The 288358-nt window shown below is 37.0% G+C and overlaps 2 protein-coding genes and 1 pseudogene across 2 annotated transcripts; 2 read left to right on the forward strand and 1 right to left on the reverse strand.

Moving 5' to 3' along the window:
- Positions 1 to 64458: 64458 nt before the first annotated feature.
- Nox4 (NADPH oxidase 4) lies at positions 64459 to 175938 on the forward strand. Its single transcript, XM_048435224.3, has 18 exons — positions 64459 to 64643; positions 65199 to 65294; positions 91255 to 91365; positions 92924 to 93008; positions 97507 to 97604; positions 99538 to 99565; positions 105906 to 105978; positions 107246 to 107326; positions 111224 to 111440; positions 113184 to 113348; positions 113482 to 113544; positions 128074 to 128134; positions 147609 to 147690; positions 156717 to 156836; positions 158942 to 159050; positions 161291 to 161359; positions 162582 to 162682; positions 173684 to 175938. The coding sequence occupies exons 1-18, from the start codon at positions 64587 to 64589 to the stop codon at positions 173802 to 173804; spliced, it is 1737 nt and encodes a 578-aa protein (XP_048291181.3). The 5' UTR covers positions 64459 to 64586; the 3' UTR covers positions 173805 to 175938.
- Positions 175939 to 191186: 15248 nt separating this feature from the next.
- Positions 191187 to 239249, reverse strand: Tyr (tyrosinase). Its single transcript, XM_048435347.3, has 5 exons — positions 238370 to 239249; positions 230309 to 230525; positions 220831 to 220978; positions 195991 to 196172; positions 191187 to 191788 (listed from the first exon to the last, which is right to left on the reverse strand). The coding sequence occupies exons 1-5, from the start codon at positions 239186 to 239188 to the stop codon at positions 191556 to 191558; spliced, it is 1599 nt and encodes a 532-aa protein (XP_048291304.3). The 5' UTR covers positions 239189 to 239249; the 3' UTR covers positions 191187 to 191555.
- Positions 239250 to 252773: 13524 nt separating this feature from the next.
- On the forward strand, positions 252774 to 253025 carry LOC148117955 (Nuclear RNase P; annotated as a pseudogene).
- The last annotated feature ends 35333 nt before the right edge of the window (positions 253026 to 288358 follow it).

Consider the following 288358-nt stretch of genomic DNA (forward strand, 5'->3'; position numbering starts at 1 on the left):
AGGAATTATAAATAAGCTAGTTTAGATGTTATGAAAAATTAAATAGGCTATCAACATGACTCAGCTCTCATACCTCCTACATGATAGAGTCAGGTCTCCATCTCTATCCAGAGTCCTTTGTCCTTCTCATGACACAAGTTTAAGAGTGAAAGACAAAGCCAGGCATGGTTGTGCACACCTCTAATCCCAGCACTGGGGTGGCAAAGGCAGGCAGATTTCTGGAGTTCAAGACTAGCCTGTCTACAAACCTGATTCCAGGACAGCTAAAGAGAGAAATCCTATCTTGAAAGACAAAACAAACAATAAAAAACGGAATCAAAGACAACTTTAAGAATATAAAGAAAAACTGGACTATGAGCAAAAAGGAGATCAAGCATAGCAAGATTGCAAGTCTGCAAAAGCCTAATAGTCCTTCCCTGATTGCTGTAATTTCATAAACTTAGGGGTATTATTTACAAACTGGGAAGGTGTCATTGCTACATTTAACAACACTTCGAAAGTAGTAGACTTGGGCTTTTATCAAACGAGCTTTGAGGGGTGATGCCCAGGTTTGGTGAAAATCATCTTTTAAGTGTTTGATGAATCTTCTCATAAAGACAGCTGGTCAGGTGGGAGATACACAGAGTAGGGACTCTAATGTGAATCTATGCATCTAAACTCAGAAAACTGGTTTTAAAAGACTCATCTTTAAAAATGTAAAAAAAAAAAGTAGAAATGTAATGTCAAAATCTGACCCTCAATTTTCATCATGACAAAGCAGTAATGAGAAGAGATGAATGAATGGTGACAAAAGACTTTTGAAAACATTTTACTATCCAAGTCTGTGCCTTGACTAAATCATTTCAATTAAAGAGATATAGTGATGATATATCAGTGGATTTACTGTGAAATAAATTTCTCTATTAGTTATCTATTTTTTCTAATACTTGGGCTCAGACACAGTTCTAACAAGGGCACACATCTGAGTTAGATCTCTAGCCTCCAATTTCTCTATTATTAATATAAGAAATTATTCAAAGTTGATTATAGGAATATTATTAATTAAACGTCATTGTAAATTTATTCATTTTATATTTTTTACGTAATGTGTTGAACAAATTATTAATTGTTAATTTTTGCATAATTACAAAATTGTTAATCTGCAGAGACCTGGAAACAGTTCTTCTTTTTGTTTGTTTCTTTATTTGAGAGAATTCAGACTAACCTTAAATCCTCAAGTTCAAGAAATCAGTTTTTTAAATAGTTTGAATTATAGACATTCATTGTTTCACTTTGCCAAACATATTGCTTAAAGATTATGAAGAATTATTATTTGAGTCACAAAATAGAAGAATTTTATAAATTAAAACCCAAAATATAATTTTTAGTGTTTTCATATGTATATCGATTAGTTTAGATGCTGAGTAGAATTATCCAAAGATTTCTACTGAACAGAAACCACCTCATTTCTATAAGTGTGTTCTAAGCAGGATGATATATACAGAAACAAATGTCTTACTCCTGATGAGATGACCTTTTGCTGAAAAATCATTAAAAACATCACTTGTTTTGTGGTGACTGCCAAGCTTTATGCAGAGAGAAATAGAATAAATATAAAGCTTGTTTTAGCTGCATTCTATCCCATTTACAGATCAAGACAGCAAGGGAAAAACTTACTATCTAATTTCACTGCAAAATTTCAGTGATCTTTGCCAAATAAATCTTCCTCAAAAGATACTGAATGTTTAAGGTATGTAAGGCTTGGGTTTCCTGATACATACAGCAACTGAGTAGTGTTCTCGACTTTTTTTTTAATGACATAAGTTAGAGTCAGTAAAAACCTTTTTGAACTCATAATGACCAGAAATTAGTTCAAAACCAAAATAATTACATGTTATTTCTGGCAGTGCTCAGCTTTGGTGCATTGTGCAGTTCCCTCTCACTGTCGTTCTAAACACACACACACACGTGCACATACATACTTTTCACCTTCTATGCCCTGATGATTCATGATACCACCCAATAATGCCTGACACATCTCAGTTCAGAATCTCCACTCTTGTAGGTCATGACTTGCAATGATTTTACTGCATCAGTATTTCTGTGCTCTCATAAAAACTAAATGATTTAATTATAGAAAATAAAGACATTTAATGTTCTTATAATTTCCAAGCATCATCTCTTAACATCCATCCAGTTATTATATACTTAAATTATACTTTTGTTTTCATTTTAAAGATTGTGTGTGTGTGTGTGTGTGTGTGTGTGTGTATGTGAATGTATGCCACTTAGGTGCAAGTGCCAGTAGAGGCCAGAATAGGACACTTGATTCCTTGAAACTGGAGTTACAGGTACCTGTGAGACGAAGTCAAATGAATATTTAATTTTTAAAATTTTCTATTGAGTGCTTACCTACAGCTTTTCCAAAGATTGCAGGTTCAAATCCCTACACCTACAGAGCAGACCAAAACAACCTATAATTCCTGTTCCAGAAGACCCAGTGTCTTCTTGAGTGCTCTTTTGTGCTTCTCTTTGCATATGGTACAAACAAACTCACACAACCATGCAAATATACATATGAGTAAGTGAATACATTAATCTGGAAAACTTGATTTTGGGTTACTGACTTGAGGTTCATTAAGGGAAAGAGGAGGAAAGTGTATGTGAGAAAGTTTGGAGAAAGGATTAGGAAGGGAGAGATTTAATTTTATCATAATCTCTAATTTTTTAAAAAATAAAAAATAAATAAATTTTGACTCGGAAATGTTAATTTCCAACAACTTCTGTAATGACTCCGCCATTTTGTACTACATACATACTTATGCATAGTGTGAATCACTTTAAAATATCAGTAGAAACTGAATCTTTCTTTCAGCTATGGAGTTTATTTCCTATGGCCAAATGACAGCATCCTCTCTCCAGGCAGAAAGGAAGGATGGAAGGGAGTGAATGAAGAATAACCAGAGATGCACTATGACACTTCATCTTAGACAGAAAAGTCTTTCACACATAGCCATGCTCCAAGGAAAGTATGGAATAGACCGTCTATTCTAGCCGGTTTCTGCCTGCTAAAATATTTTATTTATTTGTAAAAAAAAGAATTCATCTTGATGAATTTCGATTAATAAAATCTCAGAGACAGAAATTGGGGTCAATCTGAAGGTCAGAAAAGCAAAACAGCCAGTCACTGACCCGTACTTCTACCTCAGTACAAAATGGCGATCAAGCATCCAGAAATCTCTGAATGAGATTTGAGAGCTGTCTCTTTCTGTATGATGTTTCTTTCTAGTTCTAAAATTAAGAGCATGCACCACTACCACCTGGTTTCTATGGCAAGCTAGTGTGGTTACTGGGATTAAAGGTGTGTGTCCTTGTTGCCTGGTCTGTAAGTTTGGCCAGTATGACCGTTTCACATTTCTGATTCTTGTGCAAGTTTATTTATTAAAATACAAATGAAATACTTCTTGGTTCACAAAAATAATCACTGTTGTAGTGTTAATTAATAATCCAGCAATAAACCATGAGTCTATCTTCTGACTTTAAATATAGTAAGTTATAAATATTTTTTTCAAAATATATTAGCTTAGAGGAATGCTTCTGGGAATTTAAATGATTAAATAATTTTATAGTACTACAAACTACAAGACATATGATTATTAAGTGACATCTTTTGAAAACAATTATTTCTATTTTAGTGCTATTTTCTTTGAATCATTCTTGAACAATAATTAGGAAGCAGAATCAATTTCCTGTTGTGCATAAACTCAATGTGCTGCAAAGGCATTATATCTGCAATACAAAGATAACTATTCACACTTTTCTTTCTAGATGAGAAACATACTGACCCGAGTTCATAAAGGAAAACTTAAATATGCTTATATGGCGATTTTTGTCATTTATTAAATAAACATTATCATTGTTCTTTACTTTGGTATAGGAACTTCCAGTTGCAACAACCATCTTTGGCATTTAGGAAATTAAAATATATTTTATGTAGGCATAATACAATATATTAATTTTCATTTTCAAATAAAGTTAATGATGAATTCATAACTAAGGCAAAAAATGAGCACCTATCCTACATTTTGGAAACAGTTGTGATATTGAAAGCTGGGCGTCAACCTATAGTTTATGTTAGTGGTTAATTTTAAAAGACTCTAGGAACTGTTAGTAGGGGGTTGTTATTATAAGTCCTCAAGTGTGTGTTGGAAGGAAGTAATATAACATTGAAGAGAGGGTGGATAAGCATGAAGGAAAATCTGAGGTGATGTCTCAGGAAAATGCTTACTACACTAGCCAGACCACCTGTGTTCATTCACAGTACTGTCATAAAAAGCAGGACATGGTGATACTGGACACACAGATAGGGAGCTGCCTGGGCCTACTGATGAGTCAATTGAGACAAGTTGGTGAGCCTCAGATCTCAGAGACAGACATTTTTTTTTCACACACACTCACACAAACCTCAAAAGAAAGGGAGATAAAGTCATTGTCTCAGGATAGAAGCACTCAGAACATGTAGCACTAGACTTCTACATTGTTGTATGTAGTACCTGTGTAGGAAGTATGATTCCTGTTATGAATATTTCAAGGCAGTCTCCGAAAGTTCCAACAGCATTTTCTTATAGGTCACCCATGTTGGATAGCCTTGAACCCACAGAGACGATCCACCTGTCTTTACCTTTAAAGTGTTGAGATTAAAGGTGTGAGCCATGATGCCCCCCATTTAAATATTTTTTATTCATACAATGAGTTTCATTGTGGCATTTTATGAAAATAAATCTTTTGGGTTTTATCCTTATTCCCACTCCCAGCATGCTCTGCTTTATCCCTTCCTCCTTTCTTGCTGGACCTCTTCCTCTCTATGAATAGTCCCTCCTTCTGTTTTAAGCCCTGCATATGTTCCATTAACCTCTGCTATTACTTCCTCATCCTCCAGTAGACTACTTGCTAGTCTGTTATTGACTCATTTCTGCTTTCATGTCCTATATGTATATGTGTGTGTAGGGACACATATAGACAAGTGTATGTGTTTAATTCTACAGTTATTTATGTGTAAGTATGATATTTATTAGCTCAACACAATGATCTCCAATTCCACCCAATTTCCCACACAGGTCAAAATTCCACTGTTATCTTGAACCAAAATAAATTCCATTATGAATTCATACCATATTTTGTTTAGCCCTTCATTTTGTTTTGTTGATAAACTGTTCGCCAAGCCATCAAAAATAGGGCTATTTTCCCCATTTACGTCGCCTGAACAGAGTCTCCACTTGTACTTTTCAGTTCATCAGTTTGTCCCTGGCACCCAGGCTCCACAGCTCTCTGTTAGGACTGTTGCTCACATTATACAGTGCTAGGAGAAATTCAGGCCCCTTGACTGATGTTTTCCTTCTGTTCTCAGTGTCCCCAGTTAGCTCAATTTTAAAAAATAATTCCTTCACCACAACTCCCATCCACAGTCCTCATACAGAGTGATCAAATGGAATTCTTCCCCATTGATGATTTATTCCCTAGAAGAATATCTGTCACATCTCATGAAAATATGAATGCGGATTTGAGAATTATGAGTACTGTAAGCTTGTCCTGGGGCTGGAACTGACAGAATTTTGTCACTTGAGCAGCCCAACTTAACTTTTGGAGGAGGTATTTGCTTCCAATCTAGTGTGGCAGTTACAAGGGCGAAGCTGTGTTTGTCTTGTTTCTTTCATTTCCTGTGCCTCCCATCACTTTTCAGCTGCTCATGGCTTCCTTTGTAACTCTCTGAAGCTTTTCCTCTTTTTCTCTTTTTGGGAATGAATCTATTTTTTTTCTTACTTAGACTCTTTCTCTGCCAAAGGGAGCTTCTTGTTAGCCATTGCTGTAGGAGGTGGCCTGTTTATTTCCCAGCCTACTACATTCCCGAAATAACCATACAGAAATTGTGTTAATTAAATCACTGCTTGGCCTATTAGCTCCATCGTCTTATTGTCTATCCCTTACATCTTAATTTAATCCATTTCTATTAATCTGTGTGTTATCACATAGCTGTGCCTTACTGACAAGACTCTGTCTGGCATCTGTCTCTGGTGGGGCTACATGTCTTCTCCTTACTCTACCTTCTTTCTCCCAGGATTCAGTTAAGTTTTCCCTCCTATCTCTATCCTGCCATGGGCATGCCCAAGACAGATTATTTATTCACTAACCAATAAATTCAAAATATATACAGAAGGACTTATTTCCCTTTTTCTGTTTAAATAAAAAGTAAGATTTTAACCTTAACATAGTAAAATTACATATAACAAAACAGTTGTTGTGCAAAAATTATAGTTACAATATTTATAGATATTTTATCTTTTATCAAAACTAAGGAAAACTTTAATTATAACTATTTATTCTTCAACTCTATCAAAGACTCCAGAAGATTATAGTATTATCCAAGTTAACAGGAATTGCATTGTAATAAACCTCCAAACCTCTAGAATTGACAGAGGCATTTCACTACCCGGACAGTCACCCAAAGTTCTTCTGTGTCATTGAGGCATCCATCTTCATTCCACAGCCCCATAGCATCTGGCAGATTTTTCCATGAAGCAGGAATTTCAAAAACAGTTCCACCAATATTGGCAGTTTGTCAATAACTTTCTTCTGCGTCCTGCAGAATGTCTGGCAGACTCTTTTATGAAGCAGGGAACCCTAAGGACCATCTCATTTTCTTTAGGCAGCTTCCTCAGTCATTTTTCTATGGATCCTGCCTGTCCAGTTCATCAAGCAGTCCAGACAAAGCAGTTTCTTGCCCAAATGGCTAACAAACTCCAGAAGGAGCCTCTTTGATGCCCATCATCCTCTTGAAGTAGATTGTTGCTGCAAGGAGCAAATGTGTCTTACTGTCATGAAAAGTCCTAAGTTCTTAAAACATCTGACTTGACATATTCAGTAGTCTTTGAAGGATCTGAAGAATATCGATCCATTTGAAATATATCTCTGTACATCCAAAAACCTAACTAATATGGCTACAAGTTTGACCATTATAAATGACTATCTATTAACCTGAGTTTCTTAAGTATATGTTACATTTTTTAAATGAGATGCACAAACACAATACCTTAATTAAGAGCAGAAATATACACATATAACAAAATTGATCTTAAACTTGTATCAATAAACCAAGATCTATACCAATACAAAGTATTTATCTCTATATCATATCTCCCTTTAAATGTAAACAAACATTTATAAACAACCGTTTAGGGAATTTAGGTATTGTTCTCTCCAAACTGCTTTTGCTTTTTGTTAGGCAAAGTATTTTTTTGGGGGGGGGGGGGATTGTGCAAAGAGACCTTTGGGTGGTCTTTATCCATAAAACCACATTAGTCTGAATTCCATAGGTTCTTATCTTCTGTGGAAATAAAAGATAACCACTTTTACAACATATCTTTAGATCCAAATTTTGAAATCAAGATATCTTTTTATGTTTAGTTTAGAAGCCTGCATAATGAAATATATCTCTGAATTTAGTTCCTTCACAGTCAAAGAGTTCAAAGAAAACACAATAATATACATAATCCAGACATTTTGTATATATTCCATCTTTGTATGGCTTATTTTTCTTTTCTATTGTATTTTATTATCTTCACTCCTTTAATCTATGACTGTCTGTACTCTTTTATATTTCATTTACTGTCTCTTTACTCTTTTCCTTCTTTCTTCAAGCCTTCGTACATTTTTAAAACACACTGTGCCTCATTTAGAGGCCTTTTTAAAAAATCTGAATCTGTCTTTATTACGTGTCTGTAATTATTTTCTGACCAGGAGCACCCCCTTTTTTTTTAAAGCTAAGTGAGTGTGGCTAGGGCCAACACAGCCCTGCCTGCTTTCTCTGCCCAGTCCCAAATGGTGGAGGTATGTTCACTGCCTCTGAAAGCCATGTACATTGCCCCAGTTCCACGTATGCAGCGGATCTATGTTGAGCCATTAAGCAGTTTGTAACATGCTGCTCACAGATCCCATTCAAATTCTCCATAGCCAGACCTCCCGAAAGAGTTAGGGCCATTTGTGCTGACGAACCATGAAACCACCATTTTGAAACCGCTTGGTTTTGTGGTTTTTGTTTGTTTGTTTTGTTGTTGTTGTTTTTTTGCTCCCACTGAATCACGAAGACCTTTTATAAAGGAGCTGTGGCACACCACCGGTAAGCAGAGCCCATCCGAAAAAAAATTGTGACTAAACTTTATTTTTTAATGTCTAGACTTTCTTTCCAAGCCTCCTCAGGTTTTAAGTAGATTAGCTTGTCCCATGGTATAATCTTACCTTGCACTGCTGTGTGTCCAAATCTCTGAATCTTCCTCATGGTCAGGTTCTCCATGGGGATTATTCGGTGAGCCAATGCTTAACACTGCTGGCCATGGTGGTTCAATGGGTGAAGAAGGGCCTGTCCTCTCTGTGTGTCCTCAGACTTCCACAGTTTCCACAGGTCCCTGCTCGGGTGCCATTTGTCCTGACCAGCGGGACGTAAATCGAGAGCACAGCACGAACCTTGAAGGAGAGGAATGAAGAGACAAGAGACACGAGAAATGCACAGCAAGTCTGTGTTCTGATCAAGCTGCCAACTTTATTTTTTCTCAAGACCATTATATAACAAAAAGGTGGGGAGAAGGTAGGTTTCTGGAATGTCCTGGATCTAACTGGAATGTCAAGTCTGGAGACATCCCTAGCTGATAGGAAGAAATAGGGAAATGCTGAGGGTCTGTAATATGACTAAACTTTGCTTTTTAAAGTCGAGAATTCCTTCCCAAGCCCTCTCAGGTTTTACGTAGATTTAGCAACCATGCATTAGCATTCCAATTGGTAGTAGGAGGCCACTTCTTTGTTTCTTGGTCACCCTGACTTCTGAAATAACCACACAGAAAGTGTATTAATTAAATCACTGCTTGGCCTATTAGCTCTAGCTTCTCATTGGCTATCTCTTACATCTTAATTTAACTCATTTCTATTAATCTGTGCATCACCATGGCAAGGTTCTGTCCTGTGTCTGTCTCTGGCAGAGCTACATGTCTTCTCCTCACTCTGCCTTCTTTCTCCCAGCATTCAGGTTCAAGACAGGTTCTTTACTCATAACCAATAAAAGCAAAACCTATACAGAAGGGCTTCCCACACCAAGCCATCTTGCTTGAACTACTTATTTTTTGTTTGTTTGATTGTTTGTTTTGAAAGCAAATACTTCTCCACTGAATTACATTTTTGGTCCTCAAATCTTTCTTACTGTTAATAATAACAAAATAAAGATAAATTGACTTTAAAGTTTGTTAATTTACAAGCAGAGTTTAAAATAATTTATAGGACTTCAATGTATCCTCCTAATGTGGAGGGTATGAGGAAGGATTTCCATTTAGCCAAAGTTGCCCTAAATAAAAAAAAGGCCTCAGAATTAAGGTAAAGTTCAGGATTCTATAATACCTTGTGAAGTCCTCAGACAAACACTTATGATTGTATCAACTCTTCAAATAAAAGTTTCTTTTATTATCTTAGGAGTTTGCTTTTTGTAACTATATTTTTAAGCAACATAACTCTTCCTGGGCCTGAAGTAAAGACCTACCTTGGGCAAAACCTGGTGGTACACAGCTCTAATCAAAGCACTTTGGATACTGAGCTGGAAGAATTAGGAGTTCTTTGCCAATTTGGCTATATAGTCAGTTCTAGTCTAGCCTGTCTCAATCAAAACACCAAGAAGGAAGGAAGGGAGATGAAAGGGAGGGAGAAGAAGAAAAGGAAGGAGAGGAAAGGAGGGAAGAATAGAGGAAGAGAAGTGGTCTAAGAGTTTCTTACGGGAATAGAGCAAAGACCCAGGGAATAAGAGCAATTAGTCATATGGCAAAACTGAGAGCCTTGAAGAATTATTCCCAGGGCACAAAACAACCTTGAGGAAAGAATGCAGCTCTTCTCTAATTAAGCATTTCTACCCAGCTTGGTTTACACTTTTTGATGAAAATAACTATTATGACCATAATTAGGTTGGCTTCATTTCATTTGCATGTACGAGAGCAGATATGCCTTGTTCTTTTGGTTGAAATTTTTCATGAAAATCCCAAAATCTGAGAATCAGATTAAGATAACGAAATCACAAACTTTAAGTCTGAGATTGGTACCATGATAGGTTAGAATATAGGGAGGGATAGAGAAGAAGAGATTGGATATTGAGAGAGAAAATGTAAATAATTTGGAAATACTTTGATTTTTTTCCCGTTGGAAGATGATACATGATCACTCAGTTTATAATGATCATGATTTATGGTGGTTTGGGATAACAGATTACAGTGCAAATGATGCTATGCTACTAAGGTCTCAAGACTTAGGAATCTGCTGGCTTCTTCTTCCTGTCTTATGAAACACTTGGTTTCTTGAAACTCTGAGTCACCTTATTAAAATTCAGAGCTCCTTGTTCTCCTCAGGGAACAAAATGAGGAAGGAAAAGGCAGGGAGTGGACAAAGAGAAAGGAAAAGAAAGAAATGAAGGAGGAAAGGAAAGAGGAAGAAAAATAACAGTAATGGCAGAGACAGAAAAGCAGAGATACACTGATGTCTTAGTCTATTTACTCCACCATTACAGCATGCCACAGGGTGAGTGTCTGAAACAACAGAAATATATTTGTTGCACTATTGAAGGTTAGTAAATGGAGCATCTTGGTGTCAGTCACTTAGATTACTGGCAAACGTTCCCTTCCTAGCTGGCAGATGGTAGATTCCATCCCCATGTGAGGATGTGATCAGATTAGTGAGGTAGGGTGTGTAGGGGAATACTTGGAAACTCTGTGGTTGTTTCTTATAAGGGCACTAATTCCATCAAGAGAATCCATTATCATCCTGACTTCATCTAAATTTAATTGTGATACAGAGACCTCATCTAACAGCAGCATCATATGGGAATTAAAATTTTAGTGACCGTATAAAAAGAAGGGCACATTCAGTCCACAGTACCAGGCTCCCAGAGAGCAAGTTCACAGAGTAGTTACCCCTGTTGTGTTTTCCACTTAACTCTAATCCAAGAGACTGTGAAATAAAAGCAAAACAAAATTTTAAAAAATCAGGTAATTGTTACAAGTGTCTAAGCGTTGAGATTTGGAGCATTGTTTCCCAATAACACGCAAATAAATTCAACAGACAGAGTATAGGGGGATTTTCTTATCACTTTGTGAATCAACCCTTTTCATTTAAAGCAGATGAGTACTCCAAATTAATTTAATTAAGTATCAATTCTGAAATATCATGGGTTTGTGAGAGAAGTGGACCGTGAACTGTAAACATGTTGACCCAATTTTCAGAAGCAAAATTTCATAAACAGCTTTATGTCCATGCCATTAGATACTTTACATGGGTAATCATTAAGGGAATCCAAGCAGCAGTTTGAAGCTTTGATGAAGACTTTCAGTAATTTGATGGAGGCGGGGAAGAATTAAAACTATAATGCATAGATTTCTTTTCTTGGCATTAAAGGCTAAGTTAACCATCATAGAACTGGAAGTTATTCTTCCTGCAATTAGAAGAGAAAAACAATCACCAGTATTTCCCAATTACAAATCCTTTGACATGCAACAGTGACATGCCTGGAAGTTATACTGGTTTAATAGTGGCACAAATGTTACGGGAGTAACCAACCAGTTTTTGACTCTATGAGTTGGAACTTATACCTGATATTGTTAAAGTGACGAAGAACCAGAGACTAGATAAGTCATGGACATTTAGACTACTATTCTGGTAAAGGAACACAGCAATAAGATGATACCTAATGACATATTGCTATGCCCTTAGATCAATGCCTCTTTCAGTCCTCATCATAGCAGTTTCTTTGGCAGTAGATTTGAAATAACATAGAGACCCACATGAACAGTATTTACAGAGTGACAGTCTGTGGAGCACTCAGTCCTGAATGGACTTTTCTTTTTTTTTTTTTTTTTAGTAAATTTTATTAAATTATAAAAGTTTCCATTTCCGCCCCCCCTCCCAACACCCTCCCACTCCCCCCACTCCCCCCCTCCTTCCCCTCCATCCCCCAGGGCAGTCAGGGTTTCCTGCCCTGTGGGAAGCTGCAGCTCCCTCCCCCTCCCTCCAGGTCCAGGAAGGCGAGCGTCCAAACAGACTGGATCCCCAAAATCCAGCATATGCAGAGGAAACAGGTCCCAGTGTCATAGTCAATGGCAATTCAGAAAGACCCCGGGCCAGCCACAGTCAGAGAATCCGGCCAAATTCCGAGAATCTGGCTAGATCACGTCCTCGTTCAGTCCCAGTCCGACTGGCCCTGGTAAATTCTCATCAGATCCGTTCCCTTGTATCAGTGGGTGATAGCATCCCTCGCAGTACTGATTTCGTCTTTCATGTTCCTCCTCCTTCCGCTCCCCCTCCGGACCTCGGGGGGCTCAATCCGTTGCTCCAATGTGGGCCTCCGACTGCATAGCCGTCCTTCGCCAGCCGAAGGATCTATGGTGATAAGCAAAATATACATCAGTATGGTCATGGGCCACGGCCGATTCAGGCACCCTCTCCTCTGTCCAGAGAACAATCTGGGGGATTTCTCTTTGGACCTGGGATCCCATATATAATCAAGTCTCCTGTAAACCCTAAAATGGCTCCCTTAGTTGAAATATATTGTTCCCTGATCCCATATTCATCCTACCTCCCTCCCCCCCATCCCCGGCCACCAAGCTTTCCCCGTTCCTCCCCTACTCCCTTCTCTCTAGCCCTCTCCCCCTCCATCGACCCTCCCACCCCCCCATGCACCCGAGGTTACCTGGGACTCTTGTCTATTTCCTACCTCCTGGAGGATAGCTAAATAATCTTCATCAGGTTCATCTTCTTATTTAGCTTCTCTAGGATCACGAATAATAGGCTCAAAGACCTTTAATTATGGTTAGAATCCACTTATGAGTGAATACATACCGTGTTCCTCTTTTTGGGTCTGGCTTACCTCACTAAGTAAAGCGTTTTCTATTTCCATCCATTTGCATGCAAAATTCAAGATGTCATTGTTTTTAACTGCCGAGTAAAACTCTAATGTATATATGTTCCACACCTTTTTTAACCATTCTTCTATTGAGGGGCACCTAGGTTGTTTCCATGTTCTGGCTATTACAAATAGTGCAGCTATGAACATAGTTGAACAAATGCTTTTGTAGTATGTTAGGGAATCTTTAGGGTATATTCCCAAGAGTGGTATTGCTGGGTCCTGAGGGAGGTTGACTCCCAGTTTCCTGAGAAACCGCCACACTGATTTCCACAGTGGCTGCACGAGTTTGCATTCCCACCAACAATGGATGAGTGTTCCCCTCACCCCACATCCTCTCCAGCATAGGCTATCCTTGGTGTTTTTGACTTTAGCTATTCTGACAGGTGAAAGATGGTATCTCAAAGTGGTTTTAATTTGCATTTCCCTGATCGCTAAGGAGGTTGAGCATGTCCTTCCCCCAGGTCTCAGGGATCTAGGTGAAAAAAGAGGCAGGAAGACTGTAGAAGTGAGAGATGACAGATGACTCAAAGGGAGCAGTATCTTCTGGACACAAGATGATTCATGCTCGTATGAGCTCACTCAGTCCTAAATGGAATGTTTCCAACAAAATCCCTCAAGGATTTATTCCTCGAGGCTCAGGGATAAAGGTGGAAAAGGAAGTAGAAAGATGATAAGAACCGAAGGTGATGGACATCTCCAAGGAAACAGTGTCTTTCAAACACAACAGGACTGTTGCTCACATAAACTCCCAAAGACTGTAACAGACCTCACAAGGCCTTCATAGACTCAGGCCAGGCATTCCACGCCTGAGAAGCTTGGTGAACACAAGCTTCCCTCCCTGATCATGAAGCTACATGCAATTTATACTCATATCAAAAAAAATCAATTTTCTTCGATGGAGTTTTCCTGAATATATAACATAATTCAGGGCAGAACTCATACCCAGGCATAGTTGAACAACACAAAATGAACCCAATGGCTTTTTGTAAATACTCTGTCTCATTTTGCTTTGTTTGGAGAATTTTTGTCTTATTGGTGTTTTGATTGTTTATTTTGATTTCTCTTTGGGGGAACTATTTTAAGTATATGTATGTTTCTTGTTCTTTGTGGTAGTTTTTGTTGTTGGTTTCCTTTTGATAGTCTGTTTTAAAGAGAGGGAAAAATAAATGTTGGTTGGATAGAGAAGTGAGGTGATCTATGAGGATTTGGAGGGGAGGAGAAACATAAATACAGTGTATTTATGTAAAAAAATGTATTTATGTAAAAACATAAATATAGTGTATTGATGCAAAAAAATGTTTTCAATGAAAAGATGAAAAAGCATCTGTATTGGCTAATTTTATGTCAAATTAACATAGGCTACAGTCATCAGAGGAGCCTCAATTGAGAATATGCCTCCATTAGATTCAGCAGTAGGAAATCTTTTGGAATTAGTGATTGATGGGGAAGGGACCAGCCCATTTTAGGTGGGGCCATCCCTGGGTTGCTGTTCCAGGGTTCTCTAAGAAAGCAGGCTGAGCAAGTCATGGGAAGCAAGTCAGCAAGCAGCGCCCCTCCATGGCCCCTGCATCAGTTCCTGCTCCAGTTTTCTGCCATCTTGAGTTCCTGCCTGTTTCCTTTGATGAACCATGATGTGGAAGTTAAGAGTGTGAACTGAGCCAGACAGTGGTGGTGCACCCCTTTAAGCTGAGCACTCAGGAGGCAAAAGCAGGTGAATCTCTGTGAGTTCGAGAGTAGTCTGGTCTGCAACAGCTAGTTTCAGGACAGGCTCCGAAACTACTGAATATCCCTGTCTTGAAAAACAAAATAAACAAACAAACAACAACAACAACAACAAAACAAACACAAAAAAAGTTTAAGCAGAATAAATTCTCTCCTTCCTAAGTTGTGTTTTTGGTCATGGTGTTTCATCACATCAATAGAACCCTAAGACAGTATCTCAAAAAAATAAAAGATTAACCAACATGGAGAGGAAAGTATGAACCCTGAATAAAATCAATAAATGTGTTTAAAAAACTTCCATGAAGACCACAGGGAGCAGACAAATGAAGCATATTTGGGAAGATGCTCTGCATTTTCCGGAAACTAACCATGAATTGTTTTCCCATTCATGACTTTGAGCTGGATGACAGGTGAGATCATGCCAAGTTACATGGTAAACTTATAAATAAAACCAGAAGAGGGGCTGAAACAATAAAATCAAAGCATGCCAAGCAACACTCCAGCTAGGCTCTGGTTTTAAATAGGACAAGAAAAGAAAAACAGATGTTCTCAAAGTACATAGCTTGCTTAGGGAATCAAGCATAGGAAGATGATATATTTGGAGAGATATGGATCAGATATAGTAATAAAAACCATATATTCAACAGGTTCTTTGATGCCATGTGTTTTCAGGTATCTGAAATCAGGGTTAGGAGCATGAACCAAGTATGAGTCCAGCAGAGAATAGAACAGAATTGTACAGACTCAGCTCCAGGATGTATAGGTGTGCATGATGGGCTTGTAAAACTTTCTATAGTGCTGATAAATGTCAGGTGGGTAAGAGGACTATAGCTAATAAACACTTTAGCCTTTGAAGGGTTTATTAGTAGTTTAGCCTTAAGAGGGTATTAGTTATTTCTTGTTCCTGTGATGAATTAGCTAATAAAAGAAAATAAGAAAAGGCAGAACTTAGAGCCTTTCTTGCCTTGCAGGAAGATGTATAGTTTATCCAGACCAGAAAGGCATGGGGTAGGAGCTGCTCTAACTGTGCCATTGGGAGCGTGATGCACGTGTTCACATTCCAGCCAGTCTGGAAGGAGAGGGAAATGGATTTTACTAATCTCACTTTCTCGTTTTCTCCTCTTCCAGGACCCCATATCAAGAGATGGTGCCACCCACACTCAGAGCTCCTCTCTACACAGTTAAAACAGCCCCCTCAGATATGCCAGAACTCTGGTTCCTCATTTATTCAAATTCCAGTCGAGCTGGCAAGTATTCCAAGCTCATCCCTTGCCAACTTGGCATAAAAATATCACGTTTGAGCCTTGTAAGCTATAACAGAGGAGTAGCTATGCTTATGGTTTTTGTTTTCTTTAAACACTTAAAATTCAAAGCCGGGCGGTGGTGGCGCATGCCTTTAATCCCAGCACTCGAGAGGCAGAGGCAGGTGGATCTCCGTGAGTTCAAGGCCAGCCTGGTCTACAAGAGCTAGTTCCAGGACAGGCTCCAAAGCCACAGAGAAACCCTGTCTCGAAAAACCAAAAAAAAAAAAAAAAAAAAAAAAACCTTAAAATTCAAAATGGAAGCATCTTGTGATAACCTGGAAAATGGAGTATGTCCGCTTTGCTCTAATCTGCTATATATCATGTACCTTAGGAGGTTTACAAACACAATACATAATTGTGTGCACAGTAGACAAAAGGATTTTTATACATATGATTTGCTATTATAACTCAAACTCCCTCTTCCATTTTCTTTTGTTTTTAGAAAGGATCCCACTATGCAGTTGAAGCTATCCCAGAGTTCACTCTATAGACCAGGCCGGCCTCAAACTCACCAAGATGCTCTTCCCTCTGCCTCTCAAATGACGAGACTAAAGACATGTGCCCTCAGGCTCTTGCACATTGAGGATATTGATCTTCCGTACTTTAATGGGTAGAATGAAAATGAGTTAACATAATCAGCTTGTCAAACCATTTGCCTATCACTTTTGCTGAACATTTTTGTAGGAGACTTTTTGTTCCCGGCTGCTCAGCCCCGAAATAACCACACAGAAACTGTATTAATTAAATCACTGCTTGACCTAATAGCTCTAGCTTTTTATTGGCTAGCTCTTACATCTAATTTAACCCATTTCTATTAACCTGCATGTCACCATGTGGCTGTGGCTTACTGGCAAGGTTCTGACTTCTCTGTTCCTGGCCTTGGCTACATGATATCTCTTTCTCTGCCTACTGTCTCCCAGCCTTCAGTTTAGTTTTCCATGCCTAGCTCTGTTCTGTCCTACTTTAGGTCCAAGGCAGTTTCTTTATTTATTAACCAATAAAAGCAACACATCTACTGAAGGACTTCTCATACCAGAACATCACAAAAATAAAGCAATTTCCAGTTTGACTAAGGACATTGAGTGTAAATTTGCCTCCAACATGTTACATTCTGCCTTTATAATTTTAAACAGTGTCAAAAAATGTAAAATATGAAGAGTCACATCACTCTTGTCTGTGCTGGATCTGCCTTCTTTTGGGGGTTTTCATAAAGTATATCATGCAAGTTTAGCTTACCTAGGTCATTGTTGTGTTTATAGGTGTGCACTTCTAATTACATAGTTGTAATATACAGCTCTACATCCCCAAAGAACAAGGTAATATTTCATAAATGAAGATTCACACAAGTGTTTTTCATCGAAAACAACTGGGCCTAGGGATGTACTCATTGGTAGATGAATTGCCTGGTATGTAATTAACACTGAGTTCTATCTTTAGTGTAACACACATATATTCACACACTCACATGCACACAACACACACACACACATACACACATACACACAGAGAGACAGAGATAGAGAAAGAGAATAAAGAATAAAACTTTTGTATCAGATTGTCAGCATTTGAATTTTAACCTTATAATTTTTCAGTCCAACAATTGATACAACCTATCTAAGTCTTAATTTCTTGAGTAAAAAAATAGGAATGGCTATACACACTCTTTGCTAGCCACACTACATAATTTTATTGATTACTATAATCATACTAATCAATAGGAGTAGGGAAAGAGAGGCCACAGTGAAAGGACTTGTAGGTGTAACAGTGACAGTAACACTGGAAGTTGTATTAGTAGTACAGACAGGAACATGTATTATGTTCCCCTGATGCATGAGGCATTTTTAAGAGACAGGTTATCTAATTTAATTTTGTCTCTTCAGCAATCCTACAAGGTCTTTAGCAAAATGAAATAATATTTGGAAAAAGGGACATGAGGACAGCTTATTGTCATGGAGCTGCAGAAAGACCACATTCAGACAGACTATTGAGGACATGGACTTCAGTGAATGTGTGAGAGCAGTTTTTTAAAAGGGATTAAGTGGAAGAGTGATGGATCAGAAAGATAAGTCAAAAGCAGCTGAAAGGCAGTATAGGCAGGTTTCCTAGGTAAGAGGAGCCTGAATGCCTGAATTTGAGCTAAGATAGATGGTGGTGTTTTTATTCTAATTAAATGTTTTCATGTTTAGGAATTTATCTTTTTCCACAACTGAAGTAAATATGTCCCTTTGTTTTATTTTGCCTTTTTAGTACTGTTTAAGGGAAAATTATAATATGCTGCATCATAGTGTGATTATATTTAATACTTTTACATTGCTACTGTCTTTGTCAATAACTTTTAACTTGTTGTCTAAGCATTATACTATTTGGTTAAATTCTTATTCATACTGTATCTCAGGATGCTCTAAAATATAGTACAGTGATTACTCTTAGTGGGTAAGAGACAAAGAGACAAAGGATGGGAATAGCAAAGAGGAAGAAAAAGAAAGGAGAGGACATATGTCATCCCTTTGGCTATCATTTCCTAATTCTTTGTCCAGTTTTTTTGTTAGACAGGTGGAAAAGATGACATCTCCATCCATTAGTGGCTTAACTGATGATGTTTGGGGCAATGCTATGGCCTGTAATATTAAAGAAAAACTAATGTGAGTACCCTGGAGAGCTCACTGATGCGTGTCTGAACCAAAGGGACAGGCAGCTGAAGAACAAATTGTAAAAATTGTTTGGAAACAGTAGACAGAAACAGGCTTTTATCTTAGAGCATGGTTCTCAACCTTCCTAATACTATGACCCTTTAATAAATTTACTCATATATTAGTGATCCCCAACCATAACATTATTTGTGTTTCTATTTAATAATTGTAATTGTACTACTCTTTTTTATTTTATTTATTTATTTATTAAAAATTTCCACCTCCTCCCCACCTCCCCCTCCCTCTCTAGTCCTAAGAGCAGTCAGGGTTCCCTGTCCCGTGGGAAGTCCAAGGTCCTCCCCAATCCATCCAGGTCTATAAAGGTGAGCATCCAAACAAACCAGGCTCCCACAAAGTCAGTCCATGCAGTAGAATCAAAACCCAGTGCCTTTGTCTTTGGCTTCTCACTCAGCCTTCATTGCCAGCCACATTCAGAGTGTCCTGTTTGATCACATGCTCCATCACTCCCAGTCCAGCTGGCCTTGGTGAGCTCCCATTAGATGAGTCCCACCATCTCAGTGGGTATGAATTATAATGTAAATATATAATATGCAGGATATCACAGGAGTCTCACATAACTCCTGTGAGAGGTCCAGTTGACACTCAGAAGATTCACAATCCACAGGTTGAGAATTGCTGTCTTAGAGGGATAAAATTGAATGACATTTTTCTGTCCCCTCACTTAGAATGTATTCATACAAGTCTAATGAGATCCCTCAGTGGGTAAAGGTGCCTGCCAACCTAAGTTTGCCAAAGCCTATACTGTAGAAGTAGACATCTGACTCACAAAAGTTGTCCTTTGACCTCCACATGCTTACACACTAAATAAGTAAATATAGTGCAATTTGAAGAAAATAATCTATTTACATGACTTTGATAGAGAAAAATAAAAGAACAAAATTTTAAAATTTATTCCAAGTCTGCTAAGAAAAGAACTTCTCATAAAAATTCTACTTTAAGTCACTATTTAATTTACAAGATTAAATTCTAAATTGAGGTGGGATTTCCCTCTGTGCGTTATAAGTATCGTTGGTTAATGAAAAAGTTGCTTTGGGCCTCTTCCTCTTACAGTGCAAAACAGGGCAAAGCAGAAATTTCAAACAAATGAAGGAGGAGAAAGTAGGCAGAGTCAGTGAGACGCCGTGTAACTGCTACCAAGGGAGACAGAAGCCCGGGAACTTTACCGGAAAACCACGAGCCTCGTGATTATGCACAAATTAATAGGCACTGATTAATTTAAGATGTAGGAGTTAAGTAGAAATATACACATGCTAATAGGCCAAACAGCAATAAATTAATACAATCAAAATAATAAAATTATTTCCAGTTTGATTGGCCAGGGAAAAATGAGCAGCCTCCATCAATTTTAAATTCAATGTATTCAAACTGAAAGGAAATATTGCCCAGTATCTTTCTCTCAGAATTGATAGTCATCCTATGTATGCACACTTATCATGTGATCAGGTTTATGTATAAATTATAGGATCTGAAGAATAAAACAAAAGCACTAGAAAGAGTCTATGAGGAAAAAATAACAGTACATCCCAGCTTTCCTACCTCCAGGGTCAACCTAGCTCAAGCTCCACAAGAATTCCAGAGAGAGTATTCAACAGAGTGAAATCCGGAAGATCGCAGACACTCCAAGATGGTTTCTGTTTCTGACAAAATTCTGAAGAACTCAGGAAGTTGCACTGAGTCACAGAGATAAGGACCTGGTAAAAGATCTTCAGAGAATCCAGAACCCAGGCTACCAAGATAGAATGCAATACAAATCAGGATCCTATGCGGGGCCGGGGGAGGACTATCATAAAGATGAATCACTCTACCTATTATGTGTGAGATTGGAAAAGAGTGGGTATAAACTGAAAGGCAGAGAAGGTGGAGATGGAAATGAAGATGAGAGAGAAAGATCAAGGCTGTGAATTGTGAGACTCTAAAGAGGAGAAATTCAGAAAAGTCTGTAGTCATTAGAGACCATCATTAATGTAGAAGGTACTATATCTCAGATTTCAGCATTAACTTACAAGATGTTATGTCTGTAGTCAACGGGAGTTCAATATTATTCATGATATTATGACTGTAGTCAAAAGACTTTTATTTTATTCAGTTCAATTTTCTGTTCACTGCTCAGCTCTCCACATTCATGGGTAAAGATATCTGGACACTGAGAACACAGAACAAACTTCTGCTGTCCTGTCATCTCCCAGTGTCCGTAGATGAGGGGCACCAGGACCCAAGATTCCAGCCCAAACTTCTGCAGTCATAGTCTAGCTCCTGATGCTGACCAGTCAGTGGAGTGAGGATTCTGGGCCTCCAGCCCACATTTTCACAGCTCTCCTGGCTCCTGACACTGGCAGATAAGCAGCCCATCGACCATCAACTTGACAAAAACAAAAAGGGAAAGGAAACATAGAAAGAGGGGAACCTGACTTTTGTATAGAACTAAGGAATTTAAATATGTAACACTAGGACTTACTAGCAATAAAACAGCAAAGTATAAACAGTGGTGAGAAATCCAAAGTGTAATGTACTGTGCATGTGTCAAATAACATTCCAGATAAACAACTGTAGGTGAGAAACCTCCATCTAGAAGAAAATAAGGAGGAGGAGAAAGATAAAGTGGAGAATGAGACGCTGTGGAGGAGGAGGACAGTAATAATAAGTAAGTAAGGTCAACCAGGGAGCTAGCTTCCAGGATTTGAATTCATGTCTGTTTGACCCAAATCTTCTGTGGTGTTTGATATGTACTTACCTGAACAGCAGTTCTTGGCACCTTAAAAATTACTGTTGCCTAGAAACAAAGTCTTCAGAGTGTGGGTGAACTTGAAGGCATAATGAACAGTATATTTATTTAAAAGTCTCATAGAGAATAATTCTGAGTTAGAAGTCTACACTTACAACAAAAGACATAATTCCCTTGGAATCAACTAATCTTTGAGGTCAGTGAAATTTTGTCTGTTTATCCTTTTGATGAAAATCAACCCTGGCATCCTTGCCGTTAGGATTCTTGCGCTGCACATAGAGAAAGTCAGCTGGAGCTAACTGAAGCAAAACAGGACATCACGTTACAAAAGGAACAAAAGAGTTCCATGAGTTCAATAGAGAGAATGTGGCTGAGCTCTTGGAAGACTGAAAGTAGTTTCTGAGACTGGAAGTTGTAGCAAACTTAAACAGAAACTTCTTCCCAGCATGTGTTTAGTTCCCCTATTCCTTAATCTGCAACACCACACAAAAGTCTCTTGATTTTATTTAGTAGTTGTTTCAAATAGTCAGAGAAGCAACTACAGTGGACTGAGGTCTGTGATTTACTTGCTTTTATACAAATCAAGGGCAGGAAAGAAAAGAAATGGCGCAAGGTAGGTAATAAAATAAATCTTGTGCTGGAAACAGAACAAATCCTGTTTTAAATCCTGTTTCTGTTATGGTCCTATTAGAGTCACATGTTCTTTATGTTTATTATGTAATGAAGTCCTTAATGTCATGTTGCACATGAATATTCCACCCAATAATTTTTAATATGAAGGAAACATAATTTCGAATATTTATTAACCTGTGAAAAACACATCAACCAAACAAACCTGAAAACAACAGACTTTCAGAAGAACCAGAGCTGATAAACTAAAGATACAGATATTGTAGAGGGATGGAATTGTTAAAGCTGATTCATAGGTCTGTAAGAGGTTCCATAGGGCACCCACTCTACTGACACTACCTGAAGTTGGTGACTGAAAGTAGCAGCAGATTTCGAGTCAACCAGATCTTTCTTCAACTATGCTCTCAGCAATTCTAGGGGCTTTGCTGAGATTATTTCGTTTAGATGTTAAGTACTCAGATCCATGATTGTTGTTTGTAGTGTTGTGAAGCTTCACAACAGCCTGCACAGCCAGTGGATCATGTGTGACAAACACTGGTATCTGCAGCTATTGCATCTCTGTTCTTTGTTTCTTGCGTGCTTCTCTCAGGGCATAGAAAGATCCGCTAAAAATGTGGCATTAAAAAGAAGTTCAAAAGTCTGTGAACTGAGAGCTTTTAACCACAGACATTTTTACACCAAGACCAATCTTTGTACATTGTTTTCAGTTTTTTAATCATCTTTGATTTGTTTGCTAAGAAAAGAGAGTTTCCCAGTGTGTCATTGACCAAACAAGAGCGTTAGTATGTCTGGAGACAGAATTCTTGAGTTTATGTGTTTCTTCTGGCCATGTGTTATCTTATTTTTAATGACTAATGTTTGATATTTCCCCTCCAGTTCTTTTGATAATTTTTTCATAAATTTTGAGTTTATGGACATTTCAAGATACAAAGTGGAATTAAAGTCAAATGAAGGATTCAAACATATGATTTGTAGCTTCCAAAACAGAATCATTGTTATCCTAGCATTTAGAAGCTGCTTTCATATTGTTACCTCTTTATGTCATCTGTGTAGTTGGTATAAATGGACATAATTGGGCAAGTGGTTCTTTCTCCATGTTCTTGTCTGCATGTTCTCTTGTACCCAGACTTTAGTAAATTTATTATTATGGCAACTGGAATGCTTTTTAAATCTCTTGCTTCTGTCTCAAGCATGTCATATTATGGCCACCTTAGAAATAAACACAATATAAAAATAGAAAAGAAAAAGCCCTGGCAGGTAGTAGTACCAAAGAGTGCCACAATATCCCTGAACAGAGTATAACAAAGGTTTCTTTGTTTGGGAATAAACTCACACTAAGGGTAGCGATTTGTAGTCCTCTGTGTGAGCTGGGGGCTAGAACCAAATCCAGCAGAAAAGAGGGCCAGGCATGCTTTTTATCTGCACTTATCATACATGAGTCTGTGCCCAAAGTGCACTGGTATCTGAAAGGCTATTGACTAAAGAAGTTCCCACAACACTGACATGACATTTTGAGACACGGAACCTCCAAAGATGGCACTCAGTTCTTTTTCGGCTGGTCATCTACTGCTGGGCATGCAGACTACCCTAAAGAGTAGTAGTTTGTTTCCCCAGTGAGGCTCCCTCAGAGATAACTACAGTTTCATATTCAAATATTTATCAATTATAGATGGGTCTGGGTTATGGATGAGGCATGTGTCCACATCTTTCGGCTCTAAGAAATAAATCAACTACTGCAGTTCTGTGCAGGTACTGTTCTTGCTGCCTCAATCTCTGTTAGTTTATAAGTGCATCTGACCTGTTGTGTTTAGAGGGCCTTGTCTCCTTGATGTGCTCCATCCCTCTTGGGTCTTACACTCTTTCTGCCTCCTCTTTCTCAGGATTCTCTGAGACCTTGCCGGGGGGGGGGGGAGATTTGATGGAAACTTCCAGTTTAGGGCTATGCTCCAAGGTCTTGCTCTCTCTGCCTATTGTCTGACTGAAGTCTCTATATTTGTTCCCATTTGCTGCAAAAGAAAGTTTCTCCGATGATGGTAGAGGAAGGTATTGATCTATTATATAGTACAATGTAATTGAAACTCAACTTATTGATATGTTCCTTTAGTAGAACAGTAGTATTTGGTTTTACTCTAGGTCTTTGGGATTCCAAATCTCAGGTTCTTGTTCATTCAGGCAGCACCAGGTGTAGGCCCCATCTCACAGAGTGGGCCTTAAGTCAAATCAGATGTTAATGGCTACTCTCACAAGTTTGGGGCTACCATAGTACCAGGGTATCTTGCACTTAGAATATCTTTGTAGATCAAAGGGTTTGTAGCTGTGTTAGTGTGTATTTTTCTTCTTTGATAGCATGAAATAGATTACTTCATAGCATGTATTTAGGCAGACTTAATATTTTGTTCAGATTTTAGGAAATGGACAGACTTTATACAACCTATCTGTAGTTCATTTTTTAAAGAAGTCCTGTCATAAAATAATTTGAGCTACATTTTCCCTTATTTGGGCAGAAATTCTACTCTGCATTCTTAAATATACGATCACATCAGTATGCAATCACACAGAACATAAACAGCACTTTCTAATTTAAGTTCTTTTTAGGGCTATCTTTTTAAAACTGACCATTTTGATTATATTTGGAAAAAATGAATCATAAACAAATTCCTTAATTTCTGAAATACGTCATTCTAAATTTTTACTGGGTTGTTTAATGAAAAAAAATTTCCTGGGAGAACAACATATACATCTACTCACGCCAGATATGGAACCCACAATAGACCAAACTACAGATGCCACCAAAGTTCAATTTGGTGAACCAATGAGTTTTATCAGAGTTACTTACAAGAATATGGTTGAGATGTTACGTATAAGAGGTGAAATGACTCAAAGACAGTTACATCACCAAAGTCCACCCCAGCATGTAGGGAAGCTTACAAAGTTAGGAACCTAAAGCACAGTGCGCATTCTGCAGGCAGCTCAACAGACTGGAGAGTTCTCTTTTCCACATGCATCAAGAGGTCTAAATCTCTTCAGGGAGCCTTGGATTTATCTATTTCTTGAATACAGATTGTCTAGGGTAGTGACATTTCATGTGTAGTTCAATAAATAAAGCTTTCCTGAAGATCAGAAAAGTAAAACAGCCATACTGGCCTGTCTTACAAACCAGGCAGCAAAGACATACACCTTTAATCACAGTAGACACATTAGCTTGCCATAGAAACCAGGCAGTAGTGGTACACACCCTTAATCCCAGAACTATAGAGGTTTATAAAGCAGGAGGAGACAGGTCTCAGTTTCATTCTGAGATTCCCTGGAGACAGGATCACCATTTTTTGACTGCAGTTCAGGTAAGAGTCTGTGGCTGGCTGTTTTGCTTTTCTGGTCTTCAGGTTGAACCCCAATATCTATCTCTGATTTTTTTTATTAATTGTGCTACAATCTGGTTTCAGAATCTTCTTTACGATTCAGTTTCCTTCCATCTGAAAAGAACTCTCAGATTTTATTATTTAATTAGGCAGGGAGGGACTGAGTAAATCTTGTCATTTTCAGGGACATCCTGAAGTTATTTTGAGTTCTTTACCTTCCCAAAGTTTCCAATTAGACAAGTGCCTTCTCCAGCACAATGTCAGTTCTGATTAAATCCTTAACATTTTGGTACATGTTTTTCCCAAGGTGCATGGTATGAATCATAGGATAAAGCCCTTCTCTGTTAGTAATTGTTTGTCTCCACTGCTATACGCAGGAACAATAACTGCTTTTATAATAAATGGAAAGACATGTCAGAGTGATTTAGATATGAAAGTTAAATTGCTACCAAAGTGATTTTAAGTGGAGATTTAGATTCATTTTAACATTATTCACTATGACCAGATTGATGAGTGTGTTGGTGTGTGCATGTGTCTGTGCATGCGAGCATGTGTGTGTGTGTGTGTGTGTGTGTGTGTGTGTGTGTATGTGTGTGTGTGGTGTATGTGTAAATTATACCTAATGGAATCTTACTCAGTATTTTGAAACCTGGATGAGCATGGAGATCACTGTGATGAATAAATAAGCACCAAAAATATTCTGTGACTATACTCATACGAGGTATCTAAAATAGCTGTCTTCCCTCTCTTCCCTCCTTCCCCTGGGGTCACAAGATCTCCCCAGAGCTTCTCCCTTGCACGCTGAGCCTGGGCTGTGGGCTCAGCCCAGCAGGGGCAGTTCATGTGCTTTGAGAGTCTGCCTGAGGACAGGCAGGCCCTGAGTCAGCTCAGCCACATTCCTGGCCAGCAAGAGATAGTGAACTTCTAACAGACATCCATTGGAGGAGGGGTGAGTTTGCTCCTGGTCCGAGGGCTTCGGCTAGGAGGAATTTAGACTTTCCCCGCCCCCCTCGACTTTCAGGTCACCCTGCAGTGGTGGCTCCACCCTGCTGAGCTCCCCCAAATCCCAGCCCAGCCTTCATCCAAACACATCTTCTTCTCTTCCCCCCTTCCCCCTGGGGTCACAAGATCTCCCCAGAGCAGCTACATTGCATGCTGGGCCTGGGATGTGAGTGCAACCCAGCAGGAGGGAATGCCTGTGTTTCAATAGACTGCCTGAGGAAAGGTAGACCTTCTGTCAGTGAAATCCCTGCCCAACAAGGAAACCTGACCTGGTACCAGAAGTTCCAATATAGAGCATTGGAAGGAAGAGATGGGCAGACGCCAAGGTAAGAACTCCTCCAACAATCTAAAAAACAACGTGAAATCACCAGATCCCAATGACCCTACAATAGAAGGACCTGAACCTCTTAATTCAGAAGTAGTGGAAAAAAGTGCCATTATGGAAGCAATAGAGTCCCTTAAACAGGATATGAAAAACTCCCTTAAAGAACTGGATGAGAAATACAACAAAAAGATTGAAGAAATGAGTAAAGAAATGGATGAGAAGTATAACAAAAAGTTCAAAGAAATGAGTAAATCCGTGAATGATACACTGGGAAACCAAGAAAAATCAATCAAACAGGTAATGGAAACAGTTCAAGAATTGAAAACTGAAATGAAGGCAATGAAGAAAACACAAAACAAGGGCTGGCTGGATATGGAAAATCTAGGTAAATGAACAGAGACTATAGAATCAAGCATAACCAATAGGATACAAGGGATGGAAGAACGAATCTCAGAGTCTGAAGATACCATAGAGAAAATAAATGCTCTGATCAAAGAAAACAGCAAATCCAACAAATTCTCATCACAAAACATTCAAGAAATCTGGGACACCATAAAAAACCATATCTAAGAATAATAGGGATTGAAGAAGGAGAAGAACTGCAGATCAAACGCCCAGAAAATATATTCAACAAAGCTATAGAAGAAAACTTTCCCAACCTAAAGAATGATATTCCTATGAAGGTTCAAGAAGCATACAGAACACCGAATAGACTTGATCAAAAAAAAATTCCTCGCCATATAATAATCAAAACACAAAACATACAGATTAAAGAAAGTATATTAAGAGCTGCAAAGGGAAAAGGTCAAGTAACTTATAAAGGTAAACCTATCAGACTTACACTGGACTTCTTTATGGAAACCATGAAAGCCAGAAGGTCCTGGATAGAGGTACTGCAGAAACTAAGAGACCATGGATGCAAACCCAGACTACTATACCCAGCCAAGCTATCATTCACTATCAATGGAGAAAACAAAATGTTCCAGGATAAGAACAAATTTAAACAATTTGTAGCCACAAATCCAGCCTTACAGAAAGTAATAGAAGGAAAATCTCAACCCAAGGAATCCAACATTGCCAACACTGCCTACAATAACTCAGACATCTAGCTACCCTTCACGAGCTTAACTCGAAGAAGGGACACATACAAACTCTATTAAACAAAGAAACAAAAAATAATAATAACCAGAGTTAACAACCACTGGTCATTAATATCACTTAATATTAATGGACTCAATTCACCTATAAAAAGGCACAGACTAAGAGATTGGATACGAAAACAGGATCCAACATTCTGCTGTTTACAAGAAACACACCTCAACCACAAACACAGACATCTACTTAGAGTAATGGGTTGGGAAAAGGTTTTTCAAGCAAACGGACCTAAGAAACAAGCAGGTGTGGCCATTCTAATTTCCAACAATATTGACTTCAAACTAAAATCAATCAGAAGAGATGGAGATGGACATTTTATACTCATAACAGGAACAATTCATCATGAGGAAGTCTCAATCCTGAATATCTATACCCCTAATATAAAGCCTCCTACTTAAGTAAAAGAAACACTTCTAGAACTCAAGGCAGTCATCAAACCACAGACACTAATAGTAGGAGACTTCAGTACTCTTCTCTCACCAATGGACAGGTCAATCAGACAGAAACCTAACAGAGAAATAAGAGAATTATTGGAGGTATTGAATCAAATGGACATAACAGACATCTATAGAATATTCCACCCAAATAGGAAAGAATATACCTTCTTCTCTGCAGCTCATGGAACCTTCTTGAAAATTGACCACATACTGGGTAACAAAGCAAACTTCCACAGATACAAAAAAATATTAGTAACCACCTGTGTCTTGTTAGATCACCATGGATTAAAGTTAGAATTCAACAATAATGCTACCCCCAGGAAACCAACAAATTCATGGAAGCTGAACAGTCAACTACTGAATCACCCCTGGGTCAAGGAAGAAATAAAGAAAGAAATTAAAGTCTTCCTTGAATTTAATGAAAATAAAGACACAACATACTCAAACCTATGGGACACTATGAAAGCACTGCTAAGAGGAAAGTTCATAGCACTAAGTGCCCAATTAAAGAAAACGGAGAAAGCACACATTGGAGACTTAACAGCACACTTGAAAGCCCTAGAAAAAAAAGAAGCTGATTCACCCAGGAGGTCTAGAAGACTGGAAATAATCAAACTGAGGGCTGAAATCAACAAAATAGAAACACAGAAAACAATCCAAAGAATCAATGAATCAAAAAGTTGGTTCTTGGAGAAAATCAAGAAGATTGACAAACCCCTATCCAAATTAATCAAACGGCAGAGAGAGAACAGGCAAATTAATAAGATCAGAAATAAAAAGGGGGACATAACCACAGACACAGAGGAAATTCAGAGAATCATTAGATCTTACTACGAAAGTTTATATGCCACAAAGCTGGAAAATGTTAAAGAAATGGACATTTTTTTAAGGTAAGTACCATATACCAAAATTGAACCAAGACCAGGTGAAAAATCTAAACAGACCTGTCATTCGTGAAGAACTAGAAGCTGTTATCAAAAATCTCCCTACCAAAAAAAGCCCAGGACCAGATGGTTTCAATGCAGAATTCTACCAGAACTTCCAGGAAGAGCTAATACCTATACTCCTTAAGGTATTTCACAATATAGAAACAGAAGAATCATTGCCAAACTCTTTTTATGAAGCTACAGTTACCCTGATAACAAAACCACACAAAGACACAACCAAGAAAGAGAATTACAGACCAATTTCACTCATGAACATTGATGCTAAAATACTCAATAAAATACTGGCAAACCGAATCCAAGAATACATTAGAAAAATTATCCATTATGATCAAGTGGGCTTCATCCCAGAGTTGCAGGGCTGGTTCAACATATGCAAATCTATCAATGCAATCCATCATATAAATAAACTGAAAGAAAAAAAACCATATGATCATTTCATTGGATGCTGAAAAAGCATTTGACAAAATTCAACACCCCTTTATGATAAAGGTGTTGGAGAGATTGGGTATACGAGGATCATACCTAAATATAATAAAAGCAATATATAGCAAGCCAACAGCTAACATCAAATTGAACGGAGAGAAACTCAAAGCCATTCCACTAAAATCAGGAACATGACAAGGCTGTCCACTCTCTCCATACCTCTTCAATATTGTGCTTGAAGTTCTAACAATAGCAATAAGACAACATAAGGGGATCAAGGGGATTCGAATTGGAAAGGATGAAGCTAAACTTTCGTTATTTGGAGACGATATGATAGTGTACATAAGTGACCCCAAAAACTCTACCAAAGAACTCCTACAGCTGATAAACACCTTTAGTAATGTGGCAGGATACAAGATCAACTCCAAAAAATCATTTGCCCACCTATACACAAAGGATAAAGAAGCAGAGAGGGAAATCAGAGAAACATCACCTTTCATGATAGTCACAAATAGCATAAAATATCTTGGGGTAACTCTAACCAAGGAAGTGAAAGACCTATTTGACAAGAACTTTAAGTCCTTGAAGAAAGACATTGAGGAGGATACCAGAAAATGGAAGGACCTCCCCTGCTCTTGGATTGGGAGAATCAACATAGTAAAAATGGCAATTCTACCAAAAGCAATCTATAGATTCAATGCAATTCCCATCAAAATCCCATCAAACTTCTTCACAGACCTTGAGAGAACAATAATCAAGTTTATATGGCAAAACAAAAAACCCAGGATAGCCAAAACAATCTTATAAAATAAAGGAACTTCGGGAGGCATTACCATCCCGGACTTCAAACTCTATTACAGAGCAACAGTATTGAAAACAGCTTGGTATTGGCACAACAACAGAGAAGTCGACCTATGGAATCGAATAGAAGACCCGGGTATTAACCCACAAACTTATGAACACCTGATTTTTGACAAGGGAGCTAAAGGTATTCAATGGAAGAAGGATAGCATCTTTAACAAATGGTGCTGGCATAACTGGATGTCAACCTGTAGAAGAATGAAAGTAGATCCATATCTATCACCATGCACAAAAATCAAGTCCAAATGGCTTAAAGACATCAACATTAATCTGTCCACTTTGAACCTGATAGAAGAGAAAGTGGGAAGTAGTCTACAAGATATAGGCACAGGAAACCACTTCCTACGCGGAACCCCAGGAGTGCAGACAATAAGAGAAACAATGAATAAATGGGACCTCCTGAAACTGAGAAGCTTCTGTAAAGCAAAGGATATTGTCAGTAAGACAAAAAGGCTGCCTTCTGACTGGGAGAAGATCTTCACCAACCCCTCATCAGACAAAGGTCTGATCTCCAAAATATACAAAGAACTCAAGAAACTAGACACTAAAACTCTAATTAACACAATTAAAAAATGGGGTACTGAACTGAACAGAGAATTCACAACAGATGAACTTCGAATGGCCAAAAGACACTTAAGGTCATGCTCAACCTCCTTAGCGATCAGGGAAATGCAAATCAAGACAACTTTGAGATAACATCTTACACCTGTCAGAATAGCTAAAGTCAAAAACACCAATGATAGCCTATGCTGGAGAGGATGTGGAATGAGGGGAACACTCATCCATTGTTGGTTGGAATGCAAATTTGTGCAGCCACTGTGGAAATCAGTGTGGTGGTTTCTCAGGAAACTCGGAGTCAACCTCCCTCAGGACCCGGCAATTCCACTCTTGGGAATATACCCAAGAGATGCCCTAACATACTACAAAAGCATTTGTTCAGCTATGTTCATAGCAGCACTATTTGTAATAGCCAGAACCTGGAAACAACCTAGGTGCCCCTCAATAGAAGAATGGTTAAAAAAGGTGTGGAACATATACACATTAGAGTTTTACTCAGCGGTAAAAAACATTGACATCTTGAATTTTGCGTGCAAATGGATGGAAATAGAAAACACTTTACTGAGTGAGGTAACCCAGACCCAAAAAGAGGAATATGGTATGTATTCACTCATATGTGGATTCTAACCATAATTAAAGGTCTTTGAGCCTATTATTCGTGATCCTAGAGAAACTAAATAAGAAGGTGAACCTGATGAAAATCATGTAGCTATCCTCCTGGAGATTGGAAATAGACAAGAGTCCCAGGTAACCTCGGGTGCATGGGGGGGTGGGAGGGTTGTTGGAAAGGGAGAGGGTTAGAGAGAAGGGAGTAGGCGAGGAATGGGGAAAGCTCGGTGGACTGGGATGGGGAGGAGGGAGGAAGGATGGATATGGGATCAGGGAAGAATATATTTCAACTAAGGGAGTCATTTTAGGGTTTACAGGAGACTTGACAATAAATGGGATCCCAGGTCCAAGGAGAGATCCCCAAATTTTTCTCTGGACAGAAGAGAGGGTGCCTGAAACGGCCTTGGCCCATAACCATACTGATAAATGTTTTGCTTATCACCATAGAACCTTCATCTGGCGATGGATGGAGATAGAGACAGAGACCCACATTGGAACACTGGACTTAACTCCTTAGGTCCAAACGAGAAGCAGAAGGAAAGAGAACGTGAGCAAAGAAGGCAAGACCAGAGGGAACCTTCATCCAATAATGGATGGCGATACAGACGGAGACCCACATTGGAGCAAGGGACTGAGCCCCCCATGGTCCAAATGAGGAGCAGAAGGAGGAAGAAAATGAAAAAGGAAATAAGGACTGCGAGGGATGCGATCACCTACTGATACAAGGGGACGGATCTAATGAGAGTTTACCAATGCCAGGTGGACTGGGACTGAATGATCCAACCAGAATCTCTGAATGTGGCCGGATTCTCTGAATGTGGCTGGCCCGGAGTCTTTCTGAAAAGCCATTGACAATGACACTTGGACTTGTTTTCTCTGCACATACTGGATTTTGCGAATCCAGTGTGTCTGGACACTCACCTTCTTGACCTGGAGGGAGGGGAGAGGAACTTGAACTTCCCACAGGGCAGGAAACCCTGACTGCTCTTAGGGATGGAGAGGGAGGAGGAGAGGGAGTGGGGGGAGTGGGAGGGTGTTGGGAGGAGGGGCGGAAATGGAAACTTTTATAATTTAATAAAATTACTTTCTAAAAAAATAAATAAATTAGCTGTCTTAGTAAGGGTTTTTGTGCTGCACTGAAATATTATAACTGTAACATGATGGGCCTGCTTGTTGGGGTTTCTGTCCTGCCCAGTTCCCAAAGAAACCACACAGAGAGTCTACATTAATGGTAAACTGATTGGCCCATTAGCTCAGGTTTCTTATTAGCTCTTGTAACTTATATTAGCTCATTATTCTTATCTATGTTAGCCACTTGGCTTGGTACCTTTTTTGGCAGGGCAGGTCTCATCTTCTTTCTTCCGTTGTCTGGCAGGACTGGGGAAAGAGCTCCCTTCTTCCCAGAATCCTCCAGTTCTCATTGCTCTGCTTCAACTTACTGTCTGATTGTCCTGCCTATACTTTCTGCCTGGCTACTGGCCAATCAGCATTTATTTAAAACATAATTGACAGATACAGAATTTGTTCCACACCATATAACCAAAAAATTAGTTATTTTGCTTATATTTCCATATTGCTGTTGGTCATCAATGGAAGTCAGGAAAGTAACTCAAACAAGGTAGGAGCCTGAAGACGGGAAGTGATAAAGAGACCATGAAGGGGTGCTGCTTAATGAATTGCTCAGTCTGCTTTTTTATATAATCCAGGACCACCAGCCCAAGGTTGACAATCAGACAATTGGCAGTGCCCTCTCCCATCAATCACTAATAAAAAATGCCCTATGATTTTATGGAGGCATTTTCTCACCAGAGGTTCCATCCTTTCAGATAATAGTAGCTTATATAAAGCTGACATAAAAATAACCAGAACAACAGTGAAGCTTGTAATTATAATCTATTTGATTAATTGAAATTGTAATTGAAATTGTAATCTAGTGAAAATTGGTATAAATTTCCTGTTACACAAAATAAATAAGTTGCAGAGATCTACTACACAATATAAAATTAAAAATACATAAGTATGAGCTTGGCATGTGTTATGGGCATTTATGTACAAATAAAACAAAACAAGGGACAGAAAGAAACTTGGACATGATGGATATCAGTTACTTAATTGTGGAATTTTCTGAGTTTCACACATGTCCAAATTTATCAAGATGTCTATTTTAAACATGTGTAGTTTTATGTACCAGCAATACATCAATAAATTTGTTAAAGGATTAAAGTGTTGATTTACTTAAAGGGAAATGATAGACTGGAAATATTTACACGATATGAAGAAAAATTAATTTTAAATTGCTCTGTTGAGCTCAGGAGTTGTTTTAGCATTGTAAACATGGTGCAAATACTAATTATATTTGTGATATTCAGACAGAGGAGACTGATGAGCTTGATGAGAAGTGTATTGCTGTAATATGTTTATGATTTAGGAAATTGTTTTGCTCTTAAGAGCAGTTGGACTTGTTTGAAGACAACATGAGCTGTGTGTGTGGACCATATGGAAAATCTGAAGTGTTTCCTGCCTTTATCTTTATTTGACTTAGATGAATGATGGTCTTTGAAAATGGAAATCTTAGAAAATAATTCAAGCAGTTCTGAGCTCTTAACTAGAATTAATGAAGCATTTATTTAATTTTTATGCTTAGGTTTTATGTATTATCTTCACTCATTGTTGAGAGAGGACCTGGGTTGTCTTCTGATGCATAGATACTTGTCATCAAAACTTATCTTTGCCTCTGGAATATCAGTTAGCAATTAGGCAACCAGGAAAGGGCCAGTCTTGAATAAAGATAACCCTGGTTTATGAACTTTCTACCAGGGACAATATCTTTCCAATATTATCCATAAATGTGGGTAGCATATCAAAATTGATCTTGACACTCTTGGGGGTGCATATGATTCAGGTTAGCAGTCTCAGCATCCTGGAGGCTGAGGTGAGAGGAGGAAGAGTTTGAAGTTAGCCTCCCTTATATAGTAAGATCCTGTGCCATTTCTCTCTCATAGACCATAGAAGTCTGTCTCAGAGAAACAGAAAGTAGAAAAGTGGCTAGTAGAGAGGGGGGGAAGATGGGAGAGATGACAAAAGCTCACTGAAAAGATAGCAAGCTTTACTTCTACTAGACCGGTAGGTTTACTCTGCACGATGACGCTACTTACTAATAGCACATTGAATGATCCAAATTGCTGCTGCTGCTGCTGCTGCTGCTGGTGTGTGTGTGTGTGTGTGTGTGTGTGTGTGTGTGTGTGTGTGATATGAGGGAACTGTCTGTATTCTGTCAATCATATTTTAATAAAACGCTGATTGGCCAGGCAGGCAGTATAGGCAGGAAAACCAGACAGGAAGTAGAGGTGATACAATGAGAACAGGAGAATTCTGGGAAGCAGGGAGGTTCCTCTGCCACTCCTGCGCAGACCACTGGAGAGGAAACATGTAAGTTGCCCAGCTGGAAAAGGTACTGAGCCATTATGGCTAACATAGATAATGATAATGGAGTAATATAAGTTATAAGAACTAATAAGTAGCCTGACCTAATGGGCCAATCAGCTTTATAACTTATAGAGATCTCTGTGTGATTGATTTTCTTTGGGACTTGCCAGCTGTGGGGTACCGGGTGGGACAGATACCCCAACAAACCGACCCCTCATACTATATATGGCGCCCAGACGTGGGTAACTGAATCCACAGAAAACTTGACAAAGCTTGGGAAAGAATAGAGTAAAGCATGTTTTCTGGGTAGCAGCAATTTCTCGGGTCTGCTCTGCTTGCTAGAGACAAGCAAATGCTCTCATCTAAGAGAGGCTTCCTGACTCAGCTTTAGCTTCAAAACTTCGTAGCTCATTAAGAGGTCCTGCCACGAAACACTTAAACGGTGTTGGTGAAAAACTGAATGCATGCTTTTCGGTTTTCAGCTGTAGCAGGAAAAAAGCTGCGCTGTTTTAAAATGCCGACTTTCTGGGCTGTCCTGCCAGGGCAATCTCTGACTCTTTCAGACAGGCAGTCTGACTGAGTGTGGTCTGTGAGCAGAATGCTCCAGCTTACTTGCTAGCAAGGACCTTGAAACGCCATAGAGTTGTGGCAACGAAAATGGCTACAGCCAGTACCTCCACAGAGGCTGGAAAGCTAAGGATCTAGCCGTCAAAGCCATGGCTTTCCGTATTGCTTTGTAAATTAAAGGCTCATGTGGTCAGAAAAAGAGAGATATACAGTAAAGAGAGATTCAAAGACGAAGAAAACCTCTAAATGGTTTACAGTGTGTTAAAAATATGCAGGCTAAAGTTTAAAGTTCTTAGAAGTAAAAAAGAAAAAAAGGGAGTAGTTGGGTGTCGTGGTACACACCTTTAATCCCAATGCCTGGGAGGCAGAGGCATATTGACCTCTGTGACTTCAAGGGCTAGAGGCAGATTGACCTCTGCGACCTCAAGGTGTGGTAGTACACGCCTTTAATCCCTATGCCTGGGAGGCAGAGACAGATCTCTGTGAGTTCGAGGTGTGGTAGCACATGCCTTTAATCCCAGCACTGGGGAGGTAAAGACAGGCATATCACTGTGAGTTCAAGGACAGCCTGGTCTACAGAGTTATTCCAGGACAAAGATATATAGAGAACCTGTCTCAAAAAGTAAAAGTAAAAATAAAAGAAATAGAGGTTAAAATAAAGCCATCATAAAGATGGAAAATACACAGAGAATCTTGATACTGTGTGTTATTATGCTCTCTTTGAATTGTTTGAATGCTGAGCAAGCAGTAATAGTTGCTAAAAGACTTTTGTTTATAAATGCTGCTCAACTAACCCAAGATAGGTATTTTGAAAATACCTTGGCTTCAAAACTGAAGTCAAAAGGTATGTTACTTTGGAGAAGAGATTTTGTTTTTGTTTCCACAGAAAATGAGGTTGTGGATTCATTCTGAGTTAAGAAAAATCCAGTATGATCAACGAAGGCCACCTGAGAAATCTCCGACAGGAACAGATGGCCCAGATGACAGAGTTCTACATCCAGAACAGATTCAAGACTTCTGCCTGAGATGACCGAGACTCACAGGATACTCCAGTCAGGACTTGATTATAACTCTAAATTTTCTTTAGGTCCCCATAAGATTATCAGCGCCCCCAACCAGCAGGAAGTAGCCTGAAATACTATGCCCACATTCCCAACAAATGGACTATGAGTATTTTCCTTTGTTTTTTTTTTTTAAAAAGAGGGAAATGATGTGGGAGAATTGTCTGTATTCTGTCAATCATATTTTAATAAAACACTAATTGGCCAGGCAGGCAGTATAGGCAGGAAAACCAGGAAGTAGAGGTGATACAATGAGAACAGGACAATTCTGGGAAGCAGGGAGATTCCTCTGCCACTCCTGTGCAGACCACTGGAGAGAAAACATGTAAGCTGCCCAGCTGGAAAAGGTACTGAGCCATTATGGCAAACATAGATAATGATAATGGAGTAATATAAGTTATAAGAACTAATAAGTAGCCTGACCTAATGGGCCAATCAGTTTATAATCTTATGGAGTCTTATACGTGATTTTCTTTGGGGTTTGCCGGTTGTGGGGTACCGGGCGGGACAGAAACCCCAATAAGCCGGCCCCCTCATGTTATGTGTGTGTGTGTGTGTTTGAGAATGGGGTTTGAATGTTAGGGCTTCACCCATGTTGGTAAATAATATATCTTTATAATCCCATCCCCATGATAGATTTCGAATTATCTACCCTCAAAACTATGAATGCTTGATAAGGTGATGAGTATGTTACTGAGCTTGATTCAGTCTTCTAGAAAAATATTGCAGGCATAGAATAAATATTTGTGGTTACAATTGAAAACTACATGAAATAAAAAAATTATGTTTAAAAAGAACCACATGATATTAAAGGAATGCTAACAGCATAACATGACACACACAGCATGATATGACATAAATGTTTGCAATCTTAAGTTGTGCAGTGTGAAAAATGTCAGAAAATGCTTGGAGCTGCAGCCGAAGAGCTTTGTTAAAATAAGGAAGATGTAATCTTTAGTTTTCATAGACAGAGAGAAGGCCCTCTGTTTGCTTTGGAAAGGATCAAAGTTTAGTCTTGGAATAGAGTTTTACAAATTGGCAATTTCTGGATCCAAGCCAACGTTTCTCAAGTAATATGCATATGCTGGGGAACATATTGTTGTCAAAAATTGAAAAATAATCTTTCATCAGAAAAAAATCTCCAGTATTTTAAGCTGGGAGACAGAAAAACAAAAACCTGTCGCTTTTTCATTTTCTTAGAATTTTCTTTATAATTTGGTGTTTTTTTTGAAAGTATTATCACTACACACAAATTTGCCATCTGATTCATTAGCAAGTTATGTGCATTTGCTAGTAATCAAAATATTGCCTTTCAACTGGATGACATATCATATTGCTGATTCAGAACTCAGGAGGCTGAAGTAGGAAGATTATGAGTTTAAGAGTAGTTCAAGCTATTGAGTAAAATCATTTTCTCTCTCTCTCTCTCTCTCTCTCTCTCTCTCTCTGTGTGTGTGTGTGTGTGTGTATGTGTTATTTGTGTATGTGTTTCCTGTTTTTGCCATATGTACTATAACTTTTGGACACTCTGTCATCATCTTTGAAATTTGTGAGGCATTTTCTTAGACTTCATGCCAATTACTCACTCAAAATTTTTATATTCTGTAACTTTTGGATGAGGTGTGTGTCTTCTAGACAATACCCAGGAGAGAGAGAACTTTGGAAGGCCAAGCTAATCTTTCTGCCCTAGACACCTAAGTGCATAATCACATGGAATTCTTTCTATGATTTCTCATTACAATAAGATCCAATTTCTTCAAAACAGGCAAAGAATCCAAGAGGACAAGTCCAAAGTTGTGTCTTGGTTAACACCTCTCCACAATCATATGATCTCTATTATTAAGGTTATGTATATTAGTCTTGTCAGCTACTTCAAGGTCATCTCCAACAAGCGAGGTCTGGTAGGGTCTGTACAGAGACATCTCATAGACATTGTTCATCTTCATGTAGAATGATATCAGAGCAATTCATTTGGTTTAAACTGGGGACACTGACATATTACGTGTTGGCTTTCCTTATAAATTATCATGGCTGTGTGCCTTTAGGCAAAGCATTGAATCTCATTAAGTGTAAAATATCTTACCCACTCTCTCAGTAACTTCCTTCTGTTTCTATGCTTTGGAGGCTGACTAATTTTTCCCACTGATATATTGTCCCTTCATATGCACGGCAAGAGGTAGCTTAGGGTCCTGAGAAAATACTTCTAGAGGTCATTTTTGAATGCTGAAAAGGTCTTGTATACCTTCCTTCTACCACCACTTCAAGTTTGTTTCACAACTGTTACTCATTTCTCCCATGTGTAGTTAGTTATTGGAGGATTCTGAAGTTGGTCTACATCTAAAGCAATCAAGCCGGAATGAGACAAAAGGGATTCATCCTCTTTGTCATACCAGACAATTGTTGTCCCTCAAGGACTATTACAAAAGGTTCTTGGAGATGGACAAGGTGGGTGTCCCAGACTGACCTCTGGCTCTTTTGTTCCTATGAAGCCAACTTTTAGTCCAGATGGAGGCTATTTTTAATTAATTGTCTTAGAGACTGTCCCGCGCTTCCTCTCGCCTGCAAGAACCACGCGGGACACATAGGACACTTCTGCAGAAAAGCTTTAATGCCCCTTGGGAGAGCGAGCATCAGCCAACATGGCGGAGACCCAGATATGATGGAACCCATCCCTTATATAGGAAATAGACCCTGCTTCAGACGTGTCACTCTTGGATTGGTCAACTGCTCCCAGTCCCAGGTGATACCTTGGGAGTAGTGGAAAGTTACCAAAACGTGTGAGCTTTCTAGCTCACCTGGCGGTGCAGCGCCATCTATGGTGGAGAGTGTGGTTGCGGCCTTCTACAAGAGACACTATCTGTTCTATTGATAATCAAGATATATTGTTTCCTTTGTACTTGTATTATCTTCCATCCATGCAGTTTTGTTGAAAGAAAAATTAGATTTGTTAAGAATGATTTGTTCTTTGCAAATAGTCTGCTTATTTTGTCAGATTCCATCTTTTTGTTGTTGAGGAACAAAAAAATGTCATCATCATTTAAAATGTAATGAAAGAGAACAAGGGCATTCCCATAGAGTCCTCAGTAACACTATGATCTCAAGCAGAGCTGACATTCCTGAATAATACCAAATTTTCATTTTAATTATTTTCATTTTAATTTATTTTCTTTTAGGTTATAATATAGTTAGTTATACAATTTCTCTCTTTTTCCTCCTTCTAAATCCTCCCATAAATCCCTCTTTGCACTTTTTCAAATTCATACCTCATATACTGTCTCCATCCTCTCCAATGGTCCCTTTCTCTGTCCTTTCCCTATCCCTCCCCATCTTAAATTGATGACCTGCTTTTGATTATTGTTGTTACTTATATGACAGCTTTTTGATTCTTTCTTGGTATTTCTCTGAGAAATGGAAATTCTCTGCCATGCTACAGAGTGGTTCTTAGTGACAGTCCATTATTTAGTTGTATTAGAAGCTTAGAAAGCAGATCAACATTTGAATCACAGCCTTTTCACTATTTAAAATGTGGTTAATAATTGTTGCTTTAAAAGCCCTGTGAACTTTCTATATTCAGCTTCCTTAACAGATCATGGTAAACAGGAGAAGAAATTCCCACCCTTTCTCCAAGACATCCTTCTCAAAGACATACCCCTAGGGAAAACAATAATCCAGGGCATGTCATCAGTCCCATGATTATGTCTTATCTCAGTGACTGAAATTTGGCCCAGTTCTGAGAATGTTACAAACCCCACAGTTGTCTGGAATATTTTGTTGAATATTTATTTATCTTTCTCAGAATGAGTAATCTTAGAGAAGTTAAGGAAATTTTTTTTAGAGATAATGATGGTTGAAATTCCTATCAAATACAAATCTACTTTGAACAGAGAGTTCCCTTTTGACCTTTGCTGTCTGTCCATGAATTAGCTAGAGAGCAACACTTAACAGAGTTAGCACTCATTTACAGGGCCAGGCACAACTCTTGTACAGACATTCCCCTTGTAGGACCTTTTACAAGTCACTTCTGAGCATATTTGTTCAGCACAATGGTAGAATAGGTTAGATAGCCTATAAAACAGCATGATACTAAGGTTCTTTTATATAAGGTATTACAAGAGTCAAGAAAATGTCAATGTGCATAACAATAGTTTTTGCATTGTGCTATTGAAAGAATGTCAGTTTGAGCTTCCAGAAGGAACATAGTCTGAAAAGTTGAGTGTTTAGTAACAGAATAAATCTCTCTACATAAACTGTGAAGACAGAAACAAAGTTTGCATTTGTTTAGTTGATAATGATTAACAATTTGGACTTTACTTCCTATTTGTTTCTGATGCTATGACCTTTGAGTTAAACTGTGATTTTTGTCTAAAAATTCATTTTTTTCTTAAAATCACATTGTAGCTTTCCTTGAGAGTAAATTAATGCCCCAAGAAGTACCTTTACCAAAGTTATGTCTTTAAGTTACTATCATCTGTACAAGTGACAATGCTGGCGTTTTGCACACTAAGAAAAAAAGTAAAAAAAATAATGAATAACAATGGCAATAGTCAAGCAGAATATTCTACAAAAAAAACATTTGAAATGGCATAGTCCCATTTGTTTTTGCAAACTCAGTTGCAAACATGGATAGTCTTAAAGAATTCTTTTAGCAAAATCAATCATATGTCTACATAGACATGTAGTTTCATATGTACAAATTATATTACTAAACATATATATTATATACATCAATGTTTACACATGTGCATTTCATTATTATATATCACACATATATTTATGATTCATAACATATATAAATAAGGTATTATATATATATATATAAACAAAGACATACAAATATGTATTGAGTTATAGTTGATGCACAATCATAATTTTTTTGTTTTGTTTTAAGGTTTAACTCATTTATTATGTATACAGTGTTCTGCCTGCACGTGTCCATGCAGACCAGAAGAGGGCACCAGATCTCATTATATATGGTTGTGAGTCACCATGTGGTTGCTAGGAACTGAACTCAGAACCTCTGGAAAAAGAGTCAATGTTCTTAATCTCTGAGCCATCTCTCTAATGCCACAAAATCATAAATTATATTTTTAAAATCAATTTTAGTAAGTTTTGATGTATTAACACTCCTGAAATTGTAAACGCATTTAAGGTCATGAATATATCTGTCCCTGTTTATGGATTCTTTGATCCCTTTCAAATTCTTCCATGGCCCTTTGCTATCCAACCTCATTCCATCCAGAAGATATTATTGAAATGTTTTTTGTAAATAGAGAAAACAGTTTTTATTTTGTGATAATCATAGCAATGTAACACACACACACACACATACAAACACACACACTTCTTTAGTGTCTGGAGTTTTTTCATTGAGAATATTTTAAGTTTCATATATGATAAATATTGGTGTCAAGAGTCCATTTCTTTATATGACTAAATAGTACCTCATTGTATAAATGTACTCCAGTTTCTTCAACATCAATTATTTTTTTCTTCAGGACTATGTGGAGTCTTTTTACTCTTATCTATTTTTATAGTAGAAAGTAGTTGCTCATTATAGTTTTAATTTGTCTTAATATTATGATTATTTTCCTATTATTGCTTACTGTTCATCAACTTCACAACATTTATGTATTTTAAAATTACACTATTTTTTTGCCATTAAGTATTTCTTTTTGAGTGAGGGTCTTACACTATATATTTTCTACAAGTCTATAACTTCTGTTTTTATTCTCATAATATATAGTTTGGAGAACTGAAATTTTATATTTAAAATTTTCCATATAATAATAATAATGGTATACTTATGATTTTGTGCAGGACTGTATTGTGTATTTTACAAACATATGTGTGCTATATATGTGTGAACATGGATGCACACATGATATGGCATGCACAAGGATGTCAGAACATAACTTTTGAAAATCGAGTCTCTTCTTCTACTGTGTTCTGGGAACTAAACTCATGTCATCAGGCTTGCATAGAAAGCTATTTTGCTTGCTGAGATATCTTACCAGTCCATGTTTTATGCTTTAATGAATTTTTATGTATCACTTCTTCTTCTAGATTATGGTTTAGTTTTCATAGTTAAGAAATTTTCTTGCTTTAAAAGGCTATGATATACCTCTATATTTAATTATAGAAACTGTGTAATTGAATATTTATATATTTATGTCTGTGATCCAACTTTGAGTACCTATTCACATATTGTATAAGATATGAATGAAGTTGTCCTATATTTACTTAAAATTGTCTAAGTGTTGTAAAAACTCATTATATTTATTTTCCAATTTTCATGGGATCTTTGTCCTGTATCTTCTTCTGTTGAATATCTTGGACAACATTTTAAAAGTTAGTTCAGGAGGAATGTTAATTATGTCCAAGTTTTTATCATTGTATCTGGTATCCATTTAAATTTCTGCATGGATTACCAATAGTGTGCGTGTTGCATGTTGCTCCTGCAGGCCATGCTTCTTTTGCACTTAAGGATCACCCAGCTTCAGGACCTGCTTGACATTCTCCCATAATTATACCTCTACCCAGTGACACACTGTCATCTGTCATTGCTGAGCCTATCTCCTGCTGAGGGCTCAGGGTGTGCACTCCAACCACATCAACAGGCTGCTCTTCAAACCCTCTCCCACACTGCCCTTTCTTCCAGAATATTCTTCATTTGACAAGATCAATCCCTCTGAGTCGCAGCTTCAACATCAGGTTCTTAGGACATCTGTTTCTAGTCCTAATGTTCTCAAAGAAAGCTTTGTTCCTCTGCTATTCGTCTACCAGGAATTTTCATTTTCTTAATGTAATTTATTTTGTTTCAAAGTTTGCGTTTTCTTGCTTACTTGTCTTGAGAAGCATAAGTTCTGTGGTTTTGTTCATCTTTAGAGAGAAGTTCAATGCAAAGTAGGCATAGAAGAAAGGTGCATGGTTGAATTGTTGACCCCAAAAGCAATAATTGTTTTTATTTTATTGAAGTTCAGAGGTAAAATAAGAGAACTGAGACAGTTATTAAAGCCACGGCTAGTCATGTAATTATCAGAATGTCTGTGTTTCAAACATAAGGAATTACCTGAAAGGCAATGACCTCCATCCTTAACATCTAGGGAAACATACTTAAACATTACTTTAAAATGTCAGATTCAATTTTTAGATATCCTAAAATGCATCTCATGAGGGCCTTAGACTACTGTCTCTTTAGAAAGACATTCTCAGAAAGTTATTTCTTTAAAACCAATATCCATGCTATTTATAGTTTTGATAGATTATAGTTTCTAAAACCCTAGAATTATTAGCTTTATTTATCATGTTAATTGCAAATTCTCTGTTAAAATAATCACCATATCTCACTGACTTACTGGAGTAACATCTGATGTGACCTGCTGGCGATTGCTGTCTTTAATATTTTAGTCAATTGCATGTTTATGCTGAAAGTCAAAGCCAATGCTACCACTTCTCTACTTTAAATGTGTCCACCTCTTCTATATTTTATCTTTGTACAGAGTCAAAATCCATTTTGTGTTTGGTGGAAATATTAAAATGTCCTGACTCTACTTGCCTGTCCAGTTGGATTGGATATCATTCCCTTTAGTATGTGTGTCCTTTGTGCACTAGTTTGCTTTTAGAAACTTTCATATTTATCCTTATAGTCAAGTTTAAGTAAACCTAGAAATCAAATAGAACCATTCTTTTCTGTCTGACTACTGTTCCTAGGGTTTCAATGTAATCATGATTCTTTCTTAACATCCCAGCTAGTGCTAGATTTGGGTACTTTATATCTTATATCAGTGTCTATCCTCCATGACAACCCTGCCTATGAAAGTAATTTTTTTATTTAGGATTAATTATTAGAATGGTCACTTTGCTTTCTAGTATTGGGAATCATACCCATGGTGTCCATTTATTCACCTTTTATCTACGATGGCAGTTAACATAATCAAATTTCTTAATATATGTTTACATATATATTAATGTTATTTGATTCATACTACTTTAGAACCAGCAAATATCTTACTTATTATGTAATTCACGTCACTAATTTCTTTGTTATTGTTTTGTTTTTTAGACAGGATTCATATAACCCAAGCTGGCCTCAGGTTTACCAAGAATCCAAGATTAGCTATAAATTTCTGATTCTCCTCTCTCTGCCTCCTGAATCTGACTTTTGGGCTATACATGCTGAAAAAATACATGAGCACAACAACACCAGAATTTTGGTGATATTTATTTTTGTTTTGATGTAGGGATCACACTGGTCTCAAACTTGTGGTAATGCTTCTGCTTCTGCAGTACTGGGGTTATAGATGTGGTCAATAAGGCCTGGTTTTATTCCACTAAACTAATATACAGAAAAGTTTAGCTATGTAAAAATTAATTCATATGTCCAAAGTTAATAAAAATCTATAGTTGCATATCAAAGATTCCACAGAACCCAGGTCTCCCAACTCTTAGAGTACAGTTCAATCCTATGTACCAAGACTGTCAACTACATGTTGGTATTTATATAAAATTTCCAACTTCAAACCTGATCAGTTTGTTATTACAGAAAGCAAAATAAAAAAATCAGTGCCAGTGAGATGGGAAGAAATATAATTTTATGATCATTAAAAAATTAATGACAGATTTTACTTTTCATTGTGAATATTGTGGCTGTCATATTACTTCTATATGTTCCCTGCATGTTTTGAGCTTATGTTCCATTAGTGAGGTGACTAATAAATATCTGCACTCAGAAAATTATCATAAAGAGAACTGTAATTTTTTATTATTAAAATTGTTTGCGTGGGTAGGACTGTTAGAAGATTTATTGGAATGACTCCATAATATCTGGAAGAATTTTATTCTCTCTCACTCTCTACACACACACACACACACACACACACACACACACACACAAGTTTTCTGCTTCCTGACTGGGCTAACAACTATAATCCAGGGATAACATTGCATTTTATATTTTACCTCCCAAATCCTGGGAGGCGCTATCATTTTTGAAAACATTTGCTAAGAAACAAATCTCTACCTTGACAAAAACGTAATCTACTAATGCTATTGTTTTAATTTCAATGTTAAAATTAATGATGATGGCTCCACCCTGCTAAGCTCTCCCATCAGCCATCCCAGCTTCCATCCAGAGGGCCAATCGGAGGGGTGAGTTTGCTTCGGGCACGCTGCAGGGGCCCGGCGAGGAGGAGCTCGGACTTTCCCCGACCCCATAGACTCCCAGGTCACCCTGCAGTGCTGGCTCCACCCTGCTAAGCTCTCCCGCCTGTCATCCCAGCTTCCATCCAGGTAAAAATTCCTATATTTCTCCCTTCCCACAGGGGACATAAAATTTTCCCAGCTCAGCTGCCTTGCACGCTGGGCCTGCGCTGTAGGCGCATCCCGGAAAGAGGGAGTGTCTGTGCTTCAATAGCCTGCCTGAGGAAAGATAGGCATTCTATCAGTGAATTCCCTGCCCAACAAGGGAACCTGACCTGCTACCAGAAGTTCCAATAGAGAGCATTTGAAGGAAGAGATGGGCAGACGCCAAGGCAAGACCTCCTCCAACAATCTGAAAAACAACATGAAAACACCAGATCTCAACGACCCTACAATAGAAGGACTTGAACACTCTGACCCAGAAGAAGTGGAAAAAAGTGCCATTATGAAAGCAATAGAGTCCCTTAAACAGGATATGAATAACTCCCTTAAAGAATTGGATGAGAAGTATAACAAAAAGTTCGAAGAAATGAGTATAGAAATGGATGAGAAATATAACAAAAAGTTTGAAGAAATAAGTAAATCCGTAAATGATACCCTGAGAAACCAAGAAAAAACAATCAAACAGGTAATGGAAACAGTCCAAGAATTGAAAACTGAAATGGAGGCAATGAAGAAAACACAAACCGAGAACCGACTGAATATGGAAAACCTAGGTAAACAAACGGAGACTACAGAATCAAGCATAACCAATAGAATACAAGAGATAGAAGAACGAATCTCAGATTCTGAAGATACCATAGAGAAAATAAATGCTCTGGTCAAAGAAAACGGCAAATCCAACAAATTCTCTTCACAAAACATTCAGGAAATCTGGGACACAATAAAAAAACAAAATCTAAGAATAATAGGGATTGAAGAAGGAGAAGAACTGCAGATCAAAGGCCCAGAAAATATATTCAACAAAATCAAAGAAGAAAACTTTCCCAATCTAAAGAACCATATTCCTATGAAGGTTCAAGAAGGATACAGAACACCGAATAGACTGGATCAAAAAAAAAAACATCCCCTCGCCATATAATAATCAAAACACAAAACATTCAGATTAAAGAAAGAATATTAAGAGCTGCAAAGGAAAAAGGTCAAGTGACTTATAAAGGTAAACCTATCAGGCTTACACCAGACTTCTCTATGGAAACCATGAAAGCCAGAAGAACCTGGATAGAGGTACTGCAGAAACTAAGAGACCATGGATGCAAACCCAGACTACTATACCCAGTCAAGTTATCATTCACTATCAACGGAGAAAACAAAATATTCACGTATAAAAATAAATTTAAACAGATCGTAGCCACAAATCCAGCCTTACAGAAAGTAATAGAAGGAAAATCGCAACCAAAGGAATCCAACATTGCCACCACTGTCTACAATAACCCAGACATCTAGCGACCCTTAACAACGACAACTCAAAGAAGAGAAACACACAAACTCTACAACACACACACACACACACACACACACACACACACACACACAAATAATAACCGGAATCAACAACCACTGGTCATTAATATCACTTAATATTAATGGACTCAACTCACCTATAAAAAGGCACAGACTAAGAGACTGGATAAGAAAACAGGATCCAACATTCTGCTGTTTACAAGAAACACACCTCAACCACAAAGATAGACATCTACTCAAAGTAAAGGGTTGGGAAAAGATTTTCCAAGCAAACGGACCTAAGAAACAAGCTGGTGTGGCCATTCTAATATCTAACAAAATTGACTTCAAACTACAATCAATCAGAAGAGATGGAGATGGACATTTCATACTTATAACAGGAACAATTAATCAGGAGAAGTCTCAATCCTGAATATCTATGCCCCTAATATAAAAGCACCCACTTATGTAAAAGAAAAACTTTTAGAACTCAAGGCAGTCATCAAACCACACACACTAATAGTTGCAGACTTCAACACACCTATCTCACCAATGGACAGATCAATCAGACAGAAACTCAAGAGAATAAGTTTCTCTTATTTCTCTCAAATAAGAGAATTACTAGAGGTACTGAATCAACTGGACTTAACAGATATCTATAGAACATTCCACCCAAAAAGGAAAGAATATACCTTCTTCTCTGCAGCTCATGAAACCTTCTCGAAAATTGACCACATACTCAGTAACAAAGCAAACTTACACAGATACAAAAAAATATTAGTAATCACCTGTGTCTTGTTAGATCACCACGGAATAAAGTTAGAATTCAATAACAATTCGAACCCCAGAAAGCCTACAAACGCGTGGAAGTTCAACAGTCAACTACTGAATCATCCCTGGGTCAAGGAAGAAATAAAGAAAGAAATTAAAGTCTTCCTTGAATTGAATGAAAATAAAGACACAACATACTCCAACCTATGGGACACAATGAAAGCAGGGCTAAGAGGAAAGTTCATAGCACTAAGTGCCCAATTAAAGAAAACGGAGAAAGCACATATTGGAGACTTAACAGCACACCTAATAGCTCTGGAAAAAAAAGAAGCAGACTCTCCCAGGAGGAGTAGAAGATTGGGAATAATCAAACTGAGGGCTGAAATCAACAAAATAGAAATACAGAAAACAATCTAAAAAATCAATGAAACAAAAAGTTGGTTCTTGGAGAAAATCAACAAGATTGACAAACCCCTAGCCAAACTAATCAAACGGCAGAGAGAGAACATGCAAATTAATAAGATCAGAAATGAAAAGGGGGACATAACAACAGACACAGTGGAAATTTAGAGAATCATTAGATCTTACTACGAAGTTTATATGCCACAAAGTTGGAAAATGTACAAGAAATGGATTGGTTTTTAGATAAATACCATTTACCAAAGTTAAATCAAGACCAGGTGAACAATCTAAATAGGCCTGTTAGTCGCGGAGAATTAGAAGCTGTTATCAAAAACCTCCCTACCAAAAAAAGCCCAGGGCCAGCACGTTTCAATGCAGAATTCTACCAGAACTTCCAAGAAGAGCTGATACCTATAATCCTTAAGGTATTTCACAATATAGAAACAGAAGAGTCATTGCCAAACTCTTTTTATGAAGCTACAGTTACACTGATACCAAAACCACACAAAGACACAACCAATAAAGAGAATTACAGGCCAATCACACTCACGAACATCGACCCAAAAATTCTCAACAAAATCTTGGCAAACCTATTCCAAGAACACATTAGAAAAATTATCCATTATGATCAAGTAGGTTTCATTCCGGAGATGCAGGGCTGGTTCAACATACGCAAATCTATCAATGTAATCCATCATATAAATAAACTGAAAGAAAAAAACCATATGATCATATCATTAGATGCTGAAAAAACATTTGACAAAATCCAATATCCCTTTATGATAAAGGTGTTGAAGAGATTGGGGATACAAGGATCATACCTAAATATAATAAAAGCTATTTACAGCAAGCCGACAGCTAACATCAAACTGAATGGAGAGAAACTCAAAGCCATTCCTTTGAAATCAGGAACAAGACAAGGCTGTCCACTCTCCCCATACCTCTTCAATATAGTGCTAGAAGTTCTAGCAATAGCAATACGACAACATAAGGGGATCAAGGGGATTCGAATTGGAAAGGATGAAGTGAAACTCTCGTTATTTGCAGACGATATGATAGTATATATGAGCGACCTCAAAAACTCTACCAAAGAACTCCTACAGCTGATAAACACCTTTAGTAATGTGGCAGGATACAAGATCAACTCCAAAAAATCAGTTGCCCTCCTATACACAAGGATAAAGAAGCAGGGAGGGAAATCAGAGAAACTTCACCTTTCACGATAGCCACAAATAGCATAAATTCCTTGGGATAACTCTGACCAAGGAAGTGAAAGACCTATTTGACAAGAACTTTAAGTCTTTGTAGAAAGAAATTGAGGAAGATACCAGAAAATGGAAAGATCTCCCTTGTTCTTGGATTGGGAGGATCCACATAGAAAAAATGGCAATTCTACCAAGAGCAATCTATAGATTCAATGCAATCCCCATCAAAATCCCATCAAACTTCTTCACAGACCTTGAGAGAATAATAATCAAGTTTATATGGAAAAACAAAAAACCCAGGATAGCCAAAACAATCTTATATAATAAAAGAACTTCTGGAGATATAACCATCCCTGACTTCAAACTCTATTACACAGCTACAGTATTGAAAACAGCTTGGTACTGGCATAAGAACAGAGAAGTCGACCTATGGAATCGAATAGAAGACCCAGATATTAACCCACAAACCTATGAAACTTGATTTTCAATAAGGGGGCTAAAGATATGCAATGGAAGAAGGAAAGCATCTTTAACAAATGGTGCTGTTATAACTGGATGTCAACCTGTAGAAGAACGAAAGTAGATTCATATCTATCACCATGCACAAAAATCAAGTCCAAATGGATTAAAGACCTCAACATTAATCTGACCACTTTGAACTAGATAGAAGAGAAAGTGGGAAGTAGTCGACAAGACATAGGCACAGGAGACCACTTCCTAGATAGAACCCCAGTTGCACAGACAATAAGAGAATCAATGAATAAATGGGACCTCCTGAAACTGAGAAGCTTCTGTAAAGCAAAGGACACCGTCAGTAAGACAAAAAAAAGTCTTCTTCTGACTGGGAGAAGATGTTCACCAACCCCTCATCAGATAAAGGCCTGATCTCCACAATATACAAAGAACTCAAGAAACTAGACACTAAAACTCTAATTAACCTAATTAAAAAATGGGATGCTGATCTGAACAGAGAATTCTCAACAGAAGAACTTCGGATGACCAAAAGACACTTAAGGTCATGCTCAACATTCTTAGCGATCAGGGAAGTGCAAATCAAAACAACTATGAGATACCATTTTACACCGGTCAGATTTGCTAAAGTCAAAAACACCAATGATAGCCTATGCTGGAGAGGATGTGGAGAGAGGAGAACTCTCATCCATTGTTGGTGGGAATGCAAACTTGTGCAGCCACTGTGGAAATCAGTGTGGTGGTTTCTCAGGAAACTGGGAGTCAACCTCCTACAAGACCCAGCAATTCCACTCTTGGGAATATACCCAAGAGATGCCCTATCATACTACAAAAGCATTTGTTCAACTATGTTCATAGTAGCACTATTTGTAATAGCCAGAACCTGGAAACAACCTAGGTGCCCCTCAATAGAAGAATGGTTAAAGAAGGTGTGGAACATATATACATTAGAGTTTTACTCAGCGGTAAAAAACAATGACATCTTGAATTTTGCATGCAAATGGATGGACATAGAAAACGCTTTACTAAGTAAGGTAAGCCAGACCCAAAAAGAGGAATATGGTATGTATTCACTCATAAGTGGATTCTAGACATAATTAAAGGTCTTTGAGCCTATTATTCGTGATCCTAGAGAAGCTAAATAAGAAGGTGAACCTGATGAAAATCATGTAGTTAAACTCGGGTGCATGGGGGGGTGGGATGGTTGTTGGAATGGGAGAGGGTTAGAGAGAAGGGAGTAGGGGATGAATGGGGAAAGCTCAGGGGACTGGGATGGGGGGAGGGAGGAAGGATGGATATGGGATCAGGGAAGAATATATCTCAACTAAGGGAGTCATTTTAGGGTTTACAAGAGACTTGATTATAAATGGGATCCCAGGTCCAAGGTGAGATCCCCGGATTGTTCTCTGGACAGAGGAGAGGGTGCCTGAACCACCTTGGCCCATAACCGTACTGATGAATATTTTGCCTATCACCATAGACCCTTCGTCTGCCGATGGATGGAGATAGAGACAGAGACCCACATTGGAACACTGGACTTAACTCCGTAGGTTCAAACGAGAAGCAGAAGGAAAGAGAACGTGAGCAAAGAAGGCAAGACCAGAGGGAACCTTCATCCGATGATGGATGGCGATACAGACGGAGACCCACTTTGGAGCACCGGAATGAGTCCCCCAAGGTCCAAATGAGGAGCAGAAGGAGGAAGAACATGAAAAAGGAAATCAGGACCGCGAGGGGTGCGATCACCCAATGATACAAGGGGACTGATCTAATGAGAGTTTACCAAGGCCAATTGGACTGGGACTAAACGAGCACGTGATCCAACCAGATTCTCTCAATGTAGCTGGATTCTCTGAATGTGGCTGGCACGGGGTCTTTCTGAAAAGCCATTTACAATGACACTGGGACTTGTTTCCTCTGCATATACTGGATTTTTGGGGATCCAGTTTGTTTGTATACTCACCTTCCTGGACCTGGAGGGAGGGGGGAGGAACTTGAACTACCCACAGGGCAGGAAACCCTGACTGCTCTTAGGGATGGAGAGGGAGGAGGAGAGGAAGTGGGGGGAGTGGGAGGGTGTTGGGAGGGGGGCGGAAATGGAAACTTTTATAATTTAATAAACTTTGAAAAAAAATAAAATTAAATTAATGATGAGAATTCCTTGGGAAAATAAATGCAAATTAGCTGAATTTTTAATATGGATAGGATAGAAATGAATGATATAAGTTGCAGTGTATGTCTTTCCCTCCCATCTATGTTACCACATGACAGATGACTTATTCAATTCAAACCTCAATCAGAAGGTTCCACACCAATAGATATACAACAATAGAAGAGTCAGAATTCAAATTCATTGAAAAATATTTGAATCTGACAACCATCCTTACTTTCTTATTGTTATCATGAAATTAATGAAATTATAGAAGCCATATTATACAGGCTCATATTTCTACATTGTAAGATGGCCAAAATTTCAGGGCACAATCTGCACCTGCCACACAGGAGTGGCCCCCTAACATTTTGAGACAAACTGATGCCATCCTAAGCAAAGGGTCAGGATGTGCTAATGTTGTTCTGCTTCTTCTTTGTAAATTGGGAATTTGTCTGGGAAAGAGGTGTTAATTCAGTCTATGTGACAGAGCAGGCATACAGAGCAGGCACAGATAAAAAGACACGACAAAATGGACATAGAGAGGTGGTGACATGACCATAATTAGTCTCCTGGCTACCTAAAAAACAGAATGCAAATAAATTTCCCCCTCAGTTTACATTTTGATATAAAAGCTTGTTTGAAAAATAAACACAGGTGATTTTCAGGATGTGAACTCAGGACTTCATAAGGGATCCCTAAAAACTCCCTCCCAATAGAGTCATGTGAGTTGTGTCTTTATTCCCATACCTCCACTCTGGTTTGAAAAATAATTTATGTTGGGGCTAGTCCAAGAAATTTAGATAGATTATAATACCAGATAGTAAGACACATGCTAGATATATAAATATTTAGATACAGTCTTTGACATATTGGTGAACTAAAGTATAAGGTAAACATTTAGAAAATTATTATGGTTGTTGGTCTGTTTTGCCCTCAATCCATACTTTTCTAATGCAGTTGTAACCGCTGGTTATAGCCTAAGTTACTATGGCAGTAAAAATTTTTCCATATATACAGTTTTACTGTATCAAGGCAATAGATTTTTCTTCCTCTCATATTGTGTCCACCAACCCATGTTTGAGTCCACAAGCCCTGCCTAAAAAAACTTTGCTGTATGCAGTCAGTCATTTAGGAATCTTTTTCCTGTTTGTTCAGGAATATGGATCCTCTTCTATTTTCAGTTTATCAACATAGTTTTGTTTTCATTGACTCAGTCCACGGGAGGATCTATGAAGAGGAAAGGAAGTTCAAGCAATTTCTCCTTGAATGGCTGTGATTACAAAGCTTACCACATCATCTCTACTAGTGTACACAGTCAAATTGCTCCCCCCTTCAAGGCAGGTTGGGAAAAGTAGAGTTTGGTTGGGTAGCGATAAGCTCAGATAAACCTCTGTTATTCTTCTAGAATGTTAACTGGAAAGCATGGATAACCATGGACAGTTTAACATTTCTGTCAATTTGTCCTTCTAACTGTGCAGGTATCTGTGATCTGTGCACATCTTCTCCTATCATAAATACTCTCATGTCTTCTTCAAAGATGCTTGCACAAAAACTTATTTAATTACCACCTCAGCTGAAAACCACAAATGGAGTTAAATACAGTCTTTGCCATCAGGCCTGGAAGTCGTTCTTTATGATCTGAAGTCAGCTAAACATGAGTCACAAGCCTACCCTGGCCCTGATAAATAATATAGGAGAGTATTGAATTAACTGCAATGAAAGAACCCATGCTAGAAATGTAAAATTGTAAATGACACAGCATTTCCTGGACCACCGTAGATGTTCAGTTCTTGGTGAATATGTGTAATCTTGCTAGTGACAGGAGTTGTCTGGTTAACTAAACTCTACTTCCTCTCCTTATAAGTGTTTCTATCATCTATTTCCCCCACAACTTTGACTTCAAGTAGTTGCAAATGGGCCAGTATTCCTCTCCCTTGGTGCTGTGTTTCTTGTAACAACATTTTATATAAACTTCTAAATAGCACCCAGCACAGCCAAATGCTTGACATTTGAAATATTTTGTTCTCAGTAGTATTGTTCAGTATCAAGAAGTATCCCTCTTGAGTTTGCTTCTATCTCTCCAACACCTAGTATACCGAATTACAAACATAGGACATTGGTCATCCTATTGAGGTATCTGAGTACTACACTTTCAGGTATGCACAATCATGGTCTGCTTAATACCATGCCTTTCTGCTGGTTATTATGTAAGCACCCAATTTGCAGGAACCAATTTCTGTGTTTTTTTTTAAATTTTTATCTTAAAATATTTTTTTTGTTTTGTTTTTTGAGACTTAGTTTTTCTATAGTTTTGGAGCCTGTCCTGAAACTCACTCTGTAGACCATGCTGGCCTGAAACTCATAGAGATCTGATGGCTTTTTGTCTTTCAAGTGTTGGGATTAAGAAGCATGTGCCACCACACCCAGGTAAAATATTTTGCTTTAATGGATTTGGAAAACCTACAAGTTTCTTTATATCACTTTCATGCTTTATATGACATTTATTTATTTATTTATATTCATATATATACATATATATGTATATATATGTATATATATGATATAAATGAATTATATCATAATTCATTGTGGTTGATTCTCTCCCTCATGGTTACTCAGTTCACAACTCTTTAATACCTTTTCTTTCCTTGGGTAACTTTTCACTTCATTTTTTCGCTCTTCTACTTCAATATGTCATGTATTCTATTCTTTTTTTATCCAGTCTCATAAGCCTCTTTTTTTCTTGTACCATGGCATCTTTTCAACTTCCCTTATCTTTACTAATATCTACTACCATCTAGATATACGTATTTAACATTTAAAAGCTGAGATCCTCATAGGAGGGACAGCACACAGAGTACACAGTCTTTGTCTTTCAAAGAACAGATAACCTCACTTCATATAGTATTGTCTAGTTCCATATGTTGCGCTTATTTTCCTGTACATTTCATGACGTTGTCTTACTTTTTTTCTTTTTACTTTTTTCTTTTCTTTTTTTTTAACTTTATTTTGGTTTTTCCTGAAAGTTTTTTTGTTTTTTTGTGGTTTTTTTTTTTTGTTTTTTTTTTTTTTTTTTTTTTTTTTTTTGTATCTCTGGCTGGCCTCAAACTCACAGAGATCCACCCATCTCTGCCTCTTGAATGCCGGGATCAAAGGCATGTACCACCACTGCCTGGCATATTGTCTTTCTTTGTTGCTGAACAAAACTGCTTTGAGTATGTGTGCTGAATTTTTATTATCTATTGATGGACATCTAGACTGATTTGGGGTCTGGTCTTTATAGAAATAATATGTATGAACAAAGACACAAGCTTTGATACAGTACCCTGAATAAAACAGAATTGTAGTAAGGAGGGCCCTTTTGTTCATCCCAGCCACCTGGCTAGCTTAGCCCTGAAATAACCACACAGAAATTGTATTAATTAAATCACCGCTTGGCCCATTAGCTTTAGCCTCTGATTGGCTAACTCTCACATCTTGATTTAACCCGTATTTTGCCACGTGGCAGTGGCCTACCGGGAAAGATTCAGCATGTCTTATTCTGGCGGCTCCATGGTGTCTCCCTGACTCTGCATTCTTCCTCCCAGAATTCAGTTCTGTCTTCTCCACCTACCTGAGTTCTGCCTTGTCAGGCCAAAGCAGTTTCTTTATTGATTAACCAATGGAAGCAACACAAATACACAAGGACCTCCTACATTACTACCCTATCACTTTATTTTCAACTTTTTGTCTAGCAAGTTCTAAATTAAATCCTCTGACACACTTGAAAAAGCTAGAGTACAATTTAAGGAGTGCTGAGTATGCATTTAGGAAAAAATCTAACTTTGTTTTATGTTTGAGGTAGTTGCCCATTTGTTCATGTCTAATTTTGATCACTTATATGCCGCAGACTTTCAGGACAGAAGAAAAAAATTCTTGCTCTCAAAATATTTACAGCACAAGTAGGGACATGACCTAGAAGATACATCAAGAAATACATGAAAATTAACTGCTCAGAGATACAGCATCACACCAGACATAGGTTCATGAGAAGGTTTCTGATTCTGCTCTTAGGGCTTCTATGAAGAAAAGATGCTTATTCTGAGTTTAAAAATTCAACAAACATTGCCAGATTGATGTATCATGAAGCAAGAATAGCATGCAGGCATGGATGGAGATGTGAGAAAACAGGATATGCATGGAAATTAAATGGAATGAAAGAAGCAAGACAGACAGAAACATCTAATTGTGAAAGAATATTGGAAGATAATTTTAGTAAGTCAGACATTTTCCTGGCTTACACTTTTCTCACTCAAAGCAATTGCTGAGTATATACTCATGTTCCCAGCTGTGTGCTAGGCTCTGGGGGAAATAGAAAAGAATATAAATAGACATAGTGTCTATCCTTGGGGAACTGATAACTTCAGAGAGAAATGGACATCAATCAAGGACACTCATCAACAAGTATATTAATATACAACATCAGGCTATGGAAAGGCCCAGTGACATGAAGAAGTTTTGTGGCTGTAGTTTTCCTCATGAATACAATGGAAGCAATGAAGCCGTACAAGACCTTTTAGAATTCTATATTGCTGTTTCTTTGTTTGAGACAGCATCTCTGTACACATAGAGAACATACTGTATTCAAATGTATGATCTTCCTGTGTCAGCCTCAGAATTACTGAGGTGACAAGTATCTGTCATATCACATACCTGGGCAAATTTTGATGTTTTCGTGTCTCTAAAAATCTTATCATTTAGTATGAGTTGTAGTAATTTTGGCTTCCTATTTTTATGATATTTTTAGAAAGTATCACTTGTCATGTTGTGATTGACACTGGCTCATCTTACCTTCCTAACATTTCAAGGTTGTCTAAGTGTGCAATCAGAAATGTGGAATTAGATGGTAGGAATATTTTTTGACGTTTTGGAAAATTTCAGTTTAGAACATTAAAAATAATAGAATTCCACAAGCATTCAGGAATTATTCATCCAATGGCTGTGCTTAGGAAAACAATATGCCAAAAGAGAAAAATATACCACACAATAGACCCAGCTCTCTTCTGAGAACATGCACTGCATTGGTAACATGAAGGCTAGCTGGTACACCCCTACACATCTGGAATGACTGTGGAGACTGCCAACCACAGTCATACTTGTGGTATAAAGCAATAGAATTCACATGGAGCTCCTGGCTCAGTAACCATGAAATGATGTAGAGGGACAAGAAGGACTATTTGCCTTTGGAAATCTACTACTTAGATCTGTGGCACCATGGACCAGTCCATTACTGTTAATGTACCTCTGTTTACTCATTTGTAAACTGAAGATGAAGACTGTTCCCTCAATTGGATGGGAGACACTTAGGGATGAAATGATAAAGGATCCGAAGTCTATTGTGGAATAACTGAAAAAAAAAAAGAGAATTTAGTTTCTTTTAATGTTGAAGATGGTCAATATTTGTAGATGGTATGTTTGCTGTTAGATTTAAAACGTTGCTCTAATTACAGAATACTTTGGTTAGTCTGTGCTGATGGTTATTCATTTACTTATTTTGTAATTCAATGGGTGCATTACTGTGACACAAATGTGTGTGTATTTTATATGCATAAACTGATGTCTAGATCTTAATATATATTTAGCAGCAACAATCTTTTTCTTAATTATATTGGTCTATGAATTTCAGAAGTTTTCACAATTGTTTGGTAAAAGTTCATCCTAAACAAAAATGGACTTTATTCGTTTTTTAGTCAAGAAGTTTTGATTGAATTTTTTTTCCCTGGAACTCTTTACTTGCCGTCACATTGTAAGACTTGTTTTTCAGCATAGCAACTGGTCCTCTAGGGCATGAGAACCTTTCCAACATCTCTGTTCCTTGAGGAGCTGCCCTAGCCCTGTGAGCGCACAGGAGACATTCCTGAGGGATGACTCACATGGTGGTCTGCACTTGTTTTGTCAAGAAATGACAATGAGTCACTGTCTGGAACTTGTTCCCACTCTTCAGAATCCTCCAGGCCACGTTTCACTAGCCTTCTGATGGGCTTTCTTCCTTGCTAAGGGCCTTAGGGATAAGGAGGATAAGGCACAGTTTTTCCTACTTCTTTACCTGTCAGTTGCTCAAAGGTCGTGAATTTTCTATCAGTTACACAGTACGTGGGATGGGTTTTTCCTTGTTTCCTTCTTTTGTCTCTTGGGAAAACACACAAACCATTTTCCTCTTGAGTTTTAATACTACTGTGTCTCGGCAATAAGACATTTGCTAATAAAAGCAGTAAACTCAAGAATTCTTGTCTTCTCTGTCAATTATACTTCTGATATGTATTTTGTGGGTTCCTAAAAGAAATACTCTTTGGAAGTGTTACATTTTTATCACTTAAAATGGATTTCTTCAAAAGTCAAAATCTAAGGCTGACATTTTCAGTCCCCCAAAAATCATAAAAAGGAAAAAGAAAATTAATATCAATTAATTTAAATGCAATAATAGTAGACTGAGTAATGACTGTCTCTAAAAGACCTGGTATCAATTTTTGGAACCTATAACTGTTATTGTTTAAAGAAAAAAAATGTTTCTCAAGGTCTGATTAAATTAAGGATCTTGACATAAGGACATTATATAGCTGAGTTGTAGATACCATCACATGTGTCTTTAGAGGACAGAGAATAATGGGAGTTGAAGGAAAGGAGAATACAATGACAATAGAGGCACAGATAAGGGCCAGACACAAGTCAAAGATTACTGTTCACTACTAAAGCTGGAGTGACACGGAACAGTTCTTCTCCTGACACCTCCGTCTATGGTTCTGTCAACACCTTGGTCTTGACTAGGTCATGCTGACTTCAGATCTCTGGACTTCAGCAGTGTGAGGGAACGTATTTTGGTGGTTGGAAATTGAGAACTCTGCAGTCATTTGTAACAGCAGCAGGAAATAAATGCAAGTGTCCACTTGTCATGAATACCGCCTTTAACTGTGGGAAAGGGGACAGCCACCTGGAGGCACATCTTTCTATCCACCCTTCCTTGTCTGGTTGCTGATTACCAAGATGAGGAAAAACTTTCTTACTTTCGTAGGAAGCTACACTTGATAAAATGGAGTTTAAGAATGACATAGGGAGAAAGAGGATATCAATATTGTGTTTCATTCACCCATCGAATAAACATTTTATAAGTCCATTTAATATGTCAAGACTTGTGCTAAGACCTGTATTAAAACTGAACAAGACAGGGTGTTTATTTAAACAAAGTCAAATTTATAAAAGAGATAAACACATGGATGCATAAAACGAATCATGTAGAGAACACCCAGGGTACTATAAATACAGCAAAGTCATACATCTAGAGGAATTTGTGTGTTTATAGAGAAGAGGCAGTTTAATGAAAGCTTCTTACTTTTTTCCTTAGACAGAAAGGAGTACAGTATGGCCCGATGAATAAACTTCAACAATCCTACCCTTGTATCCCCCGCTGAGGACATTAAACAATGACTTCTGTGTTTATCAAGTAGACTATAATAAATCAAGAACATTTATAAAGCCAGGTTTGCTAGCTTTATAGATGTAAGCTATGTTTATATCTGTAATCTCAACACTCCGGAAGCCGAGGCAGGAAGATTGCAACAAATTAATGGCCTCTTAGTCCACACAGTAAGACCATATTTCGAAAGCCAAAGGGGGAAAAATAAAATGAGGGAGGGACGGAGAGAAAGAACAAGGAAAAAAGACTCAAGGGAGCCATTATGGAGCTAACAAGAAACCTGACACTAGCAAAATTCCCAGGAATTCACAAGGATGACCCCAGCTAAGACCCTAAGCAATGGTGGAGAAGGTATCTGAACTAGCCTTTCCTTGTAATCAGATTAATAGCTACCTTAATTGTCATCATAGAACCTTCATCCAGCAACTGATGGAAATAGACGAAGAGATCCATAACAAAGCACCAGGCTGAGCTCCCAGAATCCAGTCAAAGAGATGGAGGAGCAATAATATGAACAAAGGGGTCAAGACCATGATGGGGATACCCACTGAAACAGCTTACCTGAGCTAATGGGAGCCCTCTGACTCTGGACTGACAGCAAGGGAACCAGACCAAACTAAGCCCTCTGAATTTGGGTGACAGTTGTATGGCTGGGACAGTCTGAGAGGCCATTGGCAATGGGATCAGGATTTATCCTTAGTGTTGTACTGGCTTTTTGGAGCCCATTCTCTTTGGAGGGATACCTTGCTCAGCCTAGATATAGTGGTAAGGGCTTTGGTTCTGTCTCAAAGTGATGTACTACACTTTGTTGACTTCCAGTAGGAAGCCTTATCCTCTCTGAGGAGTGGATAGGGGTGGTACAAGGGGGAGGTAGGAGCAGGAGGAAAGGAGGGAGTGGGAACTGGGATTGATATGTAAAATTTCAATATAATAATAATAATAATAATAAATTTATCCTTTGTCTAAAAAAATCAAACAAGTAGAGCAGTTTTTAGTCATGAAATGCTTTATAGGCAGATACCAACATGACTGTCACACTTGGAAGCTGAATACTATTTCAGTCGAAAGCAAAGGTATTTGTCACCCGAGTTTTTTTTAGTAAAATTTTTAACTGGAAAAAATATTATTTTCATTATATTTAAAACACACTAATGGAGCTACAGAACTCTCTTCTCATTGCTATGCATGCACATGTGTGTGCTCTGTGTGTGTGTGTGTGTGTGTGTGTGTGTGTGTGTATGCTTCTGTGTGTCTGGGAATGCCTGAGGTTGCTGCCTTTCTTGATTGTTCTCTATCACTTTTATTTTATAAGTCAAACTGTATTCAACTTTATTAAACACACCTTTCACAAATGTTTATGGCTTTTCAGGCCAGACATGGGCAGATAAGTATTAACACAATTTAGGTACTTTCAAATTCCCTTTTTAGGTGGACTACAAAATCCAGTGGAATCTGTAATTGATGCTCTGAACAGGAGACATTCAGAATGAAGGCAGACATTTCAGGCAAGCCTTGTCCAACAACTTTTCAGAAGCTACCATTGGCTTCCAAAAAAGGAAATGCAGTGAGAAGAATTGTCAATCTGAAAAACCATAGTCTTTAGAGAAAGGGCTGCTGCCTTTTGAGGACTATCATCTCCGTTTTATCCCTGCAAAACTCAGTCACTTAGCACATTAGTTTAAACGATTTCAGGAGGTAAGTTTCAAACAAATATCTTATTTTAAAGGCATTAAATCTCTTATAATAGAGGGTGAGGAAGACATGAAAAGTAAGTTTTGAGTTTTCCTACACCACAAAGCATTTTGTGCTAAGGTGGCCAAATATACCAGCATGAGAGAATGCCACCTGGGAAACAAGGAGAACCTTCCGGAACATGGAGAATAAGGTGTTTTCCCCACATCAATACAATTGGGTAGACATTTTGTTAGCAACAGGTTCTCCACCCTGCAAGCAATAAAGTGTGTTCTGTGTGTTCACAACATGGCTTAAAGCAAAGCACCAAATCAAAGGTCTGCATTTGCATAACACTTGATAACAATAGCATTTCAAATGCTACAGTCACCAGAAGCACACAGCTACCAAAAATTCAGACAGTCTCCTGGACACCCCAAGTCCCTCAGCTTTCTATGCTGTTCAGTTTTTGCATGTCCATTTTTACAGGGTTTGTTCTCATCCTTGTCAATATCAGCCTTCCCCCTTTCCCTCGGGATACCGTCTCTCTCTCTTCTCTGCAGTGGCCTTTGCAAGCTTACGCTCTGGATTTGGAGGAGCAAGTTTCACAGACAACCTTGAAAATAGATAAATCTCAACCTTCACTTAGGGGCTTTGTCTCCTCTAGCGTTCTGGGCATGGTTATGGAAACAGAGGTAAGTATTGACTTAGCAGATAGAGAGGCCTTTGGCTTCTTTGGACATTCTCATTTATTTCTTCATGACACTGCTCCTGTACCGTACTTTTTAAAGAGAGGGTTACCCCTTGAACTGGAGTTCACTGCTGACTGGGCTAAACTGGGTGGCCAGTAAACCTCAGGGGTATTTCTGCCTCTGTCTCCCCAGCGTTGATATTAAACATGTAGGCTCCATAGTTTTGTTTTTGTTTTTCCCTAGGTGCAAAAAATGGAAGTCAAGTTTTAATGCTTTAGCAAGCATATTGCTGAATGAGATGTTTCATCCGGCCCTCAAAATTTGTGAGGGCAGTCCTTTTTTAGCTCCAGATAGCAGGAGCTACTTATGTTGAACCTTCTGGTCTAGAGACAATTTAATTGCAAAGAACCTGGTCAATGGTTGTTCTCACAAAACACATTAGTAACTCTGTCCAATGGGGATGGTTTGCTGTTGTATTTTTTGTTTCATTGCATGTCAGCGAAAGCACTTAGATTCTATAACCTCAAAATAATAGAAGTGATTTGAATAATCAACTTTTTGGTGCTGCATTCTCTGGGTTACAGGTTGAGTATTGGCTCCACTTTTTACACAATAAATGTAAATAAAAAAAATCTTCTTTAGCTTTTGTTTCTTCATCTTTAGAGGAGGCAAAGTCCAAAAAGAGTTCCAATGAGAACTTTTGTATACAGATGCAAAGGTCAGTGTCAGAAATTTAGCAGGAACATGTTTAGATTAGGATGGTCATCTAGAAATGATGTCTTTTATGTTTTTTCCCTTGTTATTATTATTATTATTTTCTGAAAGTAGCTGAGTCTTTAAAACTTTTCTTTTATGAAACTAGTCTTTCAAACCATTGTGGTCTTCTCAACATATTGCAGAGACATGACTACTTTGACTTCCTCTAGACCTGGCCTCGTTTATTGAATGAGAGCACCAGAGGCACGCCTTGTCTTTTTCAGAGGCGGCACTGCTGGGGGTTTCCACCTGTGACTTTCCTGCGTCTTTAGGTATAACACTGCCAATAAGACTTTAGTAATTACTTACACATAACATGGTCCCAAACTCCAGCTGGGGAAGTTTCCTGATTCACTCATGCTTGAGACAGATTATATATTAAATGGTGGAAAGACACGTGTGTAGAAGTCAACCAAGACTTGATATGGACATTTTCCAGCTGCTTTCCAACTGAAGATTGAAATCATTACACGGTTTCTTAAGTTAACTCAAATAAGGACACTGCATGAAGTGAGGACAGCATGGTTTTATTAAAATTTTGACGACAGCATGGTTTTATTAAAATTTAGATTCAACTATACGCCACGGCCAGTGTGATAAAACAAATTTTATTTTAAAAGAGAAATTTTGCAAATCACACGATTAAATTAGGCATGTCAAGTGACTTTCTGGCACCTGTTAAGTATGTTAATAGTCACTGAACATCGATTATGCTACACACATTACTACATGCGGTTAGCTGTTTAACTATGCCCATTGCACCCTCCTTAGCTTTCGTTGAACTTCTGGTAGAAGTTTGAGAGGTTTTCGTTATACCAAGTTGACTTTGCAGTTAGGCAACATAAAGAGCACATTCCTAGAGGGAATCGGGCCTCCCCAAGACTCCTGAAAATGACGTCAGTGTTAACGCTTTGCCGGTCTGATTTGTGGTTAGCAAAGTCTAGAAAACTTTATCTTAAGATGGGATGGGGGAGCTGATAGAGAAGAGGGAAGCAAAGGGAGACCGGCCTACAGCTGTGAAGTGGTATTGTTTGTAGGTAGGGCCACTCACCTAGGACTGGTAGGACAGAGGACACTAATACACAAAAGGCTACTTCCGGCTCAAATTTCCTTACCAAGTTTCTTTCTTTTTGCTGAACATTTTTTGGGGGGAGGGGGACAGGACCATTCCTATTGAAGGAGGTGTGTGCGCGCTCCTGGAAGCAGAGATCCTTCCCACATTTCCGATTCTCGTTCCCACATCTGGGGGTGGGGGTGTCGTCTGCAGCTGGACAGGCGGGGCTGGAAGCTGCAGGGGACGCCTCCACCTTCCCACCCGGGACGTCCTGAGCCGCCACAACAACAGGCTCGCGCGAGACAAAGGAGCCGGCACGGGGCGGCGCACCGGGCCAGGGGGGACGCGGGGAGGCGAGGGCGCGGTGCGGATGGGAGCCGGGGCGGAGACCTCCTGCCCGGCCTCCGGACTCGGTCCAGCTTTTGACCCACTGTTCCCCCGCGGCCCCCCTGCAGGCCTCGCCCCGGCAACCGCTGTCCCGGCCTCAACTCGCCCCTTTCAGCCCCACGTACCGAGCGGAGCGCAGCACCCGGGCGCCGGCGGCATGGCGGTGTCCTGGAGCAGCTGGCTGGCCAACGAAGGGGTTAAACACCTCTGCCTGGTAGGATGGCGGGCCAGGCTGGCTTGGCGCTCTGTCTGTCTCGCAGCGAGTTTAATTCATTCTTGGAGTGTGCACGGGTGGGATGAAAGAAGTGGAAGTTTGGGCCGGGGGGAGGGGAGAGTTGTTTCAGACTTTTTCATCTAATCTCAACTTTATGCATTACTAAAGATATGTCCTTCCTGCTCAACGCAGAGGAACTTCACTACGGAGTGATGGAGAGTCTACGTGGAGGAAGGGGAAGTCAAAGCGGCTTTTCCTTAGCCTTTCAAAGGCTTGCCTCCTTTACTCTTCCAATTGCTTTAGTTCCCTTCTGCCATGGTGATGTCTGATATCTTAGTCTCAGTTTGCTCAGGGATGGATTTGCCACCAACCTTTATTTCAGGAGCAGAGTATGGGTAAGGTCAAATGAGGGTCCTCAGAGTGACTTTTCCACTTTCTGATTGAGCATGCTTTTGGTAAATGCTGAGATTGCATGTACAGAGCTGAGAGTGAGTGGCTTCTATGGAGTTGTGATTTTTTTTTTTGTAATTTTTGCTCTCTCCTTGTCTGTTCTAGCTCATTTGGTTGTCCCTAAATGTCCTGCTTTTCTGGAAAACCTTCCTGCTGTACAACCAAGGGCCCGAATACTACTACATCCACCAGATGTTGGGCGTAAGTGAAACTGGGTGACCTGGAGGAGTGGGTTTAAGGAAACAGACGGCTACAGATCTTTGTCAGTCTGTCCATTTCTCAGAGTAGTACTTGCTGTAAACACGTTTCTCTCAGAAGCGGTTCTCTAAGGACCAGGGGTAGTATCTGCTAAAGTGAGGCAAATGAACTTGTCAGACCAGGCTATTAGTGCCTGAAGGAAATTGCTGCTTTTTTTTTTTTTTTGGTAAACTGCACCAGGGAGCCTTGAAGGGTTTGTTTCTTCAAGGGAACCAATCTACAACAGGCTGTTAGTCTACACTTAGCAAGGCTTTCTACCTGCGCCCAAGTCTGTCCAGAGGATTTCAGCTCTTTTACTAACAGTCCTCACAAAGTGAGTTGTTACTGACTTCTGGGTAGGTCTCAGCTGACAGCCCTAGGTGACTGGCTGGACAGTATCATAGAAGTCTCCGCTCTGGTTTTATTTTATATTGATATTTCTCTTGGCTGTGCTTCTCACATCACTCTCCCGTTCTATATCCACCTTACCTGACCCTGTAAGTGTCAGGATTCCTCAAGGACATTGTACTCTCTGTAAGGAGACAGAATTTTTGTATGCAACAACAAAAATTAGAAATGTGTTATACAATCCCAGGGCACCTGAAGCAGCCGATTTATCATCATCACTCGACAGAGGAGACTTACTGTTTTGTTTTTCATAAATATGTAACTATCTAAAAAACTATGCTCACTTCAGATGAGCTCAGGGTAACTAGCTCCCCTCCTGTGCCTGACACACACACACACACATACACACACACACACACACACACACACTTACTTTAGCCTTAGTACACAGAGCCATTCATTAGCACATGCCAAGCCTGCAGTAAGTTCAACTAATAGACATTTTACAAAACAGACTACTGTATTTGTTATTGGTGATGACATCTTTTAACATTTAATTGCTCTAGTTTTAAGTAGTGGGTTCAGAAAAATAGTTTAAAAAAACAATTAACGACATCTTATTGAAGAATTTTGAAGTTAGCATGCTTGCCTTTCTTTCATCCGTCCAACTTTGATCTAGTTATTCAGGACTGTCCTTCAAATTGCTTTTTAAAGGTACTCAGGGATTAAAATCTTCACTGATTTTCAAATGCCTTACACTCGAATGTAAACTAGCAACAAAACCAAGCAAATAACTGTAGTCTAATTTAAAAATTAAGAAACTTTTCTCCCATGAATTCCCAAGAATGTTCAGCCTTTCCTACCCATTTCTTGAAAACTCACTGCTCAAAGTGAATGAATAAGTTATAAATTTTTAAATGTGAGGCTTATTTCACTTAATACATAACTTGGTGGACTACTTGGAAAAAAATACTGGGAATCACACTAGCAGAATGTCTTCTGATTAGGGTACTTTTGTTACTATATAAATCTAAGATCTGGAAAAGCCAGAACTCCTCTTTGGATTTTTACTCTAACACAGCGACAACATTGTTTAAAGCAAACTAATTTTTTTAAAAATTCAACAAAGTAGTCTTTATGTACTTGCATACTGTTCAATTTAACTTCAAATATGATTAAGATGGCATGTTCAAGCACATACACAAAGGAATAGAGAAAATCCAACATATTTGAAAGACATTTTAAAGTATGATCCACTTTTCTACCTTCATTCTTCATTAGTGCTTTTGAGCAAATGATGTTACAAATCAGAGAAGTCCCTGCATGGCAGGGACTGGATCCAGGAATGAAAGACTCAACTGCTACCTTAGCTTTCTTGGAAACTCCAGACTAATCATAGTGGGTGGACCGCCAAGCTACCTATGCATACTTCAACATTTCAACAAAACTCCTTGTAGAAAGGAATGGCCTTTCTTGGCACCTCTCACTTTCTGAACTACCTATTGTGAATTCTGTAGTATTAATTATCTAAGCTATTTGGTATAGATATTTTGATTTACATATTAGTTTCTAATGAACAAGGTCTTCCATTCGTAGTAATACTGTGTACTTTGTATAGGCATATGTAATGTGACTTTTGTCAATAGTATTTCTGGGCTTACCTTTCTCATCTTACAAAGATGGGGTATGGTATTATAGCAGAAGAACTTACAGCTTCTTCTCTATTACAGATACGGTGCACTAATGAGATACAATTAATTTTAAAATGTACACTTTGGTCTCCATGTTTTACATCTTTTGCATATTGCTTGTTTAATAAACTAAAATTATATATGTGAAACAGTTCCACGATGACAGAAATCTAGAAATGCTGAGGGCTGTACAGGTGTTGTGATGTTTTAAGTCACCTTCAGGTAAACAGTAGGCTTAAACAAAACAAACAAAAGAACATGGTGATAGTTCTAGAAATCATTTACATTTCTTTAAAACGCAAATGGAGACTGTAAGAGGGCACTTGTCCCCCAAGCACGAATTTCTGAGTTCAAATGCCCAGCAGACACAGAAAAAGTAAGGAGTAACCATAAGCTTCTATAACCCCAGTGCTGTGGGAAGCGGGCACAGCAGGACCACTGAGCATTGCTGGATGTTAGCCCAGCTCCAGGTCAGTGAGAATCCCTGTCTCAAGGGAATAAGAGTGATAGAGTAAGACAGTAGATATCATCTGGTATCTACATACATGGGCTCATGTACTCAAACACAGAAGCTTACAGATCCCATACTCACTTAGATATATAAACAAACACATACCAAAAAGGGGAAACAAAGCACTAAGGGAAATAAACCCATTCTCCAAACATTTTGATAATAACATTAAGTGCACAATTGCTCTCATTTATCTGTAAAATGTAGCAACAAAGGTATCCTGGTATCATAAGCTATAAGGAAACATTGATCTTTAGTACCTATCCCATTGGTTAATATTTTTTATCAGAGTTGTTCAATAGAAATATATTGCAAGACAAAGTAAAAAGCTGTAGGAATTAACTGAAAAATACCTTTAACTCAACAAACCTGAAGAATCATTCTTTTGACATATATTCGGTACTTAAAAAAAATCAAAGTAATATTTGACAGTTTATCTTGCCAAATATTTGTAATAGAGTATGCATTTTATTCTCCTTTACATTATAATCCTATATTGATTCACAAAATTCCTAGACTATTATTTAGATTTTACAGCGTATAGATAACAAGTAGATTCACATACATAAATACACACACATTAATTTTTCTGATAACACACATGAGCAGTATCAAGTTTAAAATTAAAATGTAGGAGTCAGGTGCCTGTAGCATGTACCTGTAGTGCCTACAGTCCCAGCTACTTAGGAAACTGTAGCAGGTGAGTTGCTGGAACTCTAGGTAGCCTGGTAGTAAGAAGACCCTGTCTTGAGAATAAATTGTTCTTAGGCCATGATAAGAACTTTTTTTTCTCCCTTTTCCCCCACAAATATTTTTTAGATCTACTGCAGTGATCTTTTCCTTTGGAAAACCTTAACTGAGATTTCCATGTTGAAAGAAAGTTGTGAGTGTTGCGACTCTTTTTAAATCTCTAGTGACAGCCAAGGGCATTTATCATCTCTTGGAGTCTAGGGGCTATTCCATAACATTTTAGGAGGCAGCTCTCTGCCTGTTCCCAATGGAGTCTGTGGTCTCCAGGTGAAAAGACCTGGGATTTCAAGTCAGTGTTAGTTTCACAGCATTGATTCTGCTGAGGAAGGAAATATATGTTCTTTGAATTTCCAACCCAAGAGGGCTTAATCATTAACTTTTCCCCTTATTCTATAAATTATAAAAGTCCCTGTCTAGACTTAGCCACGCATGGATTGAGCTTTCAGCTCAGAGATATCTGTAGGCAAGAGTTTTTTTGTTGTTGTTGAAATGAGAGATCCTGGTCACTGACCAGTGAGATGGTCTATATTACATTACTTTGACATCAGTCACATGTTCTTTATCTGTTCTTACTAGATAGTACATTTTGGTATTTATTTTTTCCGAGACTGCATGGCTTCAGAGTCACTGCGTAGCCATGCCCTAGTGATCCTCTATTTGAGTACTGTGATTGCAACCATGTACCAGTGGTCCGGTGTGTTTGCATGCCTTATCGTAGATTTCCTCTTCTATTTTCCAAAATACAAGATTGAAGTTTGAAGTGGTTCATCCACGGTCGTCCACTGAATCAGTGGCCTGAACACTATTTAACCTATTGATTCTCAGGCCAGATTTAGCCCCGCCGGAATAAATAGAATTAATTGGACTGTCAAGATGTCTATATACACTAGGCAACTTAAGTCAGAGCCTTGGTTGCACATGCGGAATCTCTGACCTCCACTCCCATGCTGTGGCACATTCCACCTTCCCTCATCACACACATATATCATGTATGCTCACACACACGTCCACATGCATAAACAATAATAATAGCCAAAATTTAAGAAAAAGAACACATTAAACTCCACACTGTATGACTACTAGCTTTTTATTTTATACGAAATGATACTTGAACACATATGATAGTTGAGGAAGCTTAGTGACTTGCCTTCGAGGTAAAATATATTTTTGGGCTCGTGTTTTTGAGTCCTCTGAAATTGTTAAAGAAGTATGAGGTATTTTATGTAGATTACTCCTAATTCCACATATCAGAAGTTTAGGGCTAAATCTTTAACCTCTGCTCTATATCTACCACATCATTCATTCTTATAAATATACAAAACAGCATTGATGTGGAAGCTGAGATGATATTAAACGTTTTCAAATCTGTTTTTGTTTTCATTTTGTGATGGAAATGGTAATATCAATAACAATGAATCATTGAAGACTAGTGGAATATAGACCATAAATGTATCATTTCAGTGATTAATTATTTAATCTTTTAAATTAAACCATGAATTAAAGGTTTTTCAGTTTTTTGTTTTGTAGCTGAGAAACTGAATTATAGACTCTGACTTGCTAGTCATGCTGTTGGCCTATAGCCCAGTGTTTCTAGCAGTGAATTTTCCTTCTTGCTTTTTTTAAAAACTAGTTAACCGATAACAACTAAATATATTTATTTTTCCAACGTAATGTTTTGAAATATCTTTATGTATAGAATGGATCAATGAGATATTTGACATATACATTATTGTATCATTTTTGAGGCCAGAACAGAATTCTTTCTTCACAGTGTTTAAGAATATGGTAGTTAGCTGCTGTAGTCATCATAATGTCTAATATACCTCTTGACCTCCCAAAAATCTTCAGTTACTTCCTAAATAACTGAGAATTTGCCTTTTTGAACCCTAGCTTTACCTACTGCCTCTGTCCTGGGAATCACCATTCCATTCTTTGCTTCTGTGAATTGAGTTTTCTTAGATTCCCAGCAGAAGCCACAGCATCTGGTGGTGTTTGTCCTTCTGTGCCTTACTTGTCTCACTTTGCATAGTAATCTCCAAGTTTACCCATCACGTTGTGCAAGTGACAGGATTTGCCGTGCATTTTGTTTAAACACAGAATACTGTTTCATTGTACATGTTTTTCTCATCTATTCATCTGGTGACAGAACTTGTCCTATGGGTTTTTGTGTTCATCTGTATCTGTGCACAGCAGTATCAGGGTGGACCATGCGGAACTGCCATTTTTGTGAGTCAGTACCAATCAGATATCAGCTGCTTTGTTCAGTTCAACCTGTAACAACGGCTACCATTTATTGGTCACACACAATGTCCCAGGTACAGTTCTTGGCACATTTGCTTTTAAATGTATCCAATCTTTGTATTTAATTGAATTGTTATAACAATCATAAAAGATAGGAATTCCAATACAATAAAATTTGAAAAACTTAGGTTCACAGTTGTTAGATGATATTCTGCAGATCACTGTAGCTAAGAAATGTCAAAGTCCAATCGGAGCCCTCATTGGAGTGACAGTGAAAAGCACATTCTGCTCATTCCTTCTATTATTATTCAGAGCTCCCACGTAGACTGTGTTATCACATGGGATTCACCTGTACTTTTGTATGTAGACTGTATGTGTGTGTTGGGGTGGGGGAGACACATGCTGTGGCACATGTGTGGAAGACAGTTTGTAAGAGCGGTTTTTTTCCTGCTATGGTATGCATGCATTGGAGAGAGAAAACTGATGCCATCAGGTTTGGCAGGGAGTGTCTGTATTTGTTGAGCTCTCTCGGAACCCTACATTCTCTGTCCTTAACTGAGGTTCGTATACATCCTCTCACAATGGTCCTGAATAAGATTTTTTTTGGATGTTTGTTTATATATTTTGTATCATACCTTTATATTTGTCAATAAGTACTTGATCAAACGTAAAGACTACTATATTATTCTGAAAATATTTTTAAAATTAATTTTATTTTGTTTATGAATGATTTTTCTGCCTATATGTCTGTGTGCCACTTACATCCTTAGTGGCCACAGAGGTCAGAAGGCAGCATCAGGTTTCCTGGGACTAGAGTGTTAGAAAGTTGTGAACCACCATTTGGATGCTAGGAATCAAACCTGGGTCCTCTGGATGAGGAGCAAGTGCTTGTAACCACTGAGCCATCTCTCCAGCCCTACTACTTTTATTTCTTCTATGATCCTTATACTTTTCTTCATGTTCTTGAAAAATAAAAGAACTCTCCAGGAGCAATAGTATCAGCATTTCATTTTGATAGCTTAAATGGCATTAGATGTGACTTCAGGGAACGAGCTTTGTGAATTCTGAAGGGCTGCTTGGTTTCACGTGCAGCCGAGGCCCTAGATCCATCTATTGAGAATTAGTCAGCCTGGGGACATGTGAGGGAAGACAGCAGTACTGTGATGTGCCGTAGAGACTAAAGGGATTGTTACAGTCTTCCTGTACTCAGAGTAAGACTGAATGTGGAAAGACAATCTTCTAACTTCTAGTTAGTGTTTCTTCATGTCCGTGCTGCTAACTACTGTGTTTGCCATAGTAACAATTTTTAAAATTCCAGAGCTAATTCTGGAGAGGAAGAATAAAGATTACTTTGTAGATTCTTATTGCAAAGAGTTTGGGTTTTAGAATTCTATGGAGATGAGTTTAAATCATGGTTCAGGCTTTTTTTTTTGAGACAAGGTTTCTTTGTGTAGCCTTGGCTGTCCTGGAACTCACTCTGTAGACCAGGTTGGCCTCGAATTCAAAGAACAAGTTCAGGCATTTCTATGCATTTAGGATTTGGGTAAACTAATGTTCTGAGACAATCTAATCTTTGAAATGAAATTTAGTTATTGAAGATTGCATAAAAAAGGCAGGTGCAATGTTTAGTATCTGGTACATAAATGCTTAGAATATAAGTATTGCTATAAATACTATATAATAGTATTTAGTATTGTTAGTAGTGACACTGTAGATACCATTGAAGAGTAATTGTATATTATTTATGTTTATAAATATACATGCTAAGTGGAGCTCAATGACATAGAGATGGGAGGGATTTACCGAGCATACAGTATATGGCTTGCAAGGCATGTTGGTTTGTCCCTTTATCCATTATTGTAGTGCTTATAGGATGCTTAGTAAATAGATCCTCAGCGATGAGGCTGTGTATTCATTGTTAGCTGGAACCTTTGATTGACCTCTGCTTTCGTCCCTGCTTCTTTCTGAGAGGTGAAAGATATGTGTTGCTTTCTGTTATGGCTGCAAAGTTTGTAGGAACTTGAATGATTGTTGGGTAGAATTTCTGTTTGAGGTAGAAGATTTTTTTTATTAGGAAGTCATTAAGAAGACCTATTACTATTATTAACTGAAGTTTTTTAGCAAATAAGAAAAATATAATTATTTCATGATATTGTTGTGATTCTTTAAACAAACTTAAAGTAACAGAGCAGTGTTCATGGAAGTCTACTCATGGGCTTGAAATTGGTCTATATTCTTACTATATATTTTTTTAAAGTCCTGAATCTTCTTCAGCACAGGTCCTATTCATAAGAAGAAGCTAAAGAAAATAATTTAAACATGAAGGTCACTGTGTTATTTTTAAAATCTTGAAAGATGTCAGTTTCCTTCTTTCCTGTATTCTCTTCCTTTACAACCTTATATAGTAATTCATGTTGCTACTGGGTACCCGGGAAAACACAAATATGTTCTAGTCATATCCGTGTTAAGCAGCGCATTAGGACACGATCGTCAAGTGTTTGGGGGAACTGAACGCAGCACAGACGTGGAAAGATGTTATGTAGTGTTTGTGTCTCTTCGCATGCAACAGGTTCTAATTACCATAGTGCCATGCCATGACACTCCTGAAGGTCATTAAAGAAACGTTTGCAGAAGGCAATAAGAGAAGAGTTTATTAGTTTTGAAATTAACGGGAGTTAACTTCAGTGTCAAATACACCGCTTGCATTTACAGAAGTCACTATTGAAGTGTGACTTCGAATGCCGGTGCCATGATTTAAGTAAGAACAGAACTTGTTTAACAGCAAGTTACTCACTTAGGAAATCCTCAGCACCTTGAGCCTACTTCTCTTTACACTTTCATATACAATAAAATTTTCTCTGTGATAAACTTAAATACTGTGACATAACATTTCTTATGAAAATAAGTTCTTTCCTGTACTGGCAATGGGACCAAGAGAATGGTGCAAGGAGTAAGTAGAATGTGGATTTTGAGTGAGTGTAGTTTTAGAAATTAGAAAGCTGAATTTGACAATAATTTTTATGATATGTTATTTCAATATATTGTCTTATATGGTCATATATATATATTATATATATATGTATGACTATTAAAAGTCACATGTAGTAAAGGCAAAATGAAATGAATTATGTACTCAGAGTAAAGCATTTTATATCTCTGGGATTAAAAATAGACAGATTTTTAAATTAAGAATTGTTTAAGAAATGATTTTAGATGATACCGTTTTTTCACCTGATTCCCTTTTACCATGACAGAATTTTCAATTTCATGACTTCAGATTACAAGTAACCACATTTAATGAAACTTGGAAAGCTCACTTCAGTTGGGGGGAAACAGACTGATAGTTGCTCTGGCAGAGTTCTAGTTTCTCTTTGTTTGTCCAGCTCCTTCCTCAGTGTGCTTTGCCTGTGTGCCTTCCTCTCACCCTGCCATCCCTGACTTCAAGGTGCATGATGGTTCCCTAAGCAAAGAGGGTTTGATATGAAACCTGAAAGCAAAAAGTAGTACCTGTGGGTATAGATGAGCTGCTGAGTTAGGGTCATGAGGCTGCTTTTATCTACCCCACTGATATTCCTTGCTCATGTTACCTTCTAAGTTACATGGGCGTTTTGAGCTTTGTCAGCTATTCTGGTTTGGAAAAACACGATCTTCGAATTCCATTTTCAAAGTACATTGGAGTAGACAAAGTGAAAAATATCTTCCCCATAGTTCATAATGCCCAAGGGGAGCACCTGACAAACATCATCAGTGGTTTGTACTAATGACTTTCAACTGGTGTGAAATGACTCTCCTTAAACCACAAGAATGTAGGATTTCAATAGAAGGGTTCATTCTCTATTTGAGAGATAAGATGGTGTTTGCTGCTGGGAGTTGTCTGTATCCCATTTGTTACATCTCATTCTTTTTTTCTTTAGAGTTGAATATGGGCTTGAACTCTAGAAACTTTCACTGAAACAACTATTTAGATATTTTAATTTTGTACATCTTTTCAAATGTAAGATAGTATGTTGTGTCTTTGTTTTCATTAAATTCAAGGAAGACTTTAATTTCTTTCTTTATTTCTTCCTTGACCCAGGGGTGATTTAGTAGTTGACTGTTCAGTTTCCATGAGTTTGTTGGCTTCCTGGGGGGAGCATTGTTGTTGAATTCTAATTTTAGTCCATGGTGATCTGACAAGACACAGGTAGTTACTAATATTTTTTTGTATCTGTGGAAGTTTGCTTTGTTACCGAGTATGTGGTCAATTTTCGAGAAGGTTCCATGAGCTGCAGAGAAAAAGGTATATTCTTTCCTATTTGGGTGGAGTGTTCTATAGATGTCTGTTAAGTCCATTTGATTCAATACCTCCAATAGGTCTCTCAATTCTCTGTTTGGTTTCTGTCTGATTGACCTGTCCATTGGTGAGAGAGGAGTGTTGAAGTCTCCTACTATTAGTGTGTGTGGTTTGATGACCGCCTTGAGTTCTAGAAGAGTTTCTTTTACATATGTGGGTGCCTTTATATTAGGAGCATAGATATTCAGGATTGAGACTTCCTCCTGATGAATTGTTCCAGTTATGAGTATGAAATGTCCATCTCCATTTCTTCTGATTGATTTTAGTTTGAAGTCGATTTTGTTAGATATTAGAATGGCCACGCCCGCTTGTTTCTTAGGTCCATTTGCTTGGAAAACCTTTTCCCAACCCTTTACTCTGAGTAAGTGTCTGTCTTTGTGGTTCAGGTGTGTTTCTTGTAAACAGCAGAATGTTGGATCCTGTTTTCGTATCCAATCTCTAAGTCTGTGCCTCTTTATAGGTGAATTGAGTCCATTGATATTAAGTGATATTAATGACCAGTGGTTGTTGACTCCGGTCATTTTTTTATTCTTTGAAAAGTTTAGTTGCCGCTTCAAACTGGATTCATTTTTTAAAAAAGTTTGTTTGAATAAAACTGATCTATTCTTGTATTTGAATATGTCAAATATAAGGAGAAAAAATGCATTTTAAAGGAACACTTTTAGATACATAATTTAATTTGTTGAAGTTTTTTTGACATCCATTCTAACTTCTGTTGAAGTGTCTGCCATTAATGTTTTCTGAGTATGATGTGACTCTTAGTTCAAAGGTCAAATATGGTAATAACTGCAGGCATCAAGAGTATCAATGGTAATCATATGATATTGCACAAATAACATAATTTTTTTAACGTTGACCAAGTTGTGGGTTTTAAATTATACTTTATATAAAATTTATTAAAACAACAGGGTCTGGTTTCTCAATTTCCAGTTGAAAATATAGGTGCCCGCTTTGGCTTTTAATTTTAGAAAGAATATGGGAGAATTTGAAAATGGATTAAAGATGAGGGATGAGGCAAGGGTTTGGGATGGTTGTTTCGGATGAAGAGTGCCTGGGAAGTCACTATGCAGGTGATGATCGCTGTCCAGTGTGGTATCTCTATTCCATGAGAGAATCTGGGCCCTGCTGAGTTCTCAAGTCGATCATGCTCAGCAGTCAGTTGTACTCCTGACCATTCCCAGGTCCCAGATTACTTATGTTGAAGGGAGAAAAATTTAGCAGCGTCATATAACCAAATTCTCTAATTCTTAAAGCTTTTTTTATATCTTAAAAGGTAATAAAGACTTAGGTGTGGGCACAAACATCATCATCAAAGATATCATGAAAAGAGATGATTCATCTCACTAATATCTTTCAGCCAAAGGAATGAAACCACTTCATGGGTTTACTCTATGCATTTTTGTTCCTTAAAGTCAAGTGAAGTTGGTTTTTAATGCTCTTTAACTTCTTCAGTTCTAAGTCTCAGAAGCCAGTGACCTCAATTGAGGTCACAGGTGTTGCCCGAGATCCACATTTTCTTGCTCAGCAGCTGCTGATCTCTTCCTTCAACAGCACTGTCTGTAGAAGCTCATGGACATGCTTATATGCAACCCTGAATTCCATTCCTGTTGAACTTTAACTTTCCCAGACAGACACAGTCTAGAAGTGAATCACTGTCGTAGCGGTTGGATACGTCAAAGACAAGCTAGATACAACCTGACAGAAATATCAAGCTCGGATACAGTTTTCTTCTGTACTTTAAAGAAAGAAGCTTAAATTCGTATGTAATAGCTCCATGCTCCATTGACTTGTAATAAACGTTTATGAGGAAAAACCATACTTGCATTGAACATAAAAGGATCTTCACTTTTAGAAAGAATGGAAAGAAATAAACTAGCATTCAACACGGGAAGGATTTAAGTTGACAATAAGGAAATCTGGATACAGAGTAGGAAAGGTTCTTGCTGTTTGGTTCTGTATTTATTTTTACGAGGAAACAATTCTTAAGCATGTTCTACTTATTCATTTAGCGTGCATCTAAATAGTTTGTCTGTGAGTGTAAATGTGCGTGAACACTTTTGCACATGGGCAGACCCCGAGACTGGAATCAAGGCATCTTCCTCTGTTGCTCTCCACCATATTTTTAGAGACAAGGTCTCACACCCGGAGCTCAGTGATTGACAAGAATATCTGACCAGGAAACTCCAGGGATTTACGTGGAGTCTTCACTCTGGCGCTAGGGTTACACACAGCAATGACGACACTCAGCTGTTAGCAAGACCCTGGGCAGGAGCCTAGGTCCATGTGCTATGGTGGCAGACATGTTGCTGACTGCTCTCCCATCAGCTATTTCTCTGGAAATGATCACTCGTTTTGGAGACTTTCTTTTCCCTTCGCACAGTGTAAACTGAGAAATGGTGTCAGCTGGAGTCAAAAATTATGGGAAAGTTTGAAGTTTCTAGGGCAGCTGGAGAACAGAAGCCTGTTAGCGTTATTTGGCCTCAGTTATAGTTTATTACAGCCTTAAGGATGTCCACTTTCATTTGTTTTATACGAAGTGATGAATGGAGAATGTATGTTTTTTTAGCAATTAATTAATACGGATTATTTTCTAGTTGCCCAACACATGCCATTTATAACTGGCTTGGTGAAGCCTTATCAAAATCATTATTGTTTAGTATGATTTTTAACTAAATCATAACTGAAATGCCATTTTTATTTTCCCTATCTATCACCTGTTTCTCCTTTCCCTCCTCCCACTTTTTCCCTTCTCGTTCTTTCTACTTTCCCTTCTCCTGACTTATTCCTCTTCAGTCTACCCTCTCCTGTTCTTGTTGTCTTCTCTTTTTCTTCCTTTTCTTTGTGGTTCTGGAATCAAGTTTATGGGATCTCACATACTAAACAATTGCTCCAGTATTCAGCTAACTATTGCTTTGTTTTCAGTGTTTTAGTGTGTTTAGTGTGTGTGTGTGTGTGTGTGTGTGTGCGTGTGTGTGTGTGTGTATTGCATACACGATGTAGGTATACCTGCCCATATGTGTGTGTATGGGAACCAGAAGGTATCACCCTCTACTTATCACCCTCTACTTTCTCTCTCTCTCTCTCTCTCTCTCTCTCTCTCTCTCTCTCTCTCTCTCTTTTTCTCTCTCATTTTGAGATAGGAATTCTCGTTGAACCTGTAGGACACCTATTGGCTTGACTGACTGACCATTGAACCTCCAGAATTTACCCATCTCTTCCTCACAGTGTTGGAATCATAGGCATACACCATCATGCTATTTTTTTTATGGATTTTGAGGATATAAACTCAGTTCCTAGTTCTCATGAAGCAAACATTTTACTGGCTGAGCAATCTCCCCAACTCTCTAGCACATGTTTTCTTCTTGAGTGAAGTCTTGCTGCCATGGAACATCCATTGTTCTAAATTCATATCCTTATAATGATTTATTCATTATACAAACTTAATAATGACACCATTCATATAAGAAAAAAGAATTGATTTATAGGCATAAGAACCAAGTATCACAGACATTTTTTGTTATGAAAAATAAAATACAAAAACCTTCAAGATTTTAGAACATTATATAATAAACTTCTTCATGGGTTTGTCTTTTATCTCTATTTGTTGACCACATTTTATTTTTGCCTTTCATTGCTCAAACCATGTTTTACCCAGTGAGTACTTATTATACATAAAGTCTTTATGAAGGACCATGCATTTTGAGATCACCAGGAATAAGAGGCAATTTAAGCTTTGACATTTAACCTGTACGAACACTTGATAACTTAGGGAGATGTGAATAATCAAATATAAAACAAACTGGCATGTAATTAAATGCTCTTTGACATAAAATGAGTCATTGAAAAAGGCTCCAGGCTTGTCAGAGTATCTGAAATGGGAGAATAGATATAGAGGGCAGAGTGAGGTGTTTGCTCTAATAGATGCTCACAGAAAAAGTAAGCCTTGAGCTGGAGATCCAAGGCTGTTAGAGTTTGTCTATTTGTCACGGAGGCTGCATAAGGCCAACTTGCATCCCAGATGGGATAGAAATAGTGTGAGCTGTGGATAGGGAACGGGACTTGTAGTGATAATGTGGACTAATTTAAGCAGTGCATCTGGGAGCTAATCTGAGCCACATATGAAAATATAGCCTCTTGGCCTTATGATATCATCAACTTGGCTTGTCAAAACCGACTTGTAATATAAATTAAGACAAAAATGGCTTGGACTGACTGACCCCTGTAGACTCATGAAAGAGGTCTATCTGCTTTCAGATGTTTCTACAGACTGGGCATTGCTCATTTCCAGAATTAGTCTGAGCTGCTGGAAATTGGAGAATACAAAAGGACTGGTTACTTTTGGATGATAAGATAGAGCAGGTTCGAATTCTAAGCCTAGATTTGAACTGGATCTCTTGGGTAATCACTTTTTGTACCCTCTTTTTTTTCTGGTGGAAAAATGTTAAAAGGCCATTCATTTTTCATTCATTCATTCAACATCTAATAGTTGCTTAGAACTTCCTTTGAATTCATTAGATGCAGATAAGTGAAATCAAGCTCACCTTCATAATTGTAATGGGGACTCCACTCTACAGAGATGAAGATGAGAAATCTGAGGGAATGGTTTAGAGACACTTCATCATTTATTTTGTGGAAGGCTAACAATGCTTGTTGCTAAGGACCACTACACTTAATTCTATATAACTCACTTATTAATATATATTCCTTTGTGTGTGACATGTGTACTACTGTCCCTCCATTTCTCAAATTCCAGGTGAGAAAAAATTAGGTTAAGATAGAATAAGTATTACATAAGTTCACACAGCTAGTAAAGAGACTTCTAACTTAAATTAATGGCTTCAGAGTGTCTGTTAAACAGGGACAGCATAAAACTAGTTGTGTGTCTTGAGGGGCCCACAACAGAGATTTTTTTGTTTGTTTGCTTGTTTTGTGTGTGATATAATATATACACTTATGTATGGTATATGCACATTTATGTGAAGTATGTGTTCTAGACATACATGTGTGTGATATAGCTATGTATGGTTTATGAAAGTGTGTGTACTCACATGTGTGCACATGTGGACCTGTGTTTATATACTCAAATGTGAATGTGAAAGACAGAGGACAATGTGAGTTGTCCCTCTCAGGCATATTTTCTTGAGACAGATTTCTCATTGGTTGTACCTGGACCAAGGCTGACATAAATTAAGACCCCATTCTTCTGATCTGACCTCCACTGTGTTGGGGTTGCAGACACGTGATCTCTTCTGGCTTTTTTTGAGGGTTCCGGTAGTCTGATTTCAGCAAGCGCTTTTAACCACTGAGCCATCTCTCTAGACTGCTATGCATCATGAGATACAAAACTCAGAATTCTACAAAGGGCATTGAAGGTATGCAGATTTTAAAGTAGACCATTAGTTCATCGGTGTTTCCTATTCGTAGTCAGATTTGGGAAAGTCTGGTAAAGGTTCCCATGTCATAATAGGAAACTGTAAGAGTCGAGAAAAAAGGATGAGTGGATAAAAGGTAAGGAGGTATTGTGCTTTGGAGGGGTACTGGGTCCTGGATAAGGTGTGTAAACTCACATCTTCCTCTGGGTGTGTTGTATAGTTAGGAAATGACAGCGCCTGGAGGGGATTTCACCTCCCATCCTTGCTTCTTTATAAAATGTTGGTGTAGTTTAATTAAATACAAACAGAAGAGGAGCTGATGTTCTGCCAGTCTATGAAAGAATAGTAAGAATTAGGCATTGTGGGGCTGGAGAGATGGTTCAGAGGTTAAGAGCACTGCCTGCTCTTCCAGAGGTCCTGAGTTCAATTCCCAGCAACCACATGGTGGCTCACAGCCATCTATAATGATATCTGGTGCCCTCTTCTGGCCTGCAGGGACACACATGCAGACAGAACACTGTATACATAATAAATAAATAAATCTTAAAAAAAGAATTAGGCATTGTATAGTTTAATATATAACACTTGATTTAATTAAGTATGTATTAGAGAGAGAAGAATCAATTAAAATTAACTTTACAGGGTAAAAAAATCACATATATCTTGACAAATAACGAATCACAATACACATATGCTTTATAAACTCTGGTATTTTATTTTTTCTGGAAATGGCTGATTGTTGATGCACAAGAGGAAGCTAAAAAAAAAGGGACCAGTTCTACACGTACTATTAACACTGCCAAGGCCTTTTCAGAGCCCTTTGAGCAACATATTTGCGTAGCCCTTTGTAGGATGTCATATTTCTCCAAACTATGAAGAAATTCCTAGTTGGAAGAAAAATGCTTGTTTGAAAATTAATTCATCAGAAAAGGTACCTGGTGTTGTTCTCCTGGATCGGATAATTTGCAGATTTTTTTCCTTTTAATTTTTAAAAAAGTCTTTTAATAAAATGCCAAAAATTTTGGTAGGAAGCAAACCCCATGAATGGAAAGTTTATTAGCTTAGGTAAAGTTAAGAGGGAAATAGAAATTTTGGCTTCACACTCCATGTAACGTAGTGAGCTGCAGTAGGAGCAAATTCTGTTTCTACTCTCTCTTCCTCATTGTTTTTTTTCCTCCTATTAGTGTAGAAAAGAAGGGTCATGGCTTCATAGTGACTCCTGGGAATCAGACTTATGTGTCATGAACTCAAGGACAACAGTTGTCCTATAATTTTGGTTCCCATAGAGTAAGGAATATGGTGATCTTCCTGTGTCTCTTTTGCAGATTTGTTTAACAGAGGTGCCTTGGGAAGTGTCTGAGATGATAAGCATTATTTCAAGAGTTATAAATGCCATCAATTACTTTCAACATGAAAAAATAATATTGGACCAGGAAATCATACCCTTTTCAGACCCTTTTATCTTCTGTTTTAGATATCCATTTCAGAAAATTGTTAGCCAGTGCAGTTCTGGGGGTGGAAGTTACCAGGAAACAGATTTCATCTGCACATAAGAAAATAAAACAGTTTGACAGTGGAACAGACTGCTGTCTCTGGAGGAATTCAAGCAGGATGTTTCTTCTTGGCTAGAAACTCACAGAGAAGAGACAGACCCTGGGTTAGATGGTAGGAGATTAGGCCCTTTAGGTTTTCTGGTTATAAAAAAATGTATGTTCTACAACAAGCGATGGTAACAATATAACTGGGGAAAAGACTTCTTTTATACACTCCTAATAGGAATAAAAACATCACCACAGAGTGCCCTCAAAACAACAGCAAAAACCCCTAAACATAGAGCTGCTGTATCATTCCTCACTCTCTCCCTGAAGGAATTTGTGTTAGCGTGTAGCTGAGATACCTGCACATCCATGTATAGAAGCATTAATCACAGTAACCGATTATGGACTCAGGTGCATCAGAGATGAGTAAATAATGTAATATGTATACACAGATATTTACTCAGCCATAAAATAAAATCATTTCATCTGCAGGAAATCGAGAAGAACTGGAGATCCTTAGGATAAGAAAAGTAAGTCAGTCCCATAGAGAAAAACGTTGTTTCTTTCATATATAGGTAATCTAGATTTTTTTTAATACAGAAATGCAAAATAGGGACAACTAAGGAAGAATAGGATCAGAGTGGGTAGAGGGGAGATAAGAAGGTAAAGGTGACATTGTGAAAGAATGTTATTTGCATGAACTCATATGTCACCACATGGAACCCTCTACCTAGTGCAGTCAATACATGTTGATGAAAATAGAGCACGGGAAGGAGCTTTAGATTCACAAACATGCAGATTGCCAGGGGGAACATAAGCCTTTGGGAAAGAGCAAGCAAGAATAATTCACTAAAAGGCAATGTATTGACAGGTGGACCCCATCACCAGTGAGTGTGACAATGTATCTTTAAAAGCTGTGCCTTTTGTAATTAGTTACTAGTAATCTGTCTTATGAAATGTCTAGATATATTGAGAAAGTTTATATGCAAGATATTTACCTTAGATGTTTTATTCTGCCTAATGTTAGAAATCTTAAAAATCCAATGGTATGTGAATACCCAAAGAAATATATATAAGTCATCATTATATATACAAGCAGTGGGGTTATCCTGGTAGTTGAGATTAATATAATTGAGGGATATTTAATATTGTGATGTTTGTTTAGCTAGATATAACCATTTTTAATTTAAAATATAATTGTTTATTCTGAAATTTTAGTATAATTACATCATTTCTCCCTCCCATTTCCTTTATCCACTTTTAAGAAATTATAATTAACTTATTTTCCACTTACTGAGTAAAAGGAATTAAGATTGTTAGTTCAAAACACTGCATATTAAAGATACACAACTCAGTTATGTGTATATACTGTGAAATACCACTTAAGTCAAGCTAATTAGAATATCTGCCAACTCAATAAAAATAATTATACTTTAATAAAGTTAGTAACAACATAAATTCCCTGACAAATCCCGGTTACTCCTGACTCCCGTCTAGAGGTAACTCAGACACAAGTGGCTTATAATGTTGTCCTTGTCATTAACAAAGTTTCATTTTTGTTATCAGTGATACACGGTAACCAAGATACCGCGCTCTGTCATAGTTCCTTCTAGTGTGTTCCTTGATAGTAGTCGTTATTAAACAGCAGTCCCCTTAATGACCACTTCTCATCCGAAAATGCACTCTGTGCTGTGTATAGTCTGAATGTATGTAACCTCTCCCATTTCACTCCTACAGTGCTGGTTTAAGAGTTGAGGCCTTTTAGTTGATGAAGCAAATAGGTCAGAAGGGTAGAGTCTGTGTGACAGAGACTAGTGTATGCTATATAAGGAATCCCTAAAGGAGAAGGAAAGACTGCCTCATGTTCCGTGTCTGTCTGTCTGTCTGTTCATTTCTACTGATTTCCATCATGATGTTCAATTGCACCCTGAGAGCAGCCATTTACAAAGCAGAAAGATGGCCCTCGCAGACACCCTGAACACACTGGTGGCTTGTTCTTGGATGTCCCGGACCCAGGAGCAATAGGAAACAAACAGATGCTTTTGAAGTTGCTTTCTTTAAGGTGCGTTGTTAAAGATGACCAAACTAACACTGCACAATTATGAATTCACACAATATAACATCTGAGTACAAGTACCTGAATTTTCAAATATAGGACTTTGCAGCCTAAATTTGCTACTTCCTCTTTATCTGTAGCAACTTAACTGCCTATAAAGCTAATCTAACTAAATATTATGTAACATCATCTGAATGAAATTAAATAAGACAAATATAATGGAAAAACTATAACCTGGTGATAGAGTTCTAATTCTTTCCGGAAGTGGGGGGTGTCTTGATTTCTTTAAGCTCTTGTTTTCCAGTGTGCTGAAGAATTCTGAGGACCTCGAGGACTAATGCTTCAACAAATAAACATGTTGGGGGTGGTGGACAGATCAAGCAGTCTGTCACAAGAATTTACAGTGTATCTATCATCTTAACAGGACAGCACACCAGGAATTCTCAGTTAATTACACCTCTGGGACCTTGGGACAAATGTGAACTAGGAAAAGAACACTGCCCTCTAGTGACCACCGGCTTCCTGAGATGGGAAACTCTGAAATTTTCAATTCAGAATGTGGATTCTTTTGGAGCCAATGGCAGAATAGGAACTAAATAAAAGTGAATAGACTTAGCAAGCATCCTGATGTAGAATGTTACTCAAGAAGTTAAGAGGTGAAATGTTTTCCAGTAGTGACACAGTTTCTGAGTGCATGAGTTTTGTACCTTATAAACTATATTCAGGAAACATATGTGAGGAAATGAATCATTGGTAAAATTTCCAGTTGGGTTTTGCATCATAGAAACGGAAAGGAATTCCAAAATAAACCCTGACCTTCCCAAAGGTGCATTTAAAACCACTTTGATTTGAATTACTGTGTAGTTTAACGTAAACACGATAGTTAAACATTTCCAGACATGAAATGAGTAGTAATGAGGAATTTTACAAATTTTTTATAAAGTATTTAATCCTACAGGAAATAGAGATGATTCATTGGTATTTTTAAAGTTCTGAACTTTCATGTTTAATTAGATCTTAGTTTACATATTTCAAGAAACATTGCTATCTTGGTATATTAATATTGCAGATACAGCAGCCATCTAGAATCTTGTGGATTAAAATTTTCCTGCCATATGCCGATGCCAGATCAAAAAGAAATAACAGGACATTTCTCGGAAGGTTCAGATAAACACCAAACCCATCACTCTGAATGATAGTGACTTTTCTGATTGAGGTGAGAAAATTGTATAAGGCATCTTCAACAGGCAGTCCGGAGAAGATGCTGTCTTGTGTCCACTCAAGTATATTTACTGAAATGTATACCTAAGGTATTCTAACTCCTGATTTGGAATAGTATGGTGGACACATTAATTTCTTTTATCTTTCAAGGAAAATTATGGCATCTCTGACAAACACAGCTTATTATCCCCTCACCCTTTGGGGACAATATTTCATATGTTGAAAATCGCCCTAGCTTATCAGTGTCAATATTTTGCTAAGTGTTAATTTGGGACCCTTCAGGGCACAGATACATTCAAGACAGGAAACCTGTCTGCTTTATATACATTTCTTATTATTCTTAAAAGAAGTTCATTTGGTGCTACTTCTGGACAAATGTGCAGATGGGACCCCATCTTTTATTCTTGTGGGTAGTACTGCTTAGTAGGGGTGATGCTGTTGCCAGAATATGATTTACACAAGTATCTGAAAACTATCTCATTAATACAAAAGAGTACTGAGTTTCCAAATATATGTTATACAGTTTGTGATTAAGATCTGTGAATGAGACAGAGATTATCTGTGATGGAAATCCATTAATGATTCAGAAATAATTGTCCTATTACGAATATCAGCACTTTATTAAGTTCTTGTTATGTGGCAGGTACAGAATTAGGTTCCTCCTATATATAATTTCCTCTGTTTATTTTATTTTGTTATGTTTTGCTGCTGCTTTTGTTTTTGGTAGTGGTGTTGAAACAGAATTTCATCATAAGGGCTAGGTTGGCTTGAGGCTCATTATGTGTGCCTTCCTTTCCTTGACTCACTCCCCTCTTAGTTCTGTCTCCGAAGTGTTTGGGTTATAGACATTCAACACCATCCCTAGCTTCTTGTTTATTTTAAATGCACAGAATCTAGTCACTGTTGATCCTCAGTTCCGAGCACAGTGTGATAGTGTAGGCATGGTGCAAATTTATCCTTTTATGTTCACTAAAGTTCTGAATGTAGATCAATGGGTGCATTTACAATTACAAATGATTTACATCTGTACACTTGTGTATCCTTTATCATAAACACGTACTTTCTTCCTTATATCTTGCAAGAGATTCTTATTACTGTAATGGTTGAGTTCCTAGTTTCACTTCTATTGAAACAAAATACTTAGATCTCATATACCACCTTATATTTTTTAGGCTTTATTTTGAGCTTTTAATGTTTTGAGAAATGCTCATCTGTGCAGAATGTTTATATATATGCTTACCACAGCAGTATATACACACACATCTCTTGAAAATTCATACTTTGTTTTCAATATTTAAGTCTTTAACCATCAAAAAACTAATGATTTGAAATAATATGTTCTCCCATTTTTCTCATATGTATAACAAATTTTTATTTTCATCAAACGTGCTCTTCCTTTACATTAATCACACTCAACAATTCTTATCAGATGCCAAGGATCAGTATACTTGTACCTGCATCTTTGTTTTTTTCCTTTGGTGATTTATCTAACCACAAATACTCTAAATTACTGTAATTTTGTAATGAATCCCTTTGTATGGAGGAGGTCATATTCTTATTTTTTTGTTAGGTTTTTTTTTTTGTGTGTGTGTGTGCGCGCACATTTTAAAGTTAGGTTTCATTAAAAAACATTGTTGGGGTTTTGATTAACATTTCATTGAGTTCATAAATCAACTTTAAAATATTAGCATCTACATTTACCTTAGTGTTACCATGAAGAACATAGTATCCATACAGTCATCTACATCTTTTACATTTTTCTATTGCTTGCTTTCATATGCAATTCTCACACTTTTTTTGTTGTTTATTCCAGGGTAATTAAACAATTATTGGTCATGTAAAATAAAGTATTGCAATTAAAAATTGTTTGTTATTTAAATACCAAAAATACTTATACTGTCCTATAGCAAAGCAATTAGTTTTTTGGAATACTAAATGAATGGCCAGTCACAACAGATTACTTGCTTATATTTTACAATAATTGATTATGATGCTTTATCTTTGTAATTAATTTGTTACTAATTTCTAAATATTTACTTATTTTAATATTTATAAATGTGTTTTACCTATATGTATGCATGTCCTGGCATCCCCACAATCATACCCACAAAGTCCACAGGAAGGCTCCGGGTCTCTTAGAAGTGGAGTTGGGTGGTTGTGAGCCAATGCATGAGTGCTGGGGACCGAATCTAGGTCTGAGTCCTCTGAAAGAGACAGACCTACTCACTGAACTTTATACTTTATTACTTCTTTTGAAGTGATTGTCTTTTCTTTCTTTCTTTTTTTTTTAAAATATACATCCTACCATGACCATTTAGTGCTTTATGTATGCACATGTGTTAGGGCTGGCCACTTGGGATTGGATTATCTACTGGATTGCCCCTATTAAAATAAGCATTTGTGTTGATTTATGTGAGATATATTTACTTCAATTTTTACACATTCAATCACTTCACAGAAGACTTACCTAGGGCTGTTTTAATGGGTGGATTTGCATAGGACGTCTGGGAGTTAAAATAACAGAACTATGGTAGTGTACCTATGTATGCTCTTTAAGTTAGTAGCTTTTAAAAATGTATTTCTTCTTTCTTTATATGTGTATGAATATTACTCTACTTCATGTAGAGAAATGATATCTTCTGATAATACTGGGACTTTCATTGACTCTTCAAATTATTTTCTGTGATACCATGAACTCCCCAATGTAAATTTACTGTTAGATACACATACATTATGAATAAAGATACAGTGAAATATTGCTAATAATAAGATTGCTATCAATGAATGATTTATGTCTGGAATCAATTAAATTTTGCTTTCACAGAGTACTGCCATCATGTTAGGCCTGAGGACAGATTTCTGTGAAGCCCAGTCATTGCTTCTGAGAAACATGGGTGTGATGAAACAGTAGACAGGAAAAAGTCAATGATGTAATCCTGGGGTTGACAACCAGTTGAGAGAGTTAAGGAGAGATTAGTTGACATAAAGATATTGTTTCCTTCTCTGAATGGCTTTGTGAGAATCAAGGCAATGCAGGAGAACTTCAGATTTGGTGCCTAAACAGACACACATCCATTTATGAGTGTCCTGACTGAAGAGGAGGTGGCGCTGGCTAGAATGACAGTGGTAAATCAGAACCCAGGCATGCAGTGAAACACACAGGCTTGATGGGAAATGAAATTCAAGATCTTGACTTGGCCAGTGAGTAGTACTGGCAACTGGGACATGATGGGGGTGGCCCATGGGAACTATTGGAGCTAGCCTATTACATTTCACGGTTTTCCTCCCACAGTCTTTGATGTCTTTTTATTCCCCCTGTTTTTAATAGGAGATCAAAAGGCATAGTCTGGGGACAGAATTTACTTCCTTCAATTTCTGTGGCTTTGGGCAAACTATTTGACTTCTTCAGATTCCTTTCTAAATCGTCTGCAAAATGCATGAAATACTTTCTTTCTTACAACGGTTCGTAACATAAGAAAACATCTTTTATTCATCGAACTACATTTTTGCATCAGATGATCAGGCAGTGGCCCCAGCTGCTGTAATATCTACTGTGTCAGCCTTAAAGAGGTGTTGTTGCTGGCACTTCTTGATTTTATGTGTATGTGGAATAATTGCTTTTATATTTCTAATGAAAATTAAGTTTTGAAGTTAGATTTGGTCATACATCTGGGAATACACATTTACTTGTTATAATTAAATGGTTGCCTTCATTTCTTACCTCATAAGCAGCACAGCTTAACTAAGTAGCTTAAGATTGTGGTCCTCAATCAAGGTTACATTGTTAGAGGTATCTGGAAAAATTGTAGAAAAGGTATCCAGATACTACCCCAAACCATGGAGCTGAGAATTCCTGGCTGAATAGCTCTTATTTTGTAACAGCTGTCATCTATGAGATATCAGAGCCTACCTTATGGAGCTGATCTGAGCATCACAGTAACAATCTGTTCCAAAGCAACCGAATCAAAATGATCTTAAAGCATTTTAGAAATGCTGTGCTCGTAGGGAGATGAGCAGGCACTAAGAGAAACAGGAGACAACAAGGGAAGTCAAAGGCAGCCATACATCATAGAGCAAAGGAAAAAGTGTTTTGGAAATCCCAACTCCACCATACTATTTTTAGTCCATTGTGATGAATGTGTCCTTGTGACTTTCTCTACTACTACAGAATTCATACCTCAGGCTTCTCTAATGAATTAAGAATAGGAACAAAGACCATCTTGGGAATGGACGGCGCTGTGAGCAGGGAAGACATCTAGGGCAGTTTTCTAAAACAACTTAGTTCTCATCTTCAGTGATCAATCAGCAAAGTATTTATTGCCTGCTATTTGCTTCTGTTCTTTCTTTAAAGTCAAGCTTAGGAGGTGGTGTGTGCAGTGGTTAAGAGCACGGGTACTTGAGCCAGAATCTTAGAATGACGTTTTGGTTCTATAAATTTCATATTGTTTTTGTTGTTGTTGTTGCTGCTGCTGCTGGCAGTGGAAGGTACAATCTTAATATCAGAATGACACATTCTGTCATATAGAAGAGACATTATTAGTAACTACATTCTAAAGTTTAGGGGGAGTTTAGTGTTAATAAATGTAAATTGAACAGTAAAGATAGGTAACATATATAGGATCTATTCTATATAATTCCTTTATTCAAGCATGAAGAAATATTTTAACAGTGATCAAATGGAAATGAATTTCTTTAAAAAAATTAAAACACTAAAACAACAAAAGACCCTATATATATATAAACAAATGAATCACAGTTTTACTAGATATGGTCTTATTTCAAATTGGTAATTTGCAACAACTCTAGGAACTTAGAGTGTTCCTAGTCAAGTTAGCCACACAAAGAAGAGAACTATCATGATGTTACTTATATTTAGAATCTAATAGTTAAATTTACAGAATCAGAGGGTAGGATAATGATTACTGGTGCTTGCAGTGGAGAACTTTGGAGGGAAGATATTAGTTGAAGATTATTAGTAGATGGGTGAAACAAGTTCCAATGACCATTTGAGCAATGTGACAATTGTAAGTCAGTAATGTGTTATGTGTTTTACAATACCAAAAAGAGTGGACTTAGTGACCTTAGTGCAAACACTAAAAAAAAAAAAATGAAAAGTGTTGATGCAAAGCAGGAAGTGCTGAATCTCTTTGTTAGTGTAATTTGCTCATCTTACGTTGTGTGTTCATGTGAATATTTCACTTATACCCAATGAATGTGTACAGTACTTATTTGTCAATTAAAAATAAAATAATATTTAAGAAGAGGTGATTGGAAAAAGTGTTGAAAACATGATGGGACAGTACAAAAGTAACAACAGTCCTTGTCTCACTGGGATAACTCCCATCTTCAGGCCAGGGCGGTACCCATAGTTTAAGGTGAAGCAGGAAGAGGAACAGAGCGGCTGGGGTGAAGAGTTGGAGGGGAGCATGTGTGAATGGGTAGGCTGTGTAGAAATGGAGGGAGTTCCAGAGAGAGAGCAGACTACAAATGCGGTTCCTTTTAGAACACTCCTTAGCTTATCAGTGAATACTGATTCCTGGGATGCCTGATCGTGGGGTTGTAGAACACATAGTGTTAAGACCACAGGCTTCTTAAAGCTAGGGTAGTGTAAGAAATTGACCCACAAATGCAAAAATAGGTTAAAGTGATTATATCATTAGCAGAAAGGAGAAAAGTCAGTTTTATGGCCATTGGGAGCAGAAAGATTTTCTTTTTCCCTCAGGAAGCTTTAGTGAGATGAGAGGAACTCTTCAGGATTCTTGAAGGACTTGGCATTTGTCATGGTCCTTAGACAGCAACTGCAGGTCAAGGTTGCTTTTCATTTGTACTTGACTCTGTTTTGACCCTCGTCTTGTTTGTTCAGGTAGGATTGTGTCTAAGCAGAGCCTCTGCCTCTGTCCTGAACCTCAACTGCAGCCTTATCCTTTTACCCATGTGCCGGACACTCCTGGCTTATCTTCGAGGATCACAGAAGGTATGAGAAAATATGTTTATGAATTTCTGTGGAAAAATCAAGTATAAGGATCACATGTTAATTTTGCTGTTTTTTAAAAAATTGATTTCCTTTAGAATTTTACTTCTCGGTGGTGGTAAGGGACACAGCCATTGTAAAAGTGGTCAGAAAACTATTCTGCAAAACTAGTGTAAGACAGAGAATTGCAGACGTATTATCAATCATGCTTTCAGATACTATTTTCAGAACTTCAGAACTCTCATGACTCCTAACAACAACTCTACAATCAGATATCACTGGTCTATTTTAAGCTTGAGAACCTGAGGTGTAGAGAGTATGGCTTGGCCAAGATCAGAAATGCGTGAATGACAGAGCTAAAAGTTAATTCCAGTTCTGAGCTCTTTTCCACTCTATCAGACCTCATTGAGGTCTAAATTTTTCCTTAACAAAATTCACATGAGCAAACCTGAGTCCTGTGACTTTTGAGTTTTGTCCAGATTGATAGTAAGTGCAATTTTTCATTGCTTAACATGCATGACTCATTTTGAGCTGTGCAAGAGGCTGAAACAGATGCCTTTATTGAGTAGCAATTCTCATCTATGATGCTTACTGTTGCAAAGTGAGAGAGAGAGAATAAACAAATGCTCTGTCATTTTCTGGACATTTTTTTGATTTGATTAGTCTTTTGCATATGTGTGAGCATGAACATGTTTGTATGCATGTGTTGATTCTTCACCAAAGTAATTAGAGATACACAAGTAGATAATTATGTTTTCAGAGTTGTTGTCAGTGATCTGTGAAGTGTGCAACGCTGATTTACTCTAGCAAAGCGTCTCAGGTTTTTTTTTTCCCCTGGGAGTTATATTTGAAAAGTCTTTATTTTAATGCAGTTATTTATGAAAATAGCATTCCCCAGGTTGTCAATATTCCCAAATGCTAGGAATTGGTCCCTCTGGCTGGACATTGGCTTGGCATGAGGAGAAGGAATAGAAGTGGTAGAATCTGAGAAGTTCCTCCAGGTTTCTCAGTAGATAATGGCTCCAAGAGTTGTTGCTCAGTACGAATCACAGCTATTTAAAGATTCTTGGCTGTTACGTTTCTACAAATCTAGCGGGTATTTAAAACCACAGATGTGATTGACCTAACTGAAAAATAACCTTATTTTGCAACAAAAAGGAAGTCATGTATTCTATCAAATTTAAACATTTAAAAAATATGCCAAGTTATCAGACAGTTTCACCTATGTTGTGACAGAACAAACCACTGCTGATGAGAGAGACTAATGTCAGCATAGGCATAAGTACAACAGTGTTTGCTTTGAGCAACATAAGAACACAGTGTGGTTTCTAATCTTTATCCAACAATATGTCTTTCAGTTTTTTACAGCTCAACAGTATACTTTCTCACATTCATTTGAATGCCTTCAGTGAATAATTGTGTCATAATTCCCTCAATTTTGACTAATAGGCTTGTGCTGTATTTTCACATTTTTGATGATATTAGCAATAGTGTAATGAAAAAATTACACATATTTTGACTGGTTTTATTACTCTTACCATATTAATTTGTTCTTATTTAGGTTCCAAGCAGGAGAACAAGAAGATTATTGGATAAAAGTAAGACGTTTCACATAACCTGTGGCATAACTGTCTGTATTTTCTCAGGTGAGAAAGTTGAAAATCATCATTTTTTTTGTTTGTTTGTTTGTTTTCAGAATTGTCCATCTTACCAATGTAGAATATTTGATTTCCTTCTGTATGTTTTCTCCTACCATGAGCTTATTTAGTGATCTTCTAATTATGTATTTTAGTCACTTTTTGTGAGTCTGGAGACAGTTGTGAAAGGAACTAAGAACATGGGTGTTTCTTTTTTTATTGATTTTTTTTGAGCTCTGCTTCCCTCTCTGTCTCTCCCCTCCCCTTCAACTCTCTCCCAAGGTCTCCATGCTCACAATTTACTTAGGAGATTTTTGTCTTTTTCTACTTCAAACATTGGTGTTTCTTATGGTATTTTGCATTATGTTGTCCAGATGCTGAACCCAAGGTCATAGTGACTTTCTTATAATAGTAAATAATATCATTTGTAAAGTTTAAAGTAAGGAGACTAAGCATTTCCAAGTTTAAATGTAATAGTTGCATGACCATATGTGAATGAAAATTAGAATGTGAGATTTTTATTTAAAAATAGTTCAAGATGTATTTGGGCAGCATTTTTTATATTGACAGTTGAGTAGAAGAATAGATTTTAAATTCATGTAATTTTATCTTGACTCATTTCAAGTTAGCAAATGTAAATTGAGAAACTTTTCAGAGTTGATTCAATATACGTTTTAATCTTGAACATTTGTACATAATATGGGTTTGGACATGAATGTAGTGACATGAACTCATAATACAGTAGCATGTTGAATATTTCCACCACTCCAGTTTGTCTTCCTCTTCTCTCTGACACTGTCCTTTCCCTCTCTACATAGTTTATTCTTTGTTTCTTCTTTTCTTTCTTTCTCTTTTTCTCCCCCCTTCTTTGGATGTCAGATAGCTAAAACCATAGAGTGTATTGGGTTTTCTGATTTTCCTTGTTCACTAGATCAAATAAAGTTAAGTTCCTTCCCATATTTTTATCACTTAATGGATAATATTATTTCAGAGTTGACTGGTATTTATTCCACTCTCTGAATAAACGACAGTTCATTCATTTGCCTACATCCTGGTGGCTTCCAACTTTTGTCAATTATAGATAAAGTTACTGTAAAAAATTTTGTCTGTGCCTCTGTCTTTATCTCTGTCTCCCTCACCTTTTCTTCCCTTTTTCCCCTGTCTCAGTCTCTTGTGTATATATGTGTGTTTTGTGGATATAAGGATTTTAAGCAGTTTGGGTAAGTGTGAGAGGGAGATAGGTTGAAGTTTCCATCCACAGAAGCCATCCCACTGTTGGTGAAACCGAGTTCCCATTTCAGCATCTGATTCACTGTGTTCCAGATGTCACAGTCATTCTTTTACATATGTGACTGTCATTATTCCAGCTCATGATACAATGCGTGAAACATTTTTCAACTTCTCACTTACATATCTCCTTTTATGAGATATCTATTTTAAGATCTTTCACTCTTTTCATTAGTTAAATTTTTCATCATTGTTTAAAGTAATTCATACCTTTATTCCTAGCATTCATGAGGCAGAGGCAGGTTGACCTCTGAGTTTGAAGCCAGACTGGTCTACAGAGTGAGTTGCAGGACAGCTATGGCTACAACGAGAAACCCTGTCTAAAACAAAACAAACAACAACAGCAAAAAGAGTCTGTTCTTGGGACTTTTAAGGCTCTAGAAAATGGTTTCAATTTATCTGCAGGATGTGTTCTCATTCTTTGAATCTTTTCTGAATGAAAAACTTATATTTTAATGCTATCTAGTTTATCAGTCATTTTCATAGATTATTTCTTTGAATTGAGTCAAATATTAATTTATTGATTACATGTAATTTACATAAAGTTAATGATATTCCTCACAAAATGCAACAAATTGTGTGGAGATGAGAAGAAGAAACAAAAACAGGCTGAATAGCCAAAGAACTCATCATAAGCAAAAAGAACAAACATGAAGGCATTATGATCTCTAACTCCAATTTTGATTCAGTTTATTACAAAAAATAGTCATCAAAGAACATGTTGCAGGGCTAGAGATATAACTTGGGTTCCCAGTACCCACACTGGGTGTGTTACAACTGCCTATATCTCTAGATCCTTTTTGATGGTTTCGCCAGGCACATGCACTCATGTGGTGTAGGAATACACAGACTTAAGTGTATACATAAATATAATATTTTTTAAAAAAAGAGAACATGATATTAGCATATAAAAAGGACGTATAGAGTCTCCAAAATGACTCAGTGAGTAAAAGCATGTTCCATACAGGCCTCTTGACCTGAGTTTGACCAGAACCCACACAAGAGCCAGATACAGTTGTATGGATCAGTCGTCCCAGAACTCTTCTCGCTAGATCAGAGACAGGAGAATAGCTGGAAGCTCATAAGGCTAGCTAGTTGGCTTAGATTTTGTTGTGCAATAGAAAGAAAAGAGACCTTGCCTCAGCAATGTGAAAGGTAAAAACTGAGTCATCAAAGTTGTCCTCAGACCTCCACATATGTTCTTTGTCATGTATGTGCTCAGAGACAAGAAAGTATGTTATTTAATTAAAAACAGAAAAGGACACACAGGCAAATGAGACAGAATAGTGTGCCCAGTAATAATGCCATGCAGCTGCAATCAAGTGATTCCCTACATAGTTGCCACACACATAGTGGCTGAACGAGCACCCTGCTGTTGAATTGTGTACTACTATGTGTTCACAGAATTCTCACTCCAAATAAAAATCAACTCAAAGGGAGATCAAAGATTTAAATTTTAGATAGAAAGGTATAGGGATTAGAGAGATGGTCCAGAATTGAAGAAAGCTGCCCAGTCATGAATACTGGAGTTCAAAACCACATCTGTATCTCATAAAACTCAGTAACTCCAGTCCCAAGGGTTCTAGAACTGCCTTATGGCCTACATGGGCACTTGCTCCTACATACAATTGTTCATACACTCATGCAGATAACACATTAATAAGAACAAGTAAATTAAAATCTTTGAAATGAAGTGTAATCCTGAAACTATGAGAAGACAACAGGGGAACCACTTCAAGGCATCAGTATGTGTTGAGTTTTTTCTGGTCTTAATAGTCAGTTGTTCCAGAAACATTTGTTGAAACCTGACTTTTTTCCCCATTTGTTCCTTGTTAAAACATTAGTGGATTATATTCGAGTCATATTTTGGATTCTCTATTCCATTGTTCCATGTGTCTGTTTTCCTGCCCTACCACACTCTCTTGAGTACTGTTACTTCATGGCAATTCGTAAATCTTTCTGTTTTTAATGCAACCATTTCTTCATGCCCAACTTGACTGCCTGACTTTTAAGTCCTAAAAATAAACCTCTAAGATATTTGGCATTCTAATCCTCTCTTAACTTGTTGGTCTTTGGGGTAATCCATAATTCTTGGTGTTTCTTATTTCACAGTCTAAGTTTCAGGAATTGCAAGCTTCTCTGGTTTCCAGGCCATGTTTTCCTTTAAACCAGGAAGCTTCATATGTTATTTTATACTGTAATGGTTTATTAGCATGCACAAAACATTTATGTCTTTTTTTCTGTCTCCATCACTACACAGATAAATTTAAGGCTAATAGACAGGTTATGGGGTCAAAGTACATGAGTTTCTTTAGCTAATGCATTATGGGAGAATGCTAATTTATAGCTCATTTAAAGTACAAAATGAGCCTGGGGAAGGAGGAAGTATAGCAACCTCATTTAACAGATCCTTTGCTTCCTGCTTTTGCTTCTTTAGATAATTTTCTTTCCTGGCTATGACAAAATGAGTTGTCTCAACTCTCTAGTAATTCCCTGACACATGCATCTTTTATATGCCCTCAGAGTTAGGTGAGCACTTTGTTAGCAGTGGGATATTTGTCAAGTGGTGATCACCTTTTTCCCTAGATTTTCTTCCATGACGTGCCTCTCAACACTTTACTGTTGCGCTTAAAGAATTATCTATTCATTGTGAAAACTTCAGCTGGTTAAAAACCATTTACCAGGTTGAGATTTGGGGATTTTGAATGACAGTGAATTATATAAAATAGAGTAGACTAGAGTTATGGAAAAGATGAAGAATGTGGATCCCAAAGATATCCAGGAATCAATTTAGTAAACAAATGTATGCTGTATTGATAGACACAGAATGTAGGAGGAGAAAGAGAGAAGGGGAGAACACACACACACACACACACACACACACATACACATACACACACAGAGAGAGAGACAGAGAGACAGAGAGACAGAGACAGAGACAGAGAGAGACAGAGACACAGAGACACAGAGAGATGGGAGACAATGAGTTCGAATCTTCTCTAGATCTTGAACTAAATTACTATGGTTATTTTTCTGTATCTTTTCAAAATTTCGTAAGTTATCTACATTCAGGTGATTTTTATTTTGTGTTTAGAATAGCTTCACCCAGATATTTCATTGCTTAGATAACTATTGGAGTTTGTTTATGGAGAACTGTTGACTTCTAGACAAAGAACACGTGTTGAAAGCCCACTGACTTATCCCTGGTGTGGTTCCATAGGTGTGCATGTGGCTGCTCACTTGATGAATGCCCTCAACTTCTCAGTGAACTATAGTCAAGATTTCCCTGAACTGAATGCAGCACGATACCAAAATGAGGTGGGTGGTCCTTGCCCTTCCATTTTCCTTTCGCTTGTCATTAGGTAACTAATGAGGGTCTGTGATTTTTACAGAAAATTTGTACCTGGCTGCTTCTTTGAGTGCTTTTTAAAATGCGGTTGTCAAGTTGAGTTTTATTCCCTTTCAGTAGAAATTGCAGGTAATTACTATTCTATAGTTTCTCCTGCTGAAAAATGGGAGTTTGCAGTGTCTACTTTTTATATCCTGCCGTATTCAGAAGGTTGCCACTCAGATCTACTCTCAGACTCCCAACAGTTTTTGTCTAATTTCTCTTGGTTAGCTGAGAGTGTCGACAGTGCCAATCTCAGGTAAAAATACTTTAATAACTCCCTTACTGTGCAGGGGGAAAAGGGCACAGCTTTTCAAAATTTAGGCTGATTATTTGTGGATACTAAATAATGAATTCATTTGAGTTAAGATGTTAGTGTGCTTTCATGATTCTTTTGTTTCCATGAAATAGACGACCTTGAGCTGAATTTCCTAGCGTGTATTATCTGACTTAGGGATGCTGTTCTTTCATTTCATCTCGTTGTTCTTGAGATGAGGTTGTCTGTGGTCAGTCAGAGGAGATGTGCAGCACATGTACAGCCCTGGCTAAGTCTCTGTTGCTCGGTACTTTCCCATCGCCTTCCCAGGACCAAGGCTGCAACCAAGCCAAACTGCTCTGTCTCCATGCCCTTTTATGATCAATGACAGCGACTTGCCCTCTTATTAAATGTCCCCCTCATGCCATACTCCATTTAGTCCTTCACATACCATTGGAGATTTCTCAGCCAACACTGCTATAATCATTTGTTTGACTGTCTTCCTAAAAGGAAACAAATGACAAAACAAACTGTAAAACTGAATACCTCAAATAATGTTAGATGAATCTGTTGGCTCTAGGACCATATGTAAACATCAGTATGATTTGATTAGTGTGACTAGGGCATGGGAATTGCAACTTTTAAAAGGATGACCAAGTGATTATATATCGAGTAAAGCACTGAGATCCGCTGGAGAATCTAGCTTCCTAGCCTGTCAAGTGACAGCTCCTCACATGTCATGTTTTCAGGCTGAGTTCCGTTTCTCTGTCTCCACCAGACTCCCCATGCCATCCTCTATCCTTTTCCCACGTTATCAATATTTGCTTCTTTCTAGTTCTCATTGCTATCCCCTTAGCGTAGCACTCCCTTTTATGCTCCCCTTTCTATAACTCATACTTCTTTAACACCTACAGTAGTTTTCCTGTTTTCATACTATCTGCTTATATTTGGTTGTCCAATATTCCACTGTCTTGGCTTTTTTTAGTCTTGTAGGTGGCAGATTGTAAGGAGGTGACAGGACATGTCTGTGTTGCCCTGGCTGTACTGGAACTCACTTTGCAGACTAGGCAGGCCTCGAACTCACAGATATCCACCTGCCTTTGATTTCCTGAGTGCTGGGATTGAAGGCATGTGCCACCATGACTGGCCCGTGTTTTAGAGTTAAAATTATTTTCTGTTGGGCATTGAACACAAAGTATTTAAAAGATATCTTAGTTGTAGAGTCCAGACGATAATAAATTTCTAAACTTACAATATTCTGGGCAACATATTGAGACCACAATATTTATTCAATTTTGTAATATAGCTTAAGCTATTGAGTCTCTATGTCATTGAAGAATAAACATTACAGACAGCCTGTAATCAGGTCAATGGTCAGGCCTTCTATCTTATCCAGCGCTTCCCTTTTCTCAGGCAGGAAAACTTCTCTGATTTTGCTTTTTTATAATGCAAAAATGTGCTGAGACTTAATTGAGTTGTTATTCACACTGTAAGAGTGCTGCTCTAATTCCTAATACATGGCAACAAACATTGCAAACTTCTTGCAGAGCTTTATGCCATTAACATTTCATTTTCCAGTGAAATATTTTATTCTTTTCTTTTCTCAGGATCCTACAAAGCTTCTCTTCACAACTGGTAAGTTGTTACTCCTTGCTTTTTCTTAGACTCACATAGGCCTTTGGAAATTAGCATCGTCAAATTAGTACATTCTATAAATGATGTTAATAGTCTAGCAATGATGCTGCAGTGCCAACCGAGGGAAGGAAACAGGTCTTATGGAGTTCTAATATATAAAGACTAAAAGTAACAAGTCACATTGGTTTGGCGTACCTTCTTTGACAAGTTCTTTGAATGAAAAGACTACTAAGCTCATGACCCAGAAGGCCTGCTTTGAACTGTGGCTGATTCTATGAAAGGTCAGATACGTGTCCTGAGTACCTGCTCTCAAAGTTTAGAGGGAAAACACCAGACTCTTGGCGTCAGTGCAGTTCTGATAATTGAGTCATCTTACACTGATAAGAGAGATTCAATCTTAAAAATCAATAAGCAAGATAGTTACTTATGTTTTGGGTCTGTGTTACCTTTTCCATTTGTGATGGATTGTTTCTTTTTAAGACTACCCATTCAAGGTCATTCAGACAGGGCAGTTTGGCGCAATTATGCATTGTAAAGGCTACTAATTAATCATTTTCGTATGAGTAGTTATAAATAAATAAGGATACATATACCAATTTTCTTTCTCAGAAAATACAAGTATATGTCTTTATTATTTGAGGGGCTCAAGTACTTTCAGATAAATAAGGATAATTCATATAAGCAAGTTTATGCAACTGGACTAGTGATTAATTTCAGTCTGTTTTTCATGTGTTTTAGAATTTACGTCCATAAGTGGCTAATGGATTAGAACTTAGCTTAGTTGTTAGCCAAGAGTGTATTAGAGGCCATTCGATGTTTCAAGGATAACTCTGTGTTTATATCACTTAGAGTTGCCTGTGCTGTATTTTCTATGTTCTTCAATCTGACTGGATTCACTACTGGACCAAGATTTTTTTTTTTAGACTAACTTAATTTTATATTAAACATCTAATGATACACTTTAAAAGTTTAGCAATATTTAACTGAACACAAAAGCCACTTGTTTATCTCTTTAATTTGTTGCACAGATCTACACACAATCCCACATAGTAAGAAACAATTTTTGCCCATTTACTAGCATTTACTAAGACCTACGTTTCCTTAAGACAATCTCAACCCTTACCTTCTCAGTCATTCTAATTACAACAGGTTTTGATATCTTCCCCAATTGTGCATTTTTCTTCTTAAGTTATCATAATGAAATCACCTGCTTTACACATTTTGATCAGCAGTCAGTAATGTGAGACTGAATCCAGGGCTTGTACATTCTGGGTAAAAAGTCTGTGACAGAATGTCGTACTCAGTATGAGCTATATGGACTCTTAATCATTTTGAGAGATAGAATTCTGCACATACATGTTTTTCCTACATTATTCACAGTATCTAAGAAATTGAACCAACTAAGATGAACAGCTAAAGAAAATGTGGTACATACATGTAATTGAATTTTATTCATCCTCGGAGAAAAATAAAATCATGACATCTATAGAAAGTAGGTGGAACTGAAAGTTATGTTATATAAAATACGTCAAGAGAATTAAAAATAATTGAATTTCTTCTCTGTAGTTTTCAGATGAGATTCAGTAAGTTTATGACTTGGCCAGAGGAATAATTACAAGACCATAATGTCAGACCATTTTGAAGATTGGCTGGGTGGTCATGGACTTATTTTTCATCTTCTAGTCACAAGAGTTAAGCCTGCTATGTTCTATCCCTCTCATTCCAAATTTTTCCGACATGTTTTCCTTGTTCTGCTTCATGCAGGAAATTCTCTTGTCAATTTTAGGAAATATTTGAGCTCAGTGCATCTTTGTAGTTCTGAGATGCTTTATTACACTAATAAGACTTGTGACTCATCAAGGAATGCTTCCAACCCTTTTGAGAAACAGAAGTGAATAATAGAAAACTGTGGATGTATTCCAAATTACCCATTAAGATGATTTTTAGACAGATATTTATTTACTGACCAATTGTGGCAGGTCCATACTGACACAGTCCTCCAAACCTAAATACTTAATGAAGGAATATTGAAATTATCAGGGAAGTCCATCAGATCACACATTTTATAGTATGTAATAATCATGGATACTAACACTTACATAGTTTTTGAGGCTTAAATAGAGGGTTTTGTTGTTTCTTTGTTTTTCAAATCTTTCCACACCTAACTAACATTCACTAAATTGCCCATATAAGTGGAAAACACATTCTTTGATTGGCTTTTATATGCATATGAGTTAGTCTTTACCATAATCAAGACTTCAAATATTTCCATTACCCTGCTCCCAAATATGACGCTTAATAATTCTTCTTATCTTCTGTCCCTTCGAGTGACTCAGCTGCTTTCAAAACTAACATGAAAATTCTAGACTTTTACATAAAAATTAATCAGCACACTTTTACATGTTAGTAGGTGGAAAAACTTGACACCTTTTACTCAATCTAATAATTTGGGGGATTCATTCATGGTGATGCTTAATGCACCAATACTTCTTGTTATATTGCTTATTAATTTTCCAGATATGTGTAGCAATACAACTATATCTCTACTTATCTGTTGATGTTAATGTGAGTATCTATATTCATGACTATGAAAAACAGCTATGAATATTCTCAAAGGAGTATTTGGGTGGATATATGCTTTTTTCTTTGAATATATATTCAGGAACTAGACCGCTCAGGGATACTGCTTTTAAATAGTCTATTGTCTATCCTTCAGGGTGAGGTGGATTAATTTCCTCCCATATGGTTGGAAAGTAATCATTTGCCAAGAGGAAATAGAAAAAGTGCCGTGAAATGTCTAGGATAGGAAAAAATTTTACAGAAGACATGGTTCGGGTTAGGTGCATAAGGCAAGGGCAGTTTTTTGGATGACTCTAAGTCTGTATATTTGGAAAAGAACTCAAAATTTTAAGTGCCAGAGATTAGATCCCTTGTTTTATATGTGACTCTTTAAAGTGAAATTTGTTTCTAACATAGCAAGTATTCTGATATCATTAATGTCTAGTTGTTGCAGACACGCTGGAATCTGAATGATGCACACATTCACCCTCCTTACACGGTTTCCAGACTGGTTGTTTTGGTAGTGGTACCTGTCAGTGAATGCTTTTCTGCCCCATAGGTGATGCCTGAACAAAAAGAGAAATGAGAAGTATATATACTGCTCCAGATAGAATCTCGGTTGAATAATTCTTCCTTCTTGTCCAATTTCAGAGTCTCTCATATGGGAAATTTAGGACTTACTATTGATTATATGATTTTATGAAATTAAAAAAGTAGTGATATAGGAAGAGTAATTAATTTTACAATAATAACATAGTAAGGGATCTATTTACATTTTACCTTAGATATTATATATCTATTCATTTTAGACATGGTGTATGAGGTCTAATGCTAAATTTGTAGCTATAAAAATATTAATTTTGACATGTCTGCGAGTTTTCTTTTTTATTTAAATAAATTTTATACTGTATCAGACCATTGGTTTTATATTTTGTAGACATTATTTGTATGTGGAGGGTTCACAGTGTTTGGGTATGAGGGGTTAGATCAGAGGACAACTTGTGGAAATTTTTCTACTTTCACTATGTGAACTATGGGGATGAAACCTAAATTGTCAAGCTTGGTGTGCAAACAGCTTTATCTGCATGCTATCTCACAGCCCCTATCACGTGTTTGATGTGAAGAGAAAATACATCTAGAAGCTTTCCTCAAACACCAGCGTAGTTAGGGTATATCATCGAAAATGGAGAAGACAGATTATAAGAACCTTAGGGCCAGAACATTTGTTTCAAGATAGTGTCTTCTATATACAAGAGGCAAGCTGCACCCATGAAGCCTCAACAATGATTGTCTAAACAAGATCCACATAATGACATGCCAATGTGGATGAGGGAACTCGTACTTCCAAATGAAGAGCTACCGTCAGTTAATGGCAGCTTTCATTAAACACTATTTCCTTTAAAATTATTCTCCTCCAAAGAATCAGGGATCCTTGCTGGAAAAGGAGTAGTGGAAGGAGTGCAGAATTGGAAGAGCTGGACAGCTATGAGGAAGCAGTTTCTTCTGAGTTCAGCAAGGCAGATGCACAGGTGAACTCACAGTAGTTGTAACAGCACAATCAAGTCATGGGAAGCCTAAAATAGGCCCAAATCCTACCATGCAGAGCAGAGTTGGGCATAGAGTTCCGCCCCCAGCCGAGTAACTATCGGCAATTCTTTGCTTCTGTAAAACAAAGGATCAATTTTCTCTAAAAGTATACTTCTGATAAGTCAACCACCTTCCAGTAGAAAACCACAGATCTGTGAATGGTTAGGTAGTACAAATTGGCCTTGTTGGGAAAGCGGGGGTGGGGGATGAGGAGTGGACACAAAGTTGGGGGGAGGGGAAACAGTAGGTCTTTCAGAAGAGTTGGGGTGGGGGGTAAATAGAAAGACAACACACTGCACAAGATTCTCAAAGCACTAAGAAAAAGTAGTGAAGTCCAAGAAGTGAAACAGAAGGGAATTAGTAGTTCCATACAAGACTAGAACAAGTAAAGGAGGTGCATATTGTGGTGGAAACCATGGAAACAGGGTGCTTTTACATTAATTAATCTCATTTGGTAGGTTATGTATGTGCAGAAGTGGGTATGCCTTCACCATTATGAGTAGAACTCCCAGAAATGCTGCTCCAAGAATGAGAGTCTTCCTTGTCTGAAATACTTTGAAGCTGTACTGATTTTTTTAATTTATAAAAGTTTATTAATTTATAAAAGTTTCCATTTCTGCCCCTCCTCCCAACACCCTTCCACTCCCCCCACTCCCTCTCCTTCTCCCTCTCCATCCCTAAAGCAGTCAGGGTTTCCTGCCCTGTGGGAAATTCAAGTTCCTCACCCCTGTTTGGAAGGTGAGCATCCAAACAGATTGGATCCCAAAAATCCAGTATATGCAGAGGAAACAAGTCCCAGTGTCATTGTCAATGGCTTTTCAGAAAGACCCTGTGCCAGCCACATTCAGAGAATCTGACCACATTCAGAGAATCTGGTTGGATCACGTGCTCGTTCAGTCCCAGTCCAACTGGCCTTGGTGAACTCTCATTAGATCAGTCCCCTTGTATCAGTGGGTGAACGCACTCGTCACGGTCCTGCCTTTCTTGTTCATGCTCTCCCTCCTTCTGCTCCTCATTTAGACCTTGGGGGCTCAGTCCACTGCTCCAATGTGGCTCTCTGTCTCAATCTCCATCCATCAACGGATGAAGGTTCCCTCTGATCTTGCCTTCTTTGCTCACGTTCTCTTTCCTTCTGCTTCTCATTTGGACCTAGAGAGTTAAGTCCAGTGTTCCAATGTGGGTCTCTGCCTCTATCTCCATCCATCGCCAGATGAAGGTTCTATGGTGATATAGAAAATATTCATCAGTATGGTTATGGGCCAAGGCCGGTTCAGGCACCCTCTCCTCCTCTGTCCAGAGAACAATCTGGGGATCTCTCCTTGGACCTGGGATCCCCTTTATAATCAAGTCTCTTGTAAACCCTAAAATGACTCCCTTAGTTGAGATATATACTTCCCTGCTCCTATATCCATCCTTCCTTCCTCCCCCCCATCCCAATCCCCCAAGCTTTCCCCATTCCTCCCCTACTCCCTTCTCTCTAACCCTCTCCCCTTCCAATAACTCCCCCTCCCCATGCACCTGAGGTTGCCTGGCACTCTTGTCTACTTCCAATATCCAGGAGGAAAACTACATGATTTTCTTCAGGTTCACCTTCTTATTTAGCTTCTCTAGGATCATGAATAATAGGCTCAAAGACCTTTAATTATGGCTAGAATCCACTTATGAGTGAATACATACCAGAAAATGGAAAGATCTCCCCTGCTCTTAGATTGGGAGGATCAACATAGTAAAAATGGCAATTCTACCAAAAGCAATCTATAGATTCAATGAAATCCCCATCAAAATCCCATCAAACTTCTTCACAGACCTTGAGAGAATAATAATCAATTTTATATGGAAAAACAAAAAAAAAACAGGATAGCCAAAACAATCTTATATAATAACGGAACTTCTGGAGGTATAACCATCCCTGACTTCAAACTCTATTACACAGCTACAGTACTGAAAACAGCTTGGTACTGGCATAAGAACAGAGACGTCGACCTATGGAATCGAATAGAAGACCCAGATATTAACCCACAAACCTATGTACTGATTTTTTTTAGCAGCTTGTTTGAGGGGTTGTATACATAGAGGAATATGATTTGAATTGGCTTTTGACTGAATGGTGTGCTATACTTTAGACTTTAATGTCATAATTTTTAAACGTTCTTGCCAGTATTAAGTTAAAATGCCCTTGTACATGTTTTCACAGTTCCAGGTCTGACGGGTGTCTGCATGGTGGTGGTACTGTTCCTTATGGTTACAGCTTCTACCTATGCCATAAGGTAAGTGTCAGAATGTCCATTTCCTTCTTCACCTATCTATGGTGTCCAGATTTCTGTCTGTTTCTACTCATTTCCATGCAAATAGGAATAGTCTTGGGTGACTAAAGTCTTTAGACAGTGCGGTTATTAGCGGGTTCTTGTGGGTTGGCACAGTTGCAGTTGAGACATATCTGGACCATGGCTTCTAAGTTCTGACCTGGAGAAAATATTTCCCAGAGGATTTCTTTTCAGCCATTTTGGTCTCTTCTTAATCCAGGCCTGTTTTTCACCACTGGCTGACCAGAACCGTTTATTCTTAGACCAAAATATTGACTATCACAGATAGAGTCTTTAAGGAACTCTCAAACTTCCCTCTGAAAATTTATATGCCGGACCAACATTATCTGCAGTGTCTTTTACACTAAAAGTACCCACAATAGCTCAGTATACTCTAAACATCCATAGTTTTTTTTTCTATCCCAAACTTCCAAGTCCTTGCACAACTACCCCGACTGCCACCCCAGAGCATGCTCAGTTGTGTCAAAAAAAAAAATCCCAGGTTCCTGATACCAGAACTGTCTTAGATCATCTTTCTGTTGCTGAGATGAAACACCGTGACCAAAAAGAAGGATTTATTTCGCCTTCCAGTTCTACATCACAATCTATTGTCAAAGAAAGTTAGGGTAGAACCTCAAGGTGGAAATCTGGAAGCAGTGACTGAAGCAGGGTCGAGGCTGCTGAAATTTTAGTGATAATCTCAGTTCTTTCCATTTGAGCTTTCTTTGAACTTTTTCAAAACATCCTTTGAAATCAGAACAGTATTACATTGGAAAATACTTGACAATTTAAAATTTTAATACATTAAAGAACAACAAAAAAGAGCTTAAATTGTTGTGCCTGCCTTTGATTCCCACATCCAGGAGTCAGTGACAGGTGGGTCTTTGAATCTGAGGCCAAGCTGGTCTACAGAGTGAGTTCCAGGGTTACATAAAGACACCCTATCTCAAAAAAGCAAACAAATGAAAAGAAAATGCTACTGAAAAGGACAGAGAAATTCTAAATCAGACTACACCATGGTCTTTATTTGAATTAGGAAGTGTAGATAACTTTCAAATGCTAATTATTAGTCGTGAGTTTTGATAGTTACCCAGTGTAGACCCTGATCTCAACAGACGAATGTTAGAAAATTGATAGTTCAGTGTTCTTCAGATATGATCTTCAAAATGAATGTTCCTTTTTCTGTGACAAAGGTAAAGTCAGACTGAGAGAAACTGCTTTGCTTTTGCAGAGTTTCTAATTATGATATCTTCTGGTATACTCACAATCTCTTCTTCGTCTTCTACATGCTGCTGCTCTTGCATGTTTCGGGGTAAGTAAAACAATTTGTGTCTGCAGTGTATGTTCTCACCTCACATATAACACAAGGGAAACATTTGTGGAAAGGGTGATCCTCTGCATGAGCCAGCAACTTGTTAGCACCCCCGGGGCTCCACAAGGGACACCTTCAACTCAATGCAATCAGTACGCCATCTACTAGGAGCCGGAGTCCTGACCTGTGAATTAAATTTCGTTTCATCACTTCCTTCTATTTTAGAAAGTTTTCACAAATCATAAATAGTATTGGCACCCTCCCATTATCTCATGTCAAGTTTTTCCAGGGAAAGAGCGCTTAGAGAAACAGTCCCATTGCCATTATATTGTTTTATAAAGTAATTGTCAAGGTGTTAGGCAATTTATATAAATTATTTAGCTATTCAGGGTGCGTGTTCAAAATACTCATTCCCTCCTCTCCTCACTTTTGGATGTCATTGGTAAGGACAGGGATATTAACCAACTTTGTTCCAATTGGATTGAATATATTTTTTTAGTACCCCAACTCTAGAACATAGAGATGTAAGGCTTCAGAAACTTGACCACTCATAATAATTATGAGCCCTGACCAATCATTGCTGCTCAAAAGGGGGGGGGGCTTGGGTAGATGTAACTGAGAACTGTTTTTGTTCCAATGGTGGAGGTATAATCTGTGGAGTCTTCGGCTGCAACAAAAGCCTTGGGTACAGTGAATCTCTTTGCATTTCCTTCTGGAAAGCAGCTGTGTTTATACCATGAACGCACCATGTTTTCTTTAAATGGCTAATTTGCTAGTTCAGAACTGTGGTCATGGAGGAGACATAGGACCAACATATTCTACTCAGGGTGCCAGTAGTTTAAAATACAATTATTCATGTACAATAGGCCAAACATAAAGTTCATTTGTTTCAAATATCTTCTGACATGAAATTCTCAGGATTTTATGAAGATAATATTTTGAATGCTGCAAGTGGGAAACTAAGGTTGAGACAGATTCAGTGACTTTTCAAAAATTTCTTAATTAATATAAATTTGATTCAGACATAGGCATTTTGAAGTTTCTTTTTTACTGCTAGACAGTACACACACATACTACATGCATATTTTTGAGAGCTTACCCTTCTCATTATGTGACTTTCTATTGTAATATTTCCTTAAAGTTTATCTGGCCTTACTTGGGACTATAATCTCTTTGTCACTATCCCTCCGTTGTTTAGTTCTCTTTCTTCCTCCTTTCCCCTTCTTTTTTTTCTATTTGGAAAGAGAAAACATGATAATTTAGTAGTATATACAATTATTCATTTTGCTTTTATGCCTTATTACATAAAAATTATGAAAAATAGTTCCATTGCAATTCAAAACAGTAACTTTTTATGGTTCAGGAGCTCAAAAAGTTGTTACTTTAAAGGAGGATTATAATAAGACCTTTTTTAACACAATCTTTTAAGAAAAAAATCTGTTTAAAAAGCTCTTTTTGTAGAAAAATATCATAGCAGAAAAAAATTTAATTTATATAAATAGCCAACAGAATAGCTACAGAAGAATTGAATATAAAAATCTATTTTATATCTGAATTAATAACGAAATGAAAGGGATTGTTATAATACCGAAGTGTCGTTTTTTATCCATTCAGTATATAATAAGCACTATACATTACATATTGGTTTTTTTTTTTTTGAACTTTAATTTTCACTGAAGTACAAACTCTTTCTGACATAAAGAAAATGGCTACTGGTAATTTTTGCAGCTTGTTCAAAGTTTTCTTTTTAATTAACAAGCATACATATGTAGGCAAGTTATTTTACATTATCTTTTGTGCCATTTCTGGGAATTCAGTCACATTTTTACTCCTAATACACATACGTAGTATCATTCTCCAGTCCTTTTTTAATAGGAAGGAGGTGGAGTTGTTCAAAACAAGATTCATGCATGCATGTTAAGATTTCTATTTTACAGTATACTGTAGACTTAATGAGAACAGTCTCTATGTGCTGGGCATCCACATCTCTGCCCATCAATGTACCGAATACTTGAGGTAAAGAAGAGTAATCTACCATAGGATTTCAGTCTCCCAGGAGATAATTGATTTGAGATTAAAAAAAGTCAATAAAGAGCCTCAGACTGTATCTTTGAAATACAAACATTTATTTACAGGAATTATAGCAATTCAGGGAATAGATGAATCCATAGTGACTAGAAAGTTTAGAAAATATTTGGCTTCAAAGAAGAGGTGATTCGATTGTTTTGGCCGCTTTTTCTGCTTACATAGATTTTACAGGAAAAAGGTTGATTACATCAAGTGATTTTGTTAAGGTTTTGTTTAACTGTAGAATTTTCAAATGTACTTTGAGCTAGCACTTTTTTCCTAATGTCAAACAACTTTTCTCTTTTAAATTGTGCTTCCTATTTAAATGACTGATAGTAATTGTTTATGTTTATGAATAATGATATGAATTCTGATACATATGTACATTCTGGGTTGATCAAGCCAGGTGTCCCAGTGTCTATCATAGATTAGCCTCAAATGTGACTCTGTTTTCTGGATAGCTGTGTCCCTATGGAGTAAATGCCAAATTCCGCAAATGCTCATTTTGATGTGGCAAAGCTCTAATTCCCACACAGTTTCTTCTTTTTAGATCCCAAATTAATTTCCCTAAACTTTAACCCAGGGATTTAAACTCTGTACACACCGTCATTCTTAACTTTTGTCACTGGTCATGTTATCAGTTAACATTGACTGAGTGTGTGTGTGTGTGTGTGTGTGTGTGTGTATGTGTGATGTGTGTGTGTGTGTGTATGTGTGATGTGTGTGTGTGTGATGTGCTGGGGATTAAGCCCAGAGCTTCAAGCATTACCCGTGCTAGGTGAGTACTCTGCCACGGAACAGCTGTATCACCAGCCCACTGATGTTTATTTTTTTGAGTTTTCCCAACAAGCTGACAGTTGCTTGTTCTTCCTTTCACTGCTTGTCAGTGCAACAGTTACACAACCCAGGGTTGGTGAGTTGGCTGAGAGGGTAAAGGCACTTGTTCCTGAGTCTGGGGACCTGACTTTGATCTCCAGAACCCATATTGTGGAAGAAAAATACTGACCTCTGCCAGTTGTCCACTGACCTCTGCCAGTTGTCTGCCAACCTCTTCATGACACATGGTGTGTGCATGCTTATGTGCAAGTGCACACATGCGTGCAGGCACACACACACACACACACACACACACACACTGAAATAAATGGAGACTGAAAGAAGAAAATATTCGAACTTCAGAAATCAACATAACAAAATAAAAAAGCATGAAATGCCCTTGTAAAGGGTTTTGAGCTATGTTCACTATGAGCTTTTTATGTGGCTTTGTTTATAGCGAGATTGAAAAACAAACAGTTTTGGGATTTAATGAGTATGTAAAAATTGTTTTCATAGATGCAACAAGCTCTAGCTTTTGGTGCCTGCTATTTTTGTTTACTATTTTTCCATGAACCATGAAGTCTGTTTTTTCTAGTCTCATCCAGATCAAATAAGATCCCTCTGTTTTTCTTTAAAGCTTGGAGATGTATAGCAATGGAGCTATTTTTACAGTGTTGATTCAAGTGAAAACTCATAAGTGGCTGTACAAATGCCTGATAGGATTCAAGCGTGTCCGACTCTCATAACGTCAAGAAGCTTGAACATGCTTTCCTCTACCGCCCAGACATAGCATTTGTGTGGAGAGCTAAGCATTTTCCCCTACCTCTTAGTAAAGAGAATTTATTTAAAATTTAGGACATTTTAGTAGTTCTGGAATAGATCGCATATAGAATACCTTTTATAAAGGTTATGTAAAGCCAACAAGGAAAAGGAAACAATTGCTTCCCTTTACCCCATTTCATCCACTGACTCGGTCTTTTTTCCATCTCCTTGTTTTGATCCAATTTAACATAGTGGGCTGTTGAAGTATCAAACCAATTTAGATACCCACCCTCCTGGCTGCCTCAGTCTTAACCGGACCCAGTCTCAGGATGCTTCCTCCCCAGACTATATCGCGGAACATTTTCATGGACCTTTGCCTGAAAGATTTTCAAAACTAGAAGATCGTAAGCAGAAAACGCTTGTGAAGATTTGCCTGGAAGAACCCAAGTTCCAAGCTCATTTTCCACAGGTTAGATCAATTCTGTGTTTAAGAATTGACAAGTCCGTGATTTCACATGACTGATATAACATTTAAGCAAGTCTCCAAACCTGTGTTTTCAGATACCATAAGATTTTTCAGGACATTTAGAAAGAAAATTGGTATATATTATTTTGTAATGTATCTAATACTTCAAGGCAAAAGACATACATTTAGACTATAGAATAATGGTAGTTATACAATTTTACTGAAGTTTGCTTCTTCTGGAGTTTGCTTCCAAAGACTACATATTTATTCTAAAGCTACTAAGACATGCAGATTGAATTGGAAAAACTGTAAAACAAAACAAAAGCAGCTATCAATTATAATACAGTTTTTCATAATGATACTAAACATTATAAATAGGGAAGTTGATTTCTTGAAAGCTTGCTGTGATATTCTTGGCACTATGCTGAGTTGCTCTGTATGCATGACTTCCTTCACTATCCACAACATAAATTTTGAAGCAATTACTCAACTATCAGCTGAAGACATTGAACTTAAACGTGTATCCTGACTAAAGCCTATAAACTAGTGGTGGAGGAGTAGTGTGTAGGTGGAGGGCTTTAACTCAAATGCTGCTCTTGAAAAGTTCCCCAAGGAATCCACAAATACTTCTGTAACTTCTACTCCCCTCTTCCCCTGCCACACACACACACACCTCATGTCTGCCCTTGTGGCTGACGGAACTTTCAACATTTAAGTGAGACGTCTGTTCTGCATATGAAATGGAGGACTGGATAGACTTAGGAAATTCTGCTTTCAAGAGAGAAGACAGAGAAGTAACAAAGCTATCATAAAGTTTTAGATGACTTTGGAGTCAGCTGGCCAGTTTTCTGAGTGTCGTATAATGATGAATATCATATGAGGTAAACATGGCAAGTTCCAGTTTACTGCCATGGGCCTTAATCATCAACGAGTGATTGGCTCAAAATGGCAAGACCACTGCGCTGCAGGACGTATCCTGCCCTATTTACTCTTCCGAGTGTCATGTTCATTGTCATAGTTTGCAGAGCAGGAGCTAGCTGCCTTCACTGAAGGAGCAATGTCTGGAACAACTGTGTGAATAAGCTTTCTATGAAGGGTCGTTAAAATAAGACTGAAGGTGATGCAGAATTAAACGCCTGTAAACCTGTAATCAAGAGGCAGAGACAATAGGAGAGCAAGACCAAAAGCATGTTGTACTAACACAGTGAGGCTCGTCTCAGATAAACAAATAAACATCTCTAGAAATAAAATACAATTCAGTTGTTTGCTTTAAAGAGATGTGGAGTCTATAGTGTGCACTTGGAGGGGAAACATTGTTCTCATAGGCATGTGAATTTCTCCATTCAAAACAGCCAGTGTTATTTAAATGTAATTTTGACCATATTATATAGTATAAAAGTTGTAATAAAATATGTTCAGTAGACCCTAATTTCAAAACTAAGAATGTAGTTACATTTAACATTGTTTATGTAAATCATATTTGCATATACATACCTATATTATGTTAATTAAATATCTAGGGCAGTTTTTTTTACTAAATATTGAACTGGTTTTATTTTTCTAAATAATACTCAGATAAATATGAAGCTTTAGCTTGACCTTTGCTTGAATGAACTGCTGTGAGCATCAGCTGTTTTTCTCATTCTTACCAATATCTTCATGTTGTAAATATACATTGAAATATTATTTATCAATTGTTTATACAGTCATCTGTTCTTGAAGCATACTTATACAAATTTCTCTTAGACCTGGATTTGGATTTCTGGACCTTTGTGCCTATACTGTGCTGAGAGACTTTACCGATGCATCAGGAGCAACAAACCTGTTACCATCATCTCAGTAATCAATCATCCCTCAGATGTCATGGAACTCCGCATGGTTAAAGAAAACTTTAAAGCAAGACCTGGCCAGGTGAGCCAGTGGTTAGTTGCTATGCAGTATCTTTAATCATTAGGTAGCTTTTGAACATTAGTAGCTAGATGTTTTGAAATAGTTTCATTTTCCTTTGATCATTTAAAACATTATCTGTTTGTTGCTTTTTTAGTATATTATTCTACATTGTCCCAGTGTATCAGCATTAGAAAACCACCCATTTACTCTCACGATGGTAAGACATACATTTCTTGAATTTTAAAAATTTTAGATTGCAGAGCAGTTTTGTGTGTATGTGAATGTACACATGAGCATATGTATTTGTGTATGTGTGTGTGCATTCGTGTCAGTGTACACACATATGTGTGTCTATACCTGTGCACATGTCTGAGTTTGTGTATGTATATATAGGTGTGAGTACGTATGTGCACCACATGTGTGTATTTGTGTGTGTATGGGTTTTACTTCACTCTAAAAATTATTGGAGTAGGATCATAGTTTCCTTCTTGTCTTAGTAAGCCGTCTTTATTTATTTATTTGTTTTTAGCAAAGAACTGTAGTTTTCTGTTCAGAAACTTTGTCATTCTTTGTTTTGCATTATTTCCTCATTCCTTACTATTCAGTACATATTATACTTACTTAAAACGTGATAAAACTTACTAATTTAAAGTACAGACAATTAATAGCTTCATTTTTCCATGTGTGTATTATGGACAGGGGAATGTTGATAGTTGTTAAAGTACTTTTTTCATATGCATGAAACGCTGGCAGTTCTCTCCCCAGAACCTTGTGCCCTGCACGTACTGGTACATGCCTGCCGTCTCGCTGCTCCGGAGACAGAGGCAGGAGAATCCTATATTCAGGGTTGTTTATGGCAAAAATAGTGAGTTTAAGGACAATGAAAATGACATGAGTTTCTGTCTCAAAAAGTATTTTGTGGCGTTCCATGTATGAATTATGCTTAGAAATCAGGTATGCACAGTATTTCTTAGAGGGCTCGAATAGAAGGTGATGTGGAAGCATCAAAAAATCTAGACAGTAGTAGGAGAGGTGATACCTCCACAGATGAGGAAGACAAAGTTGGAGAAATAAATTGTATAAATAATGTAGGTGTCTAAATAATGTTATCATTAACTATGTTTAACCTGCATTAGTATAATCATATATTTTTACCAATATAGGTTAAAATTTTACATCATATACATATAAAGAATTGCAAAAGTCAAGTGTAAGTATTACATGTCAGTGTATCATGTATTATATTCATGTGCATTCACAATGTCCTGTCCTACTCAGTCGTCAGCCTTCTTTCTTGAACTAGTTCATGCATACATAGATCAATGGTTTATGTTCTGTGTAAAGTCTAGGATCTACAAATGAGAGAAATAACCAATACACCATTTTTTTGCATCCAAGTTATTTTTTTTTCAGTCTGCTGAGACTCTTTTGGTCACCTCATTATGTAGTGAAGGTGCGGTTCACACTTACAATCCTGCGCTGCTCCCAGATCATGGAACATATAAACCTGTATCAACTTATGAAATTTCAGCTTTACATAATTCACAAATATAAGATAAAATAGAGGAGTTTTAATTTTTCTCTTCTAAGTCATTTTATCCATAATTTGACATAGATAATTCCAGATATTTTGTTGTCTCCTTCAGCATATGCAAACACGGCCACTAGATTATTTCACTAAACACTACACAATGGATAATTTCCCATTCTACCGCTGAGTTTATATGTGCCTCATTCTTTTCAATACATGGTTAGAAAACCCAGTTTACTTAATAGCCCCTTTAATGACTGATGTTTAGTTCATATTCATGTTTATGGTATAGATAAGAATAAATATCACATAATAAATGTATACAAAAAGTGAATCCAAACATGTTAGAGAAGTAGAAAGAAAAAGCATAATGACCATATGAACTTATGCTTGGAGTTGGAGTTTTGTAAGTCATTTTTAGATTATGCAAATTTCATTGAAAATCCATAACCCACGGGTATGATATTTTACCTTTTAGAACATTTGGCTCTCAATCTTTTATTGTGATTAAATCAGTCCCAAATAGTAGATTTGTGGGTTTGTGGGGTTTAGTGAGCTGTGTGTACAGCATGAAGAATGGTTGTGGGAGCACAGAAAACATTTGGCCCGTGCATAATACCACTGTGGTTTTCATTTTCAGTTTGGGCTTACGTAGAAGCTTATTGGCAGCTAATTGAGACAAGGAATTTATACTTAAAGAATGAAAGGAACCAAAAGCATGTGCCAAATTATTAGAATAAAACGAGGGGTCATATAAAAAATGATACTTTTGCTTTCTTTATTTCAAATTTTGTATTATGTCTGTGAGGACGAAACATGTTTCCCATCATCAAAGAAAAGTAGCTTGTCATCTAGTGACATAATGAGTGATATTTACGTCTGTCATGAAAGATGGCAGCACTGGCCGAGCCCAGAGATGGATTTATAATTACTTTCCGTGGAATGATGGGGGGGGGTTATTCTGAATATTCTTCCATATACTGCGCTATGGGCTTTGACTTGTGTGAAAGGGGAAGCATTTGTCACGAGAAATAGTGAAAACTCAGATCCCCACATAGAACATAAAGCCGGACTGCTGGAGTCCTCAGGACACAGTTCCTATCAGAAACCAGCGTGCTGTGTCTCACCCATTAGAGCGCTGGGGTCGCGTGTGCTTTACCAGGTTCCAGAAATATATCTGACTAGCAAATACTTGGCAATAAAGTTACACCTAAATCATATTTGCTTTTGACAGTTTTAAGGCATATTTCTATTTTTCAGCTTGCGTACATCCATTAAACATGAAGCTGTTATCAGAAGGTAAGGTAGAAGTGGAAGAGGGAGAAAATAAGAAGTAACTTTGGCTGGCTCCAGAGATCAGGCCTATAGTGACACAAAAATATCACGGCAAGAGTTTCACCTGACACAAAAAGAATGGAGGCGTCTAGATCAAACTTACCACTTCTCCAGGCTCCTTTCTCAAGTCAAGTTGAGGAACGCTCAAGAAAACGGGGTGCAGAACCCGAGAGGCTTTTAGCTTGCCCACGACCTTGAGTGTGCTGCATTTTAAAATACAGTTTAGATCAGCACACTCAGGTGTTGTTCTTATTAACTAAAACAAAAGTGTACTTTTGAAGTTTTTGCATTTATTTGTTTATTTCTTTTAACATCCTGCCTGCGGTTTCCTTTCCCTTCCCTCCTCCCAGTCATTTCCACTCATCCTCATATCCACTCCTCCTCAGTTTCTCTTCAGAAAATGTCAGGCCTCCCATGGACATCAACAGCCATGGCATATCACATTACAGTGAAAGTAGGCACCTCCTCTCCTATTAAGACTGGATTAGGCAACCTGGTAGGAGTATGTGTGTGTGTGTGTGTGTGTGTGTGTGTGTGTGTGTGTGTGTGTCTACTGCGTGGGTATAGATGAATCTGTGGAGGTGCCTACAAAGACCAGATGTGCCACATCCACTGAACGTGAAGTTAGAAAAGATTTTGAGCCACCTGACAGTGGTGCTGGGAACTGAACACTGGTTCTCTTCCAAGTATTCTTAAGCAAGAAAGCAAGAACCAACTCCTCAGCAAAGCAATCTACTCTGGAGAGCTCAGTCCCTATTCAGATAGGAAAGAAGCAAAACCAGTTGGAACAACAACACAAAATCCAACAATATGTTGAAGCATCCTTAAAAATTAATTAAAACTCCCTAATCCACCACCATTAGCCATAAGGGGAAAAAAACACAGTGAAACACAGTAAACATAATATACAACATGCTATGAAATTCAAAGAATTTAATATGAATGTGGAGATAACAGACGGGGCTGGAAAAGAAGGAAATGTAAGAGAAACAAGATTAAATAAAATAAAGGAAACAGCAGACAATTGGTAAGAATATTAAGGAGAGCGGAAAGAAGAAAAAATAAAATAGCACAATAAAAAAAAAAACATTTGTAAAGACAATTAGATAAATGCAAAGGAAAAATAGGTAAAGCTTCTAAAATGAAGACCACGAGAGATATTGCATGAGGTTAGTTTGTTGGGAATTATGCTCAGGACAGCATCCAGGAAGGCTTGATGGACAGGAAGGCAGCCAGAACTTGAACAGCGTGGTAGAATAAGAGAAGAGATTTCAAAGTGGCTAACTAAGAGTTCTCCAGATGACTTTTCATTTCACAGTTGTCTGACATGAAGTCAGGGACCCAAATCTTTTTATCTCCTAATTGACCTGTTCCTGGATTTGAGGTGCCTCCAGGACAAAGAAATTAGACACGGATGAGGAATAAGCTTTTGGAATGAATGTACGTTTCTGGGAAAAGTCCCAATAGGAAGCCATCCCCACAGTCAGAGAGTTACTGAATGCTTGCATTGTGAAAGTTGAGAAGGATTGAAAGGAAAAGTGAAAATCCTGGGCAACATAACATGTCAATCACAAATTTCATCTCAAGACAATAATTTTTGCTAAGTAATTCCTTCTTTAGAATCTGAAATTAATCATATAGATCCCATTTATTAATATATTTAAGCTTCAACATCTCCTGTCCAAGTTACATTTGGAGGATCATAAATAAAAATTGTTGAAGGGAACAAAATCATTGTAGAATGTCATTGAGAAGAAAAACTTATCAGAACTCAAGTTTCATGATTTTTTCCCCCATCAGACCTTTGTTGACTTAATGCCTATATAAAACTTTATACTTGGTTCCTAAGCTACTCAGTGAGTCTTGGCAAGTGTTTCCCAGCTGTGTTCTGCAATGATAAAATGTTTGCATTTTTCTTTTGCCAAAACACTATTATTTTTTTTCTAATTTACAAAATTAAATCCGAAATGAGTTTTCAAAAGCCAAGACTTAAGAAAGCATAAGATGTTATACTTGCTACAAAATATAGCATCTCTTCATTTTTAGCAGAGGTAGATGTTATGTCCCTTGATACTTTTAATCAATTCTCACTTATGGAAATAATGCGCAATCTTTTGCTTTTTCATTATTAACTCATTGAAGCATATGTGAATACATCCATGTCCTTTCAAATATTATTTTCATTCACTAATAAACATGCTTTTCTGACATCTGTAATTTAGGTTATATTATTCATTACTTTTTAAGCTTGAATAACCTGATTTCACATAAGTTTTGAGTCAGACTCCAGTGGTGGTCCTGTTTTTGCCTACCCTTTACATAGCATGCCTGCTCTTCCATCGTTTCTATGTGGCATGTTTTTTATCTTTTAAACAGTTACTTTTGGGAGTATTTTTTTATTTAAAGAAAATAAGACAAAATTTTATGGTTGTTAATTATTAAATTTTATGACATTATATATAATTAGAAAGTCTGCGTCAACTACTTTGATTGTTTGTCTTAATCTCATCTGCTTAATTCTTAAACCTTGTTTTACTTTTATTTTCCCTGTGTCTTTTTTGCTCTGGAAACTAAGATGGCTGAGGAGAAGGTAGACTGCCAGGAGCAATGTGTCATTATGGATTCTAGGCACAGCGATGAAAACCACAAACAGTGATTAGTATCCAAGGAACCCAACAAAATGTTTGAATTTTTTGAGAATTAAATATCAGCTAACTCCTGTACTTTGGCTGTCTTCCAGGAGAAAAGAAATGTCTCCTCAGAGGCTAATGCTGGCCCCTGTGATAAATGTGATTTAAATAATGTACTGTGTTCGGAACAAATGGACTGGTTAATATTAATTTGATTAATTTAGTAAATAGGGACTTTTTGTTTTTTTGTTTGTTTGCTTATAGTTTTTAAGTTTTTGTTTGTAGTTTTTGTTTGTTTGTTTGACAGGGTTTCACTGTGTAGTCTTGACTGTTCTAGAACTCTCTCTGTAGATCAGAATGGCCTTAAACTCACAGAGATTCTCCTGGTTCTGCCTCCCCAGTTCTGGGATGAAAAGTCTGTGCCACCACCCTTGGCTCAGTCTGTAGTTTCTGATACTTCTTTCACTTCCAGGTATCAAGCAAAACATGTTGAGATACTTCCTTCTTGACTCTGCCCTCCTTGGCTACTGTCCCACGTCTCAGCTTGTCAGATTTGATTTTCCTCTCTAGTCTTTAACTTACCCTCAGATTTGTCCACAGCAGTACACCCTGAAGATAATTCCAAGATGCACAATGCCCTCTTACTGTTAAATACAGTGACCATTTTCCAGTACTTACTGGTCTTCAGAGCTCAGCACCTTTTTATGCAGCTGACCATTTTATTGAAACACTTAAAATTTTCATTTTGTTTCCAGGACATTGATTTATCCGGCTTTCTTCCCCATTCTCTGACATTGATTCCGTATTATTTCGTTTATTCTCCTTGTCATCCTCATGAGCTCTAAAGATCAAGATGCACTGTGGTGATTCCCAGAACCCCTATCACTTTACAGCTCTGCGTATTTCTCTGGCAATCCATTTGTGCTTCCAGTTCTGAAATTCCCGTTCCCATCACTAAATGTTTCCCAGATATTTCAGGCCCTTCCCTTTGATTGATAAAGAATTCACTGGAGAGTCAAAATAGAAAATGATGTGCAATGACTTACTTTATTATTATTAATTAAATTTAGTCATTTATTTTATACCGGACAGCTCTTCCCCCTTCCTCCTCTTCTCCTTTTCCCTCCGCTCACTTCTCCTTTGTCCCCGTTCCCACCCCCCAATAATCCACACTTGTTTCTAATCAGAAAGGGACAAACCTCCCGTGGGTATATGACTTACTTTTGAACATACTCTGTTTGTTACATTAAGAGTAGGCAAGGAAGGCGGATGTTGGTGGCACACTCCTTTAATCCCAGTACTCGGGAAGATGAGGCAGGCGGGGTCTTTGTGAGTTCGAGGACAGCCTGGACTACAATAGCTAGTTCAAGTCCAGGACAAAATCCAAAAAAAAAAAAAAAATGAGTAGGCTAAAGGAACAAGAACATAAATAGGAAGGTCATCCAGTAGAAGTGTGATGATTGCTTTGACCTGGTTGGTGACACTGGAGATGGTGAGAGGGGCCAGCGTCTGAATCCATTTTCATTTTGAAGTGTAAATGGTCAGGACTTGCTTTTTTTCCCCCCCAGAAACTGAAACTGGATTTTAATTCAAGCTTTGTATCTCAGTTTCTGCCTAAATAATTTGAGATCTATTCACTAACATATAGACAAGCTTGGACTGGGGTCCGGGTTGTGATGGGAATTTTAAGAACACAGTTTCAATCATAATATTTGGAAATTACATGCAGTATCTTGTGTTACTTATTCAAAAATGAATGATAGCTTATTCTTTGTTTTCAATGGACCATTAGTACCCAACCCAGTCCCCTGTGTGTTTTGCCTCTGCTTGCCGTAGAGTTTGTGGAATGGTACTTTTCCTAATTTTTTCCCTCTGGGAGAGATGAGGTAATAAAGAAATGTAGACAGAAACTTTTAAAAATCTTTGAATCCGATCTCTTGCTTCCTGTCTCAGAGAGCTATGATTCTCCAGTACAGATCTCTCCCCACAACCTTTGCTCTCCCTCACTCTGTCACTCATCTATTCCTCTCTTTCTTTCTCTCTTTCTTTCTTTCTTTCTTTCTTTCTTTCTTTCTTTCTTTCTTTCTTTCTTTTTTTTTTTTTTTGAAAATGGCAGGCCTTGCATGTATCTGCCAGCCATAGCATACAAATTTTCAGTAAGACTAAACATCTCCTCTCCTACTAAGGCTGGATGAGGCAACACAGTAGAAGGAAAGAGTCCCAGAAAATTCTGAGGTAACATATCAGAGCCAGCTCCCACTCCCACTGTTAGGAGAACCACAAGAAGATCAAGTATAGCTATAATATATGTTCAGAGGGCCTAGGTCATTCCCATGCAAACTCTTGTGCTTGGATCTTCTGACTCCTTTAATTAATCCTCCCTGTCTTTCACAGGATTCCCTGAAGTTCATTAAAGTTTGACTGTGAGTTGCAATATCCTTTTCCATCAATAGCAGAGTGAAGCCTGTCTGATGACAATCGGGCTAAACAACAATCTATGAGTGCAGCTGGATATCATTAGGAATCATTTTATTGACTTTTTTTCCCAGTCATGTTTGTTCTAACCCAGGTCTCTGGGTCCTCCACGCAGTGTTAGGGGTGTACTTCTGCTCATGGTATGGGTCTCAAATTGGACGACCAGACATTGTTTGACCACTCCCATAATTTCTTCTCATCTTTACCCTTGCATATCTTGTAATCAGGGCAAATTGTCAATCAAAGGTTATATGGTTAGGTTGGGTTCACAGTCCTTCCATTTGAAGTCTTGCCTGGTGACAGGAGATGGTCAGTTCAGGTTCTGTATTTTCCGTTCCTAGGTGTCTTAGACAGGGTCACCCTCATTGATTGCTTTGAGTTTCCATTGCCCTATGTTTCTAGCTCATCCCAGAGACACCCGTGGTTCCATTTGTCTTTCCCACTACTCTCTCCAACTCCCCCACACCTGATGTCACCTGTCCCCATGCCCACCCCTATCCAGACCCCTTCCCCATCCACCTGTGATGTCTATTCTATTCCCCTTCACGGTAAGATTCGTGTGTCTCCCTTTGACCCTTACTTGTTAGCTCTTCTGTGTCAGTGAGTTATAGCATGGTTATTGTTTATTTTATAGGTAATATTCAAACATAAGTGGGTACATACCATGTTTGTTTTTCGGGGTCTGTGTTACCTCACTCAGAATGGTATTTTCTAGTTCCATCCATTTGCCACCAAATTTCATGATGCCATTGTTTTTAACAGATGAAATATATTCCATTATGTAAATGTACCACATTCCCTTTATCCATTCTTTGGTTGAGGAATATCTATGTTGTTTTCATTTTTTGGCTATTACAATAAAGCTGCTATGAACATATTTGAGCAAGTGTCCTTGTGGTATGATAAGAGTATCCTTTGGGTATATATGCCCATGAGTGGTATAGCTGGGTATGGTAGGTCAGTTCCCTCCATTATGTTTTGTTTATTGTTTCTATTTCCATTTTCAAGTCTTGAACAATTTCCTTCAACTGTTTTTCCCTCCCCTTGGGATTATTTAAAGGATTTATTTATTTCCTCCATTTTTTTTGTTTGACTTTTCCTCAGTTTCTTAAAGGGCCTTTCTCATGTCTATTTTAAGGAGCTCTATCATCTATCAGCTGTGTTGGAATGTCCAGGTCTTGCTGTTGTTGAGTAGCTGGGCTCCAGTGATTTCATATCACCCTGATTGTTGCTGTTACACAGGCTTTTGCGCATCTTGTTTGTGATGGCTATAGGTCTATGTATTTACTCCTGGGTTTGTCTTTGTTGGATGGATGTTTTGTTCCTTGACTTTTGCTTTCTTTCTGGTCTTCTGGCCTAATTGGTCAGAGGATGTAACTAGGTGCCTTCAGGATCAGCAGGTTGTCTCTCTTCTTTCCCCTCTCCCTCCTGAAATGAAAGACCTTTCGGGTTTGGGGTGCCAATGTTGCCTCTGTATTTTCAAGTAGTTGTGTGGTTTCTGGGATTCCTAGTATGGTGTGCCCTCCATTAAAGCAGAGTCTTCTGCCAGAAACTGTGAGTCAGACAATGGAGCCCAGGAGAGCAGGTGCAGTTTAGGGTTGTCGGGAAGGCTTTAGGGAATGCTAACTGTCTGTGCTGGCTGTCTTACCGGGAGTCCCTAGGATCAGCCTGGTCTCTGGTCAAGCTGCTGGAATTGTGGGTGAGAATCTATAGTGTTCTAGTGAAAGACAGACTTGTTTCTCATGGCGCTGCCTTTTTATATATAGGGAAATTTTAATTTCATGTATTTTCTCATTTGTTTCCTAAACCACCATCTTACCACATTCCGCCTTGATAAATTTTGTCAGGTATATTCTAATTGTGCCTATCACTTGCTTTGTTTTCAGAATAATATTTTCTATGTTTTTAACCTTAAGCTGGTCATTTTAATATTTTATTTTTACATTTGTTTAGATTTATTTATTTTATTTTCTATGTATGAACGTTTTGCCTCCATGTGTGTTTGTGCACTACGTGAGTGCCCAGTGCCTTTGAAGATCAGAAGGGGGCATTAGCTCCCCTGAAACTAGAGTTACAGATGGTTGTGAAACATCATGTAGGTGCTCGGAACTGAACCCTGGTCCTCTGAATGAGAGCAAGGATTTTTATCTACTGGGCTCCCTCTACTGTCCAGAAATGTAATTATACTGTCAGAAAAATAATTATAAAAGTGTACTTTCTACCTATGTTAACAAAAATTCCACTGACATTTTTTTCTAGGAACTTTATATTTAATAGTGAGTATAACTTTTCCAAATATCCAATTACACATTATTTTTATATTCTTTATTTTATTCTATTTATTTTCAAGGAAGCAGTAACATTTTTATATTCATAAAAATGTTTTAGTATCACCATGCTGCATTAATGTGAGGGGTTCTGGGTTTTTGACTCTTTGGCTCTTCTCATGCTACTTGAACATTCTTCCTTTGTGAAATTCTATGCGATACTACCACAGTATCTCGAATACGTTGGAACATCAGCCAGTTTGTGTTTAAAATATGAATAAATCACAGAAGAATGGCATACTTTTGAAATCCACACTTTTCCTCAGGTTCATTCTCTAACATTTTATTCAAGTGATACTTTATTCAGCTATCATTCATTTCCACCTTGCATCCTGTATATATAATATGCTGTATATTTTAGAACATATAACAATGATTTGGAACTAGTTCTTGATTTCTTGACATTTTCAAACTATTCATGTAAATATCATGTACAAAATAAGCTAGATTATCACAAAGGAACAGAAAAACTGTACAAGTACTTTGAGGTTCAGAGAAATAAAGAATTTTATTGATAAAGAAATTCAGGCTGTTCTCATGAAAAGATGGTTTTTATATAAGTCTTAAAGAGTTGCCAGGAGTCAACAACAGAATAAAAAATAAGTTTTTTTTTAATAAAGGAAAAAACTGTAAGTAGATGGGAGGCAGGAAAAAGATATAGATGTTGACAGTTGACTTTGTTGAATTGAAGTGGGTGAAACTAAATCACATAATACAGAGATGGAATTAGTGGGAGCAGCTACTTTTGGTCTTTGACCATAAGAAAGCTTTTGGATAGAAAACATTCAGTTTTCCATCACTGTGACATAATACCAGAGAAGGTAACTTAAGGGGAGGTTTTGTTTGAGCTACCATTACAGAGCTTTCAGCCCATGCTAGGTCAACTTGTTGTGGTGGGGCATCCGGGTATAATATAAGGACATGGAAGAGCAGAATGTTCACATTCCAGTGGACAGTTAAAAAAAAAATACTGAGAAGAACCTCTGGGTCCAGGTCATAACATTCAGCATTAGAACCACCTCTTCTCTTAATTTGTCAGACTTGGCCTGTCTAGTAATAACTCATTCAGCCATGGACTCATCAGTGGACTAACAAGTTGATGCAGTCACTGGCCTCTTTATCTAATTACCTCAGTAGCATCACCAGCTGGGAACTGAGACTTTAACCAATCTAATGCTTTTCCAATGAGCACAAAAAACAAACAAGCAAACAAATAAAAAAACCCAACTAGTATAAGATTGCAGTGGTCAAACATTTTTTTTTTGGAAACTTATATGAAAGGACTTGAAAGTTGATTGAATTCTGGCACCAGGATAAATATGTGATATTATTATGATATTTGGGATTTACTGTGGAAATAATTCTATTCCATGTCAAGATATATGAGAATTGAAAGAATATCACTTAAAAAGTAAGTTAACAGCCTTTCATCTAAATTAAATTTAGAATGAACTATCCAGCAAACAATAAACAAAATGGGAAATTAAAGCTAGAAAATCAAAATTGACCACAGACACAGATACAAAAAATGATTAGAGCATCTTTGTGATTGTTTGTGATCTGTGATCATTTTGTCTGATATGTCAAATTTAGTTATAGTGAAACTTTAGATATGAAATTTAGATATACTTTTAAATCATTTGGTTTATTTCAAGTTTAATTTAAAAACAAAAAAATCTTAAATTTTTGATGTTTAATAAATGCATGTGTTGAGACATTATTTTATATAATGTTCCTAAAATAGATATATTTTTATATTTTTTGTCATGCATATTGTTTGTGTTAAACATCTAATACCTTGTCAAACAAACATAAAGATCTGATGTCTTCATTTTATTAAAGTAGAGATAGAGACTTATTACTGAAGCCCAAATTAGCAATTCTAGCACTTTTTCATTCAGTTAAACGTTTTACTAAACACTCTTGAAGTATTTTGAAATTTTCATTATAGTAGAGATGTTTGATACATTTTATAAAGCTGTGTATGCCCCCTTGTCCTCTACAATTAATGACCTACAGTTCAGTGTCAATATGCTGTCTGAAAAATAAAGAAGTGGAGAATGATAGGAAAAAGACCAGATACCAGCATCTAGGACGATTGCATTCACATGTCACACACACACACACACACACACACACACACAATTGCACTGGTATCTTGTAACATTATTGAGACTTTTGTTTTATGCAAGCTCCATCTTTTATTATATAGTCTTCTGTGTTATGAAGTAAATTTGTGGATAATTTATGAAGATGATGTTTTTAAATTTACCAATGAAAACTGGACTTCTACCAGAGTTTTTCATAGCTAGAATGAAGATGAAGTAATGAAGAATCAGTTATAAATATGATATGTAAATTTATAAATACACAATTTTGTATAATAATGACTAAATAGTATTTTCTGTTTAAAGTTTTGATAGCAGCAATCATACTGCCAGAAAAATCTGTTTTAAAGTATCAGTATGAAAATTCTATGTTGCATCCTTATCTTCCTACTGTACTTCTCCACAGAGTATTCTTTTTTCTTTAGTGGGGGATACAGTGATATTAATTTTCCCTTCTCTTTCTCCAATCAATTCTTCACATATACCCCTACCTTGTTGTTATTCAAATTCATAGCCTCTTTTTCTTTAATTGTTGCTATGTGGGCATGTGTTTGTGTGTGTATGGGCATATGTGTTTTCCTAAATATATCAATATAACCTTCTCAGTCCGTGAAATGTGATTTGTGTGTATATGTTGTCAGGGATGACAATTTGGTATTGGCTAACCAATTATGTGCTCTTCCCCAGGGCTTCCTTAGTTGCCTGTAGTTCTTTCTTTGTATCACAGCTACTGTATCTAAGGCTAAGTTATCATTGCTGAGGAGGGAGTAGGAAGATTGTAAGAGCGAGAGAAACAGGGAGCTGGTGTAAGATTGTGTCTCTTAGAAATGTCATAGAAACTATACCCATGAATTCTCACCAACATGACTGCCTTAATATGAAAAACAAGGATGATACCAGTAGACAAGTTAACACAAAAGAGGAACATCTAGAGATTCTTAAGTGGCCAGCATGAATTCATTGGCACATTGAGCTCCGAGGTCTTGTAGGTGTATCGAATACCCTAATCTCCAGTCTTGAGCTCTTTAACAGCCATTTCTAGTTTTCCTTTCTTCGGGGCCTTAACCATTCTCCCAACTCCGCCCTGCTTCATATTATACACAGATTCTAATCATCTTCAGAGTATATCTTTTAATTACCTACTCTTTTGACTTTTATATGATCTCTTTTCTGTATCTTTGCTTTAATGAAGATACTAGTTTGTCATATTTAAAACCTAAGTCTAATAGTCCCAGCCTAAATTGTCTTATATTTTTGTTTGTTGTGTTTTTATTCTTCTCTCATACCTTACATCTGTACAACAATTTTCCCCATCCCCCATTTCTCCTGCCTGCCTGCCCTGTCCCCCGAGTCTTCTCCTTTTTATGTTTTAATTGCTTTGTTTCTTTAGCTGCGAAAGCCATTCTTCAAGGTTATTGGGAGATTAAGTAGATACAATTAGTAGCACAGTCCTGCACTAATGGTACTTGATTCAATTTGAGTGGTCACTATCAGATAATCTTCATCTACAATCATTAGGTTATATTTCAGTTTCCTGGGGTTTAGCAGGTGTATGACCTTCCTATGTGAGTCCCTACCATGGGACAGTAGTCAACATTTCTAAATCAATTGGAGAGTCATTAGGATAATACCTCTTTTTGAGTTTCACGCCAGAAAGTTTACAGTCTACATCCTCTCATAACTTCAAACTACATAACACTACCAAATGGATTGGGGAAAAATACCCAGTATTGAAAAATGTTAAATTTGGGGATTATAAATGAGCAATTAACAGTTTGGAAAATGAGGGAAATATTTTCCCATCACTGGCTGAAATGTATTCTGGAACCACAGAATAGTCCTTTTTTACCTGCATTTTGAAACTCATTTGTCTCTACAAGTGTCATGCAGGTTTTTTTTTTGAGAATTAAAGACAAAATATGTTAAATGTATTTTTACCAGTGCCATAATGGACATAGACAATTCATATTATATTTAGAATTTTGCTCATTGATTTCTCATGATGCAAAATATGTAATGCCTTTGAATATGACACACAAATATCATTATTCTTCAATGCTTAGTTCTTCCTTATGGGTCCTATATATGCCTTAAAAGATATTTTAACAGGATTTATAGTATGCTCTTAAATTTTGTCTCTATTTTTTGTTTTACATGTTATTTATGAATCTTTAGAACAATTCAGATGTCCAAATGATCAGATAGCATTGCTTTTTCTATCATATAAATTTTATCCTTTTTTTCCTATTAACCATTGATCTGGGTACTTATTATCAGAATAAAAGTTTTGATCAAATCATATACTTCTAATATATAACAATTAATCCAATTTTTTTTCAGTGTCCTACTGAAACCAAAGCAACATTTGGTGTCCACTTTAAAGTAGTAGGAGATTGGACAGGTATGTACCACTTAAGAGTTTTAAATGCCTTGAAAAGAACAGAGAATAACAAAATATATCAACAAAATAAATACTCCAATATATGGAAAATTACAGAGATATTGAGCAGCTTAATTATTTCTTTGCTTATTTATTTTTAATACCTATATTATTTCCTTATAAGATTTGTTTATGGAATCAGAATAATATGAATATCAGTAATTATAAATAATGCATTATTTATAGGGTTTCCTTCTGAAGTAGCAGGAATGCTAAACTTCTTTCTTGAAATCATGACTTTAAAATTCATGCTGGGTTTGATCCTAAAAATAATCAGCATTTAAGTCGAAATTTGTTTGAGAAGGTAAAGGTGCCTGTTGTTTCTGAGTTTGACACTCAGAAATCACTTGGTAAAGAAAAGAATCTAGTCCTTCCGTTTTCCCTCTGAACTTCATACACTTGTAATAACTGATGTACAGACAGAGATGTAAATTTTTAAACACCTTTAATTGAGAACAAACAGCTCTCAATTTTGAATGACCTATCTGAATGTCTGTAAGTCTGTAGCATTTTTAGAAAAGAAGTTACTTTTAATAGCAGGTCTTTTGGTTATACTATAGACATCTATTTAATAAGTGCATTTATTATTTGAGGGATGCATTATATTGAGTCCCAAGCAAATGAATGAAGTATTATTTGTTATTTTATTGCCTTGATCCAGCAGAGCAGATGACAAATACCTTCTTAGAAAATCTTGGCCTTCGATTGTTTAAAATGTGGTCAAAAGCAAAGAATGAAAATATAAGAAAGAATAAAAACATCTTAAAATGTATTTACGGTGAAATGACAAACAAGGGGCTGTTCTAGAGTAGACCCAGTGCTATCTACAGCTAGAATAGACTCAGTGCTATCTACAGCTAGAATGAGAACATGCACAGACATGATACAGTTTCTGAAGTTTAGACATTTTGCAAATGTAGGAAGGTGTAAGGAAAAGTGTAAAGTTGACAAAAGAACTCACCCAATATCAGCAAATGTAATGATTAACCCTATTTATGTATCAAACAAAAACCAAGTAAACCAAATGATTCAAAATGAAAGAAAACGGTCAGCCAAAGGAAAGGAAATATTTTGTTTTAGTAGGAATTCGGTTTCTGCTTGGTGAAGATCGGGCGAACTCACAGTAACCTGGAGACTTTGGTGACCCTTCTGAGAATATGAGCCTTTTCAGTGAAAGTAGTTTAGGGACTTGCTAGTTTCATCTATTAGCATCAAAGGAAGACTTAAATATTCTTGGAAAAAAAAGGGGAAGGAATCAGAGCGTTATACAATAAAGCTAGAAAAAATGGCTGTGGACAAAAGTTAAGAAATTATCATTCTAAGAAAAGAAATAATTTAAGTAATAACCTTGGAGTCACAAGATAAAGGCTTAATTATTTGGTGGTTATGCAGTGACATCCAAAAGAGATCACAACCGTCCATCCATCTATAGATTTTGCATCCTGGAATGTTTAATTTTTATTATATACCAAAAGCCTTTGGGAAAAAATAAATATGTTTTGACACTGTCTGAGAAATAAAAAAAGGAGAATTTTTTTTTTACAATAAGAATCTTAAACATAAAGCAAAGAAAACAAGCCCACAAATCACAATTCCAGAAAACCTAGACAACAATGAGAAAACTAAGAGAGACATACATGGATCTAATCTACATGGGAAATAGAAAAAGACAAGATCTCCTGAGTAAATTGGGAGCATGAGGACCTTGGGAGAGGGTAGAAGGGGAGGGGAGAGGCAGGGAGGGGAGCAGAGAAAAATGTAGAGCTCAATAAAATTCAATTAAAAACCTAATATCCAATGATATTTAAAACAAAAAGCAAAAACAACAACAACAAAAAAAACAAACAAAAAAGAATCTTAATATAGCAAAAAATTAAGTTCAGTAATGAATGGTAATTGATAGAATTCTGTACCTAAAGGAAAACAATAAAACTGTAATTTACTGTTCAAGGGCAAGGAAAAATTTCATGATAGTTATTACTAGCTATTGTGTTTGAGTTTTTCTCAGAGTTATTTTTGATCACCGGTAGCTATTAAAATAAATAATTACTTTAATATTTATTTTAATTACCTCCACCAGGAGCATTTAATATTGTCAAGTTTGCCCTCAGTGTGCTGTAATATTGAGAGAAATACAAAATCATTCTATTCAATGAGTTCAATTCTGCCTACAGTAAGACATTGCTCACATAATGGAGCCAAGCATGCATGTCGAGAAGCCCTAAATAATTCTGTCACTCATTGAAACAATATTTCAAAAAGGAGATTTAACTGCCAGGAAACAACAAAGTTACAATTATGGGAGAAAAAAATGAGAACATTCTCCCGAGATGAGAAATTACTGAATTTTCCTCCAAAATTAAAATTATGAACAGAGCACTATGTATAGAAGTGATAAAGAATATAAGATAAGAATTTGAACATCAGAAGTTTTTTTCTTAAGTGATATGACTTAGGATTAGTGTGTATGTGTATTATGGTGTGTGTGTGTATGCGTGTATGTGTGTGTGTGCTCGCATACATGCAGCCCTAGTGTGCATTTGGAGTCATAGTGTGCTAGTGGAGGAATGTTCTTTCCTTCCAAAATAGGTTTCGATTGGATCACTAGGTTTGAGCTGCAGTCACTTTTACCTACTGAGCCATCGCTTCAGATCCTTGTTATGGATTTTAGCAGTGACTTTGCTTTGATAACATATGCTCTACCATGGGCAGTAAACAGGAAATAAAGAAGAGAATAGGTCTGTTCCATACTGATCTTTCCGAGAGAAGCCTACTATGCACAATGTACAAGATGTAAGTGAAACGGCTACGTAGCAGGAGAGGAGAAGTCACCTAGTTTCACACTTGTCTGCATTTTCATTGGGAATTGCATCTTCTGATTGCATGAGTCACCCATTAAATTTAGAGAAGTCATAAAACCTCAAGTGTGCAAGATAGTTTTTCTCCCTTTGCAATGATGTTAGTCAAAGGAATTGAATTAGTGTTTTGTTTCTTTTCCAAAATTTATCATATTTCTGTTTCAAACATATGAACCCAGACTGCTATCTTGATTATAATCCTGTCTAAAAATATCTTATCTGTGCTAGATATGATTATTTTAGAATAATTTCAGCATTAGCATTTTACTGTTATTTTAATGGTTTAAATAGATTTTTAACAGGTTTTTGAGTTTTTATAACAAAAAAACTATGTACACAGTGTACACACATAATTAGTCTAAACTTTTGATATGAACAAATTCAATAACCAGTTGGTAGGTAATCATAGGTAGACAGTAGAGTGCCTGGCATATGTGTCACATAATGACTTTTTATTGATTCATGATTATAAAATTTTCATGTTGTCCATTTTAATGTGCAATAATCATTAGATATGGTTAACTTCTAGAATCTAAAGGGATAATTAAGGACAATGGATCACTGTGGATTTGCTTTCATAACATAAAACCAATTAACCACAGTATAAGAAATGTTACAAACATCCACAAAATATTGGCTATTGTGTCTGTCTGTGTCTATTTTGCTATAAAGCTTGCTTCGTGCTCTATCCTGGTGATTTTTCATGAAAAGACTAAGAAAGGGCGTGTGCTGTGTGTGTTAAGTACTTTCTTAAATTTGTAATTCTCCTTATAAGTTAGATATAACCACTCTAAATTACATTAATTTATGGTGACAGCATATTCAGAAAATATATATATATATAATTCATGTATAGTAGAAATGACTTCGAATGCTCAGTTTGCTTTTGATTCAAGTAGTTTTAAAAAATTCACAGAATTGTGGTATTATGACCAGGTTTTTAATTTACAGTTTTTAAGTTTCATTAATTGTATACAGTGAATTGTATTTCTTTTCTTCCTTATTGTCCTCTTCCATCTCCATCACTCCCACTGAAACATTTCTTTCTAACCAGCCATCTTCCTACATTCCAATCTTCTTTTCGTGTGTGACTCAATGACCCTAATTCCAGTTGTTTGTTTGAGCATGATGGGGACTTAGAGCATCATCAGTAGGCTTAGCACTGAAGAAAATGGTATTGCCTCCCTTAGCAGCCATTAGCTGCTAATAGATCCTCAGGGAAGACTGGGCTTTCTAGTTACTGCAAATTTACAAATAAACCTGCATACTACCACTAAATCCAAATGTAAAGGCCATGCAAAGAAGAGAGGTAAAATAAATTGCAGAGACTAATAATCAGTCATGTGTTAAACATCTGCTCTAGGCCGTAGGAGGATGAACTTTGAGTCCTACAGCCAGGTCAAAGGCACGGTTTTCAAGTCTGTCTGAAAGATTATTTATTTGGTTCTAATTGGTTCTACCTAGTGGTATCAGGAGGTACTGATTTAAATGGTTTGCATTTAGGAGGAAGGGAAAATGGTTGAAAATCCTGAGCTTGAAAGGAAAATGATGAATCTCTTTGTGGAATGTAACATAATGTCTGTGGTTCTTCCACAAGGCCATCCTGCCATATGGTTGATGAATTCTTAACCTTAATTATATCTTCTGCCCCTCAGCCTCTGTAGTGGTTGCCCATTGAGTTTGCCAGGATGCCTCAGAGAAAAAAAAATTACTGTGCATGGCAGCTGCAGTCTTACGAAATGTGTGTGTTAAATAACAGGACTTGGTACAGAATTGAAGTTGTGATGGTTGTACATCTCTGTCAGAGTTCTTCCATCATTGGGTACATTGCCTGTGAATAGGGATATCTTGGTAGGAATCTTGCTCTCTGAGCAGTAGCATTTAACAATGCACTTCAGTTAACCAGTGAGCCATGTTGTAATCACAGGTGGCACAATCCAACTTGTTCCTCTTTCTTGATACAGATGACATGCCTTAGTGTAACTCTATTGTTTTATTTTTACATTTATTTATTATTTATTTTCTGGTTTATTGCATCTGTATGTGTGTATTGGCACATGTGCCTTGAAGTCTGTGTGGAGATCAGAGGTCAACTTGCAAGTGTCAGTTCTCTCCTTCTACCTAGCGCATTGCTCAGGTTATCAGACTTGATGGCAATCTCCTCTGTACATTAAGCCATCTTGCCACGGTGCGCTAATATAAGTTTCTTTCTTTCTTTTTTAACATTTACTTTGTTATTTTTATTTCTTTAGAACTTTATGCATTAATACTGTATTTACATCATTTCTGCCTCACAATCTCTCCCTCTAACTCCTTCTTGATCTTTCCTGACTCGCTATCAAATTTATTACTTTTTTAAAGTATTATGGTTACACACACATACACATACATATATATGCATGCATTTATTTATATAGATATGTATATATGCGTACATATGTGTTTATCTATGTGTATGTCTACATATGCACACACACACATATATAGATAGATAGATAGATACATGTACTCATATATATATATATATATATATATATATATATATATCCTGGTGACTTTACTTGGTGATACTAATGTATAGATATTTAGGTTAGACCCCTAGCAGGAACTTGTCCTTGGAGAAGACTGTGCATAAGCATGCTAGTTTTGAGGTTAATGGGGACAAATGCAAATCAGGGAACTTATGATGTGTTGTTCCATAATGAGGTACATCTTTTGAGTTAGTTCTGGATACAACTTAGAACAATATGCCTTCAGTTTACAGAGTAACTGTAATCCTAGAAATTTACTTTATAATTTAACGTATTTCAAAATTTTTCATTTTTATAATTACAAATATTTTTTTCAATTTATATGAATGTTCATCAAATCCTATGAATTTTGTAAGGGAAATAGTTATTACATGTCATAGTGTTTTTCACAGCATTGCTGAATATCCAATATTCCTGATCCCTCCCTTTCAATTTCAGTAAATTCTGACAACCATTTTGAGAAAAAAAAATACCATTTTAGTAATTATTCAGAACTTCTCCTAGAAGTAACCATCTCACCTCTTAAAGAGTTCATAGTTCAAGAGAAGCTATACTGAAGAACTAAACTCTGAGACATTCCAACATGGTATGTTTAGCAATGGTGACTAGCCAGAGACTAGAAGAGAATAAAGAACATTTGATTTACAGACTACAGGTGGTGCTTCAAAAAACATCATTGAGGTAGCTTCATGAAGCCATAAATTCAAAAGCAAGTAGACATCCTGTGGTGTGCTGGAACTACCTCAGATCAGCTCAGGCTAAGGGACCCCTCTTCTCAGTTGTGTAGGCAATGAAATCAAGTAGGGTACTTGAAATCAAGAATTCACCGCAGAGGTATTTATTTCACAGGAATGAACAAGTGCCATCACAATGACATGGAGTTTTCCCCAGAATTCACATTGCTGAAAATTAATTTCAAATGTGATGATTGGTGGGCCTTTAAGAGGTACTCTCATAGTGATGGCTGGTGGGAGTTAAGTTTATCCCTCTCTGATCTTTATTTATGTCATGGCACGACTGCAAGAACTCATCTAGGAAACAGACCAAGTACCATACCTGATACCTGATGTTCAAATTCCTGCGAGAAATAACTTTGTTTTATTGATGAATTAGTCAATCTGAGATATTTTGAATACATCCTTTAAGAATATATACATTTTTCATTTTTAGGCATATCTCTTGAACATTTGCCAGTACACTATAGTGCATGTTTTAAAGCATTTTTATTTTATGTAAAGGTAAGAAAAATCAATAGCTGATTGGCAGTTACATGGATAAGGCATCTAGAGACAGATTAATATATTATATAACCGCTCAAATAATTGTAGCATATTTGTATATTTCTGAGAGTGATGTGGAAGACCAGAATGAAGTAGAGAGGGCAAGACTGAGACTGATAGAGAGACAGAAATTTACAGGTATCCAATCAAAGTCCACAAGTGCCTCCAACAGACTTGAACCAATGTGTATGTGGCTCACTTGAAACTCACTAAGGCAACATAAGTACTTTCCACTTTATAAACGGAGGAGGGCGGAAAATATGGTTATAGAAGATGGCTAAGGATCACCTGGAAGATTTGGAAGAAATAAATAGAATTTTCTGTTTTGCTTCTTCTGCTTCTAATGGAAATAAATGGTAGGATTAAAACTGGGAATGAGGATGGGGAAGGCATGCAAAATGTTGAGGAGAAGGAAGATACAGTGGATTCTTTGGAATATATGAAATTGATGAGTGAATTCTGGGGGCTCTTCTGAATTGTGCCAAGTAGTCTTCTGAGATGTGTGTTCCTAAATTTGAAATTGGATATTTCAGAATAGTTGTAATTTCTTTTTTCAGTTATGATTCACTGTTGCAAATTATTAGTTGAGCAGGTGGTGAACTGGATTTTAATTGACATCAATCCTCTTCTGAAAAAAATGTCTTATATCTGCCACTTCAAAATCATTTTTATGCTATGATCTAGAAAGTTCAAAACATCAATCAAGTTAAGAATCTCTTCTTACCTGAAACTGTTTGGTAACTTCTTGTGGCTTCTATGATGAGGGCGAGATCATCTCTACCATGTGCTAGAATGGCCTTGTCTTGGTGTTCAATTGCTGTGGGAAGACATCATGACCTAGGCAACCTATAAAAGAAAACATTTAACTGGAGGCTTCTTACCGTTTCAGGAAATTAGTCGTAATCTTCATGGTGAGGACAGACAGGCATGGCCCTGGGGCAGTAGCTGAAAGCGTTACATCCTGATCTGTAGGCATCAGCGGAAGAGTGACACATCCTGGGCCTGGCATTCCCAGTGATACACGTCCGCCATCAGGGCATGCCACCTAATTTCCCAAATAGTGTATTGACTGGAATCAAAGCTTGCAAATATATGAGCCTATGATGGCCATTTTCATTCGAACCAAGACAATGTCTGGCTTCTTAACCCTCATTTCAGTCTGATTAACTTTTATGCCCATCAGCAACAACAACATCTTTCATTTGGTCCCCTCAGCCCTGTAACAGGCTCTCCTGGGGGATCCAAGGACCATGCAGATGGAAAGGAGTACTTGGTGGCAGGGTGGAATGGGGTAAACAAAGCCAGCCGCCGGGAACACCAGCAGCTGGATGGCCAGAAAAGCTTAGGGACTTGCAGGGGTCCTGGACTCAATTCCCTGGGACCCTTCAGGTGGCACAGCCACTTACTCACCTCTCCAGATCCCCTCAGCATGGGAGCAGGGCCTCTTGCCAGACTCCAAGGACCTTGCAGACAAAAAGGTGGGCTCTACTCATTTTCTTAAGATGAAAGCATAATAAGAGAACTCTTGTTCTCTAAAGAAATTAAAACTTTTAAAACAAAGTTATTTACTTATTAATATATTTATATATAATATATATATACACATACATACATACATACATATGGACCAACAGTTAATGTTAAAAGAGGCTATGAAATGAAAAAGAGCAAGGAGGGGCATTTAGTAAGACTCAGAGAGAGGAAAAGGAAGCAGAAAATTATGTGATTATAATCTCAAAAAATAACTTACAGAAATTTGAAGTATTAAAAAAAACAAAATTAAAGCAACATTGATGTAGTAATGCAAGTAAGAATCTTAAGGTTGCAAATATAAAACAATCACACTATTCACTTCATTTAAACTAAAGGAGGGCTGGACATGGCTCAGCAGTTAAGAGCACTTAACGTTTTTCAGAGCATCTGGTTTTGAGTCCCAGCAACGACGTGGCAGCAGACAACTATCTGTAACTCCATTTCTAATAGATCAAACACCCTTCCCAGACTTGCAGAGGCAACAGGCCCTCAAGTACTGCACAAACACATATGCAAGTAAAACATACATACACTTAAAAATAATAATTTTTTAAAAATTAAAGAACAGAACAATATTCTGTGTATTTTAAACATAATAAAGTTTGTTGTTCATTGACCTTTGCATAGACATAGAAGCTGAAGTTACCTGGCGCAAGTGAGAACGAAACAAGGAAGAGCCAACAAGCCCGCTTAAGAGTTTATTGTGTGTGTGGGGGTATACAGGCCTAGTGAAGGTCAGTGTTCAGGGAGAGAGAGGGCTGAAGGTGGCGCCTCCAGCTTTTAAGGGCTGTCTGTGCACGTGCACAGGGGGATGGCATGGTTGCATCATGCGCAGATGACGGAACTCACACATGTGCACAAGGGCTCATACAGCTGTGTCATATGTAGATGATGCAACCATGTTGCACATGGGTCACGCAGGTCCTTTCAGATTCCCGGGGCCAACAATAAGCATCCTAGTAGAGACATACATAGATTTAATCTACATGGGAAGTAGAAAAAGACAAGATCTCCTGAGTAAATTGGGAGCATGGGGATCTTGAGAGAGGGTTGAAGGGGAGGGGAGAGGCAGGGAAGGGAGCAGAGAAAAGTGTAGAGCTCAATAAAAATAATATAATAAAATTAAATAAAGATTCCTGACACCAGTAGGCACTTCTACCTGAGGTCTTGTCTGCACATGCTTGGCCCTGGAACCTGGAAGTGCCAGCCTTGTTGTGGGGCTGAATCATTACAGAAGCTGTATAAAAGGCTGAACAATGTAAAAAAATGTCAGCAGTTTTTCTGGATTAATGTCAAAGATGTTATGTGCCAGGCCAGGTCCCCTCTCTCATGTAATCTTGATAAGAGGATTCCAGGAGTTTGCCACACAGGTACTCATCAGCTGAACTTCATGGTCCCAAGTGTCTGGGGAGAACAGCTTGAAAAACAACAAGAAGCTCCTTGTGGACAAGATTAAACTCTAACCAGTCTCCAATAGGTCCATGCTTTCATGAATTTATTGTCTCTGAGAGTTATAAGGTCTTCATAACAAAACGTTAAGAAAAAGATCTTGGACTTTGGGCAAGGGCTAGGAATAATGAACTGCTATTAAAAGTACTGAACATTCTTCTTCCTCAGCAGCCTGACTTCAGGAGAAACTGTTTTGCCAGTGAGTAGCTATCAGGGGACTAGCCTTAACAAAAACACCTCTTGCAAGGGTAGGGGCATAGGGATTTAGGAATATAAGTAAAGAATACAGTAATATAAGTAAAGAATACAAAGATGCCTGAAAAATTGTAATATGGAAACCATAGAATAGTACCGGGAGGCCATTCCAGTGAATGCTGACCATCCACATTTAATTTTCCTTATGCTTTTTACCACAATAGTATTGTGGTATATTGTGGTATAATGAAAAAACTTCTTTAATATGATAGATACAAAGGACAATTCAAACATTTAATTGCTTTAACACTTTGAGGTATCAAGTCATTAGCATTTTGTTGTTTAGGCAGTGAAGCCACTCTAGACCAAGTATCCTGAAAGCAGCCACTCCCAGTTAACCTCATATTACAAAAGAAGGAGCAGAAATACGTTTGAATATCCTGACCATCTGTCTGGGTGGAAATATTCTCACCATTTTGGACCTCCGGTAGCCTGATGGGAACCTGCTGTACATGTCTTCGTGGAGAAACAGGAATTCCATACTCCAGCATCTCCCAGCTGTCTATCCTTCACAAGCTAAGAGAACAGAAAACAAACACTGCTTAATATCACATCGTCCAAGCACAAGCTCACCGGAGCACCAAGACCAGGCACAAACTAGTCTTCCATTACCCCATTCTTCCACCTGTCTTAATAAAAAGCTATGGTCTGCCGCTGATTCCACACAGTGCATAAAAGTCTTATTTTACACAGATTAGAAGATTTATATAAAGCAAAAAACAGAGGATTATAAAATAAACAAAACTGGTATCCAAATTGGCAGTTAATGTCTCAATTACCTGATTAGGAACTGCTAAAAACTGCCTAATATGCTAAGATGTTTAAGAGGAAATGCAGACGCTTGCCAAAACATCTCAGGAATTTTTATGGTCAAAGTGGACCTTAAAAAACAAGCAAGGAAAAATAATAAATGCATGCTCGTTAGACAATGGTCTTGTGTTCGTGGGGCTGAGTAGTTGGTTTATATTCAGAGGTGGAGAGGGGGAGCTACACACACACACACACACACACACACACACACGAAATCTTTTGGCTTTTTTGCAAAAAAAAAAAAGAAAAGAAAAATCAATGCTAAGCTAAAGGAACTGGACTTTAATTTCTGTCCTAGGCCGATAAAGAATCTTTACCCCATCTGCATTCATTGTATATAATTTCTCTTTTGTTATCAAACTGTGAGCTGGTGGAAATTCTGTGAAAATATTTTTTTGTTGTTCAGCATGATCAATCAAGACCTTTTCAAAGACTGAGCTTCTGAGTTGGCCCATAAGTCCTGGGAGTAATTTGATTAAAGACAAGCATTAAAAGGAAAGAGGTCCTGGCAGTAGGAAAGCAGATGAAGGAGGAGTTGGAGGGCTTAAGGCAAACTGTCCTGTCCACTAGAACAGCATTATTTACTTGCTGCTCTTCTCTGATGCGGATTTTCTTTAGGCCTTGTCTATATCCAGTGTGTCCTGTATTTAAGAACACAAAAGACTCACTGCTGGGTTAGTTTTGATAGATTTCTAAAGACCATGTACTTCATGGTATTAATTTTTATAGCCCAGGTTTTAGGCAAGAACACTTTAAACACACACACACACACACACACACACACAAAACCTTGCATTTTCTTTGAGTCCTAAACAAAATTGCCTGTTGCTTTTTGAATATGAGCGTAGGTAGTATTGGAGTTTGTGCTGAAAGCCAAAACTGAATTAGTATCAAGCTGAGCCTTGATCATTTTGAGGTGTTACTTTTGTTCAGTGCCAACACTGTTTAACAATGTATTTGCTGTGACAATTGTTCAGTAGAGCATTTTCCTTAAAAGGTGGATTGTGTTGAAGGAAACTTAGTAGCAATAATGTGTTTATCCAAGAGTGCCTCTGATAATTGCTTTCACTCTTCTTGAACCTGTGTTTTCTTTCTTTCCCTTGTCAGTGTTTTTCTTGTTACCGCATAGCCTCCACAGCAATAAAAGAGAATTTACTTCTTAGGAGAAATCCATTTATAGACAGTGAATCATTGATGTGTTTAGAGGCCAAGAAGTTTGTTTGTAGTTTCCAAAAGCTTATTCCGTGTTTTAAAATTGTACGCTTACCAAATAGGAAGCATAATAATGGGTTCAACGGGGATAGAATTTTATCACTGCTTCCCTTAAAAGCAGATGGGCCCATTGAAAACAGTTTTCCTTCTTATACTACTGCATTTTCTCCCTTCAGACTTGTGGTGCTGAAATGGAGCAGGTGTGGTGTCATGCAGATGTTAGGTGTGGTTTATTCTCACTATGTAATCCTTAGACTAGAAGGAAAGGATAAATACTGGTTTAGTGACTGAACTGGCTCTTTGGAGCTCATTCCCAGTAGAAGGATGCTGTGGGATAATGCTTTTATACACTCTAAAGATTTGTCACTCATATTATTTTAATAAAATGCTGATTTGCTGGTAGTCAGGCAGGAAGTATAGGCAGGGTGACCAAACTAAGAGAATTCTGGGAAGGAAGGGCAGAGAGTCAGCCACCAGCCAGATGCAAGGAGGCAAGATGAGAATGCCTTATTGAGAAAAAGTTCTAAGCCGTGTGACTAAACATACACAAGAATTATGGGTTAATTTAAGTTGTAAGAGCTAGTTAATAATAATAATAAGCCAAACAGTTTGTGATTAATATAAGATCCTGTGTGCTTCTTTGGGACTAAATGGCTGTCAGACCAGGTGAGACAAAAACTTCCCTTTACAAAGGGATATTTTGCTCAGCCTAGATACAGGGGAGAGGGCCTTGGTCCTGCCTCAAGTGATGTGACAGACTTTCTTGACTCCCCATGGAAGGCCTCATCCTCTGTGAGAAGTGAATTGAAAGTGGGTATGATGAGGGAAGTTAGGTGGAGAAGGAGTAGGGGAGGGAGAGGGAACTAGGATTGGTATGTAAAATAAGATTGTTTTTAAAAAGGAAAAATAAAGGAAGAGAGCAGGAGGGAGGACAAATGAACAGAGTGCTTTGTCTGGAAAGAAAACTGTGCAAACCAAGAAATAAAAAAAAATACTGGATGGCAATTTGATTCTGCAATGCTTCTGTTTGGTTTTTATCTCTCCCTCTTGCTAGCCATCAGACCTGTGGGTTATCAGGTCCTGCCTGATGTTCAGTTTCCTTACCTACAACACACAAATTCTTTCTAATCATTTCTCTTCTCGTTATAGATAATCACATTGTAAATCTTTGGAGGCAAAGGCTAGAATTAACATCTTAATTCTGTCTGAAGTAGTAGTGAAAGTAGATATAGTTTCATAGAGAATCTAAAAGGAATGTAGTTCAGGAGGTATGGCCAGGGCAGGGGAATGTAATGCCTCTTCTCAGCTTCAGCTGGTATAACTCAATTACTAGCTCTGGTTACACATGTTTTGTGTTTCTGTTGTCTTCTAAAAAGTATGTTTTGAGTTTGTTTTGTGTGTCTGTATATAAGACAGAATAAGGTTTTATTTTGTATTATTTTCACAATGGCCTTGATATTTGTGGAAAGGACGTTTCATAAGAATCCAAACAGGCAGCTGACATTTTTATTCTAAAATTGTTGTCTACTTCCTTTTGAGTTCTGTTAGAGAAGGTTTGGCTATAGATGTAAAAAGAAAATGTTCTTCCTCTAGATCTAGATGTCTTGATCTATCCAAAATAGTCTATTATGGATGCTTTTAATGTTGTTTTGAAAGCAATACTTTAAATAGAAGCCATTGTTGTTCAGCACTAGTTACCATGGTAATGAACAAAGTTATTTGATTTAAACAAATTCTTCAGAACAGCAAATTTATTTTCTATCTCTTTTTAGCTTATATGGATGTCTCTAAGTCTGCCCTTTAATTTCCATTGTTAAAAGTAATTGATTTTGCTAAGATTAATGTGCATATTTTTCCTAGGAAAATAAACATCAAAACTTGAAAACCATTAAGTTTGAGTTACTAGAAGTAATGCTCCTCCTTCCCTCTTTAAGTAATTTTGTAATTCCCTTTAAAACTCTGTCAACACATGTCTATAACGACTGTGAAATCGTTCTTGTTTTGAGCATTTGTTTCTGCAGTAAGCAGAGTCGCCTTGATGAGAATTTGCTTTAATCATAGAATGTGCAAATAATAACCATTCAGTAAATGTTTTGTTGTGTGAGGGAAACAAATGTATAATGTGGAGGAATTTCCTGCTTCCCTAAATATTGATTTTACTCTCAACTGTATTCCTTTAGGGTTTGTTGGCCTTTATTGATGAGGGAGAAAAGGGAGAATTTTATCAAATGTGTTTAGCTTGTCTTATAGTATCATTGATTAGAAGGGTTTCTTCTATGGATACCCTAAAACTTTACTAATCTTCTTTTCTCTTTCTTTTATTTTATTTCTTAATAACCAACATGTTCAAGAAGCATGTTCAGCAAAGTTTGCAGTTCTGAGCTTACAGAATAACAGAGTTAGCATTAATGAATAAGTGGGTGTCTTTCTATAATGCCCATGTCTCTTATATACCTTACTTTTTACTCACTGAGTTCCAGATACGATGTCGCAGGGAAATCGGGCTGTCCTCTTAGAATTCTAAGTCTAACGAGTAAGAATAGATTCAAAAGGGAGTTCAAGGACTCTAGTAAAAAGAGTGGTTTGGATCATGCTATAAAAGTGAAGGAAATTGCATTATGACAATCTCTAGGCCATATCAGATAGTGGCACCTGTTCCAAGAACTCTATGTCTGAGAAGACTTTTTTTTTTTAACAGTGAGCATCTGAATATAAAATTCAGATGTTTATGGAACATCTGGAATATGAGTTTCTTGGACAGGGAACTACTTTGTGCTCTGCTATAGAGTCCAGACAGCCATTGTTAGATCACCTAGAACCTGAGGTATAAATTAGTCTGAAACGTAATCCCATTTTCTGATCTCTCAGTCAATGTATCATGTGTCATATCATATCATATCATATCTGTTTTTGATAGTCAAGTTATACAATATAACATTTGGCATATACTATGAAATGACCAGTGTAAACAATCAAATGCATACATTTCCATGTCACAATGATACCTTCTTGTGTCTTTGCAGTGATGAGAATATCAAAGGTCTTGTTGGATATCATTACTGCTATAATCTCTTGCTTTTAAGTATTGTAAAATATACACCAAGAAAGATTTGTCAGCATTATAAAATAATTTAATCTTTCAGTATAAAATTATTGTAAAAAGCATCACAGTATTAAAAAAAAGAACCAAAAGAATTTGCATGTATATATTTGCATAAATAGGCAAGTGATAGAAATTAGATAGATGATAGATAGATAGATAAATAGGTAGTTAGATGATAGATAGATAGATTGAAAGATAGACAGACAAATAGGTAGTTAAATGGTAGATGACAGATGATAGATAAATGATTAGTAGATAGATAAACAAATATGATATTATATGATATAATATGACACATGATACATTGACTGAGAGATCAGAAAATAGGATTATGTTTCAGACTGACTTATACCTCAGGTCGTAGGTGATCTAACAGCTGCTGTCTGGACTGTATCGCAGAGCACCAAGTAGTTCCCTGTCCAAGAAACTCAACAATTCAATGCAAGGTTGAAGCTCACTGGAAAGTTGCTGGTGTTGTTGGTTCATGGAAGGTCTAAGAAGCTAGAGTGTAGTGGCAGCACCAAAATCCAAACTGTCTTACGAAGGAATGGCTCCCGGCTACAAACACTGCCTTTCTCAGACCTCTTTTTCAGCCAGGGCTCCAGCTTCTTGGAAAGTGCCACTAACATTTCACCCTTCAGCCATGCACTCACCACCAAAACACTCTAATTTTCTCACATGTGGCCCCCTTTTGAAAATGCCCCCTGAGGTACACAGCGATATTTTAGCAGTCTTAGATGCCTCTCATTGTAATCCAGTTGACTACAAACACTAGATTTCACATATCTATACTGACATAATACTTTCTATGTTTAAAAAAAGTCAGTATAAAATCTGATAAGTATGATAGAATAAATTTTACAGTTTCATTTTATATTGCCTGGGGATAGTTTCTGTTTCCTTGACAACACAACTTCTGATGTTACCTGTTATATACCTCCATTTATTTGTCCCATTTTCTTATGCATTTTCAAGAAGGAATCTTACTGTGTAATAACGACTGGCTCTTCTTTGCAATATTCTTGCCCCAGCCTCTCAAGTATTATATTAAAGATGTGCACCACCATGACTGATTTATTCCAGTTAACTTTATAACTAAGATCATAAATACCATGGGGAACTTCAGTGTTCTTTAAGGATTTAATTTCAATGCTTTTTGAAAAAGACAACCAAAACTGCCAAATTGGACAGAATAAGATTAAAAGAAAAAGGATAAAATTGTATGTTTTAATAAAAACGCAAAAAAAATGTCTCATTTTGTGGCAATTCTGTCACCTTTGAGAGATGCTTTATATGACTTTCCTTTCTTGCCTGTGATATTTGAGTATTCAAAGTGAAGCATCCATTTTCATACTGAAGATAATAGTGAAAGAGACAGGAAAAAAGGCCACCTATAGAAACACAATTATTTGAAGTTGCTAAAATCTGTCTGACAGGGGTCCCTCCAGCAAATAAGTTCCTTTCAAGTATGTTACTGAACGAGATTAGTTAAGTTCTGTAATCAAAAGAGTTTTCCTAGGTTATAAAGGGATATCATTCATCACTGTCAATTTTTCTCTTAAATCATTTCATCTTCCTCTTTTTCTTGGTAGTGATAGGAATATTTCATTCTCACAACAGGAATAGATTCCCATGATTTTTATTGGCATTACGCAAATGCCTGTTGTAGCTCATATACTGCACATTGCCAATAATGGGATGATTGGTTAGTTTCTCCTAAAGATAACATGAGTCTGGGACAAAGTAAATATATCTAAACAAAATTTCTAAATTGGGACATATTCCTTCTAATTTTGTTCTTGATTAGCTATATTGTGTCATAAACGATTGTCTATACTGCCCACATTAATGTAATTATGTAGAGGTTGTCCTTCAGGCCCGTTTTGTTGATTGAATTAGAGAGAAATAGAAAGAAGTTGAAAGTCTGTAGAAGCTTGTGTCAATTAAGGAATTCCCGACTGGTGGGAAATCACCTCCAGACATCTCTACCTCATTAGTCAGCTCATCACAGCATTATGGCAGCGAGTCCCTTGGTTCCTGTCAGTGGCTTTAACAACTTCCTCTAAGATGCCTTGTGAAAGGCCTGAGCAGTAGTGTTGGGAATCTGCTATTTTCTAAGAAAATCATGTGTCGGCTGAATAAGCACGTTGAGTTTGGCATTTTACTTTCCTTTCTCGGAAAATGAAAAATCAAAGTATGTTTCTCGTGGAATCAGATGAAGAATGGGATGGCAGTTGATAAATGACGGCAGGCATCTGAGAGGCTGAAGCATTTTCGTTTTAAGCAAGTCTGGAAGTCAGTCTTCAAATTTCAAAGCATGATTTTAGCTCCCAGTGAAATCTGCTATACATTTTAGAGAAAACATTCTTTTACATAATAAATAAACTTCTTGATTTCTTTTGGTTTTAAGTTTCATTTTCAGGATCTATTTTAGAAAATGATTAAATAGTAAAAGTATTTGGAAACAGGTGAACATTGAAGAGTACTCCTTTAAAATACAAGGCAGGGCCATATGTTATCAAATAACGGATGCCATAAATATGAAAGAGAGCAAGTGTTGTAAATAGAAGGGTTTGGAGGGAAGAAAGAGAAGGGAAATGATTTAATTATAATCTTACATAATAAAAGAAATGTTTTTAAGAGACAAAAGCAGACTAATTTCAAAAATAGTTGATATCATCCTACTGGAACAAATAGTAACTTTATAGATTAAAAATAACAGCCCAACAGTAGTTAACGTTTCATAAATTTTCAAAAATTTGGATTCAAATTAAAGAGTAAATACAAAAGGAAAAAAAATGAGTGCTTCAGCTTCAGAACTCTTCTCTTCAAAATAGAACCAGAAAATGTAAGGCCATTCCTGGATCCCACTGTTTCACTCCCAAGCGTGTTGCTGTAAAGACTGAGTGCCAAAGGCAAACATAGTGATGGAAACCTGTGAAATGATTCTTGTTGAACATGTGTAAAGAAGTTGTATGCCTCTTCTCTCGGCAATCCTTTGTGACCTTCTGTTATGCTTACAAGTGACTATCTGTGTAACATACAGTAACTGGGAAGGAGCATTGTCGTCCAGTGTAGATTTTAGGATTTCAGGGAGAGTGCGCACCTCTAGTGGCAATAGATTTACAGCAGCATAGGCATTTTAGGTTGGCACACTTCTGCAGCTTGGTTGTGTAAGTTGGTCAAAAGTACTCATTCTCTTGATTTACTGGTTGAGACAATGACTCAGCTGTTCTCTAATAAATCATGAGGGTTTACCTTGCCCAGTTTTGCTACAGTAAATACTTCTACAATGCAGGCTGGAAGGCAGTATTAGCATTGCAAAGGTAGCATTTAACATAATTCATGCCTCTTTCCTCTGTCATATCTTCTCCTTGCCTTCCTTATGAACTTTAAATGCCCTAAAGTCCATTCATCTAAATCTTGGTTCATGATCTGCTCTCCTCAGACTACTCTAAACTCATTCAGTTATCATGATAATATAATTATTACATTTGAAATATTGACAAACATTAATTCATTATAACATAGTGTATATGAAGTATTAAAAATTACTCACAATGACCTTTTGGCTTCTTCATTACTGAAGACATCTAACTCTTCCTAAAAGTTACCGGGAAATGTAATTGACTGCCTCATTGTCTTCATCGGTTTCTTCGGCTTTATATATACTGTGCTGACACAATGCATTATTTCATTGCTTTCTATCTTTATAAAATGATATTTTGTGCTTTCCCATCCTCAAAAGTTTACAACATGATTCGGTTTGTATTTACAAATAAAAGCATTCAGTTTACTTCTATTAGTAAATATTCTATTATCCAAATAGAATAGGTTTCTTAGTCTCATGCTTATGAGAAATTTATATTTCTGTTTATGATTGTTATAAAAATGTTGCTTTGCATGCCTTCATGCTTTCTACCCAGTCACACTGAAAGTTGCTACAGGGTATGGACTAGAAAGATTTAACAATAGTCAATGCAAAGTTCACATTTCCAGAATAACCCTAAATCACTCTTACAAGTTCTTATAACTGCTCTGTATTATCAGCAGTGTATAAAGGCATGTTTAGTCCTAACGTTGATCTTATGACACTCATTTCTACCAAAAGTCTGCCACATAACATGAAAGCTACGATTGATATTTTTCAACTCGTGTAAGTACTAACAGTATACATCTCTAATATTTAAAGACATTGTGTTTTCTGATGATTCATTGATAAGGTTTTACAAGCATATACCAAAGAATATACTTTTAAAAATATTTTCAGTTACTTTATTATTTTATTCTTGAAATACATGCAGAGAGTAGAAACAAACCCAATTCTATTTTGAAATTATTCTCTTGATGAACTTTGCACAGTTGATAATTACTTTTTTTTTTTTTTTTTTTGTCTTTTGACAGAACGGTTCCGAGATTTACTACTCCCTCCATCTGGCCAAGACTCTGAGATTCTGCCCTTCATTCAGTCTAGAAATTATCCTAAGTAAGTAGCAGGAGTTTGCTGGGTGTTGAGAAGAGAAGCACCAAATATTGGCAGAATTGATGCAAGGAAAGCAAAATGTAATTATTCTGTGGGCTTTGTGAAGATCCTGAGTAACCTAGCCAAACCACTTAATGTCTCACTTATAATGGCTGATCTTTGGCTCCTCAGAAGTGATGCAGAAGACCAAGTTCTGCTTCTACTTACAACGAGCTGTGTGTGACTGGGGAGTTGCTCCATGTGCAAGCAATGAGCCTCCTGCATAGCCATGCCGTATCATCAGTGGTTGGCTCCTAATCTTATTCTCTATTTTCTATTTTTAAAATTAAAGAAGGTATGTTTACATAAAGATTGTCCTCTTAGTTTTCTACTTCCTTTGCTGATTAATTGCAATACACCTTTTTTTTGTTTAAAAATATACCTTATAACCTAAAACACAAGGTAAAAAGCAGCTTGTCTGCAATATATTACACACAAAGGATGATATCTATGAAGCCTATTATATCCAACATAGACTGACAATACTCCAGCTAATGCTTGTTGTGGGATTTGGGGTGGACTCTAATTAGGTTGCATGTTTTCTTTTAATCTTTAGCATTCTTTGAACATGAAAAATCTACCAATAGAGAATATAAAAATGTGGTCTTCAGGTGAAATAAGCTCATGTGGTAGAAAAAGTGACTCATCAATGAAATGTATGCTTGAGTATGTGAAAGAGAGACAGAAACATAATGGAAGAAATATTAAGGGAAAGTCATTTGAAAAACATTTTCTAATAATTCTGGAGAACATGGTTCTAAATTATAACAATTTTTCTTAATCACGATCTTAAACTCATGAACTCTCATTTGACCCATTGCCAAAAATAGGGACACCCGTTCTCCAAAAGTCAAGGGCAGACATTGTTCTGTAAGAGTTCTCAGTATGAATAAATGTGGCGGTTATGAGAATAAAACCGAGGACTCAAAGAAAGGTAAAGGACACTTCCTGCAAAGCCCATGTGGGTGTGTAGGTTAGAGGAAATAAACAGGAGGAACGCAGCTCATTTCTCAGTCTGTTCAGCTCACCATCATGATGTCTCAAAAGATGTTGATTTATGATATGTATTTGGAGGATGTTTATATTTATATTCTATCCTTATAAAAACAGCTTATATGTGCAAAATGTTTGAAGAAATTTGACATAATTTAGACTGGAAGTTTAAGTGGATAGTTAAGCCAACAAAACATGACCAGTAGCTTTAGAAGGCTTAGTGCGGATGTGGTCAAAGTATTGTGCAAAGGCAGGAAAAACTTATTTCCATTTTCTTTTCACGTGGATTAAGTCCTATGAGAAGCTAAGCACCTAGATAAGCATCCACTACTTATAAACAGGAATATTATTTATAACAGAAGTCAGAATTATTGTTTTGCTTGACTGCCAAAGAACAACCTTAATTATTTGGATAGTAAAATCTGTCTCAACCCAATCTTATTTCCAACTGGCTGCTTAAAAATGTCTTCAAGTCATAATATTGTGTAATATCTCCAAAGCACAAGTCCTCAGATGACCTTTTCAGGTTTCATCTCTTTGCCAAATAGTTTTTCTTTCTCTTCTCTGTATTCAGAGTTTTATTTCTAGAAATTATCCCTCTTCAGTAGTTTTTGTTCACTTAATAGTAATATACTTTTTTACCAAACATTTATTATCACCCATAATAATGAAATGTTTGTAACATGCAGAATATATTTATGTGTTAGGAATTATACTATACTTTTAAATGAATAATTCCATGAAATCTTTGTTATTCCCCTAATATTATTATTTTCCAGTAGTTTATGTCAGAGGATTGAGAAGAAAACAAATGAATACCATAACCAAGTTATGTGGTGTCATTGATTTTCAAACTCAGATCTTTGTTATTCCAAATTATAATTAATGATGTTATACAGGCTCTCATTCACTTATCCACCCATATTTTTATCTAACCATTCATCAAATGTGTATTGAATACATACCACATAACACTTGATCATAACATAAAAATGACTAAGGTACAGTGTATGTATTTGAGGAAGCGAGAATTCTTAGAGGGAAAAGCTTAATGAATAAATCATATCAATGTGTTAAGACATATGTGGAGAAATATTGAATTATTTTGAAGCAAAGTATATAAAGTTAATTTTGTCCTTAAGTAAAATGTCCAGATGAGAGGTTCTTTAGTTAAAACCAAGAGTACATAGCATATGAAGCCATGGAAATGCTTGAGGAACACATCCAACTAACAATAATTGTGCAGTACACACATCTGTAGGCACACTCTAGAGAGAAGAATATAAAGATAAATGAAGATGACTCAATCTGGTCTGCTCTTTGATGGAACTTGAATTTTGTTGTGATGACAGTGGAGAATTGTGAGAAGGCTTTAAGCGATGGGAATAAAAGCTAACCTATATTTTCATCTACTTACCATGGACCAAAAGTAAAACATTAAGCATTGTCTCAGGATAACATAATCTTCATTCAAAATTTTCACGTTCAGATAGCAAGCCATAGGGTGCTGATAATATAAACTGTTCAGTGACTATCATGGGATGTCAGAAGGCACAATCCACAAAATGAGGTGGTGACTGACCAGATGTGTGGAAAGGAGAGAAATGAAGCAGTCTGAATTTTGGGTGACTGCAAGCAAATTCTTTTTACTGCCCTCATAATGGGCAATGAGTGAGAGTTTCTATGAATATCTTTCTTTACGCCTATGTTTTGATTGGAAATAGCAAAGATGCTTCCTTGCTACATTAATATGAGGAAGTAACAGTGTCTGTCCTAGTTCCATTTTACACAGCTTTGTGGTATTAAAGAAAAGGATGTGAAACCCCAGGCCTGTATAAAGAAGTCAGTTCTCATCCTGTTCCTCATTTCTCTCTGTTCTGCACTTCCTCCACCCTAAGCCTTGCCTCCAAGCAGCATGAAAGCTCTGTGTGAGGTCTGATTACCGTTTTCCAAGCTTGATGCTGTCATGGGGATTCCTGTTCTTCCCAGGAAAGAGGTCCTGTTCATAGGATCTTTTGGGGGTGATTAGTCGGGTTGAAGCCCTTTCTGTTGTGTTCCTGTTTGTGTGATATACATGCTCTTCTGGATGTTTCCACAGCCACAACTGTGATTTTCTTTACAACAAATAGACTTTTTTTTTTAACTTACATTGTTGGTATAATAGAGGTGACTCAATGGTTAAGAGATGTGATGCTCTTGCAAAAGGTCTAAGTTTGGTTCCCAGCATCCACATCAGGTGGCTCGCCACAGTCTGTAAGGACTCCTGCACTCACAGCATGCACATATATACACAGACATATAAACACACAAAAATCAAAAATAAATCTTTTTAAAATGAAAAGACAAAACAAGAATTATTGTCTCTTGTCTACTCTTCCTTACACTAGGACATCTTTATGAGTGAAATTCTAATACCTAGGTGACAGGATAGCTAAAAATGTAAATTTGGGACTTGTATGTAGAATTGAATCGTGAGTATTTCTGATGCCATTGGTATTCTCTAGTCTAGGGAAACAATATGTCAAAGGGGAGTTATTCTGTTAATATTATCAGGTAGTAAGTCCCGTAGCCCCTAACATTCAGCTCACAATTAAATTATACTTGTTGGAGCTTTAGAAAACTAGCAGACCACTAAAATAAAATGATTTTTCAAAAACTAAAGTATTGCTAAAGTTTAAGATTCTCTTTAAGAGATACGACAAGTCAAGAAGCTGACTTAGTTCAAAACAAATAAACAAATAAGAGGACACCTGTGTGGCTGACAGAGTCACTCAGGCGTACTCATAAGAACTGGTTCTAGAGGAGTCATGGGAGTCAGTTGGCTGGAGGTTTGCCTAATGCCTCTAACATTCTGAGGATGCACGTGTGTCTAAGAGATATGTATGCATGACTTAGCATCTGCGTCCTTGAGAGGCTTTGCTGGTTTGTCCTCCGCTGTTATTATTGCCTCCCAGACCCCTTTCGGTGTCAGTGGACTTTAGGTTTGTGAGGTTTTTGTTGGTTGGGGACTTTTGTTTTTGTTTTTGACTAGTAGATTGTCCTGAAACTCTTCATTTGTAAAAAAGATCTTTAAAATTCAGGTTGAATTTCTTTCATTGATAAAGTGCTACCTGGCGTGTTTTGAACCTGTGGCTTTGATCCCCAACATGGAAAGAAGAGAAAAATAAATCTTAAAAATCCCATGATAGAAACCACCCACTTTTAACAGAGTATTGTTTGTTCTTCACTCTTCAAAGGTCTCCTCAACAAACAGAAAGATATCAGTTAATTCATAGTCTCAAAAATAGTTGATGAAGTATGTTTTATAGATGAGTGCTAAAATGAAAGTTAAAACCTTTCTTAAATTAAATGTGTCAATTCATAATGAATATAAGAATATAATTTCAAAACTATGCTTTTTTTGGTAGTTCCATTCCAGAAAAGTTTTATCCTTACAGATCCTTAAGTGATGAATGGTTTCTTTCTTCGAAGGTTTACTTAACATTTTGCTAGCAATGTTTCTTTTCCTACGTGTATATTGCCATCCAGATCTTCTAGAAAGATCTGTGCTTGCTTGTTTTGTGTCTCCATGTTCCCAGGCTCAGTGGACCCTAGGTGGGCAAGTGTTTTACTGAACTTTACCACTGAGTTAAGTCTCCTGCCCTCTACAGAGTTTTAATCCAAATGTTACGTGCTTCCAGGAGCTCCCGTGATCACTGTATGTAAAATCATCATCTTCTGTAGTACAGTTCTGGGGGGGGGGATGTCAGGGATGCTGTTAGAGCTTCATGCTTTAGCCTTTATCCAGAATATTAACCTTGAATAGAGAGTCTAGGGGTAGGGCCCAGAGCTGCGTGTGTTAATAAACCCTCTAAGAAATTCCAATTCACAGGTTAGTTTACAACCCATTAAAGCAAGACAGATTTTGAAGACCATCTCAGTCTTTCAATGCTCCCTCACCACTTTTTATGGCTTTTACTGATGTAATTATCCGAGTGATCTAAACTGGAAATCCATCTTCTCCTGGGGAGTAGTTAATCATACTCATTTTTCTCCCGGATGAAGAAGAAATTGTTACCTGATGGATGGTCTAGGACTCCATGCCCTTTATTTTCCTAACCAAAATAAGTGGTGATTGGCTGGTATGATTAATGTCTAGTCATTAAGGAAAGGAATGCTGGAGACAGATTCAAAAGGAATTTAGGAATTATCTTTTCTCTAAATAGAAGCTGCGATCTAGGGAAAATTACTTGATGTTTTGGCATTTAAATTCCCATTACAATTAAATGGAAATTTATTATGCCTACTTTAAGTTATTTTGTGACTCTACAGTGACGGTATATATAGAAGAATTAGTACAGCTTCGGGAAGAGATTAAATTTTAAATAAACAGCTTTTATATTGATGATATCTTGTTTTAGACTCTGAGGTAAAACTTAAGTATTTATTGATTTTCTTAATTTAAAATTTTTAAGAAGAGAAGCCTCAAAAAATAATCACATGCGACTCCAGTGCCAATATCTCTTCTGGCCTCCAAGGACCACTGCATATCTGTGTCTTATAATGACATGCATGTGCACACACACCCACACATACAAACAAACACACACACAAATTAAAATAGCAATACTTTAAAAATTTAAAAAGATTTAAAAAAATTAAAAAGATATATAAGTAGTTTTCAAAGTATGCATTTAAAATAGCATGAAATGGTTGTATACAGACCATAAATATTTGTCATCACTAACAATATCATGATTTTTTTTGAGTATGCTATATGTCAAAGTTCCATGTTAATAGGCTTCTTTGGTTCTTAAAGTAGAAATGTATTTTGAGTATAATAAAGTAGAAATATAAATTTGATTTGATGGGTTTTTTCTTTTTTTTGTATACATTACCCAATATCAGGAATTTTATTATACTGATACAAAGCAGACTGGGGCATACCATGTTACTTATATGAAACATTAAATTATGGATGCTGGGAAAAATACACTTGCTTATGGCCATTGAAGGAAAAGACTTCAGAGCAAGCAGTGTGGTGCTTGGAAGGGACTGGGGAGTCAGAAGTATGATGATTATCATCTACTTTAAAAACCTTGTAAGAACATTTACTATTTACACATAAACTTTCTCCTCAAATTCTCAAAGGCAATTGTAATATCAGTCTGATCTTGAGAGGCAACAGCAAGTGCCTGGATAGAATACATTTAAGAACTCGCTCAACTGACTGTTTAATCAACTCCACCTTAACAAACAACACAATTTAGAAATCACGAAGTGAAATTTTTTAAGGAAAACTTTTATTAAAATGTTGAATTTGCACATGTAGTTTGGGGTAAGCCATGGAAATATATATGGGTCCTTCTCTCAGATATGCTGTCCTTCATAATAGAATGTTTTGTCACTTATCAACTGAAGTTTAAAAATATTTTCTTAGCTCAACTGCAATTTTATAGAAGTGAAGACTTGCATTTAATATCCATAATCTTGTCACATATAAAGTAATTGTAACATCTGGTAATAAAGGTTGCTACTACTCATAAATGAAAACCAAGTAATTTTGCACATTAATGAAGTTAATGTGGAAAAAATTAGATTTAAGTTATTTTCTTGTCTCTTTCTACCTCTCAAAAAAAGAAAATAAACTAGACCTAATTAATCAGGGAATCGGTCACTAGTGATTTTGTAATCTTTTCCCTTCACCATCTTTGGGCCGTGTGTGTGTGTGTGTGTGTGTGTGTGTGTGTGCGTGTGCGTGTATGCAGGGTGGGAGAGTGAGCAGTGGATGCTGTGTTACAGTTAAATGAATCAGATGTTCTGTGTTGCTGCATAGTTAGGTGACTGTAGGTAATGGGTGCTATATAGTTAAAGATAGTAAAAAGGATTCTGAATATATTCAAAATAGTAAAGCAATAAATGCAAGAATTCTATGTGACTAAGCTGATTTAAATATTTTTTATTTTTTTGATTTAAATATTTTATAGCACATTCCATTTTCAAAATATTATATGGAACCTCATTTATATGTATTAATTTTTAGTGAAGTTTTAAAAATGTTTCTAATGAAAAGCAACTGATCCTCAGAGATCCATCATAACAAATCCTTACCACCCCCACTTCGTATCGAGCTTAGTCCACTTCTTCTGCTTCTGTTGTGCCTCATTCCAATGGCATACTATAAATACACTGATGTCATATGTAGAAACGATCTCTGATGTTTGGGTTGCATTCCACAATTCCTAACAAATTTTCTCTCTCTCCTCATATCTTGTCTCTTTTATGGATGAGTTTAGCAAGATCAAGTAGCTCATCGGTGATCTCATTCCTAGTAAGTGACTGGAACTTCAAGTTCTAGTGTTCGTGTTCAAAGCTATTACAAAACACCAGAGAATAGCCTTGCGGGGAGGGAGGAGGATGTGTTGCTTTGGAAGCAGACAAATAGCAGAAAGGTCTTTTTCCTGATTCCTCTGACTTATTTGTTGATGAAATAAAGTATAAATATTATTGCTGAAATTTGCAAATACAGTCTTGTCTTTTAAGGTGTCAATGCATTCAATTAATCTATTTGTTATCTAACTCATTCAATATACTCACAGATATTAGGAAAGAAAGCTACTAGCGTGAAAGTAAAAAACAACACTGAATATAAGCAATGACTAAGTATCTTGAAGGCCAGAATTCTAAAAACAATGGTTGTTAACAATTTTATTTTACAGACATTTAACAGATACCTAACCATTAATTCTACACATATATAGTCTTAAGTGGCCTTCTATTTTAATGACCTCCAAACATAAAGGACATGTAGACTGCCTTCTATACAGGTATTCTGTATGAAAAAAAATACAATGGAAAAAGTTATAAAATGGCAGTGTCTTTTTTAAAAACAATCTTTTTTTTAAATTTTACATACCAGTCTCAGTTCCCTCTCTCTTTCCTCTTCCCAACTCCCCATCTCATCCAACTCCACTCCCTATCCATTACTCAGATATGGCCAGTAAACAATGTCTGCCACATCGTTTGAGAAAGGATCAAAGCATCTAGACTGAGCAAGTTGTCCCTCCATAAGGAATGAGCTCTAAAAATCCAGCTCAATGCAAGCGCCTTATATACATAGAGTCTATCTTTCTTTCCTATCAAGATGTTGAAATCACACAAACCATGAAAATATGGTCATTCTGCAATAATCACAGATAACTGTTTGACCATAAAAATGGACCTTTTAGACATCGGGGCTACAGAAGGAAAGGGGAAGGGGAAGAGTCACAGCACCCAAGTGAGACAGCCTCTCATAAGAAGTCTTTCCAGTTCCAAATTCACTTGCATCACATCTGCCAAAATAGTCACACAGTCAAAACAGATGAATAGAATCTGAGAAATGTGGTGTTTTGGTTGGACATTCACGTCCCTGAATAAAATTAATGTGCTGTTACTATGAAAAGAAGAATGGATAATAAGTAGACAATTCGTGATTTCTGTTTACAGTTAAGGATGTTTAAATGTACACACACACAAGCACTCACAGATCAAGGACAATTTCTATTGTGATTTCTTTTATTTTTTATACTTAATAATTTATCTAGAGCAAGAGAGGAACAATTAGATTCTTCCACTTTCTATGATTTTCAGTCCATATAGTGTATGTGTGAGTAAATATGTTGGGCAGGGTACTTGCTACTGAAGAGTACACTATTACGTTTCAAACATAGTGAAGAAACTCGTATTTTCATTTGGTCAGTTGTCATAGTGAAATATTACCAAAGCTTTAACCAATCACTACTTTACAGAATAGTTTTTCCTATGCTTTCCTAAACTTTTAGTTAATATAGAAATGGAAGGAAGTTTTTGTTTTTGTTATCAGTTGTTCAAAACAAATTGCTTTTTCCTTACACCTTCTCACTGTAAGAAACAAAGAGATAATGCCTGAGCTATCACAAAACATAGAATTTGGATTCAGCATGAATAGTGAATGTTATAGAAAATTTACTTGTTTTCATTGTCCCCCTTCTCTATAGGTTGTACATTGATGGTCCATTTGGAAGTCCATTTGAGGAGTCGCTGAACTATGAAGTTAGCCTCTGTGTGGCCGGAGGCATTGGGGTCACTCCGTTTGCATCGATACTAAACACTCTGCTGTATGTCACTTTAATCTATCTTGTTACTCCAAACAGAGAAGTGCCAACATTCAAATAATTCTAGTTTATATATGACATAGTTCTTTACAGAGTTTTCTCACTCGCTATTTAAGAAATTTCATTTCCTACTTAGTGAAGTGAAAAATTCAGTAACTCACAGTATATGATCTGCAGCACCCAGCATGCACCCTGGCAAAAGGAATCCGTCTTCTTTCCCTATTAAGAGTTACTCACCCTAGGCCTTGTTTCTTGACCTCCTCACAGTGGTGCCATTGCTCATTTGTTTTGTGAACAATTACTTTGGGGTGCTTTTGTGCCAATTAATCTTAGAGTTACTGGGGGTGAAACAATAAATGGAAACATAGACGCTGCTGTTAGAAAGTCAACATTCAGTTAGAGCAACTTAAAATAAAGTAATACATTTATACAGCAAATTGTTTCTGAAAATATCAAATCCAATGAAAAGCTCTGTAAGGATCAGAGAATATTTTAGAACAGGGAGGCAGAAAGAATACAGATTATAGAGACCAGGATTGAAATGTCCTCTTCTGGACAAAACATAACCATTGCAATCATGCCTATTCGAGTCTGCAGAAGAATGAGCACATCAGTAGTAAGGGATTGATGAAGTCATTGCCAAACTACATGCTACTGATAGACTCAGGGAAAGAAAGTCAATGTCTTTAGTTTTGTGCCCCCTGGTGACCTCACCAGGCTCCAATGGTTAATTCAATCCTGTGGTCACAAATGGCTCTGGTAAAGCTAAACGGACCACAGATCAAAACCAAAAGTCATGAATCTGGGAACAGGATTGATAGGGAATTAAGGAAAGATGATAGTGATGGAGGGAGAGAAGATAGGATGGGGGGAGGAGAGCCAGAATTATTATATACATGTCTGAAATATTGGGAGAAGGGGAGGAAGTGGAAATTTTTATAAATAAATAAATGAAAAAAATGTTGAATAGATTATAAAAGTAAAGGTCTGGGAGTAATTGTAAGAGTATGATCAGAAAAAGATCTTAAGAGAAGATGATGAACGTTTCATCACCTCAGCCCTTCATTTATTAGCAAATTTGTAACAAACCGAAGAAAAGAAACGTCAAAGTTGTGATTGCCCAACTGGGACATACTCTCAGGACTTTAGTTCCAGAATTATAAACAAAGGTTGATTCGTCACCATAAAAACACACAGTGACAGCAAAAAAAGGTGCTCCTGGATCACTTCCATTCACTTCTCAAGTAGACAAAATTCACTTTAAAATGTTTGAGGAAATATTTTAAAAAGAAAGAGAAGGAGGAGGAAGAAGCAGAGGCATCAACACTCCTTTGGCTTAGGAAGGAGTATCACGAGTTCAAAATAAGCTTGGGCTACATAGTTAGACCTTGTCTCAACACAAAAGATAAATGAAAGATATTTTTGAATAATATTTTATTTCATTTCAAGTATTCTACTGGATGTGATTTGGGAACATGTTGGAGACTCTTACAAAAATAAGCACGTTACAATCCAGAAATCATTTGTTTCTGACAACATATTACAAGTTATTTTGATATTTAGTATTATAAAAATAGGAACATTTTCTTAACTTCAAGTCTCCTTCATAGTCATAAGTAGGCATCCTGACTTGGAATTGAGAGTGACTGGAATGTATTACATAGTGTGTGGTTGTGAAATCTTTATTAACTGAGTATTAAGAAAGGGATAAACAACCAAGTTTCTGGAATGGTTTTTACCTAAAAGTGAGGGCACGGCCGAATGACCTTTTGATTCCTGCACAATGATACAGTTCACTGAAACAGAGAACTTGTTTTTCTGAGACTCATGAGTCAATGCTCCTCTTATCCAATACTGCAGTTTATGGTCTCAGAGTGGAAGCAAATGATGTGTATATAATACTGATAAATTTAGCAGTTGGTGACATCAAAGAGTCAATGTATTGTTTACCATAACTGACAGTAGTAGCATATAGTGTATAGGATGCTGACATAGAAGTGACTGGGTTTGGGGCATCTGTGTTTGTCTCTTAGTGGTTGCTTATGAATGAAAATGTTCAGGAATAGGTGAATCTTGTTCCAGTCACAGCTTCACTCTTGATTTTCAAGGGACGACTGGAAACCCTACAAGCTAAGAAGACTGTATTTTATCTGGGTGTGCAGAGACATCCGGTCCTTCCAGTGGTTTGCAGACTTGCTCTGTATGTTACACAACAAGGTACTATTGGGATGGTTCTTGTTTTTTAGTTATCTCATTTTCGAAATATTTTTATATTTTAAAAGCAAGAAATACTCATTATAGAATAAAATGTTCTTTAGAATCTAAAACCAGAGGGAATATCTAACAAAAATAGGTGTGCATATTCTCAGATATGAATGCTTACAAATATATGTGTGTTCCTGTGACATTCTTTAACATGTGTTTCTGCATTTTAAACATAAACCTCTCCACATACATGTATATGCACATGGCTAGAAGTGATGAGAGAAGAGAGAAGAGGGATGTAGGGACCATCACCAACGCTACAGCATCTTCTAAGCTCACTTATAATAAGTTTGTCCCATATTCTTGTTTAAATGTTATATTCAGCAAGTTTCATAATCCACTGTACATGATTAAAAATAGATTTTTTATTTCTTACTCAGAAATAATAGTATGCATTCTTCACTTATTCTATCAGTAATACTTTCCATCAATTTCTATGTATAGAGAGATATATAGGTACAAGTTATATAAATAAAGCTATAAATACTTCAAATCAATTGAGTAAAGTCAAATCTCTCTTACTAATTTACCTATAAAGTCTATATCACTAGAATTATGAAAGTTCTAGTATGTTATTTATATTTTTCTTCAAATCATTTGAAAACTTATTTCTACATCATAAATGTTGTTTTTCTATGAGTTAACATAGAATCAATTTGTTGTCTTTACTGCTGTGGAGAATTCTATGGCTCACTGTTACTGACTTATCAATTCCTTAATGTTGGCACTTTTTAACTATAAAAAGTTCTTCGGTGATTATCGTTCACATACTTCATTGCAATATTTTTTTCTACATGGAGTCAATCTTGTTATCATCCAGCAACTATCATTAACTGCCAACTGTGAATTAGGATCTAAAGATATATAAGGTAACAAAACACAGCCACATTTTTTATCTTTCTTATATTAGTAGTAGAATAGACAACTAAACCAATAAATATGCAGTATGTCTGATTCTGAGATTTCAATTTGGGTCAAAAAGAAAGGAACGTAGAAGTATATTAGTGTTGCTGACAGAGTGTCTGTTTATTTAAGGAGTGAGTTCACGAGTGTCCACCAAACCAAATGCTGTTGGGGTACAGACTTGAATGGATTGATTAGTTAAGAATCTTGGTAGCAAATTCAAGATGGGGAACCCAGCATTCCAGGAAGTGCTGTGGTGCAGTCACATGCTTAATGCAATAAATGAGTAGTAGAGGAGTCTATAACATAAGGAAAAGCAAGAAATGCAGCAATCGAATTGTGTGCATGTGTGCATATATATGTGTTGCGTACATACGTGTGTTCATTATGCATGTATGTGTGTGTGGTACTCTAGATGAAGGTAGACTTCAGGCTTTATATTAGGAAAAAAGTTTTAAGTACAAATCTAGTGTTATTGAATATGTGAACTTGCACAAAGTGATTCTAGAAGCATTCACAATGTTCCAAACATGCAAACAGCTCATACGTGCCTGATGGAGAAAATACATTGTATTTGTACCTGAAAATGAAGAACATTCTGACACATAGTAAAATGTGAGTGGACCTTAGAAATACTCTATAATTGATGTGACGTAACCCAAATATGAAGGCACTTGGAGTGATTAATGTAGAATAAAGGTTTCCAGGTGGGAGAGGAAAACTTTTCCTAGGTTGCTTCTTTGCTAGTTGCCTCTTATCTCCCTACACTTTTACTTGAGGAAAGTCGGCAGTGAATGACTGTAAAGCAGGGGCACATGTCACCTTTTTATTCTTTTGATTTTTCCCTATGATGGATATCCTATATCCCTATTGTCTTTTTAAATGAAAATGATGTTTATTGATGAGTGAAGCTACAGGTTAAAATTTAGGGCCTCGCAAAAAAAAAAAAAAAAATAAAGGATGTTTAAGGGGACTGATAGGAATAAGATGGTGCTTACAATGACTTATACTGTATCTTTAGGTGTGCATAATTTTTTTTCTGCCATCATCATCATCATCATCATTCCTAAATATCAGCATTAGATAATAGCAAGTTATGAATATAAGAACCTGTCACCTGTCGCTTGTCTGTCTGTGTATTTATTAATTACCTATCAACTCCATACCTACTTTCATTTTACTATGATAAGCCAAGTTATCTATTGTGTTATAGAATCACATATGCTAGGCAAAACCTGAGCATTTGGAAAGAACTTAAATGAGTCTACTCATTGTCTTGTTCCTCTCAGTTTTGGCAGGAAAACAGACCTGACTATGTGAACATCCAGCTGTACCTGAGTCAAACAGATGGGATACAGGTATGTGGCTGGATGTTATTGTTTATTAAATGAGCCCCTTGATAATGGAAGATTTACTAGATGAGCTGTGCTGGAAAAGAAATTACTGCAGGAGGTTTGAGCAGAAGTGTCCTAAAGGAAAGCCTCTTTTGGAATCTGTCCAGAAAACTCATTACTTGTCCTTGAAGTCAACCATGTTGTGCCTTTCAGTTCCCCTCACAGCATGCTGAAGCAAACCTTTTGATTCCACCTTTCCTTTTGGGGTTGATTTGAAGTTCTTTGTCTCTAGGGAGACAGCAGCAATAAGTGTACAACCTTGTGATTCTTTTTCATAGAAGGAAGTTTTGCTATGGTGAGCAAAGATAAAGCCATGCTCAATTAAACTTGGGCCATCCCAGAGGAATCTAATGTAGAAACAGTAAGAGCTACACTGCCTTGTTTATAAGAGAGTATGCTGAGCATTTCCACACATCATTTTGTGTCCTCTCAACTCATTGGGACAGTGTCTGCTCTTAGGGTCTATATTTTGATGTGAAACAAACTCATGTTTAAAACTATCAAAGAGCTATATAAAATGTGATGAATCTTGGGGCAAATGTTTTTTCATTAAAAAAAATCAACTCTCTCTCTCTCTCTCTCTCTCTCTCTCTCTCTCTCTCTCTCTCTCTCTGTGTGTGTGTGTGTGTGTGTGTGTGTGTGTGTGTTTCCCCTGACTATTCACTGACAATTGAGAAGTGTTTTTTGTTTGTAAGAATGAGCCCATCAACAGTCATTGATTGATAGGATAGAAATTTAGAGCTCTGCTGTTTTGGGATGTCTTGTCTGCAGTTATTCCCCAAATTTGTGATTAAATTGTGTTAATTTACTCATATAAGAGCATAATATGACAACTATACTTACATACAAACATATGTCATTGATATTTAATTTTGAACCCATTTAATAGTATGCGATGAACTGGAATTTGTTCTTTATCTTACGTTTAATTTATTAAAAAATGAAACAAATAACTAAAATTTAGGTATGTCAGCTATTTATAAAATGGCATTCAAAAGGATAATGGATTTTAAAGGGAAAGAAATTGAAAGTGACCTTTTGAAATGGTTGTACTTTATATATTTCCATTTCTTACTTTCTGTCTTAGCAATTGGGAAGTAAGATATGATCCAGGTGAATTCACATAAAAGAAATGTGTATTTATTCAGAGCCACGTCTTATAAAACATGTGCCTCCTTTTTGACAGAAGATAATTGGAGAAAAATATCACACACTGAATTGTAGACTTTTTATTGGACGTCCTCGGTGGAAGCTTTTATTTGATGAAATAGCAAAATGTAACAGAGGGTAAGTAATGCACCTCATAAAATTGACATATGGCTGAAGATCAAATTAAAATCTTTCTGGACCTTCCCATGAAATGTTTAAAGATGAATTGTCCATATGTTTTGAAATCACAAAGTCATTTGAACATTCAATCAAAGGATGATGTCAGATATTTACCACCATAAAAGCAGGGAATACCAAAATATTAAAATTGATTTAGAAATGGTTAATGAATTAAACGCACCTACTTTTAAATCTCTGTACTCACTTTTACTTGGACATTTATTTACATGACATATTGCAGGCAACTGGAGTAAAATATTTTCAATGTCATTTTGGTAAACAAGGGAATGTCACCAATGGCTACATTCAGAAATTAATTTTTTGTCCTTAATTTTCAGATTGAAGTTTTTTCAAAGCTTTTATTTTTATGTTAATTATTCAAACAAGAAGTATTTCCAAATGCATTTTTCCTTTTTAGAAGCTGAGGTTCTATGAAGAATCTTGGTGTTATAGATGTGTCTGTGACCTGAAGAAATAACTGTGGAAGGAAAGGCATTTATAGTAGAACAGATGAACCAGACATATATGTTCACTGAAACTACCAGATTGAAGTGCATTAGCCATAAAATACCAAAAATAGTTTGAAAGCTGTGTGCCCATGAACATCTAAAATTTATAACATGAGTTTAATTTTCAGATGTTTCTTAAGTTGTACTAACAATTTTGCAGATATGGACATTTTGCAATTAATTACTTTAAACATATATACTGGAATAGAAATATATTAACTCCTTGGCTATAAAAGTTATGCCTGAAAAAGCTCTTGTTAGCAAATGGACATTGTACAACCTTTCTTCTTAAACTTGAATTGCTGTTTAATTTTTTAACTCATTGAATTAAATTGAACTCACTGAATTCTCTCAAAATTCAATTTACTTTATAACTGAAAAATTTATGCCTTCATTGCTAAATTGATATTACTTCTATATCAAGTATGCATATAAGTTGTAATTGTGTTTTTAAAATACCTTATGAGAAGTTTGTACATAGTATTTTTCGTATGACTTTACCATTGTAATTACTAATATGTACATTCAGTTAGTGATCTAGACATTTTTGGAGATGTTCGTCATGGGGAAGCACACACTTATATATTATACATTATGATTATTATAATATAATATTATATATAGTATATAATATTATAAATAAATAAAATTATTTATGTAATATAACAATATTATATAACATGTAAAAACAATTATATGCATATTACATATATAATTATAGTTCAATATAATAATTATTTTTATATGGTTCACAGTACAGTTCAATTGCTTGTACCAACTTGAGCACAAACTCATGAACAATGTCCTGTACTTATATTTTAATGAGAGCTACAGCATTGTTAGGTGAGGAAAACTTTTAGTTCTGTTTCCATGTTAGGGTACCATGATCATTTTTTATTAATCTTTGATTGAAATGTCATTATGTCATGCCTGAATGTAGTTGAATAATTCATAATTTTAATAATTCATTTTATATATACAAAAGGTATTTTATATATGCAGAGGGTATTTAAGCAAACAAACTTGCTTAAGACATACATCAGATCTCTATGTGTGTCTATCTATACATGTGTTTATTTAGATAGATAAAGTGTTCCTAATGCAATAATGAGCAAAACAATATAAGATTAAATGATGCACAAAAGAAAATAATGCAGCTAAAAGTAATACTCTATCAGACATTTCTGAGGCTGCTGCTACTTTGCAGTAACTCTCTTTTTTAAGTAGAAGGAATGCATTCTACGGTAACGAAATGTATAGTATAATAAACTTATAAACATACTAGCAACATGGTCATTTATCAATTAATAATTTTCATCATCAAGAACATTTTTAAACTATTTTCATCTAATGGGAGCACCATTATATGTATGACAAATCGTTGATTGAAATTCATTCTATGGTGCATGAATGTAGTTGAAAAATTATAATTTTAAAAATGCATCTTGATATATACAGAAGGTATTGATTTTAAGTGCACAGACCATCTTGAAGAGGGTAATCTTTAAAGAAGACCTTCAAGCCATGAATGCAGAGATGATAAAAAGTATTGAAAAGACCACTAATTGCATGTGGCCTCTGGCTGCACCCTCAGATTTTGTTTCAGAAGTTATACTATAAAATGAATGCAGCCAATCTCATACAGAATTAAAGTTACCCATGTGGTCCAAGTTGTGGCATGTTTGAAATTCCTTCAGTTGTCCTTAATTTACTTTGATAAAGTACTTTTCAAATTAAGAGAAAATGATTATTTCCTATTTCAAAGAAATAAAACTTTGTAATATTCAGGTTCCTTGTAAAGGTGAACAATTAAAAAATGTCAGCCTAGTTTTGGGCACATTCTTTTCCCATCATTCTCCAGTGTTACATGCACTAAGTGTGATAATTTTTTCGAACTTGCTTAATCCCTTTGGCATAGAAACTACAGACATGTTCTTCATTATTATTTATTGAATTCTGAAAAAATATTCTTTTATTGTTTTCCATACCACATTGCTGAAAACAAAATTGTTATCAGTTTCATTATTTCAAATATGAATCCACACTCCAGTGCGTTGACTGTCTTATAAGAAATCAGGTCAAGATTATCAGCTCCTTCCATAGTTTGTGAGAATTACTATATGCCATGAAATTTATATTTAAGAATGAATGTGTGTGTTTATTTGTTCCTTTCCTGTGAAACAGTGAGATAAATATAAGAAAAAAGTGAGTGTGCACCAGATACTGTTTCCACTATGCACTGTTCCTTGCTGTGTGCAGTTCCTCTGGGACGTGCATGTGAAATTATTTTAATGAGTTTTATATGGCACACTTGGAAATAATGAGTCAATATCTTAAGGATTTGCTAAAAGGACAATGGATACTACATAAGTAAAAGGTTTCACTTAAGATGCAACATTAAGTTAACCTCAAGCATTTAAGTCCCTGAAACAACAAAATAAAAATAGAGATGAGAAATACATTTAGCTTTTTTTCATTTTCAGAAAATGAAAGCCATTGGAATCCCTTTATTTAGTATATGGAGTAGATTGAAAATTTAGGTAAAATTTTCTACGTGCAAGAGGTGGGGACTATTAATTCATTGTTAGGAATTCTTACAGAAGCTCTGAGTAGCAGTGTGCATGTCTTTGTGCTGATCGGTTTTAGTCATCTTGATACTCACTGGGGTCGTCTGGGAAGAGGAAACCACAGTTGAGTAAATTCTTCCATAATACTGACCCACAGGAAAGTCTGTGGGAGCATTTTCTTGACTAACGTGAGAGGACCCAGTCTCTGTAGGAGGTGCCATCCCTCGGCAGATGGTACTGGGTGTATAAAAGGGCAAAATAAGGAAGCCCTGGAGAGGAAGCAGTGTTCTTCCATAGTGTCAGCTTCAGTATCTCTATCCAGTTCTGGCTTCGCGTTCCTGCACCAACAACCCTTCATGATGGTCTATGAGCTGTACGCAATCTTCTCATCCTTTAGTTGTTTTCATTCACTGTGTTTCTCATAGCAGTGGAAAATAGAGTGGGACAGTGTGTAAATTGGTGCACACACATATGAAATAAGCTTTAATTTTTTAAACAAAAACGGATTGACTCTACAAGATAATTATTTATCTATCGTTTAAAAATATTTTCAAATTTGACCTCAACTTACTTTTAATGATACTCTCACCTTTGAATAATGGACCATTTCCAAGATATTCCACCTTACACTATTATAAAATATAGATAATGTGACTATCACTACCCTAATTAGGAACATTTAGGCCCCACTAGTTATTTACTGTTTAAAATACTAAGGATATTTCTTTCTCCTATGGGAGTAAATCCTCATAGAGAAAATACTCACCCATATATCCTGCATCAGAGAAGAGTCGACTTTCATTCTGCGGCTTCTTTAAATTATAAAATGAACTGTGTGATCAACACGTGTGCTCCTGAAAAGAAGGATACTTTGAAGTTACCCTGTCTTCACCATTGTTTTATATGTGAACTGCGACCCCCAAATACAGTGACATTTTGAATACTATAATTGATGTGTTGGTTTCTGAAATTTACTGCTCTCTCCTGAATTTGGGTTCATTGTGCATTTTATAGTTTATAGCTTTCTTCAAATGGAAATATTAACTGCCTAACTTTGGTCTGTCTCTAAGAGGGTGGGACTTGACAGTGGAGTGATCATACACACTCCCAGATCCAATATTTCAATTCTAACATAATGAAGTCATCCATAACTCATTTGCCATTTCTTTCTTTCTTGATTTGCTTGTTTGTGTTTCTCTGTATGCTAGGGATAGAAGCCACATTTTCTATCCAAATGCTAAACAAACATTCTATTAATAATGGCTTTTCAAAAGCATAAAGGGAGAGTCTAGCAATTACTTTGTAAACTTTTTAACATTTAATAACATTTCAGAACTAATTATACTGGCTCAAATTCAGTTTTCTATTGTTTAATCATAGAAATGCGTATTGCATTTTATGACATGGTATGTATTTATTTTACAAGGGAAAATAAGATAGTTTAAATGCAGGTTAATTGTTTGAGGCCATGTTTTTATTTTGCTGTTTCATAGACTGTCCAAAGCAATACAGACCAAGTAAACCACCACTAGGTTGGGCACTCACATTTGCTCCCATGCTCTTGAGTCAAGTCACTATAACCCACCAGTCCTGGGCTACAGACGCTATGCAGAATGAACTAGTTCTCATCATCTGATGCCCACACCCATACTAAACATGCAAAAGCAGATGATTTATATTAAGAAATTATGCACTAGCATATTAAGCATTTATGGAATTAATCTCAGTGTCTGCTTTCAGACAGCGTTCTCTGCTTAGCAGTTGGCTCCACTCATCTTGTCAGTATTTGCAGTTTTGTCTGTAAATGACTGTCGAGCTGCAGGGATCTATTGAAAATGTAGAATATATGGATTATAAAGATTAATTGTAGATATTTAAAATGTTGCAGGATTTTACTAAGTTTGAGAGAATGACAACGAAGGGAAAGAGACTCTCCAGTTATAGGGATAAAGGGCGCCATGTTCAGTTAAAAGTGTGAAAGGAAGCAAAAATCCATGGTATGTGGGTGTCTTAAAAATAATAGTTTAAATATTAAGAGGAGACCTTGGGAAATCAAACACATGCAAAATTAACTTGGTAAAATTTTCTGTCAAAGAAAGTGCAAATGCTTACAGCCTTCCATTCGTTCTAGCTCCATCTTAACCACATCACATTGGTTTTAGTAGTAACCTAGGGTTTACTACGCATGGCAGTGTGTGTTTTTACACTTCTCTTTCTTCTTGTTTCCTGTTGATTTGCCATGTAATTGACTAGAATGCTAAGGGATACACATAGTATTATCTTTGGATTCATTTATAATAAGACTATTTAGTACTATAAATTTCTCCCTGACACCACTTTGCTTATATATTACAACTTTCTTTATATTTTTTCATCTGTATGATTGAAATAATTTTAACTGTCATGTGTTTCCTTCCTTTGTCCTTGAAATATTTAGAGTTATTCTGATCAGCTTTTAAATATGCAAATATCTTCAAATATATCCTGGTTATTTATATCTAATTGTTTGAAAATCTTCAGATCAGGCTTTAAACTTGTGGGCTGGAGAAGACCACACCATGTCAAATTTGTTGATATAAACATTTATAGACAATATTTTTTTCTTTTACTAAAAATAATTTTTTCATATAATATATCCTGATTATGGTTTATCCTCACTGTGTTCCTTTTATTCTAGGACCCCATGTAAACCCTGTGTAGGCTGCCACAGCCTCTGTGAGTTCAGTGGTGTGTCAGTCCTGTTGTGTTTAGCAGGCCTTATCCTGTTTGTGCTCTTCATCTCCACTGGTTTTTACATTCTGTATGCCTTCTCTTACTCAGGGCTCCTGAGCCCTGAGAGGAGGAACTTGATGGAGACATCTCATTTAGGACTAAACATTCTGCATATTATCTCTCTTGACTTTGGTCTCTGTATTTGTTCCCATCTGCTGCAATATGCTTCAGTCTCTAATCTGTCTTGCAGGCAGGATACAATTGACGCTGAAGGGTTGGTAGCTGACTTGGGGTTTATGTTCCTTATTTGGTAACATGTAGAGAGAGGTCTGGTACTAAGAACACTAGCCCCAGGGGTGAAGTTTTTAGGTAGGCACTAGTTTGCCTTCTCTATGTTCAATGAGTTTTGTATAGTTGTTGGTTCAGCAATGGGGCCTGACTGTCAGCTGAGATGAGCCAAATATAGTCTTGCCAACAACTTGGTTTATTTGGGGAGTTCATATGGATACTTTTTGGCTCACAAATCAATTAGATGTAACCTAATCCTGGTACTGGAAGCTTCATTTCGATACCAAAAAGTCCAGGTGCAGCTCTGTCTCCCTGTTATTTGGTGATTTCATTTAGATCACCTTCATATATCGTACTTGAGGATGTTTCTACTGTATTAGGTTTCCATACTACTACTCAAATGGTCCTTAATTTTATCTACCTCTCCCTTCTTTCATCCCACTCCCCAGCTGGTGAGTTTGGTACCTTTTTGAGATATGGGCAAATAGAAGAAATTCAGGTTATTTAAGGACATGTTCAAGATGGGCAAGGCAGGTAGAGATGACAGATCCTGTCTCTGTGATCACTTGATATCGGAGTGAGAAAAATTCACTTTCCACTGTGATTGTGCACCTCCATGGTCAAGTTGACAGGATTTAGAGTCATCATGGAAACAAATCTCTGGACATTTATGTGAGGAATTTTATAAAGTTTACCTAAGATGGATAATGCCATTCTGAAAGTCCCAACATTCCGTTGGCTATTGTCTTGAAATGAATGGTAAGGGAAAAGGAGTTGAGCAGCCACCTTCATTGCTCTCTGATTCTTGCCTTTGAATGTGATGATATTTGCTACCTCAAGCCCCTACAGTCATGCCTTTCCTACTATAATGGACGGTGACTGCAAACTATCAGATTAAGAAGCGTAAGTACATTTTCTGGGATTTAATAAAGTTTTTAAAGCAATGAGTACACTAGGTAGGTTCAAAAACAAAAGAGAAACAAAGTTAAAACTATAAAATTAGAATCTATACAAATCAAATTCTGTAGAGAACAAAAACTGAGAAAAATATTACTAGCGAACTTGGGAATAACAGCAACTATTTTAACATGTGCAGCTGATACCCTGGTGGGAGAGAAGACAGACTAAGACAAAGCTGAGGAATTATCCACAAAACATCCCTCAAATTTGCTGTAAAAAAAAAAGCCTCACAACCCATAAATCCAAGAATCACATGACCCTTAAGAAAATGCTGAAAACAATACAACAAAGAGAAAAAACTTAGGTCTACCAAGCAGGAGATAAAAACCCATGCATTTTGCATCATAAAGAGAAGTTGAAATGCAAAACTGTCAGTATTTGTCTCAAAATATGCATGTAAGAATGCAGTGGAGAGACATCTCAAAGCGCCAACAGACCAAAATGTCACCTCTTGTATGACCAACCAACTGTAGACTTCCTAGAAGCTAAATGTTACCAGATGGTGTCCTGCTGAGCCTTAACTGTCAACTTACCACAGCTGAGAGTCCTCTGAGAGGAAAGCCCTGCTTCAGAGGTTGTCTCAGGATGATTAGTAGACATGTCTTCGGGGGTTATCTTGATTATTATTTGATTCAGGATGGCTCAGGCTATAGAAACCTATGGGTTAATATAAAGCATGATTTTGTATAACTTCTAATCCCTTTAATACTTCCTTGACTTTTGAAACAAACAGCAAGAGAAAAACCTGGAATGATGTTTATAGCCAGGTGAGGTGACTGGCAGCAAGAGAAAACTGTCTGAACCCCTGTTTTACATGTGGCTGTGCTCTTTCTGCCACTTCATATGACCTTCCGCCCCATTCTTACTCAATACTTGTGCTCAAATTCCATCTAGATATATTACTTATATTGTATTCAAGCCAATTCTTCATGTTTAATTTTAACTTAATCATCTTCTTAAGAATCCTGTGGCCAAAAATAGTCACAATCTTAGACACTGAAGTTAGAATTTCAACTTAAGAATGGAGGGGAACAAATCAGTCTATAATAATTCTAAGTAGATTTTGTCTTTCCTTTATATTATTGTGTATGTGTGTTTTAGAGAGAGAGCAAAAGAGAGAAAGAGATAGGGTACATGCTGACCACATGATGTAATATTCACCTACATACTCAGATCCTTCTGATAACATTTAAGTTCTGCCCATTTTAAGGTTTGGCTAAATGCCAATTTTAGTTTTTTCTTCTCAACTGTATTGGACTTGTAGCATACAACTCCTCTACTTTATTTCAGTTTGCTCTTTTAAAGATTTCCTGTGAGATTTCTTAGTAGATCAGTCTGAAGATTAAGGCTAATTTTATCAACATCTTTACTAACTACCCTTTGCAAATAAGGGGACACTTAGGAACATGACCCAAAACCATGAAGCACAGGTCTTTCCGTTCTGGTTTGTGGTTTGGGGAGTTCTCCACAGCACTCTCCCAACGTTGAGAAGTGTTCGACCTAGTGATCTCTTGAAGTCTTTTGACTAAATTTATGTGGTTGAAAATGACCAGATGATTTTTCAGCCAGGTATTCGAGATTTCTATTTTCCAGAACTTTGGAGCTTCTTGCTGTATATCTATCTCTTCTTTATTCTATTACAACTCTTATAACTGCTTTGTCCTCCGTAAACTCTATTTTTTTTTTGTCTTTTTAACTCAGTGAGACTTTGAGGTTTTGCACAGTGTTTTTTTGTTACAGATTTTTGTTGGGCAATAAGCAATGATAAACCTAGGCTTAGTTTGTTTCTTTATTTTTTTCCCCAAGATCGTAGTTATGTGTTCAGTTTCTGAAACACTTACTTCACACATTTTAGGATATTTGAGAAATTTAAAGTATTTGAGAATTTTACACACATATCAAATATATTTGATTACATCTGCCTCCTATTCTTCCTAAGTCCTCTCACATCCAACTTCCCTTCTCCTCACTATTTCACATCCCCTTAAAACAGCAACACTGGGTCCCGTGTGTGCTGTCCTCACCCACACTTGTGTGAGGCTTTACTGGAATGTAACTGATCTATCAGGGACCAGACCCTTAATGAAAGCTGTCTGTCCATCTCCAGCATCCGTCAGCTGTCAATACCTCCTCAGTTCAGGGTAGCAGTTCTTGAACCCCACCTCCATGCTGCAATGTTGACTTGCCTGTTCTTGAGTAGGTCTTGTGCAGACAGATACAGCCACCGTGAACTCAAGAATGCAGTAGTCCTTTTTATTCAGAAGAGTTTTACCCAAGTTCTCCCTGTACTTTGGCTCTTAAAATCTTCCATTCTTCCATCATGGGCCCTGAACCTTAAAAAGAGGGTGTGCGGTATAGATGCCCCATTTGTGAGAAAGACCCCCATAGACATCAATTCTCTTCACTTTGCCAGTTATAAGTTTCTATTTTAACTACCAACCATTGCACCATCTCCTGCTGAGTTCTGGGACCTGAACTAAGTTATGAGTATAAAGATATGAATTGAGTGGGCAGATTAGCACTATGTTCGTTTAGCAGGTAATAGTTTTGAGTTCATCCGTAGAGCCTATGAACTGCCCTGCCTTGGTTTCTTACCTAGATTTATAGTACTAGGCATGGATTCCTCCCTTGAAGGGAGCCTTAAACCTAATCAGAGAGCAGTTGATTACACATTTTTTTTTTGCCATTATTGCAACTGTGGTCATATCTTGCCACACTAACTCTTATTATAGCTCTCAGTGTTTACAGCTGGGTAAGACTGTGGATAATTTAGCTCCAACAGTGTTCGTAGTGTCTTTTTGAACAATGAAAACTATCTGTCTCAGGGAAGGTTTGCAACATTTAGCACTGAGCTTTTTATTTGTCAGCCTGTGGATTCCTGCAGCAACATGATCCCCAATGTACTGTAAGTATTGTATAAACTTCACATTTATATAAATGCTCACATATATATATGTATATATACATATATATACATATATATATATATATGAAGTTTATACAATAGCAGGTTTGTCATAATGGTAGGGTTGGAGATCAAAATTAGGGTGTCCCATATGCTAGGCAACAGCACTAACCCTGAGATGTACCTATAGCCCTTTCTTTAGTTCTTTAATGGAAGAGGATGTCTGCATTTTACCATCATTGCTACAAGAAAACGGTCTGTTTTAATGTTTCTTAATTTAATTTTCAAAGTGAAAAGTCTGAATATAACTGTTTTCTGTATTTGTATATTTTAATAAATTTTGGTCTTTGTCTTTTGTTCTCCATTATACTGGGGTGATGAGGGCTTTCTGCGTTTGTCTCAGTTGGGACAGGTAATTTTAAACATTTGATATCCCAGAAGGAAGCCAGTGTGCATCAATAAACTTTGGAGGGAGATCACATTGAATGTTTAATTCTTGGAATTTATTTCTTCTATTTGTTACAGCTGCATGGTTTTGATTATTGTAGGAAGTTTTATGTTAGAGGATAATAAAACCCATTAGTCATTTTTCATGGATATAGCAGTATATATATATTCCCCTCAGGTCGATAAAAAATGCTGCTTTCCAACTGGTAGTGATTTTCAGTCTCTTTTTTTTTTTTTAACTACAACACACGCAACTCCATGTGAACAGTTGAGAACAGCATTTATAAAATGCCAATTAAACAGTTGTCACCTGTCCACTCTTTCTCTAGTGTGGGCACCACTGGCCTGTGGTGAGATCATCAGATGTATGCATAATTTCCACCAGCCAATTTATGCTCACAGTTACATTGTTCTGAATTCAGCCATGAATGTCATAATTGGAAAGTTATTTTAAAATGCAAAGCAACATGAAATTAATTTTTCCAATACCTTAAACCCATGTTCATGCAGCTCAGTGCTTGTCATGTTCTGTCCAGTTCTGCACCTGATTACCCACTTCTTCTCTTTCCAGGAAAACAGTTGGAGTTTTCTGCTGTGGACCAAGTTCGATTTCCAAAACACTGCATAATATAAGTAACCGGAGCAACTCATATGGGACAAGATTTGAATATAACAAAGAATCCTTCAGCTGAAGCCCGAGGGAACTAATCTCTTGAGGACTACAAAGAAGGAACAGTGCAATTTCTAAGACTTGGAAACTTAGCTGAATCAAACAACTGTGCTACGCCAAAGAATATCAAGGTTTTGTTATTTATGATTATTTAAAATGAGATTGCAAACAATGTTGCAAAATGACATGTTTAATCTGCGAGCCAAAGAGGCCCTGAAGAATATCTGATGTGGTGATTCACATTTTGATGGGCAAATTAAAAAGAATGCTGTTAGATGCACACTATTGATTTTTATGGGAAATTCAAGAACTCTCTTGTGAGGAGCTGAACTCACATACTCTGAAGCTGATAGCCGCAGTCCTCCTTAAATTGTTTTTGGTTGAGCAGATTCAAGATTGAACAAAATTAAAAATTCATTGAAACTAAACTCCATTTTCTCCGTTTTGCGTGAAGTGGAGTAGCTTTCATTTGGGAAGGATCCTGGCAGACCCTTGGGGTTGGAAGCGGCAGCGCAAAACTTTGTATCGATCGATACGGGTACTTCCTGTCAACTGATAATTTTCTCTGCTCCCTCTGTTGTCTCCCTGTGTTGTTTGCACTGCTCCGGCTCCCAACCATCTGCCCATGGAGATACAGGATCTGCTTTCTTGTTTTTGCACCTTATCCTCTACTAGGGAAATCTGCATTCCCTCCGCAGGCCTTCCACACAATGATTTAATTGATCTATTCTATCACCAATGTGTTCAATGTAGTGCTTTTGCATAGTAAGGAAAACTGGGAAAGGTAGCCTCCTAAAGTGCTTTGCTTAGTTGATGCTTAGACACCAAAGAGCAAATCGTAGACACCAAAGAGCAAATCTTGCGGGGAACACTGAAGCACAAGATCTCTCTCCCTTGTCTCACTTTGCTTTCAGATAGAGATATTGAACTTACATTCCTGCAGTGCGACCCTCACTTTGCTTCCTAGAAAAGTGGGACTATTTCACTATTTATTCAAATTTAAGTTAAGAATCACTAATATTATTTTTGCACTGTTTAGTATCATGGTGAGTTATTAAATTTAAATTTCCTGTTCTTGTGATCCAATCAGTTTATGGTCTCTCATTATTTAGTATTCTTTAATCAGAAAAAAATCTACTTTATGAACTTAATAATTAAGATATTTGTACAGTTTAATTTGGTACATAGCTATTAATGCTACAAGTGTAATATATTGCTGTAATCAGTTTCTTGCCTTATTTTTGGTAGTCTTTTGTATGTGACATAACAATGGTAAGTAATGTTATTATTTGATTTTGGTATGATTCACCACTAACAAACAAGTATACTAAAACAGCTAGCATCAAATGACCACATGTGTATTTACTACACATATTTTTTTCTTTCCTTGAAACACTTTCTTAACACTTCTATGGGCAATGTGCAATGCTCATGTAAACTGAGCTCTGAAGACATATAGAGAGAGAAACACGCACACACACACACACACACACACACACACACATATATATAATCATTATATCTTGGTAATGCTCAGACACAGATCAGAAAGAACTCATAAAACAAATGAGTTTATCCAGACTTGATATACAATAATGAATCCTTATTAATCATAACATTCATGTGATTCTATGAATTCATCAGATTTCAATAATTCAGATCAAACATTTTGAAGAGAACAATGATACTTCAGAGCTTATCTGCGATGATGGATGGACCTTCTTTCCTGATCTAAATTCCAGTGCTTGTTCAAGCACCTATAAGTTAAAAATAGTTTTATTTTAGCAGGAATATAATTAAAGCTTTATCACACATATAGAAGACAGTTTTGTTTGTCTTGACAAATTCTATGGTGGCGCTTATTGTCATGTATACTTTAAATCCCCAATTTTAATGGCAATAAATATGAAATTGAAATGGTGTCCATGAATCTCTTTTATAACAAATATGTCTGCAATTTGGTATGATAACCTTAAGAATTTGGATTCTGTAACTATAAATGTCATAGTCTAGTCATATAACTGTGGGTTAAGATTTTTCATTTGGGCTCAGTTAATATTTGTAGAACTGTTTTTTTTTAATTTGCTTTGAAACATTGTCTTGCATAGAAAAATTGTCCTCAAGTTTAAACAATTAAAAAATTGTTTAAGGCCAAAGTTATCCTTAAACTTCTTTTTCTCCTTTCTCTTCTTCCCAAGTGTAGAATTACAAGCATTACTGCTATACAAAAATACAAATTATTTTAGATACGATATCTATGTGAGAACATAATGTAAATCATGCTATGATATATAATATATTGAACATAATATGGGGCCACAAACATCCTCAAATGGCAAGATCATATATTAAAGAATCTCTAGAGAACATGATTTCTGCTGTGGGTCGTTCTCCTTACACATTCCCTTTATTTTTGAAGAAATTATCAATAATTTATAGATTTATACTAACAAGTTTTCTTTGTGGATGGAGAGAATGCTCTTTATATGCTGCTAAGTAAATAATTCAGTGATGCTTTGTATCAGGTTTTAATTTTGCATCTCATTTAGGTGAAGGGAAGAGGCTGTCGTTTTACATATAACTAAGACCAAAAGCTTAGATTCATATACATACATATATATGCCTTTATACATATGTGTGTGTACCACATGTGTGACTTTTGTTTGTGAAATCAGCAGGAGACATCAGATTCCATGTATGTATGCATGCATGAGTATAAACATATACCACACCCACAGAGAGAGAGAGAGGAAGTTATACCCATACACATGTTTGAGGCTTAGTTCTCTTTTCAAGGTTAATTTCTGGTTAGAAAGAAACAGTGCACAATTCCTCATTTGTTGCATCAAAATATCAGTTGAGTAATTGTGACAATATAAGCACTCTTAAAAGGCATGTTGAACAATCCACATGCTACAATGTTTGCTGCATAACTATGTGATTATGACTTACCCAATCAGTTATTCCTTAGAACACTTATCAAAAAAGTAATAAATTTTATTTACAGGACATTGTTGGAAGCTTACTTAGAGATAAAAGGTGATATTGTCATCAGTAGATAGTACAATTACACTGATGCTAAATAATCTTCATCTTATTAAAATATTCTTGTATTTAACATGGTATTTTATTCTTAGATAATATCATACATGCATACAATTACCACATTTATCCTGTTTTCCTCTCCCTACGTCCTCCTGGGTCTACCTCCTACCTTCTATTCCTCACTCCCAACTTCATATCTTCTGTTTTCATCCACTGAGTTCACCGTGTGCTACTGTTGTATGGTACTGTTACTGAAGAGACTTTAACAAAAATGTCTGCTCACCCCGGATATAGAGTTCAAGTTGGTGAACCAATTAGTATTACTGGAGTTTCTCACAGGAATTTGAGTGAGGGGTTACTTACAGGAACACAAACCAAAAACTCACCCAACACAGATAACAGTTCCTTGTATCTGTAACCTGGAAATCCAGATCTAGCTGCAAAACTTATTGTTAGTTTGACAGTAGGAAGGGTGCCTTTGGCAGTCATCTCAGTTGGTCTGAGCATCTCTTAGGAAGCTCTGCATCTTTCAGATGTTTTTGCTTCTATGAGCATCTTTTAGTCAAGTAGTTTGACTCAGAGTTTTGTCCCTCAGCAGTCTTTTACAGTTTATATATGCTCGGGAATAGAGGAACCTAGTAAATCTGGTCTGCTTTACTGACTCCCGGAAGCTTTGTGCTGCTTGCTTCCTGATCTTAATGAGATTTAATGTGCGAAGGAATATTTAGCCACCCTTTATAATATTCTGAGCTTAGGATCTTTCCTCCAGGAAGAAATGCTTTATCTCAGAGGAAATTGCTACACAACAGCCACCCATATGGACACGAGTGGAGCCACCCACTGAAGAATGGCTTATCTATTAGGGACCACACTTATAAAGAGAAATGACCCAACCTCCTCTAGAAGCCATAAACTGTCCATAGTTAATCATCTAGGGGTGGGAGCTCATGGGTTCCTTCTACCTTCATGATAGAATGTTGAGCGGCATGATCTTGTGCAGATTTTGTATAAGCAACTGTACCTGCCTGTTTATGAGAACATCATTCCTGTCCTGTCCATAAGACTGTTTTGTCACCATCCTCCCCTAACTTCTGTGTCTTAAGTATTTCCATTTCCTCATCCACAATGTTTCCTTCACTTTTGGGGAAAGAGTCGTGAGATTGATGATGGTCCATTGATAGCTGAACACTCCACAGATAATGTGACCAATATGTAAAAGCATTTGCCACGGAAGCCTGATGATCTGAGCTCTGTATGCAGAACCCATACAGACACACATCCCAGAACTCCTCCATCAGGAAGGCAGGCACATACAGGAGTCTTCCCAGAAACACGTAGGATAGTTAACCTGAAGTATGTAGCACAAAAGAAAGGATAAAAAGGACTGTCTCATCAGGGTAGGAGGAGAGAACTGATTCCCAAAAAGTTTTCCTCTGACCTCCACAAGTACAGCATAGCCAATCTCTCTCCTCTCCCTTTCAAATAATAAATATAATTATTGCTATTTATGATAAAGTTTCCTTTTCTTATGATAGCTATGATATTTCCACATTCAGTTATGATGTAGTAATATAAAATGCTGAAGTTAGAACTCTTGTTTTGTACTTAAACTGATGCCCAAAGAGAGATTGTGACATATTTTAAGATATCCTTTTATAGAATTCAGTTTTTAGAAATATGCTGACAGGCTCTTTCCACTTTGCTAGGAAATATACATTCAATTGAATATCTAGCCCTGTTATCTTGAATCTCTTTATAAATACCCTATTTCGTCTGGGGTGGAAGAAGACATGAGGAAGATCACGTTGTCTGTCATTGGCAACTAACTATGCTGAATGGTAAGGTTCTCTAAAGCTTAATGTTGAAAATGCAAAATAAGATTTCTAGGAAACCTTAATATTAAAACTTTAGTTGTAAATGTAGACTCATAGTTGCAAGACATAATTTAGTCAACTTTCTGGTCTCCAAGAGACAATTTGATATGAAAACACATGATTATTATCCTATCTTTGTGCCACCATAACTTGCTACTTGGCCCCAGAGTCAGCCTTTGTAAACTAGTGAGAAAAGAAACAAATGAAATAAAACATTGTGATAAAACACATTCTTTTATTTCAATCACATCACAGGACAGTGGGAATCATTGTTGCTTTAGATCTAAATTATTCTCCCACTGCCCCCAATTCTACCTCATTGTGTATTATTTTCAATGAATAAAATTTGAAAACTCTGAGAAACTAGGTTTCCTAAAGGCAAATATAAGAATTCTAACAGATTGGAAAGAAGAGTCAATTAAGGAATAAAATGTTGCATCTTTTTGAGTTCTGCATGAGTTAAATATTGGAATAGATACTGTCATTTAAATTCAAAATACTAATTTGTATGCTTAGAGATTGGTCATTTCTATTAGAATAGTGTTTGAAACTTGTACAACCACCCTGGAAATTAGTATGATGGTTTCTCAGAAAATTAGGAATCAACCTACTTAAGGACCCAGCAATACCACTCTTGTGCATATATCCAAAGGATGCTCAATCATACTATAAGGACATTTGTTCAACTATGTTCATAGCAACATTATTTCTATTAGCCAGAACCTGGAAACAACCTAGATGCCACTGAACCAAAGAATGGATAAAAAAAATTGGTACATTTACACAATGGAGTACTACTCAGTGGTTAAAAAAACAATGACATCTTGAAATTTGCATGCAAATAGATGGAACTAGAGAAAACTAGAGGTAATCCAGACCCAGAAAGATGAACCTAGTTATGTAATCACTTCTAAATGGATACTAGTTGTAAATCAAAGGATAATGAGCCTATAGTCCATGACTTTAGAGACGCTAAGTAACAAGATGAACCCCATGAAAAACATACATAGATCCACCTGGTAAGGGGAAATAGACAAGATCGCCTGACAAAATTGGGAACCTGGGAGTGGGAGAAGGGAGGGCAGAAGCAGAAGAGGAGGGAAGAAGGAAAGAGTTGAGGAGAACTTGAGGAAACAGGATAGTTGACATGGAGGAAGGACAGAGAGCAAGGAAAGAGATATTTTGATTGAGTCCGTTATAGGGCAAGCAAGAAATCTGACACTAGAGAAATTCCAAGGAAGCAACAAGGATGACTCCAGCTAAGACCCTAAGCAATAGAGGAGAGGGGACCCAATCTTGACTTGCCCTGTAGTCAGACTGATGAATATCTTGAATGCCACTATAGAACCTTCATCCAGCAACTGATGAACACAGACAAAGGGAGGAAACCACCGATCACAGAAGAGAAAAAGGACAGAAAGTAAGGTGAGTGACCATCACTAGAGAAACTGGGTGAATGGTTTATTAAAAAATGTTATGGAGTTGGTAAGCAAATTTCATGTTCATCTATTACCATGGGGTCTACAGGGAAGGTAGGTCAAGAATTTAGACAAACTTCTAAATTTTTGTTTATCCACAATGAAGGAGCTTTGCACGTTGCTTTGACCATGGTTTACAGTGAATATGTGTTTTTATGGCTGAAGGTAAGAAGCATATTTGAATGAAAATAAAATGCTGCACACTTATGCAATGATAATTTCCAAACTTCATAGTAGCATAGTGGTTAGCTCCAAGTTGAAGAAAACATTCAAAACTTTAGGTGTGTACCGTGTCATTTAATGCTGTAACAGCTCTAGAAAGCAAGTGAAGGATCGCAAAACGATTTAATCTCCCTCTATTACAAATTAATTTAGTATTCTGTGTGGAAAATCACATGGAATTCTAGCAGAATACAGAATTTTGTTTTGGCTGATTTCTGATCTTGAACTCTTTATATTCCAAGACTTTAGTTTTATTTATTTGAGGTGTTTATTTTGTTATGGTCAGTTCTAATATTTGTTTCATCAAAAGTATAATATTAAATATCAATGAAATTTTAGAAAGTGAAACCTAAGAATATTTTCTTCCAAGAAAAGAACAATGATCTCTAATGTGCTCATTTTGAAAGGCAGATAAAGTTTTCTGTTTGATCATCCATCGTGAGCTCCAGCTTACCCAGAGGCGGCAACATTGCCCAGCTCCTTGCTCTGACTGCAGCTTCCACCACTCTCCTGTTATGCAAATGAGGGATAAAACAGTAACTCCCAGGTTGGTCTGGCCTTTTGAGTAGGTGGGAAATGAGACATTTGCACCAGTTTGCCTGATACCTTCTGAAAATTGATTTAACCCATCGGTAAGTTGAAGACAAGAATTTTCTCTATAAATAATTCTATTTTTTTGCTTTATGCTGACTATGAATTTCACAATAATCTGTAATTTACAGTTATCTGAATGAGTAAACATGCTTTAGTACTCATGAATATCGTGACCATTAGGTCTTAAAATATACCTCATATTGTACACAAAGTTAGAATGAAATGACTCCTTTGTTTAAGAATGAATGTTTAAGAATGTTAAGAATGAAGAGACTCTATATTATTAATGTTCCTAAATAAAAGTATTTACATTACAGGATTATGCTTTGTTTCTCGTTTAAAAGCTACTCCTGTGTCAAATCAGAATTGGCTGTGTTTCAATGTGCAGAACATTTTAATAGTAACGACCAGGTTGTAGGGTTTAAGCAGGTTATTTTTTTATGTGATACTGAATTCTTTTTTTAAATAAATTTTTATATGTGGCAATCTTTCAAGACATTTAATTTCGAAGAACCTGCTTCCCTGAAATGATGCCTTGCTCCTTCTTTTCACAAGGCTGTCACACACCCTGTAATGAGCATTTCAGTAGGTCAAGTTCAAATGCATTTAGAAGACGAACTCATCAGTCATGTGCATCCATTCTCCATCCATATTACATGATTGTGTCACAAGGTGGGCAAACGTACATGCATTAATAGCATTAGTGTTGTAAAATCGCCCAGTAAGACAAAAAACAGAAGATAATTGGGGGAAAATGTCTTTAGGGCGTATATGTACAAATCAAGGAGCTTTTGATGCAAATCTAAGTACTGAAGATTAAAAGTGTCTTGAAATGCTTCATTCTATTCACATTGATTACTAAAACTTCAACATATAAAAAACATGTAGGAAGTTAGTGTCATCAGGCTTTCTTTAGTGCAGTAAAACTAGTTAGAATTTCTTAAGTTGCCTGTGTGTTTCTATTTGGCAGGGGCCATGTTTACAGCTTTCTGTGGAGTGTGTGATCATCAGGAAGGTGGGAATGGGCACCACGGAAGTGGAACACATCACAAGTGGTATTTGAAGAATGTACTTTACTTAGAACAATGACTAATTATGTTACTTGCAATCATCTGGACAAAACAATGTCTAAAATTAAAAATTCTGCTTATTTTGATGAAGTTTAGTTACAAATACACAAATAAATTCAGATTTCAAGATGCTTACATCCCAGTGTGTCTTAGGTTTCTTTACTATGGTATTAATAGCTAACTCATTGTGTTATTTCAAATGACACATTTACACATTAGAGTACTACTCAGTGGTAAATACAATGACATCTTGAATTTTGCATGCAAATGGGTGGAATTAGAAAACACTATGCTGAGTGAGGTAACTCAGACCCAAAAAGGTGAATATGGTATGTACTCACTCATAAGTGAATACTAGTTATAAACAAAAGATCTTGAGCCTATAGTTCATGATCCTAGAGAAGCTAAGTGGTAAGATAAACCCAAAGAAAAACATTTATATACCCACTAGCTCAGGCCATCTGTTTCTGTGGGTATCTGTATCATGGTCTTGTCTGCGTTGCTCATATTATCAGTCTTCTTTCTCTTCAGCTGTACTCTAGGAGCTTGGACCAGAGCTTAGCTGTGTATCTCTGCCTCTATTTCCATCAGTGGCTGAATGAAGGTTCTATGCAATAACAATTAAGAAAGTCATTAATATGGTGACAGGGGAAGGGAAGTTAAGGCATCCTCTCCACTATTTCTTAGGGTCTTAGCTGGGGTCATCCTTCTGGGTTTCTGAGAATTTACCTAGTGCCAGGTTTCTCTGTAGATTCATAAGGCCTCCTCATTCAATAAATCTCTTTTCTTACTAGCCTTCTCTGTCCTTCCCCCATCTCGACCATCCCTTTCCCTCAAGTTCTCCTTGGCCCTCCACTTCTCCCTTTCCCCTCACCTTCTCCCCTTCTGCCCCGCCCCCACGCTTAAAATTTTCTCAGGAAATTTTATCTATTCTCCTTTCCAGGTGATCCATGTATGTCTCTCTTATGTTCTTGTTATCTAGCTTCTCTGGAGTCATGGACTATAGGATGGTTATCCTTTGCTTTATGTCTAATACCCATTTATTAGTGAATACGTACTGTGTTTGTCTTTCTGGGTCTGGGTTACCTCACTCTGGATGTTTTTTTTCTAGTTCCATCCATTTACTTGCAAATTTCAAGATATCATTGCTTTTTGCTGCTGAGTAGTACTCCGTTGTATAAATGTACCACATTTTCTTTATCCATTCTTCATTTGAGGGGAATCTTAATTGTTTCCAAGTAATGGCTATTATAAATAATGCTACTACTGTGAACACAGTTGAGCAAATATCCTTGTGGTATAAGTGTGCATCTTTTTAGTATATGTCTTAGAGTGCTATTGATAGATCTTGAGGTAGATTGGTTCCTAATTTTCTGAAAAGCTGTCATCCTAATTTCCAATGTGGCTGTACAAGTTTGTGCTCCAACCAGGAATGGAGGAGTGTTCCTCTTACTCGACACCATTTCCAGCAAAAGCTATCATTGGTGTTTTTGATCTTAGCCATTCTGACTGGTATAAGACAGTATCTTAGAGCCATTTTAATTGACATTTCCATGATGGCTAAGAATGGAGCAATTCCTTAAGTGTCTTTCAGTCATTTGAGATTCTTCTGTTGAGAATTCTCTGTTTAGATGTGCTCCCATTTTTAATTGGATTATTTGGTATTTTGATGTCTAGTTTCATGAGTATTTTAGATATTTTGGAGATCAGTCCTCTCTATGATGTGGGGTTAATGAAGATCTTTTCCCATTCACTTGGTTTCCATTTTGTCTTATTGACTGTATTCACTTACAGAAGCTTCTCAATTTTAAGAAGTCCCATTTATTTATTGTTGCTCACAGTGTCTGTGCTACTGGTGTTATATTTAGGAAGTGGTCTCTTGTGCAAATGTGTTCAAGGCTACTTCCCACTTTCTTTTCTATGAGGTTTAATGTGGCTGAATTTATGCTGTCTTTGACCCATGTGGACTTGAGCTTTGTGCATGAGGATAGATGTGGATCTATTTGCATTCCTTTACATGTTGACAGCCAGTTTTGTCACCACCATTTATTGAAGATGTTTTCTTTTTTCCATTGTATGATTTGAACTTCTTTGTCAAAAAAAAAAATCAAGTGTTCATCAGTATGTGGTTTAATATCAAACTTTGATTCATTTTCATTGGTCTACCTGTATGCTTTTATGCCAATACAATACCAAGCTGTTTTCATTACTGTTGTTCTATAATCTTGAAGTCAAAGATGGTGATATTTCTGGAAGTTCCTTTATTGTACAGGATTTGTTTGGGGGGTGCTATTCTGGTTTTTGTTGTTGTTGTTTTTTCAAAGGAAGTTGAGTATTGTTCTTTCAAGTTCTGTGAAGAATTGTGTTGGGATTTTGATGGATTGCATTGAATTTATAGATTGCTTTCACTAAGATTGTATTTTATTATGGTGATCTTACCTATCCAAGAGCATAGGAGATCTATCATTTTCTAATATCTTCTTCAGTTTCTTTCTTCAAAGGCTTAAAGTTCTTGCCATACATGTTTTTCATTTCTTTAGTCAGTTTTACCTTAAGATATTTTATGTTATTTGTGTCTATTTTAAAGGGTTATGTTTCTCTAATTTCTTTCTCAGCCCTTTTATCATTTGCACATTGGAAGGATACTGAATTTTTTTTGAGTTGGCCTTGAATCCTGCCACATTATTTAAGTTGTTTATCATCTTTAAGAGTTCCTTGGTAGAATTTTTTGGGTCACTTATGCATACTATCATATCATCTGCAAAGAGTGAATATTTGACTCCTTCCTTTTCAATTCATAACCCCTTGATATTCTTTTGTTGTCTTATTGCTCTAGCTAGGACTTTGGGTATATATTGAATAGATATGGAGAGAGTGAACAGCCTTATCTTGTTCCTGATTTTAGTGGAATTGCTTTGAGTTTATCTCCATGTAATTTGATGTTGACTGTCAGCTTGATGTGTATTACTTTTAATATGTTTTAATATGTTCTTGTATCCCTGATCTCTCCAAGACTTTTTATCATGAAGGGGTGTTGGATTTTGTGGTAGGCTTTTTCAGTATCTAATAAGATGATCATATGTTTTTCTTTTTCTTTCACTTTATTTATAGGGTGAATTAGATTGACAGATTTTCATGTGTTGAACCATCCCTGTATCTCTGAAATGAAGCCAACTTGATCAAGATGTGTTCTTTGATTCTATTTGCCAGTATTTCATTGAGTATTTTTGCATCATGTATTTCTGAGTATGTTTATGTGGGAGACTGGTATGTAATTCTTTCTTATTTGAATATTTGCGTGGTTCAGATATGAGGGTAACTCTAGTCTCACAAAGACTTTTTGGTAATTTCCTTCTGTTTATATTTTGTGGATTAATTTGAGGAATATAAGTATTAGCTGTTTTTTTTTGAAGTTCTGTGAGAATTCTGGACTGAAACCACCCTACCCGGAGCTTTTTTTTTTTCTTTTTTTTTGTAATTTTATTAAATTATAAAAAGTTTCCATTTACGCCCCTCCTCCCAACGCCCTCCCACTCCCCCCCTCCCTCTCCTCCTCCCTCTTCGTCCCCAAGGGCAGTCAGGGTCTCCTGCCCTGTGGGAAGTCCAAGTTCCTCCCCCCTCCCTCCAGGTCCAGGAAGGTGAGCATCCAAACAGACTGGATCCCAAAAATCCAGTATATGCAGAGGAAACCAGTCCCAGTGTCATTGTCAATGGCTTCTCAGAAAGACTGCAGGCCAGCCACATTCAGAAAATCCGGCCACATTCAGAGAATCTGGTTGGATCACATGCTCATTCAGTCACGGTCCATCTGGCCATGGTAAACTCTCATTAGATCCGACGCTTGTATCAGTGGGTGATAGTATCCCTCGCAGTCCTTCGTCATTTTCTTCCTCCTTCTGCTCCTCATTTGGATCTTGGGGGGCTCAGTTCGGTGCTCCAACGCGGGCCTCCATCTGTATCGCCATCCAACGCCAGATGAAGGATCTATGGTGATAAGCAAAATATTCATCAGTATGGTCACGGGCTAAGGCCGGTTCAGGCACCCCCTCCTCTGTCCAGAGAACAATCTGGGGATCTCTCCTTGGACCTGGGATCCCATATATAATCAAGTTTCCTGTAAACTCTAAAATGACTCCCTTAGTTGAAATATATTCTTCCCTGATCCCACATTCATCCTTCCTCCCTTCCCCCCATCTCGGTCAACCGAGCTTTCTCCATTCCTCCCCTACTCCTTTCTCTCTAACCCTCTCCCCTTCCAACAACCCTCCCACCCCACCCCCCCAAGCACCCAAGGTTACCTGGGACTCTTGACTATTTCCTACCTCCTGGCGGAGAGCTAAATAATCTTCGTCAGGTTCGTCTTCTTATTTAGCTTCTCTAGGATCACGAATAATAGGCTCAAAGACCTTAAATTATGGTTAGAATCCACTTATGAGTGAATACATACCGTGTTCCTCTTTTTGGGTCTGGCTTACCTCACTCAGTAAAGCGTTTTCTATGTCCATCCATTTGCATGCAAAATTCAAGATGTCATTATTTTTTACCGCTGAGTAAAACTCTAATGTGTATATGTTCCACACCTTTTTTAACCATTCTTCTACTGAGGGGCACCTAGGCTGTTTCCAGGTTCTGGCTATTACAAATAGTGCTGCTATGAACATAGTTGAACAAACACTTTTGTAGTATGTTTGGGAATCTCTAGGGTATATTCCCAAGAGAGGAATTGCTGGGTCCTGAGGGAGGTTGACTCCCAGTTTCCTGAGAAACCGCCACACTGATTTCCAAAGTGGCTGCACAAGTTTGCATTCCCACCAACAATGGATGAGTGTTCCCCTCATTCCACATCCTCTCCAGCATAGGCTATCATTGGTGTTTTTAACTTTAGCTATTCTGACAGGTGTAAGATGGTATCTCAAAGTGGTTTTGATTTGCATTTCCCTGATCACTAAGGAGGTTGAGCATGACCTTAAGTGTCTTCTGGCCATTCGAAGTTCATCTGTTGTGAATTCTCTGTTCAGATCAGTACCCCATTTTTTAATTGGGTTAATTAGAGTTTTAGTGTCTAGTTTCTTGAGTTCTTTGTATATTCTGGAGATCAGACCTTTGTCTGATGAGGGGTTGGTGAAGATCTTCTCCCAGTCAGAAGGCAGCCTTTTTGTCCTACTGACAGTGTCCTTTGCTTTACAGAAGCTTCCCAGTTTCAGTAGATCCCATTTATTCATTGTTTCTCTTATTGTCTGTGCTGCTGGGGTCCTACTTAGGAAGAGGCCTCCTGTGCCTAAATCTTGTAGACTACTTCCCACTTTCTCTTCTATCAGGTTCAAAGTGGACGGATTAATGTTGATGTCTTTAATCCATTTGGACTTGATTTTTGTGCATGGTGATAGATATGGATCTACTTTCATTTTTTTACAGGTTGACATCCAGTTATGCCAGCACCATTTGTTAAAGATGCTTTCCTTCTTCCATTGTATACCTTTGGCTCCCTTGTCGAAAATTAGGTGTTCATAAGTTTGTGGGTTAATATCTGGGTCTTCTATTCGATTCCATAGGTCGACTTCTCTGTTCTTATGTCAATACCAAGCTGGAGCTTTTTTTTTTTTTTTTGATTGTGATTCTTTGATAACTGCTTCTATTTCTTTAGGGATTATATGTCTATTTAAATTGTTCATCTGGTCTTGATTTAATTTTGGTATGTGGTACCTATCCAGAATATTGTCTATTTCTTTCAGATATTCCAATTTTGTAGAATAAAAGTTTTTGAAAAATGACCTAATGATTCTCCAGATTTTCTCAGTGTGTTATTATATCTCCCTATTTATTTCTTTTGGATTAATTTGCATATTCTATCTCTGCCTTTTAGTTAGTTTGAAAAAGGCACTGTCTATTTTGTTGATTTTCTCAAAGTACCAATTCTTTGTTTCATTGATTCTTTGTATTTTTTCTTTGTTTCTATTTTACTGATTTCAGCCCTCAATTTGATGGTTTCCTGTCTTCTACTCCACATGGGTGAGCCTCCTTTTTTTTTTTATTCTAGTACTTTCAGGTGTGCTGTTAAGTCACTTAGTGTGAGATATCTCCTCTTCCTTAGTGCTATGAATTTTCCTATTAGCGCTGATTTCATAGTGTTCCATAAGTTTGGGTATGTTATATGATTTGGGAGGTGATGTATGTTGTGAATATGTTTTACTGCCATTGGTTAATAAAGAAGCTGCTTTTGGCCAATGGCTTAACAGAGTAAAGCCAAGCTGAAAATGATCTAAAGATAGAGTAGCCCTAGACAGAAAGAAGCCCTGTAGCTACCGCTGGAGACACCATGCCTACACTGGAGCCTGCAGAAACTTTGCCACTAGGCCACAACCTCGTAGTGATGTACAGATTAATGGAAATGCTTTAGTTTAAGAAATAAGAGCTAGCTAGCAATACCCTTAAGTTATCGGCTAAACAGTATTACAATTAATACAGATTTCTGTGCGATTATTTTGGGAGTCTGAGCTGCAGGAAAAAGAGCAAGCAGCCTCTGACAACAATTATGCATTTATTTTCATTAAATTCTAGAAAATCTTTAACTTCTCCCTTTGTAACATGAGGGGGCCTGCTTGTTCGGATTTCTGTCCTGCCTGGCCCCCAGCTGTTTAGTCCCAGAGAAAAATCATACAGGGATCTCTGTAAGTTATTAAGCTGATTGGCCCATTAGGTCAGGCTTCTTACTGCCTAACTCTCACATATTGATTAACCCATTTTTCTGATCTATGTTAGCCATGTCGCTCAGTACCTTTTTCAGTGGGGCAGCTCACATCTTGCTGCTTCGGTGATCTGGGCAGGAGTGGGGGAATCAGCTTCCTCCTCCCTAGAATTCCTCCTGCTCTCCTTGCATCATTTCCACTTCCTGTCTGTTTTTCCCACCTATACCTCCTGCCTGGCCAATCAGCATTTATTTAAAACATGGTTGACAGAATACAGACAATTCTCCCACACCACTTCCCCCTCTTTTTTTTTTAAAAAAAGGAAAATATCCATAGTCCATATTTTGGGAATGTGGGCATAGTATTCCAGGCTACTTCCAGCTGTTTGGCAGCACAGACAATTCTCCCACACCATCCCTTTATTTTTTTCTTAATTCAAGGGTGATTCAATTAAGCATTGTTAAATTTCCATGAGTTTGTAGGCTTTCTGCAATTAGTGTTGTTGTTGAATTATAACTTTAAGCCATGCTGACCCGGTAAGATACCCCAGGTTATTCCAATTCTTTTGTATTGGTTGACTTTTGCTTTGTTACTGAATATGTGATTGGTTTTGGAGAAGATTCCATGAGTTGCTGAGAAAAAGGTATATTATTTTTTTAAATGTGATTAGACAGTCATTCAGGACTAAGAATTTACTTCCACAGCAGTCTTTGGTGAATCATGCTAAGTCTAACTGTCTCAAAGCTGACCCACACCAATCCATGCTGAGACTGACCCACATCAATGTGCCCTGAGATTGACCCACACCAATGTGCCCTGAGACTGACTCACACCACTGTACCTTGATATTGACCCACACCACTGTGCCCTGATATTGACCCATACCACTGTGTCCTGCCTGAGACTGGATGTGCCCCTAAGCTGTCAGTCCAGAAACTGATACAGACTGTTTCCCTCATTTCTTTTTTTAATTAATTAATTAATTTTTCATTCAAAAATTTCCACCTGCTTCCCTCCTCCCATTCCCCTCCCTCTTCCACACTCTATCTCCTCCCTCTCCCTCCTTAAGAGAGGGCAGGGAACCCTGCCCTGTGGGAAGTCCAAGGCCCTCCTCCCTATATCCAGGCCTAGGAAGATGTGCATCCAAACAGAATAGGATCCCAAAAAGCCAGTGTATGCAGTAGAAACAAGTTCCAGTGCCCTAATCAATGGCTTCTCAGCCCCCATTCTCAGCCACATTCAGAGAGTCCGGTTTGATCACATGCTTATTCAGTCCCGGTTCAGCTGTATTTGGTGAGCTCCCATTAGAATAGGCACACTGCCTCAGTTGGTGGACCAACCCCTAGCAGTCCAGACTTCCTTGCTTATCTTCTCCCTCCTTTTGATCTTCAACTGGACCTTGGGGGCTCAGTCTGTTGCTCTGATGAGGGTCTCTGTCTCTCTCCATCCATTGCTGGACGAAGATTTTATGGTGATATTCGAGATAATCATCAGTGTGGCTATGGGAGAAGGCCAGTTCAGGCACCCTCTCCTCTGCTGCCCAAGGACCTGGCTGGTGACATCCCCATGGACACCTGGGATCCCCTCCAGAGCCAAATCTCTTGCCAACCCTATAAGCCTATAGTTCGCAAGCCTAGAGAAGCCAAATAACAAAGTGAAGCCAAAGGAAAACATATATAGATCCTCCTGGAAATTGGAAGCATACAAGATTGCTGAGCAAAAGTTGGGAGCATGGGGTGGGGTGAGATTGGGGGAAGAGGACAGGGGGAGAGAGAAGGGAGAAAGGAAAGACTGAAGAGAGCTTGGGGGAGTAAGAGGGTGGAGATGGAGGAAGGGCAGATATAGGAGCAGGGAAGAAGATATTTACATTAAAGGAGCCATTTTAGGGTTGTTTTTCTCATTTTTGTTCTCATTACTTTTGTCTTTGGTCTTAGTGATTTCAGATAATGGTCACACCGACTTTGAGTTTCAAATGCCACTATAATCAACCATTTTGATGTTTTGATTCTTTTTATTTTTCTTTTCTTTTCTTTCTTTCTTTCCTTCCTTCTTTCTTTCTTTCTTTCTTTTTTTTAACCTGGATTAAGTACAGGTAATAATCTCTGCTCCTCACATGGGTCACCATTGTATTAGGGAACACATCCCCATCTCTTTCCTGATTTTCTTCCAGCAGACACAGATTTGGAAAAGACAGTTTAAACATAACAAATAATAAAACTAACAGATGATTCTCCTGTACTGTTTATTTCACAGTTATTTATAATTCTTAATCATTAATGAAATAAATTCAGAAATAAGTAAACAGCTTATCTATCCCAGACTTTTAAAATTGTCTGAATCAACCAAAACCAAAATACACACACACACACACACACACACACACACACACACACACAGACACACACACACATGGGGAGTGAAGGAGGGAGAGGGGAGTAAGAAAAGATTTTTATTTTCTTTGAAATTAAAAGTGGATTGAAAACAAAAATGTGTCTCAAGTTAATAGGCATCAATTGTAATAATTTTGTTATAATTATATTTTAAATAATCAAGACATTTATCAAAATCCATCCCGTTAATTGTAAGAGAAATTTTATTCAGATACAAGTAAGAGTGACTTTTTAACAAATACCAGTCTTTCCTTGGAAACTAGACATTGGGGTAAATGAAGAGACTGAGCAAAAGTAGTAGGACAAATAGCTGTGGTCTATGTTTTGTAATAGATTAAAACCGTGGGAACAATCTTCACCACCATATAGGCAGATTGAAGCAAGACCTTTTGGCCCCACTGTTTCCTGGGCTGTTCATAGACGGCTCTGGTACAGCAGGCTGTGGTAGTCATCTTTTTCCACGAGGAGAGGTTGCCTTTCTTCCTGGAGCTGCTTCCTCTTGTGAGGACGACAGCACAGCCGACTGCTGAGCCCTGTCAGAGCTGCAGCGACAACAGCTCCTACCAGTGCTGCCCCGAGGAGCCATGGCCAGATCCTAGTAGCCTGCTCCAAGTAGGGCTCGATATAACTTCTGAAAAATCCCGGGTCTGAAATAGAGAGAGACAGTGCAGTTTTTAACAACATGACCATCACCATTAGTAGCATTTTGGTACTTTGAAGTCAGACGCTTGTGTTTGAATGTAAGCTCCTTAGCTTACAAAATGAAAGAGCTTGGGGAACATTTCCTCATTAGAAAGGAAGAAAGGTAGGCTACTGCTTCAGTTCCTGACTCTAGGTTAGAGCCTGGGTTCCCTCTGTGATTTCCCTTCATGGTGAACTGCTTCCTGATAGTGTAAGATAAAATTAATCGGTTCCTGCCCCAGTTGCCTTTGGCCCTGGTGTTTATGTCAACAACAGAAAAGCAAACTAAGATGCTTTATGCTTAAGTGCTTTCAATTTTTACTTATATTGTTTATCCTGTTTGTTAGTTTATTCTAGCATTTTTTTCTTCAGATCATTTCAAGTGTTCTCACTGTTCATTATCACCAAGGCAGCATCTTCAAACATACTTTCTGTGTTTCCAAAGCAAAATCTTCATATTTCTTTCCTTATTATCCACTGTTGATCATTAGCAGAGTAGTTTTTAATATTTTTAGTGTCAAAGTTTTCGAGTAAAATCAATTTACTCAATTATTTATTTATTATTCTTGCCACACATATCTTTCAAATTGTTTCATACCTTGCCATTTGCAATGTATTTTCTCATTATCCACAGAACAAACACATAATATATTTTGGAGTCATTAATTACCCTAAATTAAGCCTTTATAGTTTAGAAAGATTGTGTGTGTGTGTATCTTTCAAAATGTGTTTGAAGATGATGCTTTGGTGATAATGAACACTGAGATCACTTGAAATCATCTGAAAAAATATTGAAATAAGAAATATATAAATTTATATATGCATGTATACATGATATACATATATGTATAATAAACAATATGTATATACATATTGTATAATAGTATGTATAATAAACATAGTGTTGTAGTGGTTTAAGTGAAAACTGGCCCCCATAGGCTCAAGTATTTGAACACCTTGGTTAGAGTTGGTACACAATTTGTAGGAAGTTAAGGAACCTTTAGGATTTGAGCTTTGCTGGAATAAATATTCCACTTTAATTATTCATAGCCTCATCCCATTTTCAGTTCTTGCTTGTTGCTTTCTGTGTGCAATTGAAAAGTTGAGATATGATCTACAGCTTACTGGCTAAGCCATCTGCTGCTATACATTCCCAACCATTGTGGGCATAAAGACTTCTGGATCCAAACCAAAAAACAAAGAAACAGACAAACAGAAATACAGCACCCTTTCTTTGATATTTCTGACCCTACCTTTTAATCAGTTCATACTGAAAGAAAAATCACTTGTTACTCAAGTTTTAAAATACCACTAAATTTGAATTCAAGAGAAAATGTTTGACAAGTTCATATATTAGCTGCTCTTAACAACAGAATACTTTAATTATCCACATGAATACCTGGTTGATGAATAATGATCCTTTTGAACTAAATTATTTTAAAGAATTTTAAAGATGTTTTCTAGAAATCTTGAAGTTTAGCGATGAATAGAGATAAATTTTAAATACTTTGAATGCACAAAAGAAATAATACTAAAGAATAATTCATAAGATAAAAAGTAAGCAACTGCATGTGCTCTTATTTAGTTAAAACCAAATTTCTCTAAAGTTAACTACTTAAATTCACAGCTGCATGAAAAGACAGGAAAAAAGTAAAGCATTTCAAATTAATTTTATTCATTTTAATGTAGTTAGGATAAATATATTTCACCTTCTAATGGAAGTTTTTTCCCTCCTCATCTTTCCCACTCAAGAAAGCTTGTTACCTTTGCCTTAACCATGTGGACTTGATGTGGGATTCCATCACAGAGGATGATGCAGGGTATATGCGTGGATAATACAAAAAGAAACTACCATGGAATGATGGAAAGATAACTCCAGAGATACTCAGTACGTTTATTTACTGTTTGCTGATTACTAGCTTTGTAATTTAGAGATAGTGATTTGTCTTTATGTTTCTCAATTTGCCATCTTATAAAACACAATATACATCAGCAGAAACTGTAATTCTAAAGATTACTCAGATAACAGTGGGCATGTTGATGGCTCACTCATATTGATTTATGGGCCAGGTATCTGCTTGGATACCTATCCAAGCCTTTATATCCCATGGCCCTGAGAAATACTTAACCCTGCCTCCTAGCTCATCTTTCTACTACATAACAAAGTTATAGTCTTCCCCTTATGTCTGGGCCTTCTCCTTTTATTCTCCAATATAACAGTGAATTGTACTACAATTTATTTGTTTTACAGGGCAAAAGTTTCAAGAGTCCTATAATCTCCTTTTTATTCACACGGTATACAACTGATTTGCTAATCTCTATGAATGTTGTTCTCAAAGTATAATGAAGAATAATTCCATGCAAAACCCTTAGGTCCCATTCATTAAAAGCACACAAATTGTGTTAACTTTTATGAAATGTCTCAATATTTTCAATGCCATTTTCTTTGTTCATATCACTCAATAGAAGAATTTAATATTCCAAAAAGACATTTATTTTCTTTGCTTTTTTATTCTTTCAAGTTAGAATGTTTTTTTTTTTGTCCTTTTCTATCTTCAAACTGCCTAGCAATCCTCAAACAGTGTCAAAGGTGGACTATGCCCAGATCACTGCTGCTCTATCTGGACTGCTAAGAATTTGCTCTTGATTGAGTCCTCATACTTCCTTCCATAATTAGTTGGCCTTCAGAATTGGATTTGATGCTTACTGATATCCAGACTATACTAGTCATTTCAAGGGAACTACAGTTGGTCATAAGAACTAGGGGTTAGTAAAGTTCACACATCTGTCCATCATTTCCTTTTCTAGTCATCTATTCATAGTTTATTAATTGTTCTTCAATGTGCCAAAATAATAGTGCTTCTCGAATATCTCTTACCCTTAAATCATTTGCAGTTTTACATTGTTTTCTTCTAGTCTTCATATACTACATAAAGGCGAGTGTAAGTGTAGTGCCAAAATCACATTTCTCCATATATTGGTATTTAACATGCAAGAACTCACTTAAACTCTGTAACACTGATATTTTCACCTTCTTTTATGAAAAATAATACTTATATAATAATTAACAAATTAAATACACAAATAATACATGGAGTTACGGTTTAAACATAAAGTGTTTGCTCCACCACCAAAAGACGGATGTTCAAAGGACTTAACTGCCAGCTAATAGGTTTGGCAATTGTATCATGAGGATTCTGGCTACATCAGTCAATTAATCAATAATGAATTTACAATATAATGGGAATAATTAGTAGGTACTTGAAAGTAGGGGTGAGGCTTGATTGAAGGAGATAAGTCATTGGAAGTTTGCCTTTGAAGAAAGACTGCATCTTAGACATGAGTCCCTCTTTCTCTCTACTACATATGTCTAACCTGATACTTCTATCTTGCCTCAGGCCAAAACCAATTGAACCTGTCAATAATGATCTGAAACCTATTGATCCAAGAGAAAAAAATAATTTCTTTAGGCTGTCTTTCTCAATCCTTTGTCACTGTAACAATCAGGTAGACTAGAATAATATGTAGTTTCTGCATGGAATAGGCTTTCCTTATTACCTATTTCTTGTTTGTCAAAAAGATATCATATTTCTACATAGGAATATCAAAGCTCAGAACTAATTCCAGTCCTAAGGATTTTAACCAAAGGCACAGTAATTGGCGATTCAAAGTATTATGACTCTCATGATTAGTTAGTATTGAAAGTTTTCATCATTGTATTGGTAATTCTACCAAGAGTCTCCCAGTGCCTAGTATAGATATTCCAGTGTTAGATCATAAAGTGCTTATTTGTATCATACTGTTTGCGCAGAATTCTTTAACATAGTTCAGAAAAGTCATTGAGTTATTCTGATCTAAATATATAACATGAATGAACTGTAATTCAGGGAATTGAAACAATATTTCTAGGTTATAAAAGAGCTAGCTGATAGAATTATGGCTAAAAGGCATCCTAAGAGCTTACTTGTACAAAGTGCCTTATAACAGATGGAAAGTTATAAAGTTAGGAATCCTCAGAATTACATCTATAAATGACAATAAATTGGTATAATATCGATTCTTAAGAAATTTTGGAAAAAACACTACATACAATTAGTATGATTTTACTATCAAAAAGAGTTTCGTCATATAGGAGTGCACAGTTCATCCGAAGAGAACTGAGCCTAACCTGGCTCCTGAAGGTAGCTGTAGTCATATCCCAGATCCTTGGATGAAATGAAGAAATCACCATTTCTATACAGTGGTATGAAAGGAACCATGTAGGATTCTCTGTTGTGGCCGATGGGTGCATTGGCTTCTGGGTAAACTTCTAGCAGAGGACGGTGTCTTCGGAGCCATTGTTCAAAAATACTGTGGAAGGAAGTGGTTTCATACTCAATAACATTTTAAATTCTTAAAAGGCAATTATTAATATCCCAAAGACTTGAATAAATGCTTACTATCTTCAAACTATAGCAAGTTACTTTCATATCCTGAAGAAGGTCACTCATCAGAAATAATTGTGAGAATAACTTTATGTTTTTCTTTATGAAAAGAATTAAACTTTTATGGACAGTTTAGAACCTTCAGAATGCAACTTTGGGTTGCATAAATTTAGTCAGTCATAAGTTAAATATAAGTTTTTACAAATGCAAGGAGAGTCAAAGGGAAAAATATAAAACTAAGTTGACAAAAAAACTAGAATTTATTCACTTTTTGTTTGTGATGGTTGTTTCAACCTTGGGGAAAAAAGTCATTTTTTTTTCCTGAGGCAGAGCCTTCCTTCAATGATACAAGGTGAAGCAGCTCATTTCCAGCTTTTCCTAAAGCTCTTATGTGATCATCTTTTTACTATGCAGACATTAAAACAAAATTATCCCGGAAATGGGAAACAGTGACACAAAGAGACAAGGACAATGGGAATCCATCTGTGTAGTGAGCAATGACAGTCTTTGAAACATCATCAATCTTTCATGGGCAGCAAAACTAGTTTTACCATGAAAGAAATATGTTCTGCACTATTCTGTTTTCTAGAATCGTTGCTCTGATGTATGTAGATGTTGCCCCTTTTGCTTTCATTTCTCTCTGAGTTTGTTTCACAATAGTTCTGTGAGCAAGCTAAAGTCCTTTCGGCAAACTTTGCTATTAAAATGAGGCAATGTTAGTTTCTGTTCGGCACAATTAAAACTGGCATTAATGCTAAAAAATGTGAATCAAAAGATTGAATAAAAATGAATTAAAATTCACCACTGATAGAATTTAGAATATAGAATATAGAGTATTTATAGAAAGTTGTAGAGAGCTGCGTAATGCCACGCCTTAAAGATGGCACTGGTTTCTGCCTTCCACCTTCCCGATGGTGAGTGCTCTTAGTCGTGAACAACTCCACATATGGCTAATGCTAAGGATCTGACTTGCTTCCGCGTTTCTGGACTTATCTGCATTTCCCATGTGGCTTGCTGGGGTTGGGTACCCAGAGGTTATTTAAGCTGTGGACTGGCTTTCCCTGGGGCAAGAGGTCAGAAGATGATTCAAGGTTCCTGAATAAACCGCAGTTATAAGAGTCTGGTGTTATGATAGCCTATGCTGGAGAGGATGTGGAGAGAGGGGAACTCTCATCTATTGTTGGTGGGAATGCAAACTTGTGCAGCCACTGTGGAAATCAGTGTGGCAGTTTCTCAGGAAACTGGGAGTCAACCTCCCTCAAGACCCAGCAATTCCACTCTTGGGAATATACCCAAGAGATGCCCTATCATACCACAAAAGCATTTGTTCAACTATGTTCATAGCAGCACTATTTGTAATAGCCAGAACCTGGAAACAACCTAGGTGCCCCTCAATAGAAGAATGGTTAAAAAAGGTGTGGAGCATATATACATTAGAGTTTTACTCAGCAGTAAAAACAATGACATCTTGAATTTTGCATGCAAATGGATGGAAATAGAAAACGCTTTACTGAGTGAGGTAACCCAGACCCAAAAAGAGGAATATGGTATGTATTCACTCATAAGTGGATTCTAGCCATAATTAAAGGTCTCTGAGCCTATTATTCGTGATCCTAGAGAAGCTAAATAAGAAGGTGAACCTGAAGAAAATCATATAGTTATCCTCCTGGAGATTGGAAGTAGACAAGAGTGCCAGGCAACCTTGTGTGCATGGGGGGTGGGAGGATTGTTGGAAGGGGAGAGGGTTAGAGAGAAGGGAGTAGGGGAGGAATGGGGAAAGCTCGGGGGAATTGGGATGGGGGGGAGGGAGGAAGGATGGATATGGGAGCAGGGAAGTATATATCTCAACTAAAGGAGTCATTTTAGGGTTTACAAGAGATTTGATTCTAGAGGGGATCCCAGGTCCAAGGAGAGATCCCCAGATTGTTCTCTGGACAGAGGAGAGGGTGCCTGAATCGGCCTTGGCCCATAACCATACTGATGAATATTTTGCATATTACCATAGAACCTTCATCTGGCGATGGATGGAGATAGAGATAGAGACCCACATTGGAACACTGGACTTAACTCCCTAGGTCCAAACGAGAAGCAGAAGGAAAGAGAACGTGAGCAAGGAAGACAAGATCAGAGGGAACCTTCATCCGTTGATGGATGGAGATTGAGACAGAGACCCACATTGAAGCACTGGACTGAGCCCCCAAGGTCTAAAGGAGGAGCAGAAGGAGGGAGAACATGAACAAGAAATGCAGGACCGTGAGGAATGCGTTCACCCACTGATACAAGGGGACTGATCTAATGAGAGTTCACCAAGGCCAGTTGGACTGGGACCGAAGGAGCACGTGATCCAACCAGATTCTATGAATGTGGCCGGATTCTCTGAATGTGGCTGGCATTGGGACTTTCCGAAAAGCCATTTACAATGGCACTGGGACTTGTTTCCTCTGCATATACTGGGTTTTTGGGATCCAGTCTGTTTGGATGCTCACCTTCCTGGACCTGGAGGGAGGGGGGAGGAACTTGAACTTCCCACGGGACAGGAAACCCTGACTGCTCTGGGGGATGGAGAGGGAGGACGAGAGGGAGTGGGGGTAGTGGGCGGGTGTTGGGAGGAGGGGCGGAAATGGAAGCTTTTATAAATTAATAAACTTTTATAAATTAAAAAAAAGAAGAGTCTGGTGTTGCGTCTTCCTTGCTGGCGAGGCAGGCGTGACAGAAAGTCTTTTAAAGAATGGCAAAAAATAATTTATGTTACTAGACTGATTAAGATGGAATGAGCAAGAGATCTAGATTTCATGAATTCTCCTTGAGCAATATTATGGTGATATTTAATTTACGTTTTAATAAATAAAACTTGTCTGAAAAATCAGAGGACAAAACTAAACCAATAGATGCAAGGCAATGGTAACTCACACGTTTAATCCTAGCATTTGGGAGATAGAGGGAGGTGAATCTCTGAGTTCAAGGCCGCCCTGGGCTATAAAGATCAATACAGAAATAGATCCAGGTGGTGGTCACTCACACCTTTAATCTCAGTACTAGGGAGTCACATGCCTTTAATCCCAGCACTAAAGGGGAATATAAAACAGGAGAAGGCAGAGGTTCATAGCTCAGTCTGCAATCTCCCAGCCTTGGCAGAAGTAAGACATTTCTAGTGGCTTGACTATTTTGCTTTTCTGATCTTCAGCTCAACCTCCAATATCTGTCTCTGGGTTTTTATTATTCATGCTACAAAATAGTTTTGGGGTTTAACCACTCATGAATTTATATATACAAAAAGTACTGGGTATGTTGGAGACATGGTCACCTCATCCTCACGATTCAAAAGATTCAAAGTTCAATGTGTTGATGTTTTTATGAAAGCGTCAAATAAATAAATTACTGATAATTTTAAATTTTAAGTTAGGAAATCAGAAGTTAGTTAATGGTAAAGAGTAAATTATATAAAAGGAACAAATAAACTTTTACTGTCTAAAATACACAAAAATAACACGAAAACCTAAATAGAATAAGCATAATAATACTTTTTTTGTTCACTTGGAATCAGGACTTCAATCACTAGTTTGTTCTAAAATCTATTAGATTTTACCTGTACAATAATTAACAGTCAGAAGGTCATTGGTAAACATGAAAATAAGGTCCATGAATACCAAGTTTTTTCTAATTTTGATTTGTTATTAAATATTTATTGAGCGTCTATTGTAGGTCAACTTCATTTTCTTCTACAAAATGACCATTTCTATGGCATGAATATGCTGTGCAGATTAAAACAGCACCAGTCACATAGGAGTTTGTTAAATGGCAGCATCTTCCCTGTGACCCCTCCTGCTCACCTTCTTTATTATTACCAATATACTAGGAAAACTTTACAACTGATGAGAGAAATGAAATAGTCGATGAAAGAAATATTAAGGCCAAGTGCTTGAAGCAAATTCTCTCATGATTGTTAGTCTTCTGGTAGGCAGAATTCGGAACGTGGAGGCTTCTAAAACATTGATTTTGTTTGGCTCTCAGATTTCTCAACTTAAAAAAATTATAACTGGCTTAAAAAGAAGCACAAAATTCTAAGGTTATGAACACTTTTAATATTAACTTGACTATTACCTTCCAAAGAATCTTATTTTTTAATGACATGCAATTTAGAAAATACAAACAAACCAAAAAAATATTTCACATGTAATTGCTTTATATCTGGTTATCGAGGTGTGTACATATAATGTTCCATATATACTTGACCCCAAATGAATATTGTACATTAATTTTTATATATAAGTAAGTTATTTGCTTAAATCCATATGTCTTTCAACTACTAAATGTATTTTCAGTCACAAGGAGAATCTTTGACATTTTTCAACCCCCTCTAGACTCTGATATAGGAACAGGACACTATGCAGTGCATCACTAGGCTGAGACTGGAGATAAAATCTGTACCTTATGTCAATTGAGAAAAATTACTATTATAGTTTAATTTATAAATAATTTTATTTATACCAAGAAATGAAAACAAAGCTTTTACCTAAATAGGACAAGAACATCAATCCTTAGCACCAGATTTAATGAATGAGATCATTAATTTCCTTATTATCTTATCAACCTTTGGAAATGAAGATATTCGTCTTGATTAAAATCTCTAGTGGTAGTTCTCATCGACAGTAAATTTCATCAGACTGTGTCTAGAATGTCTCCCATTGAAATACTAATAGTAAATTGGATAACCACACTGACAGTTTGGGGGAAAATCTTGTTGAAAATTCATTTTAAATGAATCTGGATAGATTTCTGAAAGTCTGGGAGACAGACAGATAGGCATTGCCAAATTAGGAAAAAAACTAATCATAACAATATGGAATGATCTGCTTCATAGATAAACCCAACTGTAGTGCAAATAATAAAAATTCAGAGGCGGATATTGGGGTTCAAGCTGAAAGATCAGAGAAACAAAGCAGTCAAGCCACTGGAGAGCTCTTACCCCTATGAAATCTTCAGACTGAAAAGAGAGCGAGTTCCTGTCTCTTCCCACCTCATATTTCTCTCTAGCGCTGCCATTAAAGGCCTGCACCACCACTGTCCATCCTCTATGGCTAACTAGTATGGCTGCTGGGATTAAAGTTATCTGCCACCACTGTCTGACCTGATTGGCTGACTAGCGTGGCTAACTTTGCACTCTGATCTTCAGGTAAGCTTTATTTGTTAGATCATGAATAAAATATCACTACACCTAACATAGAATATTTAGTTCCAAGTCTGATATGAAGTCCTTGGTCAGTCTTGTCTATGTCATCATAAGACAAAGTGTAAAATTTGCTGCTTCTTTTGACCCCATATGAAAATCCAGGCTTCAGTGCAAATTGATGACCGTAAAGCTGTCAATATACTTGCATCCTAAAGAATATAGCTAAAATATGCTCACTAGAAGCCAATGCAGCTGGATTCATGAAACGGTAGCAACATCTAAACACATTCAGGACCCCCCTGTGACTTATTCTAGGCTGGGTGATAGTGATAAACTTCTGAGGCAGGAGACCCAGGGGAATTACATCATACTTTATAAATTTTCATCCAGGAATTCTGGAAGATTTTGAGAAGTTCCAAGATACTTGTCTGACTGTTTCTGCTGACAGAAAGCAATCACCGTGAAATATATTGACAACACTTTCCAATTAAGTGTAACTTCCAAAATGTGTTTTCTCTGAAGAAAGATATTTCTCCCAGTCTACCCTCTGTTCTCGTCTCATTCCATAGGAAAGGAGGAACAAGGACCTAAGGCATCCAGAAAATGTATTTACAGTGCTACAGCAAGGTGTAGGAGAATGGATAGGGTGAAAAAGGGTTGTAGAAATGTGTTTGTAGTTCATAGCACCCACACATTAGTGCACTAAAAGTCATACATTTTCACAATACTTTATATGATTTCTTGACTCTCATTCTGTACCATCACACCAACAAAAGTACAATGTCAAAACTGTGTGTTTCACCTAGAGGAACTGCATTGTACTGAGGAACAACACAGAGGTTCTTAAGGAAAGTATACAGGAAGTCCACAATTGAGAGAAGAGATGAAGGCAAAGTTACAAGGGAAATTGGAAGCTTTACTAACTACAACTACAGTTAAACAATTTAACTTATTTAGATGTCTCAAAAAATTAACACGATTATCCACACTAACTGTGTATTTACCTCAGATCCTACAATTAAATAAAAGCAAATATTAAAGTACATCAAAATTTAGAAAATGTCTGAGGAGATCAAGTAATCATCAGAATCTCAAATATCATGTATACTTTTGGGATTATCAAATATTGGATTCAAATCTATATTAATATGCTGTGTTAACATGGAAATATATAATCCACAAGAAAGAATGAAATATGTAAACAAATATTCAAACTCTAATAAAGAATCAAAGGCAGAATCAGAATTTAAAAAATTGTCCTTCAAGAGAAATGAAGGATGTCTAAATGAATTGATTAATCAAGTTAACATAGTTGAGGAATAAATTAGCAAACTTAAAGACGATTAAATAGAAACTTCATAAACAAAGATGTAAAAGAATGAGAAGAATCAAAAAAAGAAAGGAGGAGGAAAAAAGTGGAAAAAAATCAAAACAAATGTCACCAAATGAGGATTGTTGGATAATTTTAAGAAATAGCATAATCATAATTGTAATATAAGAATACAAAGATGAACAAAACAGATTATATACTCCAATAAAATATCTTGAACTTTTAGGAGGAAGAGGAAATTTATACATCCAGTGAATATGAATACCTTATAGTGACATGGAGTAAGGAATGATGAAATAAATAACTATTATAACACTTATACACACACATATGCACTCACAATGTGGGGGGTGAGAGAGAGAATATTTCAGAAAGACAGAGTAACCAACTGAAATTTTTCTCAACTGTTAAACAATTTAAAATTAAAATATTAAGTAGCATTGTCTTATAATCAAAAATATAAAATAAATTATGTTTAACTAATATAAATGAATAAATTTGGGCTATATATATATTTGCCATATGAAATACTCTAAAATAGTTATAGAAGTGCCAGCAAGCAGGTAATAACCAACAACTTTGAATTATATAATGTCTTCCAGATTACTCAGAAGAGATGAATTCATGACTGTGAAACACTGACATTAGAAGTCTAAAGTTGTGTATGTGCATGTGTGTGTATTTTCATAATTGGAATTCAACTTTCCTCCTGTGCCATGTGGACCCTGAGTCCAGTACAGAGTAGTAGGTTGCAGAAATGAACAGTGACACGGGATTTTCTGATGAGTATCTTAATATTCTTTCCATAAGTTATCTTGTGTGTATCTGTGAGGTGACTCCCAAATGCTGAGCATTTTCTAGACAATTCACATCCACAGTAAGTAGGTGTGCATGGAAGGAATTAAGGAAAAGAATTACATTACATTCTATTGAAAGAAGGAATACCCTATGGGATGAAGGGATGAGAAGAAAATATTTGTATTATAGCTTGTGAGCAAGGAAATAAGCTGGAAGTATGAAAATCTGGTTTCAGACTCTCCACATTATTTTTACTGTGAAAAACAAGAAATTATTTGCCTACCTTTAGTTTTCTTAGCTGTAAAGTGTGGCTTAATAAGAAATTTAAAGGTTTGTGAGACATCAATTAACTAGATATGCAATGCACCCTAGACAGTCCACTAGGCACCCAAACTGATTAGTCGTGGTTATTTTCTTTATATAGAATAAACCACTCCTCCTTTACTAAACACAAAAGTCAATATTAATATCTTTGAAATAGATATTCTACATTTTGAATTTGGTGCTGTATTTTATATATCATTGACAAGATGAATATTCTAAAAAATAGCTTTGCATACATTTTATTTTTTGCATTCACTAATGATAAGAAACTTTAAAAACACTTTATTATTCATAAGTACCTATAATGCATTTATATCAACTCTACCTTCCATTCTCAGTCTTCCAATTTCTCTTATATCAACTCTACCTTCCATTCTCAGTCTTCCAATTTCTCCTAATCCCTTCCTCACTTCTCTCCCACTTTCCTGTTTTCTCTCTCACCATCCCTCCCTCTGTCTCACTCCTCTCTTAATACCTACTGAATTCATTTAGTACTGCTTATACATGCATGGGTATGGAGTCACCTACTGAAGTGTCAGTAAACTTTTAGGCCCCCAGAAAATTAACTATTAAGCAAGCTAAAAAATACTTTTAAGTGCATTTAAAAAACTGTAGAGAGGCCTGGCAAATCATCCAGTCAGTATAGTATTTGCTATGCAAATATGATGGCCTGAGTCGAGATTCCCAGCATCCACACAAAAGGAGAGTCATCTATGCATATTAAAAAAATCTAGGAATAAGGTGAGCCCCTGGTCTCAGACTCAAGTATATTTATCTCTTGTCTTCTAAGACCCTTTCTTAAGACTTGCTGTCTATCTAGTCTTACCAATTGACAATATCCAACCATGTTTGATTTGAAACCTTCTCTCAGAAATGAGATAGGGGAACATGTCCAGTGCTAATCTTTGATCTCCTATACATGAGCACAGCTTAAACACACACACACACACACACACACACACACACACACACACACACAAACATTCACACATACCACACACAGGGGGAGGGGGATGACAGAAAGAATGAGAAAGAGAGAGAGAAAGTAAAAATTTTAGTGCGATCAAATTTTAGAGGATTGTGAAGGATTTATGAAGGATCCTAAAGCTGCAAGATTAGATTCAGAGTCTTTAATAATAAATACCTGTAGGAACTTGGAAAAACTACTTAACCCGTGCCAATGTCAGTTTTATTTTCTGTAAAATAGAAACACTATAACAGTATGAGATAAATCATTTCACCCAGAAAACTCATATAGTGAAGCAAATCCTAATACCTTGGTGAGTACATTTGTAAATGAGATCTTTAAGGAGATGATACACTTAAGATGAAGTTATGAGACTAGCGTGGTCCAATGGAAGACCTCAGGAGAATGGTAGATTTAGATGGAGATAGGGTCGGGGATACTTTATGAAGACACAGGAAGATCTTCTGGCCACACAAAAAAGTAATTAGAAAAAAACAGCTCTGTTATCACTATGCTCTCAGACTTATAGCCTCCAGGATTCTAAGAAGGAAGGAGAATAATTCATAAAATAACAGATTACTGATATTGATGTTGGCATTAGCATTATAATTTGATTTTGAGCTGTTCTTCCCCGGGCTTTCTAATTTATATGCTTTTCTACTATATCTTTATTCCTTCAAGGCTTAGGCCAAATACCACTTCTATGAGAACTTCAACAAAGATTAATTTTTTGTCTTTTGATTATCATATTGTTAGAATTTTTGAGTGTGTGTTTGATACCAAAAATTCCCTCAAGTTTTTTCTGAGTTCTTTGTCTATTATCAAGTGTTCAGAATTCACTAAAAGCAATCTTGTCACCTCACTCATTCTTATATACCATATACTTACCATAGGGCTTACTTACAAACCAGACATTGTGATTACAATCATTCATACTGACACATAAATTTTACAGGCAATTTATAGGAACTATTCAGTTAATTGGAAAACCCACAATTTTACCAAATTCTTAAAGTTGTGTACAAATTGACTATTTTAAGAATTGACTTTATAAAATTATTTTTACATACCAGCTACAGTTTCCCCTTCCTCCTTTCCTCTCCCCTCCTTTTTAATACCCCCACCCCCACCCCTGACCCATGCATCCACTCCTCAGAAAGGGTAAGGCCTCCCCCTCCATTGGGGAGTTAACAAAGCCTGGTCTGGCATAACAAGTTGAGGCAGGAACAGGCTCCTCCCCACTGCTTCAAGGCTGATAAAAGCATCCCCCCATAGGTATTGAGTTCCAAGAAGCCATCTCATGCATCAGAGACATATCCTGGTCCCATTGTTAGGGTCCGCACAAACAGACCAAGTTTCACAAGTGCCAGCCACATGCAGAGGGCCTAGGCTCCTTGCAAATCCCTGACTGTCCATCAGGAGTCTGTGAGCTACCACAAGCTCAGGTCAGCTGTCTCTGTGGGTTTCCCATCAGGATCTTGATGCCCCTGCTCATTAATCCCTCCTCACTCTCTTCAGCTGGACTCCCAGAGTATGGTCCAGTTCTTGGCTGTAGGTTTGAGAAATGACTTCTAGAAATCTTGCAGTGTGATAGAAAAAAGAAAAGATATCCCAAGGAGACTGTCACTCAGGCGTAATTGACCCCAGGACTTTGTAGTAGCTCAGAACTAAAATGAAATGTATATTCCAGTATATGTACTAATAACAGATAGTAGTGGGTCTTGCAAGTAAGCAACTGAATCTAAATAGTACTGTGAAGCTAGGAGTTGTCAATGGAGGAGTTTAGGAGTTTAGTGACAGACACATTTAACTAATATAGAAGTAGATGAGGAGTCAAGTTTGGGGGTCTAAAGGGAGTGAACATGTACTGAATATGCCATCTATTTGAATGGAGACTACTGGGAGGAGGTGGAGCCTCTGTCGGTGAGGAAAATAACAGCATCTCATTGGTTCTATTTTCTAATGTCCCGCTAATGACAGAATCCACTGGGGGGTATTCAGAAAGTATCACTGAAAACAACTCTTTTGAAAAGAAGTCACAGTTGAGAAGGATAGAGTGCCAGGAATGGCTAACTTTAAATGAAACATGAATAAAGGAAAAATGAAATTCAAATGATCCCAACATCAATTGACCACCATTTTAAGTGCATACATTAAAACTGTTTAACTTAAATAATGAAAGTGAAAAGCAATCCTTAAGGAATAGAAAAGAATTAAGATAAAATTAAAATCATTTAAACTAATGAATAAGTTTGGAGGAACTGAACATAAGAGTTGAAAGAAGATGTAAGAAAGAAGTTCAAGTAATAAAGGCAGTCAGGACCACAGTTCCAGTCACCCTGGAGGTCGCTTAGTGTTCCCCGGGGTCTCTTGGTGCTACTGGGTGTTGCTCTACTGGGTGTTGCTCTGCAATCCCAGAGGTCTTTCGGGAATGCTCCTATGGAGGTTGCTTGCTTAGGACTGCTGTCACCGAGGTTACTGCCTGGGCCTACTCTGACAGAGGTCACTGGCTCAGGCCTGCTCCCTCAAACGTCCCTGACTCTCGCCCGGTTCAGCAGAAATCTTTGGCTTGAGCCTGCACCCTCAGAAGTCCCTCTCTTGTATCTGTTCCTGTGGAGGTCACTGCCTTGTGTCTACTCAGGTGGATGTCGCTAGCTCAGGCCTATTTCCACGTATGTCCCTGGCTCTGATAACAACTTATGCTGGAGACGATGTAGGTGAAGGGAAAACTCCTCCAGTGTTGGTAGGAGTGCAACCTGCTACAGCTGCTTTGGATATCAGTATGGTGATTTCACAGAAAATTTGGAAACAACCTACTTCAAGACCCAGCAATACCACTTTGGGGTTTTTACCCAAAGGCTGCTCAATTGTATCACAAGGACATGTGCTCAATTATGTTCATAGCAGCATTGTTTGTCATAGCCAGAACCTGGAAACAACCTAAATGACCCTTGATCAAAAAATGGATAAAGAAAATGTGGTACATTTACACAATGAAATACTACACAGCAGAAAAAAGTAATGACATCTTGAGATTTGCAGGCAAATGGATGAAGCTAGGAAACATCATATTGGTGAGGAAACCCAGACCCAGAAAGACAAATATCATATGTACTCATTCATAAGTGCCTTTCGAGATAAAGCAAAATAAAACACCGGTCTACAATTCACAATCCCAGAGAACCTAGACAACAATGAGAACCTAAGAGAGACATACATGATTCTAATCTACATGGGAAGTAGAAAAAAGACAAGATCTCCTGAGTAAATAGGAGGCATGGGGACCATGGGAGGGGAAGAATGGGAGGGGAGGAGCAAAAAATATATAGCTCAATAAAATCAATTTAAAAAAGAAAAAAAGAAGTAAAGGCAGTGAAGTTCTAATTTTCCTTCCCCGTAGACAATTAAGCTTATCTTTAGGGGGTAAACCCTGCACTGTGGACTATTAGGAAGGGAAGGGATGTGCAACTAAACTGAAAGATTTTTGTAGTTGGCAGAAACTAATTTCAAATCAGATTGTACTCATGAAGCAATGCTAGACAGTGAGACTCAACGAGACGGTGTCATAAGAAGCTGGTCTCTCCAGACTGTTCGGAATATAGGTAGGGGACTGATTCTACATTTACCTCTTGATAGAAAATGCTAATTTGTTTTTAGAGCCATGTGCTCTAATGTGTGAAATCATAATGATGAAGTTTAGCTTACCCCCTCATTAAGGTCTCATTTAATTTCTGTAGTCTCTCACTGCGCTATGTAACACTGGCCCTTCTTACTCCTCTCTAACTATAACAGGATCCATCAATCAAGCTTCTCCATTCATCCCCACTTCTTAACAGATGCTAATAATTAGCATTCTACCTTCATCTTCTAGATCAATGTTTCAAATTCCACTTGTGGGTGATAATACACAGATCACCTTTCCCAGCCTTGCCTCACTTCATACTACAGTGCAGGGCTTTTGTTGTACCTGGTAGGAAAATTTATCTAGGCTTTGTTTTTCCTTTTAGAATATACCCGTATTTTAAATGCTGGTAGTATGAGAATTTTTGTTTCATTTTGTTTGTTGTGTTCTATGATGATGAAATATTCAACCTAGTTTTAACCTTGAAGATGAACAGTATTTATTTCCTAGATCCACTCCCTTAAAACCAAAATTATACTTCCTTAAATGTATGTTCTTTTTTAAACAATTTGAGTTATAGCTTCAAATGCCTTACTATAATGAGAAATAACTACTCTCTCTGCTCAGTAATACTTCTGACTTGTCGGGTGGTTCTCTTTCATCCAGTAGAATGCTAAGTGTTTTGAAATGTATTATTGCATGACTTATTTATCCAATAACAGTGCAAGAAGGGTTATTAGTAAAATTCTCAGTAGTGAGAGTTAGATTAGATACACTACTTGCAAAGGGCTATTCTAAGTGACCTTAATCCTTAATATTACTTTTACATTATGTTTTAGTAACATCCATATTTTACAGATGAGAAAACTGAGTGACAGAGAGGATAAGCTTACCTATCATTTTAATGACTAATAAAATTAGGTAATTGAATAAGGATTCAAAACCAAGTGGTCTAGAAGTTGCTGATGTTCTAGAAGTACCTTAATGAGGTACTCTCTTCAAAATGTGCTTTCATTAAAGCCCCCACGTGCAAGGAAGAAAGCAAACAAAAACTGAGAGCTTGAATAACTTCATTAATTTATTCAGTTATCATGTGGAGCCATTGGGGTTAAAACCATTCCTGCAGAACTCAGTTTCCCATGCCATACAGTACTTCCAACCATGTTTTTTGCAAATACAGATGCATGCAGAGTAAATTGTGTGACTAGGAGAGCTTGTAATTAAGAAAGGATAGAAAGAGAAGACTTTGAGAAAGACTTACTGAGTGAAAATATCTGACATTTTACAAAGAAATTAACACTTCTTATGATCTTGTCTGTGTTTATAGAGCCTAGACCAGAGTTTGTCTATGCAACAGTCCAGCTAAATCTGCCTGGAATGGAAAGCATATATAATGCATTTTCTTAAAAAATTTATTCTTTAAATAATATTCAGTACTAGCTTAGGCAGGCAAAGACAATATATTGCAAAATTGGAAACAGAAAGCTTCAAAAGCAGATCCCCCACCAAAGGAAGTTTTAAGAGAAAGCCACTGATAGCTTGATATTGTCGTTTATATTATATTATATTATCTTTATATCTTAGCAAGTGGTCTTGATTCTGAGGTGCAATGACATCTTTAAGTTCTATTGGTTAAACTTGATCATTAATGGTAATAACAGTTTAATAACTTCATGATGAATTTGGTATTGCACACTTCCAACACAATATTTTAACCAAAAGTGCTAGACAATACCCTCTTTGTCTTCACATAGAGGTTCACAGTACTATACCAATATTCTCTGCATCATTAACTTCTGTACTTATTTCCCAGTTATGGCAGATTGTACTGAGCCCCATCTGCAATCCAGGACTACAATGGAGAAGTTCACCATGATGATGAGATCCTTATTTGTGTTTGAAATTATTAACTGCAGACAAGTACACATATGACATTTCATATGTAAATTTTAACCTTTATAGTTTCATAACTAAATAGCATGACCTTGTGGAAACCCAAATCAATTATGCAATTGTCCCTCCACCTAATAACCTACTAAGAGACAGAAGATTCTTGTAGTCAGAGATGCACAAATAAAGCAGTTTCATAGTCTTTGGTCCTCCTTTTGCATCCATTGTCAGCATGTGTCCTTTGTTTTCCTTGTAGTTCTAGATTTCCTGTCAATGAAATCTACCAGAGTCTCATTTATCATCTTAGATTGTCACTTTATGCACACTCTTACCTGGTCTGTGAATGCCTAATTTCCACATAATTGTTGAAAAATAAAATAAAATGAACACTGTGATTTGGTTTATTCAGATTAAAGGTTAAGAGTGGATCTCTGCATCTACTTCCGTCAGTTTCTAGATGAAGTTCTCAGGAGATTCTGTCTATTTCCCCTTCCTAGGTGAATCCATATATGTCTCTCTTAGGGTTGTCTTTGTTACATAGCTTCTCTGGTGTTGTAGGCAACCACTGGGCAGAGCTCAGGAAGTCCAGTCAAAGAGAGGGAGGAGAGATAATATGAACAAAGTGGTGAAGACCATGATGCAGAAACCCATAGGAAAAAAAACTGGCCTCAAATAGTGGGAGCTCACTGATTTCAGAATGACACCCGAGGAACCTACATAGGACTGATCTAGGCCACCTGAATGCAGATGACAGTGGCTGGCTTGGGCAGTTAGTGGGGTCATAGGAAATGGGACCAGGAGCTATCACTAACAAATAATTTGGCTCTTTGGAGCCCATTTCCTATGCTCAGCCTACGTGTTAGGGAGTGGCAGGGCTTGGACCTGCCTCAACATAGTGATGGGACAGAACTCACTGACTCCCCATGGGAGGTCTTACCCTCTCTGAGCAACAGCTGGGGAGTGGAATGAGGGGAAGGTTAGGGGAGCAGGAAGAGGGGATAAAGGGGGGATTGGGATTAGTATGTGATATATAAATGTAGATATAGATATATTTAGACTGGAAAATACATGGCATATGTTAAATAGTAAAAATCTTTGTATGTTTGCCAGAGGACTTTGCATTAATTTTGCATTCAGTGGAAGATGCAGTTACCATTTGACCAGGAGGATGCTGTGAAACGGAACACTGCACGAAAGGTTTATTTGAAAGTGTTGTGCAGGAAGACTTTTTAATTCTATTTTACTTATAAGATTTGAGGTAGGGGACCAATACATATGGTGTGGTTAAGTACCAAGGGCCTACACTAAATGTAATAGAAGCTAGAAGAAGTAATTTTAGAAGACATGACGAAGAAAGCAAAGACGGTCACAGATGTTTCAACACCAGGAATGACATTTGTAAGGCGAAAATTGACTATGAACTGAAATGTTTCTTTCCAACTAACAGCAAATGCTCTCTGCACACTTCAGCATATTTATAGTTTATAATTATAGAAGCATATGGAGCACAAATCCACAAATAATTTATACAGCAATATTACTGGTATCATTAGGATTTACATGACAAGAAGAGTGTATTTAGTCTAGCTTAATGACTGAGGATAATGCAACGCATCCTCCAAAAAGTGAATTTATCTGGGACTGACAGCCTAACATTTAGATTACAACAACTGGTCCTTACTCCTGGAAAACAGAAATCAAGAGGGCACAGATGAAAGGCTGGGAAACAGATTCCTCTCTTTGCTTTACTCTCTGCATCTCTCCACCTGTCACTATTATTTTCCTGTAGTTAGGATCTGCATCTATAGATATCCAAGTCTCTGCCTTTTCCTACTCAGTTAATCTTCTCTTCTAATTGGAGCAATTTAAAAATAAAGTCATTCCTTAGAAAGGCTGTTGATCCATGTGTCACCTAATCAGCAGTTTTAAAAAGGTAAACTGACATATTGAGCAGAAGGAAAACCTGTGACTCTGTCTGGATGTTCATTACGGGAAGGGAATCACAGCAGGGAAGTATTTCTCTCCCAAAGAATGATCTTTACAGAAGGGAAGGTTGGTGAAAGAAATAATGAATCACTGAGGGGAGAGCACCAAGAAGCTCAACCTGGATCATCTGGAGAAGAGGCAGAAACATAGGCCAGATGAAACTGTGAAATCTCTATAAATGTCACAAGATGCTTAAGTGGTTTGCAGTGAAATTTATGAAACTTAAATTGCCCAAATGAATAGCGATAAGGAAAAAGGAACATGAAGAAGCGTTCAGTCTACTATCCAGGAGCACAGCGAGGAAATTTTTGAATAATAAAAACAACAGGATAATTATTTGCAAATCCTTCCTTGAGTACACCTGACAAATTGTCTTCAGTGGTTATAGTCAAAATCTTCCTGGCTGAAATCTTTGTTCTAGCTGCTTATTATGTGTCCTGTCATTTAAAAATAATATTTTCCCTTTATTGTCAATTTTCTCTAGCTTTCTAGCTTCTTTGCTTCTTTTAAAGAGATGTTATTTCAATAAATGTCCAACTCATCACTTTCAGTTTGTGTTTAAAATACTTGAAGCTCTCTAGTTGTAAAGAAAAAAATAGATATAAGAAGTCAAGGATTATAAGAATATCTCAGTGGATTTGGTATACAACGGGTCTGAGCTCAAAACTGATATTGGATGAATGAAACTTGAAAACAAGCAAACATGCATTTAACCCATTGGTGTATTCCGTCTACACATTGGTATCATTTAATTGGGGAGAAACACATCCACTTTTCTGAAATCAATGGAAAAAAATGACACTATCAAAGAGCAATTTTCTTCAGAAGTAGAATTCTTACATTTATAAACTATTTTACATATATCACAGGACACTGGGATTTGAAATAATGTTGTCATTTACACAGAAGATGATAAATATGGACCCTAGGTTCATCGCAAGTTCCAAGCACTTGCCATACAAATGAGCAACCAATCATAAAGAGGACCATTGTGTTTATGTATATGTTATTATGTATTATTATTTCTGATAGTTTCATAATTGAAATCAACTGTCCTTGTTCTTGACTTCTGTTTCTGGACATAGCAAAGTAAGATTATAGATATGTTGGTCTGCAGGACAAAGTATATATAACTAGAAAGAATTATGGAATATAACTATCACCTAACTTTGGCCATTGTCTAATGGCATACTTAAAATGAAGAAACCGTTATTCAAGGAAGTCTTTCAAACATTAAGAACACCAATAGTCTGTGATATGACTAAAGACTTGCTCACTTCCTCTCATTTAGTCGAGATAGGAAAAAAAGGAAACAAATTATTTTGGAGAATTTTGTCACCTTAACAGCAAGTGTCCTAAAATCCATGAGCAAGCGATATTTGTTCATTTCAGAGACACTAAATTTACTTCAACAATATTTCTACAGTTTTCAATATATAAACCTTGCTCTTTTCAGTTAAAATTATTCCTCGCTATTTTCCCAGCTGCCTTTCAGACTTAGTCAGGCAATATACAGACTAATTTCTAAATGACACCCAAGAGCAGTTGATTTGCTATGATATATGGTATTAGGGTCAAATGGATGACTGAGATTATAGTTTTAGGAAATCTGCCTGCATGACATTTTTCCACCCCTCAGAGACAAAGCTTCCCAAAGTGTCAATATCAATAAAGATATCGAGACTAACTAGGAAAGATGCTAGTTGTTCCATTTAAACATTCTTTATGACAGGGCACCACTGATTTGTAACATCAAAATATTAGTAAGTTTGCAAGAAAAAATACAAGTTGTGTGGAGAAAGAATTCAAAACATGCTATAAATCAGTGACTATTTGCATTCCCAGAATTAATTCATGTTTTACTTTATGGCTGTGTGTACGTTCCTAGTTCTAGGCTCACCCAATGTGGACATGAATTTATTCTCAAGTTCATTAAATGGTGATACCCAGACTTCTATACATGCTACTTCAGCATCACTGTGTATAAATATTGCATGTTGCTTTTCAAATTTATTTATACAGTAAGGAATATGTGATACTTTAACATTAGATTGTCCATTCTTTTGTATTTTATAAAAATGAAACATTCGAGGGGACACATGGCAGAGGGGCCTGGTCCTGCTCTGACTTAATGTGTCAGACTTTGTTGACTCCCAGTGGGAGCCCTTACTTTTTGGAAGGAGTGGTGGATGGGAAGTGGACTAGGGGAGGTATGAAGGGAGACAAGTAGAGGCGTGGGATGGAAAACTGTTGTTGAAATGTAAAATGAAATTAAAATAACTAAATAAAATTAAAAATAAAAATGAGACAAACATTGAGTAAAATACATTATCTATCTCAAGGTAAAATGTCTTGGGAAACCACTGAATAACTAAGTAAAAAGAAAAAAAACTTCTATATTCTTTATATAACCTAGAAATGTGAAATTGTGTTGTAGTACACAGAGTCTCTAGAGATGTCCTTATTAAATCAACATCACTTTTTAAAATTAATTCTTTTGTTTTTGAGATTATAATTACATTATTTTTCCATCCCTTCTTCCCTCCAAACTCTACTATATATGCCTCCTTGCCTGCTTTTAAATCCACAGCTTCTTTTTTTATTAACTGTTATTAAATATCCACATATATGCACATTCACACACTGACACCCTCACACATTTATAAATAAATAAATATAACCTGTTCAACCTATATAATGTTATTTGTATGTATCTGACCTTTCGGTATTGGATAAGCAATCTGTGTGCTCACTCCTAGGGAAGATAATTTGAAAGACATACTACAAGGAAAATTCTTATTTTGTCTACTGATAAATGTGTTCATATATTTAAGAGCAATATAGGCAGTTGAATATGAATGCTTCCTGAAAATGGAAGAGGAACAAGCACATGCATTTTGTGTAGCCTATATACTTTAATACCAATGTGTGGTAGGACTCAGCATAAAGAGGAAATACATTATGCAAAATAACCTAGCAGTCAAATAAATACAATAAAACATAGATTGAACATGGTTCTTAAGAAACTATATTTCAAAGATTGGTCCTCTGTCTGATGTAGGGTTGGGGAAGGCCTTTCCCTGTTCTGTAGGCTGCCGTTTTGTCTTGTTGATAGTGTCCTTTATTTTACAGAAGCTTTTCAGTTACAGGAGGTCCCATTTATTAGGTGTTTCTCTTAATGTCTGTGCTACTAGGGTTATATTTAGAAAGTGGTCTCCTGTGAGAACGCGTTCGTGAATTTCCCACTTTCTGTTTTATGAGGTTCAGTATAACTGGCTTTATGTTCAGTGATGTAACCCAGACCCAGAAAGACAAATATCATATGTACTCATTCATAAGTGGTTTTTAGACATAAAGCAAAGAAAACCAGCCTACAAGCCACAATCCTGGAGAACCTAGACAACAATGAGAACCCTAAGAGAGACATACATGGATCTAATATACATGGGAAGTAGAAAAAGACAAGATCTCCTGAGTAAATTGGGAGCATTGGGATCATTGGAGAGGGTTGAAGGGGAGGGGACAAAAAAGAGGGGAGCAGAGAAAAATGTATAGCTCAATAAAATCAAAAAAGTTTATATTTATAAAACAGAAAAGAAACATATTTCAAATTGACAGACTTTGCTATCAGCATATAATGTTTACATACAAATTTATAAATTCTATATTGGAATAAATAGTAATACAGCTATGAAGGAAGGAAGGAAGGAAAGGTAGGAGGGAGGAGTAGAGGGAGGGTAGAAGGAAGGAAGGAAGGACTGAAGAACAGAAGAAAAGGTCTGTCACTGGCAAGTAAATAGAGTTAGAAATGTTTAAAGACTTTTATTATATTTTATTTTATTGAACTATACATTTTTTTATGCTTTCTTCCCTTCTTTTCCCCTCCCCTTCAACCCTCTCCCTTGGTCCCCATGCTCGCAATTTACTCAGGAGATCTTGTCTTTTTCTATTTCCCATGTAGATTAGATCCATGTATGTCTCTCGTAGACTTTTATTCTTGGTGGCAATGATGCTATTAATTTCTAGTTTAACTCTATTGCCAATAAATACTCTTTTATCATTTCAACTTTATTTCATTGAAATTCTAACATGGACTACTGAAATAAAACTCTGTTAACTTTGGAGTTAGCATCATTGATTCCTTTGCCATATGAGGAACAAAATAGCCATACTAGATGGAAGAAAGAACCCTGGATTGGTGGAAGATGATTCTGATTAAACTGTCCTCCTAACCACTTAATCATGTGTGGCTTTTGAAACTAAGTATTCATTCATTAAAGCCTCACTATTTTATTTCCTAAAATTAATTATGCAATTTTTGCACTAATATTAAATGAGAAACAAAGGGAGAGATCTACAGCACTGCCCTCCTAGATGTGTTTTGAATTCCTTGTATTGTTCTTGTGCCCGATACTCTTCTACTTTTCTTTTGGCAATTCCTTGGTGTCATGTCCCACTAATACAAATAGATCTGTTCCATGAACTTTCTTTGTTTCAGTATCAGAGGTTTGTTTTTACTTAGTTTTGAATTCTATGCTGAATTACTACCCACAAAATTACACGAGGTGCATGTCAAGGTTTCAGGCTCTTCAAGGCAATAACAGGATTTTCAAGACAGTCCGACATGTCTGCACTTAAAGTTTGTATTGCACTTGAACTCTGTTAATTTCATCCTCATCTTTTGTCAGTTTCCCACATTGATCATCTTTAGTGTCTCTAATCTTCTTTCCTACCTTTACGTAAAAACTTTCATTCTGAGCCTTTTAATGTGTGGTTTCTGTTTCCTAAAACACCTGTGTTAAAAGATGTTCTATCACTGACTACTTTTTGTGATATTAATGCCAACTAATAACTCACTTAATATGAGAGGGCTGTTACAATATTGCACTCAGTTGGAATATTCACCCAAGAAGTCCTTTGCTAATTTAATTTTCTATGTCATATCATGTTTAATAATTTGGGGACGCTGAATGGCTGATGTGTCAATAGAAAAAGTTAAAGTGTCATCAATCCCAGCATTCAGGAGGCAGAGGTAGGCAGATTGCTGTGAATTTGAGGCAAACCTAGACTACATAGTAAATTCCAGGGTAGCCTGAGCTACAGAGTGAGATCCTGTCTCAAAAAAAGCCCAATAATAATAAAATAAAAAACAAAACAAAAATAAATAAATGAAATAAGAATATTAATGGCAAAACTTTGTTTTGTAACAGAGATATTCCAATAAAAGTGTAGTATCTAAAGTAATATCTTTGGAGTTCAGTATATACTTCAATTATAAAGCACTTGAAATTTACAAGGTCATGGGTTCCATCCACAACACCACATGCAAACACACCAAAACATGAAAGCTATAACTTCGCACAGATAATAATAGTTAAGCCATTTTCTGGCTTAGTACAGGAAGATTTCGATGATAACAAACATTATAGTGAAGATCACACAGATGAAAGGTTTAAAAATCAGAACTGCCTACTACTAAAACCTGTGATCTTAATCATGTGATTTAGTGTCTGCAGGTATCTTGTTTCCAGGCCTCTTGAGTCATTGCACAGGTATCTTGGATCTGATATTTGGTGTTATTATAGAACTTCTGATCTTTGGTCTCTTCGTAAGTAAGATAGGATTTCCCCACAGCCCTACTGCTTTTGCTTGCCTTGGATAAATATCCTGTTGTCATGCTAAATATTCTTTGCTATCTCTGGGAACTAAGAGTTTGCATTCCTCCCCACTTAGCTGACTGTGAGGGGATTCTTTTGACTGTGACCTGAAAAGTTTGGATCATGATCTTAAGAATCTCTTCAGATTTAACAGTTCAGTGATAATGACGAAGGCCTAATTTTCTATCTACTGCCTTCAATTAAGTATTTAGGTTAACAATATTATAATTCCCCTCCTTCAAAGCACATTGATCCTATAAAGCGTTGAGAGATTTTCTTCATTATAGGACATGTTTTAGGTTACTAGTCAGAGCAATTGATTTATGTATCACAAGATAGAGTACAATTCAATGTCCCTAGATGATATATTTTTATCCCACAACAAATGTTATTGATAACCCTCAGTGGCTGCCTGCCTCAAGATTATCAATTACATGGCACTTTAGGAAGTCCTAGTGGATGGTTTCTTTGTGTAATGGATGTTGTTAGATTCCAGAGGTGATCAATATATAGACTCTGTCAGCGGAGAGCTCAAGATATAGTGGGAGAGACACACATGAATCAATCTAACAAAGACAAACAGTTTTAGGAGCTAAATCTAACAGGATAAGGAGCTATGGGAATATGGTCAAATATGACTATAATGGCACAATCACAATTTATTATAGGAAATTAATTCTAATTTAGAGAAGAAAACAAGGAAGTTTTTTTAAACCTGGTTATGGTTCGATAATAAGAAAAGAAACAAACCTGTCAGAGACAGGTTCCCCTCTGACATCCCATCTGATTGCAAGAGCAGAGTTGAGGATATTTCTGATTTCTAAGATTACCTCCTTTCATAACCCTGATATTTCTGCCTTTCTGAGCAGGCTTCAGCCTCCAGTCACCTGTTGGGAAGCAATCTGTTGTTCATTCCTGAAGTTCCAGGGACCTGTATTGCTGCCACCAGTCTGTCTGTTTTACTATGCTGCCAGTTTGGTACAGCATCTGATTTGAGGGCATATGGTTTGGTGTAGCCTTCTTAGCAAGCTAGCCCAGGGGACCCTTGATGAGTAGAGCAGAAGGAAGGCCTCGCTGGCAAATAGAGCTAAAAAAATCACTGCAGAAGAGATCATTAATCTGTAGCTGAGGATGGAGGCAGGTTCATTATTCCTAAGATGTATTAATTCCTGTAGTATTGTTTCACACTCAAAAGGCAGGCTTCAGAGAATTGCTGAAGTAGTGCTATCCGTACTAGAGAACACTAAGGCAATAGCAAAAGAGAATATGTAACGACTTATAAAAATCCTCCTTACTCCTTATGAGAGATAGTCTTTGTTTACTGTGTTGCAATTTATAAAGTTGAGACACATTATTGGAAGAAGGTAGTATCACTACCATCATTTTATTTGTCAGGAGACAGACATCGAGAAGTCTATCAGCTTTTTCAATTTCACTTAAGATCACAGAGCAGCACCAAAAGTTTTTCGCAGGCTTTGACTCCAGAGCTAATAGTTTTTCTATCACATCATTTCTCTTTATCTTTAGAATCTTGAACGTTAACTATGAACTAGTAAAAGTGAGCATCTTATCCTTCTCTTTCATCCTCTGCCTCACTTGGTTGTTCTGTATGTCTATTCACACTGTCTCACTGCTGTGTCTAATAACATCAGCAGAGGGTGTAATATGCAGCTAAAATGTCTTGGGTGAACTTGTAGCTCTAACTGACAACAGACCCCCATCTTGAACAATCTGGTTTTAGACTGCCAGCTTTGTAATTCATACTACTTGGAAGGTGTCACTCTGTAACAACCACATTCCTTGACTTCTGTTAAAAACAACCATTGTGATGTAGTTCTAGCTTTCCCATTGGGGGCAGAGTAGCCTTTCTTTGTCTATAAAGACATACACCTTCTATTAAGTATTTTATGAATGAGATCAATAGCAGGTATTAAACTCTACATAATAGTACTATTTATATATAATGTACTGACATGGCAATTAACTGATATGATGGCAGGATCTGTAGGTATTAAATGAATCTATTTACAAAACACACAAAGAACTGGGTATATAGTTAATTTCTTATAAGTGTTACTTGTGTTCTTAATATTTTAGTAGATTTTTTATAATAACTGGAGGTAATATGAACCTTCTTTGACTACACACTTTATTACTTGTTGAGGTAGCTGTGAGCTGAGCATTTTTACTCCCAAAAGCCACCAATCAAAGTCAGAGGCATGTTTCAAGGAGTCTCAAGTTGTAAATATATTTAATAAATAGTAAAAATTTGCTTTGTGATCGTCACAGTGTTAATGCTGTGAATGAAGGAACTAAACGGGAGGCCTGTGTGTCTTCAACCCCATGATATTTTTTATTTCACTCCCAATTGTCCTTGCATATTAAGTCAAAATTACCACAGAGGCAAAATGTTACTGTAAATTTACTCAATTTACATTATATAGATTGGGTGGAACCAGGTGGAGATGTGAAATGCATGGTGATTGCTGCCTGTTCAAGTCCATTGTGTCATTTACGGACTATAAAAGTTGCTTATGTTTGCTGAAAGTACAGATTGGATTATTATAGTACTAAATAATTCAATAAGCTACTCAGAGAAATTAAGAGAGTTGTATAGAGAGGAATATACTTAAAGTATCACGTGACTTCTAGATATTTGTAGAGTTCATCACGCTATGCTTACCTACAAACTCAGTTATGAAGAGCATATAACGAGTGCCCAACTCATCCTAGTAATTTCTTGAATAATATTGAATGAAAACAGAAATTTATATGATGGTCACACTGTTAGTCTGTTTAAATCCAATGAACACATAATTTGTGAAGAAATGTCAACCAACCTGTCCACAAAAGCATGATGAAGAAGAAAAATGGGATCATTGGCCGATCCCTGGACTTGGGACATTGTTCCATTCATATAGATGTGCAGGGCATTGTGCATGCTGCTTTGAGAAGAGTCTGCTATCCCTGTGAGTGGACTGGCAAATCCTGTTGACAAAAAAAGATTAAATGACTGAAAATCTAAGTGATCATCTCACCTCATCTATAACTATAGAGGAAAGTCCAATTCTACAAAAACAAAAACAGTTAGTAAACTCATTTGATGTTTCATTCTGAATATCCATTGAGATCTTTGCAGAACTGAAAGGCATCAGGTAGGGGACACTGTGTTGTGCATTAATTGGTGAGACAGGCTGAGTCATTATGGACTCTCTCATGATGCATCTCTGTTAAGTCCTTTGAATATTACTACAATGTGATAGGAAACCTTTGTAATAATCAGCATTCACTCTCATTTAAATGCATAACAACCCCTAGAGGAGTCCTTACAGTATCTTTGTAAGTTCTTGCTCTCTGGTTCTAACAAATACTTTAATTTTGATTCCTGGTGCCAGAAGAAGCATGAAATTTGTCCTCAAACATATTGTCATTCATCTGTAATTGTCCTAGGGACATCAGGTCATAATGTTTTTACTTTTGTAGAACATTCATTTCACGGTTAATTAGAACTCATTCTCAAAAACAAAATCAAATCCTCATCTTTCTATAAGGGCACTGTGAGAACATACAAAACCCTCCATTGCACTTTGTGATCTATAAGTCTTTGAGGGACCTCTTTTTTTAAGAACTTAACATTACTAATTTCATAGAATTCAGAATCATTATATAAGTTACTTCTCTGCATTATCATAGGTTTTAAAAGGGAATTTAGCACAGCAAGGATTTACATATATTTATGAGCAGAAAGAGGGATTGGGAGACAGACCTGATTTAACACGGAGTATAAGCTGTCAAGGACAATGTTTTACTGTCCTATGTAGCAACTAATCACACATCAAGAGGAATGCAATTATATAAGAATAGGCTTCAAGTGTTTACCTTTAATCATTCTCATAGCATGAAACGAAAGCTTTAGAATTTTGTTTCATTTATGGTCTCAGATATTTTTAAGTACACTCTCATTTTTTTTAAACCAGAAGCTAAGTCATTTCAGAGAAAACAATTCAGAAATATTGCACATAGTATAACAGTTCAATGGCCTAAAGTTAGCCTCTTTAAAGATTCAATAATGACATCCATATCTAAATATCAAAATGAATTCATATAACTTACTATTTTATAGTTTCTTTTATGTGCTTACTTAAGTGTTTATCCTAAATGTTACTAATTTTATGATGTCACCAACCTTTCCGTCATTCATCTGTAATTGTTCTAGGGACATCAGGTCATAACGTTTTTGTTTTTGTAGAACATTCATTTCACAGCTAATTAGAACTCATTTTCAAAAACAAAATCAGGTCCTCATCTCTTTGTAAGGTCACTGTAAGAACATACAAAATCCTCCACTCCATTTTTCAGGTTGGTGAAGTTTAGGGATATACTAATCAAATAAAATTTATGTAACAGTTCTTCACAGCCATGGTACACTTGGAAACTTGTAAGAAAATAGATAGCAAATATTTACACTGAAGAAAAGTAAGTAAATGAGGTAGCATATGTGATGCTTAGCTTGATCTAGTCATTCTGTATGGCGTATACCAGCATCATTATATCATGTACCTTAAATAAAAACAATTTTATTTCTCAATTAAAAATCAGATAAAGCCAAATTAACCTAATACACGTTTTATAGCTTAATCATTAACATTACATACTTTGGCGACATTGGCACTAATACTTGTAATATATTTTGTCTTTGACATCATAAATAATTTTACCACCTCTGAAAAATGCTGTATGAAAAGTAGAAACAAGATGACTTTTTTTCTAAAAATAATTATACAAGATGATTTTGAGGGAGCAGTAGTGTCAGGGGTCCTTCATCACCTCTCAGTTATGTGTGGGTAGAAAATTAGAGTAGGATGAGGATGGAAAAATAAGTTCTCTCCAAACTCCCCTGTGCTTTGCATTCTTCTGAGAGCCTGATGGACTGCGTAGCCTCGTTTGAAAACACTGATGCGGTAGGTTATTTACTAGAAAGAAATACAGTGTTCATCAATTTAGGTAACTTTTTTGCCACACTTTTGTCATTGATATAATAGAGGAAAGCTAAACACATTTCTTAGGATGTAAAAATTAATTCTGATGGCTGGTGTGAAAGCACCTAGCATCAATCTGATAGCAGCAGGAGCATCCTGAGTAATAACTTCCCTCTCTGCCGTCTGGTTTGGTTGATGAATGTGTGCTCGTTGATGAACCTGCTAACAAAAACATACCTTTTCTGTGTGTGGCCGACAGAGGTTGGCAATAAGACAGTTACCTACAAGGGGACTTTAAAGATTTCTAATGTGGGGCAAACAATTAGAGATTGAAATGATACTAACATGAAAATATATTATTTTCTCTTTTACTTCACAGTTCATTTGGAGATGTAGGCTATGTAGATTGGAGCTACTGAAATTGTCTTTATGAAAGAGAAATGATTCCTTGGTCAATTTTACTTCTTGCATTTTGCTCTTTTCTAAAAGAAAAATTACATTACTTCCATAAAACCAAATTCAAATATCATTCTTATACTTATTCTCATTTGAGCAAAGGGATTACTTGCAACTGGACAATATTGTTGGTGTCTCCATTTTACTGATGAGAAAACAGCAGTTTGTAAATTTATGTAACACAACTAAAGTCAAACTAGTATTTAAATAACAAACAAATGAATCATGACTGTGATTGACTTCCAAACCTGTGATCTTTTCCAAATAGCAGGTTGGGTTTCTTTAAATAGATCAGAAGTGAAAGCCTCGAAAGTGAGATCAAATAATCTATTGTGACTTCTCATAATGAAAATCAGAGTCTCAAATGTTTCTGTATTTAAAAGATAAATGTACAACAGAGACTGAGAATAAAAAGATAATCTCTTAAAACCTGTGAGGCTATGTATGAAGTTGCTGGCTCAACTCAGAAATCTCTTTGTGCTGTGTTCTTCAATTGAGCTTGTACACTTGTCACTTTCAAAGTCAGCTGCGTTAAGGAACGTACAGGATGTGAGAATGGTATTGCATTTGCTCATTGTCTGATTCCCCATGGACAGGGAACATCCCACAACCCAGAAGGGAATATGGTAGCAACCCTATATGCCAAAATGGCTCCAAATTCTTTACAAAGGGCAGCAACAATAGCTCAACATATTGAGAGTTACATCTTTCAGTTTATTTGTGTCATTCCTATGGGAAATTTGGGGACTGTTTTAGACGAATGACAACAGGCAGCTTCAATTTGCCAATCCATCTCCTTTTCTTTTTTATTTCTCCCCCAATTCTCCTCTGGAGAGGTTTGGCTTATTTGTTTGTTTTAGATATAAGTGTTTATCTCTGATACCTGGAGATTTGGATTTAATTGTTTTAGAATTGAATTCAGTCACTTAGAGTCTTAAAAGCCCCTAAGTGATTCTAATGTGCAATCGGGGTTGAAATTTACTGATTTTGACTAAATTGTTCTTTGTTCTCTAAACCTAAACTATGCTTCAAAATATTTACCTCTGATCACATTATTTCATTCACATGAAGTTTTTATGTTCTATATTTTGACATTAACAAAAAGAACCAACAATAATTTTACCTTTAAAATTTCAATGTGCCAACTTATGCTGTAAAGTACTTTCATACAAGTAGCTGCTTCGGATTTTCTTGAAAATGAGTTAGCTATTAAATGGCAGGTAATGTAAAGGCATTTTCATGTATATTTTCTTGTTTAACCAGACACCTTTCTTTTCAAGATGTGGAGTCATAGGTGACATTGAATATACTGTTTTATACCTCTTAAGTTTTGACGTGTGAAAACAGGTGACTAGATTTTCACTAGAGCAAAGCATATTTAACTTAATTGGTTTAATTTAACTTGAAATTAATATTTGAATTATATTAATATTTTCTATGTCATTTGAAAATAGAAATAAAGAAAGAAAACAAAACAGCAAATTCATCTTAGTGCACGTAGGAGATAAATTATTCTTAAACCCTTAAACAGACTTTCTTCTTAACTTACTCTCCTAAAAAAGAGACTTAGCAGAAGATTGTGAGCAAGGTAATTTCAAAATGACACAATGATTTTGGAAGATTGTATTTAACGGATAGGTATTTTTATTTTGTTTTGTTTGTTTTGTTTTGTTTTTGAGACAGGGTTTTTCTGAGTAGCTTTGGACCCTGTCCTGGAACTCGCTTTGTATACCAGGCTGTCCTTGAACTCATTGAGATCTACCTGCCTCTGTATTGGGATTAAAGGTTGTGCCACGACCACCCAGCACGGCTAGGTACTTCTACAGGAGTCATAATTAATACAATTCATAGCAGATATATAAAATAAAATAAAATGCAGAGAGAAAATTTTTAAGTAAGTCTTTAGATATTTTAAAGTAATCTAACTTCCACTTTTCTCAAAGAAGATATGATCATAACACCATAAACGGAATTAGTTGTCACACTTTTATTAGAATTTCCCTTTATAAATTATTATATGTGTGTATGTGTATGTGTGTTGTGTGAGTATGGGCGCCCCAGTAGAGGTCAGAGGATAAGTTGGTGTGTTGGGTCTCACCCTACAACTTGCTTGAGACAGGATATATTATTCGTTGCTGGGTGTGAAAGGCAAATGGCTCGTGAGCTTCCTAGTGTCTGCTCAAAAGAGATAGTCAGTCTCAGCCTCTGGAAAAGCCCAGGACCTTCATAAGCCTTGACTATGGAACAGGAGATCCAGTTTTGATGAAACGATGATTCATCTGGTGGACAAGTCAATTACAGAGAGGAATTTAATTTTATCCAGCTATATGGCTTAAATAGCAGTGACCAGCTATTATCCTGAGATGGGAATGTAATGTTTTAGACCAAGTTATCTAGAGACCTTAGAACAGAGAGCAAACACAAATCGGAGAGCTGGATTTAACCAACAACACCACCAGAGTGAGGGAGCACCTTGGAAGGCAGTTGCAGGGTACAGAAACATGAGATGTTAATGAGATGCCGAAACTTCAGTCTGCAGGAAGCTCAGATCAGGCAGTGAACTGAATAACGCCAGCCTGAGTGGCTAGAAGCTAATTTCATTCACTAAGAAAATAGCACTGGAGCTTGGTAGCTCTGCGTTTGAGATCAGGAGGTAGAGCTCCGACTGGAGCCACCCCTTTGCTGCTGCTATTCACTGCTTAAATCCTGAGAATGCTGAATTGCATCTCTACAGCAAAGTCATTGCTAAGAAATATTTCTAATTTAAATTTTCATTTTTTGAGAATTTCATATGTGACTACTATTATTTCCAAAATTTCCATCCTCTGCCCATGCTTTACTCTTGAATACATGACCTCTTTTATATATATTTTTATACACACATATACCATCTCCCGAATCCAATCAGTGGTTCCCAAATATGTGTGTGTGTGTGTGTGTGTGTGTGTGTGTGTGTGTGTTTAGGGATGATACATAGGACTGGACAACAAATAAGTAATCTCATCCCTGGAGAAAACTGATTCTCCCCTCAGGACCAATTGATTTACTATGTCTCCTCAACGATGAGTAAAGACTTGAGAAATTTTGCCCATTTGCCTTGCAAAGAACAAGTGAGTCCTTCTTTATGGAGGGGGTTATCGCTAAGGTCAGCCTATTGTTGAGATATCTTAGGTATTACATCCTCTCCATGTCTAGAAGACACTATCTAGTTGCAAATGTTCTGATCTACTAGATGTTACATGCTGTCTCTATCTTGCTATTCCTTGAGTCTGAGTAGGAGTTGCACTGTCAATGTACCATTAGGACTGGCCATCTTATAGTCACGTATTCTCCGTATTTTGACCAGCTGTGAATATTTGTAATACTTGACCCACCCTGCAGCACTTTTCTTTCACTCAGGCTTTTTTACAAAATGAAATGCCTTGGCTCCACTTCTGTGCCTACACTACGTCCAATAAATAATTAATATAATAATAACATTTTAAAAAATAATATTACTGATGGTTAAAAGTCTTTCCAAAAACCACGAAGTTCTCAAGTTTCATTAAGGGCAAAGTCTGTTTGTTTTGCAAGGTCACGAATGTTAGCATTTGGAGGACTTTTGTTAATCCTGGCAAATCAGGGGAAACATGCAGTCCTATCAGACAGTTAAGTACCAAACTGTATACCCTCATTTCTGCCCACAGGCTCTGAGGTGCAATGGCATCAGGAACTGCCTTCTTACAGTAAAAAACAAACAAACAAACAAAAAATTACATTTATATTGTCTGCTTTTTTAAATAAAGATTTTTAAGTGAACATACACAATAATGGTTTTATTATGGACTCTCTAGACATATGTATCATAAGTACTTTGCTCTCCTTTGTTCTGATCCTTCACTGCATTCTTATAGCTGCTTCCTTTGTTTCTTCTGTTAATGCCAGTGTTTTTCTATTGTATGTGCTCCATTTATCTTATTCATAGCTCCCTTAATATATGTTTTTTCATCATAATTCTTTTTCCAGCTTCAAGACCCACACATGCATATCTACAACTATATATATATATATATGCATTTGCAAATATATGATTTTAAATTTATGCCCTGTGTGAGGAAAAATGATAGCCTTAACTTTATGAGTCTGACTTATTTCAGTTAATGGTTTTCAATTTCATCCATTTCCATGTAAATGTCATGCTTTTTTATGACTCCTTATATGTCTATTGACTGTATTCAAGACAAAGGATTAGGGTAGACAGTGAGATCTGGAGGTCCTTTTCCAAAGGTTGCAAAATTAGCATGAAAGAAAAGGCTGTTGCTCAAGAACAAGGCTGGGCACCTTTGCCCAAGGCCAATGTATAACAAAGCATTTTGCAACAAAGTAAATGCTATTCCAGTAGCTCAGAATGCCCATGTGATTTATTGTGTAGCATTGATGCTGAGTTTTCAAGACTTTGCTTTGCTTAGGATCTCTTCTTTTAGAGGAAGTTTTTCCTCTAAAAACAAACAAGCAAATAAAGAAAAGCAAAACTGTGCTTCTTCTCCTAGCCACTCTGCTCTTGTTCATTCCCTGATTCCCTAAAATGGATTAAAGAGCCTGGAACCCCCCAGAGGTTCCTCCCAAACTACTGTCTCTGTTGATCTTGTTTGCACAGCAATATTGCCCACCCTCGGACAACTTTGAACCATATGGGTCATCAGAATGCAATGTCTTTGCATTCTGTACATTGTTGTTAAACAAACCAGATGCATGTTTGGGGCTACCAACTCACCAGGTGGCATTATTTAATATTGCCTCATTTTTCAACATTGCCAAACCTGAGAAAAATGATGTAATCTACAGGAGACATTCATAAAGTTTGAAGCACCATCATACAAAGTGGTGACAGGATGTTCTACACATAACAGTTTGTTTTAAAGGATCATTTTATTGCTGCAAGAGAAGAATCATAATCATAATCTTTAACAGCAGTCACCAACATTTATCTTCAAGATGTGACTTACTTTCTTACATTACTTATTGGTATAAGGCTTTAGGATTATAGTTTAGAATGAAAGAAGAAAAGGGAAAAGAATAGCTATGGCTGCACCATTTTGTAAAGCTCCTTTGTAAGGGTTGAGCTGCGACAACTCCCTAAATAAATGGTTGAAGTAAGCTTTTTCTCTCACTTCTTGCTAGCCCTACACCATAAACCCAGAGAATTACCATTCAGGAAATTTGTCAATCACTTAACATTCTTTTATTGACTACTCAGTGGTTATCCCTAGAAATGACCAACTTTGGGCCAAAAAGTAAACATTTTAACCTCATTCTCCTGTCTTATAATGATAACAGCTTGCAACTGGAATGTTGGCTTTGATCTCAAGGGAATCCTGTCTGTTGGTTTTTCCCCAAGTAATGGTCTATAGTGCCAGAAAGTCCCTCATTCTCTCATCTTTGTCAATCTTGTTATTTTGCTGACTTTTCAAAACAGACAGAAAACTCATTCCATAGATTAGAAAAAAGAAGTTAAGGTAATGCAACACACTAAAGAGAGAAGAAAGGTTGTTAAGATTCTTTTGGAAGAGATGAAGATTGCCCACTTGGTAAATTGCAGAAGACTTTTGTGACATGGCCTCTGGTGTTATATTCTAAGAGCTTGGCCCGAGGCTAGCCCCTATATTTGCTCATGTTTGGAATCTGTGACTTGAGTTCATTCATTTTTTTTTTATTTTGCCCTTTAAAATTAGTTTGTTGGTAGGATTCTCTTCTCAATATTAACTGTAGTGAATGTTATGGACATATCAAAGGGTCTGTTCTGATTGCACAAGAATGAACTGATCCTGAAAGGGAGATGTGGACAGGTGGAGAGATATGCTGAATTAGAGAGTATAAAAGGATACGAGGAACTACCTCTGGTGAAGAGCAGGTGTTGGGATGTAAGGAGACAGACTCGAATTGACATGAATCATGCCTTTATTGCAGCTAGCAAAACAAAATTGTTTCAAATAACATGGTCTCTAGGTATGCTAAATCAGAGAGAAAGAAGCACATTTCGATCTCGAGAAAGCACTGACTTTCCATAGTGCTGTGTCTCTAATTCCACAGTACACTCAATTTTAATTATGGAATGTTTTTACTTTGTTCTAACATACTTTTGTTAAAACACCTTCCCTCCATTCACTATTGGCTCTGTGAATGAGAATTCCTGGAAAGACTATGGGGCTGCAAAATCTAGTTAACAGAACAAGTTGAAATATTGTGAATTTAGAATCAAACTATCTTGGGATGTTTTTAATAACTAACAACCATCATTGCTTTCTTCTGTATGCAACCTAGCATCTTTATGATCATTGGGCAAAAAGTTTGTGAAATGCAGACTCCCACTTTTGACAAAAAAAGTCCAAGAATAGGGTCAGATACCATCTGGATATCTCTGCTCTTCTGTATATCACTTAATTGATATTTCCCCTGATGTGTACACAAAGTGTCTTGTCCAGTGATTTTCTTTGTTCTATTACTACAAAGTTTCATAGAACTCTTACCATGTTAGAAAAGCGTATTGGTGAAACCTGATTCCATGTTTTCAGGTCATAATCACTAACTTCTGGCTTCAGAGAATCGATCTCTTTTGTTAATTTGAAATAAGAACTCTTTGTTCTTATTATGGAAAACTGCCTGTTATGCCCAGTTTTTCACATGGTGAGTAGAATATTCAACTTGCTTTTGTATCACTAAACTGCTGGAATATGGTACGATGTTCTGAGCTGGCTATGTTTACTGTCATTATGAGTATATGCAAAGCATAGCATTATACAACCGACAGAATTATAAATTATAAATATATATGAGCCCAATCTCTGGAAAGAGATGATAAAGAAGGAGGAAAAAAAATCACAATTAGTGAGAACAAGGATATTACCTTCCAGTGTGTTTCTAAAGCTGAAATTGGCAGTTCTATCCATGGAACCAGTTTCATACTGGGACAAACTCAGACAAAATTCCACATCTGCTGCAGACGGGAGCCTCGGGGTTTTGGCTTGGTCATGGTTTCCAGGATTGCGTATCAGTGGTCCCTCAGGGGTCCCGTCACATAAAGCCTGTTGGCTGTTATATTCTTCTAGTCTACTGCAGATGATCTGCGAAAAACAGATATGTTAAATGACTTATCTCTGAGTCAAGAGCAGGAAGAAAAGCTGAGATTACTCACCACTATCTTCATTCACTATTTAATTCCTGACAATTGACAATTAAATGAAATTGTCAAAGGGGACAGTAGAGCTGGCAGGACAAGCAAAGGAATGTCAAAGCCAGGGATGAGTAGTAGTCCTACATTTAGTAGTAACTACTTCAAGCATGTAACACAGTGGCTTTGGTTTCCTAAGTCTTATGCACTAAATTGTGATCAAATTGAGTACTTTATATAAATATTTGAGATACATTGGTTTGCAAAACCTCTACCATATATTAATCACTACGTGAAGTTATAAGTTTCATTATGACAGGAAAGGTAGCTACTGCTCCATGTAAAGTCAAAATCTCATCACATGACCAATAACAAATACCCAACAGAAATATTTATCAAAAATAGTAATACCGAGTACTGGTGATCATTCTATTCCCGGGTTTTGTTTTATTCATAACATCCATTTTTAATGTCTGGCTTGATATATAACATAGTCTTACAGGAAATTTCAATGCTTAGCCATTCTCGAAGTTCCTATGTTCCTCTCTAGCAGCCAATTATTTTAAAAAAGAATCATAATTCTTCACAGTTTTATAGGAGAAGAGTTAAGGTTCTGTGCTGCATGAACTATTTCATTTAAGTCATGTGGCAATGCTTCCCATATTAATAAAGAAACTGAGAACAGAGGAGTGGCAAAATGCCTTCCAGATGCCCTGTGTAACATTGCCAGATGTCCTGGAACTCACTCTGTAGACCAGGCTGGCCTCGAACTCACAGAGATCTGCCTCCTGCAGCCTCCGACGTGCTGGGATTAAAGGAAGGTGACACCATTGCCTGGCCTCTGTGTATGAGTGAGTTTCATGACTTACCTACCAACTACATTAATGAAAAATCTCATATTCTGAGCATATACATTTATGACTTCAAATTTAAACATAATTTTCATAAGTTGCAAGTATTTTATTTACATCAAATTTATTTCTCTGTACTTTTACACCAACCAGGCTGCAATTAAATCCAGGAAGCAATGTCTTTCATTTTGTATGTTGCTCTCCATTTTCATTCATACTGACTCTGTCAAACGTTATTTTCAATTCTCCCTCCAAAACAGGTCTTTCCATCCTATGTGACCCTGCTACTGAGACCACATTGCCTCCTCTGCTCTACACTCTGCTCGTGTTTCTTTGCACGCCATTTTTTTACCCATGACTAAACAGAGATATGGGTCCAAGATCCTACCTGTTCTTCAAGACCAAGAGGAAAACTTAGTAAAAATGATTACTAATGACTGTCTCAAAGGGATCTGACAAAGAAGGGAAATGGTTGTATATATCTATTCAAATCAGGTTGCTTATGCAGCCTAGAAATCCCAATCCAAAAAAATTCAAAATTCAGAATGTTGAAACTCTATATGACAGAAGCAGGGATGGTGGTAAGTGTGCTAACACTGCATAACATTATCTTTAAGCTGTAAGTGAAGGAATATAAGAAACATAAATGAATTTTTTATTTAAACTTAAGTCTCATCTTTAAAATATCCATTTCTTTACTAATTAAATATTTGAAAATCTATAAATACAGCATTGCTGATCCTAAAGCTTTATCTACTTTATTTATTTTTTCACATTAAAGAGTCCTGAAGAGTTTCATAAAAGTAGTTCAATTTCTGACCTGATTATAACAGTTTGGAAGTCTTTACAATGTTGATTGACTAGAAACCATTGCAGGGACACAGAGGAAGTCATTTTCAGTTCTCTTGGACTAATAATCCTCAAAACACTTCCAAAAGGTCTCATTGCAGAAAAGACTCCTACAGCAGACTCTATTAAATTAGAGAAGTTGGCTGGAACTATTTTTGCTGAAATGCCAACTGCCATGTGACTAAGTGCTTAGGTGATGGAGGCATTAGTAATGCTGAGAAAAGAAACCCTGGCTACAGAAATGATGGAGAAAGCTTAGCTCCAAATTATTTATGTTTGATTCAGAAGCAGGGCATTGTCATTACCTGTCCTGGAAGTTGTATTCAGAAATACAGTGTCTAATATTAATTCTATTAACCCCAGGCCCTCAGGCTGGTCACCCAGACGCTCTGTCAAGGCTTTACATTTTTAAATGGAGAATGTAATGACTCTTTATTCAGGATCAAGTAGTCCAATATACTTAAAACTCATGTTGCTGCATCCTCTGGCACCTGTGTAAAGGATTCAACATTATGGCTGTCTTGTAGCTCAGGTCTAGGGAACTTGCCTAGCATATATAAATCCCTAGGTTCTACTCCCAAAATGTTTCACCCCTAATAGTACCAAAAATTATAATTACTTTTATTATAAAGCCATCACTTCCTTATCTAAGTTGTGTTTATCACGAGGTAGGTATATGAGTGTTGAATGTTCATTATTATGATAACTGATTCTGTTGCATCACTTAAAAGACAGCATTTCCCACACATTAAAATGAAAACAATATGACAAAAACTTAACAAGTAATTTCACACAAACTCATTACTTTAAATTGTTTTATAGTAACATCTTCAGCTAGCCTATCTTTTAGGAACAAAATTGTCACCAAAATACCTAAGTAACTTCCTGGGGAGTCTGATAGGTAAGTTAGAGAAGTCTACAAATTTATATTTATGTGTATAAAAGGACAATGGCTTTCATACTGTAGTCCATGGCTTTCTCATTCATTCAGTTGTCTCATTAGCATAGAAAACAAGCATATATGATGATAACACTTGTTCTTCTTGTTGGGAAACGTTAAAGTAGTGAATTCTAAATGGCTTGTTTAGTAGAATTTGGCAAAAGGCAGAACTTGGACTGAGCCTAGGTCTTCTGGTAAAAGTTTGATTCTTTCTCCTTTCAAGCACATATGAGGTGTGCATATGCTAGGGGGAGCATAATCCAATATCCAAGTCTAAAGAAGTAAAGAAAGGGAAACGGAAGGAACAGGTATAATTGTATGGAAGGTGAAATATGACAGTGCTCTCTTAAATTATAGGAAATAGCAATAAACTACCAGCTCTTAAAAGCCTTCAGGAACAAAAATTTTATTAAGGTATTTAAGTTTTTCCTGAAAATAAAGAAAGAAAATAAAAGACTAAACCATATGACATTCCACGAAATCTTTCATAAAGAAAAAAGAGAAGCTGTGAGTTCCCGGAGCTGTTGTCATGGTTACCTAAACCCATGACTTTCTGCTGAAAAGTGACTTTGTTTTTCATCCCCCTGTGGCTTCCATGTGATATGCTTTCCACCTGATGAATGAATTCCCTGGCTGCTGTGCACTCCCATCCACTATAGGAACTGTGTTCCTCTCTGTTGTGATCCACCGAGACAGCTCTCTTTGACACACCTTTTCTGCTAAGGTTAGCTTCTCTTGTTTACATAACATTATATCTAATTGTGCTTAGCACAGGTATTTTATACATAAATATCACTAAAAATTATGGACTACTTGAAGGGAAACATATATGCTTCTACTTGAAAATGCTTTTGAGAATAATCAAACAAAAATAAATAACAAGCTAAGAAAAACTGCTTGCACATTAAATCTTATTTCTAAGAAAATTAACCTCAATCATTTGACTTTATGTACTATCTCCTTTCAGATAAAGTTTGTCAGGAAATCACTCCATCTCAAATAATGCTTAGATGTATTATCATCTATACCATATATTTTCATGTACACATTTACACACACACAAAGGCACACACATTCACATTCATGTAGACCAGTAAACACTGCACAAAATGCCTCTAACCTAGTTGTTAACTAAGTGCTGTTTGTTGGCATTTTTGTGTCTTTCACATTGAAAATTCTGGGCAGTAAAATATGGGCTAACGTCTCAGAAATTCATCTAGGTCAGGATTTAAATTTCCTTGATTTTCATTTTGTTCAATTCAGCATGTATTTATGGAGCACATTCTGTCTGCATGTCATGGCCCCTATATATATATGGCTATAAATTTATTTATGAATAGTTGCTACCTTGGGGAATCTAACAGTGGTAGACAGAGATAGGTTTAAAAAACCATTCACATGTTTTGAAATATTATAGAAGTTGTAAGATAAATCTGTACAAACTGTGGAACAAAGGGAAGGACATCAGTTCTATCAGTCATAAATCAATGTGTCTGTCTTCCTCAGTGTTTGATGTACATGAATTATTTTTTTACATTATATGTGTATGAGTGTTTTCCTTAATGCATGTCCAAGGATCATGTGTGTTCTTGGTGCCCATAGCAGCCAGAAATAGATGTCAGATCCCTTGGGGTTGGAATTGGAGCTACAGATAGTTGTGAGTCATCTTGTGGGTGATAGAAATCAAGCCTGCCTCAACTGGAAGAGAACTTAAGATAGAAAAAGTAACCACCTCTCAAATTATACATCCATAAATTAGTTTGTTTTTAGACCTGCTTTAAGCGTAAGTCCAAACAGTTTACTTTCATAGAAATGGGAGACACAGCCATTGGGGTTCTGTTCTACTGTGTTTTCTGTATGCAAATCCTTCTACTGTTTCAGGCTTATCATTACAAATGTTAGCACCCCATGAAATACCACAAAAGACTTCTCATTTTGGAATGGATAAATACTATCAAATCTCTAACATTTCTTTTTGTAAAGTAAAAGCATATCTTAAGTCAAGCAATGAGTAGAAGCCCATATGAAATGGGCTATCGGCCTAGTTAATTTGGGAGGTATTAATGAGCTCATTTTAACTTGGAAGCTATTTGATCTCATCTAACACAAAACAGCCTAGTTTTTAATTTGAATGTTTAATTTAGACAAAAGCATTCAAATTAATGGTGTGTTCATTACAGAAACTGTGTTTTCATAAAGGAAAGCAAAGAGATAACTAAACAATCTCCATATTAATTAAATCCGTGAATCTTGGTCTTGGCTGCAAATTGGAGCTACGCAAAGAGGTTTAAGAGTACAAGTACCCTTGGGAGGCTGATGCAGGAGGATTGCTATGCTTTAGAGGCTAGCCTAACTGTAAAGTGAGTCCCAGGGCAGCCTAAGGCTACAGTGTAGGACCTTTCTCCCATATACACACGCACACACGCACACACGCACACACACAAAATGCACACTGGAGCTTTGTAATAGACCAATTGATTCTGTTTTTCCAGCAAGTAGATATACCACTGATATTTAAGCAACTACAGAGCAATCACAAAAATTGAGATGGTTGTAATACAGACATCTATAGGATTAAAGCAATATAAACACTTTTTATTTTTTTATAGTTTATGTCAATAGGTGTCTTGTTTGCAGGTATGTCTGTGTATCATGTTTGGGTGTGGTGCCCAGGGACACCAGAAAAGGATATCAGAGCCTTGTAAATGGAGTTACAGATGATTGTAACTTGTCATCCTTGTGCTGGGAATTGAACCCAGTTGTCTAAGAGAATAACCAACCTTATTTTTTCCATTTTTTCAGACTCAAACAATCCTACTTTGCTTTGATTTTTAAAAATCCTATTTATTGACCTTCTGTTTAAACCTTCAGTTTACTTTTGAAGAAATTTTCATTTTTCTTTGGAGCATATTAACTGAAGAGGGGTTTCAAAAGGACATTTTCATGGAGGCATATATGTTTTGACCATATCCCTCCTCCCAAGCCTTCTAACCCTCTCCTAATGGGAACAGGCAATGAGAGAAAAATAGCTGTTTTTGAAGTGCTTTAACAAAACAGATGATTGTATGAATAAAAAAATAGACAATGTGAATTAGTTTATATGTCTTGTCTGCAACCATTTATCCCTGGACAGGGCACAGATTGGGCATCCTGAAACTCACTTTGTAGACCAGGCTGTCACAAACTCAGAGATCCACCTGCTTCTGACTACGGATTGCTGGGATTAAAATGTGCTCCACCACACAACCTCATTTTTGAAAATGTTGTTTGCTTGCAAAGGTTTTTGTTGTTTTGTTTTGCTAATTTTATTTTTTTTTAAATTTTGCTTGTTTTTCCTCAGTGCTTTTTTTCTCTCACTTTGTTAATGTTATGTAGAAAAAAAAAAAACCCTTCTTCTCCACAGCACTATAATTGCAGTACAAGTTTGTAGGCAATTTTAGCCTACAGTTATAGCAATTATAGTTCATGGTTTACTAAGCCAGATAAATCTATTGTGGTTTTAAATTTTATTTTATTGCATTTGTTTTTTTTAAGTTATACAGTTGACCATAATCATAAGATGAATTCAATATTCAAAACATGATTAGAAACATTAAATCTGGGTATCATCTGGAAGAAGACTCCATGTAATTAAATACTAATTTATATCTTCTTACTGGACAAAGTACATATATTACAACTTTCGATAATTTAGATGATCCTTCAGCCTTACTGCATGAAGTAAAGCTACGAAACAAATCAAAGTATTGTATAGCAAAGAGAACCCCATGTCCAAGACGGACATAATTTAGAGCTATAGCCAGAGAATAGAGACAGGTGAGGGGATTGAAGTTCGTCGATTAAGGTAGAATATCTGAAAATGTACAGCAATATAATTTTCCCAGCAAAACCTCTCTCTATAAAATGCTTACTGGGTTTAGTAAACAGTTGGCATCATTGACACCAGGAGTTAGCTGCTGTATTTTACAGTGGCATTTTAAGAGTCTCCATTTTGGAAGTGTATAAGCACGAATGAGAATGAAGTGAATCTGAATTTCAGAATTCTCAAATGTGGGGCAGACTGTGCATTGTTCTTTTCATCGTGTGTGAACTGGTCCTCAGAATAGTCGCATCAGGAAATTGTAGAAGGTAAGACAGAAAAATCATCTCTCACACATGTGTTTATTTAAAGGAAAAACATTTTAACGTTTTTTAATTTCTTTTTTTTGCCTCTGATGCAGAATGAAGAAAATAGTAAGAGAAATAGGACTGTAATCTCAAAATAGCAATTCTTTAATCTTGTTTTGAACGTTTGTAAATTAGGGAAAGGCTAATTTTTTTCTCTTTATCCTAATGAAAAAATTTAGCAGAGCCAGATCCTTTCAAAAGGCCAGTCTTGTCCCCCAAAATAAAAGGGTTAGTCAGACAATCATTTTAGCCATTAACAAATACCATCTTTGTTATTTACCTACAGGGCTGTCATGTAATTTTAACAAATTATGTATATCTTATGGCTTTTTAGGGATATGTTGATATTAAAAGCACATTGAATCAGTTAATGCATATAAATACTTTCAACACTGATTCACATATTCTAAATATTCATTCAACAGATTTTAGTTTATTTGTAAGCCTAAACAACTGAATATTTTGTGTCCAATCAGTGTTTATCAAGCATTCATGTAATAAAGGTTATCATTGATACTTAGTGACGGATTCCAGCACTCTCCCTTGAAGATTCTACTTAATTGTTCTGGGTTAGGGACAGGAATTTTTATTTTTAAGAATATAGCCTATGATTTTATTGGCAATGTTAATTTTATTATTCAGAAGCATGGACTAAGATAATCTGCTTACTCAACCTATTTAGTTATTTCGGCCATGCCTAAATAACTCTGAGTTACTGCTTATGCCAGATACCACCCTAGGTACTAGGAATGCAGTGGTAAACCAAAAAGGTTTTGTTGACAACAGATTAGACACCTAACTAAGCTATTAGATATTAGGTGAATAAGCACTAGTTGTGATTTTGAAGTGTTCTCAAGAAAAAGCCAAGAAGCATGAGAATCTCCTAGTCATACGCTGAGGCATCCGCGGAGATGTGCACAGAGACTGCCGTGAAGATGGGGCTGTGGAAGTCCCACTCCTCTCTCCCTCTGCATGGAAAGTGCATCTTACCTGCCAGGAGGAGAAGAACGATGCCGGGCTGAGAAGGTTAGGGTTTTCAGGGTGGCGACCCCCCAAGAACTCATCCGTGCAAACGTCACAGGTTTCTGCGTCTCGCCAGTCCCAGTATGGAATGGTGAAGTTCTCATCCCCGGTTAGCTCCTGTATTTCTTGCTCCCACCGTAGCAAGAAAAGTCTGTGCCAAGGCAGAAAACCAGGGGCTTCGTGGGCAAAATCAATGTCCCTCCAGACTTCAGATCCTCCCAGCAGGGTGTCTCTTGACACATAGTAATGCATCCAAACAAAGAGGTCATAGATGTTGATGTCACTAAACATGGGTGTTGACCCATTGTTCATTTGCTCATACGTGCCTGTGGGGATGACATAGACTGGGCTGATGGTATGCTTTGCTAAAGTTAAGTAAGCCAGGAACTTATTCTTTTCCGGGACACTCAAATCATGGATGTTTCTTCTGATTAAGAGCCGCTTCTCTGTGCAATTTGGGCCCCCAAACCCAAACTTACAGTTTCCGCAGTTGAATCCCATGAAGTTGTCAGAGCACTGACAGGTTCTGTTAAAGAAGACAGTGGGCCAGGACTCACGGTCATCTACCCCTTTGAAGGGGAATTGAGGTCCAGATGGTGCATTGGACAGAACGACGTCCTGGCAGGAACCTCTGCCTGAAAGCTGACCGCAGGGACTTCCATCACCTGTCCATGGTGGACAGCATTCTTTTGCCATCAAGTTCCTTGAGGAGGCACAAGCTCGAGGAAAGTGGCCAGAAGAGATCTGAAAACTCCAGAGAAGGCAAAACAAAACAGCCAGGAACATTTTTCCCTTTAGATGGTACACGATCTGCTTAAATGGGTTAACGAGAGTCACAGACTTCTTTTTACAGCAACCCCCTACAGTGACTATCACATGTCTTGGCTAAGACCTATATGACCACTCCCCCTTCCTACATCAAATACTCTCAGTCTTTATCCTAAGCTTTTATCTTCTGGAAAGCACATGACTAACTTTCCCTTGGAGTTTGCACACAGCCTACTATGAGGTAGACTGACGTCTAAGGAAGATATTTTGTTAATTGATACGAAACTAACAGTATTTCAAATTTGCAAATGACAATTATATCAAGACCAGATTATCTCTTGTGAATGAAAATCATGAAATATCTGAACACGAGGCTGTTGTTTTCAGGGACTGTAAGTGTGTAGCATTCATAGAACTCACTTTGCCAAGAGATTTTCTTCAGAACTCATAGATTAGTGCTTATATCTGACTTTTGCTGAACTCACTCACTTTTACTTATTTGTTTTGATTCATTTTCTGACAATTACAAAGGTAGCTTACTTTGTAACTTTGATGAATTGCTTCAGTGTGGGAAGTTTTCTAGCTCAAAAGGCCACACAAACTCTCTCTTGTTCTCTCTCTCTCTCTCTCTCTCTCTCTCTCTCTCTCTCTCTCTCTCTCCTTTCACCCAGAAACTAACTCTGGATCTTAATAATTGAGTGGCTGCATGTTTTGAACTAAATGGTGGGCACTGTTACAGGAGCTGAAGAAGAATGAGAATGGCCAAGGAACACAAGTCCCTTTAAGAATCCCTTCCGAATGTGCCTCACACTAAAAGCTGGGCGATTATCTGAATGCAGAGAGCAGGGGGAAAGAAGTGAAAGTTTGAGGAAACTCTTTTGTCTGAACCTTGGAATGGAGGAGATCTAGAGAAAACCATCACTTTCCTGATGATGCTGGAATGTCAGTCTGCTCCTCATTTTTGCTTCTACCCTAGTGTTTGCCTCAGTATTTAAAAAGTGTTGACTACTTCACAGTATTCTCTTAAGATTCAAGGCAGCCTTTGCAGGTACAGGGAGCTTATGTGGGTGCAGGGAAGGGAAGTTTCCATGGAGACTCTGTCTCTTGCTGGGATCCATAAGCTCCGCATGATCGCACGCAGGGGCTTTAGTTCTTTTTTGTGTTTCTTCTCACAAAGCTGAAAAGAGATTAACATAGGACTCCATTGCCTTGGGGAGTTTTTGTTATGTATTACTTGTAGCCACATGTGGCCTTTTCTATTTTTTTCCCATCTAGTTGCAGGTAGAATTCAGCCTTTTCTGTTTAATTTAATTAACAACTCTTTCTTTCACTTGTTCCCCTATCAGGCATCTCAATAAAATTACTTAGAAAGTCCCCACCATGCTTTCTAAGGATTCTACATTTCTTTCCCAAGCCTATTTGCAAAGTTTGTAAAGCATACTTAGAAGATCGACTCAAATGTAGTTTGCAGTCTTTATTTCCTTCAGAGGGTTCGAGTCCCTTAAATTAACAGTTCTTTTTGCTCTTCTTCAATGTAGTTCACTGTCTCCTCTAATTTATGTTATAATCTTACCACTAGTACCAGTTTCTCTGTATCAGAATCCATTTACACAAGTTTTGCTTTGTCTCTAGATGTACATAATGTAGGAATCTTCAAGTTACAGAATCTGATAATGCCCTATCCATCCTGGTTGACTCTTGAATATCCTAAGACAGACTCAATATAATATTACATTAGCTATAATTGATAACATATTAAATACACTGCAAGAATTTTATTGTTTGTCTCTTGAGCATTAGGTGAGTAGGGAATAGAAATGTTACAGCAAGTATAATAGGACAGTTTTTATGACAGTCAAGACTGTCTGTTTTTAAAAATTGTGATTTAATTTTAATATTTATAGCTATGCATATTTAAACATTTTTCTGAGTTAAATAACTTTTTGACGTTTCTACAAAAGAATTTCCTTAAGGAAAAATGTAGGTGGATCTACTACTATAGAGTTGAGGAAACTTTTTTGGGAGAAAACCTATTTCAAGAGGCACCCGATGGATTTATAGAAGAGTATACTAACAGGATAATAAACTTTTATAGAAGGGCTTCTTGAATTAAAACTTCAAGTAAAAGTGGCATTACACTCTCAAGAATTCTATGGACTGCCGGGCAGTGGTGGCGCACGCCTTTAATCCCAGCACTCAGGAGGCAGAGACAGGCAGATCTCTGTGAGTTCGAGGCCAGCCTGGTCTACAAGAGCTAGTTCCAGGACAGGCACCAAAAACTACAGAGAAACCCTGTCTCAAAAAATCCAAAAAAAAAAAAAAAACCAAAAAACAAAGCAAAACAAAAAAAAAAACAAAAAACAAGAATTTTATGGACTGTTAAGGTACCTTGCAGTCACAAAACAATAGAGATGAAATGTAAGGCATACATATAAACATGCAAAAGGGTTGATGCAGTTTGAATTTAATCCCATCTTAATTGATGGGACCGTTAGAGAAAGCAAGCTGAGAATGCATTCTTTCCTTCTCTTTGTAGAGGTGGGGTAGGTGCTTCAGTCTCCTACTGCCTTGACTTGCCACCATGATGGGCTGTAGGCTTGAACTGTGAGCCAGGATAAACTGTTATTCTATAAGTTACTTTTGTTAAGGTATTTTCTTATAGTTACAACAGGAAACAAAAGTAAGATAGTATTCATGACCAGAATGCGAGTACTTTAGGCTTTGGTTTTCCTTATTTTCCTTATTGGTTTTTAAAATAGATCTTTGACTTGAAGTGATGTCAGACTATTCTATCATTTCTAGAAAAATTTTATGTTTTGTTAGTTTCAAGAATTACTTTTTATAGACGTTATATTGCTAAAGTTTTCAAATTAATGCCTTCTTAATTTTATCACTGTCTCACATTTATTGATGATTCCGCATGATTTTTTTACATTGAAGTGAATTTTTATTGGGTATGATATGTATTTTTTCATTATAACTAGTTTCTCTCTCTCTCTCTCTCTCTCTCTCTCTCTCTCTCTCTCTCTCTCTCTCTGTGTGTGTGTGTGTGTGTGTGTGTCTTCATGAACCAATGAGTTCCAAATGCTCAATGGTAATCAAAACAAAACTTGTGAGAGTCATGGTTTGACTCATGGGGATTTGGGGATTAAAATCTTCAGGACTGGCAGCAAGGGCCTGTGCCTGCTGAGCCATGTAGCAGTTCCCAGAACAAGTGTTGATGATTGCTGCAGTTGTGCCTGCTTGTATGCATAGTTACAGATAAAGGAGAAAGTTAATAGTGATTTAGTCTCTGTGATTCTCAGTTATAGTTGGGGTTTAATCACACAAAATAATCCCAGAATATTGAACTCCTACAATTCTGAAAACATTATAGATTTCAGGTGGCAAAATGTGAAGTAACTGGCCATGAATTTGATGTTCTGGTCAAACATTCTAAAGTTTTGGTTAAGATTTCCTAGTTACTAATTTTTAGGGGAAAATGGGGAAGAGAGTAAGAATATAATTAGGATTTTTAAAAACCGTTCCATTTATCACACCTGAGTATGCCCATTCTGACATGAGGTTCTTGATCACTTTAAATGACCCAATACATGCCAGAAACTCAATATAAGTTCTGACATACATTTAATTATTTCATGTACGTTCAGTGCTTTTATTAATGACTGAAACTGGATGCTTGTGATGTTCATTACTGAATTCTAACTACTGAAAAGCCCTTTTCCGTGCACAATGCTAGATGATAAGCATTTTATTATATATACTCAAATGTTATGACTGGTCCCTTTTCTGCCCAACAATCTTTCTAGCTCTGTCTCCAATTAAAATATTGCTTCCTGGGACAGAAGATTTTGCAATTGCACTGACATGCCATGCTTTCTCGGGACTCAGGGATTAGCTCACTTTCTTTTTCCTTCTCAAAATGAATTCTTCCTTATTCACTTGCATGATTTCTATTCACCCAATCATATTCGATGGCATGCTGCAGGAGGACTTGTGCTGATCTCCAGGCTGTGGAATGTTTGTTAGGGTTTTGAGGCAGAAAGAGGACCTTGGCCAGCTGAAGCCAAGGACCACCACAAAAATCACAACATACAACATATCTCATGAAAAAGACTTATTACAGGTATGGAGGACAGAGTGAAAAGCACTCTTGAGGCAGGGGCAAGAGAGAGACTGAGACATGTTGAAGGAGGCCACTTATTGGGTCCCAGATGCTCAGCCCCGAAATAATCACCCAGAAACTATATTATTTAAATCACTGCTTGCCCCATTAGCCCTATTTTCTTATTGGCTAACTCTTACATCTTAATTTAACCCATCTTCATTAATCTGTGCATCACCATGAAGTCGTGGCCTACCAGCAAAGTTTGAGCATGTCTGTCTCTGGCATCGGCTCCATGGCTTCTCCTAGTCCTCCTCCTTTCTCCCAGCATTCAGTTTACCTTTCCCAGCCTGCCTCTATTCCCTGTGCAGTGCAAGACAGCTTTTTTAATAGCCAGTGATTCTCCCAGCATTCAGTTTAGTTTTCCCCACCTACCTCTGGTCCCCTATAGTTCTGCTATAGGGCCCAAGCAGTTCCTTTATTAAACAATGGTATTCACACCACACAAAGTAGAATCCCACATCAGAGACAGAGAGGCAGAGACAGACAGGCAGTGAGAACAGGTGTAGATGTTCCTTCACAGAAGCTTACAAAGGAGAGGAAATGGACTAGTATTTACCTCAATTTTAATCAGCAATTATTTTATGCAGTATTATTGAGAAGGTTGATGACTTCTTTGGGCAACGCTGTTCAAAATTTTAAAATTTAAATGATCAAAGTAATCCTTTATGGTATGTATTATATCTCACTCTTTTCAAGACACTGGATGTTAAAGTTTAAGAGAAACTTAATAGCAAGTTGGGAAGCTTGTATCTTCCTGTGTAACTACAAATACTTAGATATTTCATTTTTATTTATCATCTTTCACAATGATGATAGTTTTATTACTGTATTTCTTGCATTCATTCTACTGTTTCATACTTGGCCTTGTACAAAATGTTTTCATAATGATCTTGAAGGCCATCTTTTAGTAGTTTATTATGTTCTGAATTAATATCTAGAAAATAATAAAAATTCACCACCCATTGCTTCAGTTTGGAGGTAGTCTATTATGAAATATCTCAGTTGTGTTATACACTAAAGGTTCATTAAAATTTTACCTTCATAGGCTTTTGGAGGACTAGAACAATGTGTTCACCACAATTCCAAATGAATTATATTATGCATGTCTTAGTTGAACTATCTATACATTATCCAGAAGGCACAGATCATTAATTTTCTGTGAATCAAATTCTTGATAGCATAGTTGATACTACCACATGCACACAAATTGTCTTACCTACTTAAGACAAATATTCTAGTTACATCAATATTATATATTTCAATAGCAGTACCAAAAAATAAAATGACATTACAAGAACAAAAGCTGCAATTTAAGACACACCATAGAGAAACTATCTAGGGAAAAAGTAAACAGATACAGAACTGGAGGACAGGTGCAATAAGTCACCAAAACGTCTCAGGATTTAAGAGAAACTTAGATAATAGACATTCAGACCTATACTGTAAAATATATGGAGTGTAAAGAAATTTATAAAATCTTTTATTGATTTTTTTTGACAATTTCAGGGTTCTCTGAGAATAAGAGTAGCGTACATCTTTGGGCATAAACCTTAGTATTTAAAAGACAGCTTTGTGCTGTATTTAACAGATCAAGAGAGTAGACTCCCCATAAGGTCCAACTTCTCCTCAGTCATGGGTTTTTAACTGCATTCACAGTAAAAAGCACAAATGACTTCTTGTGGACGGGTCTCAAACCAAGCAGAAAGAACTTGATTTTCCCTCTATCAGTTGTGCCGCTGTTGCACCAGGGAGCATATTTTGCCTGGCAGGTTGTCAGCTGTATAACACCATCAATGCCTTTTCTAATAGCAGCCTATATTGAATTTTCTAGTCCATAAAAGGTAGCAGAAAGAAATATTCCACTCAATATCAGTAAATTGTGTAGATCCTAAGAGAGATGGTATATAATTTTCAGTGTTTTTATTGTTTAGCAATATAACAATCTTCTTGTTTGAGCTCAAAGCATGATACCCCATACTAATTGTTCACAGATTTTTATTATTATTTGAAAGAAAGACATTTGGGAGGGCCTCTTTAACTCTTTTGGGTTTCTCTGTTTCTTTGTTCTACTAAAAAAAGGGGACTATGGAAACCTTTTTATCTACCTTTTATCTAAAACTTTAATTGGAATGTTCATCAAAATTTTATTTCCAACAAGGGCATCACAAAATGTTAAAAGCAGTATAATTGAGTTTCATTCATCATATTGTAAAATTAATGGATGATTTTCTAAAGTAAGAAAGGACTGGGTTTTTCTTCTGTTTTGAAGTCATTATATTCTCCTGGAAAACCTTCTACAGGAGCCCAAAACATGCTGGCAGTAAGCTTGTACAGTCAAAGTGAAAACCAAAGTTCTCCTTTCCTACCTGACCAGGGATCTTTTTTAGAGTTGTACATTGCTAGATTTTTGTTCTCAATAAGTCTAGGCAAAGAAAAGAAGGGAGAAAGAAAGAAAGAAAGAAAGAAAGAAAGAAAGAAAGAAAGAAGGAAAGAGTAAGGCCCAGGCCTTCCCTTGCTCCCTGGGATGCAAATCAAGGACTGTTTTGACTAACCAGCTAAAGCTTCCTGCTAAGTTCCATTCTTGTTCTGTTCTAGTCTGGTAAAATAGCCTAGGGCTTTATATTACTTTAAAATGGTAATTTCTCAACCTGCCCGGGAGAGCCCAGGCACCAAGGTACCTCTACCCTGTCTGACACTGCCCTGCACCCCTCGCTGCCCACTTGCCTGCAATGAAGCTCACTTGGCGCCAGCTTCCCCATCCCCCTCTGGCTGGGAGGGGGTTCTCCTTTTCTGGGGCCAAAGTATTGAACCTTGGATTAAGTTGAATAAACGGGCATTCTCCCTTGAGAATGACTCGAACTCTCTATCTCTGTGTTGTGCGTCTTGTGTTTTAACCCCTAGTACCTTACCTAGCTCATGGAAGGTATGGAACCATGGTCCATACCAGGCTGGTGGTGATGCAGACCTCGGGTGCAGTGGAAATGTCCTCCGCAAGAAAGAAAGAAAGAAAGAAAGAAAGAAAGAAAGAAAGAAAGGAGGGAGGGAGGGAGGGAGGGAGGGAGGGAGGGAGGGAGGGAAGAAAAAACAGAAAGAAAGAAGGAAGGGAGTAAGGGAGGGAGAGGAGAGGAGAGGAGAGGAGAGGAGAGAGAGAGAGAGAGAGAGAGAGAGAGAGAGAGAGAGAGAGAGAGAGAGAGAGAGGCTGACTTCAGAAAGTGGACCTATAGTAAAACATGGCTGTTCTGATTTAGATTTTGTTTGTTTGTTTGTTTGTTCTCCAGACAGGGCTTCCCCTTGTAGCCCAGGCTCTCCTAGAACTCACACTGTAGACATGCTGGCCTGAAACTCACAGAGATCACCCTGTCTCTGCCTCCTGAGTGCTGATGGCATGTGCCACAACCATTCAGAAGAGTTGTCTTGATACCTCTTACACTAGTTCAGATTATTTTTGGCACATTCTGTGTGTGATGTTCAGGAAATAACTAGTGAAGCTGTAACTTTCTACATCTGTAACATGGAAGCAATTATTCTTGCTTTGTCCATTTTAAAAATGTTGTTATATTTTCATAGCTTAAGAAAATAAAATACCTTCATAAACTTCATTCTTGTAAGTGCCTAAGCTTACTTACCTGACAAAGTCACTTGATATGTCTTGGAGGAAAGAAATCAGGGCAGGTTGGAAGGTTCACAGAATAATAGAGGCTGTGACATTTTTATTGAGACCAATCTATCATTTTTATACCTTTATCAGAAACAGATTATAATGGTAATTGCCAGGATCAATAGAGTTGCATTTGCCAGGATTCAGTGAAGTTTGCAAGTCCTGTAGGGTACATAAGATGAATATTTAAGATCAATTGTCCTGTCAAGCCTTCATGCTTCTTTGACTCCTAAGGGATTATACAGAGAGAGGCAAAATGGCCTGAATGCTTCACTGCCTGAGAGAGTGCATGAGTCTCTCAGGAACTGGAAGGCACACTATGCCCCAGGAGCCATGGGGTCTGATCTGAACAACTTGAGATGCATGCCTCTCAAGGTAACTAGGCCAAGTCAATCCCATGCACGGTTCCACATATTCTCTTCATCTTTGCTTTAGAAAAGTTTTTTTAAATTAATTAATTTATTTATTAAAAATTTCCACCTCTTCCCCGCCTCCCTTCCTCCCTTTTCCTTCCTCCACCCCACCTCCCTCTCCCTCTCTAGTCCTAAGAGCAGTCAGGGTTCCCTGCCCCATGGGAAGTCCAAGGTCCTCCCCGCTCCATCCAGGTCTCTAAAGGTGAGCATCCAAACAAACCAGGCTCTCACAAAGTCAGTCCATGCAGTAGAATAAAAACACAGTGCCTTTGTTCTTGGCTTCTCAGTCAGCCGTCATTGCCAGCCACATTCAGAGTGTCCATTTTGATCACATGCTCCATCACTCTCAGTCCAGTTGGCCTTGGTGAGCTCTCATTAGATCAGTCCCACCGTCTCAGTGGGTGGACGCACCTCTCGTGGTCCTGACTTCCTTGTTCATGTTCTCCCTCCTTCTGCTCCTCATTTGGACCTTGGGAGCTAAGTCCAGTGCTCCAATGTGGGTCTCTATCTCTATCTCCATTCATCGCCAGATGACGGTTCTATAGTGATATGTAAGATATTCATCAGTGTGGCTATGGGACAAGGCCAGTTCAGGCATCCTCTCCTCTGCTGTTCAAGGAACAATCTGGGGACCTCTCCTTGGACCTGGGAACCCCTCTAGAATCAAGTCTCTTGCAAACCCTAGAATGGCTCCCTTAATTAAGATATTTACTTCCCTGCTCTCATATCCACCCTTCCTCCATCCCACCCATCCCATTCCCCCAAGCTTTCCTGAATCCTCCCCTTCTCCCTTCTCTCTAACCATCTCCCCTTATATCTACCCCCCACACTCCCGTACACCCAAGTTTTGCCTGGCAATCTTGTCTACTTCCAATATCCAGGAGGATAACTATATGATTTTCTTTAGGTTCACCTTCTTATTTAGCTTCTCTAGGATCATGAATTATAGGCTCAATGTCCTTTAATTATGGCTAGAACCCACTTATGAGTGAGTACATACCATATTCCTCTTTTTGGGTCTGGGTTACCTCACTCAGTAAAGCGTTTTCTATTTCCATCCATTTGCATACAAAATTCAAGATGTCATTGCTTTTTTACAGCTGAGTAAAACTCCAATGTGTATATGTTCCACACCTTCTTTAACCATTCTTCTGTTGAGGGGCACCTAGGTTGTTTCTAGGTTCTGGCTATTACAAATAGTGCTGCTATGAATATAGTTGAACAAATGCTTTTGTAGAAAAGTTTTTTATTACATTGCATTTTTTATTTATTTTGCATGAAAATGTGTGTGTGTGAGCACATGCACATGTACAAGACATTGTATACGTATAGAGGTCAGAGAACAACTTGCAGAACTCTTTTTCTTTTCCTATAAGGGTATCAGGGCCTGAACTAAAGCCATCAAGTTTGATAGCTAGAACTTTTAGCTGTAGAGCCATCTCACTAGTCTCATTCTTATCTCTTTACAAACTTATACTTTCATCATAATCTATGATTTCTGATTGGCCATTGAAAATACAACATCTTTCTCTAATAATTCCTCTTGCTTCATGGTTCTCAGTGATGTCTAAGTTGGAGGAGAGATTATAATTTCTAACAAACTACAATAATAACAAAAATTTATATGAACAAGAAGATATGACTCTCAGTGATAATAAAACAATAAATTTCTTCAAAGAGATAATCCAAAAATGTTATATGAGGATAGGTTTTGGAATAAAATGCTCACTGGAATAAATCTCTACAGTGCTTCTTTCTTGATTTACTTTTTTCTAAGTACTCACTGTACATAGATGCCCAAACAAAACATGAGTTCATGAACACATTCCCCAAGTACTAACTGCCTAACTTCCTGAGAATCTTAGCTCACCATGTATTTTCTAAGCTGATTTTAGATGATACTTACCTTGAAGTCTTGCTCACAAGTTTAGTTTTCTCTGAAACAATCTATTTATTCATATTATATTTTTCTTTGAACAATTCACATCCTTACGGCAGACATTCATTCATACTATCCATGCTGAATTATTGTGTTCAAGGCTTAAGAAGAATATGAATCACCATCTACTTTTAAGGAGTCAGAATAATATGCATTCTTCCTTCATTCAATAGACTAAAGAAATGCTTCATTTGTATTCTTATTTTACTGAGCAGTGAGTATGACAGCAGAGGATGATGGGAAAAAACCAGCCACATCCTGGCTTTGTTCACAGTCTAGAGACTAAAAATGGTGGGGGCTCAATTTCAGGACAGTTTATTAGATAGATATTGTTAATACTGTGGTATCAGCTAGGACCCTAGGAGGAAGCAGCTGACACACTCAAGCTGATTCTTTGAATGGAGTTTAAGAAAGAAGCTATTTACAATGTTGGGGGTGGAGTTTAAGGAAAAAGTCAGAGGATAATGTGGTGCATGTAAGGAATAGTCAGAGAATAACTGCTTGAACACAAGCAGCACTGTCTTCACAGAGTCAGCTGCCAGGAGCCATGACCTTAGAGAAGGATGCGAGTGACTTTCAGACCATGTGTCAGAGAGGAAGCTGGGGACGTTTGACATCACTCTCCTTGTGCCCCTAATCTTCTTGTTGTTAATAAAGTCAAACTCAAGTCAGAGGATGAAGGACTCTATTAATGCCTTTATTAATGGACAAGATCAAGTGATCCAAACAGTTCAGAAAAGGATGGAGAAACGTTGGGGACCTAAGAAATGATACTGAACACAAATGCTACTTGTTACATAATGTGATTAATTTTTTAAAATAATCTCAACTAAATATTTTTTCTAATCTTGAATTTTAAAAAGAAGTGAGGGTCAGGAATTGTGAAGTTGTATGTAATAGTAATTGAAGTGAATATACACTAGTGAAACAAGACACTTCCGGCTTATCACCAGGTCTATAGGTTGAGATTTATTCTAATGAAAATACTGGTGCTTCATGGAGACATAGTTCATAGTACCCTCTATTAATGGACCTAAGAGACAAGAGTGTTAGGAAAGATTGCCCATAGACGCATTCTTCATCATGAAAGAAGAGACACGTAAATAGAGGAAAGTGAAAAGGGGGAAAATGTTGCCAAGTATAGGGAATAAAAAAAATATGTACATAGATTATAACATACTGCCAGGATTTAAAGTAACTGACTAAATTTGAAACAGAGGACAAAAGCAGTGATAAAAATAATACTGTGGACAGTTACAGGTGGGTTAAAGATCATATACTTTACAGTTCATGATGCTTATGTTTGATGGTTCATATAAACAAATGAACATGAATGCTTTATGGGAAATCTGACATGGAATACTGAGAAAGATCATTCAGACACACAGTATGATTACACACTATTAAATCCTAATTATTGCTGCTGAACAACACTTCAGAGTTCTAATCCAACATTGGTTGGAGTTTTATTTTGTAGTAGATAACAGTCAGTGGAAAGATATCTAAATTGTCAAAATGCTGAGTATAAGATAATGAGTGTTCAACTCAAAGTATGTCCCATGCCACATATATACCAAGGCTCAGGGAACATAACAGAAGAGGAGAGAGAAAGACACACCAAGAGTATGGTGGTGTGGATGAGATATGTCATTCATAAGCTTATGTACTTGAACACTTGGTACCCAATGGGTGGTACTGATGGAGAGGTAATAAAGCCATCAGGATGTGGAATCTTATTGTGACATTTGCATCATTTAAAGTATTTATCACCTCACTGTAAAGAGTACTTTGAGAGTTTATCATCTCGTTCTTGTAACACAAAGTCTAATTTGTCTTACTAATAAAAATTGGGAGTCAGATATTAGAGATGAAAGTGAAAGATCAGAGAAGCAGAGCAGTCTGCCACTAATTCTTACTTTTATGAAATCCTCAAACCTAATAGGGTATCCTGTATCTACAAGTCTTTAGACTGAATGTCCCAGTCTTCTGACTCCTCCCACCTTATATTCCTTTCTCTGCCCAGCCATATTACTCCAGTTTTAACGTTCTTAGTGCGGGAATCAAAGGTGTGAGCTCTGTTTCCCTTTTAGACTGATTCAATCCAAGAGATCTGTCTGTCTATTTCTCCAGTGTGGTGGGATTAAAGGTGTGTGTCACCACTTCTTGGCCTCTATGGCTGACTGATGTAGCTAGCTCTACTCTCTGATCTTCAGGCAAACTTTATTTGTGATAGCACAAACAACAACAACAACAAAAAACAACAACAAAACACACACTCTCCTTCTTGTTCTTTTTCTACATCCTGTGTTCATGGATGGCAATGTAATCAGCCAGCTTCCTGTTGTTGGGAGCCACCTGGAGGCACAGGTGGTCCTGCAGTTTGGAGGTAGCCATGTGGGGCTGAGCACCCTTGCCTGCACCCTTGCTTGCACATGCTCAGACCAGCAGAATGGCATTAACCAATCAGGACAGCGTTCAAGCCGCTCCACCGTTTAAAAGCAGCTGCCTCGGGGCCCAACCCTCTCTCTCTAAGCTTTCTCTCATCCCTGCTCTATCTTCCCTTCCCCCAATTTTCCTCAATCAAAGGGCTCCAAATAAAGATGTGACCAGGGAAGGAATTCTCGTTTTTTGGTGGCGTTCATTCCTGCTGGTCAGGATGCCCCCCGCAACTGGTGCCGAAACCCGGGACGCTGAGGGACCCTGACAACTACGCCGGGGGACCCTGAGAAGGAAGTGCCCAGCAACGTGCTGTAAGCCCGGGAGAAAGAAAAAAAGCTGAAATCAGACACCAGGACAGAGAGCCGTGAATTTCAGAACTCTGAGAACGTGGAGCGGTGAGTGACGTCAGTTGAATTCCTCCAGAAAGGGGAGGAAAAAGAATTTCAAAGGATAGGCCTAAAAAGAAAAGAAAATACAAAAAAAAATCAAAGTTAAGGTATCTGAAAGAAGGTACAGAAAGCAACGGGGAAGAAAAATTCCTTAAGTTCAGTGCAGGAGGAGTGTAAACAGCAGCAAAAAAAGTGAGGTAACTAAGGCGGGACTATGAGGACGATGGGGTACGGGAGACCGCGGCTTCCGCTCCCTTTCCGTCCACCTCCGTACTCGCTGTTAGAGACTCAGAGGCAACAGTCTCGTAGGGAGGCGAGTTTGATCGTGTTCTAAGACTGCCTTCCCTGTTCTTAAAGAGCCACAGAGCTTTTGGAGGTGATTTTCGCCTAATTTTGTTAAGAGAGCTCAGTCTCTGGCTCTCAGGTACAGAAAACTTGAACTTTGATTTAGGAAGTAGCCGGCGGTGGTGGCGCACGCCTTTAATCCCACACTCGGGAGGCAGAGGCGGAAGCTGCATGGTGAGCTGCAGAGCCGCTAAAGACCTAAAGACGGAGAGGGGCCAAACTCTGAACCGCGTTTCCATAGCAACATGGGCGGGCAGAGGAAGCTCATCGGCGGGGCCACGTGCTGAGTGCTCCTCGGCCCCTGGGAAGGTCTGAGACTGGGGCCCCCCGCGGCCCTAACCGGGCCCTCCCCGAGCGGGGAGGTGAGTTCCCAGAGAACGGGGCTCCGCACGCGGGCAGACCGGGCAGGAGAAGCCCCCCCACGGGTGGGCGGATGCCCCCCTTGCCGGAGGTTGGCGGTGCGAATTCAATGCCTGAGGTGAGGCTGAGTTACAGTTCGCAGTTACGGGATAAACGGCGAGCCCGCGCACGGCCCGGGGCGGAGCCATGCCTTTGGGCCATGCGGAGCGGGCCACAATGGGCCTCAGAGGCGGGGCAACCGCCCCTGTCTGCTGCTGCTGCTGCCGCTCAGCCACAGCCGCCAAGAATTCAGTCAGATAAAAACATTTGTCGCCAAAAATTCAGTCAGATAAAAACATTTATCCCCCAAACATCGCCCCTTTGTCAGCAGGAAGTAGTCAGATCGATGATTGCCGACGTCCATTCTCCCTCAAAGAACTGATCCTAATTATCATAATAAAGGCGCATCAACCTGGTTACCATTACCTATTGCCTCTGGCAACGGGTGGAATAAAACAATGCTACCTAGAGGTTTTTCCAGCTGAATAGAGGAGCTGGAGAGATGGCTCAGAGGTTAAGAGCACTGCCTGCTCTTCCAAAGGTCATGAGTTCAATTCCCAGTGACAACTGTTTTGGTTATTAGACAATAGAGGGGGATTACCAGTGACAGCTTCCCCCAGAGAAAGGATTTCTCTTGCATTCTTTACACTTAATTTTTAATTCAAAATTTTGCTGGTACAGACAAACAAGATTTGCTTTTTGAAGCAGAGACCTACAGGTCTCTAAGTTCAAAACCAGCCTACTTCCAGTACACTGAGAGTTTTTAGTACTCTTAAATGTTAATTTGGGAGGAGAGTTTTGTTTATGTTTTTCTAGGAATGCTGACATACATCTGGATGCCAGCGAGACCGACCAGAGAGATAAAGAAGATGACCCAGTGGATGCTGAGTGTCCTGCAAGGAAAGATTCATGCGGAGGCAGCAGAGATGACCTTCTGGGCGGTGCCAAGAGCAGCTGTTTCACACCATCGACTTGAGCAGCACCCTGTGCAACCTCTTATCTCTTAACAATTTTCTGACTGACTCTATTTTGCCTTTTCCTTCCTTAGGAATGGGTGGGAGCAGAGATATTCTTGGCATGCTGTGTATAGGTGGAAGTGCTGTATGTCTTTGATTGGTGTGCTACCTGCTAGCCCAAGTGAGGTGGGGACCAGATTGGAAAATAGTTTTGCCTTATTGCTCTTATTAACAAGAGAAGAGGGAGATGTTGGGAGCCACCTGGAGGCACAGGTGGTCCTGCAGTTTGGAGGTAGCCATGTGGGGCTGAGCACCCTTGCCTGCACCCTTGCTTGCACATGCTCAGACCAGCAGAATGGCATTAACCAATCAGGACAGCGTTCAAGCCGCTCCACCGTTTAAAAGCAGCTGCCTCGGGGCCCAACCCTCTCTCTCTAAGCTTTCTCTCGTCCCTGCTCTATCTTCCCTTCCCCCAATTTTCCTCAATCAAAGGGCTCCAAATAAAGATGTGACCAGGGAAGGAATTCTCGTTTTTGGTGGCGTTCATTCCTGCTGGTCAGGATGCCCCCCGCATCCTGTGTCTGCTACTTCTTGTCACAATTTCCATACTAGTATAGACTCTATCTTTCTGTCACTATAAGGTAGAATAAAAACTTTCTAAATTACTTTTGTTCATGGTATTTTTGTCTCAGCAAGAGACAAATAACTAATACATGAAGGATGGTATGAAATGTTATGAGATGTTGTCTCCTGGACACAACTTGGTTATGGCAATCATAAATTCACACTGGCTATGATTATGTGCAGAAGATCTACACAAGATCAAGTCAGTCAAATTATTAGCATGGATTATGGAAAGAATCTCCAGGCTATATCCCTCACTGATACTCTAATGGTAATAGTCAGTTTATGGACATATAGTAGGGGGAGAATCATTATCTATTGAGAATATTGCTATTAATAGAAGTCCTGTGCTTGAATGAATGGTCCTATATCCATGCACAATGGATAGCACTACTGGACAAGGTAGGGTATTTTTTCCCAAAAGACATGGGTTTGAGAAGTTGATGTATTGGAGAAACATAAAGGGAGTTGAAGAAAGCAAATGATGGGTGGATATGATTGTATCCCATGGTACACTTATACAAAATTTCCAAAAATAAGCATAAATCAAAAATCAATCAAACTTTATGTCCACTCTTTCAGCACTTTTTCTAAAAATACAATATATAGAACGTAATCAGAATGTTGTGCAATAACACCTTTTGAATTTATTTTTCCAGTATAACTAAAATATTTTATTTTTTGACTAAAATCTCCTCACCATGTCACCATTCAACTCCAGTGAACAACATTTATTTTCTTATTTTAATGGCTGAATAGAATTTCCTTGTGTGTATATACATCAAACTTTCCTCTAACCACTTACTTGTTTATGAATAATGGATTCATTTACATCTTGGCTATTGTGAATAATAGCACAGACATACAGATGTCTCATCAACATACTGAATAAATTTCATTTTGATACATATCAGCAGTGAGCTAATGAAATGTCAAACTAATTTCTTTACAACAAAAGAAATAATGAAAAGAATAATGAAACTGCCTACAAAAAGGGAGGAAATATTGATATACTATGTGTGAAGATATAATAAAAACAAAACACTTGAATAGTTCATGTGAATAACAGAAGGTATATAACTCGAAAAAGTAATCAAAGGATCAAGATAGGTATTTCTAAAAAGAAGACATAAAATGATCTTTAGGCCAATAATTATATATGCAAATATAAAATATTTGACATAAAGTTTTATAAAATAAATATTAGCATCACTAACCGTGAGAAAGACTAAAATTAGGAACACATGATAAATACATTATTGAAAATATATTTAGATCCTAAAACTACAGTTTAAAACATTTAGTAAATTTATGTCAAGTAAAGAAAGAAGGAAGGAAAGAAAGAAAAAGGCAGACTTGCCCTTGTCTGGAGTCTAGGAAATAATAGAAAGTGTAAAGCTATTCTGGTAGTTTTTGAATCTGATCCACATTAATAAACACAGCGATAATAACTGAGAGTTCATCATACATGGACAATGAGTATTTGTCCTATATTTAGTAAAAAATGATAGACTAACAGGAAATTCTCTTCTGAATCTGTATGTGTTAAGGTTACCCTTCAGGGAAAGGTTATAGACAGAAGGAACAAATTCACAAGCACATAAAGTTGTGGAGTTGGTCCTGGCTAAATGACTAAAGTTTCAAAATTTGAAATAGCCTATGTTCTCAATTTAAGAAACACATGAGCTCAAAATATAATAAATAGAATGGAATTCTAAAAATATTATGATAAAACAAGAAGCTCAAAGGAAAGTATTAGTCTTAAAATAGAACTGTATAGAAAAGAGGGTGGTGCTCCTCAGAACACACAGTTACAGATGATATAAGGGTATGTCCAAATTACAACTAGAGCATCCTGTCACAACTAAGAGCTTCACACTTGAAGAATAAAATTAAACAAAAACATTTTGTGAAGAAGGTGCAAATGTTTACTGTTCAAGATTTTTAATAAAAGGAAAGCTAAACTGTCGAGCTTATTGTAAAGAAATAAAAGAAAACAAAAATGACACAGTTTTCTGGGACCTCTTCTGTAACAAATAGAAAGATTTCTTTCAAAGATTTTAGAATATTCCCTAAATATATGTGTAACATTGTGTTTATTGACTCATCTGCCAAAGAATATTTGGTCTGTTTTCAATCCTTGGTTATCGCTGGAAATATGAAAGGACAGATTTCTATTCAAAATAGTGTTTTCAATACTGCCTAAAAAAATAGAGACGATGTCAGTTTTGGTCCAAAAGGACCAAATGTCAGCAGAGCTTGGCTGTGTCATTCATTTGGAATTGGTTTTTCATGAGTTAATGATTCAAGATCGAAGTTGTGTCTGGCATCAAGTTTATAGAGAACTGAATGAGCCAGGGAACGTGTAGCAATATCAGCATTTCTACAAAGAGCCCTAAAAAGACACTGCACAAATGTGTGAAAGTGATTCTCAGCTGTAAAGAACCCCATCAGATGCTGGGGGAGCTGGAGTCATGGAAATTTCACAAAGGAGTGTTGCATGCATAGAGTGGAGCTAGACCACAACAGATATCGCAGGTGCTACAAGTGTCAGAGATGAGATGACCAAGGGACCCAATCCCTTAGTATCCCAGATGATGGAACATGTGTCCAGTGTACAAGATATGGAGTTGCAGGACTTGTCTCTACTGGGTTTTAGTCTTGCATTGGTTGTATTATTTCTTCTTCATATTTCTCATTTCTCAATTTGGGGTAGGAATATTTATTTTTGTCACCATGTAATGGGGTTTTAAAACATGTTTTGATTTTATAAGTGCTCACAGTCATGAGCCTTGGGATTCTGAAGAGACTTTGAAATTGGCTTTAAGCAGTGCTGAGACTGTTAAAATTTTAAGACCTTTTAGAGATGGGCTGATTGAATTTTTCATTATTAGAGAAAATCTAGATGTTAGGGGAAAAAGGTAGAATATTATGATTTAACTTATTGCCTTGAAATATTATGGAAAATTATAGAATTATGATAGTTAATCATCTATTCCAATTGTGAGAATCACCATGGAAACAGACCTCTGGATATGTATCTGCCTACACAAAGAAAGATGCATCCTGAATACAGTTGACATAATCCTACAGGCTGGGATCCTGGACTGAAAACAAAAAACAAAAGGGAAATGAACACAGCCTTCACCTCCTTCTGCTTCCCGACTGCAAATAAGATTGGGTTAGCTCCTCAAGCTCCTAACCCCAGTACCTTCTCACTACAGTGGATTCTGTCCTTACGTATAAGCAAAATTAAACCCTTCTTTAAAAAAGCATGGTTTCAATATTCTTTGGATATAACCCTAAAATGGACTGCTGAACCATACACAAGTTTTCATTGCAATATTATATGTTGAGGAAAATGCTTTTTTCCATAATGAAAAGGAAAAGGAATGAAGGGGAGGAGGAAAGAAAGAGAGAAATAGGGAGAGAGCAGGAATAGAGCAGGTAGAGAAGAGATGAGACAAATGGACAAAACGGACCATGAGTAGTACTGGGGTGATGATGGGTATCATATCAGATGTTTGCAATTTAAGCTTTGGAATAGTGATAGGAATAAATTGCCTAGTCAGTGGCATGCTGTCTTTACTGTATACCAAGGACACCACAGTCAAGCTATTAATATAAAGCATGTTGTAGTTTCTCAGTAAGAAGTATGAATTAATCCAATAGGTTTTCTTCAGTTCTGAGTCTTACCTGTTACAAATTTCATGAAGAACCAACGTGCCATGCTTCATGTGTAGCTTAGTGACTGGTCTATTTTTCGCACTTCTTTATGGCCATGAACATCTTATAGAAAACTACATACTCATGAATAATTAAATTGCATAATTTTTAAAATGTTAACAAAGATTCCAGGAAACTATGAATTCATTGACTATGGGAGAAAATGATTGACACTAACTTTATTGTTTTAAAAACTAAGTGAAGCACAATAATATGTACCACAAATGACTTAAAGCTCCAAGTGTTAAAAACAAATTCACCATTGCTTATAGAGGTAAGGATGAATTCATTTACTAGAAACTAGTCATTTTATGAAACCCTATGTAACCTATACCCCAAATTTGATGACCAAAGATAGGAAAGGTTAAAGTCACAGGAACAGGGGTCGGAAACATGATTGAGTAGTTAAAAGAATCTGCTCTTCTTGCAGGGGTCCCAGGTTCAGTTTCAAGTACTCACAAGATGGCTCACAACTGTCTGTAACTCTAGTTTCTCAAATGTTCTCTTCTGGCCTCTGTGGGAGGCAAAACCCTCATACACATAAAACAAAAGAATATAATTTTTTTTATTTTAACTGGATGAAACATAATCATAAAAACAAGAACATTAAATGAGGGTGTAGAAAGAATTTTACCAAAAATTACATTTAGAAATAAAATTTTATATTAAATATGCATATAAGGGAAAATATAATTTACAAAATGGACTCACAAGATACAGACAACACGAATGCTTGTGAAAGAACTAACAAAATTCTGTGTATATACACACACATACATACATATGAAAAAGCCACATCCCAGATGGTTTCATGGTTGCATTTGGTCAAATATCCAGGAGAACATACCTTATATTCTTATATGCAACAAATAATAAAACCAGAGAATACCTATTTAAATAATTTTATGAGTCCAGTTTACTTTCTTTAAGAATGAAACCAAACAAGTACAAGATAGAAAAGCAATAAAAAACAAAACTTGTGAATATAACATCAAAAGTCTCAATAAATTTTACCTAAATTAATTAAAGAAGGAATTAAAAATAATAGATAAAAAGATTTATCATAGTATGTAGAAAAATATTAGAAAAATCTGTTATTAGAATTTAGCTTAAGTTACTTTAGCTTAATTTCTTTCTAAAATTCAACAAATAAAAGAACTCCTTAAATCAATACATACCCTAGAACATAACTAAAAAGAGAGATGACTCCATGAATCTGGCAGAGGTCACGGGGATGGGTAGTCCCAGCAACAGTGGAGACCATACAGAATCACAGGCAGGAAGACATCACTCAGAACCACAGATATTTTTTTTTGAAAGTAATTTTATTAAATTATAAAAAGTTTCCATTTACGCCCCTCCTCCCAACGCCCTCCCACTCCCCCCCCTCCCTCTCCTCCTCCCTCTTTGTCCCCAAAGGCAGTCAGGGTCTCCTGCCCTGTGGGAAGTCCAAGTTCCTCCCCCCTCCCTCCAGGTCCAGGAAGGTGAGCATCCAAACAGACTGGATCCCAAAAATCCAGTATATGCAGAGGAAACCAGTCCCAGTGTCATTGTCAATGGCTTCTCAGAAAGACTGCAGGCCAGCCACATTCAGAAAATCCGGCCACATTCAGAGAATCTGGTTGGATCACATGCTCGTTCAGTCACGGTCCATCTGGCCTTGGTAAACTCTCATTAGATCCGACCCCTTGTATCAGTAGAACCACAGATATTTTTAATAGCTCAGAAATGAGGAAAGGAATTGAAAGAAAAGAGCTATAAAAGTCAGTTTGGGAGAAAAACTGAAAAAAAATTGAATGTCTCTTAAAGATAGAATTTGATTTTAGATTCTGACTCCAGAAGCACAGGAACCTCTTCTCTGAGTTCATGCCCTGAGTGACACAAAGCAAAGTTGCGGGTGTGAATATTATAACTCTTCAGAGATGTTATAGAAAGTTCTTCACATGACAAGATGAGCCCCAAATCCCGAACTTCAGCTCAAACTTAGGTTCTGGCTTTCTAGCATATTTTCTTCATTCCTTCATCTTTTCCACTCTTTCTTTCTTCCTTTCTTTCTTTCCTTCCTTCCTTCCTTCCTTCCTTCCTTCCTTCCTTCCTTCCTTCCTTCCTTCCTTCCTTCCTTTCTTCCTTCCTTCTTTGTTCTTCCTTCCTTCCTTCCTTCCTTCCTGCCTTTTTCCTTCCCTCCCTCCCTTTCTTCCTTCCCTCCCTCCCTTTCTTCCTTCCTTCTTTTCTTCCTGGCTTTTTTCCTTCCTCCCTTGCTTCTTTTCTTTTCCCTTTAGAAAGCAAAATATTCACTTCAAGAAATTTGAACATTCCTAGTAATCATCAGTGTAGTTAAAAATGAAACATTCCCTTCAATCTCCCATGACTCCTGTCTGCAACTCTAGCCCTGAGCTTCAATTACCTTCTTCTTGCTTCTTCAATTGTTGCACACATATGGCATACGCAGAGACAGTCAGGCCAATGCCCACATAGATACAATTTAAAAAGGAACAAAATGTCATTGACCTTGTTCATATCTGGAAAACTGAATCATAATGGCAACAGACATTTTCTTTCAGACTTTGTTAGAAGAATGAGCCATAACTACTTCTGGCTGGGCCACTGGATGTCCATCAACCAGAGTTTACACTCACCATCATTTCTTTGCCTTTTCTCTTTCCTATTACAAACTACACCCAACGTCCACTGGTTTTACTCATACTTGAATTTGGATATCTGAAACACTTACTAGGAGTAAAGAAAAAAAAAGTGAATGATAGCATTATGATCACAATAGGACTATTGTGAAGCCTTCATTTAATGTTCTCTTGGTTTTATCTTCAATATTAAATTTAGTAGAGATAATCTGCCTTTTAAGTTGAATATAATTCTTAAGTTTTGATATGCTAGTGTATCTGAAGTATTGTCTAAACACTGACCCAGCTACACTTGGAAGACATCCATAAATAAGCACTGACAATTCCCTTAATGTTTTCTTAGAATTGCAATATCATTCTGTAAACTGTCATAATTGGATTTAATCATGGAAGGGAAAACTTTCATCTCTAACAGAGTCACAAAGATATGACTACTCACAGAGTCCATTTTCCTGTTTTGAAAAAATGGTGTACCTCTAACAATTCTGGAGTAATGGAAAGAGAGAAGTCATCACCGTGACTACTTTAATATGCACTGATATTCAGGTCAAAAGGTAGTTCATGGTCATAAATCTGCTCAGGTGCTTCGTCACTCCTACATATTTTAATCATTTCTGTGACTCGTATGATATCTTTAGTGGGTGTCTTTGACTTTTTAAAAATGTTAGTGTCTACTTTAGAAAATAGTGCACAATTTGTGTGAGCCACATCTTTACAATTGTATTTATGATAAATTTAGGAGACCATGTATGTTTGGAAGTCAGGTTAGTGCTATTCAAGCAAAAGCATTTTATAGGACTGATATTTTTAAATTAAATATTCTTCTTGTCCTCTCATGAAAATTATTTAACTGTCTTGGAGCAATTGTTTTCATATTTTAGTCCATTTGATATATTGATTTTATTTATTTACTATATTCCAGACTCAGCTTGGCTCTATGAAAATAATTATGAATGCTATATTACATTTGCTCCCAAAGGGATAACAATATAATGTGAAGACAGTCATGTAATGTAAAATTTCAGTGCAAATAAAAGGAGCAGATAAAGTCCCAATCGTGGAGCTGCCCTACTACTCCCAGCCCAGAGAATCAAGAAAACTGTTGGAGCAAATAACAGGACTAAGCAAAGGTGATTGGTTGTGAAAATGACAAGTGATCCCTTGTGGTTTGCTTATTTTATATATTTTAGACTATACAAGAAATGATAATGTGTTTCCTTATTTCTTTTAATAGTTTAATAGAGATCTGATTATCATATGCAAATTTCTCATACAATCTATATTCAGTAGTTTTCTATGTGCGTGAATTTTTTTACACAGCTAATATTTCTACTACCTACAAAAGCAGGCATATCTTTTCTCTATTATCTTCCTCATGTGTAGTCATGCTTTAACTGCTACACATTTCCATACTATTTACCTTGCATGACTACAATAATGAAGAATAGAACATACTGTGGCAAATTTTGCAAAATATTTTTACTAAACATATTTACCATAGCTATAAGATACTACACACACACACACACACACACACACACACACACACATATATATATATATATATATAACTGAAATAAGAACATGTTTATGTGGAAATGTTTGTATAATGGTTATAACATCATTATTCGTGAAACTTAAGGGTGAACTTACCCACAGGCTCAATCAACTAGATTATGAGCAGGTAAAATAGGCTATATGCATACAGAGGAGTGTTATTTAACTATTAATATGAACACTATACTAATACATGGCAGATATTTATTTATGAGATCCAGGACTGTGTATAAAGGAGTCAAAACAGGTTAGAATTACAATGAGCATTAACTTCTATAAATATATGAACTTGTAACATTGACAGATATACTCTTCCTCATTCTCTTTACAATACATTCTGAGCATCTCAGATTATTAGCTTCTCACATAGGACATTAATAGAGTGAAGGCAGGTACAACTAATGACAATAATACTCAAAATAATGTAACTCCAGAGGTTATCCCAACAGTCAGTGAAGAAAATATGTCTCTTTATTTAAATTTGTCAAACACCTATTCTCACTTCTACTATAAAAAATAAACCATAAAAAAGCATACCTTAAAGTGAGTAGGCAACTTGGAAGTGTATCTCATCAGATAAGAGATCCTCAGAGGATACAAGATTAGGTCCCAGAACCTACATTGAGTAATTCATAATCTCCTATGTAGCCTGGGATCCACAGTGTCTTCTGGATTCCAAAGTATCAACAGATATGTGCTTATATACGTACACATGGAAACATAGACTGCAAAACACACATTAAAATGCAGTAGATATGCTTAAAAGAGATTTGTTCATAGAGAGTGGGCATCAATACACCCATTCCTCCTTGCTCAGTTGTTTGGATCCAATGCTTGTTTCCAGCCTTTCAAATTTAATAGTATTTTCTAGTAGAATATTAGTTTAAGATGTGTTATATTCATTTATGTTGTGGAATATTTGTTTAATGATGCAAAGATGTGTTACATTCTTTTATGTTGCATTTTGTTAAACTCTGTACAGCTGTGTGACTTTTCCTGAGTACCGGAGCCCGCCAAGAGTGATCTCCAAGTGGCCTCTTTCCCCTGATTCCCTGCCCTTTACTAAAAGAGTCTGATCAAGTGGATATTTATTTGTTTGATAAAAGTATTGACTAGAAATAGGTTTAAGAGATACTTGGTGGAATGACATAGAGAATAAAAGCTACTTAGAAGCCAAAAGCACACAGTAAAAATATAATAAAAATCACTATGCAGCACAGCTATAGTTGCAGGAAAGTCAGGTAGAAACAAAATTAAATACATGTTTCCTGGATTATGTTCACCTTTTTTTTTTTTCAAAAAAATTCATTATTTAAGCCATTCAAGGAAAATTAAAAGGATTTTTGTTTTTGAAAGTTCTCCCAGTTGATCAAAGTTTCTGATCATAACATTGGAGTTCAATAACATGGGCAGCAGGCGATTTCAGGTAGCATCTCCAGGGAAGCACACACTTATATGATTGTGTTACACTGTGCCACTGGTAAAGGTTTTCAGTAACAAAATATCTGTGACTGATAGAAAGAAAAGTCTGTCTAATAGAGAAGTTTCACCCAACATCAGAGGGTAAAGGAATACTCTTGATGAAGGGTACATCTTGGCACAAATATAAAGAAAAGAAAGGATTATGATTATATAATATTAAGATATTAGACACTGAATTATACCAACATCACCCATGACACACAGGTGATAAAGCTGAGAAAGTTCGTAGTATTGAGACACAGCCTGAAACTACCACAGTTAATGTCTGGTTTGTATAAAAAGTTCTTATAAAGAAGTAGAAGCTGTTAATAAAGGTGGGGCTGGCACCATTCAACCAAAGCATCGTGACATGCTGGAACTATTTAATCATGTTGATAAAATTTCTATAATTACTGGCTCAACTCATGACTATTTATTTGAGCCATGAGGAAAGATACACTGTGTATTAGTGAATGTCTGGAGAGTGCTTTCCCAAATAAAATGGGTTAAACCTTTGTGCTCAGACCTAAAAAATAATTGCAAGGATAATACACATGCATAACACACACACACACACACACATACACACACACACACACACACTCATAAAAATAATACTGATATCTGGACAAAAATCCATTTACATATATTATATGGCTTTATTTAATTTACAGAGTTGATAACAGATCATGTGATATGTGTGACTGAATAAGAACAAATAATCTTGTGTCGAGAGTGGACTGAAGAAAGGAGAGAACAGAATAAGAGATCAGTATATATCCTGGCAATTACTATTTTTAAGTAGGCCTTTTAATTAACAGTTAATTTAAATGGCACATGTAGATAGAAATTCACAAATAAGAAGTATATCAGATGAATTTTTCAACACATTGGAGTCACCCTGTGAACACCTAGTGTCTGAAGCTCCGCATCTTTACAGAAAACCACTATCCTATCACCATTATTGTATGCCTTTAGCTCACACATTTTTATAGAGTACGGAAATCAAATATACACATATATACATGCACTCGTGTGCGTGCACATAGACACACACATGCACACACCATAGCTTCCTTGTTTCTTTATTAAATTCTTGAAGAATTTTTAAACCAAATGTTCTTTGTCTTTACTTTTATGTGTTTATATGTCTATGTTCAAGTGCATTTAGGTGCCCAAAGAGGCAAGAAGGAGGCATCAGACTGGTTGGAACTGATATTATAACTGACTGCAAAATTACTGACACAGTTTATGGGTACCCAATACCTACCTACTCAGCAACAGGTGCTATTCTTCCGTTTCCATCTGCAATCTTGACATCAACGGCTCATTAGGGAACGATTCCTATCCAATTTCACTGCTGTGAATATTGTTGTTATGAAGTGTTTTGAGCACAGGCCATACTTCTGCTGTGATTTTGTATCAGAGTAGATTTTATTTCTCTAAAGTGTATATAAGTTTGAATCTTCTTTAAATCTTCCTAAGGAACAAACCAACATTCCTCCAGCTCTCCAGTTTAGCCCACACTGTCTCTGACTGCTGAACTCTCGGGTCTCAAGTATATTCTAACTTGTAAGGCTTTGAACTACCTGTCACTGATGGATGAAATTGAACACTGTTTTGTGTTTGTTAATAATTTTACTATCTTGTCATCCAAATAAATTAATTTGCCTAAATTTTTTTTCTGCTGAGTTTTCTGTTTTTTCTAATTGATTCATGGGATCCATTGAATATTCTAAATATTCTATTTTCCTTATATATGGATACATTGAATATTCTAAATATTCTATTTTCCTTATATATGGATAAAAACCATTATATTTCCTCTTTTTTACCCTTATAATAGAATTACTTGCTGAATGGATATTTTAAAGTTTAATGCATTACAATTTATATATCATGCTCTTTATGACTTATAATCGTGAATTGTACTAGAGACTTTCATAGACTTTAAAACTAAGTCTTTAGGAATTTAGATATTGAATCTGAATGTGTCCTGAATCTGTCACTGAAATCTTTGAAATTCCCTTGTGCTGCTGGTGAGTTCATTTACTGAAATGTCTTTCCTCGGGGCTTCTACTTAAACACACTACAGCTGCAAGCCCTGGAAAACGAGAAATAACCCATGCTTACAGTTAAACTTCCTGTTTGCTTTTTATTTTTCTCTCCACCTATCAATAACACTTTAGGAGTTCCAGTTACCTTACTGACACTGACGGAGGTGCATTGTAGTTTCAACCTCAATCTGTTGTGTCAAAGAATAGATCATGTGAAACTTCTTTTTCTTTTTTGTGTTTGAAGAGGTCTCAAAATTATTCTTGAAGAGAGTTATGGGGATTCTTTTCTTTCTGCCCTTAGCATGTTTTCACAAGAGAGGAAAGCATTGTAGATAAGTATAACATAAATCAATTGAGCTTCAGCCAGATTTTATTCATCTTTTACACAACAGATTATTTATGTTCAAAAAACTTCCTGTAGTCTTTAAAAATTCTGGAATGTGATCAGCTTTTTTTACTTTTTATTTTTTTTTGTTTTTTGATATATGGTTTCTTTGTATAGTTGATTAGCTTTTATGATTCTTACTATACAATAAAATACTGAATTTATTTCCTTTTTAGTATTATAAAATGAATTGTTTTTCGTTTTAAAATTTTATTTACATAATATTTTTCATTCATTTTACATACCAACCGCAGTGTATTCTCCCTGCCTCCTCTCCTCCTGTTCCCTTCCCTCCTCCCATTCCTGTCTTCCCATGCTGCCTCCCATCTACCCCATCTTCATCCTCTCTTCCTCCATCTCCATTCAGATAGGGGCAGGTCCCTCATGGGCTTCAACAAAGCAGGGCTCATGAAGTCCAGGAAGAACCCAGTTTCTCCCTGAGCGTCACAGCTGAGTGAGATGATCAAACACAGAGAACAGGTTCCCAAAAGCTGGCTAAGCTTCAGGCACAGGTCCCGATTTCACTGCTAGGAACCTAACAAACAGACAGAACCACACATCACATGCAGAGAGCCAAGGTATGTACCATGCAGGCTTCCTAATGTTGGTTCAGAGTCCATAAGCTCCCAAGAGTTCAGGTCAGCTGTCTCTATTGGCTCCCCTGTCGTGACACCCCTGGATCTTCCTCCCTTTCTCCTGTTAAACTCCTAGAACTCAACTCAGTGCTTGGTTGTGCATGTCTGCATCTGTTTCTGTCAATTACAGATTAGAGTAACTCTTATGACAATTACTGTAGTCACCAATTTGATTGTAGTAAATGACAAGTTTAGGTACCCTCTCCACTATTGCTAGGAATCTTAGCTCGGGTCTTTCTTATGGATTCCTGGTGGTTTCCTTGGTACCAGTTTCTCCTTATTCCCAAAATGACCCCCCTCAATACATCTCTTTCATTACTCTCCTCCTCCATCACATTCCCAACCCTCCTCCAACACCCAGGTTGCCCAACCTGCTAGCTCAGGTTCCCATTCCTCAATACCCCCATCCCTGCCCCCTGTTTATCCAGGAGATCTCTCCTATTTCCTCTTTCCAAGGAAATCCACACATCCCTCTTTGGGCCCTCCTTGCTATTTAGCCTCTCTGGGGCTATGGATTGTAGGTTGATTATCCTAGATTTTATTCCTAAAATCCACTTAAGAGTGAATACATACCATGTTCGTCTGTCTATGTCTAGTGCCTAAGAATGATTTTTCTTATTTACATCCTCTTGCCTGCACATTTTATGAGGTCATTTTTTTTTTATATTGAGTGATACTCAACTGTGCAAATGTAACACATTTTCCTTATCCATTCTTTAGTTGAGGGGAATCAAGGTTGTTTGTTGCTATTAGTGATGTCTTGAGTTTAGTACCACCATTGAAAAGAAAGAAAATGAAGAGAAAAGACACATTCACATTTACATTTACAAAAGCATGAAATAATTAAGATGTGTTGGTAATTAACTGACAAGGTAAGAGATATATGAAATGATGACTATAATCCACCGATGAAGGAACTTGATGACAAACAAATGGCAAAATAATTCATTTAGGAATTAGTATTAATGTTTTTAAAAATATTCACGTCATACGACGGAATGTATGGCTTCACCATATCAATGATTCTTTACCTTGGTTACAAAGTGTGTGCTGTTTTATGTCAACATGCCACACAACTAGTGTCATTTGCAAGGAGGAAAGCTCAATTAAGAAAATGCCTCCATAATATTAGGCTATTAGCCTATCGGGCATTGTCTTGATTTGTGATTGATGTGGGAGGGTTCAGTTCACTCTAGGTGGTGCCATTCATGAGTTGGTGGTTCTAAGTTCTGTAGGAAAGCAGGCTGAGCAAGCCATAAGGAGCAAACCAGTAAACATCACCCCTCAGTGGCCTTTTCATCAGCCTCTGCCTCTGGGTCCCTTCCCCGCTTGAGTTTCTGCTCTAATTCCATTTGATGAGAATGGTGATGTGGAAGTGTAAGCAAAATAAACCCTTTCCTCCTCAATTGGCTTTTGGTAATGGTGTTTCAGTACAGCAACTGTCACTCTCACAAGGCAAAGAGCATATGGGCCTAAATTTGACAGAAGGAAATCACACAGATTGTACTTAGCTTTTGAAAACGAAAGACTTATAACACTACACAAGAGATATGGAAAGGTTTACACAAGCAAAACTCAAACTTTAGGCATCATAACATAACTTCTTTTAAAAGAGTGGTTCTTAACCTTCCTAATGCTGCAAATATTTAGAACAATTCCTCATGTTCTGGTGAACCCAAAACAAAAAGTAACTTCATTGCTACTTCAGAGTTGGAATTTTGCTAATGTTATGAGTCATAATGTAAATATCTATTGATATACAGGATATTTGATATTTGATTTGTGACCCCTAAAGGGATCCCAACCCACATTTGAGAATTACTTTAGAGTTATATGATATAAAAATTAGAAAAAGACAGCCTAAGTAGTTTACACAATTCTTGAAAAAGCGGTTAGTCTAGTGAGACACTGGTGCTTTAGACATTATCTCCCCCACATGGGTATTCACATTCTAGATGTAGAGAGGAGGACGATAGTTCACATGAACCTCTCACATTCTTCTTTTTAAGATAAGAATCAGGGTTCTGACTATTTTCTGAAAATTTCAGGCAACAAAGTATATCTTTTTGTATCTCAAAACATTAGCTTAGGATGCCTGATAGATGAATTTGTTGCTTTTCTCAGCTGCAACAATTTGTTAACTTGATATTTTGTCATTGAAAAGATTTGGGCTTTAATATTTCCTTTTGTGTCTGTACAGTCAAGGATGAGCCATTCAGATTTTCAATTTAGTAAAACCAGATATTTCAATATAAAAATCTAGTATTATATTCGACATATTCACTTAAATCTATAGATTATATAGATTTATAAATTCATATATAGATAATTTATATTTTTACTTCCAATTATTGGGATTATTCATTTTAATAAAAACTTTAAAAATAACATATTTGTTAAGTTTATTTCAAAGTGGTTATAAGTTGCAGAAATATAATTTAAAATAAATGTATCAAGCCAAGTGTCAAATAAGCCTGCAGTACCAGCTGTGTGGGTGGATGAGGCAGAAGCCCAATTTATCCTAAGAGTTTATGACTGCCCTTTGAAGCATAGTGAGACCATGGCTCAAATAAATCAAATCAAATTAAAGAGAGAGAAGTTCTTGGAAGGTGCTGGAGGCCTATTCTTTGAACCTATTTCATGGCCATGAATCAGAGGTGGTAGGTGCATGGAATTATAGATAGGCCAGACTTTGGCAAATGCTTACCCCACTGTTTGCAGCTAAGTGTTGAAGAATTGGTTTTTACTCATAGAAACAGAAAGAAAGACTATTGGACAGATGTTAACAGTAACACTAAAACCATGTTTAAAATGTCTTCGATTAATGATTTCCTTACAAATACACATTCCTTTTCATTAATTTAGGAATTTAGCTTAACATCTGTAAATACACCAATTATTTGTAATGCAATTTATATATTATTCATAAATTTTACTATGTATAATATTTATCCATTTATATCTTCTTATATGTATAGATAGTCAACTCATTCAAGTCATAATATTGTTTTCTAAGAATCTTGCAATAAAACACCAAATAACGGCTATAGAAATTTTTTCCACATAACACTAGATATGAAAAGTCTGAAATCAAGAGGCAGGCAGGCTGACTCCCTTTGAATGCTATAAAGACGGATTTGTTTAAAGTTTATAAACACTGTCTTTGTATTCGCATGCTGTTTTCTCATACATGTGCTTGTTAACAAAGCTTCTCCTTTCTGCAAGAATCACAAGTATTTTCTGTTAAATTTCACTCAAATGATCTCATTTTAACTAATTCCCACTATGATGACTTTAAGTCCTGAAAAACTCACATCCTGTGTTGCCAAGCATAAGACCATCATCACATTGTGAAGAACTGAGCCTTTTGAAGTTCGATGTGTTAATTTTGAGTAGACACAGTTCCACCTGAAACAACCAGACTGAATCCACACAGGCATCCCATGGTGGATGCCTTCTTACTACATCATCCTTTCCTCACTTTGCTAGCTTGTGAGAAACGGACCATCCCTTTCCTAAAAATTCTTTTCTTCAAGGATACAGTTACATTCTATAATTTATTAAGTCCAGAGAGGCTAGTCTGCCTTCAGGTAAGATATTTAGAAAATGTAATTGGTCTATCTGTAGGCTTTCTTTCTCATTGAAAGAAATGGTTTTGTTTCCCACCTAAGACAGAAGTTTGTTTTGCAATTAATCGAGTAAGTCTGTTGGCTCTTCTTTCTTATCATTCCCTACTTTCCGATCTTCTAGTCGGGCAGGAACTTCTGGGCTATGGGATTGAAAACAACAACAGCAACACAAAGTAAATGGCCTAAGTTTGGTGGTAAGAGCAGTTTGAGCTAACAATCTGCATTTTCTTCTCATACGTGATTAATTGGAAAGTGTCCAGAAATCTCCATTTCTTTGGTTTCCAGGATAACTGTCTTTATTTGCCCAAATTTGCCCAAATGTAACTTCTCGAAAATATTCCACCAAGACCTAGGTAAATTAGGGAATGGAAAGTTTTAGGTCCTTTCCACATTTTTTTCCCTCAGTGTTCTTCTTTCTTATAATTATTACTCAGCCCTGAAAGTGCTTGGTCACCTGCCCAGATGCTTCCAAGTCAGTATCCCTTGCAAGACCTTGGATGACCTTGACCTTCTTCCTGCTTGCCAGCATTCCTCAGCCTGGCTGAATTCATACCATGGGATCAGAAAAATTTTATTAAAATTCAGATCAGGTTGAAAGAAAGAATTTGTGCTCCAGAACACACACACACACACACACACAATGCATCTGCTGCTTAGAATCTATCATATAAAAATACTTTGTTTACCTTCCCAATGATATGCAGTATGCAAGCAATATTAATTAACAACTAAAATCATCAAAAATGGTTGCTTTTACAGTTTTCTGTAGAATGTCAGATTCATCTTTCCTTATATGACCCAAGATGGAGAAGAATTTAAGGTTTTCTACCTAGAAAAACAGTTAACACTATAAATACTGGCTGAAATGTATTTTTGTGATTTCAAAAAGTGGCTTTCACAGAGCTACATAGTAAACATATTTAAAACTATAACTATTTTAGGGACTCAAAATGATGTAAGTGTTCAAAGACCATTTATATATGTTTATCCAGTCAGTGAGAAACAACATAAAAAATTATGTTTCTAAGTTAAGAAGCAAATTTGGCTAAGGTCCAGGAATTCTCTTTCTCTTGAAAAATAGTCATTTTTTTTCTTTCCAAAGGCAAAATACATTTAAATATTTTTTGAGATTTTCTTTTTTCCATATATGAACATATTCCCTTTCAGATTCATAATTTCTTTATTACTTTTGCATAAATATACATGTATATGTCCTCTTACTTATACAATCTTCCTATATCCTGTTCCAAGTATTCAAGTATAGTGGTTGCAAGTAGATGTTCTAAGTAGGTGAGCATACACCACCGAATCACTTACTGAGTGCGTTCGGGTCAATAGTTGATCTCTGTACTAACCGCCATCTGCTAAAAGCAGATACTTCTTTGAGAAATTGAGAGAAATCTTCATTTATCCAAGGGTATAATGCTAAGTGTTTAGAACAGTTAAAATTTGTATTGATTTAAGAGAGCTGTAGAAGTAGCTTCTCCTTTAGAGGCTTATATTATCAAGTGTGTCAAGCCTGAGTCCTCCAGTGTTGAGCAGATCTTAGGTCCATTTAAACAAATATAAATTACCTCCAAAGTTTGTGATGCCACTTATTAAAGATGTGTTGCCAAACTCTATCCCAAAATATCTTCAGTTTAGTGAATTTTAACATGTAATGCATGAACAACCTTTAGAACATGGAACTTCAGCAATTACTAATACTGAAGGATGAAATTAAAGCAGAATGAAAAGACAGGGACAATTATGGGAATATGGGTCGAGAAAGAAGACCCGTTCTTCCTGGGTATGTACAAGTATTTTTTTTTAGCCAGGAGGAAATTCTGTGTGAAGGAATTTCATTTCTTTTCAGAGAAAATAGGCAAATTACATCATTAATCATGTTTACTGTAAATACATATCTTTCCTTCACAATGACTTCTGTAGAATAAGAATTCCTTACATCCTCTTTAACTTACTTTATGAAACTTTAGTAGCTTGAAAACCCATTAATGACAACAGAAACCATTTTTATGACCTCATTTACTAAAGATCTTTAGATGCAAATAGTAAGCATAGCTACAAATATGTATTTATTTTTAAAATAAGTATGAGTCCAAATATTTAATATACACACAAATATTATATAACAAATATACTTTAATAAAGGTGCAACCTTACCTTATGTAGGTTTTGAACAATGTTATAAATAGTTAAATGCAGGCATATTCACGTAGAAAACAAGGTAATCCTGAACTTTGGTTATCTAATTTGTCAAACTTATTTAACATACATTTTTTCTGACTATATGTGTATTTATTTTATAAATACTATTTGAATTGTTAGATCTGAGTATAAGTTTCTGGGCTTGGTATGGAAATAGGCGTTTGTGTTAATTTCATATTTTGGGTATTTTTCATTGATTATTCTAATGATATATAATGAATATATTATACCACTAGAAGATAAATGTCTTCAAAGCAGCAGCTTTTCATATTAAATCAATCAAATTTTTAACAACATCTGTGCTCATTATTATGAGCAACCAAGGTTTTAAACGTTATTATCCATTTAAATAACTGCTTCCTCTTTCTGTATTTAGTGGCATTAGAGGAAAAAGGAAAATTGTGTTGCTTTTTTTTTTCTCCATTTCTAATGGTGGGATGCTATGCTCAGCCTTAATTCAAGGGGAAGGGGTCTGGTCCTACCTCATTTTAATGTGCCAGACTTTGCTGATTCTCGATAGGAAACCTTGCCTTTTGGCAGGAGTAGAAGGAAGAGTGGTCTAGAGGGAGGCAAGAGGGGCAAGAGGAGGGGTAAGAGGGAGAACCATGGTTGGAATGTTGAATGCAAATAAAAAACAATAAAAAATATCTTTTACACTTACCACAACATCTTATAACTAAGCCTCATGGTAGAGTTTAATAAGCATAACCCTTGGCACAGTTGATATTAGTGCCTCTATTAACCAATGTATTTTGACGACTGAATCATGACCAGTAAACCAAAAACTGGAAAAAATGAGATTTGTTTTGTTGGCCTCTGAGTCCACAATCTTTTCCCTATACCACTTCGGGAAGGCTTCTCAACGATTTGTTGGGAAGCTTATTAGAATTGTGAACTTTAAGAAGGTCACTCCTGGCAGCTTAATCTCAAAATCTGATAGGATGAAGATAATTGCTTGAAATGACCAAATAAGCATTAAGGAATGCCAACTATCTTAATCTCCTATAGCAGAAAACAATTCTGTCTCAAATGTGGAAAAAGAAGAGAAGAGTCATTGTAATAAAAATAGGTTTTATTTGATGATCTGAAGGAGAAAAGCAGGGAAGACAGTGTTTGTCAAAGAAATACGAAACAAAGGTACAGAATAAGTCTAAAGTCTTAAGCAAGCTGCTCTCCACTTCTGCATGGCCAGGGCTGGTCAATGTGGCTCTCTCTACTCCAGCTTCTTATTATGTTAAATCAAAGACACTGAACTAGATAATCCCCGAGGTCATTTGAGTTTACTATCTCTGCACTCATTACAGAGGCAGGGGTAGAGAACAAAAGTACAAGCACAGCAGAATCATTTAAAATACTGTCAACAACTCTCCATCGCAGCGGAGAATTGTACTTAACATCTCTGAACCTAAATTTTCATATTTGGGTTATGTTCAATAGTTTAGTTAGATTAGATGTATAAAACCTCACAATGTTTAGAAAATGGCATTATATAAACAATGACTGTAGTATTGACTATAGGTTAAATTAATTTGTGTGTGTGTGTGTGTGTGTGTGTGTGTGTGATTCTAAAGCCCCTTGGATCTTATCCGCTTTATTTTTACTAGCTCTCATGATGGTTTTCATATCATACCAGAGATATATAAACTGTCACAGTCCTTACATTTTAACTCTAATATGTTGTTTCCAGTTGCATTTTCTTTCACATAAGAAATTATGCAGAGTAGAATGTAAGAGGGACTGACATGTAAAGTATGCCTTCCTGTTAACAAATCAATTGCAGATGAAACTTAAAGCACACATAGTGTTGTATACTGAGAAAAGTAGAGATTAATGTTGTAACGATTGATGAAGCTGTTTCACTGTAACAATATGAAATGGGAACAGTACAGGCCGAAAGGAAAGACCAGGGTCATGTTTGGTAAAAGAGAGACCAGGGCATTTCTCTCTCACACAGACTTATTGTCTAACAGAATGGTCAGTTTATGGAAATGAGAGGATAAATGAAAACAGACAACATAAAAAGTTGGAAATAGTTGGTGTTGGGTAGAGGAGACAATCAAGGGGTATGCTTTAGTTTTATTGCCAGATACAGCAGAGGGTGTCATAAAATAAAACTTATTTCCTCTGACACGACTTCTGAGAATGAATTTAGTTACCCTGGTTCAGCCATTAAAATATATATATATACATATAATATATATAATTATATATATATTATATAATTATAATATATATATATATATATATATTCCGGTACTAGAGAGAACGTTCAGTGGCTAGGAGTGTCTGTTACTCTTCTGGAGGACGTGTATTCAGTTCCCTCTCCACCATCCATAATTCTGGTTCCTGGGGATCTGATGCATTCTCCTCAGCTCTGTGGGTACCAGATAATATTGTCATATATATTGTCATATATATATATATATGTGTGTGTGTGTGTGTGTGTGTGTTGTGTGTGTGTGTATGCATATGGAAAAAACAAAAATACATATAGAAATACATATAAAAATAAATCTTTTTTTTAATGTCTATATGTAGCCAGGCAGGGGTGGTGTATGGCTTTAATTCCAGGACTCTGGAGGCAGATGCAGGCAGATATCTGTGATTTCAAGGCCAGCTGATCTACAGAGCAGGTCCAGGCCAGGCTAGAAAGCTACACAGAAAAACCCTTTCTTGAAAAACAAAACAAAACAAAACAAAATGTCTACCTGTGGCTGTTTTAAGTTAGAAACCTGAATAGCAACAGTGAATACTGTACAGATACATGCACTTTGCTCAGTAATACTTGAATTGCTGAAATGTTTATTTTTCATTTGGTTGTTACAGAAATATTCTTGACTGTAATTGATGGTTGTTATCATAATAGCATGCTTCCTGTATTTCTACCTCTACTAATTGGTTTCATGTGATAGATTTTAATACCCTTTGGCCTACGTAAGTGCACAGCCTTTTTTTATTAAAAAAGAAGGAAAAAAAAACCCATGGTTTACGTGTACAAAACTGATCAGTTTTGAGAGATAATTAATGCTCTGAAAGCGATTTTTGTGGGTGTGATATGGTGAAAATTTATATTGGTCCATCTTATTATAACTCTGAAATTAAGTTTACTTAATTTATCAAGTCATGTTCATTCCATGATTTTATATACTCGTGTCTACCAATAAATATTTTGATCTTGAAAAATTCTATTTATTTGCTTATAATTTATGTGATTATAATATAACTACATTTTTCCCTTCACTTTCTTTTCTCCAAATTCTTACATATACTTCTCCTCAATACATAGCCTCTTTTTTTCACAAATTGTCTCATGATGTTCAGGTCATTTTTGATCTTAACTTCTGTGCAAAGAAGTCATATTCAGATGGTTACTTCCTCCCTTGTAGGGTTCTGTTTGTGTTTGTGGCAGTTTTAGTGTTTAAGCATTAAAAAGAAGTCTTTAATTACTTGGATTTAATATTTGTTCAGGGTTTGGCTTTATTATTCTGCATGTGGAAATTTAGTTTTTCAAAAACTATTTGTTGAAGATGCGGTTCTTTCATAATTGTAAATTATTTTGTTCCTTATCAAATAGCTGTTGTGAGTACTCATGTTTGGTTCTTCTATTTAATTCCAATGGTCTACATGGCTCTTGTGATACTATTACCGCACTGTTTTTTATTACTATAATTTTATAATATGTCTTGAAGTCTGAAAAAGCTATCCTAGTATTCTTTTTACTCAAGATTTCTTTGGCTATTTGGAGCTGTGTCTGGTTCAATGTGATTTTAGAATTTTCCCCCTTCTAGCTCTGTGAAGAATGTTGTGAATATTTTGGTTGGGATTTCATTGGATATGTAAATTGGATTTGACAGGGTGGTAATTTTCACTATATTAATTTAACTGATCCATGGACAATGATGTCTTTCCATTTTCTTTTTTTTATTTTTTAAAGTTTATTAAAATATAAAAGTTTCCATTTTCGCCCCTCCTCCCAACACCCTCCCACTCCCCCCACTCCCTCTCCTCTTCCCTCTCCATCCCTAAGAGCAGTCAGGGTTTCCTGCCCTGTAGTGGGTAGTTCAAGTTCCTTCCTGCTCCCTCCAGGACCAGGAAGGTGAGTATCCAATCAGACTGGATGCCCAAAAATCCAGAATATGCAGAGGAAACAAGTCCCAGAGTCATTGTCAATGGCTTTTTAAAAAACTTCGGGCCAGCCACATTCAGAGAATCCAGCCTCCTCCAGAGAATTTGGTTGGATCAAGCGCTCCTTCAGTTCCAGTCAACAAGCCTTGGTGAACTCTCATTAGATCAGTCGCCTTGTATCAGTGGGTGATCGCTCCCCTTGCAGTTCTGATTTCCTTTTACATGTTCTTCCTCCTTCTGCTCCTCCTTTGGACCTTGGGGGGCTCAGTCCGGTGCTCCAATGTGGGTGTCCGTCTGCATCGCCATCCATCGCCGGATGAAGGTTCCCTCTGATCTTGCCCTCCCTGCTCACGTTCTTCTTCCTTCTGCTTCTCGGTTGGACCTAGGGAGTTAAGTCCAGTGTTCCAACGTGGGTCCCTGTCTCTATCTCCATCTATTGCCAGATGAAGGATCTATGGTGATAAGCAAAATATTCATCAGTATGATTATGGGCCAAGGCAAGTTCAGGCACCCTCTCCTCTGTCCAGAGAACAATCTGGGGATCTCTCCTTGGACCTGGGATCCCATTTACAGTCAAGTCTCTAGTAAACCCTAAACTGACTTCCATAGTTGAGATATATTCTTCCCTGAACCCATATCTATCCTTCCTCCCTCCCCCCCTCCCAGTCCCCCGGAGCATTTCCCATTCCTCCCCTGCTCCCTTCTCTCTAACCTCCTCCCCTTCCAACTACCCTCCCAACCCCCCATGCACCCTTGGTTACCTGGAACTCTTGTCTATTTCCAATCTCCAGGAGAAAAAATACCTGAATTTTCTTCAGGTTCACCTTCTTATTTAGCTTCTCTAGGATCACGAATAATAGGCTCAAACCTTTAATTATGGCTAGAATCCACTTATGAGTGAATACATACCTTATTCCTTTTTTTGGGTCTGGCTTACCTGCCTCAGTAAAGCGTTTCTTTTTCTTTTTTTATTTTTCTTTTTATTTATTTATTTTTTTTTATTTAATTTTTACTGGGAACCCCTCAAGAATCAAGTCTCTTGCAAACCCTAGAATGGCTCTCTTAGTTGCGATATAAACTTCCCTGCTCCCATAACCATCCTTCCTCCCTCCCCCCTCCCATTCCCCCAAGCCATCCCCAATTCTCGCCCTCTCCCCTCTCCCTAACCATCTTCCCTTACTTCCACCCCCCTACCCCCCATGCACCCGACTTTCCTTGGCAATCTTGCCTAGTTCTATTATCCAGGAGGATAACTATATAAATTTTCTTCAGGTTCACCTTCTTATCTAGCTTCTCTATGATCACAAATTATAGACCCAAAGACCTTTAACTATGGCTAGAATCCACTTATGAGTGAGTACATACCATATTCCTCTTTTTGGGTCTGGGTTACCTCACTAAGTAAAGCGTTTTCTATTTCCATCCATTTGCATGCAAAATTCAAGATGTCATTGTTCTTTACCGCTGAGTAAAACTCTAATGTATATATGTTCCACACCTTCTTTAACCATTCTTCTATTGAGGGGCACCTAGGCTGTTTCCAGGTTCTGGCTATTACAAATAGTGCAGCTATGAACATAGTTGAACAAATGCTTTTGCAGTATGATAGGGCATCTCCTGGGTATATTCCCAAGAGTGGAATTGCTGGGTCCTGAGGGAGGTTGACTCCCAGTTTCCTGAGAAGCCGCCACACTGATTTCCACAGTGGCTGCACAAGTTTGCATTCCCACCAACAATGGATGAGTGTTCCCCTCATTCCACATCCTCTCCAGCATAGGCTATCATTGGTGGTTTTGAGTTTAGCTATTCTGACAGGTGTAAGATGGTGTTTCAAACTGGTTTTGATTTGCATTTCCCTGATCGCTAAGGATGTTGAGCATGACCTTAAGTGTCTTTTGGCCATTCGAAGTTCATCTGTTGTGAATTCTCTGTTCAGATCAGTACCCCATTTTTAAATCGGGTTAATTAGAGTTTTAGTGTCTAGGTTCTTGAGTTCTTTGTATTTTCTGGAGATCAGACCTTTGTCTGATGAGGGGTTGGTGAAGATCTTGTCCCAGTCAGAAGGCAGCCTTTTTGTCTTACTGACAGTGTCCTTTGCTTTACAGAAGCTTCTCAGTTTCAGCAAGTCCCATTTATTCATTGTTTCTCTTATTGTCTGTGCTACTGGGGTCCTACTTAGGAAGTGGCCTCCTGTGCCTATATCTTGTAGACTACTTCCCACTTTCTCTTCTATCAGGTTCAAAGTGGACAGATTGATGTTGATGTCTTTAATCCATTTGGACTTGAGTTTTGTGCATGGTGATAGATATGGATCTATTTTCATTCTTCTACAGGTTGACATCCAGTTATGCCAGCACCATTTGTTAAAGATGCTTTCCTTCTTCCATTGTATACCTTTAGCTCCCTTGTCGAAAATTAGGTGTTCATAGGTTTGAGGGTTAGTATCCGGGTCTTCTATTCGATTCCATAGGTCGACTTCTTTGTTCTAAAGCCAATACCAAGCTGTTTTCAATACTGTAGCTCTGTAATAGAGTTTGAAGTCAGGGATAGTAATGCCTCCAGAAGTTCCTTTATTGTATAAGATTTTTTTGGCTATCCTGGGTTTTTTGTTTTGCCATATAAACTTGATTATTGTTCTCTCAAGGTCTGTGAAGAAGTTTGATAGGATTTTGATGGGGATTGCATTGAATCTATAGATTGCTTTTGGTAGAATTGCCATTTTTACTATGTTGATTCTCCCAATCCAAGAGCAGGGGAGGTCTTTCCATTTTCTGGTATCCTCCTCAATTTCTCTTTTCAAAGACTTAAAGTTCTTGTCAAATAGGTCTTTCACTTCCTTGGTTAGAGTAACCCCAAGATATTTTATGCTATTTGTGGCTATCGTGAAAGGTGATGTTTCTCTGATTTCCCTCTCAGCTTCTTTATCCTTTGTGTACAGGAGGGCCACTGATTTTTTTGGAGTTGATCTTGTATCCTGCCACGTTACTAAAGGTGTTTATCAGCTGTAGGAGTTCTTTGGTAGAGTTTTTTGGGTCTCTTATGTACCCTATCATATCGTCAGCAAATAACGAAAGTTTTACTTCATCCTTTCCAATTCGAATCCCCTTGATCTCCTTATGTTGTCTTATTGCTATTGCTAGAACTTCAAGCACTATATTGAAGAGGTATGGAGAGAGTGGACAGCCTTGTCGTGTTCCTGATTTTAGTGGAAAGGCTTTGAGTTTCTCTCCATTCAATTTGATATTAGCTGTCGGCTTGCTGTATATTGCTTTTATTATATTTAGGTATGAGCATTGTATCCCCAGTCTCTTCAACACTTTTATCATAAATAGGTGTTGAATTTTGTCAAATGCTTTTTCAGCATCCAATGAAATGATCATATGTTTTTTTCTTTCAGTTTATTTATATGATGGATTATATTGATAGATTTGCGTATGTTGAACCATCCCTGCATCTCTGGGATGAAACCTACTTGATCATAATGGATAATTTTCCTAATGTGTTCTTGGATTCGGTTTGCCAGTATTTTATTGAGAATTTTCGCGTCGATGTTCATGAGTGAGATTGGCCTGTAATTCTCTTTCTTGGTTGTGTCTTTGTGCGGTTTTGGTATTAGGGTGACTGTAGCTTCATAAAAGGAGTTTGGCAGTGACTCTTCTGTTTCTATATTGTGGAATACATTAAGGAGTATAGGTGTTAGCTCTTCCTGGAAGTTCTGGTAGAATTCTGCATTGAAACCATCTGGTCCTGGACTTTTCTTGGTAGGGAGATTTTTGATAACAGCTTCTAATTCTTCATGACTAACAGGTCTATTTAGATTTTTCACCTGGTCTTGGTTCAAATTTGCTATATGGTACTTATCTAAAAAAATGTCCATTTCTTTTACATTTTCCAACTTTGTGGCATATAAACTTTCGTAGTAAGATCTAATCATTCTCTGAATTTCCTCTGTGTCTGTGGTTATGTCCCCCTTTCCATTTCTGATCTTATTAATTTGCATGTTCTCTCTCTGCCGTTTGATTAACTTGGATAGGGGTTTGTCAATCTTGTTGATTTTCTCCAAGAACCAGCTTTTTGTTTCATTGATTCTTTGGATTGTTTTCTGTGTTTCTATTTTGTTGATTTCAGCCCTCAGTTTGATTATTTCCAGTCTTCTACTCCTCCTGGGTAAATCAGCTTCTTTTTTTTTTCTAGAGCTTTCAAGTGTGCTGTTAAGTCTCCAAAGTGTGCTTTCTCTGTTTTCTTTAAGTGGGCACTTAGTGCTATGAATTTTTCTCTTAGCACTGCTTTCATAGTGTCCCATAGGTTTGAATACGTTGTGTCTTTGTTTTCATTAAATTCAAGGAAGACTTTAATTTCTTTCTTTATTTCTTCCTTGACCCAGGGGTGATTCAGTAGTTGACTGTTCAACATCCATGAGTTTGTTGGCTTCCTGGGGGTATAATTGTTGTTGAATTCTAATTTTAATCCATGGGGATCTGACAAGACACAGGTGGTTACTAATATTTTTTTGTATCTGTGCAAGTTTGCTTTGTTACCAAGTATGTGGTAACAAATTTTCGAGAAGGTTCCATGAGCTGCAGAGAAGAAGGTATATTCTTTCCTATTTGGGTGGAGTGTTTTATAGATGTCTGTTAAGTCCATTTGATTCAGTACCTCCAATAAATCTCTTTTTTCTCTGTTAGGTTTCTGTCTGATTGACCTGTCCATTGGTGAGAGAGGAGTGTTGAAGTCTCCTACTATTAGTGTGTGTGGTTTGTTGACTGCCTTGAGTTCTAGAAGAGTTTCTTTTACATATGTGGATGCCTTTATATTAGGGGCATAGATATTCAAGATTGAGACTTCTTCCTGATGAATTGTTCTTGTTATGAGTATGAAATGTCCATCTCCATCTCTTCTGATTGATTTTAGTTTGAAGTCGATTTTGTTAGATATTAGAATGGCCACACCCGCTTGTTTCTTAGGTCCATTTGCTTGGAAAACCTTTTCCCAACCCTTTACTCTGAGTAGGTGTCTGTCTTTCTGGTTGAAGTGTGTTTCTTGTAAACAGCAGAATGTTGGATCCTGTTTTTGTATCCAGTCTCTAAGTCTGTGCCTCTTTATAGGTGAGTTGAGTCCATTGATATTAAGTGATATTAATGACCAGTGATTGATGACTCCGGTCATTTTTTTGCGTAGTAGAGTGTATGTGTTTTCCTTCTTTGAGTTGTGCTTGTGAAGGGTCGCTAGATGTCTGAATTAATGTAGGCAGTGTTGGGAATGTTGGATTACTTGGGTTGTGATTTTCCTTCTAATATTCTCTGTAAGGTTGGATCAGTAGCTACGTATTGTTTAAATTTGTTTTTATCCTGGAATATTTTGTTTTCTCCGTTGATAGTGAACAATATCTTGGCTGGGTATAGTAGTCTGGGCTATCATCCATGGTCTCTTAGTTTCTGCAGTACCTCTATCCAGGACCTTCTGGCTTTCATGGTTTCCATAGTGAAGTCTGGTGTAAGTCTGAGAGGTTTACCTTTATAAGTTACTTGACCTTTTTCCTTTGCAGCTCTCAATATCCTTTCTTTAGTCTGAATGCTTTGTGTTTTGATTATTATTTGGCGAGGGGATGTTTTTTTCTGATCCAGTCTATTTGGTGTTCTGTATGCTTCTTGAACCTTCATAGGAATATCGTTATTTAGGATGGGAAAGTTTTCTTCTATAATTTTGTTGAGTATATTTTCTGGACCTTTGAAATGCAATTCTTCTCCTTGTTCTACTCCTATTATTCTTAGATTTGTTTTTTTTTATTGTGTCCCACAGTTCTTGAATGTTTTGTGATGAGAATTTGTTGGATTTGCTGTTTTCTTTGGTCAGAGTGTTTAATTTCTCTGTGGTGTCCTCAGAGTCTGAGATTCTTTCTTCTATCTCTTGTATTCTGTTGGTTATGCTTGTTTCTGAAGTCTCTGTTTGTTTACCTAGATTTTCCATAGCCAGCCAGCCCTCGGTTTGTGATTTCTTCATTGACTCCATTTCAGTTTTCAAATCTTGAACTGTTTCTATTACCTGTTTGATTGTTTTTTCTTGGTTTCCCAGAATTTCATTTATGGATTTACTCATTTCTTCAAACTTTTTGGTATATTTCTCTTCCATTTCTTTACTCATTTCCTCAATCTTTTTGTTATACTTATCTTCCATTTCTTTATGGCAGATTTTCACCTCCTGTTTAAGTTCCTCTATTATTTTCATAAAGATCCGCTTAGAGTTGATTTCTTCTATTTCTTCTGGAGTAGGGTGTTCAATTCTTCTAGTTTTGAGCTCCCTGGATTCTGGAGATGTCATGTTGCCTTTCAGGTTGTTGGAGGAATTCTTGCATTGGCGCCTGCCCATCTCCTCCACTATGGATGAAACTCCTCAGCACTTTCTGGATAGAACTCCTCAACACTCTCTGGGTAGGACTTCTCAGCACTCTCTGGATAGAGCTCCTCAGCACTCTCTGGGAAGAGCTCCTCAGCAGTGCAACAGGGCTAGCTGGTCTTCCCAGCACCTGGAAGACAAAGGGCCCCGAAGCAGTGGGGGGAGGGAGAGGTCCCGTGGAACACTGAAGACCCTGCTGCAGAAGCTGAGGGGGGAGGGACTGTGCTCTCTTCCCGGACAGGCAGGCTGCCCAGGTGAGCACCCGCTCACCTCTCTGGGAAGAACTCCTCCTGTCTTTCCATTTTCAAGTGTATCTGTCAACCTCTTTCTTAAGGTATATGAGGCTTTCATTGTAGAGGTTTTTCACCTCCTTGATTCTGTTTATTTCAAGATATTTTATTGTCTTTGATGCTATTGTAAATGAAAGCGTTTGTTATTAGAATATAGAAACACTACTGATTTTTTTGAAGTTGATTTTTTATCTTACCTCTTTGCTGAAAATGTTTCCAGAAATTTTCTACTGAAATTTGCCATCTCTTAAGGACACTATCACACCATCTACAAAAAGGGATAATTTGGCTTTGTATTTTTCTACTTGTATACCTTTCACTTCCTTCTTTTGTGTTCTTGCTCCAGTTAGTGCTTCTAAAACTAACCTAAAAAGGAGAGGGGATAGAAGGTATCTTTATCTTGTCCTTGATTTTCATGGGATTGCTTCAAGTGTTGAATCTATTTAGGATAATGTTGGCTGTGGTTTTACCCTATATAGTCTTTATTATGTTGAGATATGTTACCTACAGTTATAGTCTCTGTAGGATTTTCATTATAAAAGCATGTTGGATTTTGTCAAAGGCTTTTTATGAATCTGCTCTTGTGATAATGTGATTTCTGTTATTAAGACTATTTATATGGTTTGTTATACTATCACTTACATATATTGAACCAACCCTGAACTTCTGAGATAAAGCCAAGTTGATTGTGATGGATTATCTTGATATGGGCTTGAATTTGGTTTTTTAGTATTTTATTGAGAAATTTTCATCTATGTTCATCAAATATATTTGTGTGTAGGTGTTTGTGCATACACATGCACGTGTGTGTTTGCTTATTATTTGGGTGTTAGGGTAATAACTGTCTTCATAGAATGAATTTGGAGATGATCATTCTGTTTCTTTTCTTTTAAGAATTTAAGGATTGTTTGTAGTGCTTTAAACACATTGCAAAATTGTGGAAATAGATTGAAACAAGTAAGAAGTGTGATGTTATTTCATGAAAAATATTTATGAATTGTTGTACTTAGAAAGCAAAATTAAACTGATTAAGTGTAAAGTTTTAAATGTGGCATCCTAGACAGATGAAAATGGCCGTAATAAAGTTAAAAAAAGAGGAAGAGTTCTTCAAGTGGGACATGATGAATCTCTTTATTAATGAGTTTGAGAGATGCATTGACTATTTGATGAATATATATCAGACCATAATAATCTTGATAATGTTGATAGTTCATTTGGTTGAAGGATAAATATACTTCTGGAAGGTAGAATGAAGAAAACATTAAGTATATAAGCTTTACCCAAAAGAAAATAATAGAAAAAAGTTTAGAAAAATAAAACGAGAATGCCAGGATCACATTTCTTACTTTACTAACATAGAATTTCTTACAGTGTTTTTCCTTTTTGTTCTAAAGATTTATCAATCAACTAAGGTCTGAATGGTTGGCAAGTTGTCCATCTTAGCATAAAATTGCACTTCTGGGGTGAACTCATGTCATCTTAAGATACTATTTACATGAAAACCCAAAAGTTACCATATCAATAATTTCATTACACAAGCTTATAAATCTTCCTGACTTTAGTGACACGTTAATTATCCAGGAGCACGTCTAGTTCTAAAATAGTATGTCTATATCATCAGTCATTTCACCTCAAGTGCTGTCATTTATCTTGATGTTGCACTCAACAGTTTCACAACTGGTTTCAGAGCATGGTGGAAATCAAGACCAGAGGCTTCAAGTAGTAGACATTTAAAATTGTTTGATTATTTTAGTCACTTAAAAACTAGCAGAAAAAAATACAGAGGGATTTTATAGGGATGTTGACCGTTAGGTATGTTTGGCTTATGTGTGCTGATATATTGGTTTTGTTTTAACTTCCACGGTCTCTTAGAAAATTATGTCTTTCCCACTCTGCTGCATGATGCCTTTTAGGGGTTGTGTTGAAGAAATGTGTCCATTCTCTAAATACAAGTGATTACTGTTCTTTACCCAGTTGATTGCTACGTGTATCCCTCATCAGAGTACGTGTTATGACTTAGATAAATGGTTATCAATTTACTTGCAATATGACTTGGCATAGGAATAACAAATTCTCTTTTCCTGATTATAAATGAAAAAAGGATTTACTTTTAACTGTGGGTAACCTTTTGTGTCTTATGAGTATATAGCTTGTGTGTGTGTGTGTGTGTGTGTGTGTGTGTGCGCGCGCGTGCGTGTGTGTGTGTGTGTGTGCTTGAGGATGTCAAAAGAAATCCCCTGGAAAAGCCATTTCAACTGGTTATGTGTGCTGGGAACAGAATTCCAGTCCTGTGGAAAAATAACAAGTGCTGTTAACTGCAGAGCTGTCTCTCCAGCCCACTGATTCTAGAATCTTGAAGGAATTGAATACATGAATTATTATATTTGTGATTTTATTGATGTTAACAATGTTTATGCTCACTACACCTGATAGGGTTTGTGTTAAACATCTCTCGTTGCTATTGTCCTTTGATCAATTTGTATTCATTCTTCACTTTCTGTCTCATTTTGAGTTAGTTCACTCACAAACCAATTTAAGCTAATAAACTCTGAGATTGTTTTGTAGCCCAGATTAACAATTAATATTCCACATGTTTAGTAAAATGATGTGTGGTGTGCTGGATGAACTTCTCACTGTCTTATGTCTCAGCTGAAAACAGTTAAAGGGGGAGATGGCAGTTTATATGAAAAGCTAGAAAACAGTAGCCTCCTGGACATGGTTTCTGTTGTATGGTCTTTGCTAAAGGGCTGAGGCATTGTAACTCATTAGAAGATATGCTACATGACTTTTTAATATTCAATCATGCTTCCCTCATAGGCAAAGGGGAATTCGGAATGGTAATGAATTGCAGCAGTTTTGATGATACAAGAAACTGAAAGATGTTTTATTTTTTATTTTTTTAATTAATTAATTTATTTAAAATTTCCACCTCCTCCCCACCTCCCTTTTCCCTCCCCCTTCCCCCACCCCCTCCCTCTCCAGTCCTAAGAGAAGTCAGGGTTCTCTGCCCCGTGGGAAGTCTAAGGTCCTCTCCACTCCATCCAGGTCTAGGAAGGTGAGCATCAAAACAACCAGGCTCCCACAAAGCCAGTCCATGCAGTAGAATCAAAACCCAGTGCCATTGTCCTTGGCTTCTCAGTCAGCCTTCATTGACAGCCGCTTTCAGAGAGTCCGGTTTGATCACATGCTCCATCAGTCCCAGTATGGCTGGCCTTGGTGAGCTCCCATTAGATCAGTCCCACTGTCTCAGTGGGTGCGGTTGTGACTTCTTTGCTCATGTTCTCTTTCCTTCTGCTCCTGAGAGACGTTTTAAAGGTAGCATCCACATACATTTGTCCATTCATTCACTAGAAGAATCAGTATAGCATAAATGATAAGCACCATCTTCAGACCAAGCAGAGAATTGGAAAATAACTTAAAAATAATTTTAGGGCCTTGAATAAAAGCAGAAAATATTAGCTTTCTTCATTTAGATTTTTACTATCAATAAAATTAAGATAGTGATATTTTCCATATAACATTATGTGTGACTTAAGAGTAAGTCATTATGGTTGGTTGTGGTGGCATATTCCAGTAGAATTTGCTGAATGAGGAGGAGGCAGGAGGATCCAGAATAAGTCATGATGAAAAAGAATACAAGCTAGCAAACAGAGAACATAAAATACACTCAAATTCTTACTAAGTGTTATGGACACAGTTTTGAATTGTGTTATCAATACTGTAGCTACAGAACTGTGAGAAATTGATTGATACACTTATTCCATTGCTATTTCTTACTATGTTGATAATTGCAGATACATACCTAAACTTGAGGCCAATACCCACATGATTGGAGAAAAAGAGAACTGGTCCACACAGCAGCATTGCTGCACTGCTTGTTATGTGGAAGTTGTAGTTCATGTTTTATGTTTTTAAAGATTTATTTATTTATTAAGTATTCAGTGTTCTGCCTGTATGCATGCCTGCAGGCCAGAAGCGGGCAGACCTCATTACAGATGGTTGTGAGCCACCATGTGGTTGCTGGGAATTGAACTCAGGACCTTTGGAAGAGCAGGCAGTGCTCTTAACCACTGAGCCATCACTCCTACCTCTAGTTCATGGTTTTTTATTTTAAGACATTGTGTAATAGATTTTCTGTACATGTATTCAGAATGACTTATAATTTAATCTTAACCACCCAGTGTCTTTTTAGAAAGATTAAGATCTTTAGACACCTGAAAGCCCAATGACTTTGACCACTGGATGACACTGAATGGTTTTTTTTTCAAAGTTTATTAAATTATGAAAGTTTCCATTTCCGCCCCTCCTCCCAACACCCTCCCACTCCCCCCTCCCCCTCCTCCTCCCTCTCCATCCCTAAGAGCAGTCAGGGCTTCCAGCCCTGTGGGAACTTCAAGTTCCTCCCCCCTCCTTCGAGGTCCCGGAAGGTGAGTATCCGAACAGACTGTATCCCAAAAATCCAGTATATGCAGAGGAAACAAGTCCCAGTGTCATTGTCAGTGGCTTTTCAGAAAGGCTCCGGGCCAGCCACATTCAGAGAATCCGGCCACATTCAGAAAATCTGGTTGGATCACATGCTCGTTCAGTCCCAGTCCAACTGGCCTTGGGTTTTCATCCAGCTCCCACGATAAAAGTGTGAAATAGAAACACTCAAAAACCGTATTGCAGCACCTTATCCTGGGAAGCTGGAGTCTCCACAAGTCTGAAACGAACATCTCCTTGGTATTTTCTTGATAACACATTAGTTTCTTGG

This window comes from Myodes glareolus, chromosome 24 (genome assembly GCF_982192425.1).
Source record: "Myodes glareolus chromosome 24, mMyoGla1.1, whole genome shotgun sequence".
Lineage (NCBI taxonomy): Eukaryota > Metazoa > Chordata > Mammalia > Rodentia > Cricetidae > Myodes > Myodes glareolus.

What these genes read in the sequence shown, in the direction of transcription:
- Tyr (XM_048435347.3), bottom strand. Translation starts at nt 239,188, where the DNA reads ATGTTCCTGGCTGTTTTGTTTTGCCTTCTCTGGAGTTTTCAGATCTCT. An exon ending in CTTTAGAAACACACTGGAAG is followed by an intron (nt 220,979 to 230,308) that starts GTAATATCCTTG and finishes TTTTGTCAACAG; the next exon opens with GATTTGCCAGTCCACTCACA. An exon ending in CAGCTACCTTCAGGAGCCAG is followed by an intron (nt 191,789 to 195,990) that starts GTTAGGCTCAGT and finishes TCTCTATTTCAG; the next exon opens with ACCCGGGATTTTTCAGAAGT.
- Nox4 (XM_048435224.3), top strand. Translation starts at nt 64,587, where the DNA reads ATGGCGGTGTCCTGGAGCAGCTGGCTGGCCAACGAAGGGGTTAAACAC. An exon ending in ATCTTCGAGGATCACAGAAG is followed by an intron (nt 91,366 to 92,923) that starts GTATGAGAAAAT and finishes GTTCTTATTTAG; the next exon opens with GTTCCAAGCAGGAGAACAAG. An exon ending in CAGCACGATACCAAAATGAG is followed by an intron (nt 97,605 to 99,537) that starts GTGGGTGGTCCT and finishes TTCTTTTCTCAG; the next exon opens with GATCCTACAAAGCTTCTCTT.